The 288358-nt window shown below is 26.9% G+C and overlaps 11 protein-coding genes and 1 long non-coding RNA gene across 18 annotated transcripts; 4 read left to right on the forward strand and 8 right to left on the reverse strand.

Moving 5' to 3' along the window:
* The first annotated feature begins 3568 nt into the window (after window positions 1–3568).
* On the forward strand, window positions 3569–4141 carry LOC135924072 (uncharacterized). Its single transcript, XM_065459120.1, has one exon. The coding sequence runs from the start codon at window positions 3569–3571 to the stop codon at window positions 4139–4141; it is 573 nt and encodes a 190-aa protein (XP_065315192.1).
* A 2601-nt stretch (window positions 4142–6742) lies between these two features.
* Window positions 6743–39067, reverse strand: LOC135925107 (unconventional myosin-VI-like). Of its 2 annotated transcripts, XM_065460294.1 has the most exons (28): window positions 38940–39067; window positions 35431–35581; window positions 34997–35066; window positions 34490–34563; window positions 34305–34434; window positions 33345–33419; window positions 32632–32819; window positions 32037–32204; window positions 31727–31810; window positions 31243–31441; window positions 30837–30975; window positions 28575–28732; window positions 28434–28525; window positions 26847–26919; window positions 26565–26788; window positions 26055–26288; window positions 25368–25592; window positions 24952–25159; window positions 19703–19793; window positions 19216–19360; window positions 18683–18817; window positions 18009–18043; window positions 16953–17054; window positions 16364–16431; window positions 15223–15381; window positions 11012–11182; window positions 10221–10334; window positions 6743–6909 (listed from the first exon to the last, which is right to left on the reverse strand). In XM_065460294.1, exons 2-28 carry the CDS (start codon window positions 35566–35568, stop codon window positions 6905–6907), a joined length of 3504 nt encoding a protein of 1167 aa, XP_065316366.1. In that variant the 5' UTR covers window positions 35569–35581; window positions 38940–39067; the 3' UTR covers window positions 6743–6904. The 2 variants fall into 2 exon arrangements, with proteins under 2 accessions (XP_065316366.1, XP_065316365.1); XM_065460293.1 differs by lacking the exon at window positions 6743–6909 and having other exon boundaries at window positions 10113–10334.
* Window positions 39068–48568: 9501 nt separating this feature from the next.
* LOC135924997 (A disintegrin and metalloproteinase with thrombospondin motifs 2-like) lies at window positions 48569–56126 on the reverse strand. Its single transcript, XM_065460133.1, has 8 exons — window positions 56095–56126; window positions 55040–55155; window positions 54719–54765; window positions 52603–52711; window positions 51848–51979; window positions 49479–49644; window positions 49318–49413; window positions 48569–48707 (listed from the first exon to the last, which is right to left on the reverse strand). Exons 4-8 carry the CDS (start codon window positions 52689–52691, stop codon window positions 48675–48677), a joined length of 516 nt encoding a protein of 171 aa, XP_065316205.1. The 5' UTR covers window positions 52692–52711; window positions 54719–54765; window positions 55040–55155; window positions 56095–56126; the 3' UTR covers window positions 48569–48674.
* A 19-nt stretch (window positions 56127–56145) lies between these two features.
* Window positions 56146–58691, reverse strand: LOC135924998 (uncharacterized). Its single transcript, XR_010571484.1, has 3 exons — window positions 58616–58691; window positions 56738–56928; window positions 56146–56178 (listed from the first exon to the last, which is right to left on the reverse strand). It is a non-coding gene; the product is annotated as an uncharacterized LOC135924998 (long non-coding RNA).
* Window positions 58692–69732: 11041 nt separating this feature from the next.
* On the reverse strand, window positions 69733–81948 carry LOC135923288 (pre-rRNA-processing protein TSR1 homolog). The gene is made up of 18 exons (XM_065457958.1): window positions 81819–81948; window positions 81717–81778; window positions 81584–81673; window positions 81414–81541; window positions 81275–81368; window positions 81034–81165; window positions 80798–80898; window positions 78877–79018; window positions 78017–78349; window positions 77636–77726; window positions 77253–77371; window positions 76559–76841; window positions 76144–76287; window positions 75704–75996; window positions 74452–74563; window positions 73659–73808; window positions 71672–71746; window positions 69733–69909 (listed from the first exon to the last, which is right to left on the reverse strand). Exons 1-18 carry the CDS (start codon window positions 81925–81927, stop codon window positions 69791–69793), a joined length of 2577 nt encoding a protein of 858 aa, XP_065314030.1. The 5' UTR covers window positions 81928–81948; the 3' UTR covers window positions 69733–69790.
* An 11068-nt stretch (window positions 81949–93016) lies between these two features.
* LOC135923520 (uncharacterized) lies at window positions 93017–111563 on the reverse strand. 2 transcript variants are annotated; one of them, XM_065458317.1, is made up of 18 exons: window positions 111429–111563; window positions 111253–111392; window positions 111106–111207; window positions 110792–111062; window positions 108748–110744; window positions 107108–107248; window positions 106563–106734; window positions 105909–106063; window positions 103544–103820; window positions 102435–102615; window positions 101876–102248; window positions 101363–101651; window positions 100893–101126; window positions 100453–100625; window positions 99614–99719; window positions 99370–99506; window positions 93812–94066; window positions 93017–93217 (listed from the first exon to the last, which is right to left on the reverse strand). In XM_065458317.1, the coding sequence occupies exons 1-18, from the start codon at window positions 111469–111471 to the stop codon at window positions 93044–93046; spliced, it is 5220 nt and encodes a 1739-aa protein (XP_065314389.1). In that variant the 5' UTR covers window positions 111472–111563; the 3' UTR covers window positions 93017–93043. The 2 variants fall into 2 exon arrangements, with proteins under 2 accessions (XP_065314389.1, XP_065314390.1); XM_065458318.1 differs by having other exon boundaries at window positions 111253–111386; window positions 111429–111517.
* A 16461-nt stretch (window positions 111564–128024) lies between these two features.
* On the forward strand, window positions 128025–139969 carry LOC135923741 (uncharacterized membrane protein F35D11.3-like). Of its 2 annotated transcripts, none has more exons than XM_065458656.1 (6): window positions 128025–128067; window positions 128110–128588; window positions 132254–132509; window positions 132609–132766; window positions 138783–139039; window positions 139422–139969. In XM_065458656.1, the coding sequence occupies exons 1-6, from the start codon at window positions 128050–128052 to the stop codon at window positions 139820–139822; spliced, it is 1569 nt and encodes a 522-aa protein (XP_065314728.1). In that variant the 5' UTR covers window positions 128025–128049; the 3' UTR covers window positions 139823–139969. The 2 variants fall into 2 exon arrangements, with proteins under 2 accessions (XP_065314728.1, XP_065314729.1); XM_065458657.1 differs by lacking the exon at window positions 128025–128067 and adding an exon at window positions 131566–131666 and having other exon boundaries at window positions 128488–128588; window positions 139422–139966.
* A 1821-nt stretch (window positions 139970–141790) lies between these two features.
* On the reverse strand, window positions 141791–154723 carry LOC135925273 (succinate--CoA ligase [GDP-forming] subunit beta, mitochondrial-like). 2 transcript variants are annotated; one of them, XM_065460507.1, is made up of 10 exons: window positions 154630–154712; window positions 154436–154586; window positions 154291–154390; window positions 154156–154246; window positions 152118–152270; window positions 146833–147019; window positions 144050–144211; window positions 143114–143256; window positions 142782–142902; window positions 141791–141991 (listed from the first exon to the last, which is right to left on the reverse strand). In XM_065460507.1, exons 1-10 carry the CDS (start codon window positions 154642–154644, stop codon window positions 141885–141887), a joined length of 1230 nt encoding a protein of 409 aa, XP_065316579.1. In that variant the 5' UTR covers window positions 154645–154712; the 3' UTR covers window positions 141791–141884. The 2 variants fall into 2 exon arrangements, with proteins under 2 accessions (XP_065316579.1, XP_065316580.1); XM_065460508.1 differs by lacking the exon at window positions 144050–144211 and having other exon boundaries at window positions 154630–154723.
* Window positions 154724–173966: 19243 nt separating this feature from the next.
* Window positions 173967–213387, forward strand: LOC135923770 (uncharacterized). 2 transcript variants are annotated; one of them, XM_065458701.1, is made up of 10 exons: window positions 173967–174052; window positions 174176–174227; window positions 206046–206648; window positions 207134–207218; window positions 207553–207942; window positions 208782–209095; window positions 209371–209482; window positions 209615–209667; window positions 210137–210234; window positions 210453–213386. In XM_065458701.1, the coding sequence occupies exons 2-10, from the start codon at window positions 174201–174203 to the stop codon at window positions 213100–213102; spliced, it is 4332 nt and encodes a 1443-aa protein (XP_065314773.1). In that variant the 5' UTR covers window positions 173967–174052; window positions 174176–174200; the 3' UTR covers window positions 213103–213386. The 2 variants fall into 2 exon arrangements, with proteins under 2 accessions (XP_065314773.1, XP_065314774.1); XM_065458702.1 differs by having other exon boundaries at window positions 173984–174052; window positions 174179–174227; window positions 210453–213387.
* An 18600-nt stretch (window positions 213388–231987) lies between these two features.
* LOC135923549 (uncharacterized) lies at window positions 231988–233008 on the forward strand. The gene has a single exon (XM_065458354.1). It carries the CDS (start codon window positions 231992–231994, stop codon window positions 232790–232792), a length of 801 nt encoding a protein of 266 aa, XP_065314426.1. The 5' UTR covers window positions 231988–231991; the 3' UTR covers window positions 232793–233008.
* A 106-nt stretch (window positions 233009–233114) lies between these two features.
* On the reverse strand, window positions 233115–240910 carry LOC135924868 (myb-like protein D). The gene is made up of 9 exons (XM_065459994.1): window positions 240860–240910; window positions 240704–240818; window positions 240630–240660; window positions 240461–240587; window positions 240285–240421; window positions 236526–236554; window positions 236202–236470; window positions 233819–233985; window positions 233115–233396 (listed from the first exon to the last, which is right to left on the reverse strand). Exons 4-9 carry the CDS (start codon window positions 240539–240541, stop codon window positions 233222–233224), a joined length of 858 nt encoding a protein of 285 aa, XP_065316066.1. The 5' UTR covers window positions 240542–240587; window positions 240630–240660; window positions 240704–240818; window positions 240860–240910; the 3' UTR covers window positions 233115–233221.
* A 5839-nt stretch (window positions 240911–246749) lies between these two features.
* LOC135923418 (integrator complex subunit 13-like) lies at window positions 246750–272633 on the reverse strand. Of its 2 annotated transcripts, XM_065458146.1 has the most exons (14): window positions 272451–272633; window positions 272047–272404; window positions 271790–272008; window positions 271649–271752; window positions 271530–271604; window positions 271393–271486; window positions 268499–268859; window positions 267020–267387; window positions 265736–265918; window positions 265551–265601; window positions 264172–264593; window positions 263751–263803; window positions 261853–262000; window positions 246750–247057 (listed from the first exon to the last, which is right to left on the reverse strand). In XM_065458146.1, exons 2-14 carry the CDS (start codon window positions 272221–272223, stop codon window positions 246997–246999), a joined length of 2316 nt encoding a protein of 771 aa, XP_065314218.1. In that variant the 5' UTR covers window positions 272224–272404; window positions 272451–272633; the 3' UTR covers window positions 246750–246996. The 2 variants fall into 2 exon arrangements, with proteins under 2 accessions (XP_065314218.1, XP_065314219.1); XM_065458147.1 differs by lacking the exon at window positions 272047–272404 and having other exon boundaries at window positions 246760–247057; window positions 272477–272633.
* Between the last annotated feature and the right edge of the window lie 15725 nt (window positions 272634–288358).

The raw sequence follows: 288358 nt of genomic DNA on the forward strand, positions 1-288358 counted from the left end.
AATTATAAAATAGAATAATATTATTATTATTAACATTTACTTTGAATTTTAATTGAATATTAAATAGATTAACATTCGACTGAAAATTTAACAAGTATTTAAAATAAAAATGAAGGAATGGTGGTTGATATGAAAAACTCGGGTTAAATTATTTATTAAAAAATTAGTGCTGTAAACGTTACTGCAAAAAGAAAATGCGTTACCGTTACTCGTTACTTGGAACGTGCGTTATTGACTAACGGGTTACTCGTTACTTAAAAAATTAAATATTATATACAAAAATTATTTTTTTCCTACAATATATAATATAAATAAATACAAAAAGAATATATAATAAGATAAGATTTTTTTATAAAAAATATTTTCATATATATAATTATAATATAAATAAAATTATACAAAAATAACATATTATATATAAGATAACATCTTTTTGCAAACAATTTTATATTAATTTTTAGAAGAATTGATTTTCAAAATTTTGATCAGACAAACAAGAGCGCTTAGTGCTCAACACAGCTATCGCCGTGTTAAAAATACGTTCAATTGGCGCAGAGGATGGGAGAGTTGTATTATATTTAAATAAAATTTTAATTCGGGGAATTTATTAAAAATATTTAGAGAATTAGCTTTATTTTGAAAAAAGCTTAATAGATCATCTTCAAAGAGATTTTTATTTATTTCCTCATCAAAAAAATTTATCTTGATTTTATCCAGGACCAATCCAATTTAAATAGCGGGTGAAATATTGTGGATGGTATGTATTCATCTTTATAGATGTTATAATCTATTGAAAATAAAAGATAATCAAAATATAAATTGTAACCAATATTTGAACTGTATACCTTTTATCTATGCCTTCCAGGATTGAATTAATAAGTGGCTTAACTTGAAATTATTTAAAGCCATTTATTTAAGTTTTAATATTATTATCTCTGCATTTTTTCTTTGCTCTCTAAAATTGAAAAGGCGTAAAAATCGGTTCCATAACTTATAAAATCTATACATATCATATTTCTTAATTAACACTAACCATACAATATTCATCCATGAATTACTTGTCGTTATTTGAAAATCTCTGTAATTCAGATTTAAAACAAGTTCGTCAAATTTTTGGAAATTCTCCTTAATATGACTATCTATTAATTTCATGGAGTTATAAAAAGAGTTCCATCTTGTCATAACCTGTTTAATCAGATATCTTCCCATGTTTTCCTTAAAACTGACTGCACAGTTTGAAGATTGCCCATGTTTATTCCACAGTAGCTTACACTTAGAAAATATAATTTTGAAATAGTTTTTAAAATGGTCATCGTTAACACTTGCAATGAGATTTAAAGTATGTGCTGAACAGGAGTAATGCTTAGGTAAGTATACAATACTATCATTAGTATTTTGATTTTCAAATAGATCAAATAATGAAAGAGGAACTATTTCATCATCGATTTCTCTCCTTGTTTATATAGTCTAATAAATTTTTAATAAATATAGTATAATTTTTTTACTTGAAAGCTTTTATATAATTCCTAGCATTGCCAGTAATGCATTTGGTCACTTTATTTTGTATCTTATATGCGGTAAAAATTTTATAGATTATTTTTCCTAGAAAATCAAATGAGTTTTTGGTTTAGCCTTTTACAAGCTAAGCAGGTTGAAACCCTCTTAAAAGTGTCTGGGTATAACCAGTGTACGGTCATCCGTAAATAAAAAATTTTTAAAAGACAATATTTTCAATCTATAAAATATATATTTTATAAACCGATGATAAGCTGACCAAGAATCTACAGTTGCATAGACAATTTTTGGGATACACAATTAATCAACTTATTTGCTATGGTGTCATATGCTTTGTTAATTTTAATACGAGGGTAGGCCTAGACATCACATTTTTAGTTGGCTGCAATTTTTTGATAATAATAAAAAATGCAGTGCAAAATGGTTGTAATTTTTCAATTACAAAATTAAAAACTAATTCATCAACTGCTGATTGTGCTATTTTTATCTTTAATGTCGATGAATTCTTCCAATGAGTGTGAGTTGATTCACTTCAATTTTTTTTTATTACTATTCAAATGTTCATTATTATCTTTTATTTTTTAGGTATATACAGTCTATAATTTTTTAATTAAAATATTATTAATTCCTGAATTTTTTATTAAAAATAACTTAGTTTCAATAATTAAGGTGAATCTTTTAAAAATTCCTCATTAAGCTTATTAAAACATTAGAAATTGAAATTATGATTGCCAATAATTTTTCAATTTCTTATCATTATCAGAATTATCATTTAAAAAGGAATCAGGAAAAATATCTAGGTTATGTTCTATAAAACAATATTACTTCATAGTTTTATTTCATATATATATTTATTTAAACAACTCTCCCAAAATCCTACCTTCAGCCTCATCGTGGCGGGGGAGTGGCAACGTCTTTTGGCGGCTAATGGAGGTCTAAAAGATGTGATCTGGGTCTAGAATAGGATCACCATCTCCTCGACGGGGTGTAAAAACCACTTAAAGTGGTTGATGTCAGGAAGGGCATCCGATTGTAAAAACCTTGCTACAAAATTTCCCTATGGTTACAACAAAGCATGGGCGGGGTACAGCCCAAAGTACCCCGTGGGCCTCCTCATCCGCCTACGACAAAAAGAAGGATGGGAAACCTGATGGAACCACTATTCATGAAAATGAAACTTATGACGGCCATAAACGACCTGATAAAAAGTGGAGAAACCAGTTTACGGGTGATCGAGTTAGGGTCGCGACATGGAATGTTGGGAGTATGACGGGAAGAGCGGGAGAAGTCGTCGATGTATTTCACAGAAGACATATAGATGTGTGCTGCATACAGGAGACTAGATGGAAAGGAAATGGGACCAGAATGATTGGCAAGACTAGCGAATAGTATAAATTCTTTTGGCAAGGAGGTAATGATGGTAAGGCTGAAGTTGGAGTATTGGTTGCGGAGAAATTGGTAGACAAAGTAGTCGAAGTGAGAAGGCTAGAGAACCAGATAATGGTTATCAAGATGATTTTTGGTAGAAAGCTATATAATATTATCTCGGCATATGTTCCTCAGGTTGGAAGAAGTGAAGAAGAGAAAGATATATTTTGGGACAGTCTATTGAGGGTGACATCGAGACTGGCAAATGAAGAGGGGATTATCCTGGCTAGTGATCTGAATGGACATGTGGGAGCGAGTAGTGAGGGTTATGAAGGAGTACATGGAGGGTTCAGTTACGGCATGAGAAATTTGGAAGGAGAGAGGATTTTAGAATTTAGTGATGCTATGGATATGATTGTCTGTAAATGTTTAAGAAAGAATCAGAGAAGCTGGTGACTTATAAGCCGGGTAGTACCAAAAGTGCTGTGGATTACTTGTTATTAAGGAGATGTGATCGATGTATAGTAAAAAATGTGAAAGTGATACCGGAAGAGGAATGTATAAATCAGCATCGACTAGTTGTAGGAGATCTCACTCTTAAAGGTGCCAGGGTCACTAAAAATAGTTTGTGCCAAGGCTGAAGGTTTGGAAATTGAAGGAGGAGAATGCTAGACGTCAATTCAATATGGCATTGGCGATTAGGGAGGCGGAGGTTGCACAAGCATCTGGGGTGAATGACAAGTGGGAAGCCATGAAGAAAGCCTGGGTAATGACAACTGAGGAGGTATGTGGATGGATAAAAGGGCCGCCTAGACATAAGGAGACTTGGTGGTGGAGCCTGGAGGTAGCGAAAGCCGTGGATGAGAAACGGAGGTGTTTCAATGTATGGTATAATAGCAAAGAAAATAGTGATAATGATATTTACAAGATGGCTAAAAGAAATGCTAAGAAATTAATAGCGAAGGCACAAGAAGAAAAAAGACACAAGTTTGCTAAAGAAATGGAATGCGCTGATGGAATTGGAAATATGGTTCGAATGGCAAAACAGATGTCAAAAAAGAGGCAGAATGTGATAGGTGTAAAGTGTTTGAAAAATATGGAAGGAAAAATGACGATTGATAGTAATGGTATTAAGAACACCTGGAAGATTTACATGAAAGGACTTTTGAATGAAGCAAATGAATGGAATAATAATATTAGTTGTGCAAAGGTAGAAGGTCCAGGGTGTAAATTTGGCAAGGACGAGATAAAGAGATAAGTGAAAAAGATGAAGAAAGGGAAGGCATCGGGTTTAACGATGGTGGTATCAGAGATGTTTAAAGGTTTTGATGATTTAGGGATTGAATGGTTAATGAATTTAGCAAATCAGATTGTCACAGAAGGTACTATTCCCGAGGACTGGTGAAGAAGTATAATTATCCCAGTATACAAGGGGAAAAGTGATCCTTTAGATTGCGGGTCTTACAGTGCTATTAAACTCTTGGAACATGCAATGAAAGTGTTTGAGAGAGTGTTAGAGAAGCCATCGGGAAAAGGCACGACAGATGCAATTTTTGTGGTGAGACAAATTCTGGAGAAGTATCTTGCGAAGGAAAAGAAACTCTATTATGCGTTTGTTGATTTGGAGAAAGCATTTGATAGGGTGCCGCGTGAGATTACTGGGCCTTGAGAAAATCTGGTGTGGAGGAATGGTTGGTTACCGCAGTGATGGCAATGTATGTTGGAGCACAAACAGCAGTACGGACGGATTATGGTGATAGTGACAGCTTTGAGGTGAAGGTAGGACTTCATCAAGGATCCGTGCTGAGTCCATTATTATTTATCTTAGTAATGGATGTGGTGGCTAGAGAAATGCGTGAAGGACTTCCCTGGGAGATATTATATGCAGATGACCTTGTATTAATGGCAAACGGTGAGGAAGAATTGAGGGATAAAGTTAGTAAATGGAAGATGACTATGGAAGCAAAGGGCCTGAAAATGAATGCATCAAAAACAAAGGTGATGATTGGTGGGGAAAATCTAAAGATGGAAGAATCCGGTAAGTGGCCTTGTAGTGTATGTGGGAAAGGAGTTGCTAGAAATTCTATCCAATGCACCAGATGCCAGAAATGGGTACATAAAAGATGTAGCGGGAAAAAAGGCAGTTTGATGTTAGAAATAATGACCTTTATTTGTAAAACATGCATGAAAGGGATACATAACCTAAAAAATGGTGGTCTGGATATTGGCAATGGGATAACCCTAGAAAAAGTGGATAAGTTTTGTTATTTAGGGGATATGCTTAACGCAGATGGTGTTGTAGATTCTGCCGTTGTTGAAGGATCAGACAAGCTTGGAAGAAGTTCAGAGAGATGTCGTCTATTCTTACAAATAAAAAGGTTTCTCTGAAGTTAAAGGGGAAAGTTTACGTAAGCTGTGTGAGGAGTTGTTTAGTTTATGGCGGTGAAACTTGGGCAATGAAAGCAACTCACGAAGCCAAATTAGAAAGAACAGAGATGAGGATGGTTAGATGGATGTGTGGGGTATCTCTGAGAGAGAGAAAAACTAGCAAGGAATTGCGAGCAAGATTAGGTATAGAAATGATTGGTATGGTAATGCGACGAAATAGACTAAGATGGTTTGGGCATGTGGAACGTATGACAAGAGATGACTGGGTAAAGAGATGCACAATGATGGAAGTAGGAGGATCAAGACCTAGAGAAAGACCCAAGATGACGTGGACAAATGTGATAGCGGCGGATATGAGAAGCATGAATCTTACAAGTATTGATGCTCAGGACCGTCAAAAATGGAAAAGAAAAATCAGAGGGAAAACTGGCCTACCCGCGTAAACCTGGAAATCGCCATAAAACGGAAAAGAAAGAAGAAGATATTTATTTAAACAAAGTTTTTTAAAATAACTATTTTATACTTTAAATTAAATATATTAACAATTTTAAGCTAAACCAATCAATACTACAACAAGAAATAGAAGATATTGTTTAAACCCAATATAATATTTTGAACCAATAACATTATTATGAATGTTATTGGTTCAAATGTTAGATCTCAGCCCTATACTATAGTATAATTTAATTGCTTATATTTATTTCATGATTAAGCTTTTAAAATATTATGAAAGAATACTTCTTTTAATGGTTATTTATAATACACATGATTTAATATTCTATTAAAAGTAATGTTTAAAATAATAATATAGTAATTCATTTTTTTTACCTTCACATACTTTTTTAAGTTTAAACTCTGAACATTGGAGGTTGAATATTTGTGTTGTTATTAACATTTACTTTGAATTTTGATTGAATATTAATTAGATTAACATTCGAATGATAATTTAACAATGAGAATTTAAAATAAAAATAAAGAAATGGTGGTTGATATGAATTAAAAACTCTGCTTAAATTAAAAATAAAATTATTTATAGTACAATAAAATATGTTTTTCTTTTTTTAATATATTTTAAGAAAAAATCTAAAGTAACAAGTAACGTTTTGTGTTACCGTTACTCAAAAGAAACTCGTTACTGTTATTCGTTACCTCTAGAAGAAGGTAACGAATGGCGTTCTATTTCTTCAAAAAGGGTAACGACGTTACTTTACAGCACTACTTTTAACCCTTCTCACATTTTGAAATAGACCAATTTTTAAAAAAAAAATTGATATGTACTCAATTTTTAAGATTTTAAACATTGTGTATCTACAATACAACAAATTACTATTATTATTTTTTTTTTAATCTCGTAAATTCATTATATATTTTATTAATCGCCATTATAAAAAAATTAGATATATACATTATATTATTTTTTTACAATGTGATGTTAATTCATTTATTTATCACATATTCACATTATTACAATTATACCATATTTACACATGGCCGAAATGATAGTAAATATCAATATTTAAAATTTTGGCCTCCTAATTTAGTCCAAAGCGAATCGAATTCGTGTGACTTAATTTCTGCACCTAAAGTATTGAGTAAACCGAACTCTTTTAGGCTTAATTCACACATTTGCATATCATCCTTTCGTTATAAAATATTTTATTGAATAAATAAATTATTCCACAAAATTATTATCAAAATTTAATACATATTTTAGATATGATAATTAAATATTCAAATGAGATTAATTATAGTCAGACTTGATTTATTTTTATTATAATATAAATTAATGAATTTAACGATGTTAACTATTTCAATCAACCTAACAAATTTAAAGACAAAGGATAATAATAATCACAATTTAAAGTTAAGATAACCCAACTTCATCATAAAACTAAAACATGAGCAATAGGAGAACTTGCTCATATTACTTTAGAATTATCAACATAAAAATAACAATTTAATAATCATTCATGGACCCCTCACTTCAAGATGCCCAGGTAGTAATAAACCTTCAGCCTCCCAACTAGAACATCACTTAGCATCTCACAAGATATTTTACCACCACCTTGAATCTCAACCCCAAATGACTATCAATTATTTAATCCACCAAATGAAAATCCAACACAGGAAAAGATTTGGAATACCCAAAATTTTTAACAAGCTATTTTAGCTCTACCATATTAAGAATCCCAAAGCAGCCCTTAAATTAATTTATCTTTTTATATCAAAACCATTAATAATATTTTACAAAATCCAGAAGATCTAAATTGGAGAAAATTAATATATTTCCCAACATTAATATTATCAAATCCACCAATAGATAATCCAACTCCACTGCCAAACCATCATAGAAAGAATTGAAAACTTTGTTTTTAATATGAAAAATTAACACCACATATCAACGATCCTGCTAAAAAGCCTCCAAGCAACCCCTCACACAAACTAATATATAATAAGATTAATAATTTTAATCTAAAAAGAGCCCTCCGATCTCTTGCTAACGCAAACACTTTGGCACCTGATAACATCACCACAAGAAATCAACTTTTAGAAAAACATCCGAGCCCTAAATACACTCCTCAAATACTACCTATAATAAATTCAAAGATAAATATCACTTCCATAGAAGCCCAAACCGCTATTAAATCTTTTTCAAACGATTCTTCTCCAGGACTGGATTACCTTCGACCTTTATTTATTATCGACCTCTTGGGTTTAAACAGTCCCTAATTTCTACTTTATTCTTTAACGAAAATTTTTAAACTTATTATCAACGAGAAATTATTAAATATACTACTAGCACCAATAATATTTGGTGCTTGACTAATTGTGCTTGAAAAAGCTGAAAATCAAGTGCGCTCAATAGCTATTGGAATTTTCTACTGACGAATCATTTCAAAAATTATTTGTAATCGACTCAAATCTACATAACCTTAAGTTTAGCTCCTTACCAAGTTGGATTTGGAGTAAAAGGAGGCAATGAAGCCGCAGTCCATTGCAGTCGACTAGTTTTATCCAACCTCAAACCTGAAGATTATATAGCAAAACTAGACATATCCAAAGTCTTTAATTAAATTAATAGGAATAAAATGATCGATAATTTCTTATATACATTCCCTGACTACAACAATTACATCCATCTTAGCTATAGGATTCCTTCCTTACTCAAATTTAATGATTATATTAATTCTGCAGAAGGTCTCCAACAGGGTGACCCATTAGGACCACTACTTTTTTGCTATACCCTTAAACACCTAATAAGTGATATTGCTTTTTCATGCAAACTCAATCTACACGTTTGGAACTATCGGGTACTATTTCTTCAATCCAGAATTGTCTAGATATAATTAACAAACACTTTGAAGAACTTTATCCTTAAATATAAAAAAATGCGAAATTTATCCTTCTCCGCCTCCAACAGACACTATATTAGATAACTTTCGACGGACACCCTTACAAGATTTCAGTATATTAGGAGCCCCATTGGGAGGTGCAGAGGGAGTTTTTAATTTTTTAAATAATTACCTTCAATCACTATTACCCAAACTATCGATCTTAAAAAAATTACCCATCCATCAAATTTCATTCTCAAAAACGCCCTTTTAATACCACAAATCCAGTATTGTTTAAATACTTCTAGTGCCTTCTCTTTTGAAATTCTTTAGAATACGAACAAAAGATACCACAAATGATGACAGAGTTATTAAACATCAAACTCGATTCTAAATCATGGCTTCATGCAACTCTCCCTTGTAAATCTGGAGGCCTAAGATCGGCATAAGTATAGCCCTTGTTTCCTTCATAATACACCAAATCAGTAAAATATATAACCTCGCAAATTATTACCATCGATAAGGATAATTTATTAGATGAAGCCTTGGAATATTAATGTCTTACCAAACACAGCCCCACCAGATTCAACGAAACAAAAAGATTTGAACCAAGGATTGGTATCTCGTTCCTTAGCTACCTCAACTTGAGCGATGATCACCAATATATATCCCTCCTAAAAACACTTAATTTTAATAACTCTGACCATGAATGGTTGGACTCATATCCCAGCATTTTAAATAACCAACTAATAGATAACGACTCTTTTCGTTATGCAATCAATTTATGCTTGGGCGTACCTTTCCTAAACCAATATACTTGCATTAAATGCAATCAATCGGCAGACGCGTATGGCTTTCCACTGTAAATTTATATCAAAAATCAGCCGACATGATAAAATAAATTCAATAATAGCTTCTTTTTAAGCCAATTTTTCTTGTGTTTTAGAACCGACATCTTCTTTAGGTAAAAAACTCCCTGACGGCAAAACCATCGTACCATTTTAAAGGGAAAGTCTGAACCCATGGCCCCATCTAATAATTTGCATGATCCCCTCAATAGAGCTGAATCTCTAAAAAACAAAATACTAGCACCTAATGTGTGACAACCACTTTGTTCCCATAGCAGCTACATCAACCTGCTCTTTTAGCAAGCGGTATTAAATCTATTCAAAATAATATCCAAATCAATTAAAAAATCATACCTTTCTCCATCTTATAAACTCAAGCAGAAAATTGCCGTCTCTTTAATTAGATCTAACTATCTAATATTTAAAAAATCCTGGCCCGCTGATTTTTTTAAAAAAAAAATTTTCTCATGCTTTGTGTTAATTTTTTTTTTTAAACTTGTACTTATATATGACATATTTTTTTTACTATAAACTTTATATTATACCATCCATGTTAATTTTTAAATAATAATATTTTTTCATATTTGTATATGAATTTTAATAAAAATCAATAGAATTTCAAATTCATTAAAATTAGATATATACATTATATCATTTTTTTACAATGTGATGTTAATACATTTATTTATCACATATTCACATTATTACAATTATACCATATTTACACATGGCCGAAATGATAGTAAATATCAATATTTAAAATTTTGACCTCCTAATTTAGTCCAAAGCGAATCGAATTCGTGTGACTTAATTTCCGCACCTAAAGTATTGAGTAAACCGGTTTCTTTTAGACTTAATTCACACATTTGCATATCATCCTTTCCTTATAAAATATTTTATTGTATAAATAAATTATTCCACAAAATTATTATCATAATTTAATTCTCATTTTAACCCCCACCCCCCCATCACGAAAATTAATTTTGCCCCTTAAACTGAAATACATAGTACCACTGAAAGGAATTAAACCCCAAATAAATATAATTGATGCAGATAGACATAATATCCAATCCACTTTAATAACACAACAGGGAATATATTTTAAATTGTAACAACTATAGAAAATGCACTATGAAAATATGACGACTATGAGTAGAAGATTAATTAAAGATAAATTTTATTTCTTACTGAATATTCAAAATTATACTTATAACAAAATTTTAAAAAAGTATTGCAAAAAAATATGATTATATTGCAAAAACAAATTATATATTAAATTGTAATATATAATTGAGATCAGCAAGTTGATGAAAATGTAGTAATATATTATAAATTGTATTGTGAATTAAATCCTAAAGACAAATGGGTTGAATAATCTAAAAATAAATTATCACCACCTCTTCAGAATTTTATTGAAGATTTCGCATTTTAATACCTACTCCCCCCCCCCCTATAAAATTTCCTGATGCTTCATCTTAATCCCCCCCCCCTCGTGATAGAAGCCACTGCTACTATCCAATTTTTGATTTTTTTCTTCTTATATTATAAATATAACCTTACCGGCTGATAACAAAATTGGATCTTTAGAATCAAAAATCTCCATTTGCCTTGCTACCCAATTCCCATAAAAATGAGCATACCACCAACCATTGTTGCATAATATTCCTAAACTTGAATTTTGCCAAAATGGAACTTTAAAATAGCGATGATTTAGCTTGATGTGATTAGATTCTATTATAAAAAAATATTTCTTAATAGAATGAATAATATTTAGTGGATTCACATTAAATTCAAATGTATATATAGAGGAGGCGGGGTTTATATGGAAGCTGTTTTGCCCTTTTGCGATAAAGTTTTATTTTAAAAGATAAAACTAATTGTATCCTTAGGTAGCCATCATTCGACTACAAGATAAAAAAAATCAGAGGCTTCCTACATTTTATACTGGCGACACTATTTAGGATTAAGCATCCCTTTATACTTACCAACTCCCTGGGCAAGGTGGCAAGCCCTTCGAGATAGCATAGTAAACATCAAATTTAATCGATAAAACAAATTTTTTTATCGTTATTGTTGGAATTGTATTATTCCACGTTTTATCATAGATAATTATACACATTTTTTATTGATTATCATTTTATTTTTAATCATAATTTAAATTTTATTATTTGATAAATTACATTTTTATAATCAAAGATAAATTAAATTTTTTTTAAATCTCTTTATATATCTATTTTAAACAATAATAAAAAAAATAACTAATACAAATTGATGTATAAAAAATGTTAATATAAAATTTTCACCGATTAAATTTAAATACAAAATGATATATAAAAAAATAAATCAATTGCCAAAATAAATAATAAAATAACATCGATCAACATATTCACATTCCACTCTCCAAAGAAATTCGGCTTATGATTTCCTTGGATAAGTTGGGTGGTAACGTCATTAACATTCATGATCACCACGAAATACGCCACCCATGTACATGGTGCAGTCTTCTTTTCAAACCGAACGACGGCTTGGTAAAGTAAAGACAACCCCTAGCTAATTTCCAAACCGGGTCGCTTGTGCATGGCATCGGACATCTAGATTCCTTTCTAGCAAGGTTTATTTTGTCGTGCTTCAGCCAGCAATCCAATTTCTGAGTAGTTGCATCGATCTTGGCGCACGGAATTCTCCTTGAAGGTATGATCTTAGGCACAGCATTGGGCTTCAAGTGAACTTTTTCTTGTCTGACCATTTTGGGTTTGTAGGAATAAGTTGTTTCGAGGTCTTTTTTTGTTGTCGAGATTATCTTCTCGAGATTATTCTCTACATTACCCACTAAGAACGTTTTTAAAATGTTGTTGAAGGTCTAGAGCCACCCACTTACGTCCTAGCAGGGGGATCTTATCACAATCCACTACAATGGCATCCAGTGTATGTGAGTTTCCTTCATACTTAACGTTCACATTGGCAAGACCTAATATCTTGATAGCGCTGCCGTCATAACCAGTGAGTCTCATGTCCGTCTTACGTATCGCGGTTATGCCTACAGTCTTAGCTGTCAGCTTCGGAAGTACACTGTACCTGGCACCGGTGTCAACTTGAATCAACATGGGTATGTTGTTAATGCTCATTGTCACGTTGTACGCGTCATATGTGGTATCCTTGACCCTCATATTGTGCACTTCCAAATTCTGCAGATTATATTCTTTAAGGTCTGTGTTTGAGTCGTCGTCATCATCTATTACTTCGATGTTCATAGCATGGTTCGTATTCAATTGACAATCACGATCTTTGTAATCAGAAGATCTATTGTAAGTATTATTGTCATTTATGTACTGGTTGGGCCTCGACGAATATTTCTGAAAACCATTAATATTTTGAGGGATGTGTCTGTGCTGACCACGACGGGAATAGTTGGTTCGGTTATCACCTCTATAGCAGTCATCCCGTAGATCAGGGCTTTGATGATGGTCACAATGATAGTCGTGGCGATTGCCAGGACGTTGTACCCGCTATTGTTGCATCGATCGTCGTAGTAGTTATCGTTGAGATTATCGAAACGGTTGCGGTTATAGTGACAATCATCGTAACTTTGATCCAAACGATTGTCGTGGAAGTTGTTGTGCCGTCCGTTGAATCGTTTGTCGCGGTCATTGTCGTAGCGTCCGTTGAATCGTTTATCGCGGTCGTTGTCGTAGCATCCGTTGAATCGTTTGTCGCGGTCGTTGTCGTAGCGTATATCGTAACGTTCATCAAATCGTTTGTCACGGCAATAGTCGCAGGTAAATTGTAACGTTCATCGAAATGCTGTGCGGGGCGATTGTCATTGATGAACTGAGGTTGCTTGATAAGAGATTTACCATGTGCGTGAGAGTCCTGAATGGCATGTGATTAACCTCTTGTACACCAAGTGATTCATTCAAATGTAACAACTTCATCTCGCCCTTGATGCCATTTGGCTCCGCGGTGTCTTCCTCTAGACCTAGATTGTAAATGTCTTCTATGGTCATAGAGCTCTTGATCGCTTTCCTGACATCTTTGGAATACGAAGATACTCTCACTTTCTCAATAATACTCTGAATGCCATTAAATTTACATTCTTTGTTGAGTCGTGCTACACGCGTGACCAAAGCCGAGAATGTCTCATCCTTGCCTTGAGTTGCAGCATAAAATAATGATAGTTTAGCGTTCTCGGTCTTCGATGGATGTTGTAACTTGAATTTGCCAAGCAGGGCGATTGGGTCCTGGAAGTCTACCTCAGTGCAAATTGCCCCAATATTATTGAATTCGTCATCAGGAAGACTTCGGAGAAATAAAGCGGCCTTTTCTCCGTTGGAGATCTTGCTGGTGTTGAAGAAATTTTGCAATTTCCCTATGTAGGCGCTGTCATCGCTACTAAATTTGGGGAAATCCAGCTTGACAAATTCAGTCATATGTGTAGAAGCATCCATCGTAAGAGAATTATAATCGATAAAGGCGTGAAATAGAATAAATGTACATTGTAAAATCAAGATCAAATTTTGAGATAGTACTTACGAAAAGTTCGGACGTAGATTGACCTCCATGTTGGAATTGTATTATTCCACATTTTATCATAGATAATTATTACACATTTTTTATTGATTATCATTTTATTTTTAATCATAATTTAAATTTTATTATATGATAAATTACATTTTTATTTTCAAAGATAAATTACATTTTTTTTATCTCTTTATATATCTTTTTTTAAACAATAATAAAAAAAATAACTAATACAAATTGATGTATAAAAAAAATGTTAATATAAAATTTCCACCGATTAAATTTAAATACAAATTGATATATAAAAAATAAATCAATTGCCAAAATAAATAATAAAATAACATCGATCAACATATTCAACAGTTATAATTAATATATAATTAAAATAAATTTTCAATATTTTAAAAAAATTGATAAATGCACCCATAAAATAGATCATTTCTGGCACAAGAATGTGCCCCATTCAAAACAATTAGTGAAAAACTTTGGCGCTTTTTAATGTTAATCTAACTTAAACGGCCCATTACACAATTCCAATCCTTTTTTAAAAATCATTTTTACACTAAAAAAAATTATATGATGCTAATAATTCTTGTAATTTCTTTTATTTCCCCTCCCCTCTCCCAAATATTTTTCAGGCAAAAGAAGAATTGAAATTGTAAAATTAGCTTAGCAAAACTATACTTCCTACTATACTTCCACATAGTGTTGCAAAATCGCTCCATTTGCGCCGTTTTTTTAATAATGGCTCTCAGTATTTTATCTATAAAAATATTATGCAAGCCTGAAGATTTTGCTTATGGATACACAAAGTTTTTGACATCTAATATTGAAATCACAAGGCTTGGGGAATATCTCTGACTAAAATATTGATAGCCGTTTTTAAAAATTATCTCAAATGGAGCGATTTAACATCATTACTTTACACCCCTAATTTCTCCCACTTCTCTTTCTCTCCTATTATATTTCCTTGACTTGCATCATACCCCCCCCCCGTAGTACAGTTACCTGCTATCATGATTAGATAGTGAGTCAGCTATATCAGTTATTCCGAGACCTAAATTGTTTTGAGTATTGTAGAGATAATATAACACGGTTTATCTCTTATAATATTATTAAAAATATAATCGGTAAAAAAAATATCAGGGTATAGGAGATAGATTTCATAGGCAGAAAACCTTCTTAAAATATTTTGTAAGGTCGTTCTCTTGGGGAATTCTGGCTTATTTTTTAAAAATATATTATTCTAAAACCATGAATTGGAGAACTCGATAGGTTCAATTGAGCTGGGATTCTGCATTCATGCCCGTTTATACTCGTTTCATATTTATGCTGATTTAGAGCTTTCCATTCGTGATAAACTTTAAGTCTTCTATGAAATTCTTCTCGACACGATTCTAATAATTCTATATCTGATATTATAATTTTATATTTTTTAAACTTTAGTAAAATAAAAAGTTTAAAATAGAATCTATTTTGTATATATTGCCACGGATTTGCAAATTCAGGAATATAATTTTTTTTATTACAACTTAAATTATTTATAATGCGAGTTTTTCTTTTAAATTTTGAAAAACATTATTTTGCCAGAATCGTATTTCAGCATGTATAGAGTAATTTCAGACAATTTTACTATAAATTTTTGTCTATTTTTTAAAATTTATATTAAATAAATATTATTCTAGTTATTGTAACGGTTGCTAAGATTTATGCGGATTAGCTTATAGAGTAAGTAATATATTCAGGTGAACGTTTTAGATTTAAATGCATATGATATAAAATAAAAATTAATAATTGATAGTTAAATGGTATTTTTGTGTTTATTTACTATGGTAAGCATAGGGAAATTCAATTTATAATGATTTCGATTAATAAAATAATATTATAATATAATATGTCCTAAAGTAACTTTTAAAATAACATATTATATAACTATTACTATTACTTATATCAAAAATTAAAATAAAATAGTTCAAATAATGTTGACAACAAAATTGAATTAAAATTAACAGTGTATACAAGGTATTTTGACATCCTGGAATACGATTCCTAAAAAAATCAGGTCATCAAGATTTACGCACGCTTGTAATAATTGAAATTTGTAAAATTCCCTAAAATGACCAGGGCAATGCAACATAGCGTTAAATATTCGAAAACCCTAAGTATGACAGGATTTAAATGGGAGGGGTCTACATTATTTTAGAAATTATCAGTGAAATTTGAGATTATCTATCAACTAATGGCATATTTTTGATAAAATAGATATGAAAAACTTATTTTAAAATATAATTTGGCTTTAGAGATTTTCATAATCATCCTATACATATAGGATTTCGTACAATATATAAATTTATTGTATAATATGCTATAATAAAGATATATCTTATTTTTTACCACACGAAGTATTTATAGTGTCTCGTAACTCGGTGTATTTCCAATTGCTAAGGTTGTATTTGCGTGAGCTGATTTCATTTTTTTTTTCGTAAAATAAATATTTATTACTCTCTAAACACTAATGATAACCTTAATTATGTATTTTCAAGCAATAGCACTTTTATTATATCCATTCAGAGGTTTGGAAACTATTTTTTTTATAATATGTCCTTACGTAGTTAATTATATTGACTTTGTGGTATATGTTCTATGCAAATTATACACATAAATTCGTTACAAAATATGATAATTCTGATCGTTTTACTAGAATTATGATTTCCTCTCATTATAAACCTTTTCATCAAAAACATTTTATTTAAATAAAAACTATTTTAAAACAATTTTGTAGCAGTAGCGACACTATAAGGGGGAGAGGGAAAAGCGCAAGGCTCGAGCCCCCTGAAAAATTTGAAGAGCCCGCTCAAAATTTTGATTTTTTATACCACTAAAAATGGTATTTTAGATAAGGTTAGCCAAAAATAGGTTTTTGGAAATAATTTTAAAAAAAATTTTGAGCCCCCTTAACTTAATTCCAATATTTATGCCATACCGAACAAATTCGATTGGGTTTGCCTGATAATTATTTTCCATAAATTTGCCATCGTGATTGTCGTATTCGTTTTCCGATTTTGTAATATGACCATTTAGCTTTCTGTATTGAAAAATTATATTAACTCTTCCAGATTAATTTCATATCCTTAAACTCTACTCTATAAATAATAATCAGCTTCTTTAAAATAGGGTTAGTCAGATATTATACTAAAATTATATTATTGATTTTGAATTACAAATATTATTCAATTCTTATCAATTAAGTTATTTTCTTTTTATTAGTAATATAAATACGAAGGCCATAGATTACATCATATTAATTAGAGCTGACAATGGATTAATTTAACTGGTCAAATATCTTCAATCAGTAATTTCATGTTCAAAATGCAAGAGGAAATTTGTCATATCATTATATCTCAAGAATATTTTTTTAAATCAACCTATGAAAAAAAAAATCTCAATACACATGCTAACTAATAATGCGACATATTAAACAAATATCTAATAAGAAGTCAAACATTCTTATGCAATATGATAGAAGTTACAAAATATTGGTGAAAGGGGCTATTTCTTCTTCATGAGAATCGGCTAATATTTTACTAACATATTATAGGCGGAAATTTTCAGAAAAAAATTGCTCAATTTGTGGTAACATTCATAACAAAAATATAAATCTTTTGAAAATCCATACAACATTAAAATTGTATCAGCGTATATACCATACCAAGTTTAATGAAGGGCATATAAAAAATTGATAATAACCGTGTTGATCAGATCTCTGCATCAGAGAAGTTACACCTAAAAGTTATGCTGGAATGAATTATGAAATTACATATTTACCATATTAAATTAAAAATGAAGTTAATACTCTCAAATTTATTTGAATTGTCCATATTTGGTGAGTAAAATATCGGTTTTGATTATGTATTTGACCAGTCAAATCACAATCCTGGGTATACAAATGGTTATTATACTTATATTATCGAGAACTCAGATTAGGCATGAATAAACCGTGATTAAATATAAAACGATTTAAACTAATTATATAATTTACTTCTCGGTAGATTCTGATTTAGGAATTTCTTTAACCTGAAAACATGATTAAAATTTTATAAAATAACATGAATATTCTAATATTTAATGATAAAGTTTTAAATTATATATATATGTTAGCGGTAATGTATTTTTTCCGGCAATGTTATTTTTTCAAATTTGAATCATTTGTTGCGTGCGTTTTTTTTAAATTTTAGATTTTGATTTTACGAGAAACTACCTATGAATTTCAGACAATTTTGCCATGAAATTTTCAACTTAATTTATTTATATTCGTTTTTCTATAGATATTTTCTATAAATTGTAAATAACTCAAAGGTTAGCGGCAAAATTGCCTATAATTCATAATGGGTATCTAAGCATGCTCGAATATATTTCCAGAAAAATCAGATTTTTTAAATTGAAAATAGCCCTCAAATAATTATTCCAAGTTGAAAAAATAATACGCTACCGCTGACATACATATATAATTAAACCAAAGTGAATAACCAGAAATCATATTAATTTAATAAATATTAAAATTAATTAATTTGACATTTTGTCAATTCGCGAGCGTAAAAAATATAAAATTTACCAAAATGTAAATTTAAGAAAATCTCTATGAAACTCCAAAAAAGGGTATTACAAAAATGAACAATTAAATCTAGTCATTAATAAAATATTATTATTTTTAACTTTGTTAATCCGGCATTCTTTAACATGCGAATCAACTCTACTCTTAATATTTAAACTCAGTTCCGACAAAGTTTGCGACATTTTTTCAATGACAATATCGGTGTCATTTCCCGCCGAGTTGTGGTCGTCGTTTAACTTAATATTTTATTTTTATAAAAAATAGCAAGATCAAGATTTAAAACCAATATTTTCTAAATATTAAGATTTTGCAAAAAAAATTATGTCTAACTCTTTCACATTTAGGACAAAATCTCGAGGCTTCAATAATATTTTTTGACTAATATCTTAAGTTAGTTGCTTTTAAAAATCGACTAAATCTAGCCGATATAATAACTCTAAATGTGAGTATCGACTATTGATGGGCACTTAATATAAATCAAAATTATGACTTTAAATCCCCCGAAATAAAAGATGTTGGGAAAAGTGCTAAATAAAACTTTATAACCGAAAGTAAAGAAATTTTTGAAACCGTCATGTATTGCTAAGTTCAATATAAATTTATTTAAAAATTATTTATATTTTATTTATCTAACTTTTATCTGAACTCTGAGATTCCTTAATGATGCTCCAATATTATTAATTAAAGGTTCCCGTTTCTCTGGAGGCAGTTCGCTTACAGATTTACAAATCATATCATATTGTCTTTGCAATTTATTTATCTTAATCAGGGCTTCGTATCTAATAACAAATATACAATTTAAGATTACTATATCATTTATCAAAAACCTCCAAGCCTGGCTCAACTCTAAGCCCGGGTACAAATGCCGAGCCGTTTTTTTTTTAAATACCCAGGTCAGGCCGAATATTTTAAATCGCCATTATTATCTATAAAAAAAAATATAATATAATAGATTTTTTTTAAAGAAATCTGGGCAGGGCCGAAATTTTATTTTTAAAAAAATATCCAAGTCGGGCTTGAAAATATAAAACGCTGGCCGGGCAGAAAAGTTTTTAAAAAATCCGGGCAGGACCATGCAAATGATACCTCTGCAGATCTCTGTCATATATTTATTTTTTTACTTTCGTTTATATTTTTTCTTGGACAGGTACATGCGTACGTTTTTCTGGCATATGATCAAATTTTTCGTCCGCCATTCTATTTTTTTCCTCACTTTTAATAAAATATAAATAAATTTTATATATAATATATTCTTCTTAAATTGTATTTGAGTTTCATTAATTTTATAAGGTCAAAACTTTTATTATATATAATATAATATTAATCAGAAGTTATATATAACTAGTAGATAGCCCGTCAAAAATGACGGGGAATGAAAATTTTCTTCTTACTTTTATGCATATTACCTGTTATTTGAAAATAATATCCAATTTTTATTTTTCTTAACCCCTCATCCCTTCAGGCCAGGTTTAATCCATTAAAACTAAGTGCTATGGTTTGAGTAAAAATAAATTTAAAGCATTTACTTGATAATACCAATATTATTTGTTAAATATTACTGATTACTTATACCTAATATTTAATATTAAAAAAAATTTCCAGGCAAAGTCCAAAGCCATATCAATTATGAAAATTCTTCCAAGCCCAATGAAAGATCATAATAATTTTGGTAGTTGAGAACTGAAATAAAATATTTAAATAATCATAATGAATTTAAAAATCAAAATTCAGATTTTCATGGGCCTTGGTTTTTTGATCAGGTCAAGCCCAGGCCTGCAAAAAAAGTTGTTTTGGGCCAATGTCTGACCTATAATTAATAATAAAAAAATTCTCAAGCGTCCAAGCTCATAATAATTTTGAAAAATTTTCCCCAAGCCCAGCCCAATAATATTTATAAAAATATAAGCCCAGCCCAACCCATAATAATTTTATAAAAAAATTTTCACAAACCTGGCTAACCGATAGTAGTTTAAATTTTTTTTCCAAGCCTGGAGATAGGTAAATCTCTAAAAACCATATCTATTTTTTAGTTCTATTTTAACCCAGCTCACCCCAACCAAGGCCAACCTATTAAGACTAAGAGTGAATACTATTTTTTTGAATAAAAATATATTTAAATTAGATTTTACATGAGGGCCATATAAATATTCTGTGTTAAATATTACACCTATGCCTAATATTAAAAAAATTCCCAAGCCAGGTCCTCGCACTTGGTTTTCTCAAACCCGCAAAAGACCATGATAATTTTGATAGTTGAGGACTGAAATAAAATATATAAAAAGTCTCAATGCATTTAAAAATACAATCATAATATGAAATTTGCATGGGTCTTGGTTGATCAGGCCTTGCCATGTCTTCAAAAGAAATTTTCAGACCAATTTCTAGCCCATATTTAAAATTAAAAAATTTACAGGAATCTTAGACTATAATAATTATGAAAAATGTTTCTCAAGCTATGTCCAAATTCATATTAATGGTGAAAAATATTTCCCAAGCCCAGGAAAACCCAAATAATTTATTTTGATCCAGAAAAATAGGTCTGATGTAAGGGGTTTATAAGAATTAAATCTGTCTAATTTCAAAATTATTATCAAATGAAGGGTAAATATCTGATTTACCTATGATTCTACTGATGAGCTCCTGGTATTTATATGAAATTCATAGATATACTGTTCTGAAAATATGTTCATCTTAATTTAAATTTTAAACAAACCAAAAGATTTATTACTTATTTACAAAATATAAAATTAAATTTAAGAAATTGTTATTAAATTACAATAGAAAAAATAAAAAGATATGTCTAAGTTATGAGGTAAACTTCAATCAAAGTCAAATTATATATAAGTGAAACAAAAAGGTTATACATTTAATCAAAAATGTTATAAGTTATGAATAACATACATTCTACAATTATGAAGTTATGAGTAAATATACAAAATTTTCCTATCTTATGAGGTTTTATTTAAAAATTTATATTTATTTTGGGGTTATTCTAAAATTTTCCATTATTTTTATAAAATGTGTTAATGATTTGATCAGGCCTGGCTATGTCTTCAAAAAAAATTTCAGACCAATCTATAACCCATATTTAAAATTCAAAAATCTTAAAGCACCTCTATTTTAAATTTTATCCTATATGATTTCCATCACATTTTTAAATTTTGATATTTCTAATACATACTCACAGTATACATTGCAACAATTTTACCTCTTTTACTCTTAAATTTTAATATATATATAAAATTTATTAAAACTAAATAATTACCCTTCAACCCATGGTTTTTTGATCAGGCCTGGCTATGTCTTCAAAAAAAATTTCAGACCAACCTATAACCCATAATTAAAATTCAAAAATCTTAAAGCACCTCTATTTTAAATTTTATTCCAGGCGCGTAACCAATGGGGGGAGGAGGAAGGGGAAGGGGGGATTTTCCCCTCCCCATCGCAAATTTGACTGTTTTCATAAATATCATTTTAAGCTAATAAAAATTTTACCCCCCCCCCCTTCCCTCCTCAATCAAAATTTTACAAATATTTGAATATCAATTTTCCAACATAGTATTCAAAAATATTAATAAAATGGAAAAATATTTAGTCAAAGAGTTGAAATCAAACGATGATTTATTTTATTATTATATATATTTATTTTATTAAATTCAAAATTATTAGTGAGTTAGAATTAATAAGTATTTTTAATAATATTTTATAAATATCTATATTTAAATATTTTACATTTTTACTTCCATTTTGTAGAACAGAAGAAATAGAAATACAAAAGTTAAATAAGGCTGAGCATGAAAAAAAGTTATGTGTCGTCAGAAGCGATATCATTATTGAATTCAATTGATCAATCAGAGTTTATCATTGCTGCTAGTTGCATCAATAAATTATTTTTAGCTCAATACTTTGTAGAAATTTACAAAAACCAAATTTAGATTTGGTTCAGGTTATTGATTAGGCGGAAAATATATATGAAGAGGTTGATACAATAAGAATGAATGTAGAAGGCTAAATTTTAAGATATAACACTAATTAAACCTCGTCTAGCACCTAGGCCATTATTGAGATGAAAATAAATATTGGCTCATCTGAAGAATATTATAAAATATCCATTTTCATCCCATTCTTAGATACTTTTTATCGCAAATTACGGTTTTTAGATAAAAAAAACAAGTCTTTAGCAATCTTCAAGCTTTATTACCCAAAGATCCTTCTTCGTTTTCTAATGCCACTATTGGTAAAATTAAATATTTAGCAAAATTTTATTCCTATGATATAGATACTGAAATAAATTTAATCAGTGAATTCGAATTGTGGTATAAATATTTACTACGTTTAGCTATTTTACCTGAGCATGCTATTGATGCGCTCAAACGGAGTAAAGAAACTTTGGCTCAATTTCCTAATATTTTGAAGTTGTTTTATATTCTTGCATGTTTTCCTATTACAACATGTACGAATGAAAAGACTTTTCCAACTTGAGAAGGTTGAAAACATATTTAAGAAGTACTACTTCCGAATCTCGGCTAAATGGGTTAGCTCTGTTAAATATCCACAGATATTTGGTTCCGACGACAAACGAAATTCTTGATGAATTGGCAACATTCCCACGAAAATTAATCTCATTATAATTATAGTATTTAATAAAAAATTTTGTATATTATTGTATTTGATAAGAAGTTAAAAAAACTTGTTTTTTTAATTATTTTTTAGTCAATATTTTATACACACTACTATTCGTATTTTCAATAAAAAAAATTATATTCTACTTATATTGTATGAGAATTTAAGCTGAGGCTAGTTTTTAAAGCAAATTTTATAAAAAAAAAGACATTAAACTTTATGTCAACTTTACATTTAAAAAAACTTTATTAAATATAATATTAACAAATAATAAAAAATAGGCTTGTAATATCCATAAGCACGAATTAGTAAATAATAGTTAAAAATAGAAATATAATTATTATTATAACTAAAACATAAGACCCGGCCGAAGGCCAGGTAAAAAGGGTTTGGGGGCGAAGCCCCAAAAAATTCCCCCCCCCCCTATAAGAAAAACCTGGATACGCTACTGTTTTATTCAATATGATTTCCATCACTTTTAAATTTTGATATTTCTAATACATGCTCACAGTATACATTGGACCAATTTTACCTCTTTTACTCTTAAATTTTAATATTTATATAAAATTTATTAACAAAGTATATTTAATACCATACACACAAACTATATAATTACCCTTCAACATCTATATAATTAATATTTTAAATTTAATTATATTCAAGTTGGTATGCGAGAGCAAAAAATTAACATTACACTATATAGTCTCCTTAAATTTAAAATACATTAGGGAGATACGAAAACGATCGTGTTTTGATTATGGAGATAAAATTAACATTACACTATATAGTCTCCTTAAATTTAAAATACATAAGGGAGATACGAAAACGATCGTGTTATGATCATGGAGATTATAAGATTATATTGGTAAACTTTAAATCATTTTGAGTGCGTTTTTTTATAAATCCGATTCTGTAGGAAATGCATTCCAGCATGTTTAGAATATCTAGCCTATGAATTTCAAACAAAATTGTTGGCAAAATTTTCATAAAAAATTCATGGAAAAACTAATATAAATTCAATATTGTTCGAAAGTTCATGGCAAAATTTCCTAAAAATCGCTTATACGTTTTCTACACATGCTTAGTATATATTTCCAGCCTAACTATAATTTTTAAATTTATAACCGACTCGGGAAAAGATCTAAAGTTCAAAAAATAACGCCTTAACTGAAAAAAAAACATATTGACGATAAAATATCATCGCCAGGGAATTAGATTATTCCATTTCCACTTTTTTTTTATTTTACAGGGAGAAAATTTAAATATTAAGTTTCTATTGTTTACATTAGGATGGTTAAATTTATATTAACTACCAGTTTTTTATGTAAATAGAAATGTATAATTATAAAATATTGATTTATAAAGTGGATATGGAGTAATCCTGGGTTCCCGTTCTAAATCGCTAAAAATTGGGTATATCATTTATATCTCTTAGAAAATTTTTAAGGTAAATTTGGATTTAATATTAATAGATGCTAGCGAAGTCAAAATTGATTTTTTTTAAAAAATCGCTAAAAACGATAGTTCCCAAAATTTAAATTTACCTAAAAAAATTTAGGAGATATAAGTGATATTTCCAATTTTTCGTGATTTAGAACCTATCCCTTCTTAGCTATATAAAAATGATATAAGAAAATTTTAAAATAAGTAATAACACAAAAGTATAAAAAAAGTAGTAAGTAGTATATACGAAATTAAAATATATTAAACAAATTCCTATTTGATTTTCGTCAATAAATTTATTTACTTTTGATAACGCACAATGTGCACCATTGAACCCTCCTCCATTTAGCTTTGATAATATACGTTTTGAGTCTCTCGATGTGAGATTTTATGTTTTCCGCATCGTTCCTAATCAAATCGTCGAATTCGGCAAATTTACCGGATCGAAAGAATATCTTAGATGTCCCGAACTCGAAATCAGTTTCTTTCAACCCAACCGATTTGAATAAATACTTGTAATGGGAAGTGTAAATAAAATAAAATTTAGGAATTTAATTAATCAAAATCTAACTTATTGATTTTTATATGGTTTTCCTTATATTAAATATATCCAGAAAATCTGAACTAACATTCATTAAATATATAAAAATAGTCTAGTAGGTCTAATTTGATCTCAATGATAGGGTAATGATGAGTTCATAATCTTTCTCATGTAATTACTTTGCAAAATATGCGTATATCCATGCGTTCCATGCTACTCGGTAGATAATTCGTGTAACGATTATAAAAATCAAGAGTAGGAACTTTCGCTGGAAACCCATATTCCATGAGTTTTAAGACTTCTAAGGTCCCAGATGATTCTAATTGGTGAAGGATATTGGCACCCTCGAATTCATGCTTTGTCATCCGAGAATTCGGCTTGATACATTTTATGAAATTGGTGTTCTAAAATATTTTAAATACATATATGTTAAAACTCACTTCAGCCGGAATATTATTCTATTTAAATCTGTTAGATTTGTATAACTCATAAATAAATTTTCATGACTATCTATTGAACCAAAATAGTTTACATATATCTCATCAATTTACCCATATTAGAATATATTAATGCATCAAAAATAATCGCTACTTAAGAAAATATAAGCGTTTACTTAAGCATAAAGTTGTCAATCTAGCACTATTGTGACTAATTTATTTACTCTAATTTAAATATTCATATATATAATTCTCGTTTACAGGGGTAAGAAGGAATTTTATTATTAAGCCATGGCGTAATTAGACAGTTAAAATACATGTATATTATATGTTATGAATGATCAATGATTGTCCTAGGACTTAGTCAAATAAATGACCTTGGAGCCTTAGGCAAATCTAATGATAAAAAATTTATATAATATATATTACTGATCCAGAAAATTTATCGAAGAGTGCCTTTAATTGACTCCGAAATTTACTACTCACGCTTACGGTAGTCAATTTGCCTTTTATATATTTATTATGACTATTCTTTAAATGTAAGTGGCTATTATTGACTGTTGGATCGGAAAATATCTTTCGAATCAGTGGATTATTGCTTTCTTGGATCAAGGTTAGCAGAGATATGTGTAAATTATCATTATTTTTTTCAATGAATAAATTCTTGATTGAGAAATATTTATATAAAAAAATGTTTATTATAATTTAGAATAATATCAATTTATAGACAATTTTTTAACTTTCTAGAGGCAATCTGTATCAACATAATAAAATAGTTTAATTAATTCTTAAATTTTATGATCACGACCCTATTAAAATCTATTTCAAATTTGATGTCAACATTTATTTTCCCATTATTCAAAATTTGGAGAATGGAGCAATCTTCCAGTTATATATAGTGATAGTTAATATAAAGAATTTAAAAAATATATGTAATACGGTATTATAGCACACAGACCCGGCGTAATGCTTTATAATAAATCCTTCGTGATTCAATAACTGTTTGTGAAACCTATGGGTTGACTTCCTTGGAACATCAATTCTTATGTTTTCTGCATGCGTTTTATGGACTGTTTCAGTGAAATGATGCGAATTAGAATTGGTCATTCTATTCTCTTCGTCTAATATATCGAATATTCCTACATTTTTGGAATCTAACAATTCTAAATAGTGGGAAATTTTATTTGTTTAAAAGTTTGTCTTATACAGTTTAATTCTTACCGATAACATCCGTATCATCATTTATCTTTACTTCTTTGACCTTCAATCCCTCACGCTTGTATAATTCTTGTTCCTACAAATTAATGTTTTTAAAAAAATATATATTATGACATTTGTTTTTAATATAAGTATATGTAATATATCGTCGATTTCCCTGCAAGACCTCCTAGACATTTATTTTTAAATTTTTAAAAACAAAAATTTCAGGGGGATTCCATAATAATATATATTCAAAAAATATATATTAAAATAAGATAATTTTTAAAATTTAAAAACGAGTTGCCTGTTTGTGGATTATAAATATTATGTAGGTTCCTGATTTTTTATAAATATTTTTTAGTCCGGCTAGGGTTAAATATGTCGGAGGGTTTTTTTTTAGCAAACTTTCATTGCCTAGGGTTTGGGAGAAATTTTTAAAACTTAAATAATTATAGTACGCGTTTAATTTTAAGAGACCTGATATTTCCGGAATTATATTCTAGCATGTTTGGAATAGAAATGACCTGGGCATTTCTGCAGGCGTGACAAAACTGTGAAATCCAATATTTTTTATTACTAATAAAAATTAGATGCCTGAAATTTGTTAATAGTTACACGTAGACAAAATTGGCAATTAAAGAGGTTATAGGGTAGAAGTTAAATCCACAAAAAGAGTTTTTAAAACATTTTGAAGACAATATAATTGATTTAAGGGTCTTAACTTATCACTGCGAATCTCAGACAATTCATAAATTTTTAGCATATATTCTTTAATTTATATGAAAAATTTCTGTATAAAAAATTAATATTAACTAGACATAATCCAAAAGTTAATTCACAGGTTAGGTAATCTCAACTAGTGAAGGTCACGATCTGGTATTTGATCTGAACCAGACCGATGCACTCGGACCGGGCTACGGTCCTCAAATAAAAGCCCGATCTAAACAGTCGCCCTAAATAAATATAAAATATTTAAGAAATATTTTAGTTTCTACCTAATTTAATTCATGACATTTTATTAAATATAAAAATATTTTGTTAACGATGTCAAATCAAATTTGAATAATATAATAAATAATACAAATATTTAATTTAAAAGTAAAATGCAAATTTGAATTCGTTTTCATAGTTTATTGCATAATATAATGAACCAAAAGAGAAAACGAATCTCAAAAACTAAAATAACTCCTCTGGAAAAATAATATAAAATAAAATATATACAAAAATTTAATGAATTGGAAGAGCATATCTAGTGTTAATAAGTTTGAAAATAATTAAAAGATCAGTCCGGACTGCTGCCTTGAAAAAGGTTGATCCGCCATTCGGTTCGGTCGTATCTCGGTCTAAGACCGTTAGGATCGGACCGTTGATCTTCACTACTCTTACGCTGAAATAGGATTATGGATAAATAAAGCCTTTTAAAATTAAAATAAACGCACGTTATAAATTATTTAAGGTATAAAAATTTTTCAAAAACCAAGATTCCCTAATCCCATATGACTTTATCATTTCTTTTATTTCTTGCTATAATTATGATGAAGATAATTAATTCTAAAATATGTTTTCATAGATTGAGTTCTATTTTTTTTTAACTAAAATTGTTCATACTTGAATTAACACAATGCTATTAAAATAATTTTGAATCCTTTCGTTACAATAGTTGATGCAAAATTGTTCGAAACTGTTGTTTTCGAAAAACTCTAATATATATTTTATTCTTTAGTTTATATATTTTAAAAATCAATTTACCAAAGCCGGCAATATCTAAGACTCCTACAAATTTTTTGGAATCTTTGAAAGGAATGCTTTCATTGATGATTTTGTTGATGTGATCAAACAATTTGGAATAAATAGCTTTGGACAAAGAGTCGCGATAGATTTTAGCTTCCGACATTTTTAATGGAATTCTGTTTTTTTAAAAGACAAGACACTAAAAGATAAATTTTTATAAATTTATTTCAAAATAATTTTATATTGTTTTTAATTGTAAAAAATGGAAATTCGATATATATTATTTTTTCCTTGTATAATTTATTAGAATAGATATTCCATAGTTTAAAAAAAATTAATCCACTTTAGACACTTCTAGGTACCAAGGAGAGGGAATGACGCAAGAGCGTTATTAAAATAAAATAAAGTGTGGAAGATATGAGAGAAATTGGGGGGGGGGGGGGGGTAAAATATGGGTAGGAATTGGGTGTGAAAATATTTAGGGGGTACTATCGTCATTGGCTTAGGAGAATGTAAGAGTGTCTGCTCTTGGGAAAAGATAATTAATTTCAGCATATAGAATTTAATGTCCTACTATCCCTTACAGGCTTACTTATTTCTAAAATTTCTTATTAACGAAAAGAATAAAATCAATAATATCATAGAAAATTATAAATCAGAATGTCGAATTGAACCGAACCTCGAAAACAGTGAACCTTAATTTATTTTTATTTTTATCATCTTATCTCTTTATTCTTAGGTATATTTCTCTAGGCATTTTTTTTTAAATATATTATATTAAACTAATTTGTATTACATTTTGTAATTTGTTCTTTTTAACTATTATGGATTTGGTTATGTAAATGTTATCTACTTATAATATATTAGTGATAATTTATTGTTATAAAAATGAAAAGTATAGCAATAATTTTTAAAAAAAGACGCATATAAGGTGATTTCAATTTATCTCAAAATGCGCGATTGAATAAAGAAATTAATATTGCATTTTCCAATTTTCTAATTTCTTCCATAAAATCAAGAAAAATAAAGTTAAAAAATAAGATGCATTCTGTGCTTTTCTATGATTCTCGATATCAAATATTATCTATCGTCAGATGACAAAATAACAGAACTATGAATCATTTTATACAAACTTGACATGTAACTAAAATACGTTGTGATGATATGATATTCACTTATTTCAAGTCAAAATAATTATCCAGACCACGAAGATGATTTTCAATGTTTATTACAAATGAAAGAAAATAACAATGTTGCACAATACAAAATATCATTTAACGGTATCGAACGGAATAAAAACATCGCTATATTTGCATGTTGGGAAGGAATAAAAATTAGAACACCCGATGCCAATCTATTAGCAATAATAGCCATGTCTGTCCCAGCTATATAGGATTAGGTTGAAAGAAAATAAGATTGAAACATATTCTATCATCACAGAGAACAAGATTTGACAAAAGATATATTAGATGATAATTTTATATACAATAAATATTGAAAATAAAATTTTCTGTTAGCTTTAAAGTGTCTTTATTTTTCTTGAGATTAAAATTATTTATGAACATATATATGGGTTATAAAGCTATATATGGGTATCCCGAATAAAAAATAATTACTACTGAACCTCTATGAACTATTATTTAAAGGTCTTTGAACCTGAACCAAACAAACCTTTATAGAATCTAATTTTCTTAACCTAAAACGAATCTAAAACTTTATAAAAAAATTTCTTGAACCTGGCCGAACCGAACCTATATATCAAAAGGCTCGGCACTCTAGCTCCATTATTAAATAACATTTCTTTAAATTGGTATTAAAATTTGTAAGAATATAGTCATTAATATTGATTGTTTATTTGATTTTTAGAGGAGCTATATCAGAGGCCTAAGTGAGGCGAATTCAAAAATATTTACCTAGGCCAGGCCCATGAAAAAAATTAATTAAGCCCAATTCAGCCCACAGTCTAAAAAGAAAATAATTTTAGCTCAGGTTTAACCAATAGTTATTTTAGACATCTAAACCTGGCCCGCAGTCTACAAAATAATATCATGTATCGTTTTTTGCTTTATAATTTAATATTTTGATTTTCTCCATTCAATTTAGGCCCGGTACACGCGTGCAAAAAGCTTAAATCAAAGGCCAGTCCTTTTTAATTTTATTTCCAGCTTTGGACTGATAAATCGTGGGCCAGCCCGGGGCAAGCAGGCCTCTAAGCTATATTATCTGAAATTTAGTTTTCATGACCTAGCAATTAATATATATGATATTATTTATAATAACTGTATGATAGTTCCTCTCGAGACTTTACTCGTTATCATTCTGCGTACCAATCTGTTTTGTAAATCTTTCTCGTCCAAGCCCAAAAATTCGGAGGCATATTTTAAATAGTTTTTGCTATTGTTCGCTACCTGACACCCATCTGAAAGGTGGTATATAAAAGTATTTAAAGAAGTTTTTGCATCCTTTGCCATTAAAAACAAATTAAAATGATAAAACTTTAAACTTTAGTAGTAATAGAAGTTGACAATGTGGTGGGCGTGGAAACCTTACTACACAGTTTTGGTAAATTTCATCTTATGCCTAATAAAAAAATTTCCTAAACTCCCCTCACCCCGTCTTCCCTAAGAATGACTACTATATATCATTATAACCATATAAATGGGGGAGGGGGGGGGGGCAAAATTACCATTTTTATCATTGAGGATTTCTTGAAATTCTATATTTCCCAAATGAATTATCGCTGCGATGATAGAATAAATTTGTTTTCTTGAAGCTTCAGATAATCCAATTTTTCCCAAACATGAATCAGTCCTTTCAAAATCTTTGTAATCGTCTATCAGTACATCGCCATTGGAATAGCAATTCGAACCGTGTTTCGATAATATCTTTTAAAAAAAAATTAAAATACATTATTTTTACGAATAAATTGGTGGCATAAAAGAAGGAAATAAATCCATAAGATTTTTTTTTAAATTTTGAATGTAATTATAAACCAGAAAACCATGCGATTAACTTTATACTTATAGTCATCACTTAACCACACAAAAATATTTTGATTTAAAAAATGCAAGGCTATTACATATAAATAGCCAAAATAAATTAGATCTAATTTATGCACAATTTAAAGAAAAAATTTACCATTTCTTTTAGTTAAAATCATTTACACATACTTGCATGGTTTGAGGATTGTTTTTCTCGAGCTGGGATTGGGATTCTGGGGATAAAAAGTAATTTACTCTCCCGCTCGTTAAAACCTTTAAAAAATATATATATGCACTACAGTAGGGTTGAGATTTTTAAAACTTAAAAAAAAAATTAATTTAACTTTTTTTAAAATAAGTTAAATCTTAAAGATTTAAACAGAAGATCTAGCATAGTTCTACTAAACAATCTTATATTTTTTTCATATATTTTTGTTCTTCTGATCGAAACTAATCATATTATTTATTGGAAAAGAATTATTAAATTATGGCAAAACACCTTATGTTCACAAATAGTATGGCCTAACTGCAATTCCTTCCTTAATTGTTCATCGGCTCCTATGCAGAGTTGATAAAATATGTGATAATTCCGATCTTCTTGTGTCTGATAGCACAAGCGTGAAGTCTCTAGCAGATAGTGAGATATCAATCCACCTGAAACGTAATCCTTTATATTATATATAATGTATACGTGTGTTATAATTTTATAATATATTAAAGAATTTTAGTAAAATGAAAGTAATTAATTTAAAACGAGACCATTAAAAAATTAACTTAAATAGAAAATAAAATACTATATTAATTTTTTTTTAAAAAATGTTTTATAATTCGGAAGTATACATATTGCAAATTGTAATTGTGAAAAGTATATCATGGCAAAAACACTTTATTATTTACACAACAAAAATATTATGACCCCTTTAAGAGGTGAAAAGTTTTTCGCAAGTGTATTAATCGGATAATTTATAATTGATGTAAAAGTGTTCTGATCGACAAGTACTTTTTTTATAAGGAAGTGGATAAATATGATAAGTTTGCATTTGGGGAAAGATTGTATATTTATTATTATATAAAAATTATTAGTTTAAACTTACTTTATCGTCAAAATAAATTTCGACGAATTTTCCGAATCTGCTGCTATTATTATTTCTGACTGTTTTCGCATTGCCGAAAGATTCTAAAATGGGATTTGAATCCATGATTCTCTGTTCCAGAGGGCCTACCATTTTTCCATACGAATGAATAAGGTATTTTATAACGTGTTTTGTGCATTCTGTCTTACCTTTAATTGTGACAAAAAATAGTGAGGGGGAGGGGGAAATTACTACATTTTATAAAATATAAGTTATAAACTATGTTAAACAACATTAGATCATCATATCGCTGCCTTAGTATTGGAGTGATCTATCGTATATTTTCAAGAATTTTGAATATAAAATTTTTATTTAATCTACTTAATTTAAAAACTTAACTCGCGATATTACATTTTATAATAATATCAATTATGAAATTTTCCTATTTAAATCGATATAAAATGTTAGAAATTGTAAAAATTACATTAGAGATCATGAAAATAATTTAAAATGGTATTAATAATTTCTAATTAGTATTATAAGCAAATTTATATTATATATATAAAAGGCGTATTATGATATAAGTTTTAAATTATTATTATAATTATTGTTAGCAATCAACGTAAAAACAGAATTACTGTTCAAACTTTGACTGCGATGATCTTATTTTTTAGATTAATGCGCAGATAGGGCACTCCTTAACTCAAGCCATAATATTTTTCAAATAAATAAACCTGCTCCAGATTCACCGCTTATGATAATAGATTGATTTTTTTTAAACGTTTTCATATCGCGATACGCCTTTTCAGCTTTATATTTAGAATATAATAAATAAATATAATAAAATATATTATAAAAAAATCTTTAATCATTGGTAAATCCTTCAATTCCAATTTTTTTATTGTTACCTTTGACAAAAATTTAGACATTAAATAAAAATGATAAAATTCTTCTGTATTTCATTTCTCATTTCAAGAATATCGATGGAAATCAAGCTTTTTAAGGATCCACTCTTCATCAAAGATTTTTTCTAAGAAACATTTAGCCAAAAAGAAAAACAGTTTTACATAGGGGTTACATTCAGGTTATCAAAATCAAAACGGTTCCGATTAGGTTTTAAATTTTAAAGGTCTTTTTGCTAAATTGGAGTGAATAAAATAAAACAAATTCTAGGTGGGGAATACCGGGTCACATCGAACTAATGAATATGTTTATAGTGAAAATGTAAAAATTTTAACGTCTATTAATTTTGTCTGGGGTAAGAGCAATAAGATTCAGTATAATATATAGTTTGTTAAATGAAAACTAAAACCCTCTTCTATCACATGTGTGAGTTTTATATCATAATATCATCTATTAGTATTTTTTTATATCACCCTTTATTACGGCTGACGACTAGGGCAGGTATTTTTAAAAGGTTGGGATAAATATTGTCTATCGTAAATATAAAATCTATAGGAAGAACAAAACTTTAATTATTTATCTTTATATTTTAAGTAATACTTTAAAAGATTATTTCCTCCCCATTTTTTAATAACTATCTAATATATTATTTTTAAAAAAGCGATTAAAAAATTATAAATTATTTAAATTAGGATATTTATTTATAATACAATTACAGACCCAGTGTTAAAATAAATTGTTATTTTATATACGATAAATATATCGATAAAAATAAATATATATATATATACCTATAGCAAATATGTGCGGGGGATTTTTGCCCAGTGATTTCCCTATGTATGACCTGATTTTTTCTTCCGAATACAGTTCCGCAATTTGGAAGTAAGGGTTAATGACAATCAATATATTTGATACGAAAGTCTATAAATTATTTAATTATAATTTAAATAAGTAACTAGTTTAAAGGAGTAATTACATATATTCGGTCTATGAAATATCTCAGTCTAAGATTATGTAGCAAGGTCCCAGGATTCAAATACATCAAAGAACCTAAAGTTGATTTTTATATATGTATATATAAAATTTATTTAAAAAAATTTTACATTGGAAATAATTGAGTTTTCTAAGTGTAAAGCTATAAAAGGCAATATATTTATTACGATATAAATTGCAGGTCATACCTCTTATTTAATAAAATGTCACATTTCCTTTTGCTTAATTTTACAGGTATTTTTTAAAATAATATAAAATAAATACAATTATAAAATTAAATATTTGATTTCCCAAATGAAATGTGTGACTTTTATAAAATTTAAAACGGCAAATTATTTATATATTAATATTTAAATCGAATAACAATAAAAGGGGTTGCCTTTTGTTTTATAATAATAATAAAGAAGTAATTTATGGATTAAAGTGTCAATCCCAAATACAATAATTTACATCTAACGACATTTAATAATAAATATTCATAATTTAATACAATTATCGTCATAGTCTTTAAGGATATCTGGATCTGCTAAACACACATCTATAAATGGTCGCGTTATAACCTATACAATGGTCATTTCCAAAAAAAAAATTAAAAATTGATTATTGAATACGTATAAATATTATTTAAAATTAAAATAATTCCCAATTATTCCGAAAAACTAAGAAATAATGCGATTTTGCGCCCGCCTTATTAATTTAAGCAAGAATTCCGATCCCAAATCTTGCTAAATTTCAAAAAAAAAATTTATACCACATTATATTTTAAAAATCCAATTGCATTATTTATATGAAGAAAATTTTCTCTGACATTATAAAAAACACATTTATTAAAAGTTTTTTAGCAAATTTTTTGATCCTTTTATTAATTCTGTAAAAATTAGAATAAATTTATAATTGTATCTAGTATAAGTTTCTATTTATTACATCAGTATCACTATCTAACAGCTGGTGAGCGATCGGTATCGACTTTAACGAGAGTGTCTCTTTGCCAATATCAACTATTTTAGCCAAAACAAATCCATGGGAGTTATTATGAGCCCATACTAATTGTTTATCAATCATTTTTTTTCTAAACCTTTTGTATAAAATATTTTTAAAAAAATTCAAATCATCTTTTAAGAATTAAACAACAAAAAGATATAACAAACAGGACATGGGCAGTGTCAACGCTAGGATTATTTCTAAACTGCAACCTTTTTACCCGCCAATATTGCTTACTCTAAACTGCCTAAACAGAAAAGGGCTATTAAACAGAGACATGTAGGCCCGACCCGGGGCTGTATTTTAATTATTTTAATATGTCTGGGTCGAGCCGTATATTTTAAAACTGAATATTTTACGCCATTATTAGCTATAAAAATTAAAAATAAATGTAATATATTATTAAAAAATCCCGGCCGGGCAGTGCAAATATTACTTCTAAAGGTCTCTGATTAAGATTTAACAGGTCTTTGTTTAATTTGTACTTAAAAAATATATAAATAACTTAAATATAAATAAGTTTCAAATATAATCTGAGCGTTGAGACGATAAGGTTTGTTCTTTTTCTTTAGCATTAGCACATAGATGGGGTCAGAATTTTGTTAAAGAAGCGGGGCACTTTTAGGTAGGGGTTTACTTCAAAAATTTTATTGGAGGTTTTTAGGTACACTTATTGTAGGCTATAGGCGTAGCCAATTGGAAGAAAGAAATGAATAAAAATCTAATTTTTTCTTTTTATTAATTTATTAATAATTTCCAATATATTCAAAGTTGACGTTTATATAGTTCTTTCTAAGAATGGCTATAGCAAGCTTTTGAAAACTTTCATGAGGTTCTTCTATGAGTTTAATGAGTTGGAGCCTAGATTTTTGAAGAATGGTAGGACGAGTTTACAAGAGGTGGTAAGTGTGGTCGACATGATGGGTTTAAAAATATGTTCATTGAAAATGTTTGAATATTTCAAGATTTTATGTTTGTTATTTATGATACAATATGTTGAGGCCTTGGTTAAAAGGGATTAAGGGATTAATACAAGAGTTCCATACTTATTAAATTTATAATAAAAAAAATTAGAATAATTACCCAGGGCTATTTCAGACATTTTTGATTTAGACTGCAATAAAATTGTGATATCTCTTTTCGCTAAAATAACTATATGAGTGGGAACCCCCATCACTAAGCTATAATTTCATTATGCTAAATAATTTTACCCCAAGTATATTTTTTTCTTCGAACAAATTTAACGACAATCATCTTTTGTCTGGATTTGCCTCAAGCCTGGGGTATTCTCGGACACAACCGGGATATTTATGGAGTAATATTTATTGACTTTATTTTAATAGAAAATGATTTTAAAATAGACAAATTATATAAATAAACTTTATTAATTAATTTAATTATCTTTGGTCCCATCATTGACCAAATGTTTGATATGATCCTATTAGATATTTTGTCCTCATGCATTTTAAAATTTTGTTATAATCTTTATTAGTAATACATTTATCATATTTTCTTAATAAATTTTCACATTTTAAAAAAAATTATTGAAAAATTTGAATGATGTAAACATTTATAGTATCCGGCAATTACCCCGCTCGGCATATCCCTAGTGGTAGTATCTACATAAATGCGATAAGTATCAAATAAATCCTTGCTCAAAATCTTAGAAATATTTAATTTTATATTTGTTAAGGGTTCAATTATTCGCAGTATCAATTTTAATGTATGGAACATAACTAAATTAATTTTGGTTATAAAAAGAGGTTTTTTGCATTAAAATTTTTCAAAAGTGTCCTAAGCTGATTTTTTTTCAACAAGTTAACTTTTTTGTATACATCTACTTTGCATAAATTTTAAGTCCTAAAGTCAAGTAGTTTTTAAATATGAAAGCTGTCCGAATTTACCCCAAGTCCGAAATAGCTCCGGTCTCCCCTAGCTTATCCTTTTATTTATAGTTTATTTGATAAATGGCTCAAAGAAAGATAAAATATTTCATTCCCACTAAATTTTACTAAAGTACCTGAACAATTTTTTTTCTATAGAAAATTTGATTTAAAAAAAATAATCCTATGTTCGAACATTTCGAAAATTATATAAGTGAATCTGATAGTGTAATTGAAAAAAATTAATTGGTAAAATGAAAAAAATAATATTTTATCGGGAAAAAAACATCATAAATATAATATAAATTAAATGAAGGTCATTTTGATGCTATCGTTAAATATGAATTTTTATTATATTATACCTATGTAAAGAATATGAATTTTTAAAAAAAAGCAGAAATTTTTAAAAAAAATGAAATAAAACATCGCCTTGTTTGTAGTGATGAATAATACAACGAACGAATAATCAATATAAAAGGATATTTTATATATATATATCAGATTTCTTCGAGATTGCTTGAGTTAAAAATAAAAGACCAAGGTTTAATGAAAATGATAATGATTTTAAAAAAATAGTAACTATAACGCCGCTATTTATTTTGAAAAAATGGCTCTTAATCAGTAGAAAGCTACTTTTTTGGAGAAAAAAATTTGTAGCTATAGCGTGCTAGTTTTTTTTAAAAAAAAATAATAAAAAATATATGAGTAATGATGCAAGGCGTTAAACTTTTTGGATTTTTTATGTGTTTATTATAGCTTATTTTATCTTTTATATACAAGAAAATTTTATGTTTTCGAATAGCGCTTATGGCTTAGTCGGTTTAGTACGTGTATCACAATCAGGTAGTTCGGTTCGAATCCAGCAAGAGTCATGTTTTTTTCTAAAGCCAACTCGTTCAGTTCTTGAGAGTGATATATATTAGATCGGTCTCGACCAAGTGGTTCCGTTAATAATATTAAAAAAAATATAGGTCCTATTGTATTTTAGCAAATTTTGATCGTTGTTTAGCAAGTGGTCTAACATCATATAACACCCAATATACTAACTAAAAATTTACTGTAAAACTTAGGCTCCCTACATATCTCATTTTTAAGTGACTATAAAGATTCGATGCTATGTAGAACCGGCGTTGGTAAATATTCCAGTCCCATTACTTATTTATATTTGATTTAAATAAAAGGAATTCACATTTATGCCAAGGAGTAAGGTGGGCTAGTCTGGATAATCTGATATTGATCAAACTCTTTTTCCAAAAAATAATTCCAAATTTCACAATTTTTAAATACATTGACAGATATAATGGTTAGAGGGTTAGTGTTATATTCAAAAAATTGATTTATTATTATAGTATGTCTGATCTAAAATATTTTTCAGTATGAGGTAATTTACCGACCGACCAGTAGCATTATTCAATTAAATAACCATTCCTCGGAAAATTATTATATAAATTTAGATATTAAGACCACCCTTTTAAAATAAATTTTGCGTATGCTCTCTGGCTCCTACTTTATACTGATTTACAACAAATATCCTAATATAAACACAAACATCTCTGTAACAAATTTAACCTTATTCGTAGAGAATCCTAGTATTATATTAGAATTTAATTGAGTATTGGAATGGCCATGGTGCAGAATTGGAATAAATATAACTAATAATTTTGAATGCACTGGATATTTAATTCCCTTTTCTTAAATATATTATATAAAAATAAATCTGGTTTGTGTTGTAAAATAAATTACTTATATTTTTTTTTATTATATTTGTAATTATCTTTTAAAAGGTATGAATAAATAATATTATATTTGTGATATTTTTTTTTATTATTATACAAAACGAAAATCTTGAATAAACAAAAATTATAATTAACACGAAAATAAATATAAAAAAATAAGGAAATAAATAAATAATTATTAGGAATATAAAATAATTTGTAATGACATCACATCAATCGTAAATAATTAGAAAGGTAAAGCTAAGATATAAAATAAACAAATATATGCTACTACTTTTGGCCCTTCGATTTTGAAAATGTTTAGGACGTGTCCTAAAGGTCTGTATTGGGCTGGTTTTTCGCCCGCCCGCCCAAACTTTGGGTGGACATGGTCGAGTTTTCTAAAATATTTTTAACATTGGGCAGGAGGTGGGCGAGTTAAATTTTTTTTAATTAATGGGTGGTTGAATTTTTAATATTTTTTAGGCGAAATGAGTAGAACAGACTTCAATTTATTAAAAATAATAGTTAAACATATAATGTTGCATATTATATTATATGTTTTTAATTAAAAATGCATTAAAATAAATAAAGAGTCAAACCAACCATTAAAATAATTTTTAAACATTAGGAGGGCGGGTTAAATAAAATTTATAGATAAATATGCTGGAGGGTGGGTAAATTTTTTAAAAAAAATTAAAAGTGGGCGGGCGGACGGGTTAAATAAATTTTAAAACAACGAGTGGACCAGCTTTTTGGCTAAAAGCCAGCCCATTGCAGACCTCTAGTGTGTCCTGGTTTGACTTATTACTAAATAGAGGGCTATCTACTAAACAGTCTAAAAAGCAGAGACCTGCGAAGGTACCATCTGCACACCCGGCCTGGATTTCAAAAAATTTTTTCGGTCCGGTCCGCCCTGGGTTTATTTTTAGACCAAACCCTGATATATTTCCTATATTTATTTTTAATTTTTATAAATATACGGCCCGGCTCGGGTATCTAAAAAAAATTAGGCCCAGAAATCACCGGGCTGGGATTAGGGCCTGTTTTGCAGGTCTCTGTTAAAAAGTAAAAGAGAAAAAAAACGAGAGAAAAATGAAAATGATAATGCCACCAAAAACTTGAGTTCAAAAGCTGTTTAGCCTAAGCTAAACAGAAATAAGTCGAAACACGGCCTTAGGTCTTTTTTTAATAATGGATAATTCTAGTGTTCTATATTCATTAAGAAAGAATATAATATAAAAAATTTTAACTTATATGATTATAATTTTAATTTAAAAATAAAATCTTAATTTTTATTGTTGTTCCCACCAAGATTTATAAAATATTTGATATTATATTTTGAAAAAAAAGTTACATAAAATAACAAGGGGTAAAAAGGTTATTATAATCTTATTTTTAGTAATTAATTTTAAAATACACATCAGTATAAAATACAGTGAGTACGACGATACAATATGATACATATAATATGTAATGTTGATAAATTGAACAAAATCAACATTTTTTAAATAAGATATCGAACAAATAAATTTAATAATAGTGTTCTAGATTTTATAAAATAATTAAGGAAGAAACATAAGTTAAGACACTTATAAAAGATTATAATCATTGAGTATTTAACTAACCAGAACAGGAGATCCATTTGCAAATTACTTTAAGAATTTTGCTACTTATTAAATGAATTATGTTCTCAAACTTATTTAATATTAAAGAAATCTGAAATATTTTTGTGTCAAAAAGTATTTTAGTTTGTTTAATATTATAATTTTTTTTTACTTATAATTATTATGACCTTTTATATTTTAATTATATGTTAACAAATCATAATTTATATTTTCTAAACCCTTTTGATCTACTTAGTCTAAGAATTAATTACCTATATTTATTTTTGATAACCACGAAAACATTCTCAATTGGTTTCAATTGTGATGAATATAGGGAAGATACTCTTTCTTCCCTTTATATACACCGATAAGATGACTTTTATATGTTGATACATTATCCATAACTATGATTAGCATCAAATGGTAAAATGCGAATAATCTGCATCATTGAATCACGATCCTCTAGTGTTGTAAACGAACACGTTCATTTTGAACGCTTTCGTTAACGAAGTTCGATAAAAAATGGTGAACAGCGTTCCTTTTATTTTTGACGAACTTTGAACGTGAACGTGTTTCTTTTTTATGACGAACGCGTTCGAATTTAACGCGCATTCAATGTTAAAAACACCTTTTATTTTTATTTATTTGAAAAATTTAATATTAATCCGAATTTTTTAAGAAAAGTCTTATATTTTATAATCAACTGTTTTTCCTTTTCACAATTCAATTTTTTTAACACACCATAGGCCTATTCAAAAATAATTCGAATATTCAATAATTACGAATACGAATAATAAATTATTTGTTTTATCTGAATACGAATAATCATTTATTCGATTCGAATAAAACGAATTATTCGAATAAAACAAATTATTCGTAATATTTAATAAATTGTTTAATAAATCTAACATTTGTCATAGGAAGAATGGGAGGATCTTATAAAAATTAAAGCTATACTATTGCCTTTATATGAAACTACAAATATGGTATGTGGGGAGAATTATCCTACTTATAATTTGGTTATACCTTATATTTTACTTGAACATCTAAAAAATGAAAAACCTGGTTTCCATAAATCCTTTAACAATAGTTTCAAAGTAGCAGTGATAAATTGTTGGGCTATTATAATTTAACTGCCGATGATGCAATAATAATCACAATATTAGATCCCAGGCTTAAAGTAGAATATTTTAAATCAATATCTGTTGATAATGATATTGATATATCCAAGTTAATGGACAAATTTAAAGAGATTTACAATAAGTATACAGGTATTTAATTTACCCCCATTTAAATATGATTTTATTTTATAAGCTCATAATTATAACTGTCAAACAAATAAGGATAAAATTCAACAAAACAGGCTATACATTGTTTTTAAACAAAATAATATTCAACTGTGTGAAATAGATTTTTATCTGAGTGAACCAAGAGCAAAGAGTGATACTGGCCCGTTAATGTGGTGGAAGGCAAATGCATATCGGATCCCCATACTCTCGAAAATGGCAAGGGATTATCTATCTATAAAAGGAATATCAACTGCTTGTGAAAGGCTTTTCTCAGTTGGAACTAATTTATTGTCAAAAAACCGCATGTCATATAAGGAAGAAAATATAAGAAAAACTCTTTGCCTTAAAAATTGGCTTAAATTATAAATTAAATTAATAATATATATTTTAATTTTGTTTATAACTTGATTATATATTATTTATTATCAGATTATTGATTACATATTATTAAAATTTTTTCTGTTTAAAATCAAATTTGTAATAAAAAAATTTGTCAATATATTTGAGTATGATTTATTTTATTAAAAAAATTAATTCGAATTATTCGAATAATTCGAATCGAATACAAATAGTAGATTTTATTATTCGTACGAATAAATAGTAAATTATTCGTACGAATAAATAGTAAATTATTCGATTCGTTACTATTCGATTCGAATTCGTTTTTGAATAGGCCTAACACACCATTACTATAGTTTATTAATTTGATACTATTGTTTATATTTTAATTTAATAGATTAGCATAAGCATTGATATTATTATTTCATCATCATTATCTGATTCTGAAAATTTAAAATCAGATGAATTAACATTACCATGGCCCAAATATGATCAAGATTTTGGAGTAACATCCTATATTGAAGGAACTAATTTAATACTTACCAAATGTAAAATATGCCCAAAAAGTATTATATCAGTTTCAAAATCTTCAAGTTCCAATTTAAAACGACATTTGATTGTGATATTAATTATTTTATTTTATATGTAACTAAGTAATCATTAAATTTGAAGAAAAAATGCATTTAGGTTATTTGACCCCGACAATAACGATAGTTATTATAAAATTAAAAAAATTAGTAATGGTCAACTATTGATAGACGCATTATTAAATGGGATTAATAAAAAGTATTAAACCTATCCTATCAAATTAATTATATATATTTTATTTTTTAAAGTGAACATAGATATGAAGAAAAATATGTTTTTTCTGCAATTATACATCCAATATTCAAGCTTCAATGGCCATGGATAAAACTTCCACAGAACGAACCTATAAAAAAAATAAACTTATAGCGTTATTGAAAAAATGCATTGAAAACCCTAGAAATGATAATGCAAGAACTGTTAATTTCAAGATATCCTTTTTTTGACTAGTAAGTAAAGGATAGATTGGAGGAGGATAACTTATCTCAATTTTTTGAAGCAAGGACAAAACAATAAATGTTTTTAATAAATTCCCCACGTTAAAAGAGTTGTTTATTAAGTATAATACCACAATCCCCTCATCTGCCCCTGTAGAGCGCGTTTAGTATAGCTAGTGCCGTATTAACTGCCAAGTCTTCCTGTCTATCAGATGAAAATTTTGAAAAACAATTATTTAAATTTAATAAGAAAATTTTTTAGAAATAGAAATATCTTTTCATTCGCTATATTATATTGTATTTTTAATTATATTATCAAAATAAAACTATATTATTTTTTAACATGGCTAATATATTGTGTAAAAAATATAGACATTTATTATTAAATTTAAATTTTAAAATCCTTTTTTTGAAAGTGAACGCGTTCGATTTTTTTAGAAATGTTTACAGCACTACAATCCTCCCATGATTTTATAATGAATAACGCCAAAGTTTATCATTTTTTCTTTTTGAGGTGGGAACATTTATTGTTATCCTCACATTGAGTGGTGTCCATTATAAATAAATGACTCATGCGATATTCATCTATAAAAGTGTAATCATGTTAACTAAATTAGATTTCCTTTCCATCATTATATAAATATCTTTAATCCATATCTATTCTAAATGTATTAATGTTAATGATTTGCATAATTGCAGCAGTGTATCCAGGATTTTATTTCGGATCCTGTCCAAAAACTTCAAGGCCGGCTCCATCTTTGGCTAATAATACTTGTTATGTGAATCGATCTCGCTTCAATTTGATATCGCGCCTTTTTTGCAAACACTAAATTCAAGCTTAAATATATATATGTAATACTGTAATCCATAATTTTTGTAGTTAGGCTAAGTCCTAAGCGGATATGCCTAAAGGAATGAGTAAATATAAAAATTTAATGTGAACTTATTTTATATACCAGATAAAATCTTAAAATTTATATTTTTTTGTAACATTTGTATTTTTTTACGAGAACGTATAATTTCCCAAAATAGGCACTGAGATATTTCTATGTAATTATTTAATAATATTTCTTAGATTTCGAATCAAATAGGTCGCATATTCCCATGTGAAAATATTATTTTTATTTCAATATTTAACTTCCAATATCAACAACTTTTATGAAATTGTAGAGGTACATTTTTTTAAAGTGTTCAAATAAAAGTTTCCGGTAAGCATAATTCTAGTTATTATTATTATCTTAAACTTCTTATAAACATTTTAGAAAGTATAAACAATCCTAACTTTTTTCATAAAAAATTAAATATTTCAGACATGTCGCTAACTCTTATTATTTAGGCCTAATTAGATCCTAAACTTTTTTCTTTCTTTCACGTACTCAAAAAAATGATTTTTTAAAAAAATTAATTGGAAAGAAGATAATTTAAATATACTTCATTTTCTTCACTTACTTATTTCAGGATTACAAATTTGGTCATGTAATATTATATTTGATAATATAGACTTAAACAAAGGAAAACCTTTAAAGTTCTAATAAACTAATTAATAAATTATTGATTTTAATAGAAATGTTTTAGCTATATTTTATAACTTTCATATATACATTAATTGTATAAAGCAAAATAATGATTAAATTCTAATAATTATATTCCTTTGTTGATTTTTTAGCTGAAGAAAGCATTAATTATATAATTGATGGGATATATTAGGCATATCATTTCATTTCCCAAGCTTATCAGTCACTTCGGTTGCCGTGTTGAGTCGCAATCCGTTCATCTATCCTATTAAGAGGGTCTTTTATAACCCTTTCTTTGGACGCGTTAGCCTAGTCCAAACAAAGTTGAAGTAGCGATTTATTATTTATATATACTAAATAGATAATTTATGTCATAAGGTAAATATTATATTATATAATATTAAAAAAATATGGCACAGATTAGAGGTGGGTGTAGGCCTAATCTCACCCACTCACACTGGCACTAAAAAGATTACGCCCAATACTCAATTGTTTTATCCCGACCCGACAACTCGCGAACATAATTTTGATCACAAATTTTCAAAATATTCAGGGCGCCCCTTAAATTTTTCAGAGGGCCCAAACCCATGTGACGCTTAATAATAATAAAATCTCTTTATATATGTTTGTTAGTAAATAATAATTCACTCATGTCACATTTATAAATCAAAATTTTTATTTAAAATAGAAATATTTTTTGTTTTGGTTGCGTTCTTTTTCCCCTAGTAAACTCAAAGATCTTGAATTTTGTATAAAAAAACAAGTTTTGGATATATTTTCCTAAAGTAGTCTCTTGGGGGAAAAAATGTTGTTATATTTCCCAGTATGGCAAATAAATTAATATTGCCTACTATTGTATACTACCATTTATTATCAGATAATCCTATTGCTAACTTCTTCAATATGCGATTTTTTAAAATAAATCCCGGCAGAAAGAAGATTAAAGGTAGTGAATTTAATTTGTTTTATTGCTAACAAAATTCAATAATAAATAAGTTTAGTAAATTAAATTGAATAATTCTTACAAATATAAAGTATTTAATCATGTTGGCTGAGCACATTCTACCTCCCCCTACTACTCCCAGTGGCGTTAAGGACCTGTTCAAAAAAACTAGATCGGTGTTTAATCCATAATAATCGCTATGTGAATCTATACCACGCTTTTTTGCGCTTATACTAAATTCAGTCCTTGCTTCCAACTAAGGCTTTTGACAGCCAAATAAATTCAATATCACTTACACCTGGATTAAAAGTTAGCTTTCGCTTAGCCCCCAATTCCAATTATTGGTCAATCAAATAAATGAAATTAAATATTTTATTTTACTCTACATTTTTATATATTATTTTATCTTTCATTGAGAATTTATGCTATTATAAGATCTTAACCGTATGATAAATCTGGGACAGAGGCACATCAGATCAATTCAGTTTTTCAATTTCATCACACAAGAGTGGAAATTTAATAATAATATCCCTAATTGAGCTATACTTTAATGACAATTGGCTAATAAGAATTTCAAAAATACTTATTCCTTTATACAAAGATAAATGTGTATTTTGGCTTACAAAATATAACAAAAAATAAATGCAAACCTTATCATTTCGATTTATAAATAAAGCTTTTACAGTTTCGTTAAATCGATTTTAGGATTTAAACGCCATTTTTTAATCTGACAATTTTTCGGAATGTTAAAACATAAAGTATGATTTTATATAACATTTATAAAATTAAGAAGCTGTGTTGATGGTTGACCCGAAGAAGGTTAGTCATATTAATTATAATAGCATATTTATATTATATTTTGATTAAACAAATGCAAGTGGTTTCAAATAAATATTTATCAATTTATAATATAACTTTTTCTACAATTATATTATGGAACTTTAAATCATTAATAGCATGGATTTTTTAATTTTTAAAAACCTGATTCTGCGGAAATCGTATTCTAACATGTATTGTCAGTTCAGCGATTTTATTTTAAAACTAGAAATGTTTCAAAGTTTAAATTTAATAATGTAATAACATTCTATAATATATGATTTGGGGCATAAAATATTTTATACCCCCTTTTTTGGTTATTTAAATTTTGTTTTATGATAAAATGTGTTTTCGTGGTGAAAATAAAAATATATACATCAGTTGTATTAGGTGCCATAAATCAACATAAAATAATAAAATAGACATTATATGAATGTTAAAACACTCTTTGTACTTCGGAGTGTTTCATAATCTTTTACCATGTTTTAAATATATTTTTAGTAAGTAGGTATAAAAATTTATTTCCAGTCGTTTTTTAAAAAAAAATTTTTCATAATGAAGATTACCCAACCCCGTTTAAAAGTTCAAGGCAACATTGTATAATATTCACAAATTATAAAAATTAATAGTATGTAACCCTCTTCTACATATTTTATTCTTCTTAAACGGTTCAATTTGAGCCGATTTTTAAAAACGGCGAACTCAATATTTTAGCAAGAAAAATATTGGCTAATCTTGATTTCGCTAATAGATATTCTAACTAGAGATCTGCAAAAGTAGGTCCGGCCTGTACCCGTGCTTGGCTTATTTTTTTTTAAAAAAAATTGGGTTCGGGCTAGGTCGGGCCTAATATTTTTTAAAAAAATTCGGGTTGGGTCGGGCCTATATTTTAAAAAATTCGGGCTGGGCGGGCAAATATTTTTCAAAAATTTGGACCGGGTCGGGTCGGGCTTTAATAATTTTTTAAAATATATCTAAATTTATCAATTTTATGTTTAACTTTTTATTTAAATTTAAAATATTCGATTTTATTTATAGAAACTAGACGCCATATAACATATATTTTTTATTTTGAGTAGTATAAAAATTAATTTCTATATTTAAATAAATTCGGGCCAGGCCGGGCCGGCAAAACTTTTTAAAATATTTTCGGATTCGGGCTGGGCCGGCAAAACTGGGCTTAAAAAATTAGGCTCAATGCAGATCTCTAATTCTAAATCTTTGTGCCATTCCATGGATAAAATATTGAATTAGCTATTTATAAAAATGGCTCAAATCGAGCCGTTTAACAATACCAAAATATTTAAATGAAGGAGTGGTACTTTACTTACATACAAGGGGAAATTATGTATACCAATGTTTATGTGTTGGTGAGATTGAAAAAGTGTTAAGGATGATGTTTTTAAATCGAAAATATAAATAAAACGAATATTACAGAGTTTTTTTAATCATTAAAAAATATTGAAAACCTCATTGTTTTTTTCTTTTGGAACATTTGCATTTTTTATTTATTTCTGGATCCTTTTCACCCCCAAAAGGGGTACCATAAATATGCCACTATCCCCCCCCCACCCCCTTCCCCTTTAAGTAAATTTAGTAAAATAATTATAATCATTTGTAGTTTAAACAAAACAAAACAAAATCTCTATGAATATAGTTTAGCTATTCTTTTATATTAATAATATCGTTATTTTTTCAAAAATGGATTGTTGAATCTATTTCTACGTTTCACAAATTTGTTAATATAGAAAGAAAACACTATAAATATAACTATAAGTATGTGTATAAGTTTAAATATAAAGGATAACATAATATCATCTTATTTTTTTAAAAAAAATTCATATTTTTCTAAAGTTTATATATAAATTATAAGTCTTCCATTAAGCATAAAATATTGGTGACTATCTCCGCATTAGTAAATAATTTATAAAAATATCTTCTTTTTTCATGTATATAAATATTTTATAATACACTTATTATTTTTTCAAATAAAAGATTTAAATAGGTGTCTTTATAATATGAATTATTTATTGCACTTTCAGCTCTGGTATCTGATAATTTACAGTTTGACACATTTGCCCATTTTGCATGCCTTATGTTTATATAATAGTGTATATGTATATAACAAATAAGAGATTATATTAAAAATAATCATTAAAGACTTTTAGAGAGATGAAGACCTTTTTTTAGTTTAGAATTCCGAATTAAGAGATTTAATTTTTTTATATTCAAATTACATGTTTAAATATTTAAAATTATGAGCTTGATTTTCACGTATAACCAAAGTTCGAATTTCTTAGGTAATATTTTTGCGAGATCATAAACCTATGAAACGAATTATTCACATTCTTATGACACAAATAATTCAAATCGACTTAATTTCGATTCGAAAATTAAATTCCTTAAAAATATTTTCAAAAATGGGAAAAAAAATTGAATATCAAAATTTAAAAATAATGATTATGGAAATGGAGTTTAAAAAGAAATTTCAAAAAAATGTTGAACACTTTGTAATAATTTCAAATATTTATGAATAATTTCTAACATAGTTGTGCTATACTATTCCTAAAATACGAATCGATGACTTATTCATTTTAGATAGAGATCTTATCCTTTAAATTAGAATGCCAAACTATATTATAATAAACATATTTTAATATTCAAAATGGCTTCCTATTATATATATAATGATTATAAATTACTTTGTTTTCTCCACAAATAGATCCTTCTAAAGCTGGAGATATAAATAAATTGAGAGATTTTTGCGGATAAGTGCAATATAGGTATTTGCAGGCATCCTTTTATATAAAAAGGAAATACAAATTGTGCTGCTAATATATTATAATATATTTTAGAAATTTACGCTATGATTTGTATAAGGTTCAGAATTGAGGCCTAAGGATTCTATGCATTGTTGACTTATGTTGAATAGTAGTCCAGGTAGCATGTATAGCTTATTGCTGTCGTTGACAGCTGGCAAGGATAGAATATCTCTATTAGGAGACGTTTTATAGAGACAAAGATGTTGTCTTTCTGAGTCAAGTTTAATATTATAACAAATAATCATTAGTATTAAGGCATCATATAAATTTATTAAAAGTTACCATAAGCTTCTTATTTAAATTACTATAATATTTTAAAAAATCTCTAAGGTAAAGGTTATCTATCTATAGAAATAAAATACCTTTGTTTAAAAAGGTTCCACGTCAATTCGGCGCGGCGTCAATTCGGCGCATCGTCAATTCAGCGCGGCGACAACTCGGCGCAACGTCAATTCGGCGCAACGTCAATTCGGCGCAACGTCAATTCGGCGCGTATCTAATACAGTTGCAATTTATTATAAATTTATTAGTATAAAAAAAAGGATGATTAAATAGAAATGATTTTGAATGTTGGTCATATTAATTATTTCTTCGTATTTTTTTTTACAAAAATCTCAATTTTATTTACTAAATGTGTAATATCAATAAAAAAAATTAACAACCAATATTTATACCGATTTCCTTGCTGGACCAATTTACCACATTATAAGGTCAGGGAGACTGGGGTTAGTCGGACCGAATTTTACAAAATTTAGCTCCTGATTTTTTTAGATAATATAAAAAATAATATATGATTAGATACCTCCTAAAACTATACTCTATAAAGGTACCTTATAAAAATTTTAAGAATATAATCATTTTTTTTAAATTTTACTTTTTGAAAAAGTAAAAATAATATCCAAAAAGCCCCAATAACGGTAGCAGGGCTTGCTAAACCATACACGTCAATTATGGCAGTTAATAATGAAAAAAATACAAAATGTTTATCGAGATAAAGGTTCACGCAAAATCTCCAGGCTTACATAATATTGCCTACTAATCAGGGGCTTGGCAAACCACTTAATCTCTTCTTAAAATTAATTACAACAGTAGGTTAAAATTTTATTATAATATAGTTTTATTAGTTTACGTCTATAGACAAAAAATCTTTTGAAATAATTATTAAAAATTTTATTTAAGAAATAAAATATTGATAAAATTTTCAAAAGATTTTTACATGACAGAAATTTCATTAAAATATATAATCATTTATATGTAAATTAAATTTTATAGCAAAGTTTAAACACTCTTCTATAATTTGGGAAAGTTTTATGAGTATTTATTATATCTAGAAATTTAGAGCTAGCAGGGCTTGCTAAACCATACAAGTCAATTATGGCAGTTAATAAAAAAAATTACAAAATCTTGAAAATACAATTTCATGGCTGTTTATGATTGGTATTTAGGATTTATGCTAAGAAATCATAATATCTCCTTTATGTCCAAAATGTTTATTAAATTAACCTAACTTAAGTTTCAATTTTTATATATAATTTGCTTCAATTTATAAGTATTATGATATTTTTAACAATAAAACAATAAAATTATTCTATACGTATCATTATTAATAAATAAAAATGCATTTCAATTTATTATGGCTAAAAAAACCATTGATTTAGGAAGCCCCTTGAATTTGCCTCACCCCGCTATTGGGGCTTTTTGGATATTATTTTTACTTTTTCAAAAGTAAAATTTAAAAAAAATGATTATATTCTTAAAATTTTTATAAGGTACCTTTATAGAGTATAGTTTTAGGAGGTATCTAATCATATATTATTTTTTATATTATCTAAAAAAATCAGGAGCTAAATTTTGTAAAAATCGGTCCGACTAACCCCAGTCTCCCCTACCTTATAATGTGGTAAATTGGTCCAGCAAGGAAATCGGTATAAATATTGGTTGTTTATTTTTTTTATTGATATTACACATTTAGTAAATAAAATTGAGATTTTTGTAAAAAAAAATACGAAGAAATAATTAATATGACCAACATTCAAAATCATTTCTATTTAATCATCCTTTTTTTTATACTAATAAATTTATAATAAATTGCAACTGTATTAGATACGCGCCGAATTGACGCCGCTCCGAATTGACGTTGCGCCGAATTATCGCCGCGCCGAATTGACATTGCGCCGAATTGTCGCCGCGCTGAATTGACGATGCGCCGAATTGACGCCGCGCCGAGTTTTCTGCGCCGAATTGTCATGCGCCGAATTTTCCGCGCCGAATTGACGTGATACCGTTTAAAAAAATTGGTGAAATACCTCCCATAAACTTAATTACCCTTTATATATTTGTTAATTTCTAAGAGTTTTCAGTATAAAAAATATTAATTGTGATTATATCTTCAAATTACAGAAAAATATACCCTAGAATATTGTTAAACGAATGTAGACTACAAGTTGACCATATGGGCTTGATAGCGGGAGAATAAGAATTAGCCATTATGCTATGTTGACCATAGCAATGATTCCCTTCTCCATCGTGTTTCAAACCTAAACTTGAATGAAGAATTTTTTATTTTATAACATTGATAAATAATGCATAGAAAAATTTCTTTCAAGTTTCTGCTTTGCATATCAAATAAAACCTATGGGCTGATAGAGATTTTCGTATTCAGATTAATTTTGGGCGCCGTTAATTTTATATACCACATTCGGAAAAGTAATAATTACTAAATTTCTATTTCTTTTTATTTTCAAAAAAGGGCGATATTGTTATTATTTTCAATTTTAGGTTCTTCAGAAATTTCATAATTTTCATATTTTTCTATTTTAACCTTTCTAATTTATGGTTTTTTATTATTTTAAATTTATGGTCAAAAACTTTCTTAAATTAATCTAATATTTTTTTATAATCTTTCTTTTGATAAATTATTTCATTAATCATTATTCATATTCAGGGCTGATGAGGAACACCCCCCCCCCTCCTCCAATGCTTATGCAATATAATATTCAGTATATATATAGTAATTTTAATTTTAAAAAAAGAGCGAATATTTAATTACTTCATTTAGTTTATTCTTTAAAGCATAATAATATATTATCCACCACCCCCCCCCCCTCATAAAAATTATTGATTATTGCTCTATTAAATAAATGTGATAATAATATATAAATCTACCTGTGTCCTATTTCATGAGCGGCGTACATGACAGAAGCGAAACCTCTCCATCCTTCTATTAAACTCACAGAACCCGAATTGGTGCACATGCCACTAAGCCAGCCATAACCTTTAAATTAAATTACTTTGTATTTAGAATTTAATCTATATATCTATCATTACATTGAAATTATTAGCAAAATTTATATAATACCGGGTAGCAAAAAAAACTTGCTTTTCGGAATCTTTATAATAAAACGTGGCACTTGATTTTTATGAAATTTCATATTTTGTTAAAGGGTGTATGAAACCTAATATCCTATAAAAAATTAGAATTTGATCTAGTCAGTTTTTTTTAAAAATTTAGATCATAAATAATAAATTTTGACAAAAAAATTTTTTCAAGACCCTTAATTTTTTTTCCCAAATACGAATTAAATGGGTTCCAATTGTATTGGACTAACGGAGAACAAAATTTTTCCTTAGTCATTAATTATAATTCAAAACATAAACATACTTTGATTTTTTTTTTAAATACAATTATAACCTGGACTGCTAATTAATTATCAGATGATTCCCTGAGGCCAATGGTTTTATTTAATTACCTTAGTCTTTAGGTAGACTCTTATAGTAGGTCGCATGCGTCTCTTCTATTTCCTAAAAATGTAAATTCTAATCCTATTGATATTGCCGATACAAAAAATATACTGTAAATTAACTGATTACGTTTTTATACCTATCGTGTTATCTTTCTGTGGACATGTTAAGACGAACTTTAAGTTTTTTTTAAAAAAATCAGATCTACATTATCATTCAAAGAATATTTTTTTTCCTAAAACAAAAAATACAAATTATTATTTTAAAATATAATTATGCTTTTTTGGAACTTTATAGAACGACCGATTTATATATTTTATAAATTGCCCTAATTTAATAAAAATGTTCTTTAAAATAAAATATATATATATTTTTTTTTTTTTTTTTTCTCTTTAGCTTTCACCTTTTCTGGTGGTAAGCTCCTTCAACATCTCTCTCCACTTTATGTTATTCGTACAATCTCTTTTATCTATTTTATACTTCTTTATATTGGCTCTAACTTTATGGCCCCATTGAAGTTTTGGCCTTCCTCTTTTACGTTTGCCCATCACTTCCAATCTTTCAACTTTATTTCCTATGTAGTTCATAGGCCTTCTCATTGTGTGCCCATACCACCTAAGTCTGTTTACCATTAACTTAGTCTTAATGGGCACTACCTTTAAACTATTTAGTATTCTTGTACTGCGCACCTTATCCTTTCTTGTTACCCCAGCAATCATCCTCAGCATTCTCATCTCCATAGTTTGTAGACTTCTCTCGTCTGATTCTTTGGTTGGCCATGTTTCCGAACTATATAGAATAGTTGGTTGTACTATGGAACTGTAAATTTTTTCCCTTTAATTTGTGTGGGATTCTTTTGTCAAATAGCACTCCAGATAAAGATCTCCACTTTAAATAAAATATATATATATATAATTAACTAAATCAGTCCTCTTTTTTCTTGCATAACAGGTAACTATCTCTTCTTCCACCTATCAAAATTTTTTTTTTCAAATTATATTCAACACTTTTTTTTCTCTTTAAATTCGTCTAAAGACCCAAAAAGTTATGTTCCATTTTTATAAACTAAAGTCTTTAATTTTTTCACCCATATTAATTCACTAAATTTAGATCAGGGGCTTAGTTCTTTTCTTGGCATAATTTTATCAAATCTTTTTTTATTAACATTTTTATTTTACTGACAAAGTTAACTTTGATATTTTTGGGGGTTATGAGGCGTTTTCTAATCAGATTATATTATAACTTAAATATTTTATGTTATAATTTATGATTTAAAAATAATTTTGGAGGTAGCCGAGCATTCTGCTATAGTCCAACACCTAGCCAAATTTTAAAAGAAAAGAATTGAGGGTTTTGAGTTAAGTATTTTTGGTCTCAATTTTTTAAAATCCGACTTGATCAGACCCGTTTTGGGTATTATGAATATTTCAAAATACGGTGATCCTGTATATAACTTAAAATTTAGAGGAGGTTTAGGTTACCGTATTCCTACGCATATATTTAAAATATTATACTTAAATCAACATTTATAATGATAAACCAGTAATTTCTTTATCAGGAGTTTTGTTGTTCAGGTTCAAATCTGTGCTATTTTTATTTTTTTTGAAGTTTATATAATACCTAAAAATATTAATATAATTAAAAATCATAATGCTTTAATGCACCTTTTACTCGGGAGTTAAATTTTAAAAACTAAATGTATTACAATTAATTTATATTATAGGTTATATTAATTCAAAACGATTACTTATATTAATTAAGAAAAAATTCATATAAACAATGTTTGGGATAGGGGGAGTTTTATATACAGTACATATATATAATTAGAATTTAGGGTTTCAGTGAAAGTATTAGAAATTACCCAGTTAAGAGTAAAGCATGGTCCCAATTGGTATGGGTATACCGTTTTTTTCTGAATTGATAGTTTGAAAAAGATTTTATTAAAGTTGCCGCGTCACTTATTTTATAAAATCCTACCTGGATTGCGTGGGGATATATTATTTATGGGAAAAAAATTTAAAAATAATTAATAGGACTAACTGAAATCTTAGTATAATAATAATAATATTGATTAATGTAATTTTAAAACAAAAATTTATATAATTTTATATTTTTATGTTGTGTAAATAAATTTTAAAAATAATATCTCGTATTAATGTTGTTTAAACGTAAAACGCCGCCAGTCGCGACCCCGACCCAAAGTTGGGTCGTTTTTTGCGACTCCGACTCAAAGTTTGGGTCGTTTTTTACTCCGAATCAGAGTTTGGGTCGTTTATTCGACCTCGACCCGAGTTCAAGCCGAAAAAAACGACCTCGACCCAAAATATGGGTCGTTTATTTCTACTCCGACTCATAGTTTGGGTTGTTTTTTCGACTCAAATTCAAACATCGGGTCGTTTTTTACGACTTCAAATTATTTGAATTTTTTTAAAGCAAATGATTAAAAATAGATATTGTAAAATGTTAAATTAAAATTTCAGTAAAGATGTACCATTATAGGAAATGGACAATTGTCATAATCGTTATTTTTGAACTTTTTTGAATTTTTTTAAGGCAAATGGATAAAAATAGATATTGTAAACATGTATTTTTGGTAGAAATCGTTTTTTTCGGCTTGGACTCGGTTCGGAGTCGAAAATATTTTGGGTCGAGATCATTTATTTCGGCTTGAACTAGGGTCGAGGTTGAAAAAACGACCCAAACTCTTAGTCGGAGTCGGAAAAAACGACCCAAAATTTGGATCAGCTCTGTTCGAGCCGACTCGGCTAAGCCGATTAACAACATTACTTTAATTAAAGATAGATTTTAGTTTTTCTTATTTTTGCCTATATTTATAATCCACTAAAATAATTAATTTGGATTTACTATATTTTTTCTAATATAAATAATTAAACTTTTAGAGAAAAGTTTACTTACAGAGCGTTGTTTTAATTCCTCATAGTAAACTAATTTAAAATTAAGTTTGATCTCCATCGTCATTTGATGATATAAGGCATTTATCTGAATATGAAAATTGAAGATAATATGTAACTCAAATAATATTAATTTAGTTAAAATTATTCATCAATTTTATTACATCAGAAACTGTAATCCGAATTATAATATAATTCAATTTATAATTTTTTTTAATCTTTGCTTTCAACAAGGCTACAAAAGTAACCTCTTCGATATATGTTTTTCCCTTAGCACTTTTTTCCATGTTCACACTTATGGTACAAAACAAAAAGGTTATTTTAAGCCCAAAAAAACGAAACCCTATTATTTGTTTTTCAAGACTTATATAAAATAATTATCGATATAAAAAAATAAAGTTAACAAATTTTCTCTCTGATTTTCCCATTCCAAAGTTCTAGCTTATTTCAAAATTTACAAACATAGTAATTATATTTAGTCAAATCCATTGAATATTCAAAGGTATATGAATTTCAAATTAACTGTTTTCTAGTTGTTAAAATGCATTTGCACTTTGACAGTTATACGTTAACAAAATTATAATTATTTAAGAAAAATAATCAATTTAGAAGAACTCCTAGCTAAATAACATTAAATGTATCCTTACACCCTTGATTAACGTATCCACATATATTTTGATCCCATCTTCCACATCAAGACCTCTTAATTTTCTTATAGCCATCATCGGGTAGTCTACAAAAATTGCTATTTCCATCATGGGCTCTATGTCTATGGGTGGGGCTATATTATGGACATTTATCGTATTCGACAAATTTTCCATGTATGGTAATTCATGATCTAAAGTTTTAACATAGTAATTTGATAAATGAATTTCTAATAAAATTCCCTTTATTCATTTATTATTATAATAATTTAGATATCTCGTTATCTTTCACATAATTTTTTAAAAAATGAAACCATTTAAATATTCTATACTTTAAAAGAGGCCTTGATAATCCAAAAATATTTTATTATACAAAATTAACATATATTTAAAAAATTATAGATGTAGAGATGAGAATAAGATAGAAAATATTAACTATAATACTATTTACTATTTACAAACATATTCTAAAGTTTGAAAAAAAATTAATTAAAATAAATTATACCAATAAATGCCGATACCATCTAATTTATAATAAATTAACATCCAAAATATTTAACGCCATCTATTATTTTAATTTTTTGTAATAAAATAAAATCAATGACAAAAAAATTATAATTTTGTAAGCAATATTACTTCTTAAAGAATATATTCTTTTTTATTAATTTTGCTTGTTATCAATGATTTTTTATAAAATAATATTTATGAAATGTTAATTGTGAATCTAAGTAAGGAATGAAAAAAAAACCTGTTTTCTTCTATTCCTTATGGGAAAAATAATCTACCAACATTTAATTTGCAAATTTTTCAGTTTTCTTAAATATAATCTATTCTCCCAGTATTTTGTTGTAAATATTTTATTATCACAATTATTATATCGCTCATTTTTTTTAGATGATCCGGAATTTTCAGATAGTAATAATATATAATATGTTAAGAATGTAAGCAATACATACTTTTGATATTTTTAAGAAATTATTTTTAAAAAATTTGATTTTAAAAATGTTTAAAAAATTTTGTCAAAAATATTTAAGCTTGTTGTTTTTCCAATTTTTCAGTTTTGTTAAAAATAAAATAAATTCCGTACATGATAAATTAATATTAATTTAAATAAAATTTAAAAAAAAATTAGCAATCATCTTGATGCATACATAAAGTGGGCAAATAATATATTCATATTTCTTCACTTAATAGATAAATCTGTATTTTTTACAATAAGCATATTAGTTAAACAAGAGGTCAGCATTAAGGGTCAAGATAAGAATATGGAAACATTGAAGAGGTGGTTTTTTAGGTTAGTTGTATTATTACCAAATTAAAAATTGAAGATGTTGAATTTAATCATCCCAACTAGCATCATTATATAATTTTCTCGAATTCAAACTAATTTTAATTTGATATAAACATTCAAAAATAATCACCGGGAACCTTAAAAGATCTTCACATAACAAAATTAATCTATTCAACGTCTATAATATTTATTCACAAATCCGTACTAATATATTTTATGTCCTTATTTACATGTTTATTTTTTATATTTGATCGATCTATAAGACACATGATACTAATTAAATCTGTAAAATGGTAAAATGTTAACAAAAATATCTATATTTCTTATTAGGGTTAAATTAAAGATTGGGTTCCAAAGAAATCAAATTGTGCAAAATATTCGGGCTGGGCTGAAGTTTTGAATTTATTTTTAAAGCTTATAATAAGGCAAATTTATGTCGCTATCCTTCATAAAAAAAATTATTACAGGCCGAAAATCCTTTTCAAACATTTGTTTATACCATTATTTTTAGTTAAACTATATCTTTCAGATATTTAATAGACAAAGATTGAAAAAACTTCATTAAATATGAATTCAAAAATAAAAGTAACTGTGTATATAGGTTGAGTCTAATGCAGATAAAATAATAAGTATAGAGCAACAACGGATCCAAATGCCCGCCATGTATGTTAACTAAGGAATTTAATTTCTTCACAAATCTTAATTTCTAAGTTGTATCGGAATTTAATTCTTTGAATTGATTATTCTATAATTATTTCCACATAGTATATAGGATTTCCGATTTCACTAGTATGTTAATTTTTACTCAGCACAGAATCTGGATAAATAAGTTTACCGAATGCTATTTTAATTTGCTAATTTGATTCCAATTAGATTTTTAATAGGTTATGAGAAAAAAGGTTAACATATCATCCTTATTTAAAAAAAAGATATTCTTTGACGTATTGCACAAATTTCTATAGTTTGATAAGAATAATGTTTAAAAGATATCATAATGAATTATTATCTTCCAGAAATTAAAGTCATAGCATTTTTAAATTATAATAAAAATGATTTTTGGAGTCAGTTTTTATTTAAACCATTATAACATAATACGATATTGACCTAATTCATTTTTCATTTTTTAAGATAGTTTTCAAAATTAAATTTTAATATTTTTTTAAAAAGATTTCTCCCTTTGCATTTATAATTAGTAAAAAAAACAAAAAGCAGACAATTATTTTAAAATTATATTTTATTCTAAAATTAATAATAATTATTTTATTTTTTTCATTATAAACTAACTATAAGGAATTGTTAGTTTAATATGTGTGTAAAAAATTGAAAATATTTTTTTAGCATAATTATGCAATTTGGTAATCTTGGGTAAAAACCCTGTTTAATTTTAGTGCCGTCAATTCTAAACTAATCATTATTTCTTTCTTATGTTCACTGACCTGTGTGATGGGTTCAAGGATTGTTTCTATTTTTTTTAAGCTACCACAAACTAAAGAATACATACAATTGAAAAAAAAAATTTTTACTACCATTAATATATAATTAGTTTGTTCATCCAAAATATGAAGGTTATATATATACTTAATTTAACACAAATTCATAATTACGAATTATAAAAAAAAATATATTAAAAATTGTAATTAAATAAAGAAACAATTAAACGGGAAAAAATTAACCAGTATAATTTTTATTTTCCATTTCCAAAATCTGGTAATTTATGAAATAACTCATCCATATATTGTATTTGTACATATAAAGCATGTTCATTTTTTTATTTTAAAAGGCTTGCAGAGGTCAAAATTCTAATTTCTTCGTTTGGTATATAAAAATATTTATTTATTTTTTAAATTTAGTTATTTTGAATAATTTTGGCGGAAGAGGGGAAGTGGCCTAAATTATCATGTTTGATGACTGCCCACGCCCACCTCCCTTTAACCTTTTATCTATTTGACTAATATTTCTCAAATTTGGTCAAAATGTGTATATTTCTGATATGTATCTTACAAAAGTTAATATATTGAATAGAGCAATTCAATAAAAATAGTTTTTATAGTATCTCTTTCTAGAAAAATTCGGGAAAAATTACTGATATTTTATATAAATATTATCCTTAGGCATTTAGCATTATTCGCACAAATAATTGTAGTTTACATGTTTTATTTAATATACAAAGCATTTAATGATAATAGAGTGAGTATAGTCTGGTCAAGTATTGACTGGTCAATATTCATACAATCATATTGAAATAAAAAGTTTGCTTAAAACAACATATGGTGAAGATGCAAATGATGAACAAATTCAATTGGCAATTGATGATATAATCATTAATAAAAACTCTCCACTATCAGAATATTTCCATATGGAATGAAATACAAATGGACTAATATTTACCAAACCCCAGGAGAAAATTTTAAAGTTTATAATACAAGCTAGCAAATAATTCATGGTGTTTAGCATAATTTTTTTTAATGTTATTAATTACATATTAGAGTATTAGACCTATTAATAATTATGTTAGAAGATTTTTTAATATAAATTATATATTAGAATTATCTGTTAGAATCATAAATTCAATTATATAAATTTATATATATATTTTATTTTTAAAATCATTTATCAAGAGTATTTGTGCGTGATTTATCAAAATGTGTTAATTCCTGTATCTAAAGAAGAATAATGATGAGTTATTTATATGCAAGAAGGAATATTCAAAGGGTAAGGAAGAGGAATAATGGGTTAAATACGTGCATTATGAAGAATGGGCCCATGCTAAATGGATCAACAATGATTGTTTTTTTGTTTGTATTTATGTAAATAAATATATTATATTTTTCTCATTTATAAATTAATAAAATGGCTTGTCCAATTAAGTTTGTTAATATCATAAATTGTTAAATTGATGAATGTTTATATAAATTATTTAAATAAACATTTTAACTTTGTAGATTATTAAGATAGTAAATTATAAAATCATTAAATAGATTTAAATTTTTATTGAAATTGCATTTTAACTTATATATAATTAAGATAATACTCTATAAAATATTTTCATATCTAGTAGATGCGTCTGATGATAAATTGAGATCTGTATTAAATACTTAAAAAATGAAGAAATATTAATATAGGTTCTTATACAAGTATTTTATATTGTAATATTTCATATTTATAATAAAATTCTTAAATAATATATTATGGCCAGTTAACACATGGTCAGTCAAAACCTGGCATGTTCTCACTTAGCTCAAAAACTGTTATATAGAGCTTTGATTTAAATTTTATTTTAAAGATTAAGGATTGGACTACACATTGGTATTATAATAAATTTGTTTGATCAAACCTAATTCTTAATTACTTTTTTTGAAAGAGGAAAAATTATTTGCAAATTGTTTTAAAAGGAAATTCAAAATATGATGTCGTAAATAAATTAAACGCATTATTATATGATTTTCCAACATTCCAACTGATTAATTGATATTTAATTTAAATACTTTTTAAAAAATTTCCCCGAATAAGCTTGGACTTTTAAAATTTTGGTTCTCTTCTTGTTATGTGAAGCAATTGGAATTAAAGAGAAAAAACGAATATTTATGAATGAGCCAATTATAAATAATTCACTGCCTATAAGGTGCATGCGATTATTGAATCAAAAGTCTTCATAAAATTAAAAAGACTACCTTAAATATTTTGTGTTGTAGTCATTTAATAGTATAGTTAATGACCTATAAAAAGAAAGAAAATGGGATATTATTGTATAAAATAGTTAAACACTTGTGGATATGTTCTCATATATTTTTTTCAAAACACAAAAGCAAATTCAAAATTCCTAAACTTCTAGTTATAAAATTATTTGGGTTATTTACCTAAGTTTTTTATAACAAATATAATAAGCAAACATGTATTTAAGGTAAATATTTGAGAATATAATTTTTTTTAAGTTTGTCCTTTTTAATTTAAATTTTTTACTATTTAGATTTCTCAATATGATATCGAGAGCTTTTTTATATAGCATATTCGTAGGAGGCCTTGTATTCTTCGCTCTTGGGGATGATGCCTATATTGACTATGAAATTATTATGACAGGTTAGTTTTTATTAACAAGAAACTTTGAATCAATTCAATTTACTAAGATTTATTGATAGACCAACATTTTGGTTGATTAGAGTATTCGTAACTATTAATCAAGATGTAATATTTTATTTATAGGTTTTAATATATTTGTTTAAAAAATTTTCCCATTATTCAATTACTTATTAATTCAATAGTTTCATTTTTATCAGTATAATAATATTTCAAAATGTTAATAATTATTTCAGGTAAAATTTTGTAAATTTAAATTTATAAGTTATTTTAAAATTTCCATTCTGTGAAAAGTATATAAATTATGCATATTAAATTGCTGACAAATGTTTTTACTTCATTATTGAACAAATCGATAAATTTTTCAGTTGACAGTTTATTTCGGGTCCGATATTTGGAGAGGGGGCGAGTAATTTTTTTCCATAAGCCATTAAAAATATATCTGAAAGCCAGGTTAAAAGACCCAGAAAAATAGCTCCCTCCCCCAATACTATGGGGCTGTATGAGTAGAGTAGAACTAGTGTGATGATTAACTATTTAGAATTGTTTATTTGTTTTTATGCTATAACTTGTTATATTTATATTTTAATAGGGTAAGTCTAAGTGTTATTTTTATGCACATTTTGTTTACAAAATCATATAACAATAAAAGCGAGTATAATTATGTTAATTCTAGTAAAGTGATTCAAAATTCTTAGCAATCTAGAAATCATAATTATTTTTTTCTCTAAAGGATGGGATTTTAAACTATTGGAATAATATTTTAACATTATTCTTTTAAATTAATATTCGTAGGAAATAATCGATTAATGAATATTATTGAATACACACTAATAATTATTCAAATAATACGAATTGCTATAACCGAATACTATTTAGAATAAATGAAATATTTAATATTCTTTTTATTCGTAATCAATTTATATAGAATCGGTTGCACTCAAACGCACTAAAACGTGCTGTAGAATGAAAAAAGAGTCTATGTTTGGTATAAGAAATCTTGAAATCGGGTTACATGAAATGGTGAATACTAATGCCTCCTCTTATAATTTAATGGCGAAATTTATGCCCCCACTCTCGTCGATTCGCAAACATCCAATTATAGGATACTTTTATTCATTGTCTGAATTTATAAACGGAACCAATCTGGGAGATAAGTTAGATGAAAAACGAATTGAATTCACCGATGTTAATCAGGTTTATATTTTATTATATTTCAGGTAATTAGTATTGCTAAACGGCTAGATTTGAGCCGATTTTTAAAAACGGCCAATTCTAATATTTTAGCCAGAAAAATATTGCCTACGCCTCAAGATTTCGCTAATAAGATGCCCACACCTTTGTGCCATCTATCAAAATTATTGTGTAATATTTTTCTGAATAAAATAATCAGTGAACCATTTTTAAAAATCTACTCAAATCGAGCCATTTTGTAAAATTTAATAATATATTTAGTTTAATATATAATATATTTTTTAATAGAATCACAGTTTCATTATTAAAGATTTAAAGAAAAGCGAGAAATATTTCATAAAAGTTTTCGTAATACACCGCGATGATGGAATTAGAGAAGAGTTTTCTGCTATGCACATTTTCATATGTAATGATTTATAATCTATATTTTTTAACAAAAAATAGCTTTTTTAGTTCTCTAAAAAAATATGTTGGTTCTTGAAGTAATTGTAGATGGTAGAAATTTTTTTAAATATATTAAACATATATCGATATAAATTATGCTGCCTTAAAAAAAAGACCCAGATTGAGTTTAATTGTTAAAGAAAACTTGGGTTAGGCATTTGAGTTAGGTATTAATTATTTTTTGTCTATTATATTCGTTTTTGAATCTTGTAAATTGTTTAGGGATTTAATATTCCATATTTTAAAAGATAATATTTGACTGATGTTTTTTATAAAAATTGCAACAGCTATATTTTAATAAATAGCAGGGTAAAGATCAATATTTATAACATTTTCAATCATGTATATTGAGGTTATATTTTTTTAAAGTCTAATCCATATAATGAATATAATAGTTAAAAAACAATTGCAGAATTATTTTTAATTTATAATTTTTATATAACATAAGATTTTAATGAGAAAAAATTTCTCCTATTTTATTATACGTCCATTTTATGAATTAATATCTCTTTTAAAAGAGGGCTACCCGAACCTGCCCAATGAAATATTAGATCGGGAGTTTTCGGCTCTGTTTATCCCATAATTATTTTTACACGGTCTAGCTCATAAAATTATTTTGTAAGTTAACCGTTCCTGACTAAAATTATTTTAAAATTTTCAAAACATCGACCCGGCTCGTAAAAATATTGTGCAAAATTTGTCCCGTCTGGTCCAAAAATTTTTCATGGGCGGGGATGGTCGAACCGGGTTGCACCAAATTCTAATCCATTCTATGATGAGATTGTTATGAACCAACACGCCATATCACAGCAATTATCATTTTAGTCCATATTTAATCCAAAATTAGTTATCACTCGTCCTAATTTTTTCAAAAAAAGGCGAAATGAAGAAAAGGTTAAAAATAAAAATGTTTTAATTAAACATAATTTCTTGTTAAAATGGAATAAAAATTTAATTTAAAAATTATCTATTTTAATAAGGTTAAAACTAGCCCCAGCAAATGAATTTTTTCACCCAGAGTACCGAGAATTTTTTTTTATATAAGTGCGCCAGTTTGAAAAAAATAGTTTAAGATATTTTATTTTAAAATTTACAAACGGATAAAGTCAAAATTTTATTAAAATGAAATAGAATTTTTAATATAGATATAATATAAATTTTCCCTAACCCATATCACTCTAACCTTCAATTCTACCCCCTAGCCTATTCGAATAAGTTGATTTTAGAATAAAAAAATTGTTTTTGAGTTTATGTAAAAATTAAGCAATATATCTAACTCCAAGCCACATCTACCATAAAAGATGATAATTATTTTGTATATAATGGATAATTTAAGGGGTGATCTAGCATTTTTGCAAAAACATATTATAAATATTTAATAATATCTGAATACAAATATCATTGCCACTTGTAAAAAGGAGTAACATATCATTTCTGGTTCTTCACTATTAATTTAAAATATTTTCAAAAAATATTTGACCTTTTCCCAGATTCCATTTTGAAAATGTTTGTAATATGCTCCCCGATTTTTATGATAATATAATGTGTTATCGCTCCATAATATCTACAATTAAAAGGTATAACGGAGTTTGTAGAATTCATACAAATAATGGCAAAATTAGGATTATTTAGATTTAAGGTGAGGTGGGAGGGAGTCAATGATCATTATAATGCAAATTATTGGGTTTTTTTTAGGATATAAACATTTTTAGAGTATTAAATGTGTAAAGCCATTTCCAAACAAGTCATTTTTTTCTTTAATAAAACTCAAATTAAATGGCGTCTGATAGTACAGAAAGTAATTTTTTAAAAAAAACATTTTATTATGCAAAAAAAAATTGATAAGAAAAATTATTATCCTAATTTGTTTTCTTGGAAATAAACAAAATTGTTGGAAGCGTGCCTAGAAAAGCGCTTCAAAAAATCGGTTTGTTTTGAAAGTGCCTTTATATAGTAGTTTATTTTACGTTTAAAATAAAATATTGATTTAATTCACAAATATTATTTATTTTTAAATTGTAGATAAAAAATCAATAAAACAGATCCAAACCGGTAAGTCCAAAAATACAATATAACCCTTTTAGTTTCTAGTTTATATAACATGCTCCTTATTTTAGCATGATCTCAGTTTACTTTGAGTCCTTTTTAAAATGTTTAATTGCGGGCAGTCTGTTTATTTTAAATTTTTGAACTCTTAAATTTCAAGTTCATCAGTCATCCATTTGATGAATATTTGCCTCTTAGCCCACTAGCTAAATTTTTAAAAAGTTATACCTTTTTGATAGATCCAGTAAAGTTCATATAGTTCTTTAAAGTGGCCAAGTAATATATAAGTGTTTAAAAAAACAACCTCTGCGGTCAATTTAAAAATGTTTTGTATTATATTTATATTTAATACATGAATTATTTGACAGCTAATTTCGCGTTTGCTCCTAGGATAAAAGACGTGGCCGTGGAATTATATTTGAGGCCGGAATTTTATGGGCAATTGTGCATAGAAGTACGTTGGAGTATTGAACACTTGAGAAAAAAAGAAATCTTTAAAAATTTTGTCCGTTTTTTAATCAAACTTTTACCTACCCATCCAGACATGAGCATTCATACACAAGAAGACCTTATATACGACGTAATAAAAAACAACACGTATTTTAAATTTTGATATTCATTGGGAACAATTTATTTTTTTGCGAGGATCATCATTTAATTTAATATTTTTTTATATCATATAGCAAAAGGCGACTGTTTTCAAGTTTGCTAATGTGACGCCACATCTCGAATACAGAATATCTGTGGCCCTTGAGTTCAAAGATGAAAATAAATGGATATCACTTGAACCCCATGTTACCGATAGAGTCTTTATAATTGTTCCTTGAATATTAAATCAACTTCACTTATATATTATTTACATTTGAAGAAATTATCAATTAATAGCTTTTTGCACACTTAATAACTTTAGAAACCTTTTCAGTCAGTTTTTAGTTTGATTAACTTTTATCTCAAAATTAATTATAAAAAATTAAAATAAATAAATCTTATCAATTTTAATAGATAAAGCTATTTTATGGATTAGAAAAATATGTCGTTAGAGAGTGTATTCGTTGGTATATAAATTTTTACGATTAAAAGATTTATATTAGGGAGTATTTTTTTAGTTTAAAAAATTGAAGAAGGGTATTTATATTTATATTCGAATACTTTTTTTTGAAAATTACCCTGACTCTGTCTAATATATATATTAAATTTACTATAACCCGAGTTCTTAAAGTATCTAGATAACTTCGTGATATTTAAACGTTATCTCTTTATATATTTTTATAAAAAGAATTTATATCTTATCAACATTTTAGGCCGTATATCTATATTATATTAAATAACACTTTAATTTGATATAATTTTTTTTTGCTTTTTTTAAAATATTTTATATTTAAAATATTTATTCCTATAAATTCATTGAAATTTTGTCCAATATTATTCCTTTACGATTAAAACAAACAAAGCAAAAATTATTTTAAATAATGGCTGACTAAAAAATCACAGAAAAAAAATCAATTTACTATTCCATTTTTTTAAACATTCCTTACAAACAATACAACACATCATCAAACTTTGATTTTTTTTATTATTTTAATTCAAAAAAGGTTATCATAATCATAATTGTCTGCAAAGAATGTCTTTCTATATATATATTAGAGGCCGCAGAGGTAAGACCAGGCCCGGTTTTTTTGTAAAAAAAATTATCGGTTCAGCCCGGGTTTTATAAATTCAGGCCCTATCCGGGTTTTTTTTAAAAAAAGTTTTCAGACCTGACCCGAATTTTTTAAATATATTATATTTATTTTTAATTTTTATAGCGAATAATGGCGATTTGAGCCCGGGTATTTTATTAAAAAACTTTTAGGCCCAGCCCCAGATCTCTGATATATACTATCAACACTATTTACAATTTAATCGTACAAAGAAACAAAGTATCATTTCTAGTTTGAAAATGTAAAGGTCCCTGATGGAAATGATTCATATTAATTAAAGATCGAAACTTAAAAAATGCTGACTTAACACTTTTCTAATGAACAAAACAAATCAATCAACTTATACCACTTTTTAAAAATTACGATTTTTTAAACATAATTAATAGTCTATTATTAAAAAATGATGATTTTTATTCTTCTTTATGTTCTATAGATTATAATTAAAAATATACCAATATAAATTAATATTATCAATATATATAGAGAAAATAATGTTTACCAGAGTTTCACAAATGGCTCAACATAAAAACAAAGATTTTTAATCTCTGAAGATTAAATAAAGAATTTTAAAAAATGAAGATTAATTTTAAGAATCTTCAAAGGAGAATGATCAAATTTTTCCTAAAATCTCAAATCTTGTTTAAAATGTTTTATAGCATCAAATAAATGTTTTTCTCAATTATTTTCTATATTTCAGGCGACCTAAGCAACCTACAAAAATAATTATCATTCTTGATCTTATTTCTTTGTCCTTTTGAACTTAATATATGATAAAATATATATATAATGATCAATTAATTCTATCTTTACTTTGTAATTTATTAATTTTAAACATGTTTTTGAATATCAAAAAATTATTTATAAAGTAATGTATGAAAGTTATTTAAAATATTAAAATGTTTAAATTATTTTCTTTTTTCTAATTTAAATTTAAAAAATATAATTCCCATTATTATATTAAAAAATAAAATATAAATTTAAATTAATTAAGGGTAATAATAAAATAATCTAATAGAGAGAATAAAAATTGTTTTATAATATTGGAACTGTAGGCGTAACTCAAAATAGTAACGATTCGTTTAATTTCGCTTCACTCTGAAAAAATAAACCGCTGTTATGCTTTGTTACTTTTTCAAAAAAATCTAATAATTTTGTAAATAACAAATATAATTATAGTATCGTGGACATTGTTTTTACTCTAATATATCTGAACATTTTGTATTTAAATTCCTTGCAAAATTTCACAAAATTATTAAATTTGAAAACTTCATTATATTTTGATTGCAAAACATTTTATAAATTAAGCAATATTTATTAGCTAGAACCTTTCTTACTATATAACTTGACTAATAACATCGGCAGTAGTCTTCAGCACAATAATCTAGTACCCTTCATTCAGAAATTTATCAAAATACCTGTATCACAAAAAAGAAGCCTTCTTTAAATATGCATCTGATGCCTCTATCCCTATTCGTGATCATTGTTGGATAATCGCTCACCTTCTCTTTACTTAGCCGTGGCAATTTTATAAACCAAATTTGTCCAAATTTATATAATATTTTCAATAATTTTTTAAATATAACTTGATCATGGATATTTTTCATACTTTTTTCTGCTGTGGACAAAATATTGGATATCTTTTAAGATTTATTTCATAGCAACCCCTAGACATGTCTTAATACTATTTTATACCAAAAAATATTTTTATTGAAAATCCAACGGCTAACACTGTTAGGCATTTATTTACATTATCTTAAATATACATTATCATTTTTTGGCATCTGTATCGGGGATATCGGCTTTTATCGCGTCAGTATAGATTTTTGTATCCAATAAACAAAGTAGTATGTATCTCTGATTAGAAGTGACTAAAAAATGAAGGGCCAAAAATTGTAAAAGATATGAGAATAAATTTATCAAGTGTATCGGACGGAGATCGAGGATGGGAGGGGGAAGAAATTGAAAGTAAAACAAAAACTCGTTTGGCATCTGTTAACAAGTTTGTAAGTTATGAAAATTTTTTAGTATTGATTTATGATGTAAATAAAGTAAATATTCTAAAGTCATTCAACGAAAAATTAAATGCATCTTTAAATGAGTGGGATTTAAATGATTTTAATTATTATCAATATTGTCTTACTTTTCTTATTGTTATTCGAGAGCTATTAAAATAAAACAGTTATTGTTTAAAAGTCATGCATAATATAATTTAAGCAAAAAAAATAGTTTATTTTTATACATTTTTTCCATATAATATTCCTTCAATAAAACAAAGATGTCATAAAGTAAAATAATTTTTAGATTCTTTTAGGCAAAAAAATTATGTTGCTTCCATTTTGGAAAGATCCTTTTATATAAGTATAGGTAGATGGTATCGAAAGATTTCAATGTCGCGTTGAAAACACATTTCATATGGCCATGAGTACCTTGAAAATATTAATAATATTTTTAAAAAATTATAGATAATCTCTTAGAATTCGAGGAATCCATAAGTTTTTGGGGGGAATCTCTTAAAGACTATGAGTGGAATACTTATAAAAGGTAGTTTTTGTATATGCCTTATTATTTTTGGATTTAATTTATAATTTAATTTAGTTCGTTGTCAGATATTTTTATTTTATAGCTTTTTAACCTCACAATTAAATACTTAATAAAAAATATATTGAATTTAAAATATTAAGAAATGATATCAAAAAAAAAATAGTCAAATTTATTGTTCTTCTACAAAAATTCTATTAAAAAATTGGAAAAATGGGAATTTTTGTTGATGATTTACCGAATTTTATATTTGATATATTAATTCAATTTATTATGCTTTTACCTAAAATACATCGACAATTATATAGCTTTTAGGTTATAGGGGTTAAAAATTTTGCTACGTTTTGAGGTTTTAATTTTTAATTATAAAATTTAAATGAAATATATATTTTTTTAAGTAAATTAAAAATTTTGATACTTATTGCGGTCTTTCCTTACATTTAAATAATATATACCATAGCAGTTAAAATTTGCTATTTTGGTGTCTTACCTAGCATTTACAGTTAACGCGAATTCGCGGCAAAGTATACAAAATATAATTATTCTATATTCATTTTGTATTCCGAGAATTCGCGCTAACTGTGGATGGTAAAATTTAAATATATTGGAATTAAAATTTAAATTATAAGGTTAAAAAACAGATAATAAAAATAATGGTAATCGGAAATTTACCACGGAAAACTGGATCCCATAAAAAAAGGCTCCCAAATTTTTCTGATTCTAATCAGAAAATTAAAATATAAAAACCATAGAAATAACTAATAAAAAATTAATTAAAAATTATTTTCGAGGGATACTCATATGTTCTTCATGGTACTAATATTATTAGGTGGAGACAAGGACTTTTAAAATCCCCTAAAGGAGTGACAATATTACCCTCCTCAAAAAATTTAACCCCCCCCCCTCCTATCATATTAATATTAAAAAAAGGAAATCCTAATAAAAACTGCTTCCCTCCGATTTTATTCAAATAACAATAGCATTTTCATAAGTTCATATCGCCCTCCAATTTTGATGATCCCCATAAAATTCATTGAGTGGAGATCTTCAAAATATCGATAATCCGCAAGGTCAGAAATAAAGATACCATTTTTTGTGACATGCATGCTCATTTCTGATTAAAAATGGAAGTCTCATTAAAATCTAATCTTATAGTAAACATGAAAAAAAGGCCGAGATAACCCCTCCAAATATTTACCGAATAAGTTTCTAAATTTGGCGAATGATATTATCCTTAAGCTAACAGAGGAATCAGAACTTTGAGACCTAAATCTAAGTATAACCCATTAAATTCCTGATTATTTGCAAAATTTAAGGACAATTAAAATTATATTTATGATATTATTCTTTATGTTTAAGATGATTAGAAAAATTTCGGACCAGAAAATTCTATCCGTTTTGTCATATCAGATAAAAAATGTTCATCTTACTGAATAGAGAGTTATATAAACGAATTAATCCTTAAAATTTCTAATCGAAAACATATCTTGGAATATGGGTCGTATAATAAAAATGCCGCAATCGGTTAGCGGTTTAGGACTAAATCAATTTATATAAAGCCATAAAAATCCGATCACAAAAACTTCATGTAATATAATAAATTTTTAAAAAAATTATAAATAATATTTGGAGGAATTATATTTTTTTTACCAACGGGTTCTTTAATGTGACCAATTCTTCCGAGCTTAGTTCTCAATTGCACGGATTTGAACCAATTGATATCATCTGAAAAGAAACAAACAACAAATCATATTATATATTCAATAAATGTAAATACATACTTATACCTAACACTTTCATAAATATTAAGTTGTTTTATAAAAATTATCAATTGAGCTTCTTTCTTTATACAAAATAAATAAACGTTTATACAAGTTAATTACTTATCTACTCAGCTCTCAAGTGGCATAGGCTAAGTGGATGGGATGAGGCGAAACCTACCCCCATAGAAAATGATTAGGTATGAAAAATTATTATTATAATACTTTTATATCGGTATCTAGACAAAATCTTGATTTCAAATTGATAAAACCCCCTACTTGATTTTATATTTTTAAAAAATGAAGGGATACTTCCAAAAACGCTATAATTTGTATGTGATCGACATTTTATCTTTTCTATTTTTTATTAAAAAATCTAACCTTAGAAACTGAGGGTAAAAAAAATCCCAGATGTGTTTTTATCATTTCTTATTTGATCAATAATACGTTTTTCTTTAGGCTATCTACCAAACGGGTCGAAGAATCCACAATAACTATATATATATAAGTATCAGAACTAATACTTCCAGAAGTTTGGTTGACTTCAGGCTTAAAGCTTGATGTCATAGAATTCATAACTAAGGCATATATTAACGCAAATTAATATTTCTTTGTGGTATGATGTCAATTTTTTTCTTATTTTACTAATATTTTTCCTTTTAAAACATCTACCAAACCAATTAAAGTCATAAAATACACTAATTAAGCATTACATATTGGGTTGAAATAAGTTTCAGAATTAATGTTTCCAAAAGCTTTACTAAGGGTGACATCATAGTTTTTAAATGGCTTATACCTCGATTTCTTTTTTTCGCAAGCTAATTGAGGAATTATGAGGTGATAAAAAGCCAGATATAGCACAAAACCAGATATTTATTTATATATTTTTCATTCTGGTATGATGTCAATTTTTTCTTATTTTGCCAAAAACTTTTTTCCTTCTTTAAATTGTCTACCAAAGGGATTAAAATAATATAGAATTAAGCCCTATAAATTGATAAAAATTTTCAGAATAAATGCCTTCAGTCGCTAAACCGTAAAATTGGCCCAAATTTTGTTACTAATAATTTTTTCCTTACATCAACCATTCTTTCTAAATACTCCTAATTACTTAGGTGGGAACTCAGTGAAGGTTCAAATCCTATATGGACCCCCCTTGTAGAAGTAAAATTCAGGAAAAAGTATTAGAGCAAGTTAAGATTTAATAAGATTTTGTAATACATTTTATTTTTATTCGATCTAGTTTGTTAAACGGCTCGTTTTGAGCCGATTTTTAAAAACGGCTAACTCAATATTTCATCCAGAAAAGTATTACAAAGCCTGAAGATTTTGCTCATAGAAGGAACAAAGGTCTAGAGATATATAATCGAAATCTCCAGGCTTAGGCAATATTTTTCTGGTTAAAATATTGTTAAAAAAACGGCTCAAAATGAGCCATTTAACAACACTAATTCGATCTGTTTAGCAGAGACCTGCAGAGGCCAAAATTTCAGGCCAAGCCCTGATTTTAAAAAATTCATTTTTAGACCTAGTCAAAAATTTCATTTTCAAGTCAGGTAAGAGATTTTTTATTTTAAAAAAAAAATTGGCCCACCTGATTTTTGAAATAATTTTTATAATATATTATATATTCATAGTTTTTTTTTCTTATATAAAATAATATCCATCATTTTTTTTCTAGGTATAAAAAAAATTATAAACCTAGAACAATATCTAAATTTACAAGCAAAAAGGTGTCCTATTTTTAAAATATAAAAACTTCTCTTTTTAAGTAATAATCGATCGTTCTGTATAACAATATTTATATTTTAAATTAAAACAATAAAAGACCGGAAATTAATAGTAAAATAATGCGGGAGAAGGTATTTAAAAATAACCTGTATTGTAAAACATGTTTCTAATTGTAACAGAGTGTCCATTGATTTTGTAAGCTTGCCCGCTTATAATAGCCCTCTTAACTATTATCCTTTTGGGATCTATATTGAACAAAGAACCTTGGGCCAATAAGTTATCGCTAGATATGTTGTCTAAAAATTAAAAAAATATATTAATATATTTAAAAGAAAAAAAAAATTTAATCAAAAATATATATATTTGGAAGCTCGGTTCTTTTTTAAAAATAAGATTTTTTAGTAGGCTATAGAGGTCTGCAATGGGCGAGTTTTTAGCCAAAAAGACCGCCCACTCGTTATTATTTAACCAGCCCACACGCTCACACATAATTTTTTCTTTAAATTTATCCGCCTGCCCGCCAATTTATCGATAAAATTTGTTTAATCCGTCCGCCCGTCAAATGTTTAAAAATTATTTTAATGACTGGTTTGGCTCTTTTTTATTTATTTAAATGTATTTTTAATTAAACATATATAATTTGCAATATTATGAAATAAAAGTATTATTTTTAATAAATTGTAGTCTGTTCTGCTTATTTCGCCTGAAAAATATCAAAAGTTCGTCCGCCCAAATTTTTTTAATCCGGCCACTGGTCCGATGTTGAAAATATTTTAAAGAACGCGGGCGGGCGAAAAATCCAACCAATGCAGACCTCTAGTCTAGAGTTTAAATCGTAACCAAAATTGATGGAAGTGGAGTAAGTTTAGAGCTTCTTACAGTAATTAAGGGGAAGATTTTAAAAATCTTTTGCTAAGAAAAAAAAAGTAATAATTTTGCCTGATTTTGAAGGTGGTTTAAAAACTAAGATGGGCACGTTTGTCATGAATATGTTTGTGAGCATGCTGCATATATAATTGTCATTATTGTCCAACTTGTAATACCTCTCGAACTTGAATTTATTAAATAGAAATGATTTATAATTATGGGATAAATTTTGCTTATTAAACCAAAAAAAAGTAAATATACAAATGGATGAGTAAACATTATAGCTGAAATTATTTAACCACTTCTGTGATTGAAGTATGGCTACATTAATTAGAGTTGCAACATTGGGAGCCGTTTCATGTCAATGAAGGTATGTATCTGTAAATAGGCGTAAAGTCCAATCATTTGCCATAAATAAAGTATAATTGTGAGGCTATTGATTCCCTCGGTTGTCGGGAAAGATAAAATTAAGGAATCACAGATATGTTAACTAAATAAATAAAATCGACCGGGTAGAAATATTACCTCCAAATCCAGCAAACACCCCATAACCATTATCATTCACTCTCTCCACGACCAACCTTCCTATTAGCTGTATCGACAAAAATACCCGTTGTCGAGCTACTTAGTCAGGCGCTGACAAATTTAGATGCTAAGGGTATTAGGAACATATTCACACATTCCTAACAATTTGTTATGAATCCATACCAAAAATATATACAGGATGCCGATCGGTTGCAATTCCAAATCGTGAATCTATACTTCACAATGTTTCAAATTAAATAAGTAATATAAAAATCTATTAATATATTTTCTTTCTTTGGTGTTACTTTTATTATATTCATTATGCTATGTGTAATATTTATAAAAATTCGGCGTAATAAAAATAATGATTATTTAAAATATTTATAAACAGTTTTTTTAGTGAATTAAATTTTAAGGTTCCAAGAGAGGCCCACTTGGCGCAACGTTAAATAATTTTGTACAATAAACCCATTTGTAAAATAATAGATATAGTAAAGAGATTAACACTAGAGATTTTATAATGTTTCGCATTATTGATCATTTGAGATCAAAAAATTAAATTAACAAATATTGTGTAACCAAGAAAATAAATAAAACAGACATGTATATATATATAAACTTTGGATTATATTTTTAATAATTAAACTGCCAAGATATAATAAATATTTGTCACCATGGAATAAAATTAGCCTCTAAAGTGAGGTTACATTCTTATCCTAAATAATAGGAACCTATAAATGCTAATAAAATGATTAATCAAATATACAATACCCATTATTAATCGAAATTAAGTACTCACTTTATGCTTATCGATGTTGAGGGTGTGATCAGAAAATATGGGTTCGTTATAAAATCTTCTAAAACCGACTTGGAATAACAATTTAGATTTCGACTTTATTTTACATGGTTGTTTGAGGACATCTTCACCCAAGGCCAGTAAATCGGTAATTGAGCCGGAACTTGTGCTTAGGTTGGAGTGACGAGAGGTGGAAGCGAAGGATTTACGAATAGCGAAATTGAGCATGGAAAAGTTTTGTTCGTAAGGCAATAATCCGAAAAGGATCAAAGGACCGACCCGAGTTTGATATGCTTCTACATTAAAATAAAAATTGGTACCTTAAATTTTTTGTCCTAATTTTTTTATGACACTGGCTGATAACAAACAATTGTTTTCATATTAAAATAGTCTGTATATTCAAAATGATTTTTTTAGGATAAGATAAAAAGGCATCAAAATACCACAAATATTTAAGGGGACTTCTGGAAGAGTCAAAGTAAAATAACAGGAAGTCAAGGGGTTGAGATTGCATAGACTATTGTTGCTTGATGTTCTGATATTTTTATCGTTCGTTTGTCCATGTTCTTCGCCAAGTTTTAAATCCCCTTTAATTAAAATTGTATTTTAAAAATTCTATAAAAGATTTTGCAAAAAAAAAATAGTCGTCATAATAGTTAATCAGATAAAGATTAATATCTCAATTTTGCAGGCGGCTATAACTTATTCTCATCTACACTAATAGCCAACGTCAACTTTAAATAGCTACTTATAGCTTTTCTCACTTATTTTTTAATGACTACGACTATTAAGTTATTTTTAAAAGCTAAAGAGTCGGCTAAACTTTTTTTTCAAAAAAATCGCGTTAGATTTATTTACCACATTTACTCAACATATCCTTCCACTGCTCCTCCATAAAACGTTTGCCATGAGAAGTAGATCTTTTCAAATTTTCGAATTCCGTGAGATGCTCAAAGGCTTCGGGATAGGAGTCCGAAAATTGCCAGGAACTCTCCTTGAAGCTTTTCAAACCCCTGTACTTTGACAAGCGGACCCTGGCTTGCATGCTAGGGTTAATATCAAAACTCTCGCCATTCAAACTAATCGCGTCTTCGTTTGTGCCTTCCATCTTTCCATTTTCGTGATTTATTTGGCTATCGATCTAGAAAATATATGAAACAATAACTGTTATAAGATTTTGATACTAAAAAATCGATTTAACCTTTTATAAATGTATATATTATAGGCCTAAGAAACGAATCATTCGTTATTAGTATTTTTATTTTACGAAATGGAATACATTCAATCAATCTGATATATTTTTGGTAGGCAAATAAAAGATATGATAGTTTGGTAATGACTAAAAAATACGGCTAATTCGGCCTATTCTACGGTCGGAGGCCGAAAAAAATTTACTATGAATTGCGCAGATTAATTTATGCTTCCCGAAAAATGAGTCATTTTTAAACATGAGCCTATAGTTTTAGGCTAAAAAAAGTTTAGCCCTTTTTTAACCGGTTAAGAATAGGCTAAAACAGTTAAGAACAAATTACCCAAATGATTGACAAATTACCTCTTCTAGCATTTCATCGTTGAATGTGACGCTCTTTTTAACAATTTCCGCATCAGTGATGAGAGTATTAGGCTGGCCATTAGAAATTATCGTGCTTTGGTCATCTTCGATAATCTCATCTTATATGAATTAAGTTTATTTTAAAATGTAGACTTTAAAATCATGTAAACATATGCAGAATATCTTTAAAAAAATTAATTTTTAAATCCCTTTCTTAATGGTGTTTAACATAACACAGGTAATATCAAAATTAATTAAATTACTTGAGACATTTTATTTACGTATAAATGCTGATTGATGGTCATCAACCAGGATTATTTTTAGTATTTGACTATTAACTGGTAAAAAAAAAAAGATAGTATTTAATATTTATGCATAAAAACCTTCATTTGTTTTTTCCTCCATGAGTTCATCTTGTTTCTGCGGTGTATTATAAAATAAGCTTCGTTTGACTTGATCGGATTTGCCAATAATCTAATTATAATGTATTAGTTAAAAATATTAAATAAAACTCAATGAAGCGATTTTTTAAAATCCCAATAGTGTGTGAAGGAGGGGGGGGGGAGATAACGATTTTAACAATTAATTAAATTTACACTAATCTTAATTGGAATCAGCATAAAAATCTTATTAAAAAAACCTATATTATATTATGTAGCATTTTACTCTGTATAGCAATATTTCTAATTTTCATACTCAAAATGAATAAATTTTAAAGTCAAAATTGATACAATTGAGATTAAAATACTTTCGCAGGAACTAACTTTAATCCGTTCCAATAATTTTATCATGGCGATCTCATCGTAAGCTATTATATTCCCTTCTTTTCCATTTAATTGTGTAGGCATATCTGCGATTTCCATGGTATCACTCAGGCCCACCGAATTTTTACGAATTTTATTTTTAGTATCGTTGTTGTTATTGTCGAAATAAGGATCAGGGGAGATGTGATCGACTTGGCCGATTCTGAAATCCCCTTGTAACGAATCCTGAGATACCCAAGTGGGAATATGAACCAATTGATCTGCCACGAATGGTTTTTCCATATTTTTCAAGAAACCAGATAGTTTTACAGTGGCAGTTTCTGTGTCATGATTCTTGTATTTACGATATATATCATTTTAATCAAATAATATAGTCCATTTCATAATAAATTTCGGCACTAACTTGATATTTTTTTTTAGAAAAGAAGATGGCTAGGCATCAAACACTTTTATAAAGTGAAGGCGAAATATCCTTCAAAATTTATTAATAAAGAACAATAATTTTTTTAAAAATTACGTCTATACAAAAAAAACGGGATATTAACGTTATTTTAATTATTAAGCCTCATTGCGTGAATTCGTGGTAAACTATACAAAATATGCTGTATTTTTGTGTATTTTTATATACTTCACCACGAATTCGTCTAACTGTGAATGCATATGATCATAATTTGGCATTCAATTTCAAATTACAAACATATATTATTGATGTTAAAATCGGAGTTTAGAACCAAAACCAGAACCATTTTTTTAAACTTTTATGAACCGAAGAAAACTAATATTTTAAAAAAATATTCAAAAACTAAAACATTTTTTTTGGCCAGGATTCAAATTAAGGTTAAAGCTAAGAAATAATAAACTTGAATGATTTGAATGTGATCTGCCATCATGAGAGGCCTCTCGCTCAACCAATGCACGGTTTTACGTTTTTGATATGCTATTTGTCGAAGAAATGAGTCCGAGCATATTTTACTGGCATGTAATATTTCTGGATTTGGGACGCTTGTAATATAAAAATGATTTATTTTACCATAATTTGGTTTGAAAATTTTTTTAGGAGGTAAAATGCTTAATGAATTTGACTATTCAGGAAAGAGTGGCGTCTAATTTAGGGACACGTTTTTGGTCTCAAGTAACGTCACTAGGGAGAAGGTGCGCAACCTCTAAAAAATTTTAAGAGCCTTCAGGTACAAATTTTTATACCTAAAAAAGGTTATTTAAACTAAAAATAGGTCGCTTTGAAAATCTGAAAGAAAAAATATGTAATTTTTTTTAAAAAAGAGCCCCTCTGAGATTGCTAAGGCTAGTGATGCCATTGTCCCAAGCCATTTCCCATTTTATTATTAACCTTACTTGCTAAGGAATGTTATTTATTATAAACAAATCGGACCCATTGGAGCTTAAAATTAAATATTATGTATGAAAAATATGTTTATAACGTTTTTGTATAATGTTAAAATTAGGGGTGTACCGATACCACTTTTTGGAGGCCGATTCGATCCGATATTCCAGATATTAAATTGATATAGGCCGATAACCGATCCGATATCATATCTAATTTTGTATTCTGTAAAGATACCAATGGTTTTAATTTGTAATATACTTTTTATTAGTATAACATCAATAATTTAATTATACCATAACTTATGTCATTTAAATACATTATAATGATCAGTTATAGTTTATATTTAATTCTATTGCCTAAAAGTATATAAATATTTTTATTATCAATCACTTTTATATAATAAGTAACAAAATTAATCTATATACATAATAAGTAATAAGCAAATATATTATTAAATTTAAATAAATATTTAACATTAATATATCGAAGATTTCTTTTTAGAAATATCAAAATTTCCAATTTATCAGAAATCAGCCTACGGCGATGGTAACTGTCAATATCACCAGCTTCACTAAAAACAGATTCTGAAGAGATTATAGCACACTTTTATAAACAGAATGCGCAAAATAATAATATGGCAAAAAGTTTATTAATTATTATTATTTAAAAAAATATGGATTTCGATTTTATTTATAAAAATAAATGATTTTAGATATAACTTTTTTAAAAAAATTTATAACATTTTATTTTTGTTAAGGCCGCCATTTTATATCGGATCGGATCAGAAAATTTTACAATATTGGCCGATAACTGATATTTTATAATAGGTGAAATATCGGCCCGATACAATCCGATAAAAAATATCGGTGCATCCCTAGTTAAAATTATATTAGGCAGGTTCTATTTTATCAGTAAGTAACCTTTACAGAGGTCTGCATAGGTCAGGCTGGGTCACATCCAAGCCTAGCTCATATGCTGTGCTAGGCAAATATAATTAAAAATGAAGATGGACTGGACCAGGCTTTTCAAATTTTTTATGGGCTTGGGGTAAGGCCAATGCTAAAAAATTTGAATGTTTTAAGAAAGTCAAAATATCCATAAGCAAAAAATATAAATATTTTTTTAGATTGTGGCCTGGGTGCCTAGATTTTTTAACAATATGGCCTGCGGTAAAATTATTTTATTACACTGTGGGCTGGGATTAAATGTTATTTATGGATCTGTTCGGCTTGACAAAAAATTTTTCTTCTTGCAGATGTTCTGGCCTCATTTATTGATTATTTAAGTAAATGTTGTTACAATGAAATAACTTATAATTAAAAAAAGAATGCATCATATTAGAGCCAAAATACAATATAATAATTGTAAATATATGGCATCTTTAAATTAGGCTATGTTTTTATTTATTATAAAAATATATATAAATTGTATTTTACTATTTGTGTAGCATTTCATGGTACAATTTAGCAAAACCTTTTTTGTAGCTGTCTATATAGGAAGAAGATTTATATGATAGTGCGTCATCATTTTCATCATTCTATAAAAAAAATTATATTATTATTGATTTATTGTTAAAAAATTAGATTAATTAAAAAATAGATTAAGAAATAATATTTCTCTTGATGAATAGGTATAAGGAATAAAATAATATTGATAACAATACTGAATTTACATCATATATAAAATAAGAATTTGGCAAGCCTTGCGATATTATACATTCCAATAAATTGGTGTCAGTGTCATTTATAACAGATTGTATATTTTTTCTGACAGGGGGTAGTAAGAATAAAAGGACATCTGATATCTTAAAGTAAATCAATTAATTTTAAAAAATTATATCTATATATATATATATATTTTAATAATATTTATGTATAATTAAGAACATGCTTTATAAAATATAATACTAATACTTTTGCCAAATCAAGTGAATGAAATAAGTTAGATAAGCCTTTATCTGTATTAGATAAAAATTGAAGGCAGAATTTCGATTTCAGTTTACTATAGCTATGTTATTACAATGTTGTATAATTTATTATTATATATCTCAACTTTATATAATGTAATCCCTTTTGTGTTTTTAAAATTTTAACATGGTCATCATCTTGAAAATTTAATAATTTTGAAATAATTGAAGTTACTTGGATATTATTTTGGGTATTATACAATGGAATAACTGTCTAAATATTTTATATAGAATTTCTAAAATAATTATGAGATACAATATATATTGGACATATAACATCTTTGCCAATGTAATTAGACTTTTCATTTTTCATTATTAGTAACTTATTTTTTCGAATTTGATTTTTCTATAAATTTTATTTATTTTATTCTATATTAATTGAATATTACTTGATTCATTTTATCTAATCGAGTTTGCAACTTTTTTGATTTTTTAGTGTTTTGTGAAATATCTAATAAATAATTTATAAAAATAATGCTTATATATAACACCTTCAAATTTTCCTGATTTCTTTTTATCTTTATTTTTACCAAATCTGATTTTGTGCTTCTTATTAACCTGTTTAAAAGGCCCATGTTTATGTTGATTTGATTTTGCCATGATGATAGGATGGAAGATAAAGTGTTAAAATGAATTTTCAAAGATACAAATTTCGGTAATTTCAATCAGCGTCTACATGAACGGGGGAAGGGGGGTTAGGAACAGTTTGCACCCTATAGATATAATATAATAATATTAGGTGTCTTAATCTGAAAATTGGTAAAATTGTAGAGTATGCTAATAAGAATAATTTGTAATGCAACTATACAACAATCCATTAATGAAGATAGTAAAAAATTACTCGATCTTTGTCAAAGCAAAAACTTTAAAATTGAAAAAACATTTTTTCACCATCGTGAGATAAACACTTATACTTTTGAAGAGCAAATCAGAAATCCCAAATAGATTTGGGTGGTTTGATGATGTTATAGTATCTACCATTGGCGTACGCAGCGGGGGGGGGGGGCAGGATGACAAATCCCCCCCCCCCCAAAGCCAAAAAATGCAGATGCCGGATTATATTTTTCAAAAATATTATTGTTAATATTAATTTATATTTGTTAATATTTATTCCTATCTCATATATTTGTTAATATTTATTCCTATCTCATATATATATATATTTAATTACAATCACATTCATCTACTAAGTTATTTTATCAATTAATTTCGATTTCAAGTTTTCCTTGGTGTAATTTACCTATTATTTTCAAATTTTAGTGGCGTAATATTTATCTAAATTTCTAGTCAATTAATAATTATCTCTGAAACTCCTTGTCCAACAGGGAGAAAGAAATTGCAATGTTGTCCAACGAGATCGAGTCTCCACCATCAAGCAGTAACCGCTATTATGGAGTATGAAGAGCCGATTATTAATGCTATTACTAAAATATCACAATGGCTTGAAAGAAATATTTCCTCAGAAGCAAGAAAATTATTGGATTCAATACTTATTCCAAATTTTTTTTCTCATTAGAATGTATTATTTAATTTTACAACTATTTTATGTAATACTTTTCAAAAACATATTATTTACTTGATTAAGAAGATGAGAATAGCGGAGAGCATATTATTAGAACTCAAGGAAATCAGAGCTAATGTTGATGAAGAATTTCATATTTTATATGTTATTGTTGAGTCAAAAGCAGAGCTATACGTGTTTAATATTTGTCCCCCTCGACTTGCAGCAAGCAAGCTCATCGTCAAAACATTAATATAGGATCGGTAGAAGAATATTAAACAAATGTCCCCTCTCCCAACCTTTTTCATATGGTGATAGAAAAAAAATATAAATATTTGTTAGATTTTTATCGTGAAGATGTTAAAATATCTTATGATGCCTTATCAGCTGAATAACTATGATTAAAAGATTAACTATGGTTGATACGTCCCATAAATGCTATGGATGCTTTGCATTATTTCAAACACATTTTAGATTATGCTCCCAATGTATTAAAATGGTTATATATATATTAGCAGCTCTTTAGTAAACTAATGAGAGAACATTCTCTTTTTTAAGAAGAATAACAGAGCCTTGCAGAGGTACCATTTGCAGGACACGGCCCAGATTCTTTTTAAAAAAATTTTCCGGCCCTGGTTTTTTCTAAAAAAAATTTCAGGCCCGGCCCGGCTTTTTTGATTTTCAGGCCCAGCCTGAATTTTTTTAAAATAAATTATATTTATTTTTGATTTTTATAGCTAATAATGGCGATTTTAAATATTTGGTTTTAAAATATATAGCTCGGCCCGGATATTTTTTCTAAAAAAATTTTCAGGCCCAGCCCGGGTGTTTTTTTTTTAAAAATTATGGGCCTGGCCAGGGTATATTTAAAAAAATTATAATACGGTCCGGCTCGGGGGCCAGGCCTGTAAGTCTGTGAAAAACATACTTATGAAATACAACATCTGAAAGTAGATTGAATGATTTGGATCTTTTGAATATTCAAAGGCATTTAACGCCAAGCAAGGATAGATAATTGAAAAATTAGCTCAAAACATACAAAATACAATTATTCCTAAGAAACTTTTTGTGTATTAATTTATATTTCCAACATTTAAATTTTTTATACTTTATATATTTTAAAAGCTCAAAAAATTCAAATTTCAAATTTCAATTTTGGGTCATTTAAGTGATTCATATCGTGGGTTATAATCACTTTATATTTTATAATTCACATTTATTTTATAGTTTTTCAATGCCGGTTTATATATATAATTTTTTTAATTCACATTAGTTTAAAATTGTGTATATTAGTCCTAATAAATTTATGCTTAGTATTTTTAATTAACAATAATATTTCTTAAAAAAATTTATTATCCCCCCCCCAGACCAAATACCTGCGTACGCGCCTGGTGTCTACTAATATTAAATTGTCAGATCACAAAATATTAGTAGCCAAAATATCTATAAAAAATATGTGGGGATACCATAATGGGGTCAGTCCAAATACATCTATTCACAGGGCAAATCTCTTAAAACCCCTCCTCTCCAGAAAACAAATTAAAGCTCAGTCGCAAGATGATTTGCTGCTTTTCGATCAAATACTTGTCAGGAAAAGAGATAATTTTCTAAATATAACCTCGAATGGAAGTATTGATGAATGCTGGAACCTTTTCAAAAAAGATATTACAGATTCTTATAATAGACTACCAAATATTAATATTTATTCAAGGAGTGAATGGTTAATGAGACAATACCAAAAATTAGTCAGCTTAGAGAAGGTAACAAACTGAATAAAGAATTATGGAAAGATTTACAAAAATTGTTAAGGAGCGATAGAAGGAGATACATTTCAAAAAAAGCCTTTGAAATTGATAAAGATATGAAAGAAAATAAAATCTATGATGCTTATAAAAAATTGAATTATTTTTGTAAACCGTACAGCTTTAAGAAACTTCCCTATTTAGTCTTAGCAAATGGAAAGCAAATTTCGGATCAAGACAAGCAAATAGCTTTATGGTTAGATTACTATATGAAGGTCTTCGACTCAAGAAAAGCCGTCTGATAACGAATATAAGAGAACACTCAATCCCGCCTCCGTCCGGTTTCTCCACTGTTGAAATTGGGAAAGCAATCACTAACCTGCGTAATAATAAAGCCCCTGGGCTAGATAAAATAACGGCTGAACATCTTAAAATAGCACCAAACACTATATCCTCCTATCTATACCTCTCTTTAACAAAATCTGGGATAAACATCTTAAAATAGCACCAAACACTATATCCTCCTATCTACTACCTCTCTTTAACAAAATCTGGGATAGTGGTGAAACTCCCAAAGAATGGAATATCTCTTTATTATGTAATTTCCCTAAGATAAAAGACCATAAAATATCAAAGATTATCGCGCGATTGCCCTCACATCTACTGTGTCTAAAATATTCATGGTTCTGATAAAAAACAAAATCATGTCATCTCTACCAACCTAGCTTCCGAAATATATTTGTGCCTACAGACCAAAGAAAAATATACTAGAACCAACTTTAGCACTAATAATAATAATGCAAAAATGTTGGAAATATAAAATTCCTTCCTACTTCACTTTCGTTGATTTCAGCAGAGCTTTTGATAATGTAAATCATGATGCTTTATGGAAGACGCTGCTGGAATGCGGGATTGAATCAAATATAATTCACATATTAAAAATCCACTACACGAATCTTACCGGTTGTATCAAAATCAACAATAAGACATCCCCCCCCCCTTTTTAAGATTAAGAAAGGTGTGAAACAAGGATGTGTACTTTCACCTCTTCTTAATCTCATAATGTATAAAATTATAAATGAAGTCTTGGGAGCCACGAGTTTAATGGATCTGAGCTTAAATACAAAGTGACATCTTGAAAATAGGTTAATATCATATGCCGATGACATCGCTGTTGTGTCTTTAAGCATTAAAGAAACGGAAAATCTGTTATACCTACTATAAAATTAAAGTAAAAATGGGTTTGAAAATAAATTTTAACAAAACAGTCATTCTTCCTTCTTCTAGTATAGCCCAAAATCCAAATATCATAATAGGTGGTAATATTATTGAGATAGTAGATAAAATTAAATACTTAAGCATAATGTTGGACAACAAGGGCTGCTGTAAAGAAGAGATGAAAATTAGAATACAAAAGACAAAAGAGGCTTTTTACAAGTATATGAAAATATGGAAAACAAAGGAGATCTTTGTTTACACCAGCCTTATAATTTTTAATTCTACAATTATCCCCATATTGCTTTTTGGGGGACTTATGGGAATTTAATAAAGCAGAAAATAGGAGACTCCAATCCTCTATAAATAATTGTCTTAGAATCATAAATGGCTTTTTTTATCCGAAGGTTATATAAAATAATAATTTATGGAAAACATCTAAACATACTCCGATACACATCACCCTGAGAAAACGCCGCATTCAATTTTTGGCTCATATCATAAGAAATTCGGATCAAAATTTAGTTCATGATGCCATTACATGGATTTACACCTATAATAAAAAAGAATATACAAAATATAAATCTCTGGTACTATAAGACTATTAAAGATGTAATGGAGTTAAATCTAAATATGAAACAATTTATCAAGTTAAACAACTGCAAAAATTCCATAAAGAAGCTCTTCAAAATTAAAGACAAATATTTTAAATGAAAAATATCTGGGCTTGTTTTTATAATGTTAATTAATCTCAACTAGTATTTTCCAAACCTTTTCAGGACTTCAGGACAAACCGAAATGGAATTGGTATGCTCTTTAATTTTTTTTTTAATAGTATGAAATCACAGCTTTAATTATAAAAATTAAATATAAAATCAGCCACAACCCTCCTTTAAAGTAATTAACATATACTGCAGTTCTTGGGCATAGGCTCTTTTTTTGCCCCGCTCTTTTTCTTAAAGCCTATGGACGTCTGTAACATTTTTCGAAATGTTGCGCGTACAAGTACGTGCGGCTTGCCCACAAACGTGTAGAGGGCCCCTCATATTTTTTTTAAACTTACACCCCAATTAACTTATGTTCCAATTAGATGGAAATGAGGAATACCTAGCGTAGCTCTGTTGTTTATTCAACGCCAGAGGGCATATGCGCTATATATCACGGAAATTTCAATCAGCGTCTACATAAACGGGAGAAGGGGGTTAGGTGCAGTTTGCACTCTATTTTTCTTAAGGGGGGGTAGGGGGTAGGCGGATTTAGTGGGGGTAGGATAAATTTTTTAGTGGATTATCTATTAAATTTTGAGATGAAATAGAATAAAATTTATTTCTGTAAAAATTTATACTTTTATTATAGACCTATTATAATGCAATTCATCAACCAAATCTATATATTGCAAACAATAATAGACACTATTTTCCAAATAAAACCTTCTGCTATCCTTTCAAATGTAATTTAAAAGGTTTAGACATTTTCAGCAAGCTCATAATGCTATAATAATGAATTAATTGTAAATGATGGGGGTTTTAATTGAATTTATTATCTAAAATTAACTCCTTTATAATCGCAAAATGTCGAAAGTTAAAAGTAGAGATAAAATAATTTAAGTTATTCTTTTCAAATTTTCTGAAAGAGTATCATTATAATTAAAAAGATGACATTAAAAAATAAAAAACATCGCCGCCGAAGGTGGCGAAAATTTTTTAGGGGGGGGCAGGCATAGGTTTTTGAAGGGAGTTTGCATCCAGTGAAAATCCTATCATGTAGACGCTAATTTCATTACCAATCGGATAGCAAGGAAGATAGATATGTTTTTATGAGCCCTATAGTTTTTAATATTTTAGTTTCTTTCTCATCTAATCATCTTAAAAATCCTACATTTTTTGAAGTCAATTCATCTCCCCAACAATATTTTCGTCTATTAATGCTGATTATTTTGTAAAACTCACTGAAAAAACATAATGTTTTTCATAAGTTTATTATTATTTATATCTATTCTTATGCATCGTATGTTTTTGAAACTTATAAATTCGTTTTCTCGAACAATATTCCTCTTCCCCCATTCGTGATTCATTTCTGATTAATTTGCATTACTCTCGAAATAAGAATATATTTAAACTACTTATTATTTATTAAGATTCGATATCTATTCTTTCGTATGTAATAAAAGATTCTCTTTCAATACTATAATTTACACTACCTCTATAATTAATAAATAGTAAGGGTGTCAATTTAAATTTATCAATTTTATTTAAATAATATGCATATTTATTATAAAGTCAAGATATAAAAAAAATTTAATACAAATTTTTACATATATCTATTATATAAAGTTTCATATCTTTGGAAATAAATACCGCGTCGAAATTAATGTAAAATTTTGCTTTACCAACAGTTCGGCTTACAATAAATTAGAGCGAATAACTACTCTCTCTGTGGCCACATTTGAATGGGTAATTGTAAATACATAATTATAAAATTTTTATATGTTTATTGCTTAAATTTCACCTATAATTTTGATAAGATAAGTTTAAAAAATACTCCGTATTACGCATTGGAGAGTGTAATAAATTCTCTAAACATATCATAGATATTTAATTTAGAGCTATCTACAATTCGTTCAAAATGTTCGAACTTGATTGTATCATTGAATAACTTCAAAATATTTATATTTATTGTCATTAGATCATATCCTTCTCAATAAATTGGAAAATTGTCATAATTCTGAGCTACTTCCTTCTTTGATTCGAATGGCTAAATGACAATTTTACAATTATACCATAAATTCTATGCTAATATTGAGTCTTTATTATACCAATCACATCCTCCATAATTGATAGTAAATTAATTATTATAACTTCATTGGGTTCAAGCATTTTTATTTTATGTAAATAGTCGCATACAGTTAAGATTATGTCCAGATAGGCTTTTGTTAAGTTTTCTTGGATAAGTGATTTTAAAATTATTGGTGGATTTCTGATTTTTTAAATATGCTCTTAAAGTCTTTCTACTGACGGAATAAGCGAAAGTCATCTTTTAAGGACATTTTTAAGTTTATTACCTTATTTCTCGATCTAATTAATTATAACACTTCATGGTTATTGATTCAATGTCAAAGGGTTTCTTCGTTACATGAACTTGAAGAATTTGCATCATCAAGTGTACCTTAACATTTTTTAAATGCATACTTCTTCACTCTTTATTCCTTGCAACTCTATTTCACCATTCGCGTCCAGTCATATATCAAAATTTAGCAAAAAATAAGTTATTTAATAAATTTTGAATGAAATATACAACTGCTTTTCTAATATTAATTTATTTAATATTAAATTTCATAAACCAGATACTTTATGAAATTTTAAAATTTATGAATACTTAGAGGGATTTTTGGCGAGATTATTTAACCTTTTTATTTTCGCGGGACATTTGCTCGCTTAATTTTTTCCTAGACATATATTCACTTAGCGGGACTGCCCAATAATTAAAAATATATTTTAAAGATTTAAAAATTATAAGTCCTCGAACCTTTTATATTTCTTCCTTCACTTGAATTTCAGTTAAACTTTTTTAGAGTATGTTCAAAACCTGTACCCTCTAGTTGGTGGTGAACCTCATTTTATACTTTAAATAACGCCGGAGCGGTGGTGGCATCCAAAAGTATTTAAAATTGAAACTTTTTGCTTCTTTATCTTTTGTTGCTATATAAAGAATATGTAAAAGATTTTTGACTATTTAAAATTTTAATTTTATGGCAATAAAAAAAAGTGATATTTTAAAAAAAATATATTAAAATTATTTGGGGGAGGGAGAGTCTCAGCGAATTAATTTAGCTTTTTAAAGTATGCTCAAACCCTGTTAAATATGGAGCTATTTATCACCAATACTTGGTGTTGAACCTCACTCTATACTTTAAATAAAGTTGAGAGGCAGCGAAATAAAACTTTTAGGCTTCTTTATTTTTTGTGTCGCTATAAAAAAAATATGAAAAAGATGACAATAGGGAGAAATGGGATAAAAATTTTAATTGATTTTTTTTAGAGTGGGATGGGTTGGGGGGGGGGGCGGGCTTAGCCTCTCAGCAAAATTTGGAAAGTGGACTAAAATAGGAAAAAATTAGCTGGGGGCTTAGCCCTCCTCGCAATACACTTCCGATCTTACCCCTAACAAAAAGTAAAAAGAATAAATGACTTTGGATAACAGACCGAAAATGATGAACATTTAGTATTTCCATACTCATAGAATAGAGTAATATATCAAGTTAATTTATATTTTTTATTTAAATACTGAATTTAAAAAAAGCGATATTATAGATGGGGTAATTTTTTTGTTTTGAACATTATATAGATTGGATGAGCAATATAATAATTGAGTGAAATTTAAGAATGATTAAAAAATTTTAAAGAATACTTTATAATCTAATTAGAAATATGATAAATTACTGTTTTTTTTGTTAATATTGATAATATTTACTAATTAAGATTGTTAATCAGATATAAAGGAATTATGATTTTTAAAACAAATGGACTATAACAAATAAAATATAATTGAATTTATTTATAATTTTTATCATATCATACATATTTTATATTCACAATATACAAATCAGACACGAAATTTATATTATTTACACAATCCCAATTTTTCTTTATAAAATTTTTATGGGATTGGACAATTGTGAAACAATATAATATATTATACTACAAAGTATTAATAAATAATGCATAATAATATTTTTGATATTAATTTATAATTACAGATGACAATGATATACAAATACTTTTATAATTTCAATTTGCTATATACAAAATATATATAATTTTATTCTTCTCTACATGCATAATTTTGTGTCGAAATGATAAAAATCCAGATATTTATTATATTCCACAATCTACAAAAAAAAGATACATATATTATTTCGATAAATGTATACAGAAGTATTGGGCATAGAAATTTGTCGCATGATTATTACAAGGTTATAAAAACTATAATTCCACTTTTGTTGATTTAGGTCAAAATCTATTCACTTCTTTTACAGTTAAAAAAACCCTTCCAAAATTAATGTGAAAAAAAATGTTATTTATTTTAATCTTATATAAATCGACTTTAAAAAATTACGCATAAAAAATAAAAGCTATGTTAAGATAAGAAGGAATTTACCCCCCCCCCTCCCCAATAGTATGATTAAATTTTAAAGAGGGCACTTAAAATATTTTTCTTAAATATAATTCTATCCCAAAATTCAGCGATAAATAAATCAAATGATTTTTTATAAAATCGTCTACTTTTTATTTTCCACCATTAATCATTTATAGCTTAAATATTAAACACATAAGATGTGTTATTTTGTAAAATTAATTTAAGAGGAGTTATAAGAACTGACGAATGTCAATTGTATAGTAGCTAAGATGAGCCAGAAGGGAACACAATCTATGCAATAATTGTCATTTTCCACTTACACACATAAGGTTAAATTTTCCTCATATATTTTATAAATTTCTTTCTCTTTTATCTTAAAGAAAATTTGAGATCTTCTTGAAGATCTGTTGCATGACTATTCATTATAGTTGGATAACCGGCTTAGCCTAGCTGATTTTTTTGGCTAAAGCTAAATTTAAGCCGATTTTTTAGGCTAAGCCTAAGCCAATTTATTTTGGCTACTGCTAAATTTAATCCGGTATTTTTTGAATAAGGCTGAGCTTAAATTGATTTTTATGGGTTAAAGTTGAGCTTAAGGTGGTTATGATTGGCCAAAGTCCTTCTTTACTGTAAATTTAGTAATAATTTAATTCAGAAGGGTAAAAATAATTGTCATATTCGTCATTATAAAACTTAATGTTTTTTAATGAAAATAGGTAATATCTAAATCTGTTTTAGAGAAAATATTATAATAATGTAATTCAAGAAATATAATCTCCAATCTCCCTATTTTAGGAAAACCTGTAGTTATTTGAATTTGTGACAATAATCATATTCGTCATTTTTCCAATTTTTTTTAATGAAAATAGGTGTAAACAAATATTAATTTATAACTGTTTTAGTGTAAATTCAATAATAATATTATTATTAAGTATGAGAATAGTCATATTCGAGATTTTAAAAATTTTTACATATTTTTTAATGAAAATAGGTAAAAATGATATTTCAAATGTTTTATTTAGACAATGTCGTCAATTAAATAAAACTAATTGAGCTTGATTTTTTTGATAAAAAAATATCATTATATTTGCTTCTATTTACTTGGTTCAATTCAAAGTATTTGTAAATAATTTTATACTACAAAAAACTCTGAAGACTTTTTAAAACTGAAACATTTATTATTATATTGGGGTGCAATAAAAATTTAAAAAATATGTAAGCTTTATCTTATGATTCACCCTTATGAATTTCATTATTATAAATTTTTATAAGTAAAATATACATTTTTACCTATAGATTGTAAAGTTTAAAAATGCCATATATGCTCTTCTGAATTATACATCATTGAATTATAACTAAAAAAATTTAAAAATATTCATTATTAGCTATTTTCACTAATAAAAACTGTAAAAATATGAGAGAAAATAAAATAAATTTGACTTAAGTTTAGACTTAAGCATTTAAAAATAGCTAAAGTAGCAAATCAAATTAGTAGCCAAAATAAATAGGCTCAGGTTAGTCACAATAAAACGGCTCAAGCTTGGCCTTAGCCAAAATAAATAAGCTCAGGTTTAGCTTTGGTCACAATAAAATGGCTCAAGCTTGGCCAAAAAATAAAAGCTCATAGCCAATAAAAACAGTTTAGGTTTAGCTAAAAATAATCAGCTCATGAGAGCCAAAAAACGGCTTATGATTATCCAAAAAATATCGGCTCAGTATTACCCAAAATAAATCGGTTTACCCAACTATATTATTCATATTAAAAACAAGCTCACGTAGGCCTAATGGTAACCTAGGTAATCACTTATCCAATAAACAATTATGAGTTGCCATACATAAGTCATCGGGGGGGGGGGGGGACATCATCGGGGGAGGGGGGATACTTGAGTCAATATAAACCTATTATTAATTCTTTGACCAAAATTCACTCCCCGTCATAACCTAGTCTATGATGTGATGTTCTGGTAATAACTTAACGATAAATTATCAATAAATGTTATACTTCTTTCCCATCATGAAAAATAAAATTTTTATATCAAGATAAGCGAAACACAATATATTAACAATATTAAAAAATTAAATACCTTCGAAAGGTGTTCGTTGAGAACCCGACATTTTAGAATTAATTCAGGGTACCCCTACAATTATAGGCGCCGCAAAGACAGGGTATTTTTTCGTCTTCTATGGGAAATTTGTAGTCGTAAGTTATTTCCTCGCCAATTTTGATGGGTTGCTTGGAATATATGACTATTTTTTTGACCTGACCGACAGTTATTATTTTGGCGTAACAGTTAGGCTTTTTTTATGTAAGGTATATCAAAAAAACATTATATTTGTAATGAAATATAGAAATGAATAATAGGTTACCTGAATTTGGACTAAGTTTTATATTTATAATTGCCATATGTATTAATGGGATGAACAAAAAAAATATATACTAAAAAAGAAATTGCAATAAATTTTTAATCGGGCAAATTCTTATAAATATCAAAATTTTAAAAGAATTTAGAAATGAAATTACCGATATAATTTAGAGAAAAAAATAATAATGAAATTGGACAAATAGCGTTTAGTCCAAATAAGCGTACTAAAATTGGAGTAGAGCTATTATTCACACTTTTTGTTTACAAGTGTGCCTCCACTCAAAAAATATATCAAAATTAACTTAAAATGATGCCACGAAAAATTTTTCAATACACAATGATATCTTGACAAATTGCTAATCTTAGATAGTCAATATTGAGTTTTCTATTTAAAAAAATAATAAAGGCATCATTCTTAGATATGCGCCCCTCTCCTCCACTCTATCCCCCGCTTCAATGCGTTAGCCGCACTTAGAATTCAAGTATAACTTAAGCCAAAATATTTAAAAAAAGGGATGCGTTTTTACGTTGCACGAATGGTTGATAAACCGGGCCAGGTTCCCGCACTTCGTAGCGTCGATAATGGTCTCGGAATCTACCCGGAATAGATAACTGCTGCAATTGGAGTAAAGCAATTTTTCTCTTTTGTCGGCGATAGATTGTCTCACAATTTCCCCGACGTATTCTATTATCATTTCGTCGCTGGCCGCTATGTTTTCGCGCGCGTAAAGCCCCCAATCGTGTATTCGGCTTTTCTTAAAAGCCAGTTGCTTTTTGCGGGCCTAAAGGGATAAAAATGTGTAATTTAAAATTATGATTCTTCTTTCTTACCTAAATATAGTTTATAAGGTTAACTTTTTTGTTTTAAATTTTAATAAAAATGATAGCTTTTTGTTCCGCGTAATTTGATTTAAAAAATTAATTAAGGGTTAGCAAGTTGGTCAATTGACCATTCAAATGTGGTAAATAAATGGAAAGAATATTTATCTGGTCAAATACCTATTTTATCCATTAATTCAGTTGCAATTTATTTAATATTTATTTAAATATATATTTGCAGCATGGCAAGAATGGATTAAATTATAATAACTATTTAATTTAAAATATAAAAAACAAAAGAATTTGTGATCATTATTAATTTGAATCTTAATAAATAAATATATAATTTGATAATTAAATTATTTGCAAAATATTAATACTGTCTTAAAAAATAAATAGTGTAATTCCCTTTAATAACTTTGGCCGATCCATTTAAATTTTTTGTATAACTATTATAAAAAAAAGCCGTCCCTTTATTCAAGAACCAAAAGGTCCTATAGTTGAATAATTCCCTTTGAACGTTTTGAACGTCCCTTTTTAATTTTGTTAATATTTTGTATACTTTAAGAAAGATTTCCTTTATCCAAGAGCCAAAAGGTCTTTAGTTAGAATAATTCCTTTCAATAATGTTTTGGCCAATCCCCCTTTTAATTTTGACATTTTGTATAACTACCATAAAAAAAGCTTATCCTTTATCCAAGACGAAAATTCCAACATTAACATTTTTTAATAATGTCAAAAATAAAAGTTTGGTACATTTTGTAGCTTTACTCACTCTTTTAAAGAAATATTAAGGGATTTTTTTTTATTTCCAATATTGACAATGAGAGTTGACTCATGATAAACGTCTCTAAATTAATATATAGCTTCGATAAATAAATGAGAAGAAAAAAAATGCGTGTATTTTTCCTGTCCCTGGCTCTCTCGCAAGAGCTTGTTCTTTTCTGGCACTCCTGATTGTTGATATATGCGAATTTTATACCTTAACGGATAAATTATCTTGACAACTAATTTTTTGGTATTGACTAAGATATCACAGAGCCTTTTAATGAGTTATGGGGGAGGGGGGGGGGGTCAAACCATTGAATACAAAAAAATAAACTTGATGGTTAACAAGCATTGATTAAAAAAATCCTTCGTTTATATTAAAGCAGCTGAATGAATAATAGGAAAAATTGTATACTACTTTTCTGTGTGGTATTAAATTACATAAGAAAATGAATTAAACGGAATATTTGGTACGATATAATATATGTGATTTAGGAATTCTGACATCGCCATAAAATCTAGGTGATTTAATTTATCACCTTTTCTATGTAAATTTCAAATGGATGCAATGTAACTTGGAATGCCGTGCAATGATATTTAAAACAATAATAAAGAATAATCTTCAAATACGTCGCCGATAATTAAACACTGATAGTTTCTAAATCATATTTTAAGTTCGATGTGGAATATATTTTGATGATCGTAAATAAAAAAAATGGCGGACGTGGATAATCATTTTCAAAAAAAGAAAATTAGAAATTCGCCTGAAATTTGGGAAATTGGTTCTAAATGTTAACTATCCACTGCAACACATTGTTCGAAAGTAATATAGGGGTCACATATTTCTCTATAAACATTTTCTAGACGCGTTCTTTTAAAGGTGAAACGCCATAAAATTCTTTTACTTCATCAAAATAACAGGTTGGTAGATTACAAATCATTGCGCCATAACAACCACATAATTTTTTTAATATATATCCCCTTCTTTGCCATTTTAATCGTTTTTAATTAAATTCGATAATTCGCAACCTAAAATCAGGAACATTCTGGTGCATGTTCCTAAAAAATGCATATGATATCCATCCTTTTGCTTCGAATATAGATTTCACGTTTTAAGCTTTGAAAATCCAAATGATACTATGATAGATTTTGGCAATTGTTAAAGAGTATGGAGTTTCACTTTTAAAGTAAGCATTGAGAGATAGCTTGATAGAAGATGATACATCCTTATTACTTTTATAAAAATGGTTTCGGGGGATATAACAACAATGGAGACTATCTCCCAATCTTCCGACCAATTTATTTTAAAATTTCAAGAAAACGATTTATTTTTATAGGCCATTCATTTATTTGAGAACACGAAAAAACATTCCACACCAAACTTAAAAATAATTTAAAAAATAACATTATTTAATTATTGGCGACTTCTTCGGAAATTATTCATTTAATGATGAAGAAGTGCAAATTTATCATTGGACAACTTCCCAAGTTACATACATCCATTTACATACATTATAAAAGAGGTGATAAATAAAACTACATAAACTTTGTGTCAAGGTTAATCAAATTGTCAAATAAAAGTATTAAAATGCAAATACGATGCAAAATCTCTTAAATACAAAAATACTTTTAAGAATTTCATAAAGATAAATATACTAAAATATTTATTACAAATATTATAATGAATATCTTTATCATAGTTTATATAACATTTTTTATTAGTGATTTTTTAAAAAAATCTAATATAATATTTAAAACATTGCAAGCGTAGTTATAGCAGCAAAAAAATCGCATATTATATAATAAATTGCAAACATAGTTTTCGGTTCAAAAATAAGTATATATGAAATTCAATATTAAAAGTTTATGAAAGAATAATAAATAACAATTCTAATATCTATAATAATTTTAAACATTTATATTCAAAAAAATTAACGATTATTTATATAAAGTTTATCCAGTAATATATCTTGGTTGCTTATTTGGCCTAATAAGTTATATTCACAAAGCTAAATATTCTCTCAACCATAGCTGATGAAGGTAAAATAGAATTATATGTTTTAAAAAAATTTAAGCCTGAGCTTGGCCCGAAATTCCTAATTAAAAAAAACATAAATAAAGACATTTTTACAAAGTTTAATGAAGTAAAAAAATACCTAATCATTTTATTTTGATAAAACAAAAAAAAACCTCATTTTCTATAATATTTTTACCCCGGGCCAATTTTTTAAAAAAAAATAAATGCATAAGATAAAGGCGCATTAAACTGGAAATCATTGGAGGTATCATTAATTACCATTTACCATAATAATGGAAATAATAGTGATCACCATATGCAAACTTTATCTTCTTGAGTTTTGGAGGCTTCCTCCAAAGGCCTATTTTTGGAGATTTTTTTTCTCATCACATTCTATCCATCGATTTTTAAAAATATGGATACATTCATATGTTAAGCCAAACCGTTTATAAAAAAAATTTACCATGGCTAGGCCATAACGGGTGGATGACAATAATACAAATAGGATATTATAATTTTGTTGATCTCTTTATGATAAAAAAAATAGGTACAAGTTCGCCATAATAGTAATTATTTTGGCCTCATAATTGGTCGCTATGACTTTGCATAACACTCTAGTATAAATATATCAATTTCATGCTCATCATCATTTTCCATTTTATGGATAATCATATGAAAGGTAAAAATTTGAACTATATCATCAATCAGGTAGAGATATAAAAAGAGAAGTATAAGCTGCGAGGAAAATTCAATAAATTTATTCAAATACCAAGGGCAGAAGAAAAATGTATGCAGTATTCCCCATTCGTTTAGCAAAGCTTAAGATAAAACCATATTCCAAAATAAGGAGCGTTTAATATGGAGAATTATAAAATGTGATTTTTTGATCGATAATGTGTTGATTGGTGAGATTAGATAATTTAGAATATGTATGTAACATAATGATTGCTAGGATTTGAGCAGCAAGTAGATATATCGAGATGATATTAAATCCACTCAAGCACTAACATAATCTGCTTACCCAGACTGAAACCAAAAAAATATAAGTATCTCAACAATATTATTTTCATCCCAATAATCATATCCACTAAAGGCTTTTTCGCCTATAAAATTTAAGTTTTTAAAAGTTCTTGGAGGTAAAATTAAATATTACATTAAAGAAGCGATAGAACTTTTATATATTAGACAAAAAATAAGAATCGAAATTTTTAAATATAAATAATTTTATTCCTTTTTGGGAACACAACTTTAAACACATATATAATTTATTTTAATATAGTTTTTAATATATGTCATTTCTATAAATATTTTTAAATAAAAAAATACGATTTTTAAAATAAATAATTTATATATTCAGCGATACTAGATTTCCATTACATGTTAAAATGCCATATTTTAAGAATAATAAGCCCATAACGGATACTGAACGTACATAAATCTCACAAAAATAAATTGCTGACTGCAAAAAAACTCGATTTAAAAAATAGAAAGTATTATTTATAAATTATTGTCATGGAAAACCATATCGGTAAATATTCACATACCGAAACGATATTTAAAATTGATTAATATAAAAGGAAACTGCATAAAGTCCAATACCTGATGTAGGGATATTAGGGTTGGTATATATTAGATATAGGCGAAGATCTAATTTTGACTAATTACTTTTAAAGCTATATAGATTTCACAATTTTTAAAATTCGTCTTGAAATATATGTTATTTATCCTATCTGCAATTTCTATAAAAATACATATATGGGGTAGGTTAAATTGTGTATAGATATATACATATGGGGCTTAAAATATTTTAGCATATGACTATTTACTAATACACTTGGGTTTCGTAACAATAGGCTAAATTATATAAATATTATATTTTCGAATCTTTTAATTAAATTATTAAACAATTTTTAGAAAAATTTATATATTTGGCCATTCAATTGATGACTGAATCGCATTTGACCGATCTATTACACAGCCTTAGTTTACTAAACTCAAAGGAAGCCATTTTGAGCCATAATAATAGGTAATAATGGTTACTATGGGCATTTTAATCAGTTTAGAATATGAGGACCAAATAAGTTATGTTGAGGATGATTGCTAAACTAGTTGCGGCTGAAGATTTTTTTAAAATGTATAATTATCAGGAACCTGCAGAGGTCAAAATTTTAGTAAAAATAGGGAATTTTACGAAAAATTTTAGCATCGACGGAATTTTATTTCCCTAATTTGAGTTGTGAATATTAAACGCTCTATGTGATTTTCTAACATTTCTCAAGCGGTTAATTGATATTTCCAATTTATTTTTTAAAAATCGGCCCAGCCCAGATTTTCATTTTTATAAATATTCAAGCCCAGCCGATTCTTAAATTATACTACTTTTCGGCCCCTTTAAAGTCGAATCGGGTTTGGAAGCCAGGCCTGTAGGTCTCTGATTATTATTACTCAAAAAAAAATTGGGTATAACAAAAGAATCATAACCTTTAGCTGATTAAATTTAATCAGATCGCCGAGCTCTTGACTCTTAGACCAAACTTGCCTCCTAAACTCGCTTCTCACTTGTCTGGAGGTTGTAGTATTGAGGTGGTGTAACAAATTTCTTTGATTATTAGTTATACCTATATCGTGTTTTGTGTGAATTTTAAATAAAGTTTATTTTGTATAATATAACTTATTACAATACATTGAAATATAATTTTTTTTTTTTGAAATGTTTAATTATTACCTGTGATATTTTTTGCATTGTTTAAATTGCTGCTCGAGGAGGTATCATTGAGGTGAGTCTGATTATTGTTCAATTTTTTGAAAGGTGTATCTGCCCTCTTTTCGTTCTGATTAATATATCATGTATTTAAAAAAATAAATATGTATAATATAATATTGATTTATCATTTAAATAAATTTTAAAAATTAAGGTTCTGTGTACTGTTTTTCAAAAACCTTGATTTAGTCGATTTTTGAAAAAAAATGTTAAATCAAGATTTTCGCCAAAATAAAATTAACTAGTTAATTTATTTTCTATTTTATCATTATTAACTGGTATAAAAACAAGATAGCTTCTTTGTGGGGGGGGGGGCGATCATTTAACCAAGATTTCTTAAAAATATTGCTTTAATACAATTATCGATAAAATTATAAATTTCTTAACATATAACTTAAAACGAACCTAAACCTTTAAAAAAATTTGTAACCTGAATCTCTAAACAAATTCTTGAGCCTTTTGGTAATCAACTCTTTAAAAGATGATTAATAATCGGTTTTGATTGACAAGTATCAGTAATTATTTTAGATATTTTTGTACATTATTGGTAGTAGCCAGGTCAGCTCCTCAAGTTAGTACTCAACCTTAAAAATTATTCTTTTTCCTTTACATGTGTAAAGATTCGACTCATTTTTAAAGGTTCAAATAGAACGGATATAAATTTTTTTTTAAGAACCAACCCTGAACTTTAATCCGCTATTTTTATCTGAGCCTAAAACAGAAACGATATTCGTTATTACAAAACCGTTTCAGTCAGAGAATATTAATAAAAATAATTCCAATTTAAAAATATAAAATCTAACCGTTAACGAATATAGTGCCGTTTTTTGTTCGGATGTAATCTTATAATAACCCTCCGTTCTGGCGCTCCCGCTCTTAGTACTTGTGAGAGATTGCAAGGAATCGTTACTGAGGATGCCCCTTGATTTCTCCTTCTTCCTCTTCTTTTTAGTGGGAGGTTCATAGCTATGGGTAGGTATACACGAGCGATATTGAAAATTTCATTCCAGGAAGGCCCCAAAGAATGAGAAAGATAAAAAGAGTTAAGGAATCATGTGCTGGAAAATATATAATTCGAAAAGCAGGCATTCTAGCCCACACTCATATCAATTGTAACACCTACTAACCTTAACCATGTTTAAAATTTTTTTTAACAAGGTAAAAATTTTGAGCTACTCAGTAATTTATAATTGTTGGTTAGATTTAAAATAATTTGTATGAACAACGAAAATAAAAAGGATATCCATATGGGGAACCCAGTGGGTGTATTCAAGCCAAACCAGCTCACCCGTCTTATTGTTGGCATTCAGGATGAACGTCGAATTGTTGGCTCTGTGGTGAGCTAAGTATCGTTCATAGGATTTCCTGACGTAAGCGATATCTTCCAAGTCTATACCAGGGTTCCACATATCGTATAAGAGTTTCATTTCTTCTATAGCATCGCGAGCCTGGTAAGTAATGATAGCGGATTTGGGGGCTTTTTTTAAAAAAAAATTTTTTGTGAATATTAGGATAAGGATTAAAAAAGGCATAATGCTAAAATATTTCCAAATTGTTGATGATATAAAATGTTGTGATTTTAAATCAATTGGTCTTGTTAATCAGATAAAAATAATATTCCTAATACCTCAACTAATATTGTTAATTTATCATCAAAATTTTCTTAAGCATCCATTACTAACTACTTTTATAGCTCACAATTTTTAAATTTACCGGTATAGATCTTAGGAGGCCTTTCTTTTGTAGAAGTTGTATTTTGTTTGATTGGAACGGCGGGAGGTAGTGAGTAACAATGTTCAGATAAAAGCAGTTTTTCCACGAGCGGTTTTTGGGGTTTCTTGTTCTGATAAACGTGTTGGTTAACTCTTTCGACTCCTTTATTGTTGGTTCTATCCGCCAGGACGTTTTCTTTGTTCTTGAGTTTAGCTTTCCTAGAGCTTTCTTTGTACTTTGGATCCGAAGATTTCTTTCGTTTGAGTTTCTTTTCGTTGTCAGTAATATCCTGATAATATAGTAAACAGAATAAAGATTTCTCGTTATTTAAGAAATTTTTTTATATTAAAATACATTTTTGATCTATGTTTTTCGAAATCTGTTTAATAAACTAAATTCAGATAATTTACGGAGTATATCTTATCTAATTAGGGTCTAATAGAACCATAATTTGGCAGACGCATAAGATACTAGATGCCAGGAATAAAAGTTTAATATATAAATCTGATTTACAACAAATTCGTTGGTTGATTCGTCGATAGCAGTAAAACTGGTAGTGTCTGTAACAGGTTTTGTCAACCCCCCAATGCTACTTTTGACTTTTTCGGGTTTAGCCACCTTCGATTTTATGATTTCTTTAATCGATGCCGTTGTTTTAAGGTCCTCTTTAGTAGCATCGTAATTCGCTTTGATGCTTACGGCTCTCGTGATATCATTGAAAGCGTGATTGGCGTTTTCGTCGACTAAGAATTGTTTGATCCCTTTTTGCTTTTTAGTAGTTGTTGGAATTTGTCGCGTAGAGTCTTTCGTTTCATTATCCGAAAGATAGGATTTGTCTAAGGAACATGAATTTTCGGATATACTGACTCGTTCCTTGAATTTGATCCTAAAATTATGTTTGAGAAATTGTTAATACATGTGTTATTAAATGTTAAATCTAAAGTAATGAAAAAAGCCAATCAATATAATAAAATTGATTTTCTTCCTTAACTTAAAAAAGCGCATAAATAACATAATTTATTCCTAGTGATGATGAGATTAAGATTTTTTAATCTCGAGTATCAAAATTTACTTGTGAGAATTTTTTTTAAGGGTTCCGTTTTCTTCCTCGATTTCGGAATCATCGATAGAAGAGCTAGGAATTTCGGTTTCCGAATCTGGTCTTTCTGCTACTTCTCCCATGTCATCTAGATGAGAAGAAAGATAAGAGGAATCGCTGAGAACAGAATCGATGTCGTCTTCTCTTTCCAAGTCTATCGAATTATCAAGAAAAGAGAGGTTTATTCATTTTAAGCATAATTTAAAACGAAAACGTGAGTTAGATTTTTTTATATTTTTATAATAGATGAAATAGCACAGCTTAAACTTTAGCTAATATTTTTAGTTTTTACCTAACTAGGTAAAACAAAAGACTTCGACCTCTAAGTAAAAAAAACTGGTTTAAAACTAAGTTAAGCACTTTTTAGAATCGCGTTATTATTGGCACTTTTTAAGTGGCAAACAATAATTAGGTTAAAATATGGGAACAGGAAAAGGGGAAAATAGAATTATTTTAAAAAAATTGAAATAATAATATTAAAAAGCAGGATCATCTCCTTTTTAAATGTTATAAAACAATTTTGCCAGTCATTACCTTTGTCAACTTTTTTCCTCAAAATATCTTGGAAAACTTGTCAACGGGTAATTTATTTATTCGTAAAAAAATATTTAATCACCTTCCCCTAAATTCACCGTTAACAAGAAAAAACCTATTGGTCATTATATCATTGCTTGTTCGTGGTAAAAAAAAAATTTTATAAGATAGGTATTTTTTATACCAAGATATTTAATTTAATTAATATAAAAATATGCAGATTGGAACTGCCACAAATCTAAAAATCAGAACTCGAACCCTCTTTTAAAATTTATTGGAACCAAAACTGGAGCCCATTTTATAATTTCTAGAAAGAGATTTTAACTAGAGATCTACTTCGGGCCTAAATATCATTAGGCCCAGCCCGAAATTTTTTTAAAATTGTCTTAGCCAGGAACCATATTTTCAAAAAGTACTCACCTATCAAAGTAAATTCGGGACCGGGGGGGGGGGGGGTCGAGCCTTGCAGATCACTAATTCTAACAATTGCAGATAAGAACTAGAACCCTTTTTCATCCAAGTTCCATAATCTAAAATACAACCCTTACCTTGTATTTTTTCTTCTTTATCTCTATCGATTTCTTTATCGTCAAGCACGTCCTTGATAATACCGTCAAGGGGTGAAGCGTTCTTAGGGGATTCTTGAATAATTTGATCGCCTTTCTTCTTAGTCTTGATATTTGCTTTGTTATCCGTGGCAGGTTGGTAATCAAGGCTAGCTTTTTTATTCGCTTTATTAACTGTGCCATCTTTATCTTTGAGTGATTCGAATTTTTTGTTTTTAGTTGGCGTTTGTGAAGGTTGGGGTTGAGGCTTTTTGATTTTCTGGTAAAATAAAAGGCAGGAACGAATATATGAAGTGATCAAAATTGAAGTAATATTATATTATTTATCTTTTTGTATATAGTTAGCGGCCATAAATTAACATATGTCAAAGAATATCATAAAATATTACATTTTATTGGAGAAAGGAATGCGATTATTGTAATTAATGTTGATTCAATATAATAGAATACATGTGGATGGGATTAATGTAAATGGTAGTGTTAATTCAATATAATAGAATACAATAATATATTATATTACATGTGAGAAGAAAATGGGATTAATGTAATTGATAATGTCGATTCAATATAATAGAAAACAATAATACATTATATTACATGTTTAAAGAAATGGGATTAATGTAAGTGTTTAGATGTGATACTTGTATGATTAATGCACCTCTATTACCAAGAGTTAGGCAAAATCACTGGGTGCAGTCAGATAAACCCTGGTATCAAATTTACATAGATTTTTGAACCTATTAAAAAAATTATGGGTTGATAATTACTGATAGATACTCTCGATGGCTTATCAAGGTTAAAAACATTAACACCATTACCACTATAATTAAATTATATAAAGTTGTTTAGATTCGGTTAACCAGTAGAATTGGTATTAGATAATGGACCAGCTTTTAAGTATTATGAATTCAAAAAATTTTTACAAAGGTTATTATACATATTTTTACTCCTGGTAGTTACCCCTCCTCTAATGGGATGGCAGAGAGGGCTGTTTGTACAGCCAAGAAATATATTTAAAGATTAGGGGGTTGGGATGAGTTAGTGCAGCAGATTTTCTATTAAATTATAATAGTGTTAATCATTCGGTAAAGAATTTTCCACATGCAACTAGATAGTTAGGTAGAAAATTGAGATGAAAATGGATTTTTTAGAAAATAATGACTGTGATATCGAGCCTGATTGTAAAAGAATTAATTATAGGTAACTAAGTTTTTGTGAAAGAGTACAAGTCAATATTGCCATGAGCAGATTGTCATTGGAAGGATCAGTAATACCATATGGAAAATCAAGATATATTGTAAAGTTGTTATAAGGCACATCAATCAAATAAGAGATCGTTGACAAGCTTGTTTATAACTTCAATTATTAACCTATATAGAATCATACATGTTTACATACATTTATATATTTTTTTATGCTCACAATTACAATATATCATCCTCTTCCCACATGTAATATAATATATTATTGTATTCTATTATATTGAATCGACATTATCAATTACATTAATCCCATCCTCTTCCTATATATAATATACTGTATTATTTGAATCAACATTAATTACAATAATCCCATCCCCTTCCCATATGTAATATAACGTATTATTGTATTCTATTATATTGAGTCGACATTATCAATTACATTAATCCCATCCACAAAAAATGTAATGTATTATGGTATTCTATTATATTGAATCAATATTAATTACAATAATGTCCTCTATCCAATAGAATGTAATATTTTAGGACACCCTTTGACACAAGTTATATAAATTTTTATTGGAATTTTTTTTTTTAAATTTTTATTGGTATGTAGTAATATTATTTTATCTTTTTGTATATTGTTTGCGGCTATATTTTAACATAATGGTAAACTTATATATTAATTTTCTTTATGTTAAATAATAAATACTAAATTGATTGAATATATATATGAAAAATACTATACTTAAAAATACTTTTTGAATTATCACGCTTTCTTTTCATATAATTTAATTTTGATTATTTGTTTTATAAATAAATCTTTGTTCACATTTCATTCATATCAAGTATTATAGTTTTACTGAGTTAATCCCTAACTTAAATTAAAACAAAAATTATAAGGGAAATGCTTTGCTTTCATATTTCATTGTATAATAGGAAAGTGATAACACAAACCTAGGGGAATTTAAATTGATAGCCTTAATAATAAAGCTAAGAAAGTGTAAAACCATAAGGAAAACGTGGTTAGACAATTTTATCAGAATTTTTTGCGTGACAGCTTTAAAAAAAGGGGGATATTAATACTGTTGGGGACTTTTAAACTTAGAGGAAAAAAATATGAATAAAAATAGTGGTCAAATATTAACCCTGAAGGAAGGCATTTTAGGCATAGATGCACGAATACCGAGGCTAAAAGATGAATTTTCGTAAGGTTTGAAAGTGGTGGACTGCGTTGTTGAAAAGGAGGGCTCGAATAGAGAATTCAAGAGGAGTTGCGTAGTGTCAACGCCAGTTTTAAAAGCTGAAAATTATTTTAGAGTATAAATTTTAATTCAACGAAAAACTCAACCTGTAGGTAAGGTTAAAAAGTGTCCAATTTATAATATATGCTAGCCGTAGCCAGACACACACAAGAATCAACTTCATTTTATTTTAGGTTAAAAAGAGTTTCAAATTCAATTTTAAAAAACAATTCTTTAGGCATGACCATATAATAATAAAATTTTAAAATATAAAAAGGGTCTAAAATAATGATTAATATCATTACCAGCAAAAAAAAAGATCTTTTTGCATTTGAGTTAAATTAATATTCATAGAATATGCAAATAATTATAAAGAAATTTTTATCTTTCATTCTTCATTAAAGCAAAAAGCAACACTCTGGGTAAATGAGTTTCAAAAAAAGTTATAAATGGCATAAAAAAATAAAATTAACAGGAAATCAGGTGGTACAGTATAACCAAATGGTAACCTTTCCCACGGAAAGGACCAGAAATTTAAAAAGTCTAAAAAATATAAACCATTAAAACGGCCAGTCATGTAAGAGGCTTGTTGGTCTCTCGACGTTGAGTTCGATGTGGAATTATATTCCGAGATGTGATTGGGCGGAAGGTTACTGGACGAAATAGCAAAAGGGTCAGAAGATGGTGGGAGAGGAAAGGCAGTATTGTTGACCAAATCGTTTTTGCGATTCTTATAGTAAAGCGTGTAAAATATTAGATTTAAAACAAATTATCGATTTTTTCTGGTTTTTGAAAAATTTTAGCTAAATAAAATGCTGGGAGATATTTATTAAATTATCCTATATATTTTTTTAAATTTGAAATGTGTGTGCGCATAATTTCGGTGTTCTTTACCATTCTTTCATTCCTAATTTTAAAATAAAATTACAAAACTCACCTCGATTTTAATCAGCCAAATGTCCACTCATTTTTCTAAAGACCTAATCATCTAATTCAATTATTTCCCAATTTTACTAATTTAATTATTTTATTATTAAATTTTAATAGATAACAATTCTATCTTCTCTATTTTTTTACCCTACACTTTACTCCACTTTTTATACCTGATAAATATTTTCGCTGTCCTGCCACCACTTATCGTAGAATGTGAACGCCGATTTTTGGACGAGCATTTTGTGGATATCTTTGTTAATGACGATGTTCAATTCTTCGAATAATTTGGATATAACTTTCATGATAATGCCCTAATATTTTTAATTTTGGAGAAAAAAATAAAGTGTTTATAATACAAATATGTCAGTTAGTTTAAGTACATGTGTAATATTATGACTATTAGAGATGCGCTGATGTTAGAACAAGCGGTCTGCAGAGGTGGGTGGGCTGGCTAAAAGATTTTGAATAATAAGTGGGTGGGTGGGCGGTCGGGTTAAAAAAAATAGTTTAAAAACAATGGGAGGGTGAATTTAAAATATTTTCCTAGCGAAATGAAAAACAACTTCAAAACCTTTTTTTTTATTTCATAATAATGTATATTTTATAAGTTTAAGTAAAAATATATTAAAATAAAATTAGTAAAGAACCAAACCAACCAATAAAATAATTTTTAACATTGGGCGGGCAAATGGGTGGATCAAACAATATTTTTAGACAAATTGGCAGGTGGGCGGGTAATTTTTTTAAAAAGAAAAACAATTAGCGGGTGGGTGAACGGGTTAAATATTTTAAACAATGGGCCGGTGGGTGTCCGGGTTAAACCCAGTCCAATGCAGACCTCCAGTTGGAACCGCTCCTTTTTTTAAGAAAATTAGAATTAAGAAAATTAGCTGATCCGATATATCAAAAGAGCTGATAAAAAAAATGTATTTATACTATTTGATAAAAGAGAATTATTATATCTATTATAACTAGAAGTATTATTTTTTTGCTTAATTTATATAAAAATCAGAAATGTGAAAATGTTGAAAATTGAGATTTGGCGCACCCGGAATTTTAAAAAAAAATCCATATAATATAAACCAGGCAGATATTTTTTATTTTTTATAGTGGCGGCATATGTATAAAATTTAGAACATTTTAGGGCCCGATACAGGTTTTTAAATTTAGACGAATATAAAAAATTATGACCGTCATTAAATGGTTTCAAATGAGAAATTGAAAATCAAGAAGTGAATGAATGTTAAATGCCTCCCCGTCCCCGTGTTAAATTACAACGGGTTATTTGTCATAATTGTTAAAATTATTATTTTTAAATAGGCCCAGCTCTGAAAATATTATATAATATATCTGAAAATCTTGGATGGTCTTAATTAAAGTATGGAAATAAAACTAAGGCCATAATACTAGGATAACAAATAGAGCGTTGTAAAATCGATTCTAAATATTTAAACGTATGCACATTAAAGAATTAATCGTCTGCTTATTAGTCGTATTAATTCAGAATAATTTTCATATTTTAAAAATAATCGAATATTATTACATATTTTATTAAAATCCCTTCAAATGCTACCCTACGTAAACTCAAAAGTGTATCTGGTATTTTGAATATATTAATTCCTGCCTGCCCAACACATCAAAAAACATCCTTATTTTATGTACAATAATTTACAGAAATAATTTAAGAAAAATTGTAGAAATTTATCGATTGTTATCAATCTGTGATATAATATTATAGAGCGAAACTAAGGAAAGCCAAATAATTATGCATGGAAAAAACTTAAAATTTTTTTAAAAAAAATTTATTGACCTGATAATAAGGCGAGATCTTTTTCATGAGAGTTGTGAAAGTATATTGAGGCTGGGAGACAGGGGCGGGTATTTGTGGCGGAAATCCTCTGTAAAATGTACTGTTATCTATATTTCCACTATTGAGAGATGGATCAAATCGAGGGGGAAAAGGAGGGGGTGGTAGCATAGTGGGGTAGAGGTAAGAGGGCAAGGGTGGGGGAGGTGGTAGCATGTGGGAAAGTAAAAAGGAAGGTGTACCGGAATTGAGATTGCTAACTTCGTTTGTGCTTAAGTTGTGTTGGCCGGAAAAGGTATCGAGAGGGATATGGAAATGGGAGGGATAATTTTGGTAACCTTGATGGTGATAATGCAATAAGTGAGGAGCTAGAACACCGGCAAAGTAGGGAGAAAATTTATTATCCGGATTGTTAATGTTTAGATTGCCGTTGGTACTGGCATCATTGGCATTGTGAGGTAGAGAACTATTGGCCAAATTATGTGACTTTTCCTTGTCAGAGAGGAGTCGTTCCCTTTTAATGATTCTGTCCTTGTTTGTGCTATCTCCCCCATCACTCTCTTCTTCTTTGTAAGAGCTCAGAGGGGAAAGGCTCATTTTGTCACAGGCTTCTGTACCATCATCAAATTCTATTTTAATAGACTGGACAATATTGTCCATCTTGTTAGTTGAGATACTGTCAAAAGAATGATTAATATTTTCAGATTTGGCCAAGAATGTTTTAATGGCATCGTCAGTCATAGGCCCTATCTGACTACAAATGTCCTCGCCCGGGTCATAATTATCTTGACTGGGCTCTTTTTTAATAAGGTTTTCTTTATACGGTTTGGACCTATTTTTTATAACATGCCTATGGTGCCCAAGGAGATTTGAGTCCTTGAAGGAATGAAGACTACTTTTCTTGGAAGAATCACTGTGGCTTCTAAAAGAATTCTTATGTTGGTCATAGTCTCTATCTCTCTTATGATGGTGAGTACCACGATAACTATTGCTAATAATAACTTTCCTGTTATCTCTACTCTTTGAGCTAAATGAATTATAATTATGGTTATACTTTTCTTTGTTTGTCTTGTAACCATACTCCCTTTCAGGTGGCCTGTGTTTGTTGTGGTAAAACTCATTTTTATACCTAAATTTATCGCTTGGCTTAGAGTATGATGACTTTTCATAAGTATTATTCTTTTTACCTTTATCAAATTTCTCCCTCTTTATATATGAGGAATATTTGTGTGTATTGTTATTATGATTGTGATTATAATCATGTTTCTTCCAAAGTTTATTATGACTTGTGTACTTTTCATTATGTCTGTTAGAATTGGATAAATGGTTCACATCTTTTTCTTCGTTGAATTGATTTATCTCAACATTAAATTTTTCTTCTTTAGCATATTTGAAGGAATCCTTTCCTTGGGTTTCATCAATTATTTCTATTTGTGTAGTCAATGGGTCCTGAACATAAATGTCAATTTCAGGATTTATTACTTTGGAAATCACTTGTTCATATGGTTTAAATGGCATTTCCATATTGAAATCTTTTGCATATTGGTCTTTATCAGAAATATCATTAAATGAATTATGATTTAAGTCTAAAAAATTTGAGGAGTCCTTGGAATCATTTGAATCTGTGATAATAAACTTGTTAACATTCTGATTTATATCATTGAGGTTTTGGGAATTATTATTTTTAAATAAACTATTCAAGGCACTTTGGGTAGAATCAAAATTAATGTCTGGCGGTGATTCCTTAGATATATTTAAGGAATTATTAATAATATTATGTTCATTTTTAAGTCTGGGATCATATTTTGGCATTGATGGTAGAGAATTGGATAAATTATGGTTGATAGATTTAGGTAGGATAAGAGGAATAAAACTCTTTAAATTATCTGGAATATGATCTCCAACAAAATATACATTTTCACTTAAATATAGATTGACATCAAATGGATGTGCATTATTGCTATTAATGATGCTATCTACAATTTTGCTGCAATGTTTACCTAAATTGTCAAAAAATAATATAATTTTTATGTGATAGATTAGATACCTAAAGGATCAAGAAACACATTTAATGCTTTGCCCATAACTGATACTTTATTTAATTTTTCTATGCAGAGCTTTGCAAATTTTGGTTGCTGAAATATGACTCTGCCAATAGTTAAATGTTTCTTGGAGATTGGATGATAATAAATTTTAAGTTCATCAATTGCACCAAATTTTAAACATAAATCTTCCAAAAACTTTTCTTTAATATTATCATTAAGATTAGTAATGGTTAATTCAATAGATGGTGGGATTCCCACATAATTTTTATCAAGCTAATAATAATAAAATAATTTTTGGAATATAATAAATAATAACTTTAAATTTAGGGATTAATAAATCTGCAATTTTTTTTGAGAATAAAAAATGTGTAAATTGTCTTCTGGGATCTTTTAATATCACACAACTCCCTGTCGGATCCTATCATCAAATTTAAAAAATTTAACATAAAACATTTAATATTACATCAGGTACATGACCATCAAATCTATATATTTTTTTTGAATTGTTCCCTTTTAAAAATGGGTCAACCAATAATTTATAATTATAAAGTTTTGGTTTCTCTTTGTCTTTTTTATCATAATTTGAACCATCTTCTTCTATACCTATTTGGAATATATATATAACTGAAATATATTTACCATTCATAAATGTACATTTATTAGTATCTAAGAGTTCATCCATAAATATTATTTAATCTATGATGGCCAAAACATAAATACAAGTTTCTATCATCTGTTTCAAAATAGAAAACCATCCTTTTTTAAAAAATCGAGTTGATAAAAGGTTACCATCTTCCATACATTTAAATTAAAACTCGGTACAAAGCAAATATATAAAAATGCATTATTAAATATTATGATCCGTGTAATTTTAATTATATAACTTTAATAATTTGTAGCAACATTAACATACTCAATGAAAATAATAATTTACAAATTTTGCACATAAAAGTGACAAATATATACGATATTACTTATCGATCAAAATTCATCAGAAGCTCAATTATAACGAATATTATAATATTCATCTATAATATTAATTAAATTATAAAATTATAATTAATCAATTATAAGTCAAAAGTCAAAACCAAGTGATCCTTTAATTTATACATTGGGTATAGTTAAAATAATAAATATTTTAATTATTTATTTATACAACTTTTATACCTTTAATGATAACATATCAGTGACGAAGCGTCCATAGAAGCAAGGAAGCATTGCTTCCCTTGAAATTTTTCTCACAAAATTCTCAAATAAACTTAATATAATCTTTATACTATACTAAATAAGCTAAACTGACTTCGTTAAAAAAATTAATATAATTTTTATAACGTTAAAAAGATTAATATTATTTTTACTATATTAAGAAATACTATTATTTTTACTAGGTTAAAAAATTTACTATTATTTTTACTACGTTAAAAAAAATATACATGAGGGAAGCAAATTAAATATTGCTTATTTTTTTTAATAAATAAAGAGAAAATCATGCTATGGTATTGTATAATTTTACTATTAAAAAATAAGTATGGAGAAAGCAGATAAAAAAATGGTTATTTTTTTTTAATAAATAAAAAAGAAAAAATTTTTTTATACATAATATTTTTTATCTTACTTTTTTTAAATAAAAAATTTTTTTGTTTTTAAAATCCTTAATTAATGTTTAAAAATTGTAATTGTATTATTGAAAATTTATTAACATTATCATTTAACTCAAGAAATCTTGATGCGAAAAAATTGATTATTGAAAAAGGAAGACCAAAACCAATTTTACAAAACTTAAAAAAGAAATCCAAACTTGCATCAGTAATTTTTCTATCGATAAATATGAATGGCTCATTGGATGTGATTTTCTAATTCTCTATATTGTTGGTCATGCCTATTATTAAGGAAAAATATGTTTGGAATGATAAAGGATTTTCGGATATGAGTATTTCAAAGGCAGTTAAACGGCATGAAGAATCAACCGCTCATTTGTAGTCGATGATTCAATTAAAAATATTTGGCCAAAATCGTATTGAAAATATGATAGATTCGATGCGCAAAATATCAATTGAACAGCATAATTCGAAAGTCAAATCAAATAGAGAAATATTCTAAATATTGATCAACTTTAAATATTTTCTTGGAATTCAGGAGCTTGCATTCCGTGGTGATGACGAACCTTCTAATTCAGTAAATAGAGGAAATTATATTGAATTAATTTATTTGCTGGCGGAAGAAAATTTACTATTGAAACATCATTTATAAAATAGTACAATTTTTGTTGGACTATCAAGCGATATTAATAAATTCCATTTCATATGTCTTACACAAAAATTATTAAATGAATTAGAAGAAACGGAATTTATATCGATAATATTAGATGAAAAAACAGATATCAATAATAAATATCAACTGGCTGTAGTTCTTCGATATGTTTTTAATAACCTGACATTGTATGATAGATTTATTGAATTTTATGATGTTACTATGCAACGAGATGCTAATTCTTTATCAAAATTTGTCATTAAATTCTTGAACGATAAAAAAATTAATGAGTCAAAGTTACGATGTCAAAGCTGTTATGTCAGGCGGTCAATCCTTCAGCACTTTATATTCATTGCTTTGCCCATAAGTTAAATCTTATATTATCAAATTCTTGCAGCAAAATTAAAGAATATAAGGTTTTTTTGCAACCTTATCTGGTTTAGTCATAGTCATTATCTAAACGAACAGCGGAATTTCATAAATACTTGTAGAATCAAAGATGACGGGGAGTGAGATTTTTATTCATTTTTAACGATAGATGTCATGCCAGGTTCAAGCTCATAATATTAAGAAGCATCCAAGATCTTATAATTTTAAAAAAGTTTATCAAGCCCAGCTCAACCCTGAATAATTTGTAAAAGATATTCCCAAGTCAGGTGCAAGCTAATATTTCTTTTGAGGTTCCAAGCCCAGTCCTACCCATTTTAATTTTGAAAATTTTTTCCCGCCTCAGAGATAGTTAAATTTTTATATCTGATTTACCAATTAGTCCAATATGGAAAAAAAACATGTAAATTCCGTATTTATGGGAAACTGGAAAGGCCTGGGCAACCACTTATTAGAGAATCATGACAGATAAAATAAAAATAAACGACTCTTATACTTTTTTGTAATATGATCAATTAAAATTATATCTAAAAAATATGTTGTTTATTATATAAGGTTATTGTTGTTTTTCAGATAAATTTAATGTATGTCTTGCATTTCTGAAATTATTTGTCAAAGAATTTGATGAGGAATATATATTTTTTTATGTTAAGTAAAAAAAAGAAGATGTCTATTAAAATTACAAAAATGCCATTAAACACTAATGAAAATTATATGCAAATTATTTATATATTTTTTAAGATATTTTTTTTTATTGACATATAAATTTAGGATAATTTTTATAAAAAATAATGAGGATTATTTATTATGTATTTGATAAAACTAAGAGCAAATCCTTGTTGACATTTTAATTTTTGATGGAAAAAGTGACAAAATAAATCTGGGCGGTCGTCTGGAGAGGAAATAATTAATGTATAATTTTATATCATTTAGGGTTATAGATGAAAGTAATGACGGATAAACAAAGCAGTGTACAAAACAGATAAAGATGATATGCCTATGCCTTGGGAGACTGGTAAAAGAAGATCGCAAAACGATATTTCTGTCAATGTCAGCATTGGTAACCCCCTCTAAAATAGAATCATGAACGACAATGTTAACTCAAACATAAAACGGTCGTAAGTATTGTTATAAAGCCACGACAGAACTACTGCATATTTTTCCATTAATAAAGTTGATGAAATTGGCTGTACTGTACATTCAAGTTTCAACACGCAAAACGATATTTCTGTCAATGTCAGCATTGGTATCCCCTTCTAAAATAAAATCATCAACGACAATGTTATCTCAGCCATAAAACGGTAGTAAGTATTGTTTTAAAGGCCACGACAGAACTTCCATTAATAAAGTTGATGAAATTGGCTGTACTGTACATTCAAGTTTGAATATTCCTCTAAATATTCATGAAAGTTTCTCAGAGAATCGGATACAGCAATATTTATATTAACTCCTAGTGAAGTGAATGATAGTACAGAATTAAATGTTTATATTTGTTAAAAAATAGGCGGAGGTGGCATAGGGATTGTGGAAGTGGTGATTGAAATATCATTTGGCGAACTGGGTGAAAATAAAATAAACATAGATATAAAACAAAAGATAAAAAAAAATAAAATAAACCACCAGATGAGTTCATTTCAAGCGTAGTTCTTTATTATTTTCTCTACCAGTAACTCTAGAACGGGTAAGACGTTTGTTTAATCGTCATTATTTTCTATGCTTATCATTAATAATAGTTTCATCATGTTTTGTAGCAATGTGAGGGATTAGGGTTAGCCTAGACAAATAAAGAAATCAGGCAAAAATATAAATAAACTATTGTTGATAAACAAACATTAAAATAATGTAAAACCGGTAGATGGGTCAATATTAAATATTTTAGTTGGAGGGCTATCATCAAAAAAAATTTTTGGGGGACTTATCAAGCCTATTATGATATTCTAAAAGTTAAAAAATAACATGATGAATGTAATGTTATTAAGATTAAGGTTAATTAATTGTAAGGTAATTAAAAAATAACATTAAAAAAGGGGGTAAAAAAGAAGGTATAAATTATTATATTTAAAAATAATAAAAATTAAATTAAAGGAATTGTTAAGATTTTGAGAAATAGTGGTTAATAGATAATAGAGATAGAAAGAAAAGAATGAGATAATAAAATTTAGTGATAAATAAATTCATTAAGGAGGGGGAAAAATAAAGAAAGATTTATTTATAAGGATTGGAGTTTATAAATAAGTTAGGATAAGAATATTTAAATATTTGAATATACTTGATTATCTTCTTAATTATTGGTTATGAAAGAAAATTATGAGTATAAAAATTTTAATGTAAGTACTGACAAAAATTGAGAGTATGTTCAAAATAAATATACAAGTTGAGTATCTTGTAGAGATTTCATTAATGTGTAATTGATAATATGAGATGAAAATTGATAAGGTAATCTAAAAAATAAAGAAAGGATTAAGTGAAATATTAGGCTGAATCTTTTTATTCACATCATTTATTTCATTCATATTTAGAAAGTTGAGGGAATATTGTTCATATCAATTCAAAGACGATTTTTTAAATCTCTCAATCCATGTTATATATTTATCTGTTTGTATAAAATAAATAAATAAAATCAACAAATAAAAAAAAAATACGTACCGATGACATGACGTAGCGATGACATGACATCACGATGACGTAGTGAGGACATCGAAAAATTATAATATAGATGTCAAAAAAAGATTACCACGAGTAGGCCCAACGAGATGGGAATACAATTGTCGGCTGGTTCAAACAGTTTTAAATCTTTTGAAGGATCTAGTCGTTTTTTTTTGAAAGTATGATTGATGTAAATTATAATATTGTTTTGTTTGGGATAATGATGATTTCCCAAAATATTTATTAGATAATTTAAACGATACTTATTCTCAATTTTTTGTTACACAAGCTGGAAACCGAATTAAAGGTAGTGTTTTGGGACGATGAATTTAGAAAGAAAAAGAATGCTAATGAAATACTTGAATTTCTAATATGCACCGATTTGATGAAAAGTTATAAAGAGTTTTTTAAATTATGTAAATTCATCTTAACTCTGGCTTTAACAATAGCAAGTGCAGGACGGAGTTTTTCATCTTTAAAAAGAATCAATCAATTGCAGAAGACAGGACGAGCCAAAATCGATTATCGAATCTATCTTTGATTTAGATTGAAAAAAAATTATTAAAAAATTTAAAATCTAGCGAAAACTTTTATAATGCAGTACTTGATAATTTTACTCAAAACAAAGACGAATACCACTAATTTATAAATCTTAATATTTTTATGGTTTGAATTTGACTAAAATAAAAATAAAAAAATTTTTTTGATTGCTTCCCTAGCAGTAAACTTGACGTTTCGTCACTGTAGCATATTATTGAGTTAACTTAGAAAAAATCTTATAATTTATTGAATTTAAATATCCTATTTCTATCCAGTGCTACTACTCAGGTAAGGTTTCCTAATTTCTTTTATTTTTATTAACTATAAATTTTTTCAATACCATATTTCTACAATATAAAGTATATTAATAATTCATATGTATGGTAAGAATAGGATATAATCATAGGTGTAGCCAATCATAATGTTGAAGGGAATTTCTATGTGTAATAATTTATTTCAAGCTTATGTAAGTATCATCATTTCATGCTAATAAAAATTTTCTATGCTCCTTCTCCCTCCAAAAAAAAAACAATATGACATTGTTAACGAAATTTGGAAAAATAAGTTGAAGATGATATTTTTTGAGTTTGAATTAGTGTTTCAGTTTGGTGAAAGAGAACCCATTTTGCCCATTAAGTGGCTAATATTAATAACAATTCTTAGTATTGATAAAATCAAATGTGACCTGTCAAATATATAACTCTGATCTAGTTTCTAATATTAGACATAATCAAACTTTTTTTTTTACTGTTTAAAATCAATTTAAGAAAAATGAAATTCTAGATGTAGTTAAAAAAAATTGGGTTAGGTTAGGATTCATGAACAATAAGCCTGAGTTAGGGAAGAAAGTCATTTTGATATTAACAATTAAATATTTGCTAATAATTTATTCATATTTCTAATTGATTATCTCATCCAATAGGCGCATCTAAATGTGGAGGGGGGGGGTTCACTCTTAAGTGTAGGCTTTACACATTATTTCTTGTAATATTACAACTTAAATGTTTCGCATGATCAATTTGTCATATTTTATTTTATATAATGTAGTTAGAGTTGTTGATGTTATCATATAGTTCGCGTCATTTTTAATCAATTACATTTACGTTTTATATACTTTGACAAATGTTTACTTAAGGCAAAAAAAAAAAATATATATTTCAATAATACATTAATTAAATATTTAGATGTTTGTCAGATATATTTAAATTATAATAAAATAATACCATCTTCCATATTCTTTCAATATTATTCTTTCAATATTATTCTTTCAATATTATTCTTTCAATATTATTCTTTCAATATATATTATATAAAGAGATTATAATAATAAAATACTATAATCCATATTCGTTTTATTTTATTCTTTCAATATTTCTGTTGGAGGTCTTTAGGTCCATTTATGGCCTTAAAATTATTCTTTTAAGTGATATATATATATAATACATTTTTAAACGGAGAGAGGGAAGGGGTGTGTAGGGTTTATTTTTTATTAGCTTAAAATGATATTCACTAAAAAAGGTAAATTTGTGATTAACCTCCCCTCCTCCTAGTTACACTCCTGTATTCAATTTTATGTTATGAAATAATATATTACTTGTTGTGATTGTGATGATAAATTTGAATAATTAGTTTATAGATATTTAGTCTGAATTTTTTATATTCATGTATTCTAATTATAATAGTTTTTTATAAAAGGTGGAATATTTAGAGTTCATTTAAAAATTTAATAAGGAGATTATTATAATCTGACGAGTATTATTATATATTATGCAAATAATATACTAAATAATGGGGTTTTATATAGAAATAAAGGACTTGTTACTTTTTAAATTTTTAGTTTTCTTTTAATATTTCTTTTCTTTTATTATTTGTTAATTTTTATTTTAAATTAATAATTATGAATAAAGGAAACTTTAAATTACATTATTGTTTCAAAATTGATATTCATTATTTAATCTTATTTCGACAAAACCTCGCAAATTTACAGTGGTGCCGAAAAGCCGAAGACTTCTTGGGACACTTAAAAATTTTAGTTTTAGTCTAATGCCAAGCAATGGTTACAAAGGGACAAGGAGTGGTGTCAAATTGCATTCTAAGACACAAATTCCCAAAGTACAGTAGTAAGGAAAATAGTTTGTAAGAAAAATATTTAGAGAAATATAATTAAAATTTAAAAGAAGTATTTTGAAAAACAAAAGAAAAAAATGTATTGTTTAAAATTAAATTTACCTTGGATGAGAAAGATATTTAGAGTTATTTAAGTCAAAATTTAAAGATGTAGTGTGTAAATATTGTTAAGATTAAAATACAAATTTGTGTAGGAATATAATTATCTTAAATGAAAAATAAAGATTTATAGTAGATAAGATATAAAATTGTTAATATAGTTATTTAAAGGTGATAATTAATAAAATTAATAGAAAAGTTACTAGTTAACAACCGAATCTAATTTGAACTATAAGATATTTCAGATTTTAAAATTATCATGAGTTATTAATTAATCACTGGATATAACTATGATAAAGAAAAGGGAACATAAATTGTGAAGATAAAATAAATTTAAATGTAAAAATATATTATAATTGAAAATATGCCAAAATTAAAATTAAAGACTCGAATACAAATAGTTTGCTGATAATTTAAAAAATTGGAAGAATAAGATTAGAGACTAAGATGAAACATTTATTGTTAGATAATATGTTGATTTTGTAATTAAATTTTTAATAAAGATTTACGTTTAACTTTTATTATAAGGGCTAAAAAACAGCCTCAATGATCTGATATGGGAATAAGATATACATAAGTTGTTAATATTTAGTAAAATATTAGGTTGTTGATTAGCCAAAAATCTTCCTAACGAGAAACGGCTTTTATCATTAGAAAATTTATGCCTCAATCGAGCTCAATAAGAGATAGGAATTTTTATTTTGAATTATTAATAAGATATAGAAGGGGAAAAAAGAAAAATATGGAAATACTAAATAAGAAATGATAGAGACTATTTTAAATTGTTTTAATGAGGTTTTAGATTTGAGAAAATAGAAAATCAAAAATTACCCTAGAGCTTAAGTTACAAAGTTACAAGCATAAGGAAGAAAATTAATTTTTTTGAATAATGAGGATATGGATACGAAATACTTCGGAAGGGAAAAAAGAAAATTTTTTTGATATTTAATAAGACTAGTTACAATAGTGTAAAATGAAAAAAAGTATGAGTATTTAAAGGTTTTAAAAAAAGAAGAATTTGAATGTAAAATAGTGATATATAATTGTGAAATAAAAAAGGGCTAATTATGAGAATCATAATATTAGTTGTTGATGATAGACATAATTGATTTGTTTTTTAACGTATAGAATTATGAGCACTATAACTGTGGATGTTTTAAAATTGATGATACATAATTGAAATGTTTTTTAACAGGTTTGATAGCTATGAGAATCATAATTTTATGTGTTTTTAAGTAGATGATAGACATAATTGAGCTAGAATTATGAGAATCATAATTTTATGTGTTTTAGAATTGATGATAAGAACCAAGATTTTTAGATTCAAGATATTCAAGATTTTAGATATAAATTCAACTATAGACATGGTTGACAAAAGATTTAGATTGATAGCTAAAGAACGACTACCTGCAAATGGTTGGAGATATGGGTCTAGACTTCGTTGAGAGTAAAGGGGTGGTCGAATTTGACATGATTATATAATTTATTTAGTATATTTTGATTGTCATTCTAAGAATTAATTTAGAGAAAAAAGTAAGCAAAAATTCCTAAGTTAAGCAATTTAATAGATTATGTAAGGAATAATTAGAATAGAGGCGATAACTTTATACACTAAGACGAAGTTGACATAATTATATATTTTATTGGTATATTGGACTATGCAATTTATTTTTGAGAATGAATCTAAGAAAAAGAAAAGGGTAAAGAGATTATTTAGGTAGAAGTAGATTAGATGCGATCGATTACCAGACACCTTAAGACAAAGATCAAGTGAGAATAAAGAGACCTTAAGACAAAGTCGATATGTCGGCCAGTGCAAATTGTCGTAGAAGACCTATAGGTCTAAAAGATCTATATGTATAAAAGAATTAGATGCAAAGTACCAATCAATTACCAGAGAACGATTGACACATCTTTTTAAGGGATTATTATATTTGTGTTATTTATATTATTATTTTTTATATTACAGTGTTGGCATTATTTTTTTATAATATTACTTTTCTATATATAAAAAAATGAAAAATTAGATTTTAACAATTATTTTTATTATCATTTTGAATAAAGATTGGAAAATCTCAAAATATTAATTTTATAATATTTAGTATCAGCTTCCTTGAGAATTAATCAAATAATAAACAATAAGATTATATATTTAAGTTCTAATTTAAAAGGAAAGAAGGTAAAAAATATTTATTAAGGCAGCACAGCTTGCAAATTGTGTTATGCTTGATAAATATCTTATGTTTGACCAAGGCGGCCACATATATATAATTTCTAAAATTTGAAATGTTTTAGGATTTATCAAATATTTTCTAATGGTAAAAAAAATTTGCCTATATATTCATTTCACTTCATAATATGACGAATAGAAAAAACCTGTTAGGTAAAATCTAATAAATACCAAGGCCTGCAGTGCAGCATGAAGCAACGCCGTGTCAAAACTTTTGGCGGCCCAAGGCAAATAAAATTCGGAGGATATTTAAAGCGTCACATCTAAGTTTGTTTGGTAATTTTTTTCGGCATACTGACTAAAGTTGTCAAAATTTAATAATGGAGCGGCTCAATTTGGATAGCTTTTTTTAAAATGGGCCGACTAAGATTTTAGCCAAAATACTATTAAGTAAGCATAGAGATTTTATAAATAGAATTACAAACCTTTCTGTTATCGATGAGAAAATTCCCCTCCTTTCCCTTTTTCTTTTCCTTACTCTTTCCTTTCCCTTTTTCTTTTCTTTTCTTTCCCTTTTTCTTTTCTTTTCTTTCCCTTTTTTCTTTCCTTTCCCCTTTTTCTTTTAATTTTTCTTTCACTTTTCCTTTTTTGTCTATTTTTTCTTTCACTATCCCTTTTTCTCTATTTTATATTTCACTTTCCATTATCCCGTTTCCTTTCCTTTTTCTCACCCCATTTCCTTTTTCCCCATCTCCCCCTTTCTCTTTCTCTTTCTCTTTCCTTTCTTTTTCTTTTTCTTTATCTTATTCTTTATCTTTTTCTTTATCTTTTCCTTTTTTATTTGATATTTTCCCTTTTTCTTTTCCTTAACCTATTGCTTTTCCCTCTTCTTTCTTTCGCCCCTTTTCTTTCCTTTTATCCTTTTCATCTCCCTGCTTTCCAGATTTTTTTTCCTTTCTCCTTTCCCATTTTATTTTCCTTACTTTTATTCCTTTAACATTTTCTTTCCCTTTACATTTTTTTCCTCCTTTACCTTTTTCTTTTATTGGCTCTTTCTTTTCCTTACCCTTTTTATTTTCTTTCCTTTCCACTTTTTCTTATCATTTTTCTTATCGTTTTTCATTAATTCTTCCTTTTTTATCTATTTTTAATTTCACTTTCCCCTTTCCTCTATTTTTTATTTCACTTTCCATTAACCCGTTTCCTTTCCTTTTTTTCTTACCCCATTTCCTTTTTTCTCTTCTCCCACCCTTTTCTTTCTATTCATTTTCTTTTTTTTTCTTTTTTTTTCTTTCCCTTTATATTTTATATTTTCCATTTTCTTTTCCATTACCTTCATTTTTATTTCATTTTCCCTTTTTCATTTCATATTTTCCTTTTCTTTTCCATCACCTTCCTTTTTCTTTCATTTTCCCTTTTCTTTCCAATTTTCTTTCGCTTTTCCTTTATACTATTTCATTCCCCTTTATTTCCTCCCCTTTTTCTTTTCAATTTTCTTTCACTTTTCATTTTTTATCTAATTTTTTTTTCACTTTTCACTTTTCCTTTTTCTTTTTTTTTATTTCACTTTCCATTATCCTGTATTCTTTCCTTTTTTCTCACCCCATTTCCTTGTTTCCCTTCTATCTCCTTTCTTTCCTTTCTTTCCTTTCTTTTTCTTTTTCTTTTTCTTTTTCTTCTTTTCCTTAACCTTTTGCTTTTTCTATATTTCTCCCCTATTCTTTCCTTTTCCCCTTTACCTTTCCCTGCTCCTTTCCAGATTTTCTTTCCTTTCTCCTTTTTCATTTTCTTTCTCTTTATTTTTTCCTCTCTGCTCCTTTCTAGATTTTCTTTCCTTTATCCTTTCCCATTTTTTTTTCCTTTTCCTTCTCATTTTCCTTTTTCTTTTCCTTAACCTTTTGCTTTTCCATTTTCAATATTTCTCCCCTATTCTTTCCTTTTCCCCTTTACCTTTCTCTGCTCCTTTCCAGATTTTCTTTCCTTTCTCCCTTTTCATTTTTTTTCTCTTTATTTTTTCCTCTCTGCTCCTTTCTAGATTTTCTTTCCTTTATCCTTTCCCATTTTTTTTTCCTTTTCCTTCTCATTTTCCTTTTTCTTCCTTTTCCTTTCCCTTTCTTTTTTTCCTTTAACTTTTTTTCCCCTTTAGCTTTTTTTTCTTTTATATTTTTTTTCCCTCCTTTCCCTTTTTCTTTTTCTTTTTCTTTTCCCACCCTTTTTCTTTTCCTTACCCTTTTTCTTTTCCTTACCCTTTTTCTTTTCCTTACCCTTTTTCTTTTCCTTACACCTTTTTCTTTACTTTCCCCTTTTTCTTTCCTTTCCCCCTTTTCTTTTCATTTTTCTTTCCCTTTTCCCTTTTGCTCTATTTTTTATTTCACTTTCCATCATCCCATTTTCTTTCCATTTTTTCTCACCCCATTTCCTTTTTTCCCTTCTCCCCCCTTTTCTTTTCTTTCCTTTTTTTCTTTCCTTTCCTTTCTTTTTCTTTCCCTTTTTCATTTCATATTTTCCTTTTCTTTTCCATGACCTTCCTTTTCTTTTATTTTCCCATTTCTTTCCGGTTTTCTTTCTCTTTCCTTTTATCTCCAATTTTTCTTTTCTTTTCATTTTTCTTTCACTTTTCCTTTTTTATCTATTTTTTCTTTCATTTTTCAAAATTATTATGGGTTTGGTTGGTCTTGGAAAATATTCTTCAAAATTAATATGAGCTTAACTGGCGAAATTTTTTAAAAATTTTATGGGCCGGGCTTGGGAAATTTTTTTTAAAATTATTATGGGTTGGACCGGGTTGAGAACAAATTTTCAAAATTATTATGGGTTGGGCTGGGCTTAGGAAATTTTTTTAAAAATTATTAGGGTCTTGGACGCTTGGAAATTAATTTAATATATAATATGGGCCAGACATTGGCCTAAAAAAAGCCTGGTCCAGGACTGAAACCAAGGACCATGCTGACTCTGGTTGCATTTTTAAGTGTATTATGATTTTTTTATATTTTATTTTAGTTCTGAACCACCAAAATTATTATGGTCTTTAACCGGGATTGAGGAGTTTTTTCAAAATTATTGTGGGCTTGAACCTGGCTTGGGATTTTTTAATTTTAAATAATAGCCATTGGTAATCAGTAATATTTTAACAAACAATTTTGATATGGAGTAAAAGGTAATCTAAATATATTTTAACTCAAAAAAGTATTCACTTTTAATCTTAATGGGTTGGATTTGACCTGAATGAAGAAGAGGGGAGGGGGGGGGAAGAATAAATATTGGATATGATTTTTAAAATGTAACATCTATCGTAAAAGAACAAATAAAATTCTCATTCCCTGTCATTTTTGACGGGCTATCTACTAATATTTTTAAAAAATAAAATTCGATAGCTCGTTTCTCCACTCGTAAAAAAACATTTGAAATTTTCGTCTTCGAAATGATGTTATTGAAGGGAAATACTCCTCTTCAAGACTCGTTTTAATTAATAGACAATCAAATAAATGGTTCAGAAGACCGTTTTCCTTAAAAATTGTGTGTTATCTATTAGAATAAAGACCTTCTTGAATATAATCCCTATGCCTGATCTCACTTACTAAATTCGCCCGCATTAATATATCAAACCAGTAACAAAAGTTACTAAAATTAAAAATTGTTTTAATTCTTTAGCCAATAAATTGCTTCTATGCAGCATATAAGATCATTAATTTTTTCAGACACGATTATTAGTACATAATAAATATCACCAACTTGATATCTAAACCCCATTACCTTTATATTCACTTTATAGACCTGGATTATTTTTTGGCATATAAGAAACTAATGCAATTTTTGCTTTGTGGTCCTTGTACAAAATGAATTTAATTAAACTTTAATGTAAAATGAAAAATATGGCCTATTTTTCCTTTGACTATTTGAGCAGATAAGGTTAAATTTGTTAAAAGTAGTAAATATTAAATTTATAAAAATCATAAATCAAAAAATAAATTAGTTACAAAAATCTTTCTGCTCTTTTTAATAATAAGGAAAATGATACATATTGCATATGAATGATTGGAAATAGTTTAAATAAATATTTGTTTAAAACCTATATTAAGCAAATTAAGGTTAGAGGCTAACTAAAATTTTAACTTGGAGTAAAATTTTTCCACGAGAAACAATATTTGGCCATCCTAAAAACAGTTACCCTACCAGCTTTTTCGTTACAGGCCTGGCACGAAGGCCAAGAAGTATCTATTAACTCTCAGGAAATAGGCGTTTAGACTATGGATGATATAAGTTCGTTGGCCGCCTTTAAGCTATAGAAAAATATGGGTATAGGGTTAATATATTTTTAGAAAAATTAATAAAATTTTATATTAAAACTAAATATCATTAGCAAATATTAATTTTTGATAGTGCCACTATATTATTAATTTTTCATTAGCACTATAGGTCACTAGGGGGGGGGGGTAGAGGCTCGAGCCCCCTGAAGCAAAATAATTTTATTAATGGCTCCCTAATATCCCCCTGAACTAAAAATAAATTTATTTTGATAGCCCCCTGAACGATCTCTTTTATTATTTAGTTTTATATATAGATTTGATTTTATTTTTTAAAAATTAATTAGATCATCTAAATTTTTATTAAATGAGTGTTATTTAATTATTAGATTAAATTAATACATATATGTTATATTTTCACTATGTCAGCTCGCACAATCAAATTCTGTGTTAAAAATGGAATACAGTTGAAGTTTAATTGTTTTTTATTATTTAAATTATTTTATAACAATAATTAATTAAATAAAATCATTTATTAATTGAAAATTAACAAATTTAATATTGTAATTAGCCGAGTTCAAAAACACAAATCCATTCTTAAATTTAATTACCATGCCTCTTACTAGAAATATAACCAAGGTTCAAACAAGTAAGAAATTTCTTTAGAAAATGTAAGTAGACATATAGTTGATAATCCTCTATTATATAGAATGGGTTACAAAATATTAGGTAAAATGCCACTTTTACAGTTATATTTGAAAGTTATAGAATATATTACAGTTAATATTTTAATAAACTTTACTAATCATTGCTTTTGATAATAAATATAAATAACAATTTGCATTCAATTCTTTAACGTGTGGTGTTTAACAAATAGTATTTATTTATGTATATTATAAGTATCAAATAAGAAAATATATATCCCTATCTACTTTTATAAAATCGTTTATCTATTTAATCTATTGTAGCTTAAAATCAAATTAACAAAATACAATTTATAATAAAAATTAATACGTTACAAACGCCATCTCTTTATCTTATTTTTAATCCCACAATATATGTAATCCTTATTAGATATCTTTTTTTTCTTTTCTTTTTTATAGGTGTGTTTAGGTAAGCTATCTAAAAATAGTTTTGAGTTTATATTTTTAAACGTTCATATTTTGATATTATTACAAACTACTATTTTTTTAAAACATAATATACCAACTAGAGGTGGTGCAATTATATATAAAATCTTAATTGATTTATTAATATCACACTGGTCCTTATTTTCTAGTTACCAAGATTTATTTCTAATCTAATATGGCATCCTTACTTTATAAATAACCCATGGCTTTAATATATTTGCATATTTATTTCTTCTAAAGATTTTTAGTTTTTATTTTATCAATTTATCTAACATTAGATTCTGATATAAGTTTACATCGTGAGTGTCATAGCTATAACTGCAAATTAAATTTAAGATTATTACTCTTGCTGCTGAGAGCATTTGATTTCATAATTTAGATGGACAATAATGGTCAACTGTATAATCGTTTATATACCTTAAAAAATATAAGATAATCTTTAGAAATTTGATATCAATAATTTTCTCGATTACTTATCTAGCTTCCATAATGACATATTTGGATTAGTCGTTTATATTCTCTTCTTCAAGAATTATTGATTTGGTTAATCCTACAAATTTTTCCTTATTCGTCAATACTATAAGACATTGCCTACACGGATGTTTTCCCATAATTACATTTTTTTAAATTATAATGATACCCATTTCTGAATTTTTAAAAAGATAAACCTAAATTATTTTATCTTTACTACCAAATAATAAAATTTTGTGAATATAAAGGAGTTAATTCTTAGATAATTAATTCAATTTAAAACCATCTCATTTACAATGAATGCATTCATAATTATAAACTTGTTGAGAGTGTCTAAAGTTTTTTAAATTACATTTAAAAGGATAACTAAGAATTCATTTGGAAAATAATGTCTATGATTGTTTGCAATATATAAATTTGATAGATGATCAGCAATATCATTGTATTACAATCGGTCTATAATAAAAGTATTAAATTTTAGAGCAATATATTTTGTCCTATTTCATCTCAAAATTTAATAGATAACCCTCTAAAAAATTTATCCTACCTCAAGAAAAATTTGACAAACTTTCCTACCCCACAGATCATGTAGACGCTGATTGAGGCAGTATAAATTAATTAATCTTTTTTATTCTTGTAATTCTTGAAACATAAATTATCGAAAATATTTAATATTGTAATATATAGATAAATATTTTGCATTAAAATTATATTATCTTTAGAAATGTCTTGTATGTTTTGCTTTTATTATTTGTGCATAATAAATGACAAAATGTGAAATCGTAATAAATGTTCAGTTTTTAAATTTCAATCAAAATAGTATAATATATTAATATAAAACTCGGCCGAAGCCTAGATAAAAGTGGGCCAAAGGCCCGCAAAATAGGGGTTATGGGGGTCTACATTCCCCATAAACTTTTTTTTAGTTGAGCCACTTGAGATTGTAAAGGCTAGTGAAGCCCCTGCATTAACATCTTATTTTAAAATATATACCGCTATATTAGATTTTGAACTAGTCCGAAAAACGCGAAATAGGATATTATCATCTATATTTTTTAATAAATATCCCATATGAATTTTAAAATTTAACACATATCATTTGACACCTGATTTAAAAAGTATCTGTTTAAACATGATGAATGATAGGTGGATGTATGACTTTTTCGTTGTAGGCTACATAAAATAAATTATTTTAAATGCTCAAAAATAAAAAAGTAAATAATCTTTTCTCTACTTATTAATTATTTTTATTATAGTCAGATAACAAAGCAAGTATAGAAATAAGTCCAGATAATTTAGATATCGATGTCAAAAATAATATACTTAATATATGCTTATTGGATTTAGATCAAATATATAAAAATAATGTTAATAATGACTTTAAGCAAGAATTCAAAAATAATTTAATTGTTTACCTAAAGTTAGACAATTATCAAGTTCCACCATATGACATAAAAAATTTTAACGAGTATTTTATTAAATATAAAGATAAAATAATGACACATCGAGCCTTTAAAATTGACCCTTATATGTTCCCATTATTTTTGTTAGTATTTTCTATTCGAGATGGATCATATGATGCAAGAAATGCTGTTTTAATACAAAATATTATACAATATTTAAAACTTAATGATATCATATTTGAAAAATATGAAGACAAAATGATAGATTTAATAATTTATTTTAAGAAAGATTCTAATTCAAGCAAAAGATTCAAAACAAGTAAAATGAAGAAGTGAGAAGTGCTTTTATATTAATATTAAGATTAACAAATAAAAGACAAAATTTTATAATTTCAATTGTCTACTATTTTTATATTTATTTTGTTATTTCCATAAGAAAATTTTGTTTTTCCTATTTAAAATTACAAATGTTTGTTATTAAAACTAAGCTAAATTCAGAGAGTTGTATATTCTCTTTTTATTTTAAGAATGCTCAATATGATTATTATTATATTTGAAAATATATATACACATACCTTATAATAGAGTGCACTGAGTGTTTACGATACTTAAAATAAATATAAGATATCCCTTGTTTAATACCTTTTTATTAATATCATTGATTCAAAATCTTAACCCTATAAAAAAGAATATTTTTTTGTTCTTAAATCAACGTTCTTTACAAGCATAAATTAAATGTCTTTTGAGTTCTCTAAGTAAAACTCCTGCTTCATTATTAAAATAGCACTGTATTATTGGGAATTCTTTGTTATTTGAGGCTTAAAGAAAATAAAAAATTTTCCTTTAAATCCTTTAAAATGTTAATTGCTGGGCCTATGATATTAAAACTATTTTGGAGATTTTTATATTCATTCTTCTACATTTTATGTTTTAGGCTATTTTTGAATCTGGGAAGAGAATAGGGTAATATGTTTTTACAGTGCAATCTTTAGATAAACATACACTATTTTATTGTGTGATTGATGAATGACTTTGGATATTGAATTTATAGTAGGGCTGTGCTGATATTAAATATTGAATCAGATCGGTACCATTTAGCGTTTTCAAAAAATATCGGATCAGGCCCATACCTGTAAAAAACCAATACAATCTTTTTACTTTTCTTTTTTTGTTATTTTATTTATATTTATTTAACATTAATCATATTTTCTAAATAATTTTTTTTTAAACAATCCAAATGCACAACATCCCTTAAATTTTATTTATTTTTTTAAAATAGATTTATAGTATTTTTAAAGTTTTTTTTATAAAAATAGAAAGTAACACCCAAAGTTTTATTTATTTTAAATCTTTTTAAATAATTCCGCCAATTTTATTATTTATAATTTAATATTTACAAATTTCTAACTAAATTTATAAAATTAAAATAATTATTAAAATTTATAAGTTTTTTAGAAGAAAGGGCCTCTTTTTTATTCTTATATTCTTCTTTCTTTGCTATACTCATTACTAAACATATATATGGCTCGGGTGTAGTTCCACCCTCATATAACCTCATATCTGGGTTACAAGGTTTGTTGGTATCCTTGAGAAAAAAACCGGCATATCTTTCATATAATTCATGTACGCTCACCTTTGGGCAGGTCTATAACCAACGTCAAATATAGAATTTATACTTTAAGTAAAAAAAAATTTTAAATATGGTATCTGAATTAAATATTTTACAAAAAACAATGATAATTTTGCAAAATGCGTTTTCTGCGGAATTCTAATTCATGGGGAGGAATAATGTAAAATTCATTTAATACTATCAATATCCATAAACTTTTTTAAATTTTGTATAAATAAAAAAATTAAATTAAATGCATAATTCTATTTTTTGCATATTAAAAATATTAATTTCTTAATTACATTTGGTTCAAAGGGGGGCGGTAAAAAATCAATATAAATATTGGATCCGTTTTGAACCAATATCGGATCGGTGAAAAATATGTGGATCGGCACAACCCTAATTTATAGTATTGTCCATTGCATTGAATTAAAATATAAAATCGCAGTGTAAGTTAATATAATTTTCTAAGTTATTTTTATTATATATTTTTTTTAATAAATAAAGGTTTTCAATTTCGAATAAACATAATTTAAAAAATATATGAATTACAAAAATATATAAAAACTAATATAATAAAAAAATATATTAAAAATTAACGGGAGGGGGGGGGGTGAATTAAAAGATATATTTAAAATCTTGTCCTTTATAACCGAGGATGGAGATAAAATTGGATCTGCATATCTTGACTCTTGAGAGATATTCGTTGCCTAAATATAAATTTCCTTTGGGATCTTCTGTGATTGTTGTTAATTTTTTGCCTAAAATTTTTAAAAAGAGGATCGCTTCTTCACCTAAAATGTGGTAGTAATGGAAGATAAAAAATAGGTTTTATAATTGAGAATATTTGTTGTGTTTAGATGATTCGGCAGCCATAATATGTGTTGTGCTTTCTATTTTGCAAATGAGGTATGATCTCATATCAAAGATTGACCTTTCTACCAAGGCGTAAGAGTGACACATTATGGTATTTTATTGTCAAAGATATTTAATCTGGTTCTAAGGTGGAGGGAAGTTGGCTGATAGTAGGAAAGTTTTAATTAAAATAAATTATTTAAAGCTTTTTACGTTTTTATAAAAAATCGAGAGAAAGGGTTAAAAAAACGTAAGAGGACGTAAATTAATAGACGGCTTATTTTGGCATACAAGAGTAAAAAATTGGGAAGTCTGGCAACCTTGATAATAACACATTTTAAAATTTCATCTTGAATATTATTTTTGCCAAGTATATTAATTTGTCATTGATTGTATCCTGAGGTAAATTTTTTTGATGATATTTTTTATCTCTAATTATTTGATTGAAATATTGTTTATTGTAGGGCTGTGCCGATATTAAATATTGAATCGGATCGGGTTAATATTTAAAAAACCGATCCGATATTTTTTATTGTTTTGGGTTTTTTATACAAGGAAAGCATTTTAAAATATATAACGAGTCACATTCACTATTGTTATTAAACGGCTCGATTTATCCAATTTTAAAAACATTTAACTCAAGATTTTGGTCAAAATAAATTACTAAAGCTTGTTGATTTTTCCCATAGATGGCAGAAAGGTTTGGATTTCTTTGAAATTTCGAGGCTTAATAATATTTTGTCGAAATTATTTTGCTCTTTTAAAAAATCGGCTAAATGGAGCTGTTTAACAACATTACATTTACCCATAAACATGACAAATATTTTAAATAATAATTTTTGAAGAATAAAAAAAATAGGGCTATGCCGATCCAAAAAGTTATCTCAGATCCGATACCAATCCAATGTTTAGATCAAAGACCTGCAAGCCCGGATACACAGGCTGGGTTTAAAAATATTTTTTAAAAATACCCAGGCCGGGCTCTATATTTTAAACTAAATATTATAAATCGTCATTATTAAAAAATTAAAAATGAATAAAATATATATATATTATATAAAATCCGAGCCGGGTTTGATAATTTTATATTTTTAAAATGAAACAAAATAAATAGAATCCATTTGATATGATACTGTTGATACATATTTAAGCTTTAACATTTTATATTTAGTATAAATCAAATAAGCAACTGGTTTGGTTGGTGAATTTATATGAAATATAAAATTTACTTAAAATTTCAGGATTTTCAATTTATGATATTTTTAGAAAAACAAAATTTTTAATTTTATGATACTAAGTAAAGTAAAAATATCAGATTTTTTCAATTTGTTATTGGTTTGCGTCACTCCTGTGAATTTCCTATTTTCTTAAAAATAAAATTTTGCAAGTGGCCTATCAAATTTTTATTCGCCATAGTTTACATCAACTTTTGCGAATTTCTCATTTTTGTAAACTTTAAGTTTCACAAATTTATGACCGGCCTCATAGATAGATAATTTTTTAAAAAATATTTAATATATGTCCATTTATCAGATACCTCAAGATAGGTGCCGCATCAATTTTGGGTGGTACACTCCTAGGATTAACGGGTGGGCTCATAGCTGCCCCTTTCCTAGCAGTGAGCGCAGGAGCCCTCGTGGGATCGGCGTGGCTTACAACCACCCTGGGTACCGCGGCAGGTGCAGGTGCTGTCGGATCGGCTTTCGCTCTCACCGGCGCTGCCCTCACTGGCTATAAAATGAATAAACGAGCCGGGGACATTAATGAATTTTCGTTTCAAAAGCTGAAGGTTTTCCATTTAAAAAAAAATCCTTATAAGTTTTTGCGAATCACATTTTTTCTATTAATTGTTAAATATTATCTCAAAGTTCTATTCCATTTTTTATAGACTATGGGTAGTGGTAAACGTAGTTTTTTGCGGGGTCAACGCAGTTTGAAGGTAACACTATCTATCTCAGGTTGGATTAGCAAAGATTGCGATTTTGCAACGCCTTGGACAGATTTAAGGTTAACAGCTGAGGCCTATACTCTACGTTGGGAAGGAAAGTTTGTTATTTACTATTTTTTTTATAATATTTATTTATGGTCGTGATTACCCGACATACTTAGTTCTATAAAATTTCTCCACTCGAAGCTGAGTCGGAAAAAAGTATCTCTTGACTGCCCCAATGAATATTGTATTTTTAATTTATATCGCTCGAAAACTCTCCTGTTTAATATTCGATTCGAATTAGACAAGTACTAACATTCGTAATTAAACTACTTATTGCAATAATTGTTTAAAATAACTGTTTTATTTGTGCTAGACATTTTTTTTTAGAAAATAACATAAATATTAATCAATCAATTGGAAAATTATGTAATGTAAACATTTAATGTTCATTTACTGCTCATACTTTCAATTTCCCCTTGAAGCTATCTGCTTAATTGAATTTTGCTCGAAGTGATTTTTTTGGGCTAAGCTTATAAGCTCCTTTAAGCGAATAGATTAACTACACTCCTTAAAAATATACAAATTTGATTTGCTTGAAATGGGGCGAGGGGTAGTCAATTACGAAATTATTTATTCTCATAACTTTTTGAACTTTATTGCAAGAGTTCAGTTTCTACAAGATTATTATTTAAATTTAGGGGGGAAAAAAGATTTATATCGATAAAAGTTCTATAAAATTGTATATTGCTTGCTCACATTAAATGAGTGCTGTAAACTCGTCAAAAATTTTATGAATAATTTTTTAAAAAATTTTTTATTTAATATATCATACCATATATTTTTTAGCCATGTTTAAGATAAATAGTTTTAAGTTAATATTTTTATTTATTTAAATAAAATATTCTTATTAATTTTTAATATAACTTTTATATGTCCTATAAAATATAATTATTAATAAAATATATTAATTTATAATACTTTAAATTGTATTACTTAAATATAAAACCTTGATAAAAACTTAAAAATAATAGCGAAATGTTAGACTCTAAAGATGCCTATGAAATACAACAATCTATAATAAATTATTAACAGGATTAGAGTTATATTATATATAATAATAAATACAATCAAATATCTATTTAAATTAGAAGTTGAAGATTTAGAAACTTATACTTTTTGGAAACATTTTACAGTTGATAAGGATAGAATTATTTATTGTATATAATGTTACTGTGGCAATGGTAACGTTAATTCACCTGATTTACGTGATACGTGATATATAGCGCTTATGCCCTCTAGTGTTGAAATGCAACAGAGCTACGCTAGGTTTTCCTCATTTCCATCTTATTGGAACTAATTTAATTTGGGTATAAAAGTCAAAATATGAGGAGCCCTCCACACGTTTGTGGGCAAGCCGCACGTACTTGTAGGCGCAACATTTCGAAAAACATTACTTAAACCTCTATAGGCTTATTTAAAAGGGAGTGGGACAAAAAAAGAGCCTATACCCTAGAACTTCAGTGAAAGTTAATTACATTATGGTGGGTTGAGGACAATTTTAAATTAAAAATCTTTACTATATTAGAACAATTTTTAGTAAGGAAATGCAAAGAATACTTATAAGAGGATTTGAATGTTTGTTGATATTGGAAATATTGATAATAATGAGTTTAAATTTTTGAAATTTATTACGATAGGAAATATAAGATAAGGATTATTAGATAATGATAGTGAACATTGAATTCTGAGATGTATTTTTATTCTTATTAGAGGTAACTTTTCTTGATGCGAAACAGCTTTTTAATGGATCTTTTATTGTTATTTAGTTTAATGAATTGTTTCATGTTCACGTTTAAGTCCATTATATCTTTTATTGTTTTATAATACCATAATGTTTTGTATTTTGTATATTGTTTTCCATTGTATGAGTACAGCCATGTTATGGCATCATGGACTAAGTTATTATCTGAATTTCTTATTATGTGGCCTAAGAACTGAATCCGGCTTTTTTTAAGAGTAATATTTATTGGTGTGTGAGTTGACTTCCTCCAAAGATTTGAGTTTGAGATAACTCTTGGATAGAAAATACCGTGTATAGTGTGAAGACAATTATTTATAAAAGATTGAAGACGCCTTATCTCTGTTTTATTTGCCTCCCAGATATCCCCACCATATAATACAATTGGAACTATCAACGAGTTGAATATCCTCAATCTAGTAAATACTGAGATTTTTCTAGCTTTCCATATCTTCCTATATCTATAGAACGCACCTCTAGCTTTTTGTATTCTCATCTTCATCTCATCTTTACAACTTCCTTAATTATCTAAGAATACACCTAAGTATTTTATTTTCTCTACGATTTTTACTGTATTCTCTCCAACTGTAAAATTTTGAATTTAAGGCGCGTTTGGGGAGGGAAGAATAACAGTTTTGTTAAAGTTCATCCTAAGTCCAACTCTATAGCTCACAGTCTCAATTAGATAAAGTAGATTCTTGGTTTCTTCAATACTTTTCGAGATTACTACAATATCATCCGCATAGGATATTATCTTATTTACAAAAAAAATCTTCTCATTTGATCCTATATCTACTAGGTCAGCAGCTCCCAGTACATCTTTTATTATTTTATTGATTATTATGTTAAAAAGGAGAGGTGAGAGGGTGCAGCCTTGTTTTACACCTATTTTTATCCTGAAGAAGGGAGAGATTTTATCATTTATTTTGAAACAAGCAAATAAATTTGAATAGTGATTTTTTAAGATTCGAATTATTTGGGTTTCAATACCGCATTCTGCTAGCGTTTCCTAAAGAGCTACATGGTTAACGTTGTCAAATGCTCTACTAAAATCAATGAATGTGTAGAATGAGGGTATCTTGTATTTATGACACTTCTGCATTATTATTTTCAGAGATAATATAGGTTATAGTATATTTTTATTTGGCCTATAAGCACAAATATGTTTAGGAAAATGATTAGGCGTCGATTGAGCAATTTTATTTTTTATAAGTACCATAAATATTTTGGACACGCAAGATGTTAGAGCGCATGCACGATAATCAGTAAATTTTTGGGGATTTGCAGTTTTGGGGAAATTACATAAAAAGGACTTGTTCTATTCTGTTGGGGTACTTCCACTTTCCCATATTTTATTGAAGAAGGCCAGAAGGAAGGAAGATGTCGTTCTAGGTGCTATCTTTAGATACTCAGCAGTAATGTTGTCGAGCCCTGGAGCTTTATTGTTACGTAATTTTTTTATTACATTCATTATTTCATTTACCGAGAACCCAGACTGGGGTGAAGCAATATTTATATTTAAACTAGTTGGTATAGTTACTTTGCGCCCGTCAAAAACCGTAATATAATAATCAAGGCACAAAGCCATTTGTTCATCTTGGTCAATTATTACTTTACCATTATTTAATACAATTGAGGGTATCTTCTTAAAGCTACAAGGTTTACAGAAATATTTTAATTTCTTGTATGCATCATATAGTCTATTTACTCTCACATCCTTGTCAATGTCAAAAGCTTTCTTCGCGCTATAGACCCGTCTATCTCTCCGCAGTAATCTCTGTATCAGCTTCCATAGATCCTTATTAGAGCCATTCGCTATTCTTAACTGGTTTATTTTCTCAAGGGTATCATTCGACATCCATTCATTCCTTGGGATAAGACTTACTTCTGGCAGGACCTTATATGTATCAACAAGAGCATCTTTAAAAAGATTCCAACTTTTCTCAACACTTTCTAGCCTAATTGTAATCAAGAAATTGGCTTCTTTCCCACTTAATACTTGATCAAAATATCTTGCATCGTCCAATGTTCTTATTTTATTTAGTTTACGAGTTATACCATTACGCGAGGGAGTAGCACTAGAACTAGTTGAAGATTGTCTGTTTCCATTGTGATACCCCCATAAATTTTTAACCATAATAATTGCTCTAAGCAGTCTATGATCCGATAGGTTTATATTAGTTAGGGCCTTTACATCAACGAACCAACGATGGATATTCGAGATGAAGAAATCGATTTGTGATTTATGCTGAGCTCTTACAAAGGTGTAAGTACTCCTATCTCCATGGCTAAAAAAGTGTTTTCAATTTTAAAACTTTTATTACTACAGAAATCAAGTAATTTCCTACCGTATTCGCTATTCCTTTGTATTAAGGTGGCATGCCCAGTGACGTTTCTGTTCATATATTCCACTTCCCTGCCAATATTCATATTTAGAGCACCTAATATTATAATGTTATATCTCTCTGGTAAGGAGTGTTTATGTTAATTATTATATCTATAAAGGCTGATCGCTCATTCCTGTTTGGTGGGACGTAGAATGCGCTTATTGTAGGCTTGAAGTTCGTATTTAAGTATAGAAGCCCACACCTTTCCGAGATGGGTACAAATTTCATGACATATTTCTGCATTCTCTTATTAATGAGGAAAGCGATCCCCGACCAACTATTGGAGGTGGTGCCCGAACAAAACATTTTATAATCATTAAAATTAGCCGTAATATCTCCAGCGTAGTGGGTTTCCTGGATGCCCAAAATGTCAATTTTTTCCGCATCTAACATCCTTAAAAGAACTGTCAGTTTATTCATCAATCCATTAATGTTAAGAGATGCTATTTGTAGCTTACCTGTAAATTTATTCTAAACAAAGTATTTAAGCGTAAGAAACAAGGCCGTTAAGGAATTAACTATAATAGAATTTAGGAGAGTGATATTATAAGGAGGAAGATCAGACCATAGGGAAAGAAGGCGCACCAAAACAATGCTAGATACCTAGTAAGGTGTGATACATCATCCATGAAATTTTAATTTATCGTTTACTATTTATACTAGTAAGATATAAGTATAAAACAAAGGTTATACCAGCGACATTAAATAAGATATGAAAAATCTTACCAGTGAAATTAAATAAGACATTTGATAGCAAGAGTCAAGTTATGGTTAAAAATTTATGGGGGTATCACAATGGAAACAGACAATCTTCAACTAGTTCTAGTGCTACTCCCTCGCGTAATGGTATAACTCGCAAACTAAATAAAATAAGAACATTGGACGATGCAAGATATTTTGATCAAGTATTAACTGGGAAAGAAGCCAACTTCTTGAATACAATTAGGCTAGAAAGTGTTGAGAAAAGTTGGAATCTTTTTAAAGATGCTCTTGTTGATACATATAAGGTCCTGCCAGAAGTAAGTCTTATCCCAAGGAATGAATGGATGTCGAATGATACCCTTGAGAAAATAAACCAGTTAAGAATAGCGAATAGCTCTAATAAGGATCTATGGAAGCTGATACAGAGATTACTGCGGAGAGATAGACGGGTCTATAGCGCGAAGAAAGCTTTTGACATTGACAAGGATGTGAGAGTAAATAGACTATATGATGCATACAAGAAATTAAAATATTTCTGTAAACCTTGTAGCTTTAAGAAGATACCCTCAATTGTATTAAATAATGGTAAAGTAATAATTGACCAAGATGAACAAATGGCTTTGTGGCTTGATTATTATATTACGGTTTTTGACGGGCGCAAAGTAACTATACCATCTAGTTTAAATATAAATATTGCTTCATCGATGATGGAATAACAATATCCATGCTTACGCTAATCTACATAATAATATAATAATCAAATTAATAAATTATAGTATAAGACAGAAATAATGGATGGTTAAAAAAATTCAAATTGGACAAAGGAAACTGCTGATTAAAAAATAACCCTTTTTTCTTAAAAAATTTTGATTCATATGAAATTAATATTTATTTCCAAATGAATAAAAATAAGAAGATTTTCTAAAATTGAACGAACATAAAAAAAGGAACGCGTTCACAGTTTCTTTAAAATGAAAGGCGTCGTTCATAACGTTTACAACATTACATTAAATGTATAAAAATAATTATTTTTGAATTGTATATTAATTACCCAACAAAATTTTGACATTTGCTTAAATTTCTAATTTTCTTGTAACAATACTTACGCATGAAACGTGAGCAAGCCATAGGTAACAACTATAATTCATTTTAAATTTGGAGAATTTAAATATATCATCTAAGTTCATCAAGCACTTTCTTAAGCTAAATAATTATTCCTCTCTTAACCACATTTTTTTTCAGGTTTCTCAAGGACTTTGGCCAGGGAGTAGGTTACGTAGCCAACTGGGCAACGGGGCAAATAGCTCAGGAGGTTCTCAAGGAAACGGCTTTGGCAGGTGTTCTATCCGCCATAGCCTGGCCACTCACTTTACTTTCCTTGGGCAGGGTGATTGATAATCCTTGGGCTGTCGCTTTCACCCGTTCAAAACCGGTTGGAAGAGAATTAGCTAATGTATTGGCCGATAGAATTGCCGGGAATCGACCTGTTAATTTGATCGGTAATTTTTTTTTATTGCGCACAAATTGAGCATTATTTGCGTTTTGCCGTAATTTTTTAAAATTAATATCGTTGATTCAAAATTTTAACTAATTTCTAAAAAATGATTTGTTTTTAATTATATTCTCGTCTACCTTTTTGTTTCTTTAATTTCTAAATATCCAATTTTAAGATTTATGTTTTTTTTAAAACATTTTATATAGATGATTTTTCCAATTTGGACGCATGATTATACATTTTTATTTTTTTCAAATAAATATTAATTTTACCATAAGTTCCTTAGCTTAGTATAAAAATAAGTTGTAGCTTAGTATAAAAATAAGTTGTTTTTATCAATTACACGTGCATTCATATCTATTTTCCCTTATCCTCTTCGATAAAAGCATTTGGCTTAGGTTGCCGAGTTATTTACCATGCCATTAACAATTTGGCTAAAGTTCCTAACGAATCCAATAGAGGGATAATTCAAGACGTGATACTCATGGGGGCTCCTATACCCGCCAATGACGATAAATTGTACACTTCATGGATGGAAAGTATTGTGGCTGGCAAACTCATTAATTGTTTTTGCCAGAAAGATTGGATTTTAAAGTTTTTGTACCGGACCGCCTCTGCTCAGAATAAAATAGCCGGACTTGAACCAATTAAGAGGGTTAACCCACGGATTTATAATATTAACCTAAGTGATATTGTGGAAGGTCACAACGATTATATAAGGAAAATGCCTATGATACTCAAGACTCTTGGTTATAATGCTTCTAATTTCGAGGAAATCAATGAATGAAATTATTATTTAGAATTAGGAAGAAAAAATCGTAAATTTATAAATAATACGCATTTTAAAAATGTTATTCAGTATTTATTTATTCATAAATATTTAGTCTATTACTCATATAATATACAAATATATTCTCTGCCATAACATAGCTAGCTAGTCATTTTTATTTTAAAGATATTTATTAGAAAAATTATATTTGCAAATAATTATATTTATATATTTTAGAAATAATTTATATCTTCAAATAATTAATATATTAGTGTAAACAAAATTTATAGTCAAATTACTATATTGTAAAAAAAATTCCCGCCAATATAAAAATACTCAATCAAAATATCTATTATACACTTATATATTTAAATTTTGACACTCGCTAGATTAATTCAATTATTATAATAATATGATCCCTATCTATTAAATAAAATTTTATTATGACCTTGATATAAAATTGCTTTAAGGAAGAAAAAAATAGAAATATATGATAAAAATGTAAATGGGGAAAAATTGTCTAAATGTAGTTCCAGGAAAATTTAATGATTTTTATTGTAAAAGGTCAAATAAACATAAAAGCATATATGCTAACATAATTAGTGTAACGAATTTGGAGAAGTAACTGAAATGAATGAAAAGCATCTTTTTAAAAAATAATATAAGAAATTATATTAAATAAGCAGGCCATTTTGTTTATTTGTTACTTAATTCTAAACTTATCACAGGATTGTCATTATAATGAAGTAATAATTTTATAAAAACCCATATAATATAATTCGATAGGAATAATATACACTTAATATTTAGGGCCTTTCTTATTTTTATATTAGTATTGAAGATGTATACAAATTTATGTTAAAATAATAATTATATAAAATAAGTTTTTTTTAAAATGGTTAATACGATAAGACTGTAAAATTTTATTATACAGAAGATGCAAATTAATTTAATACAATTTTGTCAAAAAATTATCGTTTATTATTGAACTTTAAAAGTTTAAATTTGATTTTAAATAAATCTCAGTCTTCATTAACAACATTTACAGCTAGGTTATCCCGAATTTACTTGTATATGGTCTCAGAGATCTTATAACATTTTAAATTTAATCCCATACTAAACATAAGCAGTATATTTAATTTATATATTAAATTTTCAGTTATTATAGGAATATTACAAGCAACTATAAGATTGGTTATTTTTTTAATTCCAGATTAAGTAAAGTCATCTTTAAAAATATGTTTCTCCTCTTTGACTAAGAAAAAACATAAATTATTTCGCCTTTATAGTTGTATTTTTTTTTTAAAAAAAATATTAAATTATATCAGTGAATCCTGATATTTTACTGAACCAGAACCCCGAATCTATTTTTTAAATGCAGGTTCAAGAATTTTTTTAAAATATTTATTTATTAAAATATCTTTATTTAATTTTTTTTAAATTATAAAAAATTTAAACAAATTAAAAATATATAAAATAAAAAACATTAAATATTTAAAACATGATTGCTGTTATTATTTTCAATATTAAAAACATTTTCGCGGAATCATTTCTTATATTTGTATATCCATTTTTTGAAATTTAAAAAATGACACCAAACCCTAAACTGGTTTAGAGATTTTTTATTAAACCCGAACTATATCCCCCTTTTAAGTATTGTATTAGCAATTAACGCATTTTAGAGGTTAATGTTGCTTTCACCTGGTTTATATATCAGAGATCTTCAAAAGTCGATTTTGAAAAAAAATATTGGCCTAGATTTTTTTATTTTTAATGATTTTATCACCTGGACTGAAATTTTACCCAACTTAACTGATATAATTAAATTTACCGGTGATTGATATAAAATATCAGTTAGGCCTTTTTATTTCCAACAAAAATCAAAAAGGATACTTTGCTTATCGTTGTATTATATGACTATTTACAAACACGTCAGAATTTAGCAATAGTCGATGTTAGAACAAATTTACTTAATAAAAATTCCGACACATTTTTATTTTGAAAAAATACATAACACTGGATTTTGCAAAATAAATTAACAAGTCTTTTTGTTCGAATTAAAATGCGGGGGAAAAAATAATTAAATGCTAGCCACAGCTTTTTTGGCCGCTTCGTCTAAATTCTTGGCAGTTATAATGTTCAAACCACTTTTTTCGAGAATCTTTTTACCTTCGTCTACATTGGTACCTGTTTAATTATTTAAGAAAATATAATATAGAATGCAAGATATGGAATCGGAGTTACCCCTCATTTGCAGTTAGCACAAATTTGTGGGGAAGAATACAAAAGTACAGCATATTCTGTATATCTCGCCGCGAATTCGTGCCAACTGTGAACGAGGGGGTTAGGGTTCTGAACATTCTTTATTTTAAAAAGGGGTTCCAGTTAAAGATCTTCAAAATTGAGACATTTTGGCTAAAGCCTGCATCCGGCATGGTTTTTTTTGGATCTAAGCTTAGCCCATGGTTCGAATGTTAAATTATAAGAAATCTCAAATATATTTATTTATATTCTATAATATTCTATTTATATTATAGAAAGTGATGAAAATAAATAGTAAATAAACCCAACTCCTTAATTTTTTATAAATTATCGATATTCATAGTTATAATTTTCAAAATGCTAGGGATTATAGCTGTATAGATTTGTCAACATCTTATATAGATATTTCTCAGCTATATTTATACTACTATGATAGTATACAATATTGGTAATATTTTGAGAATGCTTTTAGTTGTAATTTTTAAATATTTCCTTTTTGGACCATCAATTTAAAGCAGCCAATGAAACCAATTTATGAAGTCATTTTCTATTTAAAAAATTACTGCTCGAAACAAAAATTGTTTGCTTACTATGTTGTGTGGAGATTCCTCTATTACCGAGAACCCAAATTAGACACGTTTAAGTGATCGAATTTGGTAACATAAAAATTAAATTTAATAGAAAAAGTAATGAGATAAATTAATAATGAACCAACCTTCTAAGCGAACTATGAGGGGTATTTTTAGGTCGATGGTTTGACACGCGTTTTTGATACCGTTTGCAATGACAGCGCAATTAACTATGCCGCCAAATATGTTGACTAGTATGGCTTTTACCTTATTGTCATTTTTTTAAAGTATAATTGGAAAGTTAACCTTTAACTTTATTCCTCCAGCTGAAAAAAAATTTGGGTTTAAAATATTAAAATTTATTATTATTATTAAGAAAAAAAAAGATATAGAGTAAAAAAAATACTTAGGATATTATTTAATCAATTTATATAAAGTAAAAAATTTTATAGGTATAATTAAGAGTTTCATAATAAACCTGAGGATCTTTGCTTATGATTTTGAAAGCCTGATACACTTGATCTTCCGTAACGTTGCCACCGACGTCTAAAAAATTGGCAGGCTTTCCCCCGTAGAGCTGAATGATATCCATTGTGGCCATAGCTAAGCCAGCTCCGTTAACTTTTTAATTTTTTGATTAAAAAGTTTGTGGTCATTGCAGCGCAGTATATTTTTTAAATTAATGTATTGGTGTGATGGGGGGTTACCATAAGAAAAGATGGTAACTTTATCCTGATGATTATAATTCACATCAGATATTGTGATTGCGATAATATCAGCAGCAATTTTTATCATTTAAAATTTATGTAATTAATGTTCAATATTTATTCTAGTTGATAAAATTCCAATATAATGAGCTTGATAGATTTAAAATTAGTTGTTATTCATATTGAAATTTAATAACTAATTATTAGTTCGGATATTTTCAATTCAAATATGAATATTAAAAAAATCGCTAAATAATAAACATATTAAACCATTATTTGTATTATCAGAAATAAAGATGGGCACAGCCCAAGCCGTGTGCTCATTTGGCCCAGCTTGTAAAATATATTTTGTGCAAGTTGTCAAATCCTCCCTGTAAAATTTTTTGTGAAGGAAAACGACACAAATTTGCCTAATTATGAGCTTTAAAAACATTTTCAAAATTATAGACCAAACGGCCCGTAAAAATGCTTTGAAAAAATTTTTCCCTGCCAACAGGCAGAGCTTTTGGGTCACGCCAATTTCAAATCTAATGCTCATGAGCTTTAAATTCACTAATGTCCCACAATCGTTTCCAATTCAACAAACCACTTATTCCCAACTAAAAAATAATCAATTTAATTATTCAATAAGGCTAACAAATGGATATTATTCAAAAATCTATTTATGTATGCATTCTTTGGTGAACTACAAGAATTATCGAATATACCTAAACATGCGATATTGCCTTGCATGCCTATGTAATTCAGATGAAATTTTCTGGCCTCAACCTCCCTTGGATCGCTTTCTGAGAAATCGTCCATATCGAAAATCTTCTTCTGCCTGTATTCCGCGTTGTCGTCAAAGTTTATTTTGGCGTCGAAACATATAACTTGTATTTTCAATGGATGTATAAATAAAAATAATTTAATTAAAATTTAGTTTGGTAGTATATAATATTTGAAAAATACATGATTTTTTAAAAATAATACATTTTGTTAATAAATTGTCGTAGTCAAAATTCTAATAAAATATCTAAAAAGGTGCTGATTGGAGAAATGGGGATACTACTAGTCTGTTCCTCCCCCTATCAAATTTATTGGAGCGATTTAGGCACGCTTTTTGAGGTAGCATAATAAAAACAATTGGTTTTACATTATTTAATCTTAAAAATTTGAATTATATATAATTATCATTTTAAGAAAAATTGTTGGTTTAATTATTTATTTTCTTAATTTTTATCTGCTTTCGAAGGATCAAAAAGCAAAGTCATTATGAACGCTTGGCTGACACAAGCTATTTATCCCTGTGGTACCTTATTTGTATCGACTGCCGTCAGATTTGACGGAGATTCGCTCCTCCATAATTCTAGGTACCCCACACCACTATGCGCAATCTTTTCTAAAATGTTCCTATAACTAGTAATCATTTAAATAACATTTCAGTTTCTCGATCGACTGATTTTTATAAAAAAAAATTGGGGGTTATTTTTTAACGGGTAACCCACTATAATTTATATTTGGTCTAAATATATCAAATGTTTTGTAGCTTCTAAAGCAACTATTACTACATATAATCAAATGCGCGTCGCTTCTAAAGCGACTATCACTACATATACATATAAATATTTTTGATCTTTTTCCGAAAGTATTTATTTTTATCATTTTAGGTGTTTTATATCATCGATCGACTTACCACCACAATTATTCCGGAGTGAATAACCATGCCAATTGGAACAATGGTTCTCAATTCCCTTATACGTTCTAACTTTCTTATTACAGGCGTAGAAGAAACAGCAGTACAAGCCATTCCGGAGACTGAGATTTCCACCCTATGCAATGAGGGAATAATTTATTTTTTGACCGGCGGGCAACTCCGACTCCACCGGAGTCCGTGTTTGACCATAGTTAGTATTATCTACTGATTGGAAATCGCTGGATGAATGATTACGGCGCCGTAAGCCAGCCCCTGGTCTTATAGGTCTTGCTGCATCCTTCATGATTAAAGTCGAATCAGAAGCTATCGCTAGAAATTACATATGTGTTTGCCATAAAATGCTTTTTCATATTCTTCACGTTGGTATAGGTAACCGAGCATCCTGGTTGCGAAAAGGAAAAGTAGGTGATGGGTCCTGCAATCCGCATCTTAATGAGGGTGCGAGTGTCCTTTTCGATGTTTTTCAAACCCATGCTTTCCGTTAGTTTATCTATTTCTACGAAATCAGCTAACGAATTGCACTTGGCTTTCATGTTAGAATATAACCCACGATCGCCTGGCTACCGTTTGCGATTAACCATTCTAAATCTTTGTCAAGGTAGTAGCATTTGCGGCTAACGCATATGCCAAATTCTAACGATAGCCTCTGATTCGTCTATAATTATGATGGATGCAGCAAGATCTATAAGACCAGGGGCTAACTTATGGCACCGTAAAAAGTTTCATTCATCCAGCGATTTCCAACCAGCGGATAATACGAACAACGATCAATTTGTTCTCTTGTTGCGTAGGGTGGAAATCTTAGTTCCTCCGGAAAGGCTTGTACTGCTGTCCTTTGGACGCTTGTTATAAGAAAGTTAGAACGTATAAGAGAATTGAGAACCATTGTTACACTTGGCATGGTTATTCACTCCGGAATAACGGTGGTACTGATAGTGGGTGACTGATGATATTAAACACCTAAAAATGATAAAAAATACTTTCGGAAAAAGATCAAAAATATTTATATTTTATATGTAATGATAGTCGCTTTAGAAGCGACGCGCATTTGATTATATGTAGTAATAGTTGCTTTAGAAGCTACGAAACATTTAATATATTAAAACTGAAATATTATTTAAATGATTACTAGTTATATCAACGATTTAGAAGAGATTGCGCGTAATGGTGTAGGGTACCTATAATTATGGAGGAGGGAATCTCGATCTGACGGCATTGGTTAGATATAAGGCACCACGGAGATATTGAATTTATAGAGGACGAATATTGCCACTATTTAATAACAAGCCCACAGAAAATGAGTCATACAAAATTAAACAATATGGTTGTCAGGAAATAGGTCATGAAACGTTGGTGAAACCAACAATATGCTATTTAGTCGATACTAAATAACAGCTATTAAATAATAAGTTGACTTAGGACATGGCCTATAAATTTTATTTCTTTATTTCAAGTTAAAAATATCTTTAGTTTACATAATAAATTTGTCAATCGATTAATATATCAATTTGTGTAGAAATATATATAATAAAAAAATATTCTTACTATAATTTATATTTTTTTTAATGATGAAAAGTGAAGTGTTAAAATAATAAAAGTTAATTTTAAACCTAAATAAAAATACTAAAATTAATTGAAGTTAATTTTAAAAATAAAATAACTACTATTTTAATTTATTTCTCCCTATTGATCCGCTATAAATTTCTTAAGGGTAAAACAATAATGAATATAAAAGAAGATAAAATATTAACAAAAGTGAAAACTTAAAATATTTTAGTCAATAGCAAATTCAAATACCTTTTCCATCGCTCGTTTCGCCGAGTGGATTGATTTCTATCTGCGTAGCATCGACTGCTATAAACATTTTGTATAAATTCATGATCTGAGTGGTAGCTTGCTCCAACAATGTACTAGAAAATCCAATATTTTTGGCCATTATACGAGCATTGTGTCTATACAAACCCTCCCTCACATCTATTTCTTGCTTAAGATTTTTATAATTTTACAAAAAAAAGAAGTTTATATTGCATTAAGAAAATATTAGCGAAAGCCTGATTCCAGGAATCGTATTTGGAATTGTAAAAAGACGCAAACAGTAGTTTATTTATAAATTTTTACAGAAAACAGATGCTTAATGAACTAAAATACGTGTCAAATTGATAACTTTTTCTTAAAAATTATTTTTTTTCTTGCAGGTAGTGATGTTAAACTGCTCGGTTTGAGCCGAATTTTAAACACGGCCAATTCAATATTTTATCCAAATAAATATTACACAAGCCTAAAGATTTTGCTTATAGATGCCAAGAAGGTTTGAACATCTATTAGCGAATCGACGTTTATGCAATATTTGTCTGGTTAAAATATTGAGTTAGCCTATTATAAAAATCGGCTCAATTCGAGCTGTTTAACAACACTATTTGCAAGACATATATTATGAAATATTTTGTATATTATGAAACTTGAATTAAATAATAAAAAAATAGATATTTTTTATTTTGAAAAATCATGATTTTTAGAGCGTTACCGATCTGCAAATTTTTCCCCGATTCGATATTTCCGATATTATTACATAACCGATATTTAAATAGAATTTATTTAATAAATGCCATAAATATATATTTTCTATTCATAAAACAACGTTTATAAATTATTAAGTGTATTTTGGTTTTTTTAATCTCAAAAAGTTAATTATTTCATTCAAAATATGGGCAATGTTGATGGCTGAATATAGTGTTGTTAAAACGTTTTTTAAAAACGGCTATCAGGATTTTAGCCAAAATTTTATTACTTAAGCTTTGAAATTTTGAATAGACTTCAAACCTTTCTCCCAACTGTGGGCAAGATCTCAAACTAGGATAATTTACTTTTGGCTAAAATCTTGAGTTAGCTTTCCAAACATAATGTGGCTTGCTAGTTATTTTAAAATCATTTTTTTTACAGATATAACAATTTTTTTTAATTTTTAGCTACTCTATCTTGTCAAAATCGTTTTTATTAAATATAAGCCAGAGACCTGCAGAGGTACCATTTGTACGGCCCGGCCCAGATTAAAAAATTTTCGGCCCAGCCCGGATTTTTTTTCAAAATTTTTTTACGGCCAAGCCCGGCCCAGGTTTAAAAATTTTAAGCCCGGCCCGAATATTAAAAAAAAAATTTTTGGGGGCCCGGCCTGGATTTAAAAAAAAATATTTTTTAGGCCCGGCTCGGAATTTTTTAAAATTATATTCGACCTGGTATATACAAAAAATTCATTATTTCGTATTTTATCATATCTTTCGGCGAGTATTATCATTTAATAAGCAAGTATATTAGCTAATGTTGTTAAACGGCTTGTTTTGAGCTGATTTTTTAAAACGGCTAACTCAATATTTTCGCCAGAAAAATATTGACTAAGTCTCGATATTTCGATACTATATGTCTAGACCTTTGCTCCTTTTATGAGCAAAATTTTCAGGCTTGCACAATATTTTTCTGGATAAAACACTGAGTTAGCCGTTTTTAAAAATCGGCCCAAAACAAGCCGTTTAGCAACACTAATATTTTATTTTTTTTTATTCTAAACAGATATTTAGTATATTACAAATTGATACTATAAAAAATTTATGTAAATAATATCTTGAGAATATACTATGTATTTATAAAAAAATGAAAATGATATTTTAATTAATAAAAAATAAAACATATATTATATAATAATGTATTTAATCCTTTGCGTATTTATTCCATGGCAGGAAAACTATAATTTTATAATGTAATAGATACTATGAGTGTTAGCTAGTGTTAACTTTCACCAAATATCATATTAATTATAACTATATATAATCATTATAACCATATCTAATTAACGAATATAATTCATGTTGTATAAATTTTTTAAAAAAAATTTTCAGGCCCGACCCGGTTATATTTTAAAAATTTAAAATACGGCTCTGCCCTGGTACCCGGGCCGGATTTAGGGCCGGGCCTGCAGGTCTCTGATATAAGCATTACAAATGATTTAAATTCCTTTTATGAATAACAATAATTATTATTAGAAATTATGTATAAAATAGAAGATATTAATTATGTAATTATAATATACAATCAGAATATAATTAAAAAAGTGAAGCGCTAAATATCGGTCCCGATATGAAAGTGAATATGGTCATAGACCTAATGGATTTAACCCCTATTTGCAAGTATCTAAATACACGATTTATAAAATGCACTATCATTATGAACCCATTTTATTTGATTCCAGAAAATATTTTCTAAAAGCCAGAGTTCACTACGGGTTCCAACTCTGATGAAGAACAATGCAAGATGAAAATTATATTAATCATGACAAGAATTGTACCCAAAAATATTTTACTCTTTTCCAAATACGAAAGGAAAAGATTTTTTTAGAGTGTCATGGACTTTGGTGGCTTCAGCGCTTTATTCGAAAAACAAAAACTCAAACTTTTTACAATAAATGAAGTAAAAGTAATACATGCAAAATGTCAATAATACATATACATTTATTTTCTTATATATAATATTAGTATATCGGGTATCAGTGCTAACAAGACAGGAATGGAGGATAAGACAAATATCTTTAAAACATTCAATATCACTAATGAAATTGAGACCCAATAAAAAAATAATAATAACATGGTAATTCCAAAAAGTTTTCTATTATTGTCATTAAAGAAAATAAATAAAATTAAAAATATATTTTCAAATTTTGGAAATTAAGTCGAAATAAAAGTAAACTGGAATGATTTTTGAATAATGATAAATTAAATAATAAATTTGTATAATTAAAATATATTTAAGGCACGAAAAATGATTTAGGGACACTATTTATATTTTTTTTTATTTAGGACACAACCTAAAAAAATTATTATTCTTGGTATAAAATAGATATCCAAATTCGGATTGTATTCGATTATTAGGGGTGTACCGATACCACTTTTTGGAGGCCGATCCAATCCGATATTCCCGATATTAAATTGATATCGTAGATTACCGATCCGATATCATATCTAATTTTGTTTTCTATAAAGATACCAATGGTTTTAATTTTTAATATACTTTTTATTAGTATAACATCTATAATTTAACTATACCATAGCTTATGTCATTTAAATATATTATAATAATCAGTTATAGTTTATATTCAATTCAATAAAATATTTTTATTGTTAAATCACAATCTATAAGTAATTAAACAAATATATATGAAATTTGAAATATATTTTAAATAATATTTAACATTAATATATCAAGGATTTCTTTTTAGAAATATCAATATTTCCAATTTATCAGAGGTGAGCCTGTGGCGATGGTAACTGCCAATATCACCAGCTTCACTAAAAACTGATTCTGAAGAGATAATCGCACACTTTTATAAAAAGAATGCCCAAAAAAATAACAATATGGCAGAATGTTTATTAATTAATTTATTATTATTAAAAAAACTACATAAAATGGATTTCGATTTTATTTATAAAAATAAATGATCTTAGATAAAACTTTTTTTAAAAAATTTTTATAGATAAAACTTTTTTTAAAAAATTTTTATAACATTTTATTTTTGTTAAAGACGCCATTTTATATCGGATCGGAAAATTTTATAATATTGGCCGATAACCGATAGTTTAAAATGGGTGAAATATCGGCCCGATACGACCCGATAAAAAATATCGGTACATCCCTATCGATTATAAACCGAAATTTTGTTACATATATAAACCAGGGATGTGAATCCTTAGAACAAAAAAAAGGGTGCGAGTTCAGGAATAAAATTTTATATTTTTTTAAAAAAATTTGAATTATAGTCGTTAGTTATTAACTTTTATTAATTTTACTTTCGAATTCCTCCTAAAATATATTGTATATATTTTTGGGGTTGAGGGGTATGTGGGGTGAAATTTTTTATTAGCTTAAAATGATATTTACGAGAACAGGTAAATTTGCCATGCCACCCTTCCCTCCTTCTTGATTAGCGCCTGCTATTCCCAATATCACTTTCTAAAATTGATATAAAATAAGATAAAGAACGTATTCCTATTAAATAGCATATTAATAAATTATCATTTACTTACACTATAAAATTCACAATATTTCATTTTCTAAAATTTATAGAAGTTAAAACAAGATATTACCTATAAAATGGAAGTATTAAAAACCAAAAAATTTTTAAAAACGGGGAGAGAAAAAAAAGAAAAATGTAATTTTTTTGGCACCCAGAACCTTTCACTTTTAAAAAGAGCCTGGATTGGATTCAGTGAAAATGCTAGGGTTCAGGGTCCGGGTATAAAATACTGGTCCAAAAAAAATATAGTAAAATTTTTTTCACTAAAGTTTTTAATTCTCTACTAATAACGTGCACTTTATGTTACACAATTTTTTTTATCTGCCTTAATGAAATTACGTAAAATTTCCCCCTTTTAATCTATATTATAAAAGATTTGTATAATGCAAATATTGTTAATTAATAAGGAATCCAATTTTAAAATATAATTTATATAGTTTTAATTTGAAATTGAGATGATCATTAATTTTTAATTAAAATTTAAAAAGATACATATAAAGACCTAGTTCAAACTAAGCAAAAATGACCAATATATGTGAACTCAATAGAAAATTTACACTTAAAATGATTATGTTGACAGACAGGCAAAAATCAACTGTGGAATTTTTTATGGGGCTTTTCAACACAGTCCATAATTATTTTTAATCAGTGAAGCCAGTAAAATATATTTGGTTTTTCAGCTTGTAATAATTATTTATGAAGTAAATAGTCTAATATAAATTTGCCTAATTGTCAGCTTTAAAAACATTTTTATAACATTGACCCAGACTGGCATATAAAAATATTTTGAACAATTTGTCCAGCCTAGCACAAAATCCTTTTTCACAGTCTAGCCCATGGGGCTCAACATTTGGGTTAGGCTGTGCTTACCTCTAGCTTAAAATACATATTTCTTGTTATAACATCTCCCTAATATTCAAAACTCAAGAAACATTATAAAGGTACTATTGTACATGTAAATATTATTTTTTAATAGCTTTGGTATATTAAATTATAAAAAATATTTTAATATTGGCTAAAATACTTTAAATATAAGATTTGGTGTTTTTTCAGCAACTTCTTCGATATCCATTCCACCAGCAGGACTGCCTATCATCATAGGCCCCCCAGAACTTCTATCCATTAAAAAGGCAAGATAAGTTTCCCTTTTTATATCTATAGCCTCTCCAATCAAAACCTAAATTTGCATGATAATAATTTTTATAATTATAACTATGACTTATAGTTAAACAAGGGCCCTATACCACAATGATTTGGTAAAAGAGGGGGGGGGCACAGTACAATAGCCTTATTATTATAATAAAATATTTTATACAATAGCATATCAAAAAGTGTTTAATATATATTTTTGTGTATAAAAATTGGGTTCATTCTTCTTAATTTACCTTAAATTATGATTTAATAAAAATGTTTAATGCAAATGTTGTATTATGTACAAGGTTGCCACAAAATTTTATTACACATTTTATGAGAATGCAGTCCCCATATCCCCCCCCCCACCCATGGGCCTATGCACCACTTTTTCCCAACATTTGGCAAGGTCTCACTAGTGACATTTTTAATATTAGTGTATTTAAATAATAACTTTTTTTATCACAATAGTGACCCACAAAAAAATACCCCTAATATCAAAAACTTTTGCAAATGTATCTTCCTCTTCATCTCTTGAAGACATCTAACTCTTTCAAATAAAAGATAAAATTAAATGCCATGAATGGCTATATACTTAGCCGAGCAAAACCCCAGGGTATCTCTTAACCAATGAACAATTAAGAGTGATAGGATATAGATTCGGATGTGACCTAGTTCAGCCTCATCATTGCATGACCTGCAACCTCTTAGTAAATGAAGTCAAGGTTGTCATAAAGAGGGTTCTTTGAAAAATAAATTAGCCTCCTTTTAAAAAAAGTTCACATACATATTCGAGAACTCTGCAATCTTTGAGCAGACAATGACCTAAGACTGGACCACTATCACTGAGCAAATCCCTTATTTAAAAATTTGGATCTATACATTTGTCTCATCCTTCCCCATCTATAAATAGCAGACTCTAGCAGAAACTAAAAAATATAATATTCTTGCCAATTGCAACTTCCATCAATGAACAGTTTGATCTTATTACTATTAGTTTTTTTGAAACTTGAACCTAGGAAATTCTTATTCCTTAGGCAGAACATGTAAATAAACATTTTTAAAATTAATTATGTTTAAAATTATTTTGGCTGAAAAATTTTTTTATTCTTTTTTTATATATATCTATATTGCTTTTTAGATTTACATAATAACAAATTTCTCATATATTATTTGAAATTAAAGAAATTTTGTTTATTTAATCTTCATTGCAAAAATAAGCATTACTGTATTATATTTTGGATCCCCTATTTTATATACTTTTAAGCCCATCAAGAAGGAAAACAATATAACACAAATTAATCAAAGATTTATTTTTCAAATATTAAAAAATTTAAAAGGACTCTTAATACAATTGGCAAGATAATCATTTATTCAACAAAAAAAATATTTATAGATTTTTAAAAAAATAGAAAGAGGGAATTGAATTCCTTGATTTTGAAATTTCTTTTTTGGACATATATAAGACATGAAATTTTTATTTTAAATAATATAATTATTGGAAAAAAATATAGAAATGTGGGAGATTTTTGGGTGTTTTGGGAATTTAAAAAAATAGGTAGAATTATGGTAATTGAGTTGAGTGTGGTAAATTTTGACTTATTAAAAAATTGTGGTAGTCTACTAGTCAATGTGGTAGCCCTGGCAATCCTGCTCATCCAACAAAAAAACAAAATAATTTTATATAAATATGCACACATCCTCTCTACCTTATAATCAAGTTTAAAGTGTCAAATTTATTCATTTTATAAATACACATATAATCTCTCCAAGTTGGTAGTAAATTTATGCATAGTTGGTTATGGTGGGGTGATTTAAAAATTACAATACATTATAATTAAAATTTCAAATATTTATCACTATTATAGTAAATGTATGTTAATATAAATTAGTTGTGCATTTAATATAATCACTAACTATATATAAATTACTTTTTTGACTAATACACCCTCTGGGGGAGTTTGTTTAGTGATTAATCTATTATTTATCATTTTATCAACTATCCCTGGAATTTTATTTGAACTATTAAATATAAAAGATTATGGAATTTTTTTATTTAAAATTACTCTTTCAAAATTTGAACTCCTCCTTTAAATCCATTGGAAAAAATACCTTTACCTCTACCACCAGCTAATATTTGAGCTTTAATTACATATTCTTTAAAATCTAATCACTATTTATAATATATAATTCTCTAGCATAAAAAAATACTTAATTCATTAACAACTTGAGCTGCCTGTGCTCTATTTTCAACTATTTTAAAATTTTGAATTGATACATTATATTTTTCCATGAGTGTCTTACTCTGATATTCCTGAAGATTAAGATAACGTTTGGTAACATTAAAAAATTGAATGGGATTCTAAAAATAAATTAATGAAGCATAGTAATTGAGAATAAATTACCTTTTTAAGCATCATTGCTCAGGTGGAATTTAACAAATATTTTTGATTAAACCATCAAAAAATATAGTTATTTATTTAAAGTGTTGATGTCATGTCATCTGACTGCACAATTATTATGACGAAGTTTTTAAAACATTCTCATAATCAAATGTGTAACTAAAACTAAATTATAATGATAAAAAAACGTAAGGACTAATAATTTGTTGATCTATTGAAAATATTATAAGTAAAACATATTTAAAAAATATATCCAATGGTATAGAGATAGAGTTATTTAAAAGCATACGAGGTTTAAAAGTTCTCCATAACATATCTATTAGTGTTAAAGCCCGATTTAAGTCGATTTTTCAAAACAGCCCAATTAAGATTTTAGCCAAAATGGTATTAAGTAAGCATGGAGATTTTGCTCATAGATATAGAGCCACTTGTAAATTTAAAATTTTTTTATATCCCAAAAAAGTCATTTTGAAAATATTAACAAAAAAGGTAATTTTGATAATGTTAGCTAAAAAGAAGGTCGTTTCAAAATAATTTTAAAGAAAAGATCCCATGAAATTATAAAAACTAGTGACACCTCTGCTCATAGCACTGTTTACCCATTGAGCCATGCAAATGGGCCTTATAAGCTGCCCCATCAGATCGGTCTACAGGGCAGAGACCTTCATGGATCTTAATTTTTTGATTAAACTCGGCTCAAACCCGCAGTAAAAAATTTAGACTCAGACCATATTTAATATTTTAAAAATTCTCAAGCCCCTAATAAATTCCAAAAAAAAATCCCAAGCTCGGTCAAAGCCCATATCCATAAATTTAATTTATTGTAAATAATAAAAATAAATAATATTTAAATGTATTTCTATTTAGGCAATAATTAATCTAACACTGAAAATTATGATTATTAGAAGAAAAAAATTGCAACTTTTTTAAAGTCAACAACTGTTATAAATAAGGTAAATCTTAATTAAAAAAAGTTAGTCCAGCCCTACCCAAACCCATTAAAGAAATTTAAACCCTAGGTCCGCTAGAAAATATAATAATTTGCCTATAGGTTGTAGTAGGCTCGGCCCATGAAGATCTCTGCCAACAGGGTAAAAAATAAGGCATTGCAATTATTTTTACTATATATAAACTTAACTCTGATTGAGCTCAGTTAAAAACTTTTCAGAAATTTTAAATTCTTATTTTGAACCTATTTTAAAATTGCTAGTTGTAGAAAACTGCTAAAAATTTTTTACTCTACAAAAACAATAAAAAATATTCTGTTTTGAGTCCAAATTAAAGTTTTTGGTAACAGAAATTTTTTTCTTAAATTTATGTATTTTTGACCGGTGTATTTTTTCCTTGGGAAATTTTGTCCAGCGTTCCCTAACATTTTGTTTATGTTTTATCCAGAATATTTCGGTTCGAGATTCGAAAAATAATCTTGATTTGACTCAAAAAACAATTTAATTTACATATTAAATATTTTTATTTTGTAAGAAGACCTCACAATATTTTGGTTTAAATCATTATAGCTAGAACATTCTTATAACCTGCATTAACTATAGAACTGCCTAAATTTATTTTGACATTTCCAAAAAATCTAATATTTCCCACAATTGCAAGAAAAAGAATATTTGGAATTCATTTAAATCTTAAGAGATGTTACTAATCAAGAATTCAGCAATTTTTCATTGCCCAGTCCCCTCCTCTCCCTCTTTTGAAACGATAATTTCTAATTTTTAATTTATAAAAAATACCTTCAAAATTTTTTTTTTATCTCATTTCCAACTTGTTAAAATTTTGTTCACTATTTTTTTAGTTTTAATCTATTTTTGATTTAATATTTTATAATTTATGCCAATCTTACTCGTAACTTAATATTACAATCGTGTATCTTATTTTCATAAAATTTCAAAAATGTTAATGAGAAGGTTTTGAAATGATTTTGTTCTATGAAAGTGTCTTTAATTTACTTTCTCGCCTCATTTAAAATACTAACCTTTTCCGAAATCTTAAATTGTAAAGGATATAATAAATAATTAAGGAAAAAAATTTGTAGAAAGGCGAGCGTTGGGATATATTCCAATTTTATCGGAACCCATCTAGCCCTTTTTTAAAAGAAAAATAATGGAAGGTCTTAGTGATTTGTTTTAGAGTTATATTTCAAAATGTGATGTTTCATTTGAGCCATCCGGTATAAATTTTTTCCCATTGAATTAGATCGTTTGGTAAGAAATTGCGGTTATCCCTCGAGGTCGAGGTGACCATTAACTATCCTTAATAGAACTTAGATTTTTCTACGAAAAACCTAAAAGATGCATATTATTTAGCATTTTATTTTATAATGATCAGAAAAATATAAGAGATTGAATACAATAAGATATTTTTTGAGTCTATTTATATAACTTTTAGTAAATTTATGGAAATTGTTTATATAAAAGATAATATACTATGATGTTGAGTATTATATATACAATCGATTATTCATTATGCCTTATTTATAATTTTTTCATTTGCCATTCTTTGATAACTTGTTTGAAATAATGTTTCTAAATAATTAGTAATTTTTTAATGGCGTTACGTTCAGGATCGTGATAATAATTTTAGGGGCCTGGAGTGAAAATGAATTAGGCGACACTTTACAACCCTCCAATTTACTTAAGCTTAAAATATTGTATTCGATTAGTCAATGCAGCATAAATGAATTAGGCAATATATAAGCAGTATATTTTAGAGGGTGAAGAGGGGGGGGGGGTGGATAGGAATTAAAACGCAACATCTTTTAGTAAATATCTCAAAGGGGTTACCTTTTTAAAATTATTGAACCCCACTCAGTTTTTAGAAATGCAATATATCTGATATGTAATTAATTTTCTACATACTTCATAGTCTTCTTATTTTCATGATGCAATTGCCATTATATTTATTTTTCAAATTTTAATTTTCATACAGTTCTTATTTTAGAGACTAATCTTGAAAATAGTTTATTGTTAAAATCAAATAAAAATTTATTAAACCCAATTTTTTCGAAAATAAATATCATATTTGCGTTATTTCTTTTAGTAATAAATAAATATCATTGTAGTATATTTTTTCAGTGAAATTATTTCTTTATTTAATTGTATTTTCAAATAAATTATTAATATTTGTAAATCGTAAAATTATTTCCCATTATAAAAAAAATTATATTAAAAATGTTGAGTTATATAAATAATTATTATTTACTTTTAAAATGTAGCACAATTTATTTAAGAATATAACTTGTAACTGTAACTAGTTACTTTTCAAAAATAACATTTGATAATATGCTAACTAAACTACTATTTTAATTGGGCTCTTTTATTTCAAACCTATGCAAATTTTGTAAATGGAATCTATAAATTATCAGCACAGATGGTTATAGTTTGAGAACTTGTATCACCACCCTCTTGATTAATATTTTATGATTCTTACCTCGTTTTTTCTAACATCTAGCGAAATAATTCTATTTTTTGCGCCTAAAACAAGTTAACAATTTAGCTGGACATCTTTTAAGTCCTTAGGCTGTATCATGGGTCAGCTTGATTTGGATAATTAATTGCTTTTTAGCATAAGCTAAAAAGTTTTTGAATCTTGGACACTTTATTTTGGTTTATTTTAAGTATTTGGTGGAATTGTTATTTATCGTATTTTTTTTTTTGGTTATGTTATTTTTTCTTTGTTTTTTTTTCGTATTTATTATTAAGCCGACCTAGGACATGGCTTTAATGTTGAAGTTGATTCATATTGATTTCATTTATATTGGTTTCTGTTAAAATTACTCCCAACTACTTAATGTATTCGTTCTTTGTTTTTAAACTAGTTTATTTTATATTATTGACAAATAATAAAACCCCCTTCTATTATTCTCTATGTTCACTCGGTTTGATCTTTATTTAACTTTTATCCATTTCCGAGGCAAACGAAACGCTAAAATCCAGCAAATTTTTTAAAATAAAAGTTGAAAAATATTTTCATGATAGATAATTTGACATTATTCGCTACTCATTTTTGCTTTTATTTACAAATTAATAAAGTCATAAATATATGGTATGAGTGTGACCCTAGTCGAACTATTGGGAAGAAGTAATTTACTTCGGAGCCGGACTTTAAAATGATTCATCTGCTGGTCTCCAATAATTATAATAATTAGCCTGTAAATTAAAAATGTTATATCTATTCTAAAATTCCCTGTTTCTTTTCTTTTTTATTCTTTTCTTTTGTGTAGTTAAAAAAAATATATATATATATTTTATAAAAATAATAAATAATTTTTTTAAATTTAATATAAGGGAAAATTTTTATTATTGATTTTTTAAAAAAAAAAAGAGAAACCATAAAATTTAGTGAAAAATAAAATATATTATATAAAAAATTTTATTTTAGGGAAAAGAAAATAAAAGAAAAAATATTATGTTATAAAGAAAATTTTTTGTAACATAAAATTAAAAATTGTTTTAATAATATAAAAATTTGAACTTTTTTAAACTTCTTTTTTTTTAAAAAAAATTGTACTTAGAGAATTTTAGCAATCTTTTAGATACACTTATAGTAGGTATAGTCTAAAACGAATAGCAAATTATATCAATTCGTTTAAACGAATAGAAAAATTCTGCTATTTGAATTGGTACGAATAATAAAATAAAATATATTTATAGAAATTTTTAATTTTTTTTCATTGCACATCTAATTTTAAATAGAAAAAATAATTATAAATAATCTGATGGACAAGCGATCAAGTTATTAACGAAATTTAAATGCATATTAATTTAGTTTATAATATCAATTCAATTTTTAAAGCAAAGAGTTTTTTTTAAAATTGTTTCTTCTCTAAAAAAACATGTCATTTTTGACAGCAAATTAGTTCCACCTAACCTACAAAAATACGAATCGAATCAAATATTTGCACTTACGAATCGAATAATTTCTTATTTGTATTCGTACGAATAATAAAAACATTATTCGTTTTGATTCGAATATTTGATTCAATTCGAAAATAAAATTCTATAAAAATATTATAAAAAATGAAATTAAATTTCTTTTGAATGAATATTTGAATATATTTTTTTATTAAATTTGTGATTTAATCTTGATATTTCATGTTCATGTAAATTATAAAAGGTTGCTTATAAAAAATTATTGCTTAAAAGATTTTTTTCAAACTCTGGAAAAATTAAATTATTAGTATTAAAAAGTGATTTATAGAGATGTAGAAATAAAGTTCTATAAGGAATATATAAAATACTTACAAATAATTTTAAACATTTATGAATAAGTTTTAATATTTACGAATAATGTCGAATATATACTATAAATTTTTTATGAAAAAATCAAATTATACTAATAATTTGATCGAATAATGAATAAAAAATCATTCGTATTCAATTCGAATTTTCGAATCGAATAATTTTGCTATTCGCGTCGTAACTAATCGAATCACGAATTAGGAATTATTCAAGCTATCTGGAGTTTCAGAAATTTATTAAGATCAACAATAGTGACTATATATAAAATAAATGTCTGAAAAAGGAACTTTATAAAAAAAATGTAAATTTTTTAAAATTTGATATATAAATTTAAATTATATTTATAAAAATTAAATGTTGGAAATATATATAATATATTAATGCACAAAAATATTCATAAGAATTACTGTATGTATATAAACTCATAAGGTACATTCATGAAAAATATAATTAAGAAGCATATTATAAATTTTTAGTGTGAAATTCAATCTTCTTTGGGATTGAGCTAATTTTTCAATGATTTTATAAGCTCTTGGTGTAAACTCCCAATATATATATATATTAAGAATTCAATCTATTCAGAGGTTGTACTTCTCAGATAGTTTTTATTCTTTTCAAGGAAGATAATGTTCTTTCATTGGCAGAAGAACTAATGGGTAGAGTTGCTAAAACATATAATAATTTTAATTTATTCGGAAAAAGTTTAAAATGTGTTAGAGATTATGTAAAGTATTTATATCATTTTTTTAAAACATTATAAAGTTAACCATTTCATAGTTTGAATTCAGCTAGTAATGTTTCATGGGATACTTTAACATTCTGTGAATAAAAATCTGTCATATATTTAATTTTTTCTCTATCAAGATTTGAAGGATTCTGCGGAAATAATATTTACAGATTTGTAAGTACTGCCTGATGAATCAAGAACCCTTTATTTATTTGAGTAATAAAAGTATCCAAGAGGGATTATAGATAGTTTATAATATTCCTCGATAGATAGTTTCTAATATTCCTCGATTGACCTTATATTAATATTGAAGCAAGGAACTTGCCTGCTGCGATTCAGAGCAGACAAATATTAAATTCATAGTTTTACTTTTGACTCAACAATTATATATATAATTTATGGAGTTTATTATTTGATTTTGCCCTAGTTTCCATAAATTCCAATATGATGTTTTCAGCTATTCACATAGTCTCAAATAAATCGATGTCATATTTTTCAAATATTTTACTACTTGTGTAATTTTATTCTTTAATATGTTCTAATTCAAATAATCTGTTAAAGAAATATCTTTTCAGGTCATTGGGTTTAAGAGCATTTATAATAGGCCTTTCTAACTTCATAAGAGCCGTTTATCTTTATAGTGAAGGCTTTATCTTGTTGGACAAGCTTTTTGAAATATTTTTCTCCATGTTGGATAAGTAACTTCAGATATAATTCTATTCATTTTATCACTTGGGATATCTGAACATCTCTTAGAGGCTAGATTTTTTGCCGAAAATGAGAAATTTTAATCAAAATAAATAAAATTATACCTAAGCAATATATCAATGGTAGATAACATGAATCAGAAATTGCCAAGTTCAATGAAGAGCACAGAGCAAATATATAGCCGTGAACATTTTTTTTTAATAAAGGCCTGAATTCCATAGAATTGCGCACTCATTGCCTGAGTTCCATCCATCATACCCTTAATAAAATGACTAGGATTCTGATTTCCATCAATACTGGTTAAAAAAAATAGTCATTATATCCACTCCTTTAGAAATTTTAAAATTTAAATATCAACTTTTTGAAATATTTTACTTTTAAATTAGTTATGTATTTATTATTGGTGTGAATGTGATAAATAAATGAAATTTGAAATATATTATGTTTGAATGCGAGAAGTGGTGGTAGGAATGATTATAAAATATAAATTAATAATCACAAAACAGTAATATTTATATTTTAGCCGGTTTGGCTTGGAGGGAGAATTTGTCTCCTTGCCCCCCTTCGCTACTTACGCGCCTGAGTTGCTGTGTACCTTGTTAATGAATAATATGTCAGATTGTTAAGACATCCAATATAATGACTATTTATTAAATTTAATAAAAATTTATATTAATAATTGTTTCGAATAATTCAAATATTCTATGAAATTATTCTATTAATTTGATTTAAATAATTTAAACTATTTAAATAATTCGGTGAATATTCATACTATTCAATTTGAAAAATTCTTTATTCGTATTCAAACAAAACGAATAATATACTATTTATATTTATTACTATTCGATTCGATTGAAATAATCCAAACCGAATAGAATACTCACATCATAATTGAATAAACTGATATGGTGATTACAAATTGAGCATTTATGATTTATAATGCGATTTAAAAGATATTTTAAAAAACGATACACAGCCTTGTCAAATTGAGGCAATATTGGAAATTGAAAATAATAAATAAATAGCAAAATCATTTGCGATTTCTATTTAATATAATATTTACAATTTCAAGATTATCATTTGAAATTCATCCATTGCTATTCAGCGCAGCCTTAAAATCAAATTCTCTCAATTAGGACCTACCCTACTATTAGAGCCCTGCATAGTATCTATACGAAACTCTTAAAGTTCAATTGGGCATAAAATTAAAATCAATCAGTAGTAGGGGGGAGGTAAAGGAAAGAGCAAAAATTTAGTGAGGCCTTAAGAAATAATTAACTATTCCCTGAGGTCTGATCCTGATGGAGTCAATTAGAATTTTGTTTGAATCTGGACCGGCCAGAATAAAGAATTTTAAAATTAGGAATTGGGCCCAAACGAGTTGAAGAGACTTTCCACCAGTTCCGTGCAAGGGTTCTTAAAATATTTAATACTTAAAGTGTTTATTAGGATATATCTGCACTCTAGAGTTCAAAATAAAAATCTTGCTTGAAAATCAATTCATTATATTAAATACTAATAATATATAAAATAAATTTTGTGATTACTCTTTACAATCCAATCCATTTTTTTACAATTTAATTATTCTATAATAATAAATTTTATATATTTTGACCACCTTTACAAATATTCCTGAATTTTTTTAATTTATTTTATCATTAATCATTTCAAAAAATTTATATATTTATTATATTATATAAGTATAACCCATAATAAGTATATTTATGTTATCAAAATTTAACACAAAATGTGAGTAAAGCAATAAGCATAATAAAATGGTGGAGGGGGGGGGATTGGATTCTGCTTCTTATATAATGACTCTGATCATACGATCCATATATTTTTTTAAAAATTTAATCTCAAATTTATGTTTTATCTAAAGAGATCGGTACTGGATTTAAAGTATCGGGCCTCGGACCATCATCTGATGTTAAATCACCAGGCTCTCCATATTCTTGCATATCTGCCTTGTCTATATGTATAATTAAGATATGTTTCCCTTTGGAATTAACCGACTTTTTATTGTCACATCCAATTCGGTAGATAGATTACGACTAAAATAGTTGAATATTTTCCAACGGATATTCCATGAGTATTATAAGAAATTTTTTAATTAATTGATTGGCGTGTTAAGACTGCGAGTAAAACAGCCCCTGCCAAGCAATCTTCAAGTAGTCAAGGACGAATACAAAGGGTTATCTTGTAAATGGCTAAGGAAAATATAACTGCCTTGTCCAATAATTGTGATGCCAAAAATGAGGACAGAAATACGGTTTAATGAATATATATCAAACCCCTCATTTTGGAAGGTAATTGTGAGAAACCTCAATTAGATTTAATTTAATATTCAAATCATTTTAAAATATATTTCAAAACAAAAATACATATAATATTATGTTATGGAGTAGAGGTAGAAGTAGAGTGTAAGTAAATATTCAAGGAGTTTATTTATAACAATTGGGAATAAGAAGTATTTTAAAAATTAATGTATAATATTACTAATTATTTAGATAAACAATAAATATATTATGTTAATTAAATAATTTTACAGTATTTTCTCTTCATTCACATTATTTTAATGATGGAAAAAATTATAGGGGAGACCGACCGGGGATAGTGTAATCCTGGAGCAAGTAATTTATTCTCAGATAATTTTGAAATTAATAAACTTCGAGATTCCAAATTTAAACCAAATATGTATTATAATAAGTTACTTAAATTGGTCTAAAAATGTTTCATGCAATGCTCATAAAAATTTTTAAATGCAAATTTTAATATTAACATACCAAAAGTGACCGTATATAATTTTAAATTTTCTCTAATAATTTTTAATAAAAAAGTTGCTCGAACTTAATATTAATACTAAATGATATAATAACCTCCATTCTTTCATCTACCAATATTGAAAATAATAATGTTAAGCCTGAAATTAATTTCTAAATGACCCTGAGGACCTGGGAAAGGTATTAGTATTAGCTGGTAGGTATTACCTTTCATATATTCGTTAAATTACTTACAGAATGGTTAGGACTTATTTAAGAGAAACCAAGAAATAAATGATCAAAAGGCCATTCTTGAAATGATGAAAAATGACATTGATAGCCCTAAATATAAATATAGTACATAATCACCGATTATTTGATAAAAGGTTCAAGATTATTTTTAGGATAAGCCCTCAACAAGGATTTTATTCATTATTATTTTTATTAAATTAAATTAAATTTTATACAATAATACAAATTTCTATGAGATTTCATTATAAATTAATATTAAATCCTTTTATAGGATTGTAACAGAAATAGATTCGCAAAAATTCGATCAGATTTTATTATATATGAATTAAAACAATTTTAAAATAATGTTGCACTTTATTTATTATTAATTTTAGAATGATGTTGTAATATATTAATTTTAAAATGATAAAATATATTAATTTTAAAATGATGTTGTAATATATTAATTTTAAAATGATGTATACATCGATTTAGCATTAAATTATTTTATAATATAAATATTTTAATATTTTTAAAATGATGTTATTTAGTATTAAATTATTAGGTATTAGAATTAAATTTAAGTTTTTTTTGAATCATAATTTTAAAAATGCAATATATTAATTCCAAAATATATGATATGTATATTAGAGATCTGCAAAGTTAGGTCCCGCCCTTACCCGTCCCGAGTCCGGCCCGGTCCGAACGGGCTTTGGGCCGGGCTCGGACCTAATTCTATTTAAAATAATCGGGTTCGGGCCAACCGGGCCTAATATTTTTAAAAAATTACGGGCCGGACCGGGCCTAATATTCTTAAAAAATTTCGGGCCTGGTCAGGTCGGACTTTGTTAATTTTATTAAATATATATAACTTTAACAATTTTATATTGATTTTTTTATGTAAAATAAAATTTTTGATTTAATTTATTGAAACTAAACGCTATATAACATATGTCTTTTATTTTAAGTAATTATAATAATTAATTTATATATTTAAATAAATTCGGGCCTGACCGGGTGGTAAATTTAAAATAAATTTCGGGTTCGGGCCGGGCCGGCAAAACTTTTTAAAAAAATTTTTTTACAGGGCCGGGCTTGAAAAATTAGGCCCGATGAAGATCACTAATGTATATATTTAAATCAACGAGGTATCTGGGTTTTTCCTATAGGTGGAGGGGGGGGGCTATTAGGTGGAGTTTTTCGTCATAAATTTTATTGGCGGTTTTTAGGTTCACTTATTTTAAGCCTTTGGCTAATTATATTTTTATAAAAATAATTTTAGGTTTTCACTTATTTCCATATAAAGATATAGTGTTGAAAGGACCCGATTCTGATAGATTTCTTATAGCCAAAATATAATTATGTCCTGGAAATTTTGTTTATAGATGACTGAAAAGTTTTAACATCTACTTACCAAATCTTAAGGCTTACATAATATTATTTTTGCTATTAATCGAGCTATTTTTAAAAATCGGCTTGAATCGGGCGTTTTAATAACACTATAAAAATGTTATTTTCTTAAAATTTTGAATCATAGACGTAAATTTTAAAAAGTTATTAACTTTTACTAATTTTTCTTTCAAATTCTTCTTTATAGCGATACATTGTATACAATTTTTGTGGAGGAGTGGGGGGGGGGGTGTAGGGTTTTTTTAAAATTTAAAATGATATTTATGAGAACAGGCAAATTTGACCCCCACATTGATATCCACTATTAAATAATTATTTTAACAGGATTGAATATATTAACGTTAGAATACTGAAACCTAGATTCAAAATAAAATTTTTGAGAATTAGATATGGATTTTTATGTGATTATCTTAATATTTACATAATTTAATATATTATTTTTATATTTAAGTTAGAATTTTACCATTTCAAATGGCTAAGAAGCGAATTCAACAATATCATTGAGATCACCATAGGCCTCAAGTATATCTAGGACCAACAATTTCAATATGAAAAGGTTGATATTTTTTAAAATTATTTGACCGTTTTAAGTGATAACAAGTGTTTACCAGGTGATATTCTAAACATGAATGAAACAGATAAATTTAATATCTATTATTTGACAACAAATTTACAAAATTTTTAGAGGATTAACAACAGTGTACATTATTATTAGAATTGTTGTATCATTTTTTTGAGAAAAATGAATAAAATATATAGAAAATTTTAGGCTAAAACATAAGTATTTTTTTCTTAGATATTAATGTCTACTATAGATAAATATATAAAGAATAAAATTAAGTTTAAATTATTGATAAGTTCCTTTATGGCTCCTCAATTTGTTATGGACGATATAACCCCGGTCTGCTTTTGTTATTCCTAGTTTTGACCTAACACTACAAGGCCCAAGGGTGCCCAAAACACATTTTTTAGGATAGGCCAAAAATAATTATATAATGAGATGCAGAGCTATTTTTTTTTATAAAAAAAATTGACACATTTATTAGATTTTTTATTGTTTTGTCATTTTGCATTCTTTTTGCATATTTAGCGTGCTTATTGTAATATAGTATAATATGTATCCTTTTCCATGCTTGTTTCTTGGGTTACTTATCTGCCTTTTTACAGTTAAGAAATTTGCGTGCTATTTTTATATTTTGTGTAGTTTTTCTGTCGTAGTACGTAATTTTGTAATGTCGATATAATATTATAAACTATGGAAAAAACTAAAAATAAAATATAATATAATTATAAGAGAAAATATGATAAACTTTTGTTAAATACTTCATTAAAAATATTGAAATAATCTTTAAACAAAATTTATCTTTGTCTATGATTTTTCGACGGATATTTAACATGTTTGATGAAACTAACCGATTATCATGCATCGCTGACCAAGAATCGATGTTAACTAAAACTTCTTTCTATTGTTCATGTAACCAAGGACTGCATCGTCAGTGACAATTTACCCCCTACCTCCATTACTTAACTTCTACCACATACCAAATCCAAATTACCTCCTATCCCCCTCGTTTTCATTACTCCTTACCCTTCTCAATCTCAATTACGGTCTTGCTTAATTATCACCCCACATCAGTTAACCTTTATCACCTCCGGGGGCTCAATTAAATAATTTTAATGGAAGACTTCGCCACCCCCCCCCCCCCCCCCATCCTTCATAATATCCCCCCCCCCCATTTTGCGGACCTTCGATTCTATTTTTCTCTAGCCTTTGGAAGAGTTTCCATTTAATATCTTATATAATATTTTTATGTTATAATCTGCAATCCCTGTTATTAATTGATATACTATTTCTATGCACAATAGAGTTAACGAATTTATTCGTTCCTTTCCCATTATTGATCGACTATATGTTTTAACACATTTTAATGTCGAAAACGATCTTTAAACAAGCACGAATCAAAAGGTATGGTGAACGCAACGTTAAGCTATATATATGCAAGGGAATATATGTTAGATATTAATTTAGCAAATCTATTAATAATTTATAATCTGTTGCGTCATTAGCCTTTTCAACTTCAGGGAGCTCAAAAATCCTTTTTTCCAGCTAAAATTTCCAAAATGATTTTTTTAGTTAATATTTTCAAAATGGCCTTTTTTTAACTGGTATTTTATAATAACCTTTTTTTAGCATGATTTATAACTTTACTACATTAGGTATGGGTATGACACGCAACACAGCTGTTATATTTAATAATTAATTTATAACTATATTGAGTTTGATGTAACCTTACGAAGTCTAATTTGTAACACAGAATAGAACATTGGGAGAATAATATTTGGATAAAATTGATGCTAGAGGTGGAAGCGGGCTGTGAAATTATGCGTGACAAGATGGGTCATGGCGAGAGTGTGAATAAAATTTAAATTACTAGGCGTGACGGGCCTTCCCAAAATATTTACCGGGAGTGAACATAAATTTCTCGTGAATCACGTAAATTTTATTTTTGTAAATTGTTATTTTATGATTATGAATTCGCAATTTTATAATTATAATATATATTTTCTAATTTAATTTAGTTCTTTTTAAAAAGAATTATTTTTGGGGAAAAAAACTTCTGCATTTTATAAACAATATTTTTTCCTGTCTTATATAATTTCAATTGAATGAAAAATAACAAATCTTTCAACTTTCATTCAGTGGAAATTTGGTAATGAGTAAATTTAATTTAAATATGTTTTATTTTTCTTTATCTTAACTAAAATTTTTATCAATATTAATGCTCGCATAATCTGAGCGTAGATCCTAGTTCGATAATAAATGAAGTCTAAATGGAAACAAAAATTAGTAAAATTTTGTCAACCTTCTGAAGGTAATACTTAGAGATCTGCAAAGTTAGGTCCGGCCTACCCGGCCCGAACCCGGCCCTGCCAGAATAGTCGGGTTCGGGCCGGGCCTAATATTTTTAAAAAAATTCGGGCCAGGTTGGGTCGGACCTTGGAAATTTTTTTAAATATATCTAAATTTATCAATTTTATATTGAATTTTTTAGGTAAAATAAAAATATTTGATTTTATTTATTGTAACTAAACGACATATTATATGTCTTTTATTTTGAGTAATTATAAAAATTAATTTCTATATTTAAATAAATTCGGGCCGGGCCGGCAAAACATTTGTAAATAAATATCGGGCCGGCTTGAAATATTAGGTCCAATGCAGATCACTAGATACAATAATAATAATCAAAATCCTAAAAAACAGGACAACATTTCTTTTATAAGGAATATTTATTATGCCACCACACATCCGAATTTCAAGAGTTTTAATTTTTAATAGAAGAAGAGGAAGATATATGTATATACAGAACAATCTTAAAAATGCAAAATGATATAAAATTAGCTGATATGCATAAGTCAATGCCAACTATCATTTATATATTTTCCAATACATCCTGCACACATAAAAAACAGTATTAACTAAATTAAATATTTAAAGAAGTTCTAGATAAATCTGATGAAACATCAACATCTAAAGTTAAAAGTTGTGGCTAAACTTAAAAGATTCATCGCTCATAAAACAAATAACAATGACTTTTGAAGTTTTGGAAGCATGAAATATTTCTTTTTTTAAGTAAATTAGCTAGCAAAGTTTTGTCAGCCCCATCAAGTTCGGCTTCTAGTGAAAGGTATTTTCTAGAGCCAATCGCTTATTAGAGAAAAGATAAACACAATTGAAATAAAAAAACATTAACATTCTTCTTTTTCTAAATAAAATTTTTAATTTATAAATTGTAATTATTTTGTGTTAATGATATTAATATGGAATAAGAGAAGTAAAAACTATGATAGAATAAATCAAAAAACTGTAAAATGTATAAATTAAGTTTTGAAAAATTTAAAAACACCGTGAATTCTAGGACATGACTGGCGTGATCAAAATATTGTCTTTTGTGAGCAGGCGCGTCGAGCCAATATTTTTTTTGGTAGTAAGCGTGAAAGGGCGTAAATTTTTCTATTGCCACTGTGAGTGGACGGGCTTTGAATAAAAGATTAGGCCTAAGCCCACCTCTACTTGATACCTCATTGTCTAGAATTCTATGAAAGGAATATGTGAATAAAATATGCCGAAATTTTAAATATCTACAGATGTGAGCGCCATCATAAACGTTGATATAATATGGATGCAATTCAAAAAAAACTAGACATCCAATCAAGATAAGAATAAATCTTAGGAAAAATTATCTTAGAACTTTGCGTAATTCTAATTCAATAATACATAATTCTTTTCTATGATAGGATCACACGTTTTTATGAGTATAACGCTATATATAATTTAAATAATATCACTTTTTGTAATTTATATTAACCCCGCTTTCCCTTATATATTTTAATCATATTTTATTTCAAAAATACACCATATTCCTATTTATTAAAGTTTTAAGAGCCAGAGATTTTTAAGAAATAATTAAATTCTCAATCTGGCCTATGAGAGCTTGCAATTATTTGGCAAAATGACTCATTACAGATCTCGAATACAAATGAATTATAATAGTTACTTACAATTTTATTAAGCGCCCCCCTGAGAACAAAAATTATTAATTAACGAAGATGCGACGTTAATAAATTGTACATACTTCAAATTTAATATAATTCTTATTTAACACAAAACTGTCACTGACGATATTATGATTTATTAGTTGGCGTATATAATCGATATAGTTATTCAAATTTGAGCGTATTCTATTTAGGATGAAACTACTCTCTAAAAGAAATATATTGAAATTTTGTATAGCAAATATGAATATGACAAATTCACACATGGTCGGTCATACAAATTCGCAAATAGTGAGCTGATACCAATATGAAATAAACAGAAATGTTCAATTGAAGGCCTTTGTGTATATCTATATTATATTTTTATAAAAATAATTTTGGGTTTTCACCAGTTTGTTAAACTGCTAGTTTTGAGCAGATTTTTAAAAACGACTAACTCAATATATTAGCCAAAAAAATATTGTCTAAGCCATGAGATTTTGATAATTTATGTCTTGACCTTTCTATGAACTAAATCTTCAGGCTGCGTAATATTATTTTTGGGTGAAATATTGAGTTTACCGTTTTAAATCGGCTCAAAATAAACCGTTTAACAACACTAGCACTTCTTTTTTTTTTTATAAAAATTCATTTTTTTCTAAATATTTTGTATTATAGTGGTAAAAAAAATAATTATATGATTATTGTTTATAGATAGAACAGACAAATTTCCGAAGGGATTCTAAAAAATCTTAAATTTTTTAAAAGGCTCTTCAAATTTTTCAGAGGGTTCGAGCCCCCCACTCTTTTTAGTGAAACAACTGATCTTAGATGAAATATCAGAAGTAGTAAATAATAAGGCAATTATAATGGCAGTTTGATTGTAAATATATGATATCTTCAGTACTAATTTAATATTAATTTTATTAAATTAAGAGAATTGATCTGTTTATTTAATCCTTCTTTGAGAATTTCATACCAGATATTCGTTTCTCCGAAAAATATTATAAAAAATAATCAGAAGGAATTTTGTTACCATTTTACAATCCCCTTGAACATCTTTAACATCAAGGCTTGATGAGTTAGTGTTGTTAAACGACTCGATTTATAAAAAGGCCAATTCATTATTTTAGCCAAAAAAAAATGTTATACAAGTCTCGATATTTCGTTAATAGATATCCAAACCTTTTTACCATCTGCGAGCAAAATCTCCAGGCTTGCGTAATATTTTTGGTTAGAATATTGGGTTACCGGTTTTTAAAAGTCGAGCCGTTTAACAACACTAGCTTGAGTAAAATGATTAAACTTAAATCGTTCTTAAAATAAAATGCAAGGTTAAAATGTATTAAGAAAAGTCCCTAGAAATTAAATTTGAGCAGCACTCCTTAAAATATCTTTTATTTTAAACAAAACATTATTAGGGCGCGACCAAATGAAATAATGATTCTCAGTTAGCACTGCCAGAATGTGTTATTCAGAATTTTTATCTCACTATTTCTTCTAAAAAGCAGAGATCAGAGATCTACGAGCTCGTACAAAAGCCCGATGGTAACTCTGGCATGGCCCTAAAATAGTGCGATAAAAAAATTCCGAACGGGATTTGAAAAAAATAAAATATATAAACCCGAATTTTTAAAAATATATTACATATATTATGGCATGATGGATCATATAAAGATTCATTAGCTTACTCATATTTTTGATTTGCCTTTTTAAATGCCATTTAGAAGATAACAGCCAAGATCTTTGAATGAACAAATTTTAAAAACCTAGGCCTGGCCCTAAATGATTTGAAAATTGACCCCGGCTAAAAATGGAAAACCTACGCGGAGCCTGAAAATGGACACCTTCTGCAGGATCTTTGTTAAAGGGATTCAAAGAAGAAATGTCTAAGGATTTAGTCAAAATATTAAATTTTTTTTTTAATTTAAAATAATTTATATTATCGATTTTTTTTTAAAAAAAAAATTTAAGAAATCGCCCAGGTTAGAAAGGTAAAGTAGACCAATAATTTATCACCACTATTGGAAAAATTAACTGATCATTAGATTTTTCTTCTCCAAATTTTTTCGATTTAAAACAGAAAATGAATAGAAATAAATTGGATCGAAGTTTATAAAAAAATCTAAATCTAAATGCGACATATAGTCTAGAATTATAACTGTTATCAAGAAAGTGTTGTTAAACGCCTCAATTTGAGCCGATTTTTATAAATGGCTAACTCAATATTTTATCCAGAAAAATATTATGCAAGCCTACTAAAGCCTTTGCTCTTAGATGGCACATAGGATTGAACATCTATTGGCGAAATCGACGCGTAGGCAATATTTCCCTGGCTATAATGTTGAGTTAGCCGTTTTTAAAAATCGGCTCAAATCGAGCCGTTTAACAACACTAATCAAAGGGTAGTAAGGAGATGTAGAAAATAATTATTTTGTCTTATACTAAGACAACGTACATTATTTTTTAACTCGTTATACGAATCGAATATATTTTTATAATCGTTCTAGTAGATTAAATTTTATAAATGTTTCAAAATGATTAAAAATATTATGAGAATGAGAAAAAAATAAATCAAACATTTAAACTACTTAGATGATTTATATTCGGCTAGTTTTTCATCAGTATTAGTTTCCTTGTCTTAAGATAATTAGGGACATTACAAATTTTAAAAAAGTATTGAAAATAAAATTCAGAATTGGAAGAATGAATTAGGGAGTTGTTGCTAACAAAATAACTGTATTTTTGTTTCTTTCCCAAAATCCTAATAAATAGGTTCAATACTTTGTTAATCATTCTATCAATTATTTTTTCTGTATATATTTTATTAATAAAAAATAATAATTTTTTCTGTATATATTTTATTAATAAAAAATAATATGTGAAAATTTAAAGTTGTATTTTTCTTGTTCGTAAAATAAAATAAAAAACTAATTATATAATATAAAATAAAATATTGAAAAATACAATTTTTAAATGAAAAATAATTATTTTATAAAATCGAATAAACAAATATGGCCTTATTTCTAATATTATATATTTAAAAAATAATTTTTTTTTCTTCTCATACTCTGCAATAAAACTTGTTTAATATGAGCACTTATTATTTTTTATTTAAAATTAAATTTCGCTAAATTTAGGAGCCAATGTATTCTGAATGCCGGAACAATTTTCTTATCGTATTTATCGATTGCCTACTTTTTTAGATTTTACTGTCTAATTTGATAGGTATCATTTCTTTCTGCTTGCTCAAATTAGAAAAAAAAATTATTTTATTTTTATTCGTTTTTTAAAATATTTATTTATATAATTATATAATATAAAATAAATATAAAATAATATAAATAAAAATAAAAATAATTTTTGAAATAAAAAATTTAAAAATAAATTTATTTTTTTTATTACAGTTATATTTTTATATAAAAAAAAATTAAATTTCAAATTTTTAAATAATATAATAAATTAATTTTTCCGAAAATAAATTAAAACTTGTATAAAAATTATGTTATAATAATGAAATAAGTTAATTTTGCCAAATATAAGAAAATTATTATTTATCTAATATTATCTTCTGTCATTATAATTTCGGCAGACGAAATATAAACCAAAAATTGTAACAATAAATATAAAAAAAATTTAAAAAAAGAGAAAAACAAAAGATAAATATATTTTAATTTAAAAAAAAATGTAAAATATTAAAAATTTATAAAAATTTATTTTTAAAAAAAAAATACTGGTAAAAATATAATTAATTTTTATAATATTACAAAACATCCTAAAGGCATAACGAAAAGTATAATAAGGTTTTATTTTATTTAATATATTTTTTATTATTTTTCAAAAAACTTTAAAAAAATGATATTTTTTTTAAATCTAAATTTTTAAAAAAATTAAATATATATCTCTAAAAAAATAAATTATCTAAGAAGGATTCTTCAATAATAATTTATCATGTTTCCTTTGCCTCCTCCTTACAAGGTAAAAATTATTTTCATAAATTCTTGATTTATATTATTTATTTTATTTTTTTTAAATCTTAAAACATTTTTATCATTTTTTATTTTATATTATTATTGTATTTTAAAACTATCATAATTAAAATTATCATTATTATTTTTAGTTTCCATTTGAATTGAAAATAAATACTCTCTTTTTAATAATAAAATTATAGCATTGTTTGTTTAGTTTTAATTATTTTTATAATTTAATTATTAAATAAATAAAATAAATCTTTCGAGAATTTAGAAATTGAATTGAAATCATCTTTCCAGAGCATTTCAATAATTTTTGAATATCCCGCAATTGGCAATCCAATTTTGTATTTATTTATTTTGAATATTTATAACAAATCATCGGTTTAATTCATTATCACAAATTGATAATGAGTGATCAAATTAAGTTTATCTTTAGATTTTTAATAAATAACCAATAATTAAACTCAAAATGGTGACGGGGGGTGGTTATATGAGATAGTGATCTGCATCGGTCCTAATTTTTTAATTTATTTCGAAAAGCCCGAGAAATAAATATTTCTTTACCTGGCCTGGCTCAAATTTATTTAAATATAAAAATTAATAAATTTTTCTATATATTTTTATTTACATTTTTACACTGAACGTATCATAATCGAGTTTTTGATCATTCTATAAGCAAATAAAAAAAATATTGGCGCCTTTGATTATTGCAAAAACAAACTAAAAGTTGTCTAAAAGAAAAACTAAAATTTTGTTACCAAAAAATAAGCTAAGGTATATATAAAAAAATTTTTATTTAGGCCTTGTGCCCAAAATTTATTTCAAAAAAGTTTTTATTTTTGTTTTTTTAAGAAAAACGAAAACCTATATTTCGATAAAGTTTTCAATTTAAAATTTTTGATGTTTTGGATGCTCAAGAGGTAAGAAAAAAGAAGAGGAAAAAAATTGCCTATTTTACAACAAATCAAATGTATATAATTTTGGAGAAAAAATTCTACAGAGTAAATAAGTAAATATAAAAATTCGTAAATTTGTAAACGTTATATTTATTTAGAAAATATAAATATATATAATTTTTTTATGAGAACTATACATTTAATAATAATTTTATTTAATTTACATACAACCTAATTAAAAATATTATAATTTATAATTATATAATTAAAAATAAAATTCTATAATTGAGTCCCCAAAAAGGAACCATAATTGTGTCTAAAAATTTCTATTTGAATTTTTTGTCGAATAAAAAGGAATCTCTTGGTTCATTTGTGAAAAGTCGTATTTTATATCCAAGATTTTTAAAAAAAAAAAATGTTGAAGGCGAAAAATGTCCGTTAGTAGAAGTCACTACTGGAGTGAATAAGAAGTTTTTAAAATTTTTGTATTTGTTTATTTTTTTAATTTCAGCCTGTGTTATTAAATTGAAATTTATGTTTGAAGGGAATGATGAGACACACTTGTAATATATGAGTGATTTGCCGAGGGCCTAAGGTATGGTTGTCATACCATCAGGTCTTAAACCATCTACAGATAAATTTGATGGTTCAAGATTGTTTGGAATGTGTGCAGTAAGCTTCTATTTATTATATGGTTTACAGCTGAGTGGCGTTGATGTCGCCCCTAAAAATGCAATTTGAGTCATGTCTACCCTTTGAATCAACGGGTGATTTGCATTTGATGCAGGCATGATGCTGTACTATATCGCAACCTAGACGTAAACCAATAGTTACTCTCAGTTTTTCATCTGATATGAGATTACCAAGGTTGCAACTAGAAAGTGATTCTAACCATTCATGACCTCCAAGTCTGTCAGATAATTGGAGTAGTTGAATGCAATCTAAAGGTGGATTGACTGATATATCTGTCTGGTATTTAGAGATTAAAGGTGTGAAAATTTTTTTGTGTGTGATGATTGATGGTAATACGGTGTTAATGGGTGTGTTTGCCTTCCATTTATCAATAGCGTCGTCTAATAAACGATCGGTAGGGCATATGAAGCCAGAAATCATAGAATTGTTAGATAATCTAGATGATACGAATGATGATATGGATAAAAGATTGAGCGGAAAAAAATCTAAACCGCCTAGTTTAGAAGGTAGCTGAACAAGTGACCAATTGAATGAGTTTAAATTTATGTAATTTTTTCCAGAAATATTTTAAATTTATCCTGAATTTTAGATATGAATTCATTGTTTTTGAAAAAAGATGGATGATCGGAAAATGTGCATAAATTTAGGTATGTAAAGGCATTTGCGAATTAAAAATAAAGATTGATGAGCTGGTAGGAGACTAAGAATGTGCTCCATACTGTAAAAGCTTTTAAAAATCTTGTGGAGAAAATCTTCCGACTTGGTCGCATTAGCTAATGGGGACCCAAGTATGGTTAAGCTATCAGGAGCAATGATTTTGTAGCCTTCCAATTTGTGGTTTATTGTTTAAGAAACATAATTCTGTTTTATTTATGTTGAGTACCAGGCCGATAGCTTGGGAATTGATTTCCAGATGTTTTAAGGCGCTTATTACATTAGCTGAAGGGCCACAGATGGTCCCATCTTCTAAATACCATCGATTAAGATCTAGGTTGAAATTTTGTTTAATTTGGTAGATGAGATAATGGATTCCAAAACAAAAAAGAAGAGGTCCTATATGTCACCTTGATCTATTTTATTTGATATTATTTTGCATTTGTGTGTTATATCATCTACTTGCTTTTTTAACATTATGATTGTAGTTAATCATTTGAATAGTGTTAAAATTATCAATGTTTGATTTTATTTGTTCATGTAATGGGGTCTCTTTGTTGTATAAGACATTTGTGAGAGAAGGTTAATAAGTCTTCCCATGATTTTAAACAATTTAAGTTATCATTAACTTTTGTGATAAGTTTAATAACAAAATTTGAAATTATGTTTTTAGAATTATTTGGTAGATGTGTTAAAGTGGATCCTTTTTTCCATTCAAAAAATTTTTCAAGAAAATCTGTGTTAATAGGGGGAGGATGAGGCTCAATAATATTTAATAAGGGTTTGGGTATTGTTATAATTTCATTGGTTGGAGATTTTTGAGAGGAAGGACATGTTGACCCTTTGTATCTATGTTTGTATAAAAGATTGTCCTTTGTCACTTTAATTAGTTTAGCACAGATGTTACAAATTGTTGACATTGTTTTATTTTATTTTTTAACATAAGAATATTTGTATTATAAAAATTAAAATTTCTTAGCAAAACTATGTATATAGGATTATGAATATTTAAATTGATGTTACAAAATTGCTTGTTACAAGTTTGAGGGTATGGTTTGTAATTTTGATCCTGCACATTTAGGCAATGATGGGCCAAAGAGACAGTAATGATTTTCACGTTTGTCGGCAAGTAATTGGATTAATTTTATGAATGATAAAAATAATTAAAAGTAAATTAAAAAATTAATATTTTCGTTTCATGGATAGAAGAACAATTTTTGTAATTACAGTGAAAATATTTAGTATTAAAAAATTAATATTATTTACAAGTGTTGTAATAGTTACTTTGAAAAGTAAATTTTTTTAAAAAAAGTAACGAGTTAGAGTTATATTTCAAGGGTAATTAGTTACATTTATAAATTATTTATGCAACTCATCGTTTTATAAGATAAATCGAATAATTCGATTCGCTAACTTTCGAAACTATTAAACTATTGAAAAACAAGAAATAAGCTTTTTTAATATTAAAAATATAAAATTATGTCTAAGATATGTTTCTATAGAATTTCAAAAATTTAACGTACGATTTAATAAAATTTCTGAAAATTTTGAAACTTTTCGAATTTTTTAAAAAAAGATTTTGGACATAGCCAAATAATTTTTAAAAAATCTTATAAGTTAACATTAAAAATGTGCAAGTTAAAATACAAAGAGTAAATTTAAAAAAAAATGCCTTTTTTTCATATAGAAGGTCATAAATTTTAAATGGATGGACAGATTTCACCCCCCCCTCTCCCCCCCACGTACCTGCTGAGATTCGATGAATCTCAAAATTATTCGAATTGCTTTTTGAATATTCGTTTTTAAAAAAGGTTTATACTTGTAACTAAGTTATAACTTTAACAAACAAACATTAAATTTTCCGATTTAAATTTTGAAATTCATGGCATCTATGATTGCCTAATTGAGTAGCTTATTTGTGCATTTTAGAGATTGTTTATAAACTAAATTGTTTATTGACACAACAGGAATATTTAAGTATTCGATTCGATATATCTTCTTTCGACAATCATTATCTTTATTGTTAAACGGCCCATTTGGGTTTATTTTTAAAAACCGTCCACTAAGATTTTAGTTAAAATAATATTAAGCAAATCTCTAGATTTGGCAATTAGAGATCCAAACCTTTCTGCCATCTATGAGCAAAATCACTAGGCTTACATAATATTTATTGTTTTGTCTATAATTTCTTAAATCAAGGTTTCAAAATCTACCCAAATTCAGTTGTTTGATTATATTAGTTCTTCACACGGTCTGTTCCCTTCGAATTTTTTGATCTACTTCGATTCATTTTAATCGTAAAATATATAAATACTCTCTATTCAATATTACTGAAATATGTTTTTACACGTCATATCAATCTCTTCCATAATACTTTAAAAAGCGGAACTTTAATGGTTTTCACACTTTTAAAATTATAAATTGAAAACGTAAATTTGTTTTATAATTAATTCATTTTACCAGTATTAAAAATCACAATTTTTTTTATTTTATTTAGGTAAAAAAAATATTTTACTCGCGAGAGTCCGTTTTTCCAATAATCGAGCAATTTTTACCAGATTATAAACCAACTATGAATTTCCATGTCATATTTTAAAAAAAAAATACTAGAAAACGATTTAGTATAGAATTTTAGCAGAATATTTGATTCCAAAATTGAATTCTTAAATCAAAAGTGGTGAAAAAAAAGAAGTTCGATTATGGTTTAACTCAAGGAAATTGCCTTTACAACAGCTTTTTATTTAGATTTATAATCGTCTTAATATATCTTAACCTTAATCCATATCTCTCATTAAACCTAGTCTATATCTTTCTAACCTTTAATCCTACTCCATACTTCAGATACTTACTGGTTTAAAATATATCTCATCCAATTAAAAAATTTTCTAGAATTGAACATTCCTTGAGTTACTTTAAATTTTTTTCTTTAAAAATAATGGAAAAAAAATAATTTTATTTTATATATTATAATTATATTTTTCTTTAAATTTTATAAATAATTTAAGCCGAGTTTTCAATTCACACCAAAGTTTTCTTCATTTTTATCTTTGTTGAATTTTATAACAGTTCCAGATTGTTAATCTAAATTAATGTTGAATTAATCAAGGTAGGCTAATTTATATTCTCTAATATTATAATTTATTTTATAAAAAAAATATATGCCAATAGTAATTATATTTCTTCAAATGAAGATTATTTAATTCTGCTCTGGCCCTAGTATAAAAATATTTTATCCAATAAAGAAATTTAAGGGCACTAAGTCTACACTTTGTAAAATGTAGATACCGATTTCCAGCAGCTTAAACTAAAAAACATATGAAGATAAAAATTATGAATTCAGATTAAATTATAATAAAGAAAGAAAAATTTAATGAGGATTTAAATATAATATTCTTGTGAAGATTATCTAATAGGTTTTTTAAAATCATTCTATAAATATTTTTAATAAATTCCACCAATTAAAATTTTTATTTATTAAATATATAATACAATACAACCCTCCCATCCTCTGCGCCAATTGAACGTGTGTTTAGCATAGAGAAAACTATGTTTAGCACTAAGAGCTTCTGTTTATATGATCAAAATTTTCAAAATCAATTGTAGTTAGAAAATATATGAGAAATTATTACAAAAACAACTTATCTTAGAATATATTATTTTTGTATAAATTATTTATTTAAGTTAAAAAAGAAAATTATACAGTATGTTTAGTATTTTTTTAAACAAGTAATACATTACTTTTTGCTGAATAGCGATAACCATAACGCGTTGCCTTTTTCAAATATAACGAGTCAAATTTAAAACAGTTATATATTTAGCTGTTATTTTTTTTTCTCCGGGCGATTTCTAAATTTAAAAAATCTGATTTGACAGGAATTGTATTTCAGCATGTATAGAGTACCCAAACTGTAAATTTCAAACAATATTGCCATGAATATTAGAACTACTCCTAATTTATATTAATTTAGATATGGATTTTTCAAATAAATTTTAAAAAAATTCTAAAATTTCTATGGCGGAAATTGGCTGAATTGTATAGGATTAATACTCCACACATGCTAGAATACAATTCCGGTTTTTAATTTATTTATCTGGTTGCTTCTTTCAGAGGGTGGGGGGGGGGGTATATTATTCTTTTTTTATTATATTTTTTTCCTAATGTTATTTTTTTATGTTAGGTTTATTTTTTAATATAAATATTAGATTGATTCTTTTTTATTTTATTTTTAATATCACTTGCGAGTTTATGAATTTTTAACATATTTAGAACTATAATTCTTAGTTCCGATTATTATTAGAGTATATGGTAACTAACGGTATCTCGGGGAAATTTTTCATCTTTTTTTATAAATTTATTTTTTTTTATAATTTTATTTTTATTTATTGTTGTTATTTTTAATTATAGCTTTTTTAAAAGACCATAATTATAATATTATAATGGAATATCTTATTTTTACCGATAAAATTTTTAAATGATATAAATATGTATAAAACTATTTTTGTTTTTCCTTAAAATTATATATATCTATATTATCATTGTTTATTGAAATAAATTGGTTAATTATCTAGAATTTGATTGAAAATTTTAAGAAAAAAAATTGTATATATAACTATATTATCAGTGTTTATTCAAATAAATTGGTTATTTATCTAGAATTTGATTGAAAATTTCAAGAAAAAATCTTAATTCTCTAGTATATTATGATTATATTTTTATCTTAAATATTTAGTATTTGATTCAAAATTTTAAATTAAATTGAAAATTTTTAGAATGAATCTTAAATAATTGAAAATTTCAAGAAAAAATCTTAATTCTCTAGTATATTATGATTATATAGTTTTAGAAAATTTAAATTTTAAGAAAAAAATCTTAAATATCTAGTATTTGAAAAATTTTAAATGAATCTTAAATAATTGAAAATTTTAAGAATAAATCTTAAATAATTGAAAATTTCAAGAAAAAATCTTAATTCTCTAGTATATTAATTAATAAAAAAAAATAATAAAAAAAATATTTAAAAAACAACAATAAAAAAAATAATAATATCGAAAATTTCCCCGAGATACCGTTAGTTACCGAGTATATATATATATATATTTATATGATTCCTTCCATACAAACTTATTATTATTTCCTCTTTTTTTAAAAAAAAAATAAATATTTTTACTCAAAATGATGAAGCAACTTATGATTTGATTTAAATAAATAGATAATATCAGGAATAGAACATACTTGTTGGGATCCCATAATGCGGTTAGGAAAAAACAAAAAGGGTTTGCGAAATTTTAATACTATATTTCGATTTGTTAAATAGAACTGCGTCATTTAATATAATATTTCGATTTAATGAATAAAACTGTATTTCATCTCACCCCCTCCCCCCACCTCTCACACACATGTAACGCTGTATACATATTTTAGAAAAAAATATTATAATATAATAACCAAATTGTCAGTATTTTTTATTAATTTTAGACCATCGAATAAATAATATTATGACGATCTCAGAATTTTACCGTCCTGTAAAAATTTTTAGTAAAAATATTGTTTTTTTTGCAGTAGAATGCTAGTAAATATTATTTTTTTCCAGTAAATTTAAATATGCCCCCCCCCCCCCACTCGTCATTATTTTATTTAACCATTTTTTAATTTAATACCAACCCTGCCTCACATTTTTCAAATTTTTTAACCTTACCACAACCTCTCCAAAGAGATGAATTTCAAAATTATTTTTTTGTCCACGTATATCCGTAAAATGCAAAGAACTGAGTATTTTACTTCCTAAATTTTCATAAAATTTTGTTTTTTTAAAAAAATTATATTATGAGTAAATTTTATTGTATATAGTTATAATTTAAACAATAAAATATTTAAATTATTCGTTTAATATCAATCTTAAGAAATAATGACATGTTTATCCATTACAAGGCAGAAAATAAAGGACTTTGGAAGCTTCGTAGGTGACTTGATTAACCCCACGGTTGAGGTTTGTGTTGAGCAAATTCAACACCTTTATAAAAAAAATGATAAAATATTTCAATTATGATTTAAGTTAATAATATTTATGACTTTTTAGTGGATGTTTGAAACAACAAGAGGCCCAAAGTGTAACACAGAGGTGATTTTTTTTTGCCGAAAGAACTTGTGATATCAATTTAAATAATTCAATGCTGCTCATAGAAATGATATGCATATTTTAGATCTATATAAGAAATAATGGCTTTAAGGATTCCATAATTACCCAATTGCTAATGAGTTTAGAGATAAGTTTGAGAGAAAAAAATTCTAAATAATTTTAAAGATCAATCTGAGTTCCTTCTCGATATATCTGTTTTATATAAAGGCATGTAGCTGACATTAATATGATGAATTAGATCAAATGAACTTAAAAAAAGCTAAATTAATATATTATCCATACCATAGTAATAGGCTAATGGAAGCGGAGACTAATGATTTAGTCTTGAGAATTTTACAAATAATTTTGAGCACTGTTATTTCGGGTGAGCATAGCCTCTCAAAGCATAAATTAATCAAGGCCTACTTGATCCTGCATAACTCAGAATAGATTCGTTGCCCTATATTTAATTTATATAGCTAAATACTTCTTTAGCTAAGATATCATATCATTGTTTGCAAATAAAAACGCAAAGAATATAAAAAATTCACCTACATTAGATAAAAATATAGTTTATCATTTTTTATATATGAGTGACGAAGTGTTCATAAAAGCAAGGTAAGCATTGCTTACCTTGTAATTTTTCCTAAAAAAAAAATTATCAAGCATAATTATTGCTAAATTGCACATTATGTTTAAAAAGGCATATATTATTTATTACTTTAAAAACAAAATAGTATAGTTTAAAAAAAATATATTTTTACATAAGAATATGCGTTGGGGACAAAGTTACAGATAATGATTATTCGATTTGTGGTAGATTTTCTAAAAAAAATGGAGGTCTTCGCCCACAGATCTGCTTTTTTCCGTCTCCCGTCGGGTTAAAAGTACACCAATTCCTAGGTTAAAAATTACTAATTACGAATTTATTTTTCAAACACTTATAAAAAGATTGGAGGGATTTTTTTTCTTTAAAAAAAAGAGTTTTTTAATTGAAATCATTTTGAAATTTAGACAAATTGTTGCTAATAAGGTATGGCCTCTAATTATAAAATTCCGTCCTTTTATCAGATTAAAATAACAAATTTGAGAACAAGGGATCCAACAAAAAGAGGGGAATTGATTTTCTTAATTTTGAAATTTCTTTTTTTGGGCTTTAATACACGATATTTTTATATAAAAAATACTTTTAAAAACATAATTTTTTAAAAAAAAATTTAAATAGGCGAAATTCTATGGTATATTTCGGAAATTTCAAAAATATGGTAGTTCGAATTTTTGAAAAATATTATGATAGTCTTACTAGTTAGTCAATGTGGTAGACCTGTCAACCATGGTATTGGTAGGTGAAATATAGAAAAAAGAATTTCCTCATATTTTATTAATAAATTTTCATTTTTAAAATTTTAGCAATTGTTTTGTTGAAGATTTATTAATAATATCCTTTAAGCTCTAGAAATTTTGATGAGAAGAAATTGAGTTTCGAAAGAGGAAGACCTACCAAACTTGACAAAATTTGAAAATAAAAAAGTAGAAATCAAAACTTGTATTCCTAATTTTTCTACCAATAAATATGAAAAATATGAGGGGTTTCACTGGATAGCGAATTTAAAACATTTCATCCAAATTTCCCAAATCATTTGGTAAATTAAATAAACTTATTTCTAATTTTTTTTTAAAAAAATTTAAACATGCTAGAAACCGAATTAAAGGTAATATTTTCGGACGATAAATTTAAAAGGAATATTTAAATTTTTAATATATATATACCGAATTTATGCAAAGTTAGAGTTTTGTTTTATAATTATGCAAATGTATCCTAACTTTAGCTCCAAAAACCGTTCGTGTAGAGAGTAGATTTTGATCTGTTAAACAAATAATTGGTCTAGAAACTTGATGAATCCAATTCGATTAATCAATCTATCATTGACTTCAATTGATTTTTTTTTTATTATAAAAATCTAACATTAACAATAACTTTCATAATTTACCAAAGACGAATTCTGCTTAATCAATAAAAAAAATAATAAAATAATTGCTTTACTCGTAATAAACTTGACGCTTTAAACTATAATTGGGTAATGACTAAATGTCGGCTAATTCGGCTCAATCTACAGGCACGTGTCGGAGATAATCCTTTAACATTAAGGCGTCTTAATTAATATTAGTTTCTTTCAAATTTGAGATGCTATATTTTTAAGAAAAACTACAAGGCCAAAATAATAGTTTTCGGCTAAAAACTCGGTTTAGCCGATTTTTTACTGCTAAAAATTGCTTAAACGGCTAAAAATATAGTAATAATTACCCAACTATATTCGTGACTGTTTTTTACTAATCTGGCTATTATTTAGCTTATTCTTTGATATAGCAAAAGAAAAATTGTACCCCTTATTTTTAGAAAATCAATAGTTTAAAACTATTAATAATTTGGTCAATTATATGCCGAAATACATAAAATTTATTTCAAATTTGTAAATTTCGACCATGATCGATGCAGAAAGAATGTCAATAATGGCCCAATTATTTTTAAAAAATTTCTAAAAATAAGTTTACCGTTAATAATGTTTAATAAGGACCTGTAACCCTTTATTAACAACTTACTAAATAACGTTCAAACCTTAATTAAGAATACACATACAATTATTATTTTTTGATTTTTTTGCAATTGACCACCAAAGTCTGTATTTTGTGGGCAGCCTCGTTATTATACCTTGCCTGCTTGCTCTCATAGCCCTCTCCTGTTAACATCTCCCACTTTGATTTAGAAAGTTGTAGATAGTAATTTTATCTATATTTATATTATTATCCTTAATAAATTTTCCGTTTATAAGTCACTTTTCTTTCTTTCTATAATAAAAATCTGGAATATTCCCTATATTTTTTTTTGTAAGGATTATTACAAATTTTAAAATTCATTTTTTTTGTTATACTTTTTAAATAATAATTTTAAAAATGTTCGCTTCAAAGAATCAAGAATCGATTTGATTAAATAATGATATAAACATGTTAAAGAAATGTAAAACCAATCCAAATTTTAAACTAATAATTTATTAATCATTAAATCTATCAATTAAAATTTTTTTTTTTCATTTACCATAATTCAATCAATGATTTGGTTTTCCTTTTATTTTTCAAAGTTAAAAAACAAATTATTAATTTTATAAAAAATAATTAGAATATATAATATGTATATAATATTTAATTATATATTTTAATAATTAAATATATGATAATTCAAATATGGCAAAACTATCTGTATATTTTAAAAGTATACATCAATAAAAATTCAAGTGTTAAATGAAAATGATTTTTTTAAAAATTTGCAAATCTAAAAAAGAGTCTTTATTTAAACGAGTGAGAAATTCGTCGATATATAATAAATATTTTGTTCAAATTTTGAGAATCAGGCCACCTGGCCACCTGAAAGACTAACTATTTCTGGTCGAAAAATGAGTTGAAGTTCAAAATTTTATTATTTTATAGATTTCATTGTTATTTTAATTATAATATTAAAAAATAATGCTTTTTTTAAAAAAGAAATCGCTCTTCTAACAGAATCTTGTATAATAAATCACGACAATTTATGTAAAGCATTATTTTTCTGTTCTTCATATTTTATTTTTTTTAGAGCTATACTAATTTTTATTTTAGAATTGTATAGCTCGAATTAAGTCTTCTATGTTAACTATTAATTTTGTGGATTCGTGTAAAATCTACACTACACAGACTTGAGTGGCTAAAAAATAGTGTCATATAAAATGAATTATACAAATCTAATTATTCGAGTTATACTTTTGTTACTTGATGCTTGGTTGATGAATAATATTGTAACTAAGAAGATATTGTAGACATCATTAATTAACTTTAAATATATATATATATATATATATATACCAGAGACCTGTAGTCCTGACCCGACCCTAAGCCCGGCCTTTTAATTTTTTAAATACACCCGGGCCTAGAATTTTTCTTTGAAAAATAACCGAAAAATTAAAATCCGGGCTTGACCTGAAAAAATAAAACCCGGGCCAGACCGTCCAAATGGTGCCTCTGCAGATTTCTGATGCATACACTTTTTTTAAAAATCTAACACTACCCCCTTATTTTATTTGAACTCAATCAAATAACATTTATAAAAAAAATCATATTAAAGCCAATTTTAAAATTGTCAAATTTAGCGTATACCTTTTTTTTTTTAGCTAACATCAGTCTTTGGTCCATATGCATATTCTTTCTTGTAAATAATTTTTCGGGATGATACGAGGCTATTTACCGACTAGTTGTTGGGCTAAATTCTTACAATGAAATCTTCCAAATCAAAGTGTCGAACTGAAGCACACCATAATTAGCCGTTATAATCTTCCCAACCGTTATGATAATATTTTAATTTGTTTAAAGATAACTTAGACCTAAGAAAACTGTTTTAATTTTAATATCTAGCTAAGATCGGGACTAGAATGAACTTACTTTTTATATAACGCTTTGATTATATGAGTTGGTCGTTGGTCTCGACTATTTAGCGGAAATTTTGATAATACAATCTTAATCGAAACCGATTTTCTAAAAGAGTTCCGAACCCGATTCATGTCCATATTACCCCGGGTTTGATGGGTTGCTCCTAAATCGGTCTCTGTTTGGTGTGTGTTCTCAAACTATCTAACCAAATAATTTTAAATCTGGGCCTGGGCTTAACAACATTAACAAATTGATTATAAATTTAACAGAAAAAAAAGTGAAAACATTAAAGAAATAAATATTTATATTTAAAAAAAATTAATTAATTTAAAAGAAATCAGAAAATAATAAAAAGAGAAATATAGAATGAAGGAACAACAAATAAAAGAAAGGAAAATTTAGAAAAAAAATGAAAAATAAAATGAAGGTATTTATTTCTGTTAAATTTAATTTTAAAAAAATCCCCATAATATAATTTTTTTTTCTTTCTTTTTGCTATCATTTTATTTTTTTTAAAAATACATAATTATATTTAAAAAAATTTCAAAAAAGGGATTTTTATAATATTATTTATATAAATAAAAACTTTCATTTCAAAAGCCAAAAGTTTTATTTTTTCATTAAATAAATATTTTTAAAAAATTTAAAATGTTTTTCAGTTTTTAAATTATTTTTTTTAAAATTTCTTTATTTTTTTAAAAATTTCTATATTTTTATAATATTTCAAGGTTAATTTTATTTTAATATCAAAATAATTTTCTATTTTTTTTTAAAAAAAAATTTTTTTTGTAACACTATTTCGCTAAAAAAATAATATAATATATTAGCCCATCCCTTAAAAAATAATATTTAATTTTAAAAGGTAAACCCCCTCAATCTTATTTTCTCGTTTCTAAAATATAATTTGTTTTATGTCCTTTTTTTCGATGCGTTTTTTCAATCAATGTGTTAATTTTTTTTTCAAATTTAAATCATTTTTTGATTGTATTGTTTTTTTTAAATTTAAAAATCTCATTTTACCAAAAAGATTTTAGTATGTTTAGAAAATTTACTCTATGATCAGGGCGTGCAGATAGGGAGGGGGCAAGCTGGGCAGTCGCCCTGGGCCGCCAAATTTTGTAAAAAATGAGACATACGAAGCATTATTCTTTATTTCTGTAAAAAAACCATGAATGAATTTTGAAAAAATGTTTGATATGTCCAGCCATAAGTATTACAACAAAAAATTTGATTTATATTTAGGTTAAAAATAATTCATCTATTTTTTAGTTAATTGATCTTTTTATTGAAATTTTCATTTTTTTTTCTATTATAAAAATCTTTAAAAACAATTTAATTAAATTTTCTATTAGCAAAGTAACTAGATAATCGGTAATATAATACATTTATTTTTAAAAAAAAAACAATTTCTATTAAATGATTATTGATAAATATTTGGTCTATTTTCTCATAAAGGTCTTGTTTTTGTAGTTGTAATCGCTATGCGGCACTTTTTGAATATTATGATAAGATTATATTTCAAAATAAAAAAGCTTTCACCATAGCCTTCATTTGATACATAGACCTTTCTGGTTGGCACACTTTAAATTATTCCAGAGTTATTATTTTAATCAAGATAGATTAGACTATTAAATGCTTAATTTAATATATTATACTATATAATATGCTAGTTTCAGACCCTTATAAAATGACAAACATGATTAAAAATACTGTTTAGTGAATTGTTAGGAGACGCCATGTAATCCTTTATTTCATAACCAAAGAATATTCAAAATGGGAAGAGGAAACAAATTTGCTGAGAAACGAAAATGAAAGAAGAGCTAAGTTACATTTATTATCTCAAAAAGGGGATATTTAAAACACTACCTTAAAAATAAATATGTGACATTATGCGCCATAAGTGAAACCCCAGAAATATTCTATCTCGATGATAAGCACATTGATATTCTTATACAAATCTTGAAGATCCCACAGAAGTCGCTCGTTCACATATTTTTAATTTCTCATTATGACGATCCCGCAGAAGTCATTGGTTTACTTATTTCTCACTCTCATTATGATTATCCCGCAGAGGTCACTGGTTCATGCATTTCCCTCTCACATCATAATGCATGCTAAGGGACAATATTGAATTAGAAAGAGCCATTACATTTATAGAATATACGCAATTTTTTTAGATCGCTTTAAAAAAATGGCAGAATACCCTTGAATCAGCGGAAGAGCCTCCACGGGAACTGGAAATGAGTATAGAAGATAGAGCTTCCACAGGAACTGGAAATGAGTATAGAAGATAGTGCTTTCCTTCAATAACTTTAATTCGTAGATGGAAAGTTCAAAAACAATTTACTTACTAAGTACATGACACGCATACAGGATCCTCAAAAAAAATATGCGATTTAATTTTTCGATGTATTGGTAGATCAAGCGAGAAATTCCTTGGAGGAACGTTTTCAGCAGTTAAAGCTTTTTAAAAATCATTTTTGATTCTTATTAAATATACCAGAATTAATAAATGCGCCTGAAAGAGCATTTATGATTAAAATTTAATAATGTATATATGTTTTTGTAAATTGTGTTTTATTAAGGGGCTTGTTATTTGCCCTGGGCCGCCAAAAATATCGGCACAGCGCTATCTGTGATATTTTAGAAAAATTCTCCATATACTTTTCAACTTACTATAATTTATATTAATTTTTCCATAGATTATTTAAATATAATTTTTAAATTGACTCAAAAGTTAACCTTCAAATTGTCTATTGGGTAAGTATTCTAAACATGCTGGAATATATTTTCTGTAAAATCAGATTTTAGATTTTTAAAAACGCGCCCAAAAAATTAGTTAAAGTTTTTTAAATAAAATAACACAGTGAGAGTGAGAAAAATACATTGACGCTAAAATACTATATATATTTTTTTAGGTTATATAATTAGTGCTGTAAACGTTACTTCAAAAGAGAAACGCGTTACTGATGTTTGAAAAATAAACCATGTTTAAAAAAATTACTCGTTACTTAAAGAATTATTATATATCAAATTTCTTTTTATCTATTTTTTGCCCCCATAGATGATAAAAATAAAATAATGTATTATAGATAAGATTCTTCGTAATAATTTTTTATTAACTCATTGTGCGCCGAAACAAGTTTGCAGATTCAAATGATTGGTTTTTTCGTTTATCTCCCAGTCGCAGATTTTTAAACTGCCATAAACTATAGATATTCTTGGGCATCTACTTATATTTCTTTTAAATATCCTCTTACCTTTCCCTAGCCGCTATTTACTTATTTTAGGCGATTTTTAAGTGTTTTTTTGGTTTGATTTTTTTTCCTATATAATCGATAATATTTTTATATCTATTTTTAATCAATATATATTTATAATAAATATTATTTTGTGGAGTCATTTTTTATTTATTTAATTTAAAGTTTTTAATTACATCTATATCAATAAAAATCCTACCATTACTCTAAGATAAGGTATATCGTTTTCTGTAAATATTCTAGTAATTAAGGATGGTGAGTTGATATCACCGTGGGGGTGTCAGAGTTAGCCACAGTATTCATTTTAATGTAAAGCATAATAATTTCATTATAAACGAAATTTTTTAAAAAATTATAATATATAATCTATTTTAGTTACGAATTTTAATTCCCAAAGTCAAAAGGTAAAATACCAAAGCTAGATAGTTAATGCTTTTAATAAATTAATTTACGATAAATTCTCAGGTGGAATATTAAGCTTTTATACATAGAATCGAGATTATATTTAAAGGATAGCAACTTTTCTGATTAAGAAAAATTAATCTAGTGTACTAATCATTATTTCTCATCATAATTTGAATTAGGTATAACCCTACAAGGAACCTTTTCCTTATGGCGATGTAAAATTTTAAATTAATGCTTACCGATATATAGAAAAATATATAATGTACATTAAATGTCTGCAACGAGTGGGTTCTTAGCCCGCAAAAAATTTAAAGAACGGGCAGGTGTGTTATAAAAGATTTTAAAAAATGGGCGTGCGTGTTAAAAAAAAATTTCAACTTTGTTTTTTTTAAATAATTTGAGTAAATATTAATATAAAAATATGCTCCATAAAATTTTAACATTTTAATTTAATATCAAAGTTCCGACAACTGAGGATGTTGTCATCGGAACATGTTGGATTTCACTTGCATAGAAGAATATAATATCGATGTGGATAAAAATCTGATTTTACCCGTTTTCCCAAAAGCAAAAAAAATTCAATTAAAAGGTATTAAATTATAAATTCAATGTTTGAAATAGATATCATCCATATATAAATTAAATCAAAACAGTTGGGCAGATGAGGTTGTTACAGAGAAGAGCGGCGTACCTAATGACTTAACAAAATTTTTAAATCTTAAAGTAACAAGTTTGATTTGTATAATTAGCAAGATTTTAGGTTATTTAGCTTAGTTTACAATTTATAAATAATTAAGTAAATTTTAAATTGCTTTTTTTTAGTGTGAAAAAGTTTTATACTGGGGTCAGGGTAGAGTTAAATCATCTTCTTTTAAAGATTATTTTATAAAATAATTTATCAAATTAGAGAATATAAATTAACAGACCTTGATTGATTCAATATAGATTAGACAATCATGACAATTTAAAAACAAAAATTAAGAACTTTGGTGGTTGATCTGATAAAAACTCGGCTTAATTTATAAAATTTAAAAATTATATATATATAATAAAAAATTTAAAGTAACGAGTAATGTTTTGCGTTACAGTTACTCAAAAAAGTATTATAAAATATGGAAAAATCACCAATATTATTTTATCAAAAAATTTTGAGCGCCGAAGGTAAAACAAAAAAAATTGTGTTCTTTTTGAAAAGGATATTCATAAACAAATTAAGAAAAATGAAATAATTTAAAATTTTGTCGAGATCCAAATCCTGCCCAGAATTAATTTTAAACATTAAGGTCCGAATCAAACCGACTAGAGTTGGTCCTTCTTTCGGACTCGGATCGATGAGTGTAGTGCTCTAATCTTAATAATAAGACCCGCTTCCGCGAAAACTATAAAATTATTAGAAATATAATTTTTTTTCTAAACCTAAAAAAAAATTATGTTATTTGCTCAAAATATTGGATAGTGACAACTAGGGGTGTACCGATACCACTTTTTGGAGGCCGTTCCGATATTCTCAATATTAAATTGATATCGGCCGATTACCGATCTGATATCATATCTAATTTTGTATTCTGTAAAGATACCAATGGTTTTAATTTTTAATATACTTTTTATTAGTATAACATCTATAATTTAACTATACCAAATATAATAATAATCAGTTATTGTTTATATTCAATTCAATAAAATATTTTTATTGTTAAATCACTTTTATATAATAAGTAATACATATTAATCTATATACATAATGTAATAATATTTAAAATTTTATACATTAATATATTAAAGATTTCTTTTTAGAAATACCAAATTTTCCAATTTATCAGAGGTGAGCCTGCGACGATGGTAACTGTCAATTATCACCAGCTTCACTAAAAACTGATTCTGAAAAGATTATCGCACACTTTTATAAAAAGAATGCCCCAAAAATACCAATATTGCAGAATGTTTTAATAATCAATTTATTATTATTAAAAAAATCACATAAAAATAAATTTCGATTTTATTTATAAAAATAAATGATTTTATATATAACTTTTTTAAAAAAAATTTTATAACATTTTATTTTTGTTAAAGGGGCCATTTTATATCGGATCGGAAAATTTTATAATATTGTCCAATAACCGATAGTTTAAAATGGGTGAAATATCAGCCCGATCCGATAAAAAATATCGTTACATCCCTAGTGACAACCAATCAATCAATTGAAATAGTCGCGAGCTAGTTTCAATCTAAACATAATTAACACGACGATATAATTATTTTTGTCACTATCACTAAAATTTTGAATAGATAATTATCGTTAGGCTCCTCGAGGTACTTTGAAAAATATTAAATTTTATTTAAAGAAATATTATTTCTATCACATAACTATGACAGCCAAAAAAAAAGAAGATATTAGAAAGATCATTAGATTAAAAATTGTTTTGTTTGCCTAGAAAGATGCTGAAATTATGTGACCAACAGTCTGATAAGAAAGGCCGATTAAAATAATCATTGAGTCACTTAAGGCAGTTTAGTCAAGCATTGTTTTTTTTTGAAAAATAGTTACTTTAATATATTTTTCTTAAAACATTTTTGTTTTTCTTATCCATATGAAATAATAAAGTTAATTATATATAACATTTTAATATCTTTTTGAAGCCTTTGAGAAATAGGTTCTAGAGGTCTGCAATGCCCTGCCCGGGTATCCGGGCCGTATAACATCTGAATTTTTTTATATGGGCCGGGCAAAAAATTTTTTTGGACAAAAGCTTTTTTCTAACCGGGCCGAGCTTGAAAATTTTGACATTTGCACACCTCTAATATCTTCTAAGTCTAAGTTTGAGATATCATTAATGTTATGTAAATAAAAAAATTTACAGTTAAAAAAAATTGTCTCGATCGCATAATATATTTACCCGAAAAAATTATCATGAATACATTTTTCGCCAGCCTATTACCGTTAAAATTCTCCATAACTTGTTTGATTTTACTGATGGGCCAACCATAAGTATCTGCACAACCAAGCCGTAGCCCGGATCTAGTTTCTGTGAAATTATAAATTATTTTTTATTTATTCATTAATATTATTCTAACCCTAACCCACGTAAGGCCAAGCTTTCGCTTGGAATGCATTCGTAGTATTATTTTTGTACACGATATTTGCGTTAATTTTCGCGGTAATGCATTTGCTATAATGTGTTAACGGTAAAACATTCGTGGTAATAAATTCACTGTAACATTTTCGCGGTAAGGATTTCTCGGAAATGAATTCCCAGAGAATTATTCTTTAACGGTAATCGACATTCGCGGTTATACCTTTTACCCACTTAATATGGATAATATGCTAAATATTCGAATTGACTGCACCCGTACTCCCTAGTGAAGATTTCTAATTACAAATTTGGTTGCTTTTACGCGTAATTTTTTCTACACATTTTTATTTTTTAAGAAATTAATTTTAACATTTGGCATTTCATTACGGTTGACGTTATTGTTACGCTCGCCAACTATTTTTGCTTTCAATTTTAGCCGACAATGGTATAATTTCTTTTCCCACATTTTTCGCTTTTCTCGAAAATAATTTTAAAATTTTAAAAAATATTTTTTTTTTATTCTAGGGAATTTAAAAAAAAAATTTATTCCATTTTTATTTCATAAATAATAGAGGAGAGTTAAACATTTATAAAATATTCTAAAATAATTGTAAATTATATTATAAAATAAAAATTTTTTAATTTCTTTGGTTTTTTTTTTATTTTCGGCATAAACAATTATAAAAAAATTTCAAATAATTACATTTCTAAATGAATATTTTAAATATTTAATCTTTTAATTTTCGAAATATAAATATCTTAATAAATTTTTAAAGGATATACCATCTTTATTTATTCTGTTCGGTTCATGCAATTCATTAAAACGGCTTCCTATATCCCTGGAGCATAAAAAATGGAATACACTTCCATTTCCTTAAACATTGGTAGGGAGGATTTTCGGTTCTTATAATTGGTGCTTTTTCCATTTTCTGGTTCCTATTCCAATCTGCTTAAAATTCCTCGGGCAAATATTTAAAATCAGAGACCAATAAAGCCCGGTTCGGGTTGATAAAATATTGAGTTTGCCGTTTTTAAAAATCGGCTCAAATCTAGTCCGGTTAACAACACCTACTATTTAAATTCTAAATTTGGTTTCAAATCAAAAAAAATAAAGATAATAAAACTCCCGATATCATTTATTATTATTTTTTTTGAAAATATTTTTTATAGTTATTTATTAATATTATATTATCCATATTTTTTTTTGTTACAAAAATAATTTATCGATATTGTATTTATAAAAATATATATACAATTAAATTTGATTGTAAAATATCTATTAAGTAATTTGAGGAATAAAGAATGATTTATTTTTTTATGAAGTGTTTTAAAAATTTTATTCTTGAATATCTTTTTAAAAATTCAAAAATTCCTTATAATTTAAGGGATTTTGTTACGAATTTAAAATTTCATTTTTTTTTATCTTAGCTCCTCTCATTCATTCCACTCTCTTTTTCGAGAGTTGGGGAAATCTGTAATAATTTCAAAGTTGTTTCTTTTTCTTCCAAATTAATAGTTTGTATATTTATTTTTTTAACAATAACTCTTTGAGCCGATTTTTAAAAACGGCTAACTTAATATATTATTCGGAATAATATTATGCAAGCCTGGAGATTTTGCTCAAAGATGGCACAAAGGTTTGGACATCTATTAGCGAAATTTTAAGGTATCGGCAATATTTTTCTGCCTAAAATGCCGTTCTTAAAAATCGGCTCAAATCGAGCCTTTTAACAACTCTAGTTACATGTTACATTTTTTTCTTCTTCTTCATAGGCAGAGTTTGAAATGGTCTTCAAAGATTTTGATCTCTGAAGATTTTAAGATTTGAGAATGCTCATTGTTCGAATTTTACTCAAAATTTCAAATATTTTTTTTGTGAAATTTTCTTATTAAAAGTTAATCTTTTGTGATTTTTATGCATAAAAAAATTTTCATTCATGTGATCTTCAAAGATTTTTTATGAAATTTTGGGCAAATATTTTTTAAAAAAAACTCTGTTCAAAGATCACTAGGTTGTACATTTGTACCATCTATGAGCAAAGTATTCATATTTGCGGGTTATTTTTCTAGGTAAAATATTGAGTTGGTCGTTTTTAGAAATTGGCTCAAATTGAGCCGTTTAACAATACTATTAGTTATACTTACATATACATTTCCTTATTCATGCACTCATGTGATCAGACGATTTATTTATAATTTATTAAGCTAATTGAACTTACTTGTATTTATAACAGATATTTGTGGAACTCTAATTTTCAATGGCCTTCCTACCCGGATTTTTCCTTTTTGGTTTTGTAAAAAAAGTTATTTTAGACTCCAACCGCCTTTGTTTTTCTTTTTAAGTCCAGCCCGGATTTAAAAAAATAAGTCTTTCAAAATAAATCTTATACAAAAAAAGTGTCAATATTTGAATACAGGGGGAAAAACACTAAAATATTTTAAAAAAGTAACTTTTTCGTTACATTCCAAAAAAGTTTATGTAAACTTGCTATACAAGTTACTTTTATTAGAACTTTTTACTTATTTTGTTAACGGATACCGATTTTTTTAATATGTATTAATCTTATTCGTATTTTTAATGTGTCTACCATGTTCAGATTAGAGGTCTGCAATGGGCGGATAGTCACCAAAAATCCCACCCCCCGTTGTTTTGAAACTGTTTAACCCTCCCGTTCACTTATAATTTTTTCAAAAAAATTTGCCCGCCTGCCCTTCCATTTATTTATAAAATTTGTTTAACCCAAACCGCCTAATGTTTAAAAAATTATTTTAATGTCTGGTTTGGTTCATTATTTATTTTAATGTATTTCATATAAAATATGCAATATTATAGAATAAAACTCTTATTTTAATAGATTCAAGTCTGTTCTGCTCATTTCACCTAAAAAAAAATTGCCCGCCCATTACTTTAAAAAAGTTTTAATCGCCCGCTATCCGCCCAATGTAGTAAATATTTTAGAAAACCCGACCACGCTCGCCCAATGCGGACTCTAGTTCAGATTACCGATAACTCAAATTATATAACATTTTAATCGGTGTTGTTAAACGGCTCTATTTTTAAAAACTTTCTGACACTGGATCTTAGTCATAATAATCTTATGCAAGCCTGGAGATTTTTCTCATATAGATGGCAAAAAGGCTTCTGTATCTATTAGCAAAATCTTGAGGTTTGCATAAGATTATTATGACTATCTTTATTTAAAAACCGCGAAATTGAACCCTTTTTAACAACACTTAATGATTAATTTTTTAAAAAAGAAAAACTTTTAAAAAAATGGCTAAAGGAATAAATTTATTTAAATTTTAAATATACAATTTTTTTTAAAAAATTATCATTTTTAGTTTTATATTATAAATTTTTTTTAAAATAATATTTTTTTTTAAAAAATATTTCTATAAGAAAAAATGTTTAGGCACAAACATATGGTTATAACAAACTATCCTACACTTTATAGTTTTATTTTATTTTATAACAGTGAGAAAAAAAAAATATAGCATACATTTTTTAAAAATATTGCTAAAAAAAATTTGTATATTGTTTTAAAAAATAAATTATTTATGAAAATATATAAAAAATTTTTATAATATTTATAAAAAGTATTTTCTATTCATAAGTTAAACTTATAAATTAAAATTCACCAGATTGCAAGGGCTTCCAGGGAAACAGAATAGAATTTTTAGTTGAACATAATAGATCGAGAAGAAAACGGAAATAGTTTGAATATGTTCCGGGAACATCCATTTAAAAATCTATAATCCGTTGAACGCACCTTCAAACAATTTTTCAGGAAATGTTTTCAAAACGCATTTATATCAAATTATGCTTTATGCAACACTTTCTCTTTTGCCCAAATTCGACCTTAAATGAATATAGATCTTTTTCCATTGCAATTTATTTTATACAGATTAATTTATATTTTATCGCAATTTTACAGGGATTCGAAGTAGAGCTCTACAAATCCCGGGACCTATTTTTTAAAAAAAAATTTCGATTCACGGGCTATGTAGGGCCTAATATTTTTTTTAAAAAAATACGGACATCGGGCTTAAATTTTTGAATATGATATCATTCCATTTTTGTGAGATTGATATATTTTAAAATTCTTGCAAGAAGGCGCCTATATATTTTTTGTTTGTAGAAAACTTTTTTACAATTAAAAAAAATTGAATTTTTCAATATTTAAATAAATTCGGGCCCAGATTGGGCGGAAAAATAATTTTTGTTTCGGGTCGGACTTTAGGGACAAATAAAAAACAATCAGGTCTGGACGGGCTTGAAAATTGTAGATTATCGGATTTGAAGTTCAGATAAAAATAACGGTTCCTGACTAGTTGATAAAAAATCGGTTATGATGTGATAGAGATGATCACGAAAACCCACACATATCAACTAAAGTTATTTATTATTTGCACATTCAAATACACCTAATTTATTAATTATAACTAGAGAATAAGTTTAGGTACGGTAAATAATATTGGTTAATATAGGTAACGGTTCAGTTTGATTTGGATCCCTGCACTGCATTTTTATCCTGCTATGTATTTTAACCGGGTGTCGGTAGATAACCCTTACTCAAGAAAATTTTTTATATCTGTGTTTAAATTAAAGGATTTCCCAATATATGAATATGGACCAAGGCCTAAGATAGGCCTTTGGGGATAGCATGAATTAGATATGGACGGAAACCTGATGCTAGTTTTTTGATTTCAAAAAAATATGGTGCGAAATTTCACAATGTTTAAAAAAAATAATTATTTTTTAAAAATTTCATTATACTTTATTTCATCAAAAGCACATTATATGAATTAGAAGAGCTAGCTATAAATTTTTTAAAAATTAAATTTGTAATATATGCGTATGTAATACTATACATTTTGCGAAAAATATCTATTTTCATAAGGAGGTATTGTTAATTATTTTTAGCATGAATCTAAATAACAATAAACATTTTCAAAATCTAGGGCTGCGTTAAAAAATTGAAGCTCTTGTTAGATTTATTTGGTAAGTTTAATGAATGATTTATCGGCGGAATATCTGACCTTGCTCTATGATTATTTTAAATTATTCTCATTCGGGCTGATTCATGTTTGAATATTAAATTTATTAGGAAGGGAGGAAGGAAGGAAGGAACAAAAAAATTATAATTCGTACTCATTAGTAGTCAAATAACGAATTATTCGATTGATTAGGAAAAAAAACATAAACTAATGTTTTTTTTAAAAAAAGGGAAGGATTAATTTAATTTGCAATATCATAATTAATATTAGATCTTGTATTATATCCAAAGACATTAATAATGAGCATTCATCTATTAAAAGCGGGAATTTGGAACAAAACAAAGGCATTTTTTTTACATTCCTTTTAGGTTCGCGTTCCGGCCAAAAAATTATATTCCTTTCCACGTTCCGAAACCCATTTTTAAGAAAAATAAATCTAATTTTATTCATGAATCCTTGTAATATATATAAGATATTAGTGTTGTAAAACGGCCCAATTAAGATTTTAGCCCTAAAAAATATTATGAAAGGTTCGAGATTTGGCAAATAGAGATCCAAACCTTTCTGCTATCTATGAGCAAAACCCCAGGTTTACATAATATTATTTTAGCTAAAATCTTAATTGTGCCATTTTTAAAAATCGATCCAAATAGGGCCATTTAACAACACTAATAGATATAGATCAGTACGTCTTACATAAATTATTTTAAACATTCTTTAAATGTATCATACATTATCGCGGTGACAAAACACCCTCTCAATACTAATCTGGTAAAAGTTATCCGTTATCATATCAGTAAATAATCAAATAAAGTAACCCATGATCGGAAAAAAAAAATTTTTAAACAAGTTTTTAATTTTAAGAAAAATATTTTTATAAATCTAAAAGGTACATAATAATGTTAATTAAATAATAATATTGTTATGTGAAAAAAACTGGAATTTAAATAAAACAAATATTTATGAATGAGCCATAGATCATGTTTAAAATTAAATTAAAATTTTTATATTATTTTATTTCGGAATAACCTTCCTCGTTTTTTTAGCGTTCAAGAATTTTCCCCAAGTTCCATTCTTGGAACGTTTCGTTTCATGTCCCTAATTAAGAGCGTACATATATTAGTCAGCTGTTGTAATTAACTTTATTGACTATAATAGATGCCATTAAAAACATTTGGTCTACATGCAGGTGCGTAACCAGGAATTTGCTACAGGGGGGGGGGGGAATAATTTTTTTGGAACATTAAAAATTTATTAGAATTAATCACAATATAAAATTTATTATAACCAATCATATAATTTAAAAAATGACAAATTAAAAACGCAAATTTAAAATATTGGAAAATATAAAAATATTTAATAAGTTCGAATATTTACAATATATTTCGACTAATTTGTAATTATATGAATAATTTTGAATGATTCGATTGAATAATTGATAAAAAATTATTCGACAGATAATATATGATCCTAATTTGTAATTATATTCGAATCAAATTTTTAAAACGAATAATTTTATTATTCGTATTCATAAAATACAAATTAAAACGAATAAGAATAATTCGGTTTAGATATAAATTTCATTTATACAATTATTTTATATTTTTTACAAAATATCATAATTTAATTTAAAATAACGTTTAAATTAAATTAATATAAATATTTATTATGTTTATTTTATTTTACCTTTATTTTTCGTTTATAATAAATTATGTTATTATGACTTTTTTTAAAATTAACTATTTAATTACTAACTTTAGAAATGAGTTAAATTTGTGTTACAATTTTATTTTTTAAAAAAATAACTAAAACTATGTCGGTAATACATAATATTTTTAAATTAAATTTAATAAAAAATTTTTTGTTACATGTAAATGACATAATTTTCTTTTTATTTATTTAATTCTTTTATATTTTATTTTTATCCGTATTTTTTTTTTCTTTAAAAAATTACAAAGCATAGAAAAAAAAAATTGGAAATATGACCCAAATTTTTTAAAAAATAAATTTTACATTAGATGCTTTTGAAAATCGTATAACAATTTAAAAAAAAATGATTTAAAATTAAATTATCGCGAGTTCTCTATGTCTCAAATATGAATTAGAGATCTTCAGCGGAAGAAAATTCCGGTCGTGCTTAAATTATAAAATATAATATCATTAAATTTTGTGAACTAAATTGAAATATTTATAAATTTTTGCAAGAAACAAAAGCACTAATAATTATTGTTTTGTAATTATATAAATTTTTTTAAAAAATAATTAAATTTTTCCATATTTAAATGAATTCGGGCCGTGCAGACAATAATATTTATTCTTTCTGATCGGGCTTTTTGAGACAAATTTAAAAAAAAATTGGGACTGGGCCATGCTTGTAAAATTGGTCCCGATACAACTAATAGAATACCATCTGGACATGGCACCATCGATCTAATTTCACTTTCTCAAACTAAAATCTTGTCCTCGAGGATCCTCCTCATCCCCTTCACATTTACCCTCTGCCCTTCCCCATCCTTTCTTAAAAAATTTTTTTTATATGTATAAGTTGTGCAGTGTAAATTATAGAACATTTTTAAAAACATTTATAAATAAATCAGAGACCCACAATCCCGCAATGAGACTATAAATGGTATAATTTTAAAAACCCGGGCCGAACATTTTAATCATTTACTTCTCATATTTTCAAATATTATAACGAAATTTATAAAAAAATAAGGGTCGGGCCTAAATTTAGTCCCCTGCAAGCCTCTTGAAAATAAATTGATAAAATATTTTTAAGCCATATTTGGAACTAGCTTGGTTTGTTACGGTGTTTTTAAACGGCTCGATTTGAGCTGATTTTTAAAAAGGTTAACTCTATATTTTAGCCAGAAAAATATTGCCTGAGATTTTGTTATAATAGATGTCCAAACCTTTGTGCTATCTATGAGCAAAATCCTACGGGTTACGTAATATTTTTCTGGATAAAATATTGAGTTAGCTATCTTTAAAAGTCGGCTTAAATTAAACCGTTTCTAATTGTAAATCGCCATTTTGATTTAAGTTCTAAAGTAAATAATAATTATTAATACTATCATATAATAATAAGTGGGATTCGTTTTAGAGGGTCTGCAATCGATTCTTTGTTTAAATTAAATCCGTCACCCAGTTTTTTTTAAAAAATATCACCTTCCCGCCAATTTATTCGCCCAATGTTTAAAAAATATTTTATTGGTTTTTCGCACTTGTTCCATTATATTTAAGGGAGAGGTGGCCAGTTTTTTTAACTCCCACCTCATCAAAATGCCCTACTTTACAAGATTAATCTTTGGTTCCAGTCCGAGTAAATTCTTAAGGTCAGAGCCATTTGCAGGTCTATAATCCAGATCGCTTATAGTATGTAAATATATCAATTTTTAATCTTATAAATAATCGAGCGACGATTTCTTGAAAAATAAGTCCACTTAAGAGTTTGATTTCTGTAGAAACTTACATTATTATACTTGCCTGCCTCTTGTTAAAGTAATTTGGTTGTCCAAATTCCATTAGTCCAGCTTGGCATTCCTGATGTCACCCAGGCAGTTCATAATTTTTTTAAGAAAATTTATACGAAAAATAAGAGAAATGGGGTATCCGGACCATTGCCTCCAAATTCATAGCTAGCTCATTAACTACACAATTAACCCTGGGACATCAGAGCATTGGTATAAATTATTAAGGATAGGTTGGACCCTTGAAAAGAATAGAAAAACTCAATTACATTTTTTTTAAAAGGAAATTGTGGCGGGTGGGGGTGGAGCAAAGAAGATGAAAAGGAAATCTCTATAGAAATGGAGGGGATTTAACTAGGTACGAAGTTAGTAAGCGAGCGGAGATTGTGTTTAACAAAGTTGAGTGAGAAAGTCTCTGTTCTTCCTTAATAAGGGGATGACTATATAACCATGATCATAAAGCAATATTTTCTAGATTAGAAAAGAATCATTAAGTTTAAAAAAAAATATCTTGTTTGATTCAAAATAATGTTCGTGCTATTTCCTTTTTATAAAATAAAAATTAATAATTATGCAATCTCAGAAATATATTCACGTTTTTCAATTTTCGATATTCGCTTTTAATCTTGGTGCCTTGAGAAACGCTAGCAGGAAGATTTATAAACGGAACTAATCAGGTCCAAATCTAAGAAAAAGAGTTAGGGTTACAACAACAACTCATTTAATTAAAATGATGAATGCGGTATGTTGGATCAAATAATTTGAAATTATTTTATTTCATTTTTTGTTTTAATCTTTAACATATTTATTTTTATTTGGAAAACTTTCAATTTTTTTGTAATACGATTTTTTAAAAAAAATAGTTATATTTATGGGGGGTGGCGAAAGGTTCATGGTTAAATTTTAAAGTGATGCTTTTTTAGTTTAGCTATACTAAATTTGAATATCTTATATTAACCGTAATCTGAGCTGAGGATTTAGAGGTCCTTTTTTTTGTCGTCTTAAATATTCTTTATAAAATTTGGGATTATTTATTTTTAAACAAATCATTTCAAAAAGTAGCGAAATACATTTTAAATATTATATAATTTATTTTTACAACTTAATAAAAAAATTTTGTCATAAATATAATATAAATTTAATAACCTTAATATATGACAAAAATTTATATTTCGAATTTATATTTCTTAGAATATGATATTTAATATTTATTTTTTTCTATTTAAAAAAAATTATAATACATTTTTAAAACGAATTTTTTAAATTAATTTTTAAAAAAAATATCTAATAAAAAATATAAAAAATTTTATAAATAGAATATATAATTTCTAAAAAAGATTTTATTAAAATTTTTTATTATAATTTTGCATTTTTATAAAATTTTAATGATGATTTCATTTATATTATTTTTGTTTTATGTGTCTTGTTTCTAAAAAAAACAAATTTAAATTATCTTTAAAAGATCTAGAAAAAAATAGAATGATTCTATGGAATATCTAGGAATGGTAAAACACTTAAATTGCATTAAATTTCTCTGCTAAAATTTTTTTATCTAGGTGTCATTGTATTTATATAAAATTAACCAATATTTCTTATTTTTTATAACAAAATTCGAAAGAATCAATTGAAAATCAAATAATTTATATATCTAGAAACCTCAGTATTATAATATCATATAGTAAAAAAGTATGAATTTTTTTTTTGAAATATTAAAGGTTTTATCACTTAAAATTAAATATTTTGGGAATACAGATCTGCAAACAAATTGGTGCTTATATATATTTTTTTAAAAATAGCTTTTAGAAAATTAAAGTGCCTATTTTTATTGTGTGAATATTATTGATAGTGACCTTACGATAAATGAAAGTAAAAAATTTAGTAAGATTATCAAGTTGTCAAATACAAATTAGATTTGCACTTACATATTTATTCGCGTTGTTTAAGTGATTATTTACATTTTTGAAGAAAATATAACAAATAAAATGTAATTCTGCTACTTTTTAAATGTAACTTCAAAGTTTTGAAGTTAACTTTTTAAAACATGTTAAATATTTATATAAATGTATTTAAATTTTAAATTAATTTTTGATATAATTATCACCTTTTTAAAAATTTCCTGTCTATGATTAAAATTGAAAAACCAAGACTAATTTTCTTTATTATAAATTTTTCCCAAATTTAGAATTTGCTGGTTTATTACTTGTAGAAAGTTTGATTAGTCTAGGGAAGCTTTTTTTTGGAAAAAGACAAGCAAACATTTTTGACACCCCTTTTGAAAATAGCTATTACAGTCCAATAAAATTTATTAATCCAATTTTTTTATGAAAAATAAATATTTGTCATTCCCCCCCCTCCGAATACAATTATTCCTTTATTTAAATCTTATTTTCATTAAAATTTATAAATCGAAAATTTGTTTTATATATATAAATTATATTTAAAAATTTAAAATGATGAGTTATATAAATTTCATAAAGTAACTTGCAATGTAACACTAGTAAGAGTAACTATAGATAATCACTTTTTAATGATATTATATGATAAATTTTAATTATTCATAATTTTTTGTAAATATTCCAATTGTTTATTAATTTTGGAATTATTTGGAAAATTTTTTTTATTTAGTTATATTTTATTTTTTAGTTTAGGCCGCTGACAATAAAATATCTTTCTTTTTTTTCTGGGACTTGCATTACAGTATTAATTATTCTAAAACCAAATCGGAACAAATATTTATATATTGTAAGATTGTTAATCATAAACGAGAGGAATAAGCACAAATATTTATCAAGAATCGCTTATCAATAATAATTAGAAAAACTTTATGCCTGAAAAGAATGGCTTTTTTTCCATAAATTTTTTTTAAAAAATAGTTATTTTTATTATAATCTATCTTTACTTACTATTATAAATTTATGCCATAAAATGTTTGAAATATAATTAATATTTTTTTTGTTATACTAAATAAAATATCCAGAAATTTAAAAAAAAAATCGAATATATTATTTGATTCGTAATGAATACCAAATTATTATCGAATATCTCATTTCATTTAATTAGATTTTCTGGAGGCATTATTTTATTAATTATGTACTTTTAAAATCAATCATATAATAGATAAATTTATCATTCATTCGGCTTCTGATATTTTCAATTCCCCTTTGAAATTTATAAAATATACCGCCAATAATAAAATGTAAGAGTTCTAACCACTGCAGGTCTCTAAATATTTATTATTACTTATTTATCAGTTTAATAAATTATTGGATAGGTCATATCAGATCGTTAAACAAATATTTATAGATTATACAGGATAGATCATATCAGATCGTTAAACAAATATTTATAGATTATACAGGATAGTTTTTAAATATATTTATATCGTAGTATAGGGGGTTTGCATATTCTCTTCATATATTCGGAGTTTTAGCCAGTTTTAAAAACTTAGACCATCTATATTTTTTTTATTCTGAATTTTTTTTTTAATATATAAATTAGGGTAGGTCAAATATTATTATAAAAATTGTCTGATATTCAAGGGTCACGCTAGTAGACGATTTCAGCATAATCAGGCCTTTAAAATTTTCTTGAAAAATCGCGTTATCTTAATGTGCGAAGGTTTAAAATATTCAAATTTTTTGGAAACAATATTTTTCCGCTTGATTTTTTAGGGCTCCTATCTTTTAACTCTGTGAACCCCAAACCCTAAGATATTATCTGGTATTGTCTTTCTCGCCTTTTACACATTTTATAAATAATAAACATTTTTGTAAAAAAAATAAATATGTTTAAAAACGTATGCAGTTCGACGAGGAAACATCTCACACCAAAGGGTCATACACGTTTTACAAATCTTTCCGTTATGCGACTGACCCCTCCCTTGCAAATTTCGATAAAAGTGATGTCGACCAAAAAGGGACTACCCCTAAAACGGAAGATATTTCGAATCAATTTAGGAGGATACGGGTCAAGGAATACCTATTCCTATCTCTACAACCATCTAAGGATCATAAAATTGAGTCTAGAGCCGATTCTAGTGGGACCTACTTAATCCAGTTACAACTGTTATGGAAATGTCGCGACACTCAATATCACCCCAAAGTCAACCCCTTAAACGATGCGGCTGATAATAATATTAATAAAACAACGGGGAATGCGGATGACGTTGTTAACCCCGATCTTAAATGTGTTAAAAAAAGGGGTAGACCTAGAAAAGAACAGAACACCTCCGAGAATATGAAAGATACACTAGATCACGTTTCTAATGAAAATTTTGAAACTACGGATAAAATTTTAAAGAACATTAAAGATGTTAAAGACAGGGTAGGGTGTTTCGCTAGCCTGAAATTATATATGTTACCTCAACATTTGCCTAGGTCTCAAGATCCCGATAGCCATTTTGGCGAAGTAATTTTTATACATATTTACTCATAATCATCTCGGCCATTGTTTAAAAAGTTTTTTTTTCTATAAATAATTTAATTAGTTATATTTTTAATATATTTTTTTTCTGCACAGACCACTGGCTTTATATTGCTTTAAAAAATAAGATCAGCTGGGTTGGGAAAAGAGGCTTAGGCTATTCTTCATCTTACCATTCATTGGCAGTGAGACATTTGTTTAACTAAATTTTTTTAGGGTTGTTAAGTCGTGCGCCACTTCTTTCAAAAAAAGCGTTAGAGCCGCCCTCTTTTTTTTAAATAGTAATAGGGGTCTAGTCTTTTCTAAGCTTTATGTCGTTTTAAAACGCATGTAATCTTGAGAAGTTAATGAAGTGTACCATAGATCTTAAATAACTCTGAAATTTCTATACACATATCTTTTTCATTTTTAATATTTTTTGTTATAAGTTATATTTATAAATTACGACAATATAACACTATTCTAAAAAGGATGAACTTATTCAACTATCCCGCAATATAATTTTACCGTTTGATCAGTTTATCGAAGGAATTCAAAATTACAACAAAATATATGGTTTGAACCATTTTTTAAAAATTATTATTGGATACTTATCAAATAAAATTTCTTATAAAGCAAATGTTTTTTTATTTTTAAATTTTACGTTTTTCTCGTTTCAATATTTTTTGGGTTACTTAAAAAATATTTTGTGCGGCTAATATAACCTGTATATATATTTTTTTTTTCAAAGCAAAATTTATATTATATAATATTTAGTAAATAATTATCTTTTATCTATTTTTGAATTGCCCATTTTTTTTCTTAACCTCAAATAGAATTAAGTATAATACAAATTAAACATATTTTGTTTATTTCAATATAGTCCTTTTATTTTTTTTACTAACTATAGTAGCTTCGAATAACAAAATTGTTCCACAAACTCATAACCCTTATCTATCGCTAAATCCTTTCCATCACAATTATACTCCATTAAACGACCATAATTATAAGGACATTACTATCACTGACCACAATGGAGCTGGTGATAGGGATTTAAATAGTCTATTTTATGGAAAACTATGCATTTTGAGTTATCCTGCCTACATTCGATGCAAATCTCAAATCAAGAGACTTGAAACGATCGAAAAATTTACATGCCTTCGTAGTTTAGCTGAACAGGAACGGGTTGGTAATATTGACGTCCAGTTAACAAGAGATATTCGATATATGTTTTGCAAGACCGTTTTTGGCGATGAAGATGAAAGCTTTTTCAATTCATTAAATTTGAGATCTTATAGTGGTAAGAAAAAAAAATTATTAATTATTTCTTTATATTTTTTGTAAAACCAAAGAATAACAGCACGGATAAATTGAAGTGTTTTATTTAAAATAGTGTATTTTAAATGGTAACGTTTTTAATGCTATATTTATGAGCACTTATAAGATGCCTTAGTTAACCGAACTTTGAATATAACAAAAAACTAAACTGTATCGATACTTTTTTTTCCGGAACATTTCTAAAAGAGTAAAAGTTTACAAGGGTTATATTCTCATTTTATGCCCGAAATCGGAAGGTGTAGGAACGCACAAATGCCCTTCTTGTTTCAGTTCTCAAATTATATTATCTTGAGCGCCAAAAAATAAATACTAAGTAAGCTAATTCTATTTATATAAGATGGCCTATTTCATTTAAATTTGATGAAGATTTTTATTATCAAAACAAATCAAAAAATTTATAATTTTTGAATGTGACAGTTTATAAAAAATCACGTGACATTTTTAAAATGGATTTTCATAAAATCTAAGCTAACCATCATATATAAATGAACCCCAGCATACAATATGCCATACCTTTTCTATTATTAAATGTCATGTATGTGAGGCCCTTAAAAATGTACCCGTCACATAATGTTGTTAAAAAGCCCGATTCCAGTCTATTTTTAAAAACGACCCGATGAAGATTTTAGTGAAATCTAATAGGTCTAAATTTTTTTGTCATCTATGAGCAAAATCTCCAAACTTACATGATATTATTTTGGTCTGAATCTTAATCGGGCTATTACCGTTCCTTTATTTTACCCGCTTACTAATCACGGTTACATTTAAAAATAAACTCCATTTTGTGGGAAAAAAAATTAGGTCCCATATTCAGGGGCAGACCCAAAAAAGAAAAGCCCGCAGATGATCAAGAAACTTCAAAAAATTCTCCATTACATGATGGCAAACCAACGTCCGTATTGTTTAAAAGTCCGCCGATTAGCCCATCCTTGAAACAATATCTCAAGAACTTTTCTAAAAAAAATAGTTACCTACGGCTCGCTAAATTGAACAAAAGATATTACAAGAAACATAAGCTCAATATAACCAATAATGATAATGTTAGGATCAATGGTTGGCCCAACTCCAGCTATTCGGCAGCGTCGAAATGCGCCTTAGACTATCATATAAGACAGGTTTGTTTAATATTAAACTCTTATTTATTCTTTCTTTTTTAATCTAAATTTTGCTGTCGTTCCAGAAATTCGTGTTTTATGTGAATCTCTTAATCCCTCCATTTTTTTGAACCATCTTCCTCTTCTTCTCATTTTTTCTACTCACCAAAAACCGTACTAATCATAATATCTTATTTTTTTTAAAAATGGTAATATAGGATTGAATCAGTTATGAAATTTTTCATTATATAATTTGAAACTTATATATTTTTTAAAACAAAAAAAACAATTTAAAGGCTAAACTTGAATCAGATTCTGAGAAGCTAAATTTCTTTGATAGTTTGAAAAAATTTATGTGCGATAGAGGTACGCCACTCAAGAAAATTCCCCATTTAGGACCCTGCCCCGGTAAAACATTGTAATTCTCTATAATTACAAATAATAATAAAAATCAAGTATAAAATAGGTTTATTATTTTTTTTAATATTGTAAATATTATATTTTATTTTATTTTATTTTCTTCTTCATATTATAATACAGTCGATTTGTATCAATTCTACAAGATCGTTAAAATTAATGGTGGTTACAAAGAAGTATTATATTTAATATATATTTTTTTGAAATATAAATTAATAAATTTATTTATACAATGCAAAACAAATCGATTAAATTTTTTTTAAATACAACCCCCTTTTTTTCTATTTTTTTTTCCTCTAGCACGTCTAAAAAAGCATTGATTTTTTTAAAGGGAGAAAATGATATGAGTTAGTAACTCCGCTAATATATAATTTTAAAGAGGCCTACCACCCCTCTCCCTAACTTAATATTTTAGCCAGAAAAATATTGCTTAAGCCTCGAGATTTTGATAATATATGTCCAAACCTTTGTTCCTTCTATGAGCAAAATCTTCAGGCTTGCGTAATATTTTTCTGGATGAAATATTGAATTAGCCCTTTTTAAAAATCGGCTCAAAACGAGCCGTTTAACAACACTAGTGGCGAGGGTGTCTGTTACGCCCCTCATCTAGAATTATTATATCGTTTTTCTTGTATAACACTAAAGGTAAGAAGTAGAAGGATATGGAAGAAGTTGTACAATAAAATGGGCGGATTTACTCACAATACGAGCGCGGCTACCAGCACTCGTAGACATTATGAAAAGTAAAATTAAAATTATTGAAAAAAAACATGCAAACCGAATATATTTTGTTTTATTAAGTTTCAAATTATATTTTATTTCCATTTATTTTTGACTCATCCGCGTGTCATGACGTCATTAATAGCTTCGTTACTTTTTAAGAAAAATAAAGCCAGCTTTACTTTAATTGTAATATACTATAACCAATTACAACACTAGTAATTAATATTTTTAAAAAAAGTCTATTGCTGCCATACGAAATGTACGAACGGTCGTTGCTCAACCCACAAAAATCAGTCATCCCCTCGCTAACCACTCAATGCTCAGTTACCCTTTCTCCGCACAAAATAAAAGCTGATCTAGAACATGATGGAACCTCTTATGATAACTACGAGAATCGAAATAACGAAAATGAAGATGTATATCATAAAAAGAAAGAATATCAAGACCTTGCAGCGGATAAGACCTTTATCTTTAGCAGTAATATTAACTCAAAAGATGGTTTGGTTCAGTCTAATAATCATAGCTACGTTTATAACTATCAAAATTTTGACAATGAAGTTAATGAGGTTAAAATCGTTAAAAAACGAGGTAGGCCCAAATTATTGCCGCATAACCCAATAAAAATCGCTCAAAAAATTAAACCTTATCATACCTCTGTTTATAAATATGAAAGCTGGGATTATTTCGGGAATAAAAAGGAGGGTCATCTCAATTATGAGAAATTACACGGCGGCTCAACCAATAGTGAAGAACGAATTTCAGGCTTAAATAAAGTTGAACGTGATGCTAAATCTAATGAGACTATTAACGATATGGCGAAAATTATTAAGGAAGAGTTTAATGGCGACGAATGCGAAAAATTGATGAGCTTTAACATGTTTAATACAAAAGAAACCGATACAAAATTAATCGGAGATGATAGTTCTGAATCTGCCGAAAGACTCGATGGTAATATGGACACACAAACTAAAAGTGAGTTTTCCTCTCTATGTCATTCCCTTAATCCGAATAAAGCTAATGCGCCCACCACTAATGATCATACGATTGATAAAGAAGTTTCGCACCCCGAATACAATCGTATGCATCCGAAACATGTCGAACAATCCAATTATATGACCGTTCCAAAAATTATTTCGCCAATAACATCTCTTTGCCGTGGAACCTTGTCTGACAATCCACCATATTATTCTAGCAGCACAATTCAAAAAGGCTCCAAGAAACGGGGTAGACCGTTGGGTAGAAAAAATGGAGTCCCCTTAGCTTCCGAAACAGCATGCAATAGTTTAAATAGTTTTGCAAACTTTCCTAAATCCAAATCTAATGAGAGTAATGAGTCATTACCTCACGATTGTACCAAAAACGAATATCATGTCAGTAAAACGGAAATAATGGTTAGAAAAAGAGGAAGACCTCCTAAATCAATTTTCGCTCGTTCAAATATCGACGCTGCAAAACTCGGTCCAAATGAAGATTTTGACATTATAAATAATTATGTCGATGACAAAAATTATAATAAGTTATTTGAAGCAATGATAAAAAATCAAGATTTGTTAACTGAATTTCCACTGTCTCACTTCGATGATAAAGAGTATCCTTCCAATGGTGCATATCATTTAAGAAAAAAGAACCATTGCGATCGTAACGATGAATCAATGACAAAATTGGAGAATGACCATAATACTAGTCAGGGACAATCTTTACATTTTTATGACAATGGTTATCCATCCACAAACACTCCTCCCCTATCCAAAACTTTACATATCTATAATCCAATAAATAATTGTCACACCGCCTATAATAATCCAGTCTATATGGTATCACCTAAAGCTTGGTCTCCCTCTTGTAGACCGTCTATCCCACCTTTCTTCCCCCCTCCTCTTATTCAATCCCATATGCCCCTTTCTCCGCCAATATTCCCGGAAACCTTTCCGCCCTTTCTCTCATTACCCAGTAATCATAAACAATTATTTGCTGCGTTCGAACGTTTCATTATGAGACAAAATCCATGCCTTTTAGACGCTAAAAATGTGCACCAATGTAACGAGGAAATTGGTGCCAAGGTAAACAATGAACCTAATTTTTATATGAATATGGACTATGTCGATCGAAAAAACGGTGACATTAATTATGACCGTGAAAAGGCAATTAAACACTGTAAATTGGATAAAAATCTTAATGAGAATGAAAATAAAATTAATTTGGTAAAAAGTCCACCCGACAAGTATGAAAAACTGTCTTACTATCCACCATTTTCTTTATCATCGTTTCCTAATCATGTTAGTCCAGTACGCCTAAATGGATCAACCCGTAGAACCTATCATTATCATCCGCTAAAAAAATCGCAAGATCATAAAATTACGCAATGCGGAAAAGAAACCAACTATGATGAAACGTATGAGAAGATGGACAATCATAAATTTAATTTTGATGAAAGCGAGCGAGATGTACATATCGAAAGAGATTTTCCTGCTTTGAGCGGTGTTAGTCGTCCAAATTTTTACAACCATTTTGAGGACCCAAAATTGGGTACGTTTTCGAAAAGATTACTCAAATTTGAGGGAAATAACAGATGCCAAAAAATATATTCGCCAACATTTGATTTGAGCGATGAAAAACTTAATTTTCCGCCTTTCGCATATAATCCTTTATCAAATCGTTGTCTCGCAAATGAGAAAAGTTTCATCTCAGGTTTTGAGACGAACAAAACTTTAAATTCTACTCGCCAATTACTTTCCGATGAAATTGAGGGAGGTTTTGGTGATCATCCAAGATCCGAAGTGATTATGGACAGAGATGAAAAATTTAAACTCGCTTTGAAGGCCTATAGATATGCTATGGAAAAACATTATGAAGCTTATATGGATCTATGGAAAATGAAAGAAAATTGAGGTTTATGTTCTATATTCCCATTGAACAAACATACAATTGAGCTAAAACGACGGCCAATTATAAAAAAAATATTAACTTGAAACCAAGCTCAAATCCCGAGATTTCCAATAAAATATTTAATTCCAATCGCACACAAAAAAAAAATGAAATTAGCCTGAACGATACCAAATTGAACGTTTTATTTATTTATTTAAGTTTTTTTTCCTTCATTTTATTTTTAAATGTAATATATAATTGTATATATATAAAAAAATCTAATATATTAATGTCGATTATCGACTCGGATCTTCCATCAAATATCACAAATTGCATACTTATTTGTATAATTTATAATAACCCCGTGTTAAATAGTTAAAGCGTTTATAAGCCATTATGGTTACCTGATTTATAAATTTAAGTAATAATAAATTATCGCGGTTAATTTTTGATAAACATTATTTTTAAAGTAAGGTTGCCATGCTGATAGTATATGTATTATAATCCGAAAAACTTAATAAATAGGACTAAGGGATTGTAAAAGAAGACATTTTTTTTCCAAATGCAAAAAAAAACAAGAAAAAAGAAAACATGCTTTAAAAATCATTTTAAAAATTTTTGGAACACTCGCAAATTAATATTTGCGTAAAAAAACAAAAAGTTATTCTTTTCTGATAATGAAAAATTTCCAAAAATTATTGGTAGCACAAGCATAACCAAAGGGGTGAAAAAGTGGGAAATTTCCAACCCCATCGGAAATAGCCTGTTTTCTTAAATATCATTAGTTAATAAAAAATTTCTCCCACTACAATATATGGTAATATTATGATTTAATAAAATTTATAATAGAAAACCTCGCCTACTAGTGCATCCCAGTTACGGGAGGAGGCGCACAAGGTTATGAGTCACCTGAAAATTTCTTTTAAAATGCCACATAAAAGAGGTCATTTTTAAAATGTTAGCTAAATTCGAAAAAATATCATTTTTAAGTTTGACCGAAAATTTTTTTTCTTGATCACTTTATGGACCTACCCGGAATTTTTAAAATTTTGTTATTTCAAATCATCTTGGCTATTTTTTATAATTTACTTTACAAAATTATGAAACATGTCCAAAATCTTCTACTAGAAATTTTGTGTAAATTTAATCATTCTTTATATTTTCGCGGGGTTTTTCTCTTAATATAAAATTGAGTTTTAAAAAAACACATCTCTACACTAACTTTAAATTTAATATTTTATTATACAATATAAATTTATAAAAAAAGATTAAATTATAAACTAAATAATTGGGTAATCAGATTTCTATGTGAAGCAAATCGGAATCAAGAAAATAAAAAAAACGAATATTTTTAATATAATTATTCGGAATGTTCGAGATATGTTCAAGGAATCAACGTTCACCTTCCATAATTTTCCCCAAGTTGTCAGGAACGTTTAGTTCAATGTCCCTCATAATTATATAAAAGTTTTGAACTAATTTTTATTTTCGATCATTTTCATAATTTCCTCTTATGCAAAAAGAAAATGTAAATTGATGTTTTTTTAAATAATTTATCTCTTTTTTCTATAATCTAAATAGTGCAAAATGTCTTTTAAACAACCAATATTTAAAAACCTAAAAAATATATTATTTCAATATTGTTAGATTTTAATATGATTAATATTTTACGCCTTTTTTAAAAAAACGAATTAGTCGAATAAGATAAATTATTCGCACAAATCAAAGAAGTGTTGTTAAGCGGCTCGATTTGAGCCGATTTTCAAAAACGGTTAACTCAATATCTTAAAAAATATTGAGTCAGCTGTTTTTAAAAATCGGCAATCGAGCCATTTAGCAACACTAAATTAGAGTTTGGAACCTGGAATTAAAAATGGTCCCAATTCTAAAATTTAAAAAATTGGTTTTCCAAAAATTCTAAGGAGCGCTGACTCTTTTTCTTATATTTATTGATTCCGACGGTTTCCAACTCAAGTTCAAACTCTGTTAATAAGCAATAAGGTAATTGAAGAAATAAATAAACCGTTCGTACATTTTGAACAATATAATTAATTAGTGACCCTTTTTTAGAACCGGTTTCTTAAAATTTTTAAATGGGTTTCGGTTCCTTAAATTTTAAAGAAGAAAGGTGGTACAAATACGAATAAATTACTCATTTCACTTTTAAAATGGCCTTGTGACATAGGTTTGTTTATTAGTTTGACAAAATTATGAAAAGGTAAAAAAAAATATACATCCCTGCCTATCAGGCTTGCAGATCCGGACAAGAAAGCCTTAATTAAAGATAAACCCTAGATTGACCATTTTTTACAAGCGTCAGCTAATTCATTTTTTTATTTTCAATTTTTTCTTCTAGGATGTGACTTAAATTCAAAAATATAATCAAACGAAAAAAAATAAGCTATTGTAAAGAATGTGGTCTAAATCATTTTTTCGAATTTACGAAAGTTGCTTTACTTTTATGGATAGAGATTATTAATAAAGTTTATAGACAGTTCTAAGTCGGTTTAAAATATGGATAATTGCTTTTTTAGTATAGGCTAAAAAAAATTTGACACCGGACTATTTTGGTTTGTTTAAATTAAATAACTAACTAGTTCGTCTTTTTTGAAAAAATATATTTAAAAGGCCTTCAAAAAATAATTTTTATGTGCCTTAATTTTTCATAATTTGTTTTAGATCATAGGGAGAAAATTATAAAATAAAAATGTTATTCTGTTTAGTAATAAGGAATAAGTACAGTATATAATAAACATTTTTGTAATAAAGTAAATTTCTATGCTTAAATATAAAACATTACTATATCCTGATATAATAATGGAATAATTGGTAGATTAATTACCAATCTCATTTGATTTTATAATATATACAAATTAACCACACTTATTCGAGTAGCTATCTAGCCCAGTATCAATGATGTCTACTTAGCAATCCGAAATTTAGGGGTATTATCTTGCAAGGTGAAATTTTTTCATTTTTTTTAAAATGAATTAAACAAAATATTAAAATACAAGAATCTTATAATTTTTTTAAATGTAATTAGTAATGATAATGTTATTTAGATTTATATAATTTTGTAAAAAATCACTATTACTAATACCTTTTCGAATTTGATGAAATGCGCATACGCTATAGATAGTTGGATTTTTTTAAAAATATGACCGAATTTACTAGTTACTTTTCAAGTTGCTTATTAAATATATTCCATTCATTCATAGGTGTAGCCAGGGGGGAGGACAAGAGAAAATCCCTCCCCCTTCCCGCCTTGGAAAGAATGTAAGTTAATTAAATATTTATCAAAGTTATTAATTCCCCATCTTTGAAAAATCCTGGCTACGTCTATGCATTCATGATACCCCAAATTAAAAATGGCTATGATTTTTTTGAATCAAAATGGACAGTATCCATTTATCGAAAAAAATAAACAATTTAAGCAGTAATTATATAATATTGAGCAGTAAAATAAAATTAAGTTGAATTATAACTAAAATTGTATTGTACAGTATTTATTTAAATATCTTTTTATTATTAGCTATCAAGTGTATAATACGTGATATATAGCGCATATGCCTCTGACGCTGAATAAACAACAGAGCTACGCTAGGTTTTCCTCATTTCCATCTATTATAACAGAAGTTAATTAGGGTGCAAAGTTTAAAATTCATATCGTTGAGCTCTACTTAATATTTTCTAAACCATAATATGTGCCGCTATTAGATCAGGGCAAATCGTAATTCAATTGGTATGTACTTTTAATTTTTGATAGTAATGATTCACGGCTTTACCTAAAAAACTTAAATCTAAAATCAGCCACAACCCACCCTTAAAAGTAATTAACTTATACTGCAGTTCTTAGGCATAGGCTCTTTTTTCTGCCCCACTTTTTTTCTTAAAGCCTATGGACGTCTTTAACATTTTTTGAAATGTTGCGCGTACAAATACGTGCGGCTTGCCCACAAACGTTTAGAGGGCTCCTCATATTTTCTTAACTTTGCACCCTAATTAACTTCTGTTCCAATTAAATGGAAATGAGGAAAATCTAGCGCAGCTCTGTTGATTATTCTGATATAGCGTCACTTACTACCGTTTAGAAAATATTAAGTAGAGATTAACGATATGAATTTTAATCAAGCTCGGAAATTTTTCATTTAAAATATCTATCCTTAATCCGGAAAAGTTTTTTGATGGAATTTTTACAATTATTTAATTTAATAAATTGTTTCATATTTAAGTTTAGCTCCATCACATCTTTTATAGTTTTATAATACCATAAAAATTTATATTTTGTGTATTCTTTCTTATAAGTGTAGAGCCATGTAATGGCATCGTGAACTAGATTATGGTCCGAGTTCCTTTGTGAGCTAGGAATTGGATACGACGTTTCTTTAAGGTAATATGAAATGGGGTATGTTTTGATGTTCTCCATAGATTATTATCTGATATCACTTTTGGATAAAAAATGTCATTTATAGTTCGGACTTCGGAGGCAATTATTTATGATTGCAGTCTTCTATTCTCTGTCTTATTGATTTCCATAAGTCCCCACCAAATAGCAATATAGGGATTATAGTAGAGTTGAAAATTCTGAGTCGAAAAATAATATATCAAATATGAAAAAGCTAATGAATTAACTAAAATATCAGAAATGATATAGGATAATAGTTTTTATTGAAAATAATTTTTATATTTAATTATGCTAATATGGATAATTAAATCTTACATTACATGTGATTGTACAACAAGAACCTTTTAATATACAAATATCTCTTTTATTATAATATCAAGAATATTTTTGAAAATTAACATATCTAATATATAAAAATTAGTAAATTCACAAATATATCAGAAATTTGATCCAATATGAAATTAAAGTTCATTATTGCGCATTGTGTCATTTGAGCAAATCTAAAAAATAGAAAATAATTTATAAATGTTTATATCTAAATAATAATTGGAACTTATATATTATTGTACAACAAGAGCTTTTTTAGACTTTCAACCTCTGCCTCGTTTTTGCCCTATTGGAGTGCCCTTGACGGCTGGAGGAGGTTTACACTAGTTTAATCTTAGTAGCCAAATAAGCAACGTGCTTACTTACATATAAAAAATTTAAAATAGATAGGGCAATTACAGATTTCTTTGTAGTGGTCTTACAAATCAAATGCTTGGTGCTTATATTGATTAAAAGAAATCCACTCTAAATTTTTCACAAAAGAATGGATAGGTAAACTGAGAATGGACAGATAAAATTTTATCGATTTTAAAATTTCATTATTTAATTAGTAAATAGTGAAATATATATAATCGCCTATCTGACGATTTTTGGTTTTTAATATCATACAATTACAAATTAAGTAACAAGATATATTATTTAAAAAATGATAGTTACTAATAATTATATTTATTGATAAAGGAATATCTGATAGATGGGGTAATGGATTTTTAATTTAGTATTTTAACAATATAAAAAGAATTATATAACTATAACTATTTTTCATGTTTTTGATACTAACATATATAATCGTTAAATGCAAAAAATGGCGAATTTCGTTCAGTTCCTTAAGAATTATACCGAAAATAATAATCCATTCTCAGTTTAGTTTTTTCTATTTTTTAGATATTTGGAATATTAAATTTTGTAGATACTAACTTATTGAATTCTAAAATGCAAAAAACCGAGGTTTATTACTCTATGAATTATATAAAAGTCCATTCTCAGTTTAGTCATTTTTTAAAAATAAATTAGTATTATATTTTTTTACATAATATTTAGATACTACATTATTTACATATAGCGCAAAAAATTTGAGGTTTCCAACATTTGTCTAAAAATTATACAGAAAATAAAGCCCATTACTCATTTTATAAATAATTTATTTTTTATTTTTTAAAATAATATTGTAGATATTAACTTATTTAAACAAAAAGGGCAACAAATTTGAGATTTCCGTCATTTCTTTAAGAATTATATCAAAAATAAAAGTCCATGTCAGGTGTTCCCATCATTACTCTATGAATTATTCCGAAAATAAAAGTTCATTTAAATGTCTGCATTGGACGGGATTTCGACCTGTCCGCCCATCTAAGTGGGGGGGGGGGTAAGAAAATTAAACAATGGACTGGCAAGGTTAAAAAAATTAAATCATTTGATTAAAATTGTTCTTATGAACATTTTTGGATATTAAAAATTAAAATATCCTTTTTTGGTATCATAAAAACTGTTTTCTTAAAATAAATTATATTTAAAACTACTTTGGTGGAAACGACAAGAAAGAGATTTGCCAAAGCTATCAAGATTAGCAAGAATAATATTGGCAATTTCTGTAGTGCTTTTTCTGAAAGAGGATATAGCATTGCTGGAAGATTTTTAAAACAAAGAAGAACGTGTTTGAATACAGAAAATGTCGATTCATTATTATTTTTGCATTTAATTATTTTATATTTTTATCATAAATATTTTATTTGATCAAATAAATTATCCATAATTTAAATTGAATATTTTTTTATGCTTAATATAGTAATTTCCTAAATTATAAAACATTTTATAGAGGTGTAATGCTGAAATTTTTTAAATAGCTTGAAAAATTGAAAAAATGGCCATAATTAAATTTTATAATAGCGGGCTTGGGTTAAAAAATTTTTATTATTAATGGGTGGGCGGGTAAAAAAATTTAGAATAATGGGCGGGCATATTTTTTTTGAAAACTATGGGCGGGCTGGACCGACGGTTTAAATTTTTTTTTAAATTAGGTGGGAGGGCTTATGGTCCAAAAACCCACTCAATGACGACTTCTAAGTCCATTATCATTTTAGTCATTTTTTATAAATAATAAAATATATTTTTTACATAATATTTTAGATACTAACTTATTTAATCATATAGCGCGCAGATTTTGAGATTTCCATAATTTCTTTAAGAATTATATCGATAAAAGTCCTTAGTCTTTCCTACTTTTTAGATTTTTGGAATATTAAAAGTATTTATTTTTAGAACGAATTTTGCAGAAACCAACTTAATTTATTTAATTATAAAAAATAATATTTGAAATGATGAATAATGTGAATTTTTGACAAATCAAAAATGGCCATTAATATATTTGAAGTGATGATATCTTTAATGAGTAAATTTTTTACAAATCTAAAATGGCCGCCAATATATTTAAAGTGATGAATATTATAAAATGAATTTTTATAAATGATAAAATCGTAGTTATATTCTTAACATATTTATTATGGGCCAACTAATTTTTCTATAATCTCGAAATACAACTATGGTCGTGAATCTTCTTTACAACTATACCGACGTACCACTGAAAAAACATTGTCGATATTAATTCTAATATTTAAACAAAATACTAAATGCAGATTTTTCCCCATTTCAAATTTTTTTTACATTTTAATTGAAGTAAAAGTGTTTATTTATATTTGACAGGCTTATTTAGGTAATAGGAATATTAATTTTAATATTTTATAGATTTATAACAAATATAGTTAGAGAAAAGATTTATTCACGCTAGATAAAATATGGTTTCTGTCACAATTACGAGAGTTTCTTATATCTATCATAGCAATTCATTTTTAAATATGATCTTTTCAAAATAGGAGCAATTGATCTTTTATAGGGTTGTATCGGTACCACTTTATGGAGGCCGATCCGATATTCCCAATATTACATTGATATCGGCCGATTACCGATCCGATATCATATCTAATTTTGTATTCTGTAAAGATACCAATGGTTTTAATTTTTAATATACTTTTTTATTAGTATAACATCTTTAATTTAACTATACCATAACTTATATCATTTAAATATAATAATCAGTTCAATAAAAAAATTTTATTGTTAAATCACTTTTATTTTATAAGTATAACACATTAATTTATATACATAATAAGTAATAAACAAATATATATGAAATAAATAGATTTCTTTTTAGAAATACCAAAATTTCCAATTTATCAGAGGTGAGCCTGCGGTGATGGTAACTGTCAATATCACCAGCTTCACTAAAAACTGATACTGAAGACACTTTTATAAACAGAATGCGCAAAAAAATAACAAGATGGCAGAATGTTTATTAATATCATTAAAAAAATATAAGTAAAAATGGATTTCTATTTTATTTATAATGATTTTAGATATAACTCTTTATAAAAATTTTATAACATTTTATTTTTGTTAAAGACGCCATTTTATATCGGATCGGATCGAAAAATTTCACAAAATTGGCCGATAATCGATATTTTAAAATGGGTGAAATAAGGGCCCGATCTGATAAAAAATATCGGTGCATCCCTAATCTTATATTTTAATGAATTTAATCTCCAGTTTTAAATAGGATAGTATTCTACTATATCCTGAATTAGTGTTGTTAAACGGCAAAAACGGCTAATTCAATATTTTATCCAGAATAATATTACGCAAGCCATAAGAATTTTGCTCATAGATGGCACAAAGGTCTAGACATCAATTAGCGAAATCTGGAGACTTAGGTAATATTTTTATGGCTAAAATATTGAGTTAGCCGTTTTAAAAAATAGGCTCAAAACGAGCCGTTTAACAACACTATCCTGAATACAGCCAAATTTCAATGAACTGCTTTTCAGATATCCAGCCAATGCTAATAACCGTTCTTGTTATAATCTATAAAATTAACTCCTACATGAAGTGTCTGAAGCTATTAATTCATATAGAATAGACTCCGCAGGAGGAATAGATGATATAAGATCATCTTTCTACAAGATCTTTCAAATATAGAAACTTTTCAATTTCTGATCTATTTCAATATAAAAACTTAATGGACTTTTATTGGATCTATAGACAAATGATGGAATCCTCAAATTTTTTGCGCTATATGATTAAATAAGTTAGTATTTACAATATTATGTAAAAAAAATTAAAAAATAAAAACCAAACTGAGAATGGACTTTTATTTTCGGTAAAATTCGTAAAGAAAACCTCAAATTCTTTTAAATAATTTAGTATCTACATTATATAAAAAATATAATATTTTACTATTTAAAAAAATGATTAAACTAAGAATTGACTTTTATTTTGGTAATAATTCATATGATGGAAACCCTGAATTTTTTGCATTTTATAATTAAATAGGTATATACAAAATTCGTTCAAAAATAAAATACTTTTAATAACTGCGAATGGACTTTTATTTTCGGTTGATTCTTAAAGAAATGATGGAAACCTCAATTATTTTGTGCTCTGTTATTAAATAAGTTAGTATCTACAACTAAACTGAAAATGGACTATTATTTTCGGTATAATTCTTAAACAAGTGATGGAAACCCCGTATTTTTTACATTTTATAAATGTATACCTTAGCAGCATGTAAATTAAGGTTAAGCAAAGAAGTATACACTTGTAGAAATTTAGTTAATCTGTATTTGTTGTCCTTACATAATTATACAGCAAAGTATTGATTTTCTTATTTTATGAATACTAATTTCGATTACCTGATATGTTAAATGTTGCATGACAAATAGACATACATAAATTATAAACACACCAATCTTAGGGCAAATTTTGAAATTGATCACAAATATAATTGATAAAATTTTTATTATATTAATTGGGTTAGATATTAAATATCAGAATTATGTTTAAATTTAGAGTTTATATTAACATATTTTCATATTCAGATTATTGAATATTTAACCTTTAAAAGGATTTATATTGTATTTTAAGTTTTAGAAGTATTTGTAAAATCAACATTTTAATTTTTTATATCAGAGACCTGCAAGCCCAGCCCTAAGCCTAGGTTTTATTTTTTTATCTAGGTTAGGTCTAAAAAATTTTTTTTATAAAATACCCAGGCCAGGCCATATATTTTAAAACCCAATATTTTAACTCACCATTATTAGCTATAAAATTAAAAATAAATAATATTTTTAAAAAATCCAGGCCAGGCCAAAAATTTTAGAGACCAGGCAAAGGAACCTCTGAAGATCTCTGCGTAAAATATAGTGTAAATATCTTGTCAAAATTGGATCAATTTAATGTTATATTTTAGTTGCAATTTAGAATACAATAAAGTTATACTTTAAAATATAAACAACTTTTATGTACTGTCCCATATTTATCATTAGAACCAGTTAATTAGTGTTCACTTCTTAATAAAAACTGAAAACAACATTACAGATAAAAATAGGACATTTTTATGCAACATTGGCTCACAATACTTAAAAATAAAAGGTTAACTTTAATAAAGAATTATAAAATAGGCAAAGTTAACAAAAAAAATAAATTAGTCATGAAAGGTCTAAGTTTAAAAAAATTGATTATTTCAAGATTATTGAACTATACATGTGCTTCTGGCATTCAAATTTATTTAATAAAGAAACCATTAAGATTAGCTATCTGTGCTGCTTCCTTAACCAGATTGTAAGAGGTATTTACAGTTATTCTAGATCTAAAATCGTTATTATAAATTAAAATTTAATTTATATAATCTCCAAATTTAAATATACAATGCAATTAGACTACATTCATAATGCTCTATAATCTTTCTGTTTATAAAAACTTAAATAAATATATTTGCGTAGAAAAGAACTTGAAGGGGGGGGGGATATATTATTTTAACTATATAATAATAAAGATATTGCAATCAATATTTATTTCTTCTGTCTTTATAAAGAATTTTCCCAGAAGCACAATCTCTTTCAAAATCATGTCTTGAATAGTATGTCATTGCAAATATAATCCCCCATAGAGATAAAACTGGAGGAGCAACATACATAAATGTTTTCCAATTTGGTTTAAAATATTTGGAACGAGCTGCTAACATAGCATGATATCTTTCCACAGCAGGATCCCACTAAATATATATAATTTTATGTTATCTTCGAATCTGTATGAGATATAGTGCTTAAATATTATCACTCAACAGAAAGACATATATTATAGGAAAATTTTGTGATATCATGATATATTCGAAATCACAATATGAATCAATTTCCATATTATATTAAAATTATATAATACTTACAGGTTTCTCAAAATTTATGTTATTAATGTATGGATTGTACATTTTTTTTTCAAATTCTAGTCTGTTTTCATCTCTAATCTTAGTTCTTTCTAATATTCTTCTCTTTTCTTCCATAGATATATCATACTGTTCTTCTGGCTTCCACTCCATGGGCCCAGGGCCCTTGTAAGGGAACGACATTTTATAAATGTAGAGACGAACAAATTAAAGTGAATTATCAGATAATAAATATTTATCAAAAATGATATTTAACGTCCAGACTTATTACATATTAGTCAATGGCAATAAAAAATAAGATATATATTAAATCTATTTGTTACTAATATGAACATATTATTTATTTAAATTATATTTTAAAATAATTTAATACAATCGATTACAAAAAACAAGGCTTGTGAACTCTTCAACAAAAAAAAAGGATTCAGGTCCGGTATAGGAATAAGATATAAAAAAAGGGTCCGGGTTCAGGATTCGGGTCTAAGATCCGGGTTTAGGTAACATAAAAATTTCTCTAAATAAGATTTTTTTTCATTCATTTATTATTATACTTTAATATATACATATACATAATTTACAAATAAATAATTTAAAATGGAAATTATAAATGTTATTCAATAGCACAATCATAATATCTTCTAAAATATTATCCTTGAGATTTCCAACTAAATTAGACAATATATATTTCAAATATGAAAATCCACGTTCTACGCTGACCAATGAAATGACGCTGACCTATAATAGATAGTTATCTTTATAATAAATAAATTATTGTACTTGTGTAGCCGGTACAGCCAAAACGATTCTAGACGATATATAATTCTGGATATACTGATTCTCTTCCCAGAATTTTAAAATATTTGTCTCCTTATTTATTTTCTTAATTACTGAGATATTTTCTATTAAAGATGTAATAGGCATTTTTTGACCCTCCTTTCTATCTGATAATTATTTGTTATTTTTCTCTATTTAAAAGTAAAATCAATATCATTATTATCAGTATAGTCAGTAGGTATTGTCATAGTGGTTGTAAATAACGGAGTTTTACGTATTCCATAAATCCTTGATATGGTCTTTAGCCAACTGTTTTTGCTCAACACTCAATAAAACTTGATATCGGTGGTCTAAATCTATGGAAGAGTATACAACACTATTTTGTAAATATTGTTGCTCTCTTATTTTTATGTTTTCCAATATTTCGTCTGAAAAAATACTAATAAATCTTTCTAAATCTATGAAGGCATCTAATCCATATATCATAAAAATCATATAAATATAATTGTTTTGATTTTTATCTTAATGTTGATATTCTTAAAGGAACTAATAAACTAGTTAGGTCCTTTATTTGGCACTAATCATTTTAAATTAAAATATTATTACTACAAAACAAAATAACTCACTTTGAAAATAATCAACGAATATTATATAGCATATTAATAAATTTACATAATAAAATATTATTACCTAATTAGTAAATAATTTAGATATCAAACTCTAGATAAAATGGAAGTCCAGGAAGAAAATTGAATGAAAACTAAAGTTAATAAAATAATTATTTATATTATATTTTAAAAATTTATATTAATTTTGAAAAATTTTTATGACACCTAGAACCCTTGGACCCTCCACTTTTAAAAGGGGTCCGGGTACAGACAAAATAGGAGGGTTTAGGGTCCTGGTCCGAGTTCACATTCCTGATATAAGCATGTTTTGTTTCCTTATTAGGCTTTATTTTTCCTTAAAAAGATTTCATTCGCCCGTATGAATCGCTTTCTATATTTTGATACATAGACCTGGAATCCATTCCGATATCGAAGGTCAATTAATATTAATGAACATTAAGTTCGACAAATTATTTACTCTTAAACTAGTTCGTTTATCTGCCATGATCAAAATTTTAAGATGAAAGCCCTGACACTCGGCAGTAGAGTAAAGTATCCACAAAATCAAGAAATCTTTCATCAGGAATACCTTCATCAATATTTGTCGAAGCCCACATCACATAAATTAATTTGTATATTTATATTTACTTTTCGCCAAATCGCGCATCAAGTTTTTAGGCCAATTCCTTTTTAAATAATATGTATATCGGAAAGAATTTCCAAGATAAAAATGAACGGTAAATGATAAAATACACCTTATATACGCTGCTGGTTATTATTTAGAATAAGGTTAGTAACAACTAGTAGATTATCACTAATGATTATTTGCTATTCCTGGCGTAATCAATCATGACGCCTGAAAGAATTTAATTAGAATTGTTTGAAGTGATAAATAGTGACTTAATATAAGATTAAACTTTTTAAATTAGTAATATGAGGTTGTTAGAGCATAATGGATGGGTAAATATTGCAGCTGAAGGCTACAAATTTTTTTTTTAAGATAGGGGTAGATTTGGAAGGGAATTGTTTCCAATAAATTTTCTATCATGGTGGCTTTTCCTACATGCTATTTTATTAATGTCAACAAGTTCCAAATGATTTTTTTTAATAAAAAAATTGGCTAAATCTTGAAGCAAAAATATTATTCTCTCAACATTGAGCTATCTTTTAAATTTAACCTTGATTGAGGATGAGTTTTCGCTTAAATATTAGGCTCAACCTTTCTAGTTGGCTCAAAATCTGTTAGAAATAAATCTATTTATCACTAATACTTGTTAGTGGTGAACCTCTCTCTATATATACTTTAAATAAAGCAGAAGCAGCTGCGATTTATAAAAATTCCTATAAAAATAATGGAAATAAAAATATTGGAGAATAAAACTTTTTACTTCTCTACCTTCTATGTGGCTTAAACAAATATGAAGAAAATAATTTTCATAAGAATAATATGGAGAAAGGGAATTCAAATCTAATACTTTGAATTAAAATTTTTAACGAAAAAAATCAGTGAGGGAGTTTAAACTCCCCCCCCCCTCTCTCCATAACCCCCCTTCGCAATACTTTGTTAATAGTAATAAATCAAATTACTGAATGTATTCAAAAACTATGATTTATTTTGAAAATGGCATATTCACAATATTAGCAAAAAAGAATTCTAAAGGGAATGTGTATGTAACTTTTTCGTGATCAGTCAATAATTTTTTATAAATTTTTTGAAGAAATGTAAAAAAATTACTTGGGGAGAAATTTTATACACGCTAAATTTATTTAAATTAAACTTTAAAAATAAAAGTATAAAAACCTTTAGCTAACCAACAAAATAATGTTTTTCATTATATTTTGCCTATTGATTTAATAGTATATTGAAAGTATATAAAATAGAAAAATAAATAAACCTGATTTATTTCACAGTAAGTAGGGCGCTACTTTTAATTTTATATTATAAATACATAATAATATTATAATATATTTATAATTAATTCTATCATCAACTTTTTATTTTATTTAATTTTCATTTAAAAATCTGCATTAATCATAGTTCTCAAAATAATTTCAAATGTCGACGATAGAGATTGATATTGAGATGATAACTTTGCCACAGATCATATCGACAAAGTAATTTCCCTGGAAAATGAAAAAATATGGAATTTCCTTTTCCTGAATTCGCAAAATATTTTAATCTCGATAAAAAAAAAATTAACACGGTATAAATTTCATTGTAAGATGTACCGAAGAATTATCATCAAACAAGACTAGCAGCTTCATCGAGGAAACATTTAAAAGTAATATATCAAACACATTTGGTTCCCATTAAATCGTCAAGCCCATATGAGAGATTTACCCATAGCTCATATAGATGTGAGAATAAAAGTCGCTAAATACAAAAAAATTGGGAATTTCACTTATATCTCCCTAAGTTTTTAAGAAAATATGAAATAAATATTAATAGATGGTAAGGAAGTAACCACTTTTATTTTAATTAAGTGTTTTAAAAAATCGCTATAAATGAAGGAAATATGGCAACAATAATATTTCCTCCATTTTTAGCGATTTTTTGAAAGCTCAATCTAAATACAAGTGTTCTTCTTAGCATCTATTCATATTTTCAATATTACTTTTAAAATTTTCTAGGAGTAAGCGAGATTCCCAATTTTTATTTTACCGATTTAGAATGTGTAGCCCAATCCTTAATCTTTAAAATAAAATTTGAATCAAAGCTGTATCTGTAATAGTTTTTGAGGTAGATGAGTTTATGTAAAAGTATTTTCTAGCTCAGTCCAAACATGGTATGAAACTGGCCATAAGATATTACTCAAGAAATATATTATAAATTAAAAATTACAATAATTAATATTAACATTTCATTTTATCATCAAACTCATCTATTTAATAATATTTTATAAATTATTATCCGGATATTAAACATATAGGTTACACGGCCCCGTACCGATCAGTTAATTCACAAATATTCATGCTAAGAATAAATTGTAATCTCATTCATTCAAAATATTTGTGATTTAAGAAAAAGGAAGAATTTGAAATATTAAAAATTTGATGAATTATGACAATATGGATGAATATTTTTTGCATATCACAATCCCATGGATGTTTGAATAATTTGAAATATGTATTACTTCATAACTTATTTTTTGTTTAATTTTAAATGCAATTGAGATTGTGAATTTAGGATTCTTTTGATTTATAGATTTCCTCTCTTTAAAAAAAACAGGTTGATACAACTAATAGGGTGAATATGTTATTAACAGATATGTGGAAATATTTTAAAGTGGATCTTAATTGCTATGAGAAGGGGAACCGAGTTGTTAAGGAGCGGCGCTCCTGGAGTACCGCTACATTTTTTTAAAAACACCTGGAGCGCCCCTCTTTTTTTAAATTGAGCAGGAGATAGAGCTGGCTCCTTTTAGGGCTGGAGTGGAGGAGCGCTGCTCCACCGCTCCTTTAAATTTAATGTATAAATTAAATTAAATTATTTTTTAAATATTAATAATATTTGTAAATCAAAATTCAATAAAAAAGATATTTAATTTTTTTTAATTTATCCATTATTATATGAGCCCGAGTTTTATATTAGTTTTTCATCTAATCATTTTAAATATAAAATATCAAGTTTTTCCTTATATTGAAAATTTTTTGGAAAATCTTGTAAGTCATATTAATATTAATTTTATAGATATATAATAAAAAATAGTTTTAGATATTATGGTTTTAGAGATCATAGATGAAGAAATCGAATTTCCATTTCCATCATACAAAAATATTTTAAACTTCTAAAAGATGTTGTTCCAAATAATCATAAAAATTTAAGGGCAAAATGCCTTATGTGTTTAAATAAAACTATTTAATTTTCAAAAGTGAGCAGCTTCAATCTAAAAAGCATAAATTAAAAAATCTTTCTTATAAATACAAAATGATTTGGAAGATTTTTTTTGGATTCCATGAAATTGATTATCAGGAAGATAATATATTGGACAAATATTTTTTAAATAATTATACCAAAATTACTATTTTTGATAAATTCCCTGAATTAAATATCTTTATAAAATACAATACCCCGCTTCCCTCTAGTGCTCCTGTGGAGCGCCTATTTAGTATTGCAAAAGAGGTCTTAGGGGAGAGGGGTGGATGTTTGTTAGATTCTAATTTAGAAAATTTATTACTTCTAAAAGCTAATAACAGGTTATAAATATTTTGATAGATCATTTAATATAAATAAAATAAAATAAAGCTTTTTGATAAAAAAAATGATTTTGTTTCGTATACCTTCTAAAAATAATGAAAATCAAAGGAGCGGTTATGGAGTGGCACTCCATTACTTGGAGCGGGAGCTAGATCCTTTTAAAAATGTAGTAGCGGGAACGGGAGCTAGCTCCTTTTGAGAAGGTAGGAGCGGGAGCTAGCTACTTTTAAAAGGGAGCGTTAATAACTCTGAAATATTTAAATCCCTAGATTTTGCAATTGCCTATTCTTAATTCGGATTCTTATTCTTTTGGCTGGATAGGCCTTTAGCCATTCAAACTGATCTTGACTTTAACCAATGAACGGTGGCTTGTAAGCTGCTGTGACGTTCGTTGCTCGAAAGTAAATAATGAAAGGATCGCAACAATAGCTGTTCCAATCCTTTTGTGAACTGGTTCTGGCATCAATTTCTTATTCTTTTGGCTGGATAAGGCCTTTAGCCATTCAAACTGATCTTGACTTTAACCAATGAACGGTGGCTTGTAAGCTGCTGTGACGTTCGTTGCTCGAAAGTAAATAATGAAAGGATCGCAACAATAGCTGTTCCAATCCTTTTGTGAACTGGTTCTGGCATCAATGGTCCCTCCTTTATTTTCTAACCGAAAACAACGTTAAGTAACAAATCCTTAATTTATTTGATTATATTAAAAATGAATTCTCGGTTACTGATAGAAGATATGAATGATACGATTGCTAAGTGGAGATCGTAGATTATCCTCCTGATTTCGTGGGAAGGGTAATTTGTAACCACGAATTTTGACAAAATCTTAGATTAAAAAAAATCCTCCAATATGGTTTATATAACTTCGTAATTTTAAAAAATAGTAAGCTTCTGGTGATCTGAGGCAATAAAAAATTTTGGGAATGCTTAAGAAGCTATTAACCATATAATAGGCCTGATGTAAAGGTAAGAATCTGAGTATTTTTATTTTTATAGATTATGAGGTTCCTTTCTAGGAATTGAATACTAGTTGAGCCATCATCTTTGGGTTAATAGAGTAAATAGGTCTAGGGTGGGGAGAGAGTAATTTTTTTTGAATAAATTTTACATTTTTTTATTATTTAATAATAAGTTTAGTTGTTGAAAGCTAAAATAATGCCGAGAACTTTATTTATTTCGTTTTTAGGACCTGAAAATATGGCGTTATAAAAATCCCAAACATTTAGGTTAAAATCACAATTAATCTTTAAATTCTTAATTTTCTAAATAGAACAAGGGCGGACCTTGAGGATGACTTGAAGTTCTTAGGCTTACAAAATTTGCGTTGCTCCTGTAGAGCCTTCTTTAGTCTAAAGAGGCTCAATTTAAAAAAAAAATTATATTACAATATTCTTTTTCAGTGCAAATAAATATCTCTCACACCATTATTTTTCAAGAAAAAATAATAATGCTTTTGAGCCATTTTGATAAAGTTCCTATCGGGACTCGAAAAGAGATGCTAAACAATTATTAATGATTTAAATGCGTTCAAAGAAAAAATAATTGAAAAGTGATTCCAAATAATTTCTAATGATTTAAATGCGTTTCCTTTTTAAAACTCAAAAAGTTTTAAAATCTTGATAAAATTATATGTTGGCCGGGTGGAATCGAAAATTTAACATTGGTTTATATGGTCTCCCTCAATTTTAGGCAAAAATAATTTTCTTTTCTGATATCAAATTTCAATCTAAACCGAATTCGAATTTATATTTTGGATATGTTTTCTTTTTTATAATAAAAAAAAACTTATTTCTTCTTTTTCGATAAAGTTTCAAAAGTTTGCGAATAATTTTTTTGATATTTTGGAAATAGCGTAAGAAAAAATAATTTTAAGATTTCAAGATAAAAAAAATAATTGTAAACAAAACCATATTGCAAATTTATTTTTTTTCATAAAAATTTTTTTAAAATAAAATACAATTAATTTTCCGATAACAAATCAATAAATAAAATTTATAAACTCACTCAAGATATTTTCTATAATTTTTTAAAATTGATAAGCAACAGACATGCATATTCAAAAGTTAAGCCAAGTAAATAATTATTTATACTTTTTATAAGATTGTGTCCAAATTATCAAAAAATTAAATGAATAAACTTTCGAAACTTTAATGTATAAACATGCCAAAAACATAATACTAAAATTTTTTAGTTAATTTCATAAATTTAATGTATGTTTTCAATTAAAATTAGCGAAAGTTTTTAAATTTTTTAAATTCCTAAAAAAAATTTGGACATAGCATAAATGTTTAGCTTTTCTTCGGAATTAATATCAACTTTTGTTAGTTCCATGTCCCTTAAGATCCTCTTAGAATATTTCCATTCGAAATCCTACATTCCATTGTCCGTTAGCCACTTCGCTCTATTTTTCTTGTGGACCATGACGATCTGTCTAATATTCGATAACCGAAGTTTTGGATGTCCCTGTTTTTTGTTTATGGATTATCTCAAAAAGAAAATGGAATCGGGGGAAGATGACAAATCACGAGCAGCCAAATACAATTGGTTATATCTAATAAGGTTGTTAGGGGCTCAATTCTTGGGTTTATTTTTAACTTTTCTGTGTTTGCGGTTGGCTAACATAGGTTATTATTACGGAATTCACGATGCCCAAGCCATTTTTTCTAGAAAAATCGTCACCTTCAGTTTAATAAAAGTGAGGAAGAAATTCGATCCAGCGCTGGCTCGCGCCTTGATAACCGTAAACGCCATTTGCAGCTCTGATTTAAAAGTAACGCCGTATCTAGGATTCCTCGCCGAATTTTCGGCTATGCTTGCATTGCTCATCACAATGTATATCGCGGAAAGATTGAAGGATAAATATTCCTGGCACTTGATGAATCGGGACCTACTTGATTTAGTCTCCAAATCGCTAGTCGCTACTTGCTTGGTTTGCGTGGGGGCTCCTTTTACTGGCATGTATTTCAATCCATTACTAGCGTCAGCTCTCACTGTTGGATGCAATGGCAGTACCTTTTATAGAGATATTTTTGTTTATTGGTTAGGACCTCTAAGCGGAGTGTTGCTATTTTATTTCCTAATTCATCAAGCTTCCTCAAATTCGATTAAAAAGAAGAACTATAAGTCCTGATTTCTAAGAAAACATTTATCCCGGATATATGAATTTCCATTCATAATAGAGATGTATGGTTATAAAAAAATATATCCCAATTTGATGAGCGGGTTTAAAGTTGATTTTAAATTTATAATACACCATATAGAAATTCATAGAATGCTTTATATTATTAATTGGTGTCTTCAAAAATTTTGAAAAAATAGGACTGGGTGACGATATAATGAATTGACAAATAGTATAACAAAAGAATAAAATAAATTTATCAACTCAAATCGTTTATAATTTATTTATAATAAAGTATGGGATATTCTGTGTCTACATATAAATCAGATTAAATATAAATTTATTTACAAATTTTAGTTTGTGATATTTAAAAAAGATTAATTATAACCAAATTAAACATTCATTTTTAGACAAAACAACAACTAAAAGTTGGTGCAAATCTTAAAACTTTTTAGAAGACCTTTTACTCCTCTTCGCGCCTTTTTTTGATGAATCAGATTTAGAATTTCTTTTCTTCAAATCGGCAAAATCTTTTGTCAACCCGGGGCTAAAGATCACCTCTCCAAATAATTGATTGCCATTGATACCATTTACATCAGAGACATTTTCTTTATCTCTAATACGGTTATTAAAAATATAAGCACATGATAAGATGTAGGTTAAAAAAATGAACATCAAATATTTAAATTTTTAGATTAATTTCCGAACATATTTGTTTTAATAATTTAATATTATTCTTTTGAATAAACATGGGAGCCATCTCAATTAAAGATAAAATTAATAATATTTAAAAAATTGATTAGTAAAGTCAATCAGCTGATGCATCATGCTTATTATAAATGCACCCTTAGAGATGATTAAGATGTAAAAACAATTAGTTAAAAAAATTTAAATTTAAAAAATAAAATGGCCACCCCTAAATTATATTCTAGTTTAAAGAGGCACGAGGAACTAAATATATTTTTTTATTAAGTCTAAATGATAATAGCTAGCGACACCGCTGAGAAAAGCATTGTAATATTAATTTTGTATTATCACCGTTTAATAGTATCCGTGTTTATATCGTTATTTTTATTATAACCACTAGAATGGCCATTTCCATCCAAGGGATTCGATTTTTGATCATTCACAATCCGACTTTGACTTGAGGATTTATTGTACTTAGATCTTCTTTTTCCCTTTATCGTTTCCAAAGGTTTCGTTTTCTGTATTTATCCAAGCAAATAAAAATTCATAAGTTATTGTATAGTTATGTAGAATATGTTATTTAGAAACATTACTTTCAACCAGATGTGAACCGATATAAAGATTCGGCTGATATTTATAATTATTTCCGATACTAAATTATTCAACCCTCTATAAGATAAAAAAAAATACCCACAATTTTGTTTTAAAACTTTTTACATTTTCTTAAAAAAATATAAAATATTATAATAATTAATCCTTAATAATTATTTGGATCTTTTTGTTTTTTTTCCATAAATGAAGATTAAAAATTTTCTTTCTGCCTCCCCTAGATTTTATAAACCAAAATTAGATCGTGAAATAAGATGAAATAGCACCTACCAAATGATTGGAAGAGGCTTATTGCTAAAGCCTGCTATAACAAAATTAGTCAATGAAGTAATAAATAATATTAAGATTTTTCAAAAAAAACAAATATCACAGGTAAACTAAAATTTATAATTAGGGTAGGGAGTAATATAATCTTAACATATATGAAGAATGGGAGGATTTTATAAAAATTAAAGCTAACATATTGCCTTTATATGAAACTACAAATATGGTAGTGGGGATCCTACTTAAAATTTTGTTATACCTTATTGTATTCTAATCCTTGAACAAAAAATGGAAAAGCCTGATTTCCATAAATCCTTTAACAATGGTTTTAAAGCTATACGAATTGAATAAATGATTATTCGTATTTGGATAAAATTATTTATTATTCGTATTTGTAATTAATAGATTTCGAATAGGCATAATACATACATAATATATCAAATAAATTTATATGAGTGAATACAAAAAATTTAAAAAATATAAGTAAATAAAAAAAGTATATATAATACTTCAGTGGAAATCTTCAAATAATATATTTAATAATGAAACTTATATGATTTTTTTTATTAAATGTCAATCATTTTTATGATAAAATTTTTATCGTTTTTTTGTAAAAGCATTTTTTTAATTATTATTAATTTATGCTTAAAAATCATTAATTTTTTTACGATTTTTTTCATTAAGTTTTTTTTTTAATGATCAATTTTTTTTAGAAGTTTCTCAAAATAATGTTAAAAATTTTACTGTTCTGATATTTTGTTTTAATTATATTGAATAAAATATTTAAACAATTTTGATAAATGCCCACCCTATCTACCCCATTCTAACAGTATTACAGCGGTATCGTAAGTCCTTTACAATTAAATGGGCTCTGGCAGTACGGTAAATTATTGCCCAACCATAGATGCTAATCCACTGTATTGGTACGTCAATGGCATAATGTGCCTATGTATTTAAAATTGTATACCTGATGTTACATGACATATACAAACATTATTAATCCTATGATCAATCCATCCATACTCAACGAATATAAAGCTTTTGGAGAATGTTATAAAAAATTTTTAAAAAGTTATATCTAAAATCATTTATTTTTATAAATAAAATCGAAATCCATCTTTATGTTTATTTTTTTATTAACAATAATTCATTAATAAACATTGTTCCATATTGTTATTTTTTTGCGCATTCTGTTTATAAATGTGCGCGATAATCTCTTCAAAATCTGCTTTTAGTGAAGCTGGTGATATTGACAGTTATCATCGCCGCAGACTGACCTCTGATAAATTGGAAATTTTGGTATTTCTAAAAAGAAATCTTCGGTATATTAATGTTAATATTATTTAAAATATTTATTTCAAATTTTTGAATATAAACTATAACTGATCATTATAATATATTTAAATGATATAAGTTATGGTATAGTTAGATTATAAATGTCATACTTATAGTATATTAAAAATTAAAACCATTCATATCTTTATAGAATACAAAATTAGATATGATATCGGATCGGTTATCGGCCGATCAATTTAATATCAGGAATATCGGATCGGATAGGCCCCCAATGTTATCGATACACTTCTAATAATATTTGTTAATTAGGAGTTTTATTTCAAATATGATATCAAAAATAAAATAGAAAATTAAGATAATCCATGATCCTTTAAAAAAATGTGGTTTTTATATATAAATTGATTCCTTAATTAAAGCATATAAATTCGTAAATAATCCATCAAATATTTCAAAATGATTTAATAACTTAAAAGCAAAATGTTCATCTTACATAGCATTTTAAATTATTGGAATAATTTAATAATTTGTAAATTAATATACATATATGGCAGAATTTTTAACGTACTTCTGGTGATAATATTGAGTGGTAAGATGTAGACATGAAATGCATATGAGCACTTGTTAATTTTGAACACGCAGGATTATGGGTTGTAAGATTGATATCTAAGAGATTTCTTTCATTTTGGTCAAAATCTAAAGTTTTCGGATTTGTAGCCCTTAGCATATTTTTCTGGTTATCATAATCATTTTCTTTTTGAAAAGTGACGAAATCGATATCATTTTGTAATTGAGTAAAATTTTTAGTATCTGACAAGTAAGAATTAGTCTGATTATCTATATAAAAGTGATTGCAATTTAGTTAATAATCTAATATAATATAGAATTGTACCATATATGTCCAATGAATCTTGAGTCAAGCTATTTATAAAAAAAAATATATAAATGTTAAATAGAGGAAAAGGTATGGGCAAAAGAAGAGACACTTTGAAATTTTCTGTTTTTCATGGCCAAGCTTTGGTTTATAATCACAAATGATTAGTATTGTATTTCATTTAAAATATGGGCAATTATGACTTGTAAAATATATTTAAATCCCTTTTTTGTTGTAAAACAAACAATAAAAAATATCTTAGCTCTCTATTTTTTCTTTTAAAATAATACAATTATTTAAACATTTACAATTTAATTTTGGTTCCTTTTATTAGTTTTTTTTTATCATTAGGTAAATTATGGATATAATAAAAAATATATAATTATAAAATAACCAAGAACGATTATAATTTGATAATTTTTTTGAAAATATCGGCCTTATATTTTATTTTAAAATGGTAAATATTAGCTCTAATTCGACATTTAATGTCGTATTCCAGGGGATCATCCATATGACAGGCAAATTTAAATAAAATTATTTTTATATATTAAAATTAAATATTTACAAAATTGAGTTTGAATTTATAATTAGTTTTCTTTCAATAAAAGGTCTAAAAATATGACGATAGTAGTGTATATTTTATTTATAATTATTAAAAAAAATATATATCATGAAAAATTAATGTTGGTCCAATTTATGTAACCTATGTTGATGGTGGCTAAAAGGCAATGTGCCACTAGCTGTTGATTAGATTTTTAAACTAGCATTGACCACTAATAGTTTTGTTGAGCACAGGTCCAATTATAGCCAAATTTATAAAATATTTATATTGAGAGCCATTATAAAAAAATTAGTGTTTAAATTTATAGAAGATGTTGAAGATTGTAATTAATAAAATCATTAAAAATAACAATATTTTAATCAGAGAACTGGAGATAGTAATTATCTACTAGAGGTGGGCGCGGGCCTAATTTTTTATTCACGGCCCGCCCGCTCACGGTGGCAATAAAAAAAATCACGCCTATTCACGCTTACCACTAAAAAATTTTCGACCCGACCCGCCCGCTCACGACAAGCAATATTTTGATTAACGCCCGTCACGCCAGAAAATTCACGGTGTTTTTAAATTTTTCAAAAATATTGCTATAATTTCACACTTTTTTGAATTCATTCTATTTATTTCTCTAATTTCATAATCCATATTAATAACAAAAATAAATACAATCTATAACTCTAAATTTATTTAGAAAAAGAAGAATGCCCATCTTTTTTTATTTCAATTGTGTACGCCTTTCCTCTAATGAGAGATTGGCTACAGAAAATAACCTCTAGAAGCCGAACTAATAATTATCTTAGAAAAGGGAATGAATATTCCTGCTTCCAAAACTTCAAAATATTTCTTGTTATTTATCTTATATGAATCTTTTAAGTTCATCCTCACAGCTTTCATCGGTGATGTTGATGTTTTCATCAGAATCATCTAAAAATTCTCTAAATTTTTTATTTAGAATATACGGTCTTTTATGAGTGTAAGATGAATTAGGAAAGTGATAGTTGGTATTGACCATTTAGAATATACGGTTTTTTATGAGTTTAGGATAAGTTAGGAAAGTTATAAATGATAGTTGGCATTGACTTATGCATATCATCTAATTTTATATCATTTCGCATTTTTCATTTTCTTCTTTTATTAAAAACTTAAGTCTTTTGAAATTCGAATCTAGAATTAAGCCTAACTTATGTAGTTCCTGCATAATAATCTTTTAAAAGAAATCTTGTTCTGTATTTTAAGGTTTTGATTGTTATTGTATCACGTTCAGAAGGTTAACAAAATTTTATTAATTTTTATTTCCATAGACAAACTTCATTTATTGTGGGACGAGATGCTCTCAGATTATCCAAGCCTTCTTTAAATATTGATAATAATTTATCTAACTCGCGTATGATGCTGATATCAATTGTGGCTAATCTATTTAATTATTGTTGCTAAACAAGTACACCTGTATTTCAGAATATGATTTTAAGAAACTCTGTATCATGATATATACAGAGTTCCATCTAGTTATACTCGCTATTACAACTCGTTTAAGGGTGTGGCTTAGTTTGCTATTAGCTGTAGATTGTTTGAAATATTGTACTATTTTTTTACACCATTTATTATGGCTATTTCAGTTAAACAATTGTCAAAAATATAATGCATAATATTATTTAGTATATGGCATATACATGCAAGCGTTTCGTCATCTTTGAATGCACTTATAAGATTTGCTCTGTTATCACTCACAACACATTTATTTAAGTATTTTCTACTTCTGTATATTCTCCTAAAATTAATTGATTACACTTTTAATTTTGACGTTTTTTCATCCATTGCCACTGTGTCCAAAACAAATGTTTTTAATTTAAAATCCTTAATGATAATATGTCCTATAATTGTTAAAAAACTTAGATTTTTATAGTCATCCATCCAAATATCAGTGATTATAGACAAGTAATTATTATTGATCATGCTTTTAATCTTAAATTTTATTTCATGGTATATTTTTGGACCTATGGTATTCATGAGAGTTTTCCAGTTCACAACTTTTATATTTTGTTATCCATATGTAACACCAACATTTATCTCTTGGCCTAGCTTGTAAAATCCTTCACCTTCTGTGGCATTTAAAGATTGAAGATCTTTATAAATAAAATATAACTGACTTTTCTGTAAAAAGTTTATGCAAAATTTAGCATAAAGTCTCGCGACAAAAAACATCTAGAAAAAAAACATCTAAACAAAAAAAGAAAATAGAACTAACTAAATGATACTGGATGTTGTTTATAAAATGCGGAAGATTTTTAGCTTTCATTATTCTTTTTTAAAAAAGAACTTAAATAAGAAAATATATAATATAATTATAAAATTGCTAATTTATATTTATAAAAAAACAATTTAAATAAATTAAAATTTCCGTGATTCACGGGAAATTTATGTTCACGCCCAGGGAAAATTTTGGGAAGGCCCATCACACCTTGGAATTTAAAATTTATTCACACTCACACTGTGACCCACCGTGACACAATGGGTCACACCTAATTTCACGGCCACTCTACCTCTAATATCTACCACCCTTTAGGATTAAGGGTATGTATCATTTGAAACCACTGAGATTTTTTTTTTAAAAAATTAGGCTGGCCCAGGTTTTAAATTTTCAGACCAGGCTGATTTTTTATTTTTATAGCTAATAGTGGCAATTTAAATCAATTTTAAAAATTATCTGCTGGCCCAGGTTATTTTTTTTAAAAAATTAAGGGCTGGCCTGGATGTTTAAAAAAAAATTTAGGACTGGCCCAAGTATATTTAAAAAAAAATTGAATATGGCCTATATGCCAGATAGTGTTGTTAAACGGCTTGTTTTGAGCCGATTTTTAAAAACGACTAACTCAATACTTCACTTGAAAAATATTACGCAAGCCTGAAGATTTTGCTCATAGAAGGAACAAAGGTCCATATAGATATTATCGAAATCTCAAGGCTTAGGCTATATTTTTCTGGCTAAAATATTGAGTTAGCCATTTTAAAAATCGGCTCAAAACAAGCCGTTTAACAACACTAGCCAGGCATGAAGGTCTCTGATTTTAATAAATACCTTTTATGGATAAAACATATCTTCCATCGATAAATCATAAAATTAAAAATATAAACTTATAAAATAAAATTAATTAAAAGTCCAAATGAAGAGTTTTTTTTTATATAAAACAGAAATGCTCAATCTATTTTAAAATTTATATTACTTCTCAAATGTTGTGGTATAATCATTTCTAGAGCGACAAAGCATATACTTCTTAACCGTTTCAGGCATTGGCGGTGTCTTTGGAAGATTATAATTTTTATGCTCTAACTTATTTTGCTGATTTTGTGCACAAGACCACTATACAAACATAATTATTATAAATTATGATTAAATAACTTTAAATAATTTATCCTTTAAATTGATAGGAGGTGTGGGTGATTTTGGAATTTTGATTGAAAGTAAATTGTATGGAATCATAGTTACATTTAGTTGATCGTCATTTGCTGCTGTAATTTTTGATGAGCTATATATAATGTAATTAACTTGGTTATTATTTATCAAATACTTAAGGCTGGAATCAATGGATGTTGACACAGCTTAATAAATAATTTTTGTAATAAAAAATTATAAATAATTTACATTCATCTTCCTTTTCTCTGCTTTGTATTTTAGTTTTTATTAAATTTTCAAGTAACTTAACATTATCCAATATATCTTTGTCATAATAATTATTTTGGATGCGTACAATTTCTTTCTATAATAAACTATTTAATAATATTTTACAAATAAGAACACCTCATTTTTATTGATTTTATCTTTTAAATTTGTTAAATAATTTTCATTAATGTTTAATATATAGTTATTTTTGAATATATCTTTATATTTTTGAATTTTTTGTTCAATATCTTGATTAGAAAAATAATTATTCATAATCTCCTTGAATTTTAAATTTGGCAGAAAATTTGGAATTATGTCAATTAATATAATTAGAATGTCTAAAAATGTAAATGTCTGGATGATTGATATACTAACTGTCGACATTAATTAATTATTATTACAAAATATCTTTTCTTAATAAATGATAAATAATATTATTATATTAAAATTTCGTAATTAATCTTCAGCCAGGAAAGAGTGCAATAAAATTTTCAGCCCAAATTTTCTTGGAATATGGCATTTTATTTTAGATTATTTAAAGTGGAATCATAATTTGTGCGCTGCAGAATATTAATTTGGTAAAATATTGTATTTGATATTTTTTGGTTTTCGATCTCTATATTTACTAATCGAATATCATCATATTAAATAAGTTTAAGATGTTTAATAATAAATTACGAAAACAATTCTGTTTTATTATTTATTGACCATTGAGTCAATACTTTGCAATTTTTGAAATAAAATGTTAAATCAAAATACTTGACAAATATTCCTCGCAAATTGCAAACAGGGAATCTTGACGCAACTTTTTTATCAAGTTTTACTTTAGTAAAATGATTACTGAGGGATAAACCAATAATGTTATAAGTTCGGTTAAAATAAAAATAACATACTATACTATGGTTGAGGTTCGGTTTGTAAAAAATAATATCGGCTCGGTAAAAACTTTTTAACACAGTTCTGACCACATAAAAGCGTTTTAGAATTAAGTATTAAAAAATGAATATTTAATAAATTTTATCATTATCTAAAAATGAAATCGAGCAGTATACAACTAAAATATTTTCAAGATTCTCTTCTGACAAATTAAATCCAGAAGAATATGAAAATATAATTACTGATACTTTTTAGAAAATAGTTGATTATTAAGATATATTTAAGAGATAAAATATCAAATCAGTTTATATGCAGTTTTACAGGTTCCGTTTAGGCAGCGTCTACATGAGTGGGGAAGGTAGGAACAGTTGCTTTCAATTTTTTGAAGGGGATAAGCGAAATTTATTAGAGTTTTCTTTTAAATTTTTAAATAAGAAAGAGCCAAATATACTTCTGTAAAATATTATTTAATATAATTTTTATATGCCTATTTTAATAATACAATGATATTGCTAAACAATGACCAAATATATTTATTGTATTTAATCACAGACATTATATTTCAAACAAAACATATTTATGAATAATTTTCGGATATCTTTCAAGTGTAATTTCTAAGGTAAGACATTCTATCAGCACTCTCTTTAACACTTTTCATTCCAAAATAATATTTCTTTTCTAAATTAAAGAGAGTCCGTGAATTTTTCGTACTTGACAACAATTTAATCTTTTATGAATGAGCGTGTCTAGTAAAGATAAATTTGGTTTGAATAGCGTAATTTTTTGTAACTAAAGTGAGTGGTCCTTTTTTTGGTCAAAAAATAAGGTCCGCGCCAACCATTAACCAATTGGATACGGTATCTGAAAAGTTTGGTCCAATTTTTTACGTATGTTTTAGTGATATAACCATTTTTTGCTAGGGTATTAGCAAATCCACCTCACGTATGAGTTTCATTTTTCAAGATAAAAAGTAAAGAATTTGATATTAGAATTGTTTTATACAAGATTCGGAATGTATTAATAGTTGAATATAACATAAATAACTGCGAATTTTTATTGGTTCTAGATTACAAATATGCCACATGATTTAGTAATAATTTTCATTTTTTTTCTGGCTATCAAGATAAAAATAATTTCCAAAATGGTATTTATCATTTATTTTATAAAATATTTAAAATCAAAGCATATCATGGAAATATGAGTGTAATATTCAGTTCTTAAATGTGAATGTAATGTTATTCCTGAAGGTTAATTTGGCAGGCTTAATATATTTTTTAGAAATTTAATTCATATATAAAGGCTGAAAACTTAATAATATTAAATTCGTAAATTATGAATCAACTTTTAAAGTAACAAAATTACTAAAAATCCTTGGTTAAAAATGATCGATTTAACTAGTTTTATTAAAGGCTCTATGTATGTGATTTTTAATACGATTAACTCAATATAAGTTTTAAAATGTACCATATAATCCTAGAGAATTTGCTCATAGATGGCAGAAAGTTTTCGATATCTATTAAATAAATTTAGACGTTAAGGTAATATATTACTCTTTCAAATTATGATAAATCATGCTCTTTGTATAAATTGACTAAATATAGGAGTTTTAAAACCCTATATATATATTAACAGTTCATTTGTCAAATACTTAAATAAATTAGGTCAAATAAAAAAATATTTGAAGTGATAATATATTTTTGCTATTATTAATAGTTTTATATTAAATCAAGATATATTTTTAGAATTATTTTATACTATTAAGAATATATTTTACCTTTTATTGATATGCAATTTAGAGAATTTAAATTATACTATAAATTAATGATTCAAGTGTTTTCTATTTTTGTGTTGGTGACAACAAATATGCTTGATTCTTCTCAGGCCCATTAAACTGGCTAAAAAGAAGGGGCAATTTAAAATGACGAAGAATATCCACCAAATTTTGGGAGGCCGCTGCATATGTGAACGTAAATACTAGCTTCCTGAAAAAATAGTGAAAATTATCCATACTCGCTTTAAACAAATTTTTTTGAAATTAATATGGATCTGGAAAAGTTAAATTTAATTTTTAATGAATTAAAGCTTAATCGGTTTAATGCTAAGTTCGGTATCTCACTGGGAAATTTTTAATATTATTTTTTTTATATAAAAAATAATAAATATGTGATCGTCTGAATATTGGTGGAAATTTTTTGATGTAATATTATTTCAAAGTTTTATACTCAAAAGTTTTAAGAATTGCATACTTTTTTCGTTCAATTGGTGTAATTTTAAATTTTGATGCAATAAGAATTTTTTTAAATATTTTTTTTTAATTCCCCAGAACTGGAAGATTCCACTCATTTATATATATATGTGAATATTCTTATTTTCTTAATATTAAAGATATGTCAAATTTAATAAATTTTATATGATATAAATATATATTGAACTATTGGTTTTTCCGTTAATATTATATATCTATGGTGATTCCATATCAAATCAACCAAGGTTTCAACCAGACTTCTTTCAATTTTTCTTAAATTTTGTATACTGGTAGTATATACTATAACTAAGAAAAAAATGAAATTTTACTTTCCAACTGTTTACCCACTAAGATATGGCCGTTTAAAGCGCGGAAAAATGGTACATTTTTGACAAAATGCACCTCATTTATTTTCAAATATCTCGTTAGAAAAATAATTTAAATTTTATTTTGTAGCTTAATAAAAGTTCTTTAAAATGACATAAAAAAAATATGATGGACATTTGATTAATATCGAAAACCTAATGTATAAAACCGGAAATGGCCATAGAAAAAAAAGGTATTTTTTTAAAAAAATTTTCCGTAGATAGATATCACACTGCTTTATATTTGTACAAAATCCTAGACTATGATAAAAATGGGTTTAGGAGTTATCACTCTTTATATGGCTAAAATTGAACAAATTTAACATTAACATCATCATATTTTAATTTAATGATTAGTTATGAAATAATGTTAATTTAAAAATTATGTCTAAATGACAGGCTTAACTTTTTTTTTATCTTTATCAAAATTTTTGAGAAGTGGCTGGAATAATGAGCTTTGTTTAACACTTTAGTTAAATTTTGTCTCGCAGTTACTTGACAGAATAATTCTAAACATATTTATAACTTTGCCTCAAATTACATAATTAATTGCATTACATATAATACAATCAATAATTTATAATTAAATAATATCATATATTATAATCATCCAAGGAATTTTAATAAATTATGACTTTCGTTTTCTTCTAGAAGAATAAAAGTTTGCAACTTTGTGTTCCAGACATTCTCTTTACTCAATGCTTTCAAATTTCTATGTTCATATATTCATTATTGCTCATAAATATAATGTACCCCATAGATATTATTTCTTGCATAGTTAAATAAATCTATTGTTGTCAATATGTGATGTTCATATGGACGTTGCAAGCTTGCTCGAGCTGCTATTAGTAACAGCCCCCAAAATGTCGCATGGACTTTTAGCGGTTTCAAAAAATGTCACTCATTTTATTTTTATATTGGTTACTGCTCCATCAGAAAAATAATAAATTTTAGCCACTCTATTAAATCTTTCCTTCAAGAATACGATCAATTTTTACAATAAATAAAATATACATGCGTTGGGCTTTAAAAAATCTGATATAACCACTAAATTTACATGTTTTATTATGTTGTTCTCATGGTAATAAATTATAAAAGAGTTGATAGTGGCTTGACTATTGGTCTGATTAAATCCTTGTGATTGGTTCTGCACTACAAATGGATAGTTTCTGAAAGTGTGCAATAACTAAGAATTCGCCTACACTTAAATTGAATTTTAAAAAGTTTTGAATTAATGATTATCGTGAAGCTATAAACAAATGAGGAATTAAATTGCTTAATTATTCAATTAAATAATCTACAAATTCGTCAGTGTTTCGTGGGTAGTTCGATCAACTGCTATCCATTGTTTGAATGTTTTATAATCTATAGAATTCTCGTCAAATAATACATTAAGCCTTTCTTTTAATTTTGAATATATGAGGGAAAATTTATTGTTGAATTTTAATTTTGGTAGATTATTTTATGCTAAATAAAATATTTAAAATTATTTTGCCAAGTAATTTTAATTTCGAGATAAAATTTAACTAAAGTTTTAAACAGCTCATTATCGCAGCCACCTCTCAAATTTTTTTTATAAAGATAAAAAAAAGTAAGGGCCTAAGACATAATTTTTAAATTAATATTATTTCATAACTATTCATTAAATTAAAATATGATAATATTAATGTTAAATTTTAGCCATATAAAGAGAGATAACTCCTAAACCCATATTCATCCCAGTCTAGGATTTTGTAGAAATATAAAGCAGTATGATATCTATCCACAGAAAAAGAATTTTGAAAAAAATATACATTTTTTTTTCTATGGCCATTTTCGGTTTTACACATCCTGTTTTCGATATTAATCAAATGTCCAACATATTTATTTTATATGTCATTTTCAAAATAAAATTTAAATTATATTTCTAACATAATTATTTCTCGAGATATTTGAAAATAAATGAGGTGCGATTTGTCAAAAATGTACCATTTTTCCGAGCTTAAAACGGCCACATCTTAGCGGGTAAACAGTTTTGGAAAGTAAAATTTCATTTTTTTTTAGTTATAGTATATACTACCAGTATACAAAATTTAAGAAAAATTGAAGGGGGTCGGGTTGAAAATCGACTTTTTTTTGTTGATTTGATATGGAATTCACCGTATATATTATTAGTTTATATAATATCTTTATTCAAATAATGCTTAATTATCTAGTATTTGATTTAATAGTCCTAACTTAGGAGCATCCAATATAGCATATGCCTTTTTAAAATTTTAAAATAATATACTCTATTTTTAATGTAAAATTAAAGAATTGTAAAAATTTTCACAATAAAAATTACTCCTAACTTAATAGAATTTAACATAGTACACACCTTTCCATTTTTAATGTAAAATTAAAGAATTGTAAAAATTTTCACAAGAATAAAATATGGAATTCTTAAAATTTTTGAGTAATGAAACTTTGAATTATTATTACACCAAAAAAATTCCACCAATATCCTCGCGATCACATATTTATTATTTTTAATTAAAAAAACAATAATATTAAAAATTTCCCCAAGTTTCAGTGAGTTTCCCTAAATTAATATAAGATTGGTGCTGAAATGCTTTTTGTTTTATATAAATATTTTTATATTCCTTCGCAAATTCATTCAATTAAAAATGTTTTCACTTAACAATTATTAAATTCAATATCTATTGAAAGCGGAAAATTCATTATAAAATAAATTATAATGCATATTATAAATATAAAATGTTCAATAGCTATAGCTACTATCATGTGTATTGATTGCATCAATCCTTTTTTTAACTTTTGATTTTTGCATTTGTGTTATTAGTGTTCTCTTTTGATTCCATTTCTTCAGTTCTATATACAAATATAAAATTAAGCAATGAATGAAATGCAAAAATATATAAAGGATTGTATTATCAGTTTTTATAAAGCAATTTTATTATGGGAAAAAATATCTTTTGATGCTAATGAAACCCTTCTTAAAATACATAAAGAAATAAAAAACACCATCCCAAATATAGTTCATCCATATCCAGGTGGTGAAAATTTGACATTATCTAATTTGTATAATGATCTTTCTATCTCTTCTTCAAAAATGAAGGAACAATATGATAAAATGGAAAACTATTTAAATATAGTAGAAAAATACATTAAAAATTATGAAAAAGCAGATAATTTTCAAGATATAAATTTTGTTCAATGTAACTCTTATACAATTAAAATTACTGAAATATATGAAATCATCAATAATATATATAGTATGACAAATAAGGAATGGCTTGTTAAAAAAAGTATTTTTGAAAATATATTCCACATTAAGAATGAAGATACTCTACTTTTATTGATTTCCATATGGGTGAATAATCCATATATTTCAACATGTGAAAAAGATAGATCAGTTTTAAAATATCATTTAAATTTATAGATAAACATGTTTGTTTCAATGTTACTTTCATTTTTTTAGCAATACATTTATTCATTTTAAAAAAAATTGATGAAGATAAAAATGAATATATGTGCACAATTAAAAATATAATGATTAAGTTAATTTTTTAAAAATAAAAAAAAACAGCAAAAAGAGGACTCAATATAAAAATAGTTTGCATAAGTTGCCTAGCTCAGCTTGAAAATTTTATTATCAGCAAAAAATTGGATCAATAATAAATAAGGTATTTTTATATCTCCTTAAATAGAAATATATTAAAATAATTTTTTTATCAGTTTATTGTATTAATGCCACAAAATTTAAAATGATTAAATTTAGAAATTAAATAAAGCTTTTGCAAAATTAAGTACATTAAAATGGGTATGATTAAAATGCTCACTCCCTATTATAGAAGGGCAAATTTAATAATATCAATTAGTGTTGTTAAACAGTACATTTTGAGCCAATTTTTAAAAATGGCTACAATATTTAATCTAGAAAAATATTACAGAAGCCTGAAGATTTTGTTTGTAGAAGGAACAAAGGTTTAGACATCTATTAGCCAAATCTTGAGGCTTAGGCAATATTTTTCTAGCTAAAATATTGAGTTAGCTGTTTTTAAAAATTGGCTCAAAACGAGCCGTTTAACAACATAAATATCAATATAGTATCATGTTTAACTTATTGAGTTGATTTATAAAAAGATTTAATTTTAAAAAATAAATATAGAAACATGTTTAGCTCTTTGATAAGATTCAAAAAATGTATATTAATTATTAAAAAATTTTAATAATCGTAATTTAAAAAAAAATAAAATATAATCATGTTTAATTTATTGGTATGATATAGAAAATGTTATTTTTAATTAACTGGCAAATTAGTAAATTTGGATGACTAAAATAAGTATTGTCTATAATTATAAGCTATTTTTAAAAAAAATGAATGCAAAATCATATTTAGCTCTTTAAGTGGATTAATAAAATGGTAATTTAAAAAATTATTTTTAACCAAACTATGCTTCCCCTATTAAAGGAACTCAATTTTAAAAAAACTAATATAGAGTCATGTTTAGCTTAATGAGATGATATATAAAATGTTATTTTAATTTTTAAAAACAGTTGCAAATTAGTAAAATAACAAATAAACACTTTTTGGATAACTAAAATATGCATCCTCAATAAATATGCAATATTATTAAAAAATAAATGCAGAATCATGTTTAGCCTATCAAAGAGATATAGAAATTATTTTTTTCCAATTGTACTATGTATGTTCTAATTTTTTTTTTAAGTGAATATCCAACTTAACTCAACCCATCTAGCATGTGAAAATTTTGAGGAGCTTATATTATTTTTTTGTTAAATTTTAACAATTTTTATCTCAATATTCTGAAAACAATTTAAAATCTAAAAATTTTCAGAATATTAAATTTAATAAACCCAACCTAAAAGATTATTGCTAGTTACTACCAAAGGTAGAGTTAAACCAATCACTATTTTATTTGAATTGTCACATTAATATATAATATAGTTGTTAAGCATCTAGATACAAAGACATTATTGTTGATGTTTTTAGATACCTTATAAAATACATACTTTTACTTAATCTTTTATAAAAAAAATTCATTTATTTTATATGATAATTTAAATAAATAGACACTAAAAAATATTGTCGTATATAATAAAAAATATATATAATATTAAAACATAAAAAAAATATATAAATTTATTTTCCTTTTAAAACTATAGATTTCAGTTTAAGATTGTGAAGGATATTTTACTCATGTAAAGGAATATATAAATCCTTGGTTAGCCACAAAGCTTACTAATTATTAAAAACAATACAAATGATGTACAAATTATTTTATAGATAATTATGCTGACTTTTAATGAATATATTGAAAAATTATTTTTTAATAAATGCACGTTTTAAATGATAATTTTTCTGAAAGGCCGATAAAAATGGGGATATTGACATTTCTGAGAACAAAATATAATTGTTAAAATATTTTGGGCTCTCATAACAAGAGTTTCTGCTTGAAAACAAGGCAAAACATATATTTAAGTATAATAAAGTTAATCTACATATACACATTTTAGACGATTTATCTGTACATGGATTAATTTGAAAAGGATCTTAACAACTCTGAAATTATATATTTAGTATTTATAATGATTTTTGGAAAACATCCATGGTGTACTCGGTTTTATAAGAATCAGATATACTTTTAAATAAAACATAAAATACACCATTGATTAAAATTTTTTACATTGCTTTAAAAAGACAGTTTAGAACTTAATCATAAATACATCAAGAACCTGTTTTATATTGTACTATCTATTTTAAAATTTGCTAGATTTTAGCAAATGGTAATTGTTAATAATTTATTAGTGTATCTTTGTTAAAAAATAATTTAGTTACTTTTTAAAATGAATAACTATGTTTTTTTAAAAATACAAAGGATATAATATGTTGTAATCTATCTAAAGTAACTCATAACAAAACTATAATTTACATATCCGACGCCTAAAAAAGTAGTGTTTTAAAATCTTTATAAATAGAACGTTTTTATTAAGAGGTTAATAATACTGACAAGCATATAATTTTCTAAAAAACAACCTATTTTGGTAAACAACGACCTATATTTTAAAATATATTTAAATGGTTGGAACCAATTGGTCGCCTCCAATCCCCCCCCCCCCAGATGCAACTACGAAGTTGGCTTCAAAAAAAACATAACAACTCAGAACTAATGAATAGGCACTGGCTTATATTGAGTAGACCATAGACGTTTCCAAAAATCATTATTTTTAAAATATATATATCAAAATCTTTATAAATAGAACGTTTTTATTAAGAGGTTAATAATACTGACAAGCATATAATTTTCTAAAAAACAACCTATTTTGTTAAACAACGACCTATATTTTAAAATATATTTAAATGGTTGGAACCAACAGGTCGCCTCCAATCCCCCCTCAGATGCAACTACCAAGTTGGCTTCAGGAAAAAACATAACAACTCAGAAATAACGAATAGGCACTGGCTTATATTAGACGTTTCCAAAAATCATTATTTTTAAAATATATATATATCATAAAAAATGTGTCAGTTTCGATTAAAACTGCCTTTAGTATTAACAATAAACTTTTGTTATTTAAGGGAGTTTATAAAATTTAATATCCTGAAAAATTTTAGATTGTGTTAGAAAATTAAGAGATAAATGTGATAAATTGATAAAAATATAAAAGAGAACAGGATCTTGACGCAGATTTAAGAAACTACTCTCTATAGTTTTAGGAAATGAAAGAGTAATTATTGACCAGGATGAACAAATGGCATTATGGCTTTATTGTTATATGATAGTCTTCCACTCATGTATAGCAACTCTACCAATAAACATAAATACAAACTTCGCCCCACTTTTGTCTGGTTTCTCCATGAATGAAATAACAAATAAAAAGCTAAGGAAAAACAAAGCTACGGGGCTGGATAATATCACAGCAGAATATTTAAAAATTGCACCTACGACAATATCTCGCTACCTATTTGCCCTCTTTCAATTAAATATGGGAGAACGGAACCATTGCAGTAGAATATAACAAATCTTACATATGTAACTTCCCAAAAAAACAAAGACCATAGAAATTTAAGGGTTACTGAGCTATAACTTTCACATAGAGTGTCATATAAATTTTTAATGGTTCTGTCAAAAAAAACCACAAACATATCATCTGCACTTCATCTTTCCCCCAAAATACATGTTTGTACAGGTCAAGCAAAAAATATACTGGAGCAAAAATTAGCTCAGAAAAAAAAAATCATGCAGAAAATAAAGTTCAAAGACACCCTCCTACTTAACATTTGTAGATTTTAGCAGAGATTTTGATAGTGTTAACAATGGCAGCTTCGTTGTCAGAGTATGGGATAGACCACAACATCATTCAGATTTTGAAAACAACTAATACATACGGTTTACATACTTCGAAATCAATGAAGAATATTCCCTTCCTCCAGAGTATAGAAAGGAGTAAAACAAGGTTAAATATTATCGCTGCTCCTAATTAAAATCATAAAAATAAAAACAAAAGAGAAGTACTGGGAACCGCCGGTGTAGTATATGTAGGATTAAATGAGACGTCATGTATTGAAAAGTAGAATAATATTCAACGCAGATGACGTCGTTGTAATGTCCAAGAAAATAATTAAAGACCTAGAGTCATAGTTAACTAGCAATAAACTTCAATAAAACAGTTTTTCTCCTATTATCCCGAAAACGTGTCACCTCTTCAAAAATTACAGTTGGGGATAACGAAGTAAATGTAGTAGCCAAAAGGTTCTTAGAGGTCACATTTGATAATAGAAGTAGTTGCAAAGAAGGAAATAAGAAATAGAATACAAAAGGCGAGAGGAACTTTTTTAAAGTATATGAAAATATGGAAGATAAGAGAGATTTCGGTATTTTCCAGATTGTGGACACACAATAATTACTATATTAGTCTATGGAGGGGGCATGTTAGAAAAACCAAAAACAATTAATGGCTCGTAAACAAAAGAAGATATCTTCTACCCAAGAAACATTACGAACTCAAATCCTTGGAAAAGGCAAAACATACCCAAAATAAACATAACATTAAAAAGAGCTGAAATTAATTCTAGCCCACATAAGAAACACAAATCACAAACTATTACTCGATGCCATGAACATAGCCTTACTCATATAAAGGGAAGCAGTATATGAAATACAACTACTCCCAAGACATTGTAGTATTTAATTACATTAAAAAGCATGGGACGGACTAATTTAATTTAAAGTACATTAAATCAATGATAAGTTTAAAATGAAAAGAAAATCCAGTATCAGTGAAGAAAGTAATTCAAAGAAAATGTGAAAAACAAAGTCAGGATGTAAAGTAAAAAATAAAAAGATTAAATAACCTGAATCCAGGAAAAGATTATTAGAGATTTAGGTAGTTCGCTTTAATTTTTAGTAATTTCTTTATAGACTTTTTATTTTTATTTAGCTTCAGGAACTGTTTCATATTTAAGTTTAAATCCATTATGTCCTTCAAAGCTCTGAAGGACCATAATGTCTTATACTTGCAATATTTTTCCCATTAAAGGAGTATAACCAATTAATGGCATTAATAACGAGGCTATTATTACTATGGTTTCTCAAAATATGGGCAAAGAATGTACGCTTCTTTTTTCAAGACACGTGAACTTGGGTATGGTTAGACATCTTCCAAAGGTTTTCATTCGAGATAATATTAGGGTAGAAGATGCCATTTATTATTAGACATTTATTTACAAACGTTTGTAATTTCCTGGTTTCGGTCTTGGTAATCTCCCATGTATCACCGCCATACAAGAGAATCGGAATAATGGTTGAGTTGAAAATACGGTGTCTTGTAAAAACAGATATCTCTCTAGTTTCCAGTTTGAAAAATTTATAAAAAGCTGCCCTAGCACTTTGTATACGGATTTTTAGTTCCTCTTTACAACTACCTTTATTATCTATGGTTACACCCAGATATTTATAGGATTTCACCACCTTGACCAACTTTCCCTCTATCACCAAATTATTCAGAGGGGCGACTGAGACGAGGGCATTATCACGGTTTTATCAAAGTTTATATCCAAGTCAACCTTAAGACTAAAGGAATTCCGTATAAAGATCAAATTTTGAGTTTCTTCCAAACTTTTAGTTATCAACACTATCTCATCAGCATAACATATCACCCTATTTTCCAAGAAGCACCACTGATTGGACCTTAATTCTAAAAGATTCGCAGTTCCCAGCATATCTATTATGATTTTGTTCATGACTATATTAAACAATAGCGGGGAAAGAACACACCCTTGTTTTACCCCTTTTTTTGTCCTTAAAGATGGATTTATTTTTGATGTGGAGGCAAAAAGACTGCTATAATGTGTTTTGAGGGTCCTTATGATATTAGTGTCAATGCCGCATTCGGTTAAAATCTTACATAGCGCGTCAAGCACGTTTAAAATCGATAAAAATAAAGTAAAAAGGTAATTTATGTTTCTCACATTTCTGCATTATAATCTTTAAAGCTTATATCGGTTCCTTTATATTTCAACTTGGACGGTAAGCACAAATGTATTTAGATAAACGGTTCGGTGTAGAGGAAATAATGCGGTTTTTTAAAAGAACTATAAAAACTTTTGATGCAATAGACGTGAGAGCAATGGCTCTATAATCCTTGAATTTAGATGTATTTAAGATTTTCGGGAAGTTGCAAAAGATAGTCATGTTCCAATCCGCTGGCATCATTCCAGTAAGCCATATCTTGTTAAACAAAGGCAGTAAGAACCAAGAGTTCGCTAAGGGAGCTGCTTTTAGATGCTCTCCAGGTACCCGGAGATTTATTATTCCTAATTTTCCTAATAGCATCCGCCATTTCAGCCAATGAAAAGTTCGCGCCTTACTGTCACGCTTTGGCTTGTGGATGGGATTAAAGTAGGCTTTCTAGAATCAAAGACACCCATATAGTGATCCAGCCATAACGCCATCTGTTCTTCCGGGGTCAGTAATCAATTTATTATTATCCTGCTTTATCCTTGGAAGTGTCTTGGACACTTTGGCTTTACAGAGGCAATTGAGCTTCTTGTAGGCGTCGAAAATTCTGTTCTCCCCCATATCCCTGTCTATCTCAAAAGCTTTTTTAGCAATAAAAATCTTTCTATCCCTCCTTGGGAGTCTATGAATTTGGTCCATAGGTAACCATCGGGCTCATCTTGTAGTTTGAGTTGATCTATCATACGAATGGTGTCATCGGATTGCCATTCTTGTCTTTAAGGGGAATTGTTAATGTTAGGGAGATCGTTGCAGGCGCCAAACTGATTGTTTTTGAGAAACGCCCAGCATTCCTCTACAGACAAAGACTCCTATGAGGATAGGAAAATTTCCTACATATCACTTAAGATTTGATCCAACTGTAGCTTAACTTCAGGAAGTTGCAGGTATTTTACTTTCCTCTAGGGAAGGTATCTAGGCTGGGATCGGAAAGAAAAACCCTGAGAGTTACTTCATAAATTCCTAACGCTAATACTCGCTCTGATTAGGTTATGATCAGTAATATTGATACCTGGCATTGCTTTTACATCAATGAACCAGCTATGAGTTAGATATGAAAAGATCGATCTATGATTTGATATTATTTCTTCTAAAAGTTAGAGTGTTATATTCGCTGTGGGAGAAGAAAGTATTCTCAACTTTATGGTTAATACTTCTATACATACCTATAACCTTCCTACACTATTTAATTGAGAAACGCTGCATTGCCAATTACCCCGTCTCTAATAAAGTGGTCATCTTTTTCAATCCTAGTGTGCAAGTCTCCAAGGATTATCAGCTCAACTCAAGCTACAAGGTGAGCCTGATGGTTACCTATGGACCAAATTCATAGACTACTAAGGAGGAATAGAAGGATTTTTATTGCTAAAAAAGCTTTTGAGATAGACAGGGATATGGGGGAGAACAGAATTTTCGACGCCTACAAGAAGCTCAATTGCCTCTGTAAAGCCAAAGTGTCCAAGACACTTCCAAGGATAAAGCAGGATAATAATAAATTGATTACTGACCCCGGAAGAACAGATGGCGTTATGGCTGGATCACTATATGGGTGTCTTTGATTCTAGAAAGCCTACTTTAATCCCATCCACAAGCCAAAGCGTGACAGTAAGGCGCGAACTTTTCATTGGCTGAAATGGCGGATGCTATTAGGAAAATTAGGAATAATAAATCTCCGGGTACCTGGAGAGCATCTAAAAGCAGCTCCCTTAGCGAACTCTTGGTTCTTACTGCCTTTGTTTAACAAGATATGGCTTACTGGAATGATGCCAGCGGATTGGAACATGACTATCTTTTGCAACTTCCCGAAAATCTTAAATACATCTAAATTCAAGGATTATAGAGCGCTCTCACGTCTATTGCATCAAAAGTTTTTATAGTTCTTTTAAAAAACCGCATTATTTCCTCTACACCGAACCGTTTATCTAAATACATTTGTGCTTACCGTCCAAGTTGAAATATAAAGGAACCGATATAAGCTTTAAAGATTATAATGCAGAAATGTGAGAAACATAAATTACCTTTTTACTTTATTTTTATCGATTTTAAACGTGCTTGACGCGCTATGTAAGATTTTAACCGAATGCGGCATTGACACTAATATCATAAGGACCCTCAAAACACATTATAGCAGTCTTTTTGCCTCCACATCAAAAATAAATCCATCTTTAAGGACAAAAAAAGGGGTAAAACAAGGGTGTGTTCTTTCCCCGCTATTGTTTAATATAGTCATGAACAAAATCATAATAGATATGCTGGGAACTGCGAATCTTTTAGAATTAAGGTCCAATCAGTGGTGCTTCTTGGAAAATAGGGTGATATGTTATGCTGATGAGATAGTGTTGATAACTAAAAGTTTGGAAGAAACTCAAAATTTGATCTTTATACGGAATTCCTTTAGTCTTAAGGTTGACTTGGATATAAACTTTGATAAAACCGTGATAATGCCCTCGTCTCAGTCGCCCCTCTGAATAATTTGGTGATAGAGGGAAAGTTGGTCAAGGTGGTGAAATCCTATAAATATCTGGGTGTAACCATAGATAATAAAGGTAGTTGTAAAGAGGAACTAAAAATCCGTATACAAAGTGCTAGGGCAGCTTTTTATAAATTTTTCAAACTGGAAACTAGAGAGATATCTGTTTTTACAAGACACCGTATTTTCAACTCAACCATTATTCCGATTCTCTTGTATGGCGGTGATACATGGGAGATTACCAAGACCGAAACCAGGAAATTACAAACGTTTGTAAATAAATGTCTAATAATAAATGGCATCTTCTACCCTAATATTATCTCGAATGAAAACCTTTGGAAGATGTCTAACCATACCCAAGTTCACGTGTCTTGAAAAAAGAAGCGTACATTCTTTGCCCATATTTTGAGAAACCATAGTAATAATAGCCTCGTTATTAATGCCATTAATTGGTTATACTCCTTTAATGGGAAAAATATTGCAAGTATAAGACATTATGGTCCTTCAGAGCTTTGAAGGACATAATGGATTTAAACTTAAATATGAAACAGTTCCTGAAGCTAAATAAAAATAAAAAGTCTATAAAGAAATTACTAAAAATTAAAGCGAACTACCTAAATCTCTAATAATCTTTTCCTGGATTCAGGTTATTTAATCTTTTTATTTTTTACTTTACATCCTGACTTTGTTTTTCACATTTTCTTTGAATTACTTTCTTCACTGATACTGGATTTTCTTTTCATTTTAAACTTATCATTGATTTAATGTACTTTAAATTAAATTAGTCCGTCCCATGCTTTTTAATGTAATTAAATACTACAATGTCTTGGGAGTAGTTGTATTTCATATACTGCTTCCCTTTATATGAGTAAGGCTATGTTCATGGCATCGAGTAATAGTTTGTGATTTGTGTTTCTTATGTGGGCTAGAATTAATTTCAGCTCTTTTTAATGTTATGTTTATTTTGGGTATGTTTTGCCTTTTCCAAAGATTTGAGTTCGTAATGTTTCTTGGGTAGAAGATATCTTCTTTTGTTTACGAGCCATTAATTGTTTGAAGTCATTTATTTTTTTCCTTTTGGTTTTTCTAACATGCCTCCTCTATAGACTTATATAGGAATTATTGTTGTGTCCACAATCTAGAAAATACCGAAATCTCTCTTATCTTACACATTTTCATATACTTTAAAAAGGTTCCTCTCACCTTTTGTATTCTAATTCTTCTTTGCAACTACTTCTATTATCAAGTGTGAATTCTAAGTACCTTTTGGCTACTACATTTATTTCGTTATCTTCAACTGTAATTTTTGAAGAGGTGACACGTTTTCGGGAAAATAGGGAGAAAAACTGTTTATTGAAGTTTATTGCTAGTTAACTATGACTCAAGGTTTTTAACATTACAAAGACGTCATCTGCGTTGAATATTATTCTACTTTTCGATTTTAATTAGGAGCGGCGATAGTGTTTAGCCTTGTTTTACTTCTTTCTTTACCCTGGAGGAAGGGGATATTCTTCATCATTGATTTCGAAGTATGCAAACTATATGTATTATTGGTTTTAAAGATCTGAATGATGTTGGGGTCTATATACTCTGACAACGGAGCTGCATGGTTAACATTATCAAAAGCTTTGCTAAAATCTATGTGAAGTAGGAGGGTGTCTTTGTACTTGCTTTTCTGCATGATTATTTTTTGGGCTAATTTTGGCTTCAGTATATTTTTTTTGTTTGACATGTACACATATGTATTTTTGGGGAAAGATGAGGTGTGGATGATATGTTTGTGGTTTATTTTGAGAGAACCATAAAAAATTTAAATGAAACAGGATGTGAAGGTTATAACTCAGTTTTTTTGCGAAGTTACATATGTTGGATTTGTTCCATTCCACTGCAGTAGTTCCGTTCTCCCATATTTTATTGAAAGAGGGGAAATAGGTAACAAGGTCGAAGGGGCATTTTTTAAATATTTTGCTCTGATATTATCCAGCCCCGGAGCTTTGTTTTCCTTAGCTTTTTGACTACATTTGTTATTTAATGCAAGAACAAACCAGACGAAAGTGGGGCGATGTTTGTATTTATGTTTGTTGGTAGATTGCTTTCCGTGAGTAGAAGACTATCATATAACAATCAAGCCATAATGCCATTTGTTCCTCCTGGTCAATAATTATTTTTCCATTTCCTAAATCTATAGAGAGCAGTTTCCTAAATCTGCGTCATAGATCCTGTTCTCTTTCATATATTTATCAATATCAAAGACTTTTTCGCTATATAAATCTGTTTAACACTTCATAGAGCTTTGCTTTTCCGAAACCTAAAACAGGATGTGTGGGTTTGCGGCTGGGTAGTCCTTAATTCATCACTGACTACATTATCTATTCACTGGAATTTTCACGCTCGATTAGTTAATTTTTTTATTTTTATGATCATAATTCGAAATTCAATTGATAGTAATCATTAAGGCTTACAATAAAGATGTTAAACTTAAAATCAGCCACCACCCACCTTTAAAGTAATTAAATTTATTTTTACAGTTCTCAGGTATAGGTTTTTGTTATGCCCAATTCATTTTGTTGTTACCTTATAGACGTTTAAACAACAGTTCTCGGACTGTTTTGCGTACAAATACGTGCATCTTGCCCACAAACGTGTGAAGGCTCTTAATTATCTCCCCTTAACTATCCAGTTTGATGGATTTTTGAGGAAAACCTAGCGTAGCTCTGTTGTATACACAACCAGAGGGCGAAAAAGCTTTTATCACGTATCACGTAATTAATAAGATAATTTTTATAAAAATGAATATAAGAAATATTCACCCACTGGTGACAGAACTCTATCTCAACATGAACAAATTATCTCTTGTAGTGCCTTAGGTCCTAATTGGCATATAAGCATAAGCCTATTAATGTTCAAATTGTCTATAAAATAGAAATTTATGCTATTTATATAACCTCCCAAAAACATAAATGCACAAAATTCTCTTATTTTTTTTTATCAAAAATTATTGATATCTCAATAATGGTTTAAGAGATGGAAAATAGAGGTTGGAGTTTATAAAATTTAATATCCTGAAAATTTTTAGAATGTGTTAGAAAATTGAGATAAATATTGTTAAAATTTAACAAAAAATAATATAAGATCCTCAAAATTTTTAGAAAATATGCTAGATTAGTTTTATTAAGTTGGAGATTCCTTTTTTAAAAAAATTATTAACAATTTCTAAATCCTAATTTTTAAGCCATAACCAAATCGTTATAAGGAAATTCTTAAAAGAGAACTGAAACATTATAAATACTTTCAAACCGGTATAAACTGGTTCAAAATATTATATAAAATTATATTTATTATTTTAAATGAATTAACATAATTTTTTTAAAAAAAATATCATTATTATTAAGGGTCAGTTAAAAAATATATGTTATGATTATTTTAAAAAACCTAAAACAAAACACTGGGATGAACCAAATAAAACCGATATGATTTTATAAAACAAACTAATAAAAACTTGTGCAAAAATAATCGAAATGGAATTAAACTATTTTAAAATTTTAAACCAAGAGCCGTAATTGAACAAAAATATTATACTTAGCAGTTCGACACTCTATATTAAACATCTATGTCTATAGGCATGTTTGAATTTAATATGAAAGTAAATGAGGGGTAACATGAAGTTATATTGCAGGATCTATAATATTTAGTTAACAAATTTGAAATAAAAAAATAATTCATCTATTTTAAAATTGCCAATATATCTATTTCATGCATTATATTTATTTCCTTCATTTTTAATAGTTCAAATAAAAATTTTCATAAAAAGTTCTTGTTAAGGGGTATTATTAATATGATTTGTTTCGAATGTATGTACTAGAGGTGTTAGGATACTTTTCAAATTACTCGAGATATAGATTAGGCCTAAAATGGTATCTAAATACATATGCGTCTTAGAAATATATCTAGACAGTGTTATAATATTTTGAAGATATAGTTATTTTAAATTAATCACGTGCACATTGTCAGAATAAAAAAAAATATTGGTACAAAACTCAAATTGGAAGTGAGCCAAACCTTTTTTAATTCAGTTTAATATTTGAATAATATTTAATATATTAAATTTAGCTCTTAATAATAAAACACTCAATTTTCGTCAGTGAAGCATTCCTGATATTATTTAAACAGATTTTTGTCACACTAATTTTAGTATTTTCATTAGTGTACTTATGGTAATAATACTTTATGAAAGGAAAATCTTTAAATAGGGTAAAATCCTAATACTCATTTTTTTTTTAATTTTATAAAGTTTGATGGTGTCAAAAGTTGTGTCATTATTTATATACAGGAAGTTAAAGAAAATCAAATAAATTACAGATTTTCTTGTAATCCGTTATAAAGTAATTTTCGCATTGTTTGTTTTAATTACCTCTGTACTTCAAAAATATGAGAAAAATTTTAATCGCTACTCGATCACATAGTTAACCTAAAATTTAACCAAATTGGCTAGTTACAAACAATCCTCCTAACAAAATCAAAGCTTACGATCATCATCATAGTTTCTTATATTTCCTCTTTACTAACAAATACATATCTTCTTAAATTAACTAAACCTTTTGATGACGCCATGCTAAATTATGCTTGGTCTGATAACACATACAACGGCACAATTTATCCACACATATAAAAAGATTAGGATGCTGCTGTCATGTTATGTTCCGGCGATTATCTATTTTCGAGCAATAAAATCTAAGAGTGTATTAACCTTCAGCTTATCCAACCTTGCACAATGGATATACCCTTTGACAAATAAGAAAATCAGATATGCCAGGCTAAGACTTGATGTGAATTATTCTAGAGCCAGACATCCTCTTCGTTGCCTCGTTAATAGATATAAATATATAGGTCAAGAAAAAATTAATAAAATCAATCCAAAATTCATTATTGTTCCTTCCCACCTAGAACCTCAAAGTTAAAAATAATTTGCGGGATCGACACATTTTAACTCCCTAGGATGTGGAGAAACAGTATTGAGACTTTATGCACAGACATTGGCTCCTCCAATAATAATTATGATCCATTAGTAATCGCTGAAAAAAGAAAATCTCATTTTACACCTAGCCGAAAACAGTATATATAATACCCATCATGGTTTTTAATAAACTGCTGAATCATAAGAGGCGAAATACCTAGTCAAGCCTATCAGTTAAATAAGCCCTAAAACAACCTAAATGGCCTTTTTGATCAAACAAAAAATTACATTGAAATCTTATGTTACAATTTTAAATTATTTAAACATACTTGGCATTGAATTATAGATTAAATTATTAAAAATATGTTGCAACACTAATATATTAAGTGGCGACGAACTCGGAGGTCTAAGTTTAATGCCCAATTTTATCATAGTTTTATTAGAAAATAATCATTTGTCTAATCTACTTAATTTTGCCCAAAACACAAACATGGGATAGGTTTATATTAAAATCAAATAAAAAAAATTTTGATTTAAAAAATTAAGATTTATAAAAGAATTTAATAACGAAATATTTTTCGAATAATTCAAGAAAAAATGATTTTAAATATTAACTGCGCTTATAGTTTTTGATTTTCCCAGCCCTACTATAAGGAATAAAACAATTCAATATTTTTCCATATTAGAATATGAAGATTACTTAAATCTGTCCTTCATAAAAACGTAAAGTTCCACTTTGTTATCTTTAGCCCTGTTGCGTTCTTCCAGTTGAGGTCTTATTCTAGTGGTTTTTTTCAAATTGGTTTCTAATATATCTTTCCACAATAATCCCAAGGGTATAGGTTTATCTGTAAAAAAATGAAAACATAATTCTAAATAAAAATGAAGTTAAAAATAAAATTCGCTAATCGCTAGCAAAAAAATATGTGTATGAGCCTAAATACATTAAAGTAGGCGCGTAGCCAGGAATTTTATACTGCCAACCATATATTTGAAAAAAATATGACAATTTCGAATACAAATAATAAAATATTGGAAAATATAAACTTTTTAATGATGAAAAGGTCCTCTCATCTGTGCTTGTACTAATTGGTATTATTACCAAAATATAGAGTAATTTTAATTAATTTTAAAGTATGCAATTCCACTCTATTTCTTGGAAGTTTATCAATAAAAATAAATCTTCCATACCGTTTAAATTCTAAAATTAATTGGCCTTCTTCAGATACATTTAAATTCTGAAATTAATTGGCCTTCAGATATATTTATATCCTATAATAAAATTTAGCTAAATATTTAATTTTTCAATATCAAGATTTGATAAATTTCAGAGCAGTGTGAGTTATAAGATATAGTGTTTGTAAATTGGATAAAGCCATTTGATAAATCATTAATCGTTCCTTGATTCAAAATTAAACTCAAAAGTGGAATAAAAACGGTAATTTTATAGTAATCCTCAATTAAGTCCACGTTAATATTGCAACGATTTGTTTCAGTGAAAGTCGAAGCTAGTGTTGTTAAACGGCTCGTTTTGAGCCGATTTAATGGCTAACTCAATATTTTAGCCAGAAAAATATTGTCTGAGCCTCGAGATTTCGATAAATATGTCTAGACCTTTGTTCCTTCTATGAACAAAATCTTCAGACTTGAGTAATATTTTTCTGGATAAAATATTGAGTTAGCCGTTTTTAAAAATCGGCTCAAAACGAGCCATTTAACAACACTAGTCGAGGTTTGTAAATCTAAAAATCATATAATTTCACTTTCGCTTTCATCTCAGAACAATCACATAAATCTCGAGAAATTCCTGGTCGATATTATCTCTTAGTTTTCTAAGTTGTAATATAATATTCGCGATTCTCATAACTTCAGCCAAATCCATTTTTTGAAAAATATAACATAAAATTATTGTGTAATAAATAATTTATTAATACATTCCAATGAAAAAAATCGGCAATCATATTAAATCTAATAATGTATCAGCTTCAGATAAAATATCTGCTTCAGGTGATTCTGTTATTTCTCCAAGGGAATAAAAAATAGGCTCTTCTAGATCCAAAAAATGAGCTGTTTGTAATTCTTTATTCGTGTAGTACAAGAAGTCTCAGAAATAATTATATTCAGAAAATTCTGTCTATTTGGATATCTGAACATTTCATACACTATAAATTTTCTAATCATAGTTATTAATAGAGATAAATTAAATGGAATTTTTTTTGGTTGATAAAATTTTCTTATATCAGTGTTTAAGGTTTAAAAAATGTAAGAAAATAAACTTTAAATTTTCGTGATAAAATACTAATATACAAGAAATAAATATTTAAATTAATTTTAACTTTTCTGCTAATATTTAGAATAGAATATAATATATTTAAATAGAATACTTTGCAATTCACAATTCATTTTATCAAAATTTCTTGCTACGGGGTGGGAGAATTCTTCCCCTCTCCCACCCCCAGCTAAATACGAGCCACAATTTTATATTTTTCAAAAATTTTGCTATGGAGTTATGAATATGATCAGATAAAAAAAAAGTACAATAACTCAATATGGTCATCATTAGACATTAATGAAAATATATTATAATTTTTATCATACCTAATTTATATGTCCGTTTGCTTGCAATATAAGAATTTTCTTGAACATCCATCCTAAATAAGTTAATAATATAATAAGATGTTGACAAAAGAAAATATTTAATATTCGTAAATATCTTTTTCATAATACCGGTGTCACTTTCTGTTATTTCAATTAAACAATATGTAAAAGCAAACGTACCTCGTCATTAAGTTTGGCCGAAAAAATTAGACCAGATAAAAACCATTCCTTTTATTTACGAACATGATTTGGATCAAATTTTTATCATTATAGCAGGGTTCGGCCTAGCCTTCCTGTTTCGGTGGTCCGGATAGTGACATTCATTCATTAGATCAGGTGATAAAACTATTTATAAAAATATTTAAACGCAAAGTACATAGAAAACCATTACATAAATTTTGTATATAAAAGTGTGAAAAACTTTTCAAACTCTTCCTTGATAACCGGTCCGTCACCAGGCACCGTATCTACTACATTATTTTTTATGTTGATATTAAGACCGCTAATTAACGAATTCAAATGCCGTTTCAGAAATTGGATTTCTTGGTCCGAGTTAACGGCGCCATTCATTTCAACAGAGCTGGGTGGTGAAGTGTGACAAAATGTATTAATGAGTGTGGCAATTTCATTCCAAACATATTTATAGATTTCTTTTTTGTTTTGGTGCTTGGAGGAAATGGTAGGGGTAGAGCTCGAAGCGGATGATGAAGTGTTAGAGGAAAGTGAAGAGTAAATGCTAGTCATGAGAGCCGGCGGTAACGACAAATTCAGGTTTTGACGTTCGGAATCCTTGAAAGAGTTTAGGATTTGAACGCATTCAAGTTTGAGCTTTTCTCTTTCTTTCTAATTCGGTGGAGATATGGATAATGGGGGGTGGGGTATTTAATCGTATATTTGTGTTTAAGTTATAAAGCAGAAGTAAAAGAAAATTGATCTAAGATTTATCTCGATTAATAAATGAATAAATATTATTAATTAGAATATAATGAATTTCCCTGACAGATAAAACAATATTACCCAATGTTTAAATAGAAATAAATGGTAAATACATATTGATATAAAGGGTTTTGCATTCAAAAAAAAGAGGGCTGATAGAAAACGAAAAAAAGATCCGATCGAAAAAAGATTAATATTTTAATAAATTGATATAAGTTCATAAAAATAATACAGAGAGTTTTTAAATACCTATTTTACCTTAAAATATGGAAATCATTTAATTGATTCAATTAGTAAATCAGACATCATAATTTTTAGTGGGCAAACGCTTCAAATATTATTTTTTGGAAAAGATATTTAGTAATGCTTAAAATAACTATTCTTGCAAAAATAAGTAACTGTAAAAGTAACTAGTTACTTTTTATGCGATAAATATTTATCTATTATTTCTCTATTTATGATGATTCCCCAAATTTTAAAATTACTGGTTTATTAAATATAGTCTCACTTAAATCAAACCACTCCTAAAATACGTTTGTTTAATCTAGAGAAGTTTTTTTTGAAGAAAACTAGCATAAGTTTATTGTTAAAGTTAAATGAATAATTATTAAGCAGAATTTTCCAAGGAAAATAAATACTATATTATATTTTTTTTTGGTACAAATTATAATTTTATTTTCGGACCTTTTTTTGAATGGGAAAGGAAGTCAGGATTGCTTTAAAAGCATAAGTCTTAAATTTTAATTATAATTTATTTTCCTTCTAAAGAAGGAATGAAAAATATAAAAAAAACTCTTACCATACGATTTTAAAATATTTTGTAAAGCAATATTAATATTTTAAAAAAATGAAAATATTATCTACTTGCTCCTTTAATTTGAAGCCGACACTTATATTTTCGATCAGTGGTATCAGCTATATTAAATAAAATTTAAATTTATTTACATAAAAAAAATTTATCTTGTAACTATAAATTTAAAATGTTTTTCTCTTCCTTTCTTTCTTTCGAATGTATATATAACAATATTTTTTAAAAAAAATAAATTTACCAATGGTATGTTTAATAAGACACAATCGCTATACACCAAGGGCCAATATTTAGTCAATCGAGACAAATGAATTTCGGGTAAAGAACAAATCAAGTTGTTCTGATCCTTTAAACCCTTTTGGGTAGAGTATTTAACATTTTCTCTGCGCGTTAATCGACTGATTTTGATGAGTTTTGAAAAATCCTAATATATAAACATGTGCATGATTTAAAAAAATGATTGTTCAGAAAATTCATAATTATAGTATAATGCTAATGTATATTATCATTTTTAAAGCTAAAAAAAATTTGTTTATCCCCTCCCTCCCCACCCCTTCCTCTCTTTCCAGCAACAACTATCAATCACTCTGAAAAACGTTGCAGAATTTTTTTTATACAAAAACTGACAACAATCTAAAAAAATGTATTTTAAGTTTATATTTATAACCCTATTATATTTTTGTAGTGTTTTTTTAGACTGTAAAAAAAATTAACATTCCTAAACATTTATTTTATTAATGTTTGATATCGGAAAAATATCATATTTACAATATATCTACAATTGCAAAATGACCTTGTTTAACTATATATTAGGCCTATTCAAAAAAAAATCCGAATAATCGTTTAAACTAATAGAATAATTTACTATTCGTATTCTTACGAATAATAAATTTTAAAATTTGTATTCAATTGTTTTTTTTAAATATTATAAAATAATTAATACGAAATATTGACAGAATTTTATATTCTTATTGCATATCAGAAAAAAATCATTATAATAATTAGAACATGAGATCAGGTTATTAATGAAATTAAAAGAAATATTCATTTAATTTACAATGCCAGACCATGTTTCAAAGCAAAGATATTTCCTTAATGTATTTTCTTTATAAGACAATAAGATTATGATAGCGAATTACCAACTAAGAAAAGCCTTTCACAAGCAGTTCATGTTAATCCAGTTAATCCCATCACCTATTAGATTGATAGGTTATCAATAGAAATGACAAATGATTAAATTTTATTAACATATTATTAATAATTCGAATATTCGATCATATTATTCCAATAAAATAAAATGGATTGGCAGAACAATTTATCGAATAAATGAATTATTAGTTTTGAATAGGCCTATTACATATTGTAACTTGATAGGGGCAACCTAGTGAATATATCTTTTAAAAAAATTATTTCCCTATATAATTAATCGAGGTGGAGATAGAACACTATATTAACAAGATACGAAAGGTAATTTTTTATAATTATAGCAAAATAGCTATTTATCTTTATTTTTAAATATTATTACGGGAATCCTATAATCAGTGACTTTCCCTCCAGGTCCCTCGGTTATGGAATGCAAATCCTCGAAATACATTTTCTTGTATTCGTTCTTGGCTTTGCACGAACCTCCAAGACACATTATGTATATGGCGCCGTTGACTTGACTGAGCATGTGGGAAAGTATCTTTTCGTAACCATTAGCTACGTCCAGTTTGGCGGTGTTATTATCCGTTACGTTCGAAAGTATACTGGATATGAGTTTAAGGTTCTGATGTTGTTCGAGCAAAACGATTCGATTGGAGAGAACAAAATTCGTTAAGCAGGATGAAGGTCTGCTGTGGGGATCTACGGGTGATATTTTGTAAGCGCCGTGAGAATTTTGCTGGTAATAATCTAATTATACATAACATATTTAATAAACCTTCGGGGTCTAACATAATTTAATCATAATTGTAATTATTGTTTAATTTTTTTTTGTAAAATATTATTTAAAGAGAATAATTTATGAAAAAAAATCTATTGAAACTCTAAAATAAAATTTAAAAAAACTTTATACTCCATTCAGGGACAAGAAACGAAATTTAGAGAAATCTATGGAACGAAGAATCTTTCCAGAACATTACGATAAAATAATATGGAAACATTAATATTAGGGGTGCACGGATACCACTTTTTGGAGGCCGCTCTATTCTAATAATTTTCATTTTTAAGATACAATAAATTTAACAATATAAATAATAAACAATCAAGCATTATAAGCAGTTTTTCATTGAAATATAAATTGGTTGTATTCAATTTTGTGAACAAGATGGTAGGAGGTTGGTGCATGCTTGTGAAGTTGTTTTTCAAAGTAAAATATTATTTTTTGCTTGAACATTTATCATTCATACAGAGATTATATAATGATCCTTTAGTTTACTGCTACTTGAAGAAAAAAATGTACTTTGAGCAAAATTTACATCATAAATTGCAATATTTATTTTTCTCCAGGAATAAAAAGTTGTCGTGTACATGAGAAATAAAAAAAATATGAAATTAAATATTATATTAACTGATAAATTTGTTATTTAAAAATTTTTTTATTAGTTATAAAAATAATTGCTAATTTTTAAAGATAATTTCCATATTGAACATTCTCACCCAACCTTTGCCTAAATATTTTAAAATATTTTTGCATATTTTAAAAAATAAAATTTAAGGTATTCTTATTAACTAGATTTCAAAAATAATTTCTTTGTACCGTTGATGTTTGGTGGTATTGCTTTTTGTATTTTATTCATCTTATTTTATTTTTTTATTTTTTGAATTTATTATTTTTGTTTTTTTCGTGTTTTATATTGGAAAAAAAACAGTTTTTTTTAATTTTGTTTTTTTCGTTTTCTATCCCTAATAAATATACAATCAATCATATTTTGACTCTAAAGATGTTATAAATAAAACTAGCACATTTTTATAATTAAAATATATTAAATATAATTTTGTATTAAAAAAACTCTTTTTAAACCAGTGTTATTATTGATACTATTCTTGGGTGGTGTACACCATTGCAAAAGGACCGTCCTATACCCAATCTCTTCATAATAACCCTTCTTTTCATTCGAATTGCTATCGTTATTCATAAGAATATTAGCATCCGCCACTGTCATACTGACTGATGGCCTCGTTTTTAGAGAGTCAGGTTGGAAATTCAAGATACCAGCTGTTTGTAATCGCGATTTATCTCGGTAAGAAACACAATTCGAAGCCATGTAAGCTCTAGAGCTGTGCAATATCTCAACGTCGTAATTGCAACTGGTGCCAGAAAAATTTTGTTCTTCCTTCATAGGTATACCCGTTATGGTGGTCGAACATAGATTGTAGTGTTTCTAGGAGTCATATATGCAGAATAATAAAGAAACATATTTTGACTTATAAAATTTAACTGATCATAAATATTGAAGCTGGCCAGCTCGTTTACGTTTTAATTAGGTATGGAGTGAACCGACCCAATAAACCGGAACGTACCGATATAATTTCCGGAACTTTAATACCAAATCCTTGAAAGTGGGAAAACAAACCTTTATGTTATTGAAGAGGGTTGGACACCGTTTGTTGTAATACTAATTTAATTTAAGATCATTCATTGAGACACATTATTTTTCTACCTTAAACTATCAAACTATGAACCAGATCTAGTTGGAAGATCCATTAACTTTTTTCTTTCAAAATTTTAAGAAACAGTTAAATTTGAATCCCGGAAAAAAACCCCTGGAAAAAAAACCCCGGAAAATAAACCCCCGGAAAATAAACCCCCGGAAAATAAACCCCCAGAATAAAAATATTGTTTATTGCTACTCTAATCACCATTAATTCAAAATACCAAATGCAAAAAAATTGAGTATTTTCCATTTGCATTTTAATGGTTTCAACTGAATTAAATTGTATATTGGGTGAATGTATATTTGTTTCTATTATAATTAATCACGAATTTATTTCATTATTCATCTTTTAAATATGCATGAATTAAGTTTCAATTTCTTTATATACTGGCTGCTAACAACCAATCAGGTTATATATAGATGTATTTCTAAAAATTGATTATCTGCTTAAATAAATTTGTATTTTAAAAAAAATACATTACGTTTTAAGTATCAATAGTAAATATAAATAACCCATCATATTGGGGGTAAATTTGGATGGTGCATCATATTCATAGGAGACACACCAACTCCAGCAAGATCCATGACAGTAAGAGGAGGTGGGGGTGGAGGAAGCATGAATGGTCTATAAGCAAAAATTTGATGAGGTCATAATATTTTTAACAAATTATTAACTTGCAATTGTATATATACCAATTCAATATAAATTATTGCTAGAATATACTTAAATATGAGAGTGTATAAAAATAATCTCAAGGGGTTTTTTTCCTGGGGGTTTTTTTCCGGGGGTTTTATTTCCTGGGAGTTTTTTTTTCCGGGGGTTTTATTTCCTGGGGGTTTTTTTCCGGGGGTTTTATTTCCTGGGGGTTTTTTTCCGGGGTTTTTTTTTCCAGGGGTTTTTTTTCCTATTACCGTTAAATTTCTATCTGTATAAAAAAGGCACACCTCAAACTTAGCCATCACTTTTTAGAAATAAAATTGAAACAAATTTGTTAAATACGGTTTTCCTTATTTATTTTAAACTAATTTTTTTTATGTTTAGGGTAAATTCATCAAAATTAAAACATGGTTTTTATTTTAGATTCCTTAGTATGGTATTCATTAATTATAAACAGATAAGAGGGTCGGTTTTATCCCCAATTATATAAGACAATACAACAACTCCTCATTTCCATAACGTTCTTTTTTCAATTTGAGTCAATTTTATTTTAATTTATAATTAAGCCTTTTATTTTCCCTATAAAAGGGACTAAAAATTATGTTTATGAGATTATATTTTTAGTTTGTAAAATTTTTATATTTGTAGTTAATTAATTTTTATTTGATAAAATTGAATAAAAAAATTTTATATATCAGTGTGTGTTTTTGTATTGAAATTAATTGTGTTTTAAAACAAATTTTTAATGACTCCACTTAATAATAAACTGACCTGGATGGAACGTCTTCTATACGCTATACTATTCATAAATGAAGCTTGGCAACTTCAAAATTTAAGAGTAAATGATAAGATAATCATTTCCCTAAAGGAAAATTGTTAATTAAACTTGTATTACGATTTTTGGTTCCTCAAGTAATAATATATATGTATGCTCATTTAATTTATTTTTTATTTCAAAAATAATAGGTGTTGGCTTCTCTTCTAGTCATAATCAGAAATTAAAAATTGTGTCAAAGTATATAATAGAGTAAAATTACTCAGCGTCAGTGTTTATTATATTATTTTAAAAGATTATCTAATGACATGATAATACTACCCTTGACTGATAATGATAAATTCATGAACCAACACTTATTGGCATTTTTAAAGTTATGGTTAAGATCCATAATGTTGACTGCTGATTGTTATTTTTTTACCACTCTCAGCTGGGATGTCAAATAGTGTTGTTAGATGGTTCAGTTTTAAAAACAGATAACCCAATATTTTAGCAAAAGAATATTATCCAATCCTGAAGATTTTGATCAGAGATGTTAAAATTTGAACATCTATTAACAAAATCTTGAGGATTATGTAATGTTATTTTGGCCAAAATCTTAATTTACTAACTTAAATTGAGGTATTTAATACTAGTTTTTTGCATATAAAAAATTTTATAACCCAAAGGAATTTTAATTGCATTTTAATTAATAGCAAAAGGATAGAAAAGTATATTAAATGATTTGAGTTAGTAATTTAGAAAAAAATCAATCTTTTATTTATAAAAACTTTTTAAAAAAATATTGTGAATTAATGTGTATATCCAAAATAAAATGCAGAATTTACTTGAACTAAATATAGTATCAAATGAGCTAAATGTTTTCCATATGGAACATCATATATTGTTAAATTAAGATTCTGTTTTAAAGCACAATTAATTCTATATTATATATATATATAGGTAAAAAATACTTTAAAAAAACCTTTTCAGTTGAGTGTGTGATGAAAATGAAGATATATTTATTAATATAACTTCTATTTTGATTGGTAAATTTTTCCTTAAAAAATATAATAGTGACAAATATATTAAATATTTAGATACAGTTTAATATAAAATGCCTCTGTGATGATTTCTTTTATCTGATTTAGCTTCTCTTCTAATATAAAATGGCTAAAGTATATAATTTTATTGTTGTCATAACTCTCCTATAAAAATGAGCTTTATAATAAAAATAGTATCTACTATTTTAGGCATGGCAAATTGATTGAAGGAATGATTAATTAAATTTTTAAAATTTCTATTGTCACAATTATCATTGAAGGTTTTTTGAATTAATTTGATATTAATTTTGGCAAAATTCTTCAATATATCAGATGATGACCCTGATTTATAAGATGCTATTTCATTAATATTCGAAAAATTTCCTATGTCTTCATCAAAGAAAGCCAAAAAACAGGATACCTAAATTAAATAAAGATTGTCACTATATAATGTGTTACTTTTTTTTCTTCAATAAAAATATCACAGACAATTCTATAGTATTCTAAGATAGCTTCAATAATATAAGTCCACAATAATTTTGGTTGACCACTTATGTCAAAATCTGTTTGGCTTTTGTCAGAGTTATTATGAAAATAATTGCAATATTCTAATGCAAATATAACTTTTGAATTCATATTATTTCAACATGTTGCAGAAAATGGCAAATAGCAAATGATCGATATTTATCAAGGTTTTTAAAGTTATATGTCAATCAATAAAACGGTAAAATATAAATATTTACATACGATATTTTTTACAGTAACCCTCTTTATGCCTGTGATTAAGCGTAGATTAATTGTAATTTTTTTGGAATACCTTTCAAACAGCCAAAAAATTTTTTATCAATTATAACCTAATCTACCTTAATCATGTATAATTAGAACTAACCTTCCACATTATTTAAGATTTTGCTGGAGGCCGCATCTTCATGAAAGGAGGGGGTAGTAACTATTTGCTTCCAATATATTTGTAGAAAGGTATGGGTGTTTTCATCGCATTTGGACAAAAACTCATAGTAAATTTATGTTACTTTTTTTGAAATGGTTTTCCATTTACTTTTATTTAATAAAAACAAAAGGAAACTAGTGTACAAAAGTAATATTATAAATATATTGAATACTATGCAATAAAATATAATTTATTTTACAATATATAATGTGTATATTTAATAGTTCCTTTCTAAAATAATCATTTTTATTATTATTCTATAACTGGAGATAGAATAGATACCAAATTTTATTTTTATAATTTTAAGAAATATTATTCTATTATCTGTAATATAAATGTAATTGTAAATTGAATTTAAATTGAATATAATATTAACTTTTCGTTTGTAAATTACATAACCTGAAGGATTGAATTCATTATATATATATACGTGATATTTTGTATTAAATATACTTTTACTTACTTTACTTATTCAAATAACTTTTCTTTAAATCCAAAAAATTTATTGAATAATAATTAACTAAAATTTTATTTTAAGCTGCGTCCAAAATGTTTTAAAAAAATCCTTAAAATTTTCACAAATTAATAACAACATTTTGGACACATTTAAGTTTTAAAAAAATTAAAATATTCAAAATGTTTGATATGATTCAATTATTAGTTATTTATTAAAAGATATGTAAATATTTAATTGTATTTATAATTATATATTACCTTTCAGTTATTAAACTTTATATGAACTTATTATTTGATAATGGTTATATTTAAATTAAATTTATATACTTAATAAATATATATATGTTGTAAATAATTGTATCAATATTTAATAAACAGTTGGAAAACTAATAATAACTTTTATTTTGAAAGATAATTTTTCCATAAAATATATATGAATTATTATATTTGAGTTATATAATAAAATTATAATAGAAATTATATAATATCTTTTAAGAGTAGGATAAGAAATATTTTTATTAATAACTATAGGGTTTTAATTTTCTTTGTTGGCATTATCTTGATCTAGCTATTATTCAATAATAAATAACAAATAATAGTAACATAAGGTAGAGAATCATTAGACATAGGGATTAAGGTATGATGCAATTAATTTTATATACATATATAAAATAATACTGTTCCGAGATGTCAATAATTGCAGAGATTATTAGCAATGTAATATTTTGAAGAATAAAATAAAGAATTAAATAATTTTGTAAAAAATATCCACTTACTAATCCTTCAATTACCATTAAATAATTCAATCTATTATAATATAGTGTTGTATATTTTCTCATAACTTCCTAATTGTAGAATGTATGTTATTCATAACTTATTATAACATTTTTGATGAAATGTATAATTTTGTTTTACTTATATATAATTTGACTATGATTGTAGTTAACCTCCTATTATTTGATAACTTAATATATCTTTTTATTTTTTCTATTGTAATTTAATATCAATTTTTTAAATTTAATTTTATAATTTGTAACTAAATAATAAATCATTCGGAAAGGTGGTGGTTTGTTTAAAATTTAAATTAGGATGAACATATTTTCAGCATGGTAATTTAATGTGTATTCATGAATTTAATGTAATGATATGTAAATCCAGGTATGCGAACCCGACAAAATTTTTGCCCGGGTTCGGTTCGGGTTCGGTTCAGGGAAATATTTTTGAACCAGGGTTTGGTTCGGGTTCGGGTTCAAGAATTTTTGAGTTGATAAAAAAAATTCTATATTTAAATCATAATAAAAAACTAGTCATAAATTTGATATAAAAAATAAATTTTTTATTTTATTTATAGGCAAATATAGTTAAAAATACAAAGCATATAGTCATGTATCAATTTTAAAAATTTTATTTAGACGTATTAGCATAATATCTTCCAAGAGTTGTTCCCTCATCCTCGATCTATGTGGTGAAAGAATGAATTTCAAATGTGAAAAAGATCTTTCAACGCTAACCTATGTTAAATGTATTTATATGTGAAAATATGAAAAATTAACTTAGGTTGCAGGAACAGCAAATAAGATTTTAGATAAAATATATAATTCAGGGTGTTCCAGCTTAGCAGACTCCCAAAAATGCAAAATATTTTCCTTCTTATCTAATCTTTTATAATCGCTAAATCCAGTAATTATTGTTCCAATACTTTTCTCAGCAATCGTTGGCCCTCTTTTAAGTATTTTCTCCTGCCTTTCTTTAAGTTGTATCAATTTCTCTAAATCATCTTCTTGTTCAATAACTTCATCGGAACTAATATCATCAGATAAAATCGGCGTTGTTAAGCTTTTAATTCGTCTCCATAAATTGACAAGATGTTTTTTCGCACAAATCTTATCATCATCACTAAGTAATACCTGTAATATTTAAGGATTTATATTGTTTATATTTAAATATTTCATAAAATAACAATTTTAATATAAATCTAAAATAATTAATTTACTAAGCTTTTAATTAACCTTGTATCTTGGGTCCAGGTATATGGCAGCTAAGAGAATTTCGTTCTTTATAAACCTTTCTTCTCTGTTCTTAAGACAAGAATATAGTAATTGAGCAAAATGGTGTGGATTTTTTTCCAGTTCGATGCAGCATCTTAACCATGCTGCATAAAAATCTGTCAGTGTTAACTGTTCAGATTGGAATTGTTTGGTTGCGATTTTTAGCGGTTTTAAAATTTCAACAATCGTTATTATCTCTTTCCAATCTTCAGTCAATAAATAATCAGATTGCTCTGTAAAAAAATCTTCGATATTGGGTTTTAGTAAAATCAGCCTTTCTTTTTAATATATTCTCTTTTATATATTCTCCTGTACATCTCTCTTTCAGCTCTACAATTCCAAGAGTCCTCAAATTTATAATGGACTTTGATATAAATTGAATATTTACACCAAGAATTGACCTATCTAGTCGTTGAACTGCATCAACTTTTAAACTTATTATTTTCCTTCTACCTCTCTCGATATTTTGTCTCTAATTGATTGGGCTGTTTTATTAATAGTTCTGGATAAATTATCTTTGTTTATAACTAAATTGAGCCCAGATAGGAGTGGATTTATAATTCTTTGAAATCCCAAATCTTCAATAATTGATAAAGGCCGGTAATTTACAGTAACAAGTTCTAGTATAGAACTCATCAAATCATTAGATGATATATTTATACTTATATGCTTTTTTGGAAAAAAGGTTTCTATATTAATTTTAGGTTTTTTTGCCAATAACAATTCCTGATATTTGGTTTTTTCATTTAAATAATTTAAATATTCATTGTTGTGATTTCTTTCCAGGTGTCTTTCTAAATTTGACAAGTGATTACCAGACATTTTTACTTTGCAATATGAACATATTGATTTTTTTTTCTATTGTATTAAGGGTAAAATGCTTATCAAATATGTCTTTATCTTTAATCTTAAATCTATAAAAAGAGAACAATTTTTTTAAATAGCAATGATTTCAGAATTAAAAATGAGATATTTATAAATTTAATTTCATTTATAATATGCACTTCATTAATATCTTGTAAAAATTAAACTGAACCAAAAATAAATGATTAGCATATATAAATTTTAAAATCATTTTAATAAGTTCACAAAAACTGCCCTACATTTAACAATTTTTAAGTTAGATGTTTAGAATTTTTTAAATTAACAATATAATAATTTTTACTTTGATTTGTTAACCATTTTCTTCTAATTAATAATCTTTAAGAATAATAAGATAAAAATTTAAAAATAAATGGCGTAAATTAATTCAATTGTTTAAAATTTTTTAACACTCCAATAGGAATCGAGAATAAATTTAAAATTGGCATAAATGAATTAAGTTGTTTAAAATTTATTAAGACTTCATTTAATTGGAAATTTGAAAATATAATATTTGTATTTACATATATTAATATATGATTTTAAATAATACACTGAACCCGATTGAACCCGGGTTCAAATGAAATTCTTGGGTTCGGTTCGGGGTTTTGAAAATTTTATAAATGGGGTTCAGGTTCGGTTCGGGTTCAGAGTTTTCTAAAAACCCGGATTCACTTCTCCGGGTTCGGGTTCGGTTCGAATCCCTGTGTAAATCAGATATTTCCCCTTCATTTGATGATAATTTTGAAAAATTTTCCCAATTAATATATACATATATTAGACAGATTTAATTCTTATAAACCCCTTACTATTTTTCATGATCCAAGGAAAAAATTAATTATTCTGACTTTTCCTGGGCTTGGGAAATATTTTTCACAATTAATTAGGACTTGGACATAGCTTGCTAAACATTTTTCAAAAAATTTTTAATTTTAAATATGGGCTAGAAATTGGCCTGAAAATTTCTTTTAAAGACATGGCCAGGCCTGATCAAAAACCAAGGCCCATGCAACTTTCATAATCTAATTGTATTTTTAAATGCATTGTGACTTTTTATATATTTTATTTCAGTTCTCAACTACCAAAATTATTATGGTCTTTGGCAGGTTTGAGAAAATTTTCCCAAGTGCGTGGACCTGGCTTGGGAATTTTTTTAATATTAGGCATAGGTGTAATATTTAACACAGAATATTTATATGGCCCTCAGGTAAAAGCTAATTTAAATATTATTTTTATTCAAAAAAATAGTATTCACTCTTAGTCTAAATGGGTTGGCCTTGGTCTGAAGTAGGGGTGAGCTGGGTTAAGATAGAATAAAAAATAGATATGGTTTTAGAGATTTACCTATCTCCAGGTTTGGGAAAAAATTTTGAAAATTACTATGGGTTGGCCAGGCTTGAGAAAAATTTTTATAAAATTATTATGAGTTGGACTGGGCTTGGAAAATATTTTTATAAATTATATTGGGCTAGGCTTGGGGAAAATTATAAGTTTGGACGTTTGATAATTTTTTTATTATTAACTATGGGTCAGACATTGGCCTTAAACATGTTATTTAGCAGGGCTGGGCTCGGCCTGATCAAAAAACCAAGGCCCATGAAAATCTGATTTTTATTGTATTTTTTAATTCATTATGATTATTTAAATGTTTTATTTTACTTCTCAACTACCAAAATTATTATGATCTTTCATTGGGCTTAGATTAATTTTTAAAAATTATTATGGCTTTGTACTTTACCTGGGAATTTTTTTTAATATTAAATATTATCTATAAATGATCAGTAAATTTAACATATTGGTATTAACAATTTAAATTTATTCTTACTCAAACCATATTATTTAGTCTTAGTTTTAATGGATTGAACCTGGCTTGAAAGGGGGAGGGGGTAAAAAGAATAAAATTGGATATAATTTTCAAATAACAGGTAACATCTAGCATAAATATAAAAAGAAAATTCTCATTCCCCGTCATTTTTGTCGGGCTATCTACTAGTTTATAAATAATACTGCTTGGACGATGGTTCAACAAGTTAATCATTTTCCTTTTGAATTCCTGAAATCGGAGTGCCAGTAATTTAAAAAAATTCTCTAAATAAGGGCACTCTAGGATTTTCATGTGAAACAGGCTAAGGGCTATGGTTCATACAAGTATATTGTAAATCTTAAAATGGGAATATCTTTTAAAATAATGATAATAACTTAATATAAAAATGATTACCCAATAAATCTTTAATCTCCCTCCCTTGTATTACACATATTTTGGTACCAAACAAAATCCAATCTCCCTCCCTTGTTATTATACATATTTTGGTAAGTCTACTTATGGGCAAGCTGCACTATAATTTAGCCACTATTTATTGGGGTTGGTAGGTTTACTTTTACGTTAATAGCCTTTGCAGTAGTTTCAGGCAAATACTTCCTATAATTTTGCTTATTATATTTAAACAGCTGTATCACCCATAGAAGACCATAATCTGTTGTATTACCCATAGAAGAGAAGACCAAAGTTTCCTTTTTATTGGTTTCATAAGTTAAATATTAGAAAAAGTAAGATTATTAAATTAAGCTAAATTCTTTTTAAAAAAAAGAAAAGATATATACTCTTTTAACACTTACATATCACTTACACTTTTCACTCCATACTCTTCATTATAATATCCCAAAACCTTTCAGGCAACTAATCCTTATAATTGCCTTATACACTTATATCTGTTTGTTTTCTGAAGTTTAAATATTTAAATAAGAATATTAAATTAAGTTAATTATACTAAATGTTTTATCTACTTTATAAATTTAGATTTTTAATTAGGTTAAAGCGTTGTGTAAATTTAATCAAGAAAGTGTTAATTAAAAAATAGAAAATTTGAATGCAGGTTGACAGGGTTTTACAAAAATCTTCAAATAAAAATTTGAAGATTTTTTTCGCCCAAAATTTTGAGGAAAAAATCTTTGAAGATCAATTTTTTGCGAAGATTTTTTCGCTAAAAAAAATTTTGAGCTTGCTCAAAGAAGATTTTTGAGCAAAATAAAAAATATTTTTTGTAAAAAAATCTTCTATAATTTTGAGAAAATATTTTGAGAATTTTATAATAAAATAAAATCTTTTGTAAGGAAATCTTTATTAAAATATTTTTGAAATTTTGATCTTAAAATTTTTTGGTAAATTCTTTAAAAATAAAATTTTTGATATATATTTTTTTTTATTTTATTATGTTAATGAAAATATTTTTTTTGAATAGGTTGTAAATGTGAGAATTGGTCATAATACCGACTGCATTTTTTTTAATATTTGGAATAAGTAATAATGATTATTTTAAAAATGTAATGTCATAATTTTAATGTTTTATATTTAATGTAAACTATAAAAGTGACAATTGTCATAATACTCATCTCAGAACCTTTAAAAATAATTATAATTAAAAAAGGCTAGTTGAGCATGTTTTGAGATGGTTTCAGTGATTGTAAAGCATATAAAGGTGACAATTGTCATAATACTTATTTCACATATGTTTTAATTGGAAATAGAGAAAAATGATTATTTCAAACATGAATTAATATAATGTGTAAACTATAAAAGTGACAATTGTCATAATATTCATAACAGAACCTATAAAAATAATTTTATTTTTAGGTATTAAATAGGCGAGAAAAAATTTTTTGAGCATGTTTCGAGATGGTTTTAATGATTGTAAAAATTGTCACAATCGTTATTTTTGAACTTTTTTAAAGCAAGTAGATAAAAATTTATTAAATATAAATAAATGTGGATGTACCATAGAGCAGTGACAATTGTCATAATCGTTATTTTTGAACTTTTTTGAATTTTTTTGAAGCAACAGAGTAAAATAATAAATTGTAAACATGTTAAATTGAAATTTAAATGTGGATGTACCATAGAAAAGTGACAATTGTCATAATCGTTATTTTTAATCTTTTTTGAATTTTTTTGAAGCAAAAGGGTAAAATTATATATTGTAAACATGTTAAATAAAAATTTCAGTGAAGATGTACCATAGAAATGTGACAATTATCATAATTGTTATCTTTGAACTTTTTTGAATTTTTTTAAAGCAAATAGGTAAAAATATATATTGTAAACCTGTTAAATTAAAATTTCAGTGAATATGTACCATAGAAAAGTGACAATTGTCATAATCGTTATTTTTAATCTTTTTTGATTTTTTTTGAAGAAATTATATATTGTAAACTTATTAAATTAAAATTTCACTGAAGATCTACCATAGAAAAGTAAAATTGTCTTAATCGTCATTTTTAATCTTTTTTAAATTTTTTTGAACTTACAGGGTAAAATAATAAATTGTAAACTTGTTAAATTTAAATGTGGATGTACCATAGATAAGTGACAATTGTCATAATGGCCATTTTTAATCTTTTTGGAATTTTTTTGAAGCAAAAGGGTAAAATAATAAATTATAAACATGATAAATTAAAATTTAAATGAGGATGTACCATAGAAATGTGACAATTGTCATAAACGTTTATTTTAATCTTTTTTGAATTTTTTTTAAGCAAAAGGGTAAAATTATATATTGTAAACATGTTAAATTAAAATTTCAGTGGAGATCTACCATAGAAAAGTGACAATTATCATTTTTAATTTTTTATTTAATTTTTTTGAACTTAAAGGGTAAAATAATAAATTGTACACATGTTAAATTAAAATTTCAGTGAATATGTACCATAGATAAGTGACATATCTAATTCTCAACTCCCTTTTGAAATTATTTTAATATATATATTTTGAAATTATCACATTACTCATCATCATATCCATTATTTTTAAATTAGGTTAATATGATCTTGTTGGGAAACACTTAAACCTCTGGGCAGATGATAATAGTATCATATATGTTAAATTTTTAGAGCCAACCGGAACGGAGTTGAACTAGAAAGATGCATCAATATAAACATGATATTTTTGGGAACAACAAATTTAAAAATATTTTTTCTTTAATCTTTTAAATCAATTTTAGATATATAGAAACTACTATTTGGGTATATCTAGTAAAATACGCCCCCCTCTGATTATACTATTCATACAAAAAATCTAAATCAGTCAAATATATGAATTTTTATTTATTAAAATTTCAATGTAAACAATAACTTTATAATGAAATAGGTTATATAAATAATTATTTAAAATATCACATTATTTAACAATGTACGATTAAGCTTTATAATTAAAATATCATCAAGTATATCTTTGTCTAATCTTGTCCTTAGAGAGGTTACAGTTAGTGCCAATGCACTAAATGCTCTCTCAACTGAGACCTGGGTGCAAGGAGCAGCAAGAATTATTTGAGATAATTTAAATAATTCTGCATCTTGGTGTTTTCTTGAAACCCAATATTGCAAAATATCTTGTGAGGATGGCAATCTTTTGTTGTATAATAACGATTTTATTTTTAGCTTGATATCGCTATTACATAATTCATAAAATATAGGTCCCTTCTTGCAATCACGCTCAATGTAAAGGTCAAGTTTTGTTTTTTTATAATCACTAGTGGAAGGCATAACTAGAGTTGTATTTTCTTCATGAGGGTCAATAGCTTGCAATTGTTTCCAAGTTGCAAATATATGTTAATAAAATAAAAAGATGTATATTATAAATTTATTAATTTACCCTGGCCAATATTTTATCTTCTTCCAAAGGATATTTTCCATTTTCATAATGGAATCTAGGATCCATATATATCGCACTACGAAATGCGTCATTTTGAAAAAGATAGCTTTCTCTAATGTTTAAACATTCCAACATACTTTTAGATAAATTATTATCCATTTCCTCCAGCTCCATTTTGCATTCTAGCCATGAAGCAAAAAAATCACCTATTACAATATTACTTTTTTGTAATTTCATTGTGAATTTGTATAATGGGAAAAGGACTGATGTACCTAATAGGATAATATCCCATAAATCGAAACTAATAAAAGTTTCTGGGTATAATTCACCCATTTTAGTATAAAAGGTTTTATTATCCATTAGATTTTTCATCATTAGATAAGTACTATTCCACCTAGTAACAGTATCTATCGTGGGTTTCGAAACTTTGTCCATTATAAATAATCTTTTATATTTGTGAGATTTTATCAATTTAATTATAATACGAATTTTCTCTAAGTCTAGTTTTAAATATTTTTTGATAAACATGTTTACAGCAAGTTGTATAGTATGTGCAGAACATCTAATGCAACTTAAGCCAAAGCTTTTGCTTATATCATCTGATATATTTTCCTCGTCAATACCCTCTGGTGTTTCTTCATCAGAATAAACGGAGACATTTTCATCATCAATACATACATTTTCCTGATAACTTACACTTGTATTAAATAATATCTGGCTTAAATTGTTTTCATTAGAATTAGATAGATCATTATCATTATTTAATTGATCTCTAGCCATAGTGTCAACCATTTTAAGCATATTGGCGCCGTTATCCACAGTAATGCTATATATTTGTTTTAAATCTATCTGGTATTTTTTTAAAATTGTTTGGATTTCTTCTTTTAGGTTTATACCTGTATGAATTTTTATTAGTTCTATCATTCCTAGTGTTCGTACTTGTATCTGGCCATCTTTTATATACTGAACATTAATACCTAATATTGATTTATTATATCTAGTAGCAGTATCAATTTTTAAAGAAATGAGCTTGTTTTTTAATTCATGTATAATTTGAAGTCTAATTTCGGATGCGGTATATTTTATTTTGTCGACCACTGACCGAGTATTTATTTTCATTTGAAGAGAATGACATATAGGGTCTAGTAAAATACGGAAACCCTCATAATTTACTAAATTTATGGGTAAATTATGGACTGTAATCAACCATACTATACATTCAAAAACCTAAAAAATAGGATGGGATACATTTATTTAATGTTTTTTTTATTTATATTTATAAAAAATCGAATGTTAAATGAAAATAATATAAAAAATGCATTTTCTTTTCTTTTCGTTTTTCCCATTGTCTCTCTCTCCCTCCTTTATTTATTTTTATTTAATGTTTTGCCTTATGAATTAAAGAAAATAAAAATCTAAAAAAAATGAAATTTGCTGGTGCCAGCGAGGCGGCACCAGATTGAAAAAAAGTATTATATAATTTTTTTTTTATAAAATTGAATTCAAATTTTTTTTTAATTTTCATTGCTGTAATGTAATGGTACCCAAAACCGATACGTTTTCCCCCTTGAAGGAGCGAGTTTGACGGATGGCCTCTTATTCTGTTTATGGCTATTGCAATTTTTTCCTGACTCCAATTGCTATATTTCTTTTGTTATCAGAGTTTATTGTAGAAAAATTTATTTGATTGGGTTAAGAATTATTTGTTATACCAAATAAAACTGAATTTGAAATATTTTGAGAATAAGATGGTTCTTCCTGTGAGGAAAAATCTAAAAGATTATATATAATAAACAATATAATGTTAATTGGTACCAACATGTAGATGTAGAAAGATTTAAGAGACCTGGAGATAGTGACTATTTTACTAATTTTGTAATTTTTAATATCTTAAAAAATGGGAATTTTATTTCCTGGGAATTATATTCATAGATTCTTTTTAATGTTTACCTAATAGATTTTAAATAATAAACTAAAGTTAAAATTTTTTAGCCCGCTAATTGTTAAAATTTTGTAACCGATTCGCTCGCACTTTTTAAAATTATTAAGCTAGGCCGCCCATGGACGGGCTTCAGCTAAAAACCTGCTCGTTTCAGCAAATAAATTCTAAAATGATCATAATGATTATGACAATTGTCATTTTTCTATGGTACATCCTCATTTAAATTTTAATTTAACATGTTTACAATATATAATTTTATATTTTTGCTTCAAAATAATTTAAAAAAGATTAAAAATAACGATTATGACAATTGTCACTTTTATATGGTAGATCTCCACTGAAATTTTAATTTAACATGTTTACAATATATAATTTTACCCTTTTGCTTAAAAAAAATTCAAAAAAGATTAAAATAAACGTTTATGACAATTGTCACATTTCTATAGTACATCCACATTTAAATTTTAATTTTACATGTTTATAATTTATTATTTTACCCTTTTGCTTCAAAAAAATTCCAAAAAGATTAAAAAAGGCCATTATGACAATTGTCACTTATCTATGGTACATCCACATTTAAATTTAACAAGTTTACAATTTATTATTTTACCCTGTAAGTTCAAAAAAATTTAAAAAAGATTAAAAATGACAATTAAGACAATTTTACTTTTCTATGGTAGATCTTCAGTGAAATTTTAATTTAATAAGTTTACAATATATAATTTCTTCAAAAAAAATCAAAAAAGATTAAAAATAACGATTATGACAATTGTCACTTTTCTATGGTACATATTCACTGAAATTTTAATTTAACAGGTTTACAATATATATTTTTACCTATTTGCTTTAAAAAAATTCAAAAAAGTTCAAAGATAACAATTATGATAATTGTCACATTTCTATGGTACATCTTCACTGAAATTTTTATTTAACAGTTTACAATATATAATTTTACCCTTTTGCTTCAAAAAAATTCAAAAAAGATTAAAAATAACGATTATGACAATTGTCACTTTTCTATGGTACATCCACATTTAAATTTCAATTTAACATGTTTACAATTTATTATTTTACTCTGTTGCTTCAAAAAAATTCAAAAAATCAAAAATAACGATTATGACAATTGTCACTGCTCTATGGTACATCCACATTTATTTATATTTAATAAATTTTTATCTACTTGCTTTAAAAAAGTTCAAAAATAACGATTGTGACAATTTTTACAATCATTAAAACCATCTCGAAACATGCTCAAAAAATTTTTTCTCGCCTATTTAATACCTAAAAATAAAATTATTTTTATAGGTTCTGTTATGAATATTATGACAATTGTCACTTTTATAGTTTACACATTATATTAATTCATGTTTGAAATAATCATTTTTCTCTATTTCCAATTAAAACATATGTGAAATAAGTATTATGACAATTGTCACCTTTATATGCTTTACAATCACTGAAACCATCTCAAAACATGCTCAACTAGCCTTTTTTAATTATAATTATTTTTAAAGGTTCTGAGATGAGTATTATGACAATTGTCACTTTTATAGTTTACATTAAATATAAAACATTAAAATTATGACATTACATTTTTAAAATAATCATTATTACTTATTCCAAATATTAAAAAAAATGCAGTCGGTATTATGACCAATTCTCACATTTACAACCTATTCAAAAAAAATATTTTCATTAACATAATAAAATAAAAAAAAATATATATCAAAAATTTTATTTTTAAAGAATTTACCAAAAAATTTTAAGATCAAAATTTCAAAAATATTTTAATAAAGATTTCCTTACAAAAGATTTTATTTTATTATAAAATTCTCAAAATATTTTCTCAAAATTATAGAAGATTTTTTTACAAAAAATATTTTTTATTTTGCTCAAAAATCTTCTTTGAGCAAGCTCAAAATTTTTTTTAGCGAAAAAATCTTCGCATTTTTTGATCTTCAAAAGAGCAACGATCTGTGAAGATTTTTGAATTTTGAGCAAATGTTAAACCCTGCAGGTTGATCTTATGTGGTTCAAAAACATTATGACCAATGTAAACTGGGTTACTCTTTAACACTTACTTTCACTAAGTATCACTAAATATCACAAAATTTCAAGCAACTACTTCATATAAATTGCCTTATTCTATCACATTTCCCTGTTTTGAAAATTTTAAATATTTGAATAAGTCTATTAAATTATGTTAAATTAAACTGAATATGTGGTTCAAAAAACATTATGACCAATGTACACTGGGTTACTCTTTAACACTTACTTTCACTAAGTATCACAAAATTTCAAGTTACTACTTCATATAATTTGCCGTATTCAATCACATTTCCCTGTTTTGAAAATTTTAAATATTTGAATAAGTCTATTAAATTGTGTTAAATTAAACTGAATTTCTCATCACATTTTCCTGGTGAAAATTTTAAATATTTGAATAAGTTTATTAAATTGTGTTAAATTAGACTGAATATCTTATCTATATCTCATAAATTAGATTATGAATTATTAAAATTAAGCCAAACTGTTGTATAACTAAAATTAATAAATTGATGACTAATAATGATACCATTTAGGATGCTGTATGGTTTTAATTAACACAATGGATTCATTTTAATATAACGGCTATATAGATTTTTATACTACTGAGAAATTTAAATAATAAATGTTGCTTTTGCTTAACCTTATCTTCCAATATAATCTCCGTAGGAAATGAACGGTGGAAATGAATAACGAGTGCACTCTTATCTTAAAATAGAAAATTCTAAACTTAATAAGGAAATACTTATCTAGGTTAAAATATTATATCTGAAAACAGATAAATTTAAACGTAACGTAGGAATTTAAATAGTTTTATTCTTTTTTTCCTCCAATTTAAATCATTTATTTTGTGGGCCATTTCTATAAATGTTCACAAAATAAATCACCCTTATCTTATTTTGTTTCAATCGCATGACTTTTGCGCACAAATAAATATAAAATAATATTTAAGAATATATCAAACAAACATGAAATAATTCTGGAAAATGTAAATGAATAGTGAATAATTCAAAAGTATCACTTTTTATCTCCTGATAAGACTTAATAATTTAGGCAAGTCATTTTTTAAACTTTTTAATTAAATTTATATTATTTTAATCATCCTACCTATTTTTAAGGCTATCCATTTTGTCAGGCTGCACAATATGTCCTTTTATCTCTTATGAATATTTTGTCTAACTAACTGAAAAATATACAAAGTACATTTTTAATATTTAACTAAATTAATATAACAATTTTTAAAGATCCTACTTTTTTAAAAGCTTACCATTTTGTCGGATCCACCATTGCTCTATTATCCCTGCTGATTATTTTGTATAACGCACAAAAAAATATACATAGTACATTATTTTTATTATAAATAATTTTATATATGATCTTATATCTATTCCAAAAAATGGATTTTTTTTTTTATATTATTTTAAGCATCCTACGTATTTTTAAGGCCATTTATTTTGTCGGGTTACACAATATGCCCTTTTATCTCTGTTGAATATTTTGCCTAACTAACTAAAAAATATACAAAGTACATTTTTAATATTTAACTAAATTAGTACAATTTTTAAGGATCCTACTTTTTTAAAAGCTTACCATTTTGTCGGATCCACCATTGCTCTATTATTCCTGCTGAATATTTTGTGTAATGCTCAAAAAAATATACATAGTACATTATTTTTATTAAATAATTTTATATAGGATTTTTTATCTATTCCAAAAAATCAATATATATTACAATATTTATTTTTATTCAATTAAATTATATATTTATTCTTAAGGATCCTACCTTTTTTTACTCCTTTTTATTCTTTCAATAAAAAATACTAAACGGAGTTTTCTATTTTTAGGATTTTATATTTATTCCAAAAAAAATACATATTACGGTATTTATATATTATTTAAATTATCAAGGATCCTATTTTTTTTTAAGTTTGCCAATTGGTCTCTCCGAATGGTATTTTATTTTAATCCTACCTTATAAAATTAATTTGAGAATTTTTTTTTTTACTTTAGAAAACTATCTCCACCTTATTTCCTCTTTATAATTGTTCAAATATTGATATATCAGCCATTAATAATGAACAAAGGCAAAATAAACCTTTAGAATATCATAATAGGCTTGATAAGTCCCCCAAAAATTTTTTTTGATGATAGCCCTCCAACTACTAGAAATATGCATTTAATATTGACCCATCTACTGGTTTACATTATTTTAATGTTTGTTAATTTCAACAATAGTTTATTTATATTTTTGCCTGATTTCTTTATTTTTCTAGGCTAACCCTAATCCCTCACATTGCTACAAAACATGATGAATCTATTATTAAAGATAAGCAAAGAAAATAATGACGATTAAACAAACGCCTTACCCGTTCTAGAGTTACTGGTAGACAAAATAATAAAGAACTACGCTTGAAATGAACTCATCTGGAGGTTTATTTTGTTTTTTTATCTTATGTATTATATCTATGATTATTTTATTTTCACCCATTTCTCCAAATGATATTTCTATCACCACTACCACAATCCCTATGCCACCTCTGCCTATTTTTTAACAAATATAAGCATTTAATTCCGTACTATCATTCACTTCACTAGGAGTTAATATAAATATTACTTTATCCGATTCTCTGAGAAACTTTCATGAATATTTAGAGGAATGTTCAAACTTGAATGTACAGTACGGCCAATTTTATCAACTTTATTAATGGAAAAATATGCAGTAGTTCTGTCGTGGCCTTTATAACAATACTTACAACCGTTTTATGGTTGAGTTAACATTGTCGTTCATGATTCTATTTTAGAAGGGGATACCAAGTATGACATTG

This window comes from Gordionus sp. m RMFG-2023, chromosome 2, assembly GCF_954871325.1.
Source record: "Gordionus sp. m RMFG-2023 chromosome 2, tfGorSpeb1-WG-v2, whole genome shotgun sequence".
NCBI lineage: Eukaryota > Metazoa > Nematomorpha > Gordioida > Chordodea > Parachordodidae > Gordionus > Gordionus sp. m RMFG-2023.

Excerpts from the sequence above, each read along its gene's own strand:
- LOC135924072 (XM_065459120.1), top strand. The coding sequence starts at position 3,569 with ATGGCATTGGCGATTAGGGAGGCGGAGGTTGCACAAGCATCTGGGGTG.
- LOC135925107 (XM_065460293.1), bottom strand. The coding sequence starts at position 35,568 with ATGATTGATAAACAATTAGTATGGGCTCATAATAACTCCCATGGATTT. Across the intron at positions 34,435-34,489 it reads ATTTCATAGACCGAATATAT|ACTTTCGTATCAAATATATT; the intron begins GTAATTACTCCT and ends AATAATTTATAG. Across the intron at positions 30,976-31,242 it reads AATCCTCAATGATAAAAATG|ATGGGTGTCAGGTAGCGAAC; the intron begins GTAATTTTGCCC and ends ACCACCTTTCAG.
- LOC135924997 (XM_065460133.1), bottom strand. The coding sequence starts at position 52,691 with ATGTGCACCAATTCGGGTTCTGTGAGTTTAATAGAAGGATGGAGAGGT. Across the intron at positions 49,414-49,478 it reads AACCTTATACAAATCATAGC|GATGCCTGCAAATACCTATA; the intron begins GTAAATTTCTAA and ends TTTATATAAAAG. Across the intron at positions 48,708-49,317 it reads CTATTTGTGGAGAAAACAAA|GCATGCAAAATGGGCAAATG; the intron begins GTAATTTATAAT and ends TATAAACATAAG.
- LOC135923288 (XM_065457958.1), bottom strand. The coding sequence starts at position 81,927 with ATGGCAAAATCAAATCAACATAAACATGGGCCTTTTAAACAGGTTAAT. Across the intron at positions 80,899-81,033 it reads ATTCTTATTTTATATATGAT|AATGATGAAAATGATGACGC; the intron begins GTAAATTCAGTA and ends TTTTTTTTATAG. Across the intron at positions 79,019-80,797 it reads CATGAAATGCTACACAAATA|CGTCCCAAATCCAGAAATAT; the intron begins GTAAAATACAAT and ends TTATATTACAAG.
- LOC135923520 (XM_065458317.1), bottom strand. The coding sequence starts at position 111,471 with ATGGATGAACTCTTAGATACTAATAAATGTACATTTATGAATG. Across the intron at positions 102,616-103,543 it reads TAAAGAAGAAAAAATACAAG|ACTTGGAAAGAGAAGACGAC; the intron begins GTAAGGGTTGTA and ends ATAATTCGATAG. Across the intron at positions 101,652-101,875 it reads AATCAACCAACGAATTTGTT|GATATTACTGACAACGAAAA; the intron begins GTAAATCAGATT and ends CTATATTATCAG.
- LOC135923741 (XM_065458656.1), top strand. Across the intron at positions 132,767-138,782 it reads ACTCTACGTTGGGAAGGAAA|GTTTCTCAAGGACTTTGGCC; the intron begins GTTTGTTATTTA and ends ATTTTTTTTCAG. Across the intron at positions 139,040-139,421 it reads TCGACCTGTTAATTTGATCG|CATTTGGCTTAGGTTGCCGA; the intron begins GTAATTTTTTTT and ends CTTCGATAAAAG.
- LOC135925273 (XM_065460507.1), bottom strand. Across the intron at positions 154,247-154,290 it reads GGAGTTCAAATTTTGAAAGA|TTCAAATAAAATTCCAGGGA; the intron begins GTAATTTTAAAT and ends TATATTTAATAG. Across the intron at positions 142,903-143,113 it reads TCATAAGCAAAGATCCTCAG|GTAAAAGCCATACTAGTCAA; the intron begins GTTTATTATGAA and ends AATGACAATAAG.
- LOC135923770 (XM_065458701.1), top strand. The coding sequence starts at position 174,201 with ATGTTTCCTTTGCCTCCTCCTTACAAG. Across the intron at positions 206,649-207,133 it reads CCGATAGCCATTTTGGCGAA|GATGAACTTATTCAACTATC; the intron begins GTAATTTTTATA and ends TATTCTAAAAAG. Across the intron at positions 207,943-208,781 it reads AAATTTGAGATCTTATAGTG|GTCCCATATTCAGGGGCAGA; the intron begins GTAAGAAAAAAA and ends AAAAAAAATTAG.
- LOC135923549 (XM_065458354.1), top strand. The coding sequence starts at position 231,992 with ATGTCCCTTAAGATCCTCTTAGAATATTTCCATTCGAAATCCTACATT.
- LOC135924868 (XM_065459994.1), bottom strand. The coding sequence starts at position 240,541 with ATGATTCCATACAATTTACTTTCAATCAAAATTCCAAAATCACCCACA. Across the intron at positions 236,555-240,284 it reads TATACCACAACATTTGAGAA|CTTGACTCAAGATTCATTGG; the intron begins GTAATATAAATT and ends TTTTATAAATAG. Across the intron at positions 236,471-236,525 it reads AGATTCATTGGACATATATG|ATAATCAGACTAATTCTTAC; the intron begins GTACAATTCTAT and ends ACTTTTATATAG.
- LOC135923418 (XM_065458146.1), bottom strand. The coding sequence starts at position 272,223 with ATGAATTCAAAAGTTATATTTGCATTAGAATATTGCAATTATTTTCAT. Across the intron at positions 271,487-271,529 it reads TCACACACTCAACTGAAAAG|AATTAATTGTGCTTTAAAAC; the intron begins GTTTTTTTAAAG and ends TATATAATATAG. Across the intron at positions 265,919-267,019 it reads TCACTGATTATAGGATTCCC|GATTTTTCAAAACTCATCAA; the intron begins GTAATAATATTT and ends TTTATATATTAG.